General features: G+C 45.8%; 1 protein-coding gene across 3 annotated transcripts; it reads right to left on the reverse strand.

Moving 5' to 3' along the window:
• Window positions 1–27,180: 27,180 nt before the first annotated feature.
• BPGM (bisphosphoglycerate mutase) lies at window positions 27,181–241,322 on the reverse strand. Of its 3 annotated transcripts, none has more exons than XM_086921155.1 (3): window positions 241,058–241,322; window positions 136,593–137,251; window positions 27,181–28,502 (listed from the first exon to the last, which is right to left on the reverse strand). In XM_086921155.1, the coding sequence occupies exons 2-3, from the start codon at window positions 137,191–137,193 to the stop codon at window positions 28,312–28,314; spliced, it is 792 nt and encodes a 263-aa protein (XP_086777281.1). In that variant the 5' UTR covers window positions 137,194–137,251; window positions 241,058–241,322; the 3' UTR covers window positions 27,181–28,311. The 3 variants fall into 3 exon arrangements, with proteins under 3 accessions (XP_086777281.1, XP_086777273.1, XP_086777289.1); XM_086921147.1 differs by lacking the exon at window positions 241,058–241,322 and adding an exon at window positions 240,691–240,866; XM_086921163.1 differs by lacking the exon at window positions 241,058–241,322 and adding an exon at window positions 240,696–240,793.
• Window positions 241,323–288,358: the final 47,036 nt, after the last annotated feature.

The following is a 288,358-nucleotide window of genomic DNA, read 5'->3' on the forward strand; positions in this document are numbered from 1 at the left end:
CGAAAGTGATTAGTCTCTCAGTTTGAACCGCTTGTATTGTAGCAAGATTTGGTCTTCTGCTATTTCTTGGGAGTCCACTGGGCCTACTACTTATTATCGGCCACATGATTGTGGTTTCACTAGGTCGATGGAAACAACTTTTCCTTTTTACCAGCAAGTGGTGGTAGTACTACTGATCTTGTTCCGCTGACAGCTAAGACAGGTACTGCTTTTCTGTAAGAAGGCCCAAATTCCTTCTTCACCCCAATCTTTGGAATCCGGACAGGTGGTTCTTCAGTGGTTATTTGGCTTAGACTTCATGTTACTTAGACATTTTCTTGTTTCATTCAAGTCCTGTAAAACAGCCAAACAATCTTTGATATCAAAGGTTTTTTCTTCTACCACTGAAGTATGACAATCTAAATCCCGGATTCTCGTTCTAGTGCCGAACAATAGTTCGTATGGAGTGAAACCCTTTAGAGAATTTCTTGGCAGATTGTTAAGACTACGTTGGACACTTGTTAGATGTTTGACCCACCCATCACCCGAACCTAATACCCTTGCCGTTATAGATGTGATGTAATGTATTGAAACTTATTAAACGCGGCTGTCACCCAAAGGGTATCCTGGCGCTGAGACCATATCATTTCATCAGGCGAGACACTACATTACTCTTGGAAACAGGTAGGACCTAAGGACCCTCTTAAATGAAGTCAAATCTTGTCTACTCCTCAGCGCCAGAGGTAGGGTATTCCATATCGTGGCGGAAGGGGAAACTAAAGGCCCGTCCGCCCATCCGCACTCTGTTAATCCTGGGAACCGTCACTAGGAATGCTGAAGAGGATCTCAAAAGTCTGGCAGCTTGATACCAAGAAAAAAGATTTTGAAGCGGTATCGGTCCCAGTCCATGCAAAGCCCTGAAGACAAGGCATAAGGCCTTAAAAGCAATCCTCTGCTGGACAGGTAGCCAATGAGGATCAGCCAGTGCTGCAGATGAAGAGGCGGAACGAGATAGAGCATATTTGGCAGTCATATTTTGAATCCTCTGCAGCTTTAGGATCAAAGTTTTAGGGGCTCCCAGAAGTAGTGTGTTGCAGTAGTCTAGCCTACTGAGAATGGAGCTACGCACTACCTCTGCTCTGGCTCCCAGAGGGAGTAGCGGCAGGATCTTACGTAGGGCACTAAGCAAGCCCATACAAGTCGCCGCTGTCCTATTAACAGAGGCATCAAGCTGTAGATTAGGCTCAAACATAACTCCCAAATTGCGGGCCGATTCTGCAGCCTCTACCGTGCCCGGGATGGAGGGTGGCCAGAAGTCGTCCAGTAGCGGGCGAGGAAGACGATCTAGGGAGCAATGGAGAACCTCAGTTTTTGACCCATTAAATTGAAGCGAGTTAACTCGCAGCCATTCTGCTGTTGCCGACATACAACGGTGAAAGGTATCCCTCGACACGGTCTCTGCACCCTCAAATGAAAAAATCAGTTGAGTGTCATCGGCATAATTGATGACTGATATGCCGAATGACTTTATCAGGTCTACCAGGGGTCGAAGATAAAGATTGAAAAGGATCGGACTGATCACTGACCCCTGGGGGACACCCTGATTCACTTGTCGTGTGGCTGATCGAAATGGTGGTAACGCCACAGCTTGCTGTCTGTTGCAGAGGTAAGAAGTTAACCATCTTAAAGCCAGACCAGTTACTCCCACGCTCCGAATGCGGCCCAATAGAACTGCATGGTCCACCGTGTCTAACGCGGCCGACATGTCAAGCAGCACTAAAAATGCTGACTTGCCCCTGTCGACACGCGTTCGTAGATCATCCAACACGGTAACCAATGCGGTCTCAGTGCCATGGGCTGGCCTGAAGCCAAATTGGGATGCATCCAGGCAGGAGTTTGTTTCCAGGAAGTTGGACAAGGCTCTTGTGACCAACTTCTCGATGATTTTTATCGCGAATGGTAAAAGCGAAATGGGCCCATATTTGGCCGGACATAGAGAGTCCAGAGAAGCCTTCTTTAGCAATGGTGTTACTATTGCCAACTTCCAACTGTCTGGGACTGATGCTGTGGTCAATGACTGGCAGCAGATGGAATAGAGCGGGGGAAACAGCTCATCTTGGAATGACTTCCAGATCTTATGTGGCATTGGGTCAAGCGGTGATCCTGAGGACACGCCATTGGCCAGGGCGCAGAATTCCTCCAAAGAGGGGATTGGAAAATGGGGGAGCTCTTCCTTGTTGTCATCACACTCAGAACCCGAATGGTGGGGGGATACTGAGGAAGAAGATTAAGACAATGCGGACTGCCCAGAAACCCGGAGTTAAATTCAGAATTGTCCTGATTTTCTCCTCAAACGCGAGGGCCAAGGAATCACATAATTCCTGAGAGGCCGGGATAGCTGGTACTGTACAGGACGGATTGGCTAGATTATTGACCAACTTAAACAGGGTCTGCGACCTATTAGGGGCCTTAGCCAAGGTGTCTTCCAGGAACTGTGCTTTGGCCCTCCTTAGCTGGGCCTTGTATTCCTGCAAGGCCACTTTATACACTGCCTTATCCGACTCCCTAAATCCTCTCCTCCAGGCACGCTCCGCCTGTTTACAGCGGAGCTTGTGCTGTCCAAGATAGTCGGTAAACCAGGCATTGGCTCTCCTAGGTCTATCCCTCACCCTCCGTAAAGGGGCCAGCTCATCCAAAGATGTCAGGATTTGCGGGCAGAGGACGGTATAGCTCTTATCCACACTATCCTCCACAGTGAAGGTTTTAGGCAGTAATTTGGGCAAGTTCGGTTCCCTTAAAAGGCGAGACCATTGCCTATTAAACTTGGTACCACCCGGGACACTTATACTTAACGGACCAGGCAAAGAAATAGACATAAGAATCAATGCATGGTCGGTCCAGCATTGATCCACGATCTCTTCAACTGCAACCAGCTTCTTGTCAGCAAATACAAGATCCAGAGTGTGTCCCTTAGCGTGAGTAGGTGACATAACCAGCTGTACAAGTTGTATATTGCTGCACGCTTGGCAAAGTTCTCTATAGGCCAGATCTTGAGGGCCGGAGGGCCAAAGATTGAAATCGCCCAACACTAAAAATCTAGCATGAGAGTTTGAGAGGTCATAGATCAAATCCACCAATGACTGGAGGGCCGAAGTGGTCAAAGGCGGCGGTCTGTAGCATAGGAGACCCGCTACCAGAGTGCCGCCCTGGGCCGTAATAGAGAAGCCCATGAGCTCGAATCCCAATACCTCTTTTACTACCAGCTGCGAGAGGGAGATTGAGTCTCTGAAGATGAAACCAACTCCGCCCCCTCTACCAGAGGCTCGAGGGGTATGTCTTATAAGGTAACCCGGTGGACAAGCCCAACCAAGTTCCACCCCACAGTCCGCTTTGGCCCAGGTCTCAGTAACAAATAGTATGTCCAAATGGGAGGATTCAATTAAGAGGGCAATCTCAGCATAATGCTTTACGAGAGAGCGAACATTCAACATTCCTTGCTTTATGTCACGGTTTTTTCTTTCCACAACCGCATTTCTGTCAGGATGGAAGGGAGAAGAGTACCGCAATGCAATGCCCATGCTGCTTATCGCCTCTTTGTAAGCTCGAGAGCTAAACGCAGGACCCTGATCAGAATGTAGCATGCCAATTGTGGATGTGCCGATAAAGACTCGCAAATCTTTTATAACAGTTCGGGCGTCAGCCGAGTTCTGGGGCCACATCTACAGTGAATCTAGTCTTAATAATTATGGGACCGCATTTGTCCAGTCGGACGTCTGCGCATAGATAGCTTGATGCTGTCTAATAGTGGTGTTTGGGCTGGTGTCTGGTCCGGTTCACAACTGCGATCCCTGTTGCAGTCCTCACAATTTATTGCAAAATTGTACATTTCTACGCTCATTCCCGGCCACCAGTATTGTGATTGTAATTCTATCAGAGATTTCAGGATCTCTTGGTGCCTCAGACTCAATCCCATGTGTGCTTGTATCAAGAAGATTCTCCGGTTCGTGTTTGGAATTACTCTATCCCCCACTCCAGGGATTCGAGCAAACGGAACGGAGTTCGCAACAATTATGTATGTATTATTGAGTGGATAGTTGAGAGGTAATGCCGCATAGTCGCCTTTTAATGAGGCTTTTACTGCCAGCATGGTTTCTCCATCTATTTGTTTTTCTGAACGCTTATTAGTGGCTACGGAAGCCGGTTGACCAGCTGCCGCTGTGGCTCTATCAGCCAATGAATTCCCTGCAACGTGAATGCCATCACGTTGATGACTCAGTGTATGTATCACGTGAGTCTTTTGTAATTCTTTCTGTAAAAGAACTACTTGTTCCCAAAGCTTTTTATGCCTTATTGTGCCACCTGTGTCATCTTTGTAACCATTTTGAATCCAAGTCTACAGGTTCTTATTGTAAGATTGGACGCAGTAATGAGAATCGCTCACTATTAGTGTGGGGAATTCGCGATCGGCATTTTCAAGCGCCATCTTTAGGGATCATATTTCAGCTCGCTGAGATGTACAGTTTCTGAATGATTCTGTTTTAGTGACCAGTGGTCTGAATTTACCTAAGCGCCAACGACATTTAACAATCGCGCACACGTTGTTGTAAATTTGCTTTTCCACAACAAAATGTTGTACAAATCTGTCTGTGTAGATTACACAGGTGTATTGTTCTAGAGGCAGGATTTCGACTGGCGGAAGACATTCATATTCGTATTCCATATTTTCTAGTTTTTTCATTTTCGGATCAAAATAGTGTTTCACGACTTCTGCAGCAAGAGAATTTTCCCATTGTATCCATTTCAGATCTAATGCCACAGTTTAGATTGCGTGGACTTCTCAATGCCTCAATGGCTGATTCTGCTGTAAAAACAGTTATTCTCTTGCCTTGGGCTAGGGCTCTTTCTCTTGCTACAGCAGTTTGAACCGCTGTCAGAATTTTTTCTGTAGAACTGAATTTCATTTCAGCTTGTGTGTTCAAATGTGATTTGTAAGCTATTGGTACCGGTTCTTCTTCATTAGAGGTGAGGTATGTGAATCCGCATCTTCCTGGGATGACTCAGATTACAAGATTGTGTTCGTTTCCGCGTGTTTGCAGTTTTGTTTTAGTTAACATGTCTGTCTGTAATGATCTCAAAATTTCGGTGTGTTCTTGAGTCCAATTATTTTGTTTGAAATCAGGTTTTATTAATTTGTAGAGAGGTTTAACCCTCTCTGCATAATTTAGAGTGTATGTTCTTCCGAAATTCAGGAAACCTAGTATTGATTGTAAATTCTTCAGCGTTTTAGGTGCTTGGAGTACTGCTCATTTCTCTAAGAAATTGTCTGCTAGGCTTTTGCCTTCACTTGATAATTCATATCCTAAAAATAGGACAGTTAGATGGGCTATTCTTGACTTTTTAAAGTTGAATTTGTAACCTTCGGATGCAAACCCAAGTATTACGGTGTTCACTCTTTTCAAGTGTCTCCAGGTCATCTCATGTAAGATAGATGTCATCGACATAGGATAATGCCTCATCATCATACATTTGACAGAAGAATCCATTAGAGATATCTAATGTTTTATATTTTTTGCGCACTATGTTATTCATTAGTGCTGCACTGTGAGAGTTTTGGACTGCAAACATTTTACAGCATGAATTTAGATGTCTGCAGTCCAACACAAGATGATATGAATCATCTGGCTTGGAGACAGGAAAACAAAGGATTGTTCATTTGTGAGGTTCATGTTTCAATCACCCATTGATATTCAAGTTGATCTAAGATCTCCCTGACTTGCTTTTTAGCTTCTTCTTTAACTGGGTACTGCCTTTGTGCAGTAGGTTGATTTTTTAATTGGATTTTGTGGTTTTTATATAAAGCAGGGGCTTGGGCCACTGCCCATTTTCTAGCAAATGTGTATTTTTTTATGAACTGGGATATGATTTGAGAAGGCAGGCATAATCATTTCTTCGCCATGAGGGCACTCCCTGACAAACTCTGGTGGCCAGTCTTTTTCAGCTAACAGGATATCATAGCCTTTGGAAAGATTTTCCTAAAAGAGACCTTATTTTCCTAGTTTTATCTACCTCTATACGTAATGTTATTTCATATAGTTTATGGGGCCCGCTAACTCGCGTGTCTGCAGTTTCCACCTGAATGTATTCATTCGTGTCCACTATCTCCAGAAGATTCATCAGGATCTTGCGAGCTATGGTCACTTCTGCTGCGCAGTCTAGCATTGTCTGGGCCCACTCTCCGTTTTTCAGTTCTGTCCTCAGGATTCTCAGCATGTTTAATTTTAATACTTGCTACCTCCCTTCTGGGAAATTGTGATTTTTTTACTTTGATGAGCAGGTTCTTTGTCTTTGGACTTGACATGCTCTTCCTTGTGTTCTGACCGTCCTCTTCTTTCCGATTTCTGTGAGGAAGTCTGAAAAGATCGAGAGGGACGTGTATCAATATCTTGATATCTGTCAGGCTTTCCTAATTTATCCCCATCTCTAAGATTATATTTTTTTTCAGAGGGCTCCCTTTGGGGAGACTTGTCCCCTCCACCTGGAGACTTATTTCTCTGGTCTGAAATTGTTTTCCTCTGGGAGTGGTTTGTTTATTACCCTCCCATTTCTTCTTTTGAGTATTGAGGTTTTTAATAAAGGTTTTTTCAGGATCTTCAATTAGTTGGGGTTTTACTGGTTTACCACCCAAACTATCTCTGCCTAATTCTTCATAGCATTTTTCAATTATTTTAGCAAGCTCAAAAGGTTGGTTTGCTACATCTGTTTCCTTCAATTTTTGGCGGATTGCCACACATGCTGCTTCTCCTTTTATGTTGGCTAATAATATAGCCGAGACTTGCTTGAAGTCTTTCAGTAATTTCATACCCAGAGTTAAAGCAGGTTCCGGACCGGATTCGTTTTGAATCGGTCTTAGTACATCTGGTATAACCTCCATTGACGGAACACCATGTGTTTTTGTGTAGATAGAAGCAAAGACCGTGCCCCAAGTGTCACAGTCCTCCACATGTGGTGCGATCCCCATTGGGAGACAGATAGTCAGAATTCTGTGTTTTTCGTGAGGGGTAGTATCAGGAAATACTGCCTCCATCTGGGTGATTTTTTGAGCTAACCAAAAGGGGATTTGTTCCCGTTTTACGGGTGTTTTTCCAAGACATGATTGAATATTCTGTGGTGTAATTTTATTTGTATTCCCCTGATGAGGGGTGTTTTGAGGAATTTTAATTGCAGGTTGGACTGTTGAAGTCCGCATGACATACTGGACCAATTGTCTATGAATTTTAATTAATTGTTTTAGTTGAACCAAAAGTTCTTCGTCTGACATTCCTTCAATGTCTGGGTGTGGTGTGTAGCTTGCTAGATCCGGCCACGAGGCTCCTGGTCTACCTAGTGGACCGAGCCTGGTAATGCGATTTTGATGTTTAGGGTGCCATTAAATAAGAGCAGGTGCTCTTGGTAGGTTAGTGGAATTTCAATGTCCTCAAAAAGAGTATTCATCTGAAGATTCTGCTACTTTATAGTAGTGGAACTCACGTGTCACAGTATGTGCTGCTGGAAAAGTTATGCAGGAATAGAATACCTCTGTCTGCCGATACTCATGTGCCCCTACCACAAATACAACTGTACCACCTCTTGGTGATACCCCATTTTCTATAAGTTTTATAGTTATGGTTTTTCTTATGTTGACCGGGATGAGTATTGCATCAGGGTCTGCATTTTGGAGGACTGTGTCCTCTGCTAAGAGTTGAGCTGCTAGTCTAACTCTTTCACTTCGTCCTCACTGTCTGACATTTTTACTGACAGAAAGGTTTTTTGTTGCAGATCAAGTTTTTGAGGAAAAAAAGATTAGGTGCACAATATTTTGGAACACTGTATCCTTCAACGTTGACTATACCGTAAACTAATACATAGGATTCTCATCCTACTAAGTTTCGGCGGATATTAACCTTTCACCCACTCCAGACATCTATTGGAGTTTTTACAAGAGAAAGGGGTATGTGTGAAAAGCACGACTGAGTTACTCTAGTATCATGAGTTAAATTATCGCCTTACCAAACGTTGGGCGCCATGTAGTGTAGTTCCTATATTCCCAATAGGCTCTGCACATTAGAATAACATAAACAGCAGTGTAGACGTAGGACTGAGGTCCTCTAGGTCTCTACTGACTATGTTAGACTTAATTAGTTTTTGCCAGCTAGCTCAGAGGTCACTAGAAACTTTCTCGAATGAATAGGGAAGGGTTAACTTCCCTAATTTAGACAGGAAGGGATTCGCTTCTGACAACCATATAACATGACAACTTTGCTCCCCCAGAATAAGGAGTGTATCTCCAGAGTTGTGTGAAAACAATAAACAGCTATTTCACTCAGTCAATCGTGCATGCTTAGTTGCACCAGAGTGCAGAGAAATAGAAAGACCGGCGTTTTGAATAAAAGGTGTTATTTTATTGAGCAGTCTTCTTTCTCATGCAAGAGAAATGAATTGCCACAATTGCAATACTTATCATGAAGTAAAGTGCGTACAGTAAAAGGAGTATTATGAAATAATACTGTAAAAGCATTGATATGGTGTCTTAGCCATATGAGACTTTAAAATGGATAACATTTACATACATAAAAACATTGACTAACGAACTCAACTGATGCTTCTAAATTACACCTATCCCGGTGTACCTGACCTAAGCCTAATACGTGGGAAGGAGTAAGTAAGTTGCAGTTTTAAGTTAAGTTGGGTTTTTTGCCAAGAATCTGAATCAAGAATTCTCTCTAAGGTTTGAATCAGCTCCGTACCTTGGTTATAGAATGAAGGAGGTCTTGTATCTCGTTTCTCAGGACTTGATCTCCCAGCAACCCGCAAGGGTGACTGGAAACACCCCGAACATTAATGTTAAATCTTGGGAAATGTAAACTGTTTGTTGTGTTGAATTGGATATGTTGGGTCTTCTCAACCCTTTGCACTCCTTAGGCCCAATCTCAGGGGCAAGAGTCGACTATCCCTTCTACTGCAAGTCCACAGTGATTCCCCCTCCCACCAATATGCACTACTTAGGGGATACATATAAGCTTCGCTCCAAGGTATTACCCCCCCCCCCCAACAGCGGTTTTCCTCCCTGTACACCCAAAACTGCAGGGGTAATCATTCTGATCTCTTCTACATTCCCTGGGAAGCTGGGTCCTAAGCAAACAGAACCCAGGGGACGACTGTTAGCTTACTCCTTTCTGTTCGGCTCATACACTCTCACAATAGGCTCAGTATATGTCCCAAATGAGGGCCAGGAGGGTTTAATTAAAAGGGCAGTGAAAGATTAGTGGAACCCCTGACAGGATGCTATTACTGGGAGGAGACCTAAATCTGGCCTTTGATAATGCTCTTGACAGATCGGCGCTAAGGCAGTGACAGTGAGGGGCTCTCCCTGAGGAGGGACTCCCAATACTACAAGTGGTGGGCCTACTGGACATGTGGAGGGCCATACATCCCAAAAAAAGGGAATATGCCTACTACTCCACAAAACCTATGCGAGAATGGACTTTTTCTTGGGCATGCAGAGTATACTATCCCACACCCAACAAATAGAGATATTACCTCGTTCACTGTAGTACCACTCTGTAATGCTAGCCCTCTCCCTACAAGGCACCCGCCTCCCGCCACGACCCTGGCGCCTCAGACATGTTACTTCATTGCTCTGAGGTAATCCAACTGATTTCAAATACACTACAAGACTATTTTGTGACAATTGACATTCCAGAGACTGCTGTAGCTACCCTTTGAGACGCCCTGAAAGCAGTTATTAGGGAGGAATTTATTGCTATTGAAGTCTCAGATAATAAGATTCGTCGAGATAAGGGAGACCTTTTGACGAAACAGGTGCAGGAATTAGACTGCATATATCAGAGGACTGGTGCCCCCTAGGTCTGGCGACAGCTAGAAACTGAGCGAGCCCAATTAACTGCCTTGGAAATAGAAATTGCAAAAAACACAGTTGATGGACAGAATGCAGAACAATGTCTTACATTCACCCCAGTACAAAGATCTGGGCCTAAATCCATCGTTTTTTGCACTCCACACCACCCTAGGTCAGACAATGGCTATATGCAAATCATGGGAACAGTCCAGCCCAAACTACCAAGCCATGTCTTTCCTAGACCGGAATCAAGCATCCAAGGACCGGTTTCTGGCTATCCGCCTTCTTCAGCCTGGATAGCTTGACTCCAGTGATGTGGAGAGCCCTGAGGTGATCCAACAGATTTCAAAGACACTACAAGACTACTTTGTGACAATTGACATTCCAAAGACTCCTGTAGCTACCCTTTGAGACTCCCTGAAAGCAGTTATTAGGGGGAATTTATTGCTATTGCAGCCTCGGATAATTAGATCCGTAGAGATAAGGGAGACCTTTTGACGAAACAGGTGCAGGAATTAGACTGCATGTATCAGAGGACTGGTGCCCCCTAGGTCTGGCGACAGCTAGAAACTGAGCGAGCCCAATTAACTGCCTGGGATATAGACATAGCAGAGTACGCAGCGCTTCGACTTCGCCATACCTTTTACACAGGCAGAGATTGATGCGGGAGGTTACTGACCAACAGACTGAGAATACAAAGACAAACAACGAGGATCACATCAATCCTTACCCTGATGGAAGAAGAAAGCGTTACAGATCAGCAGATTGCCGAAACATCTCATCAACACTATGTAGGGCTCAATGAAGCACAAGATCTCCCACTAGATGCCCCTGTTCAGTATATACGGGATGCCACCACTGCTAAAATAACACAAAACCAGGCAGAGACTCCCCTATTAGAATAGAGGAAGTAATAACAGCATGGAGAATTGTAAAGCTTGTTTTGAAATGACAGATGGGTGCCCTTTTTACAAGACCTTTTGCCCCTGTCCTCACTAGGGTGTATATGCCATAGGGGATTCCTCGTCACTCCCACCAACAATGCTAGAAGCCTTGGTGGTTGTAATACCCAAACCCAGGAAGGAAAGCGCCAGTGTGCCTCCTATAGGCCATTTTCCCTTAATGTAGATCTAAAACTATTCACTGGGATCCTGGCCTCACGGCTGTCCCCCATTCTTCTTGGCCTAAAAGACCCAGACCAGGCTTATTTTGTTCCCAATCGCCAATGCGTTGACAATACTTAAAGACTACTCCATACTACTGATAAAGCACAGCGCTTTGACACAAAACGCATGCTCCACTCCATTGATGCAGAGCGTCTGACAGGGTACACTGGCCCTACTTAACGCCTTCGCCGCTGGGCTAATTCACTTGCAGCGCTTGGGGGAGAGGGGCGTGTGCAGTGCCACGGTGCTTGTGACTAGCTCAGCTCGTCACGCTGCACGGTGGCGCTGTGCTCATGACGAGCTCAGCTCGTCATGTCCACACCAGTTTCACAACTTTCAGCACTGCAGGGAAATTAGCCCAGTGTGTGAACGCTGCGCGTGTCATGACAAGCTCATATCTTCATCAGCACAGCGCAACCGTACCTCATGACGAGCTGAGCACGTCATGAGCACAGGAGGGGTTAAGGGAGACCTTGCAACATTTTGGGTTTCCCGCTAGGTTCATAGTCTGGATTCTAAGTAGCTACACTAGGCCAGCGGCATTGGTGCGAGTAAACTGAAACACATCTACTTCCTTCCCCATTCAAAGAGGCACTAGGCAAGGGTCCTCCCTTTCTCCTTTACTCTATATGGAGCCAATGGCCCAAAGGACTTTGGACAACCCCCTTATCGTTGGAATACACTTTGGGGGTGGAGGGATAAACACACCCTTAGCCTATATACAGACGATGTGATAGCAACATTAGAAGGCCCCCGGGCCTCCTTTCTGGCTTTTTGTTACTGAACTAGACCAAGTTTCCCTAGCGGCGGGATTCAAGATTAATATTCATAAGTCCCTGGCTCCCAATTAATCTCTTAAAGAACCCATTTTAGCTGAATGACAACAGACCTACCCTAGCCAAGGGGCACCTGTTGCAATATCATATCTCGGAATACAGCTAACTGCATCCATATAGTGCACTATATCCTTGAACTACACTACACTACTCAACCAAATACGGACAGATCTACGTCGCTGGGGACCGAACACACCGTCTTCGTAGCGGCAGTAAAGAGGACTATTCTACTCAAAACATTATTCCTTTTTCAGACTCCACCACTAGAACCCCCACCTGGCATTCTGCGCTCCTTGCAGAGGGATCTGGTGCGATTCATATTGCCGACAAGCGACCCCGACTGCACCAAGATTTATGCTACAGATCTCAAACGGAGGGAGGCCTTGGGTTGCCAAACCTACAGGAGTACTACTGGGTGGTTTCGATCAGGACGCGTCCCCAGAGGCTTGATCTCTCACCTAACACATGTGCTACCCTGGTGGCATGGCCCAGAGCTGCAGGGAAAAGAGCATTAACAACATTCCCTTGACCACTAACACCCATAGCAGGTAACTCAGAATTCACCACTGACCTAGGCAAAGAGACCTTTGCTCAATGAACCCAGGAAAGTAATAGGTTTATTGGGCATTTCTTTGACGCGAACGGACCGTGGTCCTTCGAGAACTTAAGACTACAGCAGGAGCTGCCAGAAACCGAACTATACCGATATCAACAAATCAGACACTGGGTAATGCATCCCGAGGCCAGACCACAGGCATCTAACCGCATTCGAAAAGTGACTGTTATACAAATACTAAGACACCCATCTTACATCTGAATTATATAGCCTTTTAAGACCATCCCCAATAGTTGCTAAGTCTCCAGGTCAGAGGAGGTGGGAACTAGAGATAGGTCACACACTTACGCCACGGGAATGGGAGGACATATATTATAGGACCAGACACACTGCGCGCAACGTAGGGAGTATAGAGACGGCCACCAAAGTAGCCACCTATTGGTACCTTACACCCTTCCGACTCTCTTTGGACTGCCCAACTCTCTCACATTCCCCCTTAAATCCCAAAGAGGCTGTCAGATAAGTCTGGTACTAGGAGCGGCCATTCACAATATTCTGGCACAGTGGGGATCTGCCCGCCTCCCCCCATACCTGGGGTGGCTTCATCGCATATGGTTTATCCTGGGCATGGAGCGCATCTCTTTCCCTAACTATTCAAGGAACTTCATTCCATGACCTTTGGAAACCGTTCGTCGATGCTCTCCTCCGAATTCCGAGAACTCACATGCCCAAAGTATTTACGACTCCTAAGACTCACAGATTCCCCCACCAGCGGTTCTTGAGCGAGAACGCTGGTCAACAACGACTTACTAGATGAATAACAGATGGAGGGGGGGGGAAATGGGGGAAGCCCAACTGGGGGGGTAAGAGTTTCGGGACTGTACAGTTTTGACAATGTCACATGCTCCTCTACGACAGTAGGGTTTTACATTTCGATAGGTCTCCTTGTATTTCCATGTATTGAAAACCAATAAAAAAAGTAATCCTAAAGATCCCTAAATTCCATTCCGCTATCTCAGCTATCGGCCAGCTTCATTGGTTGCCTGCTAAGCAATGCATTGCCTTTAAAGTACTCTGCATGGCTTATAAAGCCCTTCATGGGCATGGCCCTTCAAATTTCAAGACAAATCTGAGATGGTATACGCCTGGAAGGACCCAGCATTTAGGATCTGCAAAACATATGGTGGTACCTCCTTTCAAGCGTGTATTGCTTGGATAGGAGAAGTTTTCTCAGGTCCACTGCCTTACATTGGAACAGTCTTCCCTTTGAACTGAAATCAGTTCCTTCTCTTGTCATTTTCAGAAAGACCGACGCAGCCCCACCCACTCCGTCAAACGCCTGCACCCCGGCGAAATGGTAAACGGGTTAAAGGTAGTACAAATAAGAATTTCATGTGATAAGTTTCCAATGTGGGCATAGTTTCTACTATACTAAAATACCAGCGAGCTCAACCTTTGAAAGTAGAAGCCTCTATATTCCTGATTATAATCTGGTTTCAGTGACCATGTTCAATTGCATTAATAGCTCTGAGGTAGCTATAAGGGACAGTGGCCTATTTCCATTGTGGTCAATCATACTCCTACATAACAGGGACATCTTATTTTCTGACGTCTTGTTTAAACCAAGAGTTAAAACAATTTTCAACGGCTAAAGTTTAGAATGGTCACAGATTGACCCCCAGAAAGTGAATGCCAAGATGGTGCTACTCTTGTGTAGGACCACTAGAGAGTACATCCGGATATTGTTATATTCCCAAGTTTGACCCATGTAGATAAGCAACTTATTCCTTACACTGTCCGAGAAAATAACAATCCCAGTGTGAACTTTTGCATACATTTGCATGCACAATAATGTTTGATTTGTTTCTCTGAAGCTACTTTGTTTGCACATCCATCTTCACACGACATTATCATGATGCCTTGATCATCATGTACTAGGCCTTTCGAAGCACTACGTACAAAAGTCGTCCTATCTTCATTCATGGGTCGACACCGCTTTCTACATATCCATAAAATCACTAATCTAACGCGCACATCACAAAGGATGCTTTTTATTATAAATAACAGGCATCCCAATAGATTGATAGTAGAGGCACTTCTGCCGACACTGATGGTTTTTGCATGCTGAGCATTGGTCTGACATTCCATGGGGGGTGTCCAATTCGAGACCAAGACGAGGTCCTTCACTCTATCCGATCAGGTAACTGGTTTGGATCGTTCCATGGGAGGATTCTGGGCTCTACACCCATACACACTCTAGGTACACTTAGTGTAGGGTCCGCATCATAGGAGTATGTTAGATTACCATACTTTGCATACATGCCTGCAAACATTCATTGCTTCAGCACTATGGCAGAAATGTATCTATAATGTTCACTCTTTTGGTGCTTGTAATCTTCTTTATTTGCTTCTGTCTCCTAATCATTGAAGCACATGTATTTCATACAACAATAATATTGGCTCAATTAAAATACTGAAAACGTCTCACTGTGTATTCTGTATACTTCCCAGAGAGAAAGTAAGCACAAGTTACTGAGCAAAAGATGCTCCACCCTGCTGAAGTCCAATTTAACTGCTGGATTATACAGGTAAATTGGTAGGCTGATTCCTCCTGTAGATGTTGCAAGAATAGACACGAAAAAGGAAATCATTTCTGTCCAGCTAAGCTTGAGGGAGGGTCTTGGTATGCGAGAGCAGTGCTTCAACCTACACTGGTTTAAAAATATGTTACTACTAAAGCGTGCACTCACTTTTAGTTGCAGTGAGGTATCACAGGAAATGTGAATGCTCCGACCATATCAAATCAGCAAAGCGCAAGCGCCTGGGTTGCTTGCTGGTGCCATTCCTCTTCATGCTTTACATAAATATTTTAGAGGAGGAGGACCTAGTGCTGATATAGTGAGATTTGCCAAAGAGAAGTGAAAGAGTTTGCCATTTCTTCTTAATGCAAACAATCCAATCTTCACGTCAATTAACACTAGCTGTCTTGATCTCCTGGTACCACAGTTTGTGGCCTAAATGGATATCCTGGAGATGATGTGAATGTACCCTGGATGAAGACAACGTTAATTGGTCCCACATATCTGAAAAATAAATCCATTAAGAATAATACGTCACCCCCAGGCTAAAAAGTTAACTAATTTAAGTTATATTACAATACTCTGCGGAATTTCCTTTCCCTGAAGAGAAACAACAGGTTTTCACTGTCCTGGAGCCTCCGGTAGAGAGGTGGCAGAGAAGAACCACATACAACTCTAATGGCAAACATGAACAGGACACCAGCGCATCTAACAGCTACTACAGCCGCGATCACCTGCTGCACGTAACAGTGTGGAGGAAGAAATCCCTTCCACCCTTGTTGAAAGCTAAAAGGGTTCCTGCTCAAGGCAATTAATATTGGAAGGCACTGCAGTACATTACTGCTGAGGTCTAGTAAGCGTTATATTTGGGAAACAGTGATTTTCCTTACTGCCTGTTCCCAATACTAAAGCTTCCTAATACTTTACCAATGAAGGCCTACATCAATTGAATAGCAAAAAACACAAGATGATGGACGGAATGTTGCACAATGGCAAAACATTCACCCTCTGTCACAGATCTGGGTTTAATCCATCAATATTTTGCTCACCAAGCCACCCCACTTCAGATGGCCATATGCAAATCAGTCTTGACCCAGTGCCTCATGGGAACAGTCCAGCCGAACTGCCAAGCCATGTCTTCCCTGGACCGGAATCAAGCATCCTAGGACCGGTTTCTGGCTATCAGCTGTCTTCAGCAAGGATAGCTTGACTCTAGTGGCTTAGTGAGCACGGGACTCACGTCTGGGCATACCCTTCCCACATAGGGTGAACAGCAAAACACACAAGATTGTCTGACCGCACAAATGCTCATTGAGGCAGAGTACATTAATACTGGTTTCCCCCTAGGAACATTGCCTGGTGATATGATGCTTATCATTCCAAACGGCAATTAAAGCTAAGTATGCATAGAACCATACAAGCTCAATGATGTATGAGGCCACTATAACTCTTTACAGGCTGGGGGCCATTAATACTTATTAATCCCTGGGCCAATTGATACTCACAGAGGTGTCCATTCATTAGCGGTTTATACCTAGGGCGACTAACTGTGATTAATGGTTTAGCTCATTAAGGCTCTTTCTTGCCAATGAACATTGATTCCCATAAAGGGCAGAGTGCCTAGATGCCACAGGATTAGATTCGGAAGAACAAAAGCAAAGAAATCCCCTAGGCAAAAAAAAATAGTCCAGGTGTCATTCAAATTGACACGAAGTTAATAGTGCCTACAAAATACAACCACAGAACAGAGGAAATACACCAGTTAAAGTAATAACTTTACCTAAACTTTCATTCTCGCCAACAAGCCGGCAAGCATACTTCATACAGACTGAGTGAATGAATTGCTGACTTTATGATAATCAGTTAGTGCGTCTATTTTTATCTTCTTAATTTTGCTTATATCGTTAAAAAAAACCTCCTGAAATGAACATAGGATTAAGAGGTCTTAAAACGAATAAAACACATCAGCCACTGCATAGAAATAAAGCAGTAGCTGTTCTAGTCGCTTGTTTCCCTTCATCATGTGCTCTTGCCTTCACTTGGTGTACATAATTGTACAGGGGAAATTAACAGCGGTTAATAAGGCTCGATTCACTCCCTGGGTTGATCGCTCCAATTGGAGACTAAAGCTATCGCTCCAGGCCTGCAAATGAAGCATGTTGTGTTGCCAGCTCCCTGTCCTCCAGTGTATGGTACACCATCCCCCGCGTCCCCATATTCTCAGTAGATATGTACACGCAGCCTAAAGATAATTGCTGAGGGAAGGGGCGAGCAGCGGGAGCAGAAATGTTATCATAGTTGGAGCAAGTTAGGAGAAAAAAAACGGCTCCTTTCTCCCGCGGCCCTCCCTTTGAAGCCACTACTTCAGGCACAACCAGCAGAACTCCTCCCCGTGATTTGCTGAAAGGGAAGCCCGATCAAACAAAGAAAAGTACAAAAACATTAACTGCCTTGTTTATTTTCTACTCATCCGGCATTGTGCGGACACTCCCCTTCAGCAAGACGGTGAGAAGCCCGGTGAGCAGTACCTGCTTCAGAGCAGGAGGTTCAAGCAGTGCCATAGGGGAACGGAGTTGATTTTGTAACCCTACGTTTCCAGTGAAAGGCATCGCCTACTCCCGCTGTACTCTCTATTTTGGGTTGGTAGAGTTGCAACTAGGCTTATTGTCCTTACCTATTGTTACCTACCCCACCTTTGTTATGCACTTATTTACCACTGCCTGCAGATTGGCCAATAACTGCACGGATGGTGTTTAACAGCTATTAGAACATTGGAATGTTGGGAGCTCCATTGAAAACAATGGAGTGCTCCGGGCTTATAATGGCTGGTATAAGCCTGGAGCTCCAACATTCCAATGTTTCTTTGTTCACAGCTCTGGCTGTGAACAAAGGCTTCAGGGAGCCTGAGGGGATTCCAATCCCCTCACGCTCCCATAAGGCTGTGTTGTTTTTTGTTAGAACATTCTGCCCTCTAGTGGCAGAATGTTCCAATAGCCTTACAGCCCTTCGTAGCTGGGCTATACCAGCTAATAAAGTCCCTCTCGCTTGTTAAAGACCCTCGCCTTCGGCTCGGGCCTTTAACGCTGGAGAGGGCCTTTAATATAGCCTTATAGCCCGCCGTAGAGGGCTTTACCGGCTATTAAAGGCCCTCTCCAGCGTTAAAGGCCTGAGCCGAAGGCGAGGGTCTTTAACAAGCGAGAGGGACTTTAATAGCCGGTATAGCCCAGCTACGAAGGGCTATAAGAACATTCTGCCACTAGAGAACAGAATGTTCTAACATAAAAGAACAAAGCTTTATGGGAGCGTGAGGGGTTTGGAATCCTCTCAGGCTCCCTGAAGCCTTTGTTCACAGCCACAGCTGTGAACAAATAAACATTGGAATGTTGGAGCTCCAGGCTTATACCAGCCATTAAAAGCCCGAAGCACTCCATTGTTTTCAATGGAGCTCCCAACATTCCAATGTTCTAATAGCCGGTAAAGCCCTCTACGGCGGGCTATAAGGCTATGTTATTAGAAGAAGAATATTTCAGTGACAACTACTGCTTGGAGAACCTCCATCCTGCAAAACTTCGAAACACCTTTTCTTACATGAAAAATATAATTCACACTAAATAGATAATCGTGTTACTTGATTTTTCTAAAGTCTGAATTGTAATGAAAACTGTTTAATCGAGGTCTCTCTGTTCTATTGTGCATGTACAAAAATTCCATAAATAATCTATATTATGTCCTAGGGTAATCCTTAAAACCAATCATGTCCTTCTTACTTTAGAACCGTAAAAAGTAATGTGGTATCTTGTGCTACTGTGGGACCCTTGTTGCGGTCTTGCAAACGTTTGCATGAGAAAAATGTACAATTCTTTGCAGTGAGAAGCATGTTCTGCAGACTTCTAGCCAAGTGTTTATGAAATCAGTCTGTCTCGAGTCAGGAATCTAGGTTAATCTGGTACCAATGAAAAGGAATAGGATTCCAGTCTTGTAGCCACTCGAAATACTATTGGTTGAATCTGTGGATGCAGTGAGGAATTAATGTAACTTAATTGCAAAACTGCATTTTAGTTCTGAAAACTTATTGTAGTTTACTCAAATGGAGTGACATTGAAATATAATGTCTATTTTGTGGTTACACTAATATATTTTAGAAAGACCGACTTAAATAATGTTGGTTTCATGAAAATTTGATTAGAAGTATGTAGAACATGCTTCTCAGTTTAAATGATTGTCAAGTTTATTTTAAGACAAGCATTGCAAAGCCGCTGGGTCTGTGTTGTCGCACAGAGCTACAGAACCCAAAATGATTAGCAGATGTCCTTCTCTATGAGTACCAGGCTTCTATCATGGCACTTCGCACTGTTAAGAGCTTTTTTTCTTTTTGGCTAAGCAATGCCTAAGAGTGTATGTGTTTTTCAGCTTTCTCCTCTCCCCATATCCCCCTTCCCCCTTCCCCCAATACCTTCCCTGTGCTCTGTTTGTCTATTAAGTACTTCCCCCAAGCCCAAGCTCGCGCTCCAGGTTGTTCTTACCTTCGTGGGCATCTTCCCGAATTCCGCATGTTGCCGTCATGTGCCTCTTGCTCTCTTGTGCTTCTGCCCCTGTGCCTAAAGTTCGTATTCTATTCTTCCCATTCGCGCTGTGTTCTTCTCTCCATCCCAGTGTTGCACTCACCCTCGCAGTGGCGTCACTAGGGGGGTGCGGGCCGCACCGGGTGTCACCCCATCTGGGGTGACACCAATGTAGTTAGTTAACTGCCACTGTGTGCGCTGTGCGCAGTTGCGCACCTTCTTACAAAAAATTTAAATACTTGTGCTACTACTGTACTGCATGCAGTCAGTGCAGTGTGTCTGTGCACTGACTGCAGCAGCACGTCGCCACGCACTCAGGCACCAGTGCATGTGATGATCGTCACTGCTGGTGCGATGCGGATGTACGCGGCGTACCCAACAGTTTGTGAGTGGGTCCCAGGGCCGTCAATCTTTAGCGCTACCAATGACGGCCCTGGGACAGCCCCCGCGCGCAGCTGTGCGCTCCTGCTCTGACGCGTTATGGCGGGCGCGCCCGCCAGGGAGGAGACGAGAGTGCGTGCGTCGTAGAATAAAGAAGAATTAATTATACCCACACTACTCCCAGCTCCAGCGTTGTTGGGACATCGACTGCAATTTACGGAGTGACTCTCAGCTTGATCATGGCCTAGGGCGCGCTGCATCAGAGGCATCGCGGGCGCTGCAGGGAGTCTGCCAGAGTGACAAGTAAGTTTAGTTACTGTCTGCTTCTCACTTTACTTTATGCCAGCCTGCAGAGGTGCTGCTGGCACTGACTTAGGTAACAAGTTTGTGTAAATTTAACACGAGGCGCGCTCACACGCTGCAAATAAAATTATGAGATCTCATTTAATTATTTCAGACTCATGAGATCGCATTTCATTATTGCAGACCTGTTGCTGAGCCGTTGTCCACTGTGGTGCCCACTCCCGGTCCAACAATAGAACTTCACTTTCTTGCAGCTCGGACCCAAACGCCTGCCTCACTTCAGCAGAGTCGCCCTGTACTAGCTCTGTGACTGACAGGCTGCTGCGCCGTGCGTCTGGTGTGATCCACAGTAAAGCTTAAACTGGTCTAGTATTTTTGAAATAATAACAGGCAGGCCTGTCTTTGACCTCTGTGTGCCCTGAAAATAAATGCACGTTTCTGTACTGCGGTGGGTCGAGTCAGCTGAGTCACACTGTTGTATACTCTCTACTTAATGTAATATATGCAGCTGAGAAGCGATCCAGGAATGGGGCCTATCACATTCTTTTTTGGGAGGCTAAAGTCGGCCGGGCCTGGGCCCCACGTGGTAAAGATAGCAGACTGGAGTCCAAACTGATGCTCTGCAGCATGCTAATAATTGATTGCCAGAAACGGGGACATGGAGGTGTGGTGGTGAGGAGTTGGCATAATGTGCCTGAGGTAGGATGATTTTTTGTTAATAGTTGTTCTTCCGGCTGTCCAGCAACACAGGTGGTGAAGAACAAAGTTCTTCAACACACAAGCATAATTACCCTTGTAACATCCACGAGCCGTGTTTGCATTCTAGTCTGCATCTATATATTGTTAAAATAATCAAGGTTACAGCTAGTCCATTTGCAGTGACAGATTTATATAGCCAATCTTTAAAAAAATCTACATTTTTAAAAAAAAGGAATTGTTTTCTCTTTTGAAAGGGCTCAGTACGTAAATGACCATAACGTGTCATATATCAACACATTCTTTCTTTAAATATGTGCAAAATCAGTATAATACAATGTCCAACGGTTTTTAGGACTTTGCTTTACACCTTAGTGCAAATACACGAATAAATACAAATTGCACAAAAGCATATTTAGAGCAAAACAGCTCCAGGTTTTGCGCTGGCACTCCGAGCATTCTTTTTTTTACTTTATTGCATTTGCAAACAATAATGCCAGAGACAGAGTGATGGTATAAGCTACTAGTTGCACTTGCTATGCTATAAACTTTGCTTTTTTTAGGCTAGTGCAGGTCCTGAATGAGCAGATCAATGCGATCATCTTCTTAACAGCTTCTGTGCCTGCCTGCCCTCTGATGCTGAGTCTGTGTTCCTGATTAGTCCCCTTCCATTTCTGGTGTTTTACAGAAGTTTTAGGATCTTCTTAGGGTTTCTCGTTATTCAAATGGGGGTAATTTCTGATATTTAAATGTTTTCCTTGGCTTCATTGCTTGATTTTGCTCGCTAGAAAGTGTCACTCATAGTTGTTGTAATGTCACTCATAATTACACTGAAAATTTGACAATGTCACACATAGCAATCCGAAACCTTGGCAGCTATGATCATGTACTAAGTAAGTTAAAAAAATGTGGCAGTGCAGTGGCACACAAATGAATTGAATCAGATTCAGTAGTACATGCTTTTTTTTTCTTGGGCGCACAGGCACATTCGCACAAACGAAAACACGGCCCTCTTCGGGCGGGTCTACTAGTGCAGTCAGTGCACCAGGCCCGCTATACAAAGCTTTCTTCCTTCTTGAGCATTCACGATAGGCCTGCCCTCGGGACTACGGTAATGGCATTTTGTTTGCTTTTTGATATTTGCACAAGTGCCCCATTACCATTGCCTACGTAACGTTTATTCTTGTGCTTGAGTGTCTACCATATATTGCAGTATTATACCTCTTCTAATTGTACTTTGTTTTCTCTCGAGCAGACTTCACTTTAAAATAGATTATTGGGATTAGACACCTGGTGCAGAGATCTTTGTGTACCCAACAAATTCCAAAGCATTGCAAGATAAATTTGGTGGTGAATACACTTGCTGGCGAGATCTGTGTGCAGGCTAGTTACAGGCCTGCGCCTGACTCATACAAAGTATAAAGAGTTAATGTCCCAGCTGCAAAGTGAAGCATGCACCATGCAGGTCACAGATATGTATTTTACGTAGCAATCTCAGCGAGTTACTGCTTTCATTGCAGACATTCTTGAGTGAGATAGGTCTCAGGTTACTATCCTTGTAATATACCTTAATGAATTATGAACTATATTTAAGGAATTGCATGCTAACTGCAAGGTATAAGTTTAGAAACAGTGCTTTTTGCTCAGTATTTCATTATTAAAATTTTTCACAAAAGTGTTCCTTTAGTAATAAAGACGCATTAGTAACTGCTTTTATACACTACTATTAGTTTAATTACTCGTGTAGATAATGCATCTGGCATTCAGACAGTGGATGTGAAGCTCTTACATTCAGGGATTGGAAATTTCAAAACTTGCCTTCAGTCATAGTTTATCTTTTAAGCACTTGTAACCTGCACACATGTCACTTTTTCCTCCTGTAATGCACTGTTTGCAACTTCATGTGTTTTGTTTGCTCACAATTGTCACTTTTGCCTCTTGTAACTTAACGTTTGCTTTTGTAATTTGTTCACTTGTAATTTTCTCCTCATGTTTCATTACTGTTCCTATTGTGAAGCGCTCCGACGCCTTTGGGTAAAGTTGCGCTATATAAAAACGCATAAATAAATAGAAGACCCTGTCCGGCCCTGCCCTTCCAGCCTCCTAGGCTAGTCCTGACCCGGGCGGTGCATTGTGCTTGCAGTTGCACACGGCCGGCTGCATGATTCATTGCTCAAGGCAGGGAGCAGGCCAGGTCTTTCCTTGAACTCGTCACTTCACTTGCAGGTGGTTCACTTTGGCCTTTGTAAATATAGGAACTAAATTTACAAACGTTACTAAGGATTCTGTATGGTCCCGTTATTTGCCATCTGTGTCCACTGGCGGACTCGGAGCGGTGGAGGTCCATGCGGTAAGTCGTGAGGGGGTGACACCATAAGTAACCCGCACCGGGTGACACCAACCCTAGTGACGCCACTGCACCCTCGTACTGTACTTTACCCATCCTCGTTGTGCTTTTTAAAATTATTTTTTTATTTGCCCTTTCGTTCTAAAATTTGTATCTTTTATTTACTGTACGCCATCCTGGATTAGTAAATAAAGTAAAGCGGTCGTATCATTTCGCTTGCGAGGGTATGTCATCTGATGTGCCCGCTTGTCACGCATGCGCGCCACTGAATGACGGGACCGCTGACGACGCTTTCAAGCACAAGGAAAAAGCCCTCCACTGTACAGCACTGCCAACGGGCATTCTGAAGAACAATAGGTCCCAAACGTAAGACGTATTTGTTTGCCAATGCTGGTTCCCTCAACAATTATCCTAAGGCTGTGTGAGAAACTGACTAGTTGTGCTTGTTTTTTTCTGTGCCGTCCGATCGCTTTTTTAGCTGTTTTTCCTCTGTTTTGCCCGTCTATTGTGCCTGTATTCCCTTGTGCTGTACCATCGTTTTTCCTTCCTGTTTTTGCCTTATTTTTCCCCTCCATTTGTGCCTGTTAATGTAATTTTTCCTCTTTGCCGTGTCCAGTTTTTCCTGTTTGCCCGCCTACCTCGCCGCCCTCCGCTCTCCCTCCCCGCTTCCCGCCTCCCGCCACCGCCTGTGGCCACGCACCTTTTCTCTTCTGTTCCCTCCCCGCTCCCGCCCACCCGCGCACTTCGCCTTAAATGGCGACCGTGCGAACGCGCAGCGGTCACGCGCAGTGGGCGCGCCGATTGTGCGCCGAAGGTAAGCCCGTCTACGCCCGTCCGCGCCTGGACCGCGCCCAGTGCCAGGACCCCTGGCCAACGAGGACCCCAACCGACCCGCTTGACGTACTCCGCCGCCACCCTCACCGCTCTCAACACCGGCCGACTCCCAGAATGCCATCAAGCCACTCCACGACGTACCCACGGACCTTTCAGCTGCCACGCCTGCAAGTTCACCTGCACCCGGACCTGCCCCGCACCAGCACCCGCCAAGTCGAACACCAGCAGCACCCACCTCAAGTGCATCCTGCTCAACACCCGCTCCGTCCACAGACACGCCATCGAACTCTGGAACCTTCTAGACGCCACAGCCCCTGACGTTGCCTTCCTCACGGAGACCTGGATGAACGCCTCTTCAGCTCCCGACATCGCCATCGCCATCCCAGAGGGCTACAAGATCGTCCGGAGGGACCGAAACGCCAACCAGATGGGAGGAGGCATCGCCATCATCCACAGGAGCACCATCCGTCTCACGACCAGCACCGACAACACTCTGACCAGCGCCGAACACCTGCATTTCCAGATCCACACCAACCCGAACACCACCCTCAGAGGCACCCTGATCTACCGACCCCCTGGACCACGCACGCAATTCAGCGAGGACATCGCCGACTTCGTCAGCCCGCATGCCCTCCCCTCCGCTGACTACATCCTCCTGGGAGACCTCAACTTCCATCTGGAGAACAACAACGACCGCAACACCAGCACCCTGCTCGACAACCTCGCCAACCTGGGACTCAAGCAACTGGTGTCCACCCCCACCCACCTCGCCGGACACACACTCGACGCAGTCTTCTCTTCCAGCACAGACATCGACTTCAGCCACGCCACAGAGCTTCAATGGACGGACCACAGCTGCGTCCACTTCACCTTCAAGAGAACAACGACCCACCAACACCAGCAACAGGCCGCCCGCAGAAGCTGGAACAAGATCACAGCAGACCAGCTCGCCACCTCCCTGAGCCAGCACCCTCCTGCCAGCTCAGCGAACCCCAGCCAGGCCACCGACAACCTCACGAAGTGGATCAGCAACTGCGCAGACGAACTCGCCCCACTGAGGACCCCGCCTAGCAGACCCGACAGCAAGAAGGCCCCATGGTTCACCGACGAACTCAAGAGCTCCAAGAAGAACTGCTGAGCCCTCGAGAAAGTCTGGAGAAGGGAACCGACACCAGACAACAGGACCTCCTTCAAACTTGCCACCCGGAAACACCACCAGCTGATCCGCGCCGCCAAGAAAACAGCATTCAAGGACCGGTTGGACAACAACGCACACAACTGCAAGGAACTCTTCAACATCGTGAAAGAGCTTTCCAACCCCAGCGCAGGAAACAACGACATCACCCCATCGCAAGACCTCTGCAACTCCCTCGCTTCATACTTCCACAACAAGATCGCGGACATACACAACAGCTTCAACAACCAACCAACGCACACCATGACCGAACAACCACCCCCCACCACCACCCTCCACGCCTGGACCCCGATCAGCACCGAAGACACCATCCGCACGATGAACTCCATCCACTCCGGATCACCGACCGACCCCTGCCCTCACCACGTCTTCAACAAGGCCGACGCTGTCATCGCACCCCACCTGCGAGACATCATCAACACATCCTTCGACACCACCATCTTCCCTGAGAGCTGGAAACACGCCGAACTCAGCGCTCTACTCAAGAAACCAACAGCGGACCCCACCGACCTCAAGAATTACCGCCCCATCTCGCTCCTCCCGTTTCCAGCCAAAGTCATCGAGAAGACCGTCAACAAGCAGATGGCCGCCTTCCTCGAGACAAACGGATCCCTCCACCCCTCACAGTCCGGCTTCCGAGCCAACCACAGCACCGAGACCGCCCTCATCGCCGCCACCGATGACATCCGAGCCCTGATGGACAATGGAGAAACAGCGGCCCTCATCCTCCTAGACCTCTCCGCGGCATTCGACACGGTCTGCCACCGCACCCTAGTACGGCGCCTCAGCAACATCGGAATCCAGGACAAGGCGCTGGAATGGATCATCTCCTTCCTCGACGGAAGAACACAGAGTGTCCGCCTACCACCGTACAAGTCAGAGGCCTCCGAAGTCATCTGCGGCGTCCCTCAAGGATCATCTCTGAGCCCCACCCTCTTCAACGTCTACATGAGCCCCCTCGCGGCCATCGTACGCAAACACAACCTCAGCATAATCTCCTACGCCGACGATACCCAGCTGATCCTCTCCCTGACCAACGACCCGCCGCCGCCAGAGCCAACCTGCACGAAGGGATGAAAGAGGTAGCCGAGTGGATGACGACCAGCCGCCTGAAACTGAACTCGGACAAGACGGAGGTCCTCATCCTGGGCTCCTCACCCTCCGCCTGGGACGACTCCTGGTGGCCTCCCGCCCTGGGCACCGCACCCAAACCGACAGACCATGCACGCAACCTGGGCTTCATCCTGGACTCCTCCCTCTCCATGACCAGGCAAGTCAACAACGTCTCCTCGGCGTGCTTCAACATCCTACGCATGCTACGGAAGATCTTCTGGTGGATCCCCACCGAGACCAGGAAGACCGTCACCCAGGCCCTCGTCACCAGCCGACTGAACTACGGCAACGCCCTCTACGCCGGGACCACCGCCAAGCTCCAGAAGAGACTCCAGCGGATCCAGAACGCCTCAGCCAGACTCATCCTCGACATCCCACGAACCAGCCACATCTCCGCCTGACCCAAGACCACCTCTCCTTCAGGAAGAAGCTGAAGACCTGGCTGTTCGAGCACTTACACTTACACCAGTTTTTTAAAAAAAACCTGGGTCCAACACAATGGAACCAAGTATACTTACCAAACTGAATTAAATGAGTGTGCCTCAGCTTTAGCGGTTGTGCGACAATGGGCCTTTAATTATTTATTTTTTTCTCCTACTCCTTGACACAGGTTTCTCTACATTGTGTGCGTACAAGTAAAAACATATATGAATGATGAGGTTAGTACAACATTCTTCACCGCTATGCTGGACCCTTAATGTACAACATGACTACCTGAATGAACACTCGGGACACAGATTTATGAGATAATGTTATTTTCTTTTGACAAAACAATCAGCATAACTAAAATACGCTTTTTATATGAGTCAACATAATACAAGTGCTATGTTTTAACCAGCAGTTGCATCATTCTTAATATCACTCAAGCAAATCTTAGCCAATATTAAGCTACTGTTGCCATACATTTATAGCACGACCAGAAGTTGTACTTTATTAGACTTCGGAGTGGTTTATTGTGCTGCTTAAATGTAAGTAAGCGCTGCATTTACTAGCCTCTTTTAAAAGGCATTTTTGCCATTAACGCCATACCATCATCAAGCATTCAAAATGTATATGTAAAGTAAGATAGAGGGACCGACAGACCTCTACTTAGACCAATAGAAGGATAGAGTCATTTGACTTGAGCATTTTTAGTGACGATACCTGCCCTTACAGTAACAACAAATGTTAACTGATCTAATCAAACAACCTTAAATTTAGTTTGAAAGAACAACATGTCTGAAGGAGGCTTTTCCAAAGAAAATGTTTCTTACAAAGTCGGAAAAGTGGTCACAAACCCAAATGCTGGTTTACCTAGGCTAGATGGAAAGAGTGCAAGACAACTTCAAGACCCCAGAGCATAAATGAAAAAATGAATTTCATATATTGCAAAATGTTAAAGCTGCTCATATTGTTCTAAAGAGGGAATCTCAGGGGGCCTAATATAATAAAGTGATGGACTTTTCAGAGCTCAATGTAAACAGATACAATTCAGTGAAAATAAAAGGTCGGGTAAAAAGGAGGATAGGGAAGCAGTTTGGAATGTATAGCATAAAAAAAGGAAGATTAGACCACTGAAATACGGATTCGAAAAGGGGATCAGTGGCAAGCACCCGCATTCGCGTAATTAGAGGAATGCAAAGGTCGGCTAAATATTTAATGGCAGCGTATCGGAAAAAAATAAATCAAAATCTTCAATAAAAATAAAAATAACTTCATAAAATCTGAGGCAAAGCCATGTTTTAAGGGAAGGTGTAAAAAAATAATCATTTGGTAAAGAGGAAGGTGGGGGGTCAAGTATAATATATACTCTACACAAATTTAAACACATTCAGTAACACACTGTGCAACACTCGAGCCCCCCTAATTTCTGTACACAGAAGAACAGCATCAGGGCGCAGTTATTTCGTCAGCAGTTTTAACTTTCCCTTGATTTTCCACTTTGGTGATGGAAGCTTGGATGGCTTCCTGGTCCCCCAGGAACACATGAGGTTTAGCAGGCTGCATATTTTCATCGAGTTCTAGGAGAATGGGGACGCCTGTCGGCAGAGTGATGTTGATGATGTCTGCATCCGAAATGCCTGTTGAAAACGAAAGTAAAAGCCATGTCATCTTTTAGTGTTTGTCCCACGAGTGGTTGCATGCATTTATCAATAACGTGAACAGCTGTGTGCTATATTTGACAAACATATCGAACGCATAAGCATGAACATATCTGTACATATGGCCTAATGTACACTATTTTTCTTGCAAGTATTTCATGAATGGCTTGACACAAACTTCGGCATTTGAATGCATTTTTTAAGCACCATTCACACTGCAGTCACGTCTGCTATGTGGTGCTTCCAAAACCGGCATTGGTTTCCAATTTTAAATGGATCAACTACTTTCCCAGTTAAATAAACTACTGTACATTTAAAAAAATTTATGAATCACAAATACTGTATTTTTGCTACTGTTTTTGATTAACGGTTGACAAATATAGCAGCCTCTTCCACAAAGAACCATCATTGTCTTGCATCTTACTACTTACTCCCACAGGTTAGGACTATTAGCCCCCTCCCCCATGGAATACACAGTTTTGACACCCTACCCCAGCCAACCACAAGGGAACACAGGAATCTAAACTGGGTATATGAGGAAAGGGGGACCACTGTCCAAGTGACTTGGGCGCTCAAATGGAGTTCCATGGCCTCGATCATGGGCCTCCATAAAGAGATACAACCAATATGGCCATCAGCAGATACCAATTCTTCCTCACCATGGACAACCCTTGCAGGGCCAGCAACTCTTACATAGAGCAGTGTAGGAACTGCTGAGGAAATGTTACACACTTAAGTGTTTCCTAAAAAATCTGGGCATTTTATTTGAATGATTGAAATATGTTGAGAAATTGGAAGCATTTTTGTATTTTGAATTCCAGTTTGTAATGACCCAAAAGCATATGTAAAGCATAGATGATCTTTTTAACACAAAATATGTGGCTAATTTACAAGAACTGAAACATTTATCACATCCAAATCTTGATTATTTGGACCATCAAATCGCAGACAAAGATTCTTCCATATTCAAATTCATAAGGACTCTAAATGTGATGCATTGGGTCCATATTCGGATGATGTAGCATTATGGGGCAGGGAAGGAGTACACTGACCTGTTGGCCAACAGGTCGGTGTACCTCTAACCTTAAAGGCCATTAGGCTGGAGTCAGAGGCAATCCTCCAGGGCAATTTTTACTATTTATTTTTTTAGTCCAGTCGATTCCACATTATTCACAGGAGATTTTGACAGCTCCCAGGGCTGAGATGTTTTACAAGTGCAACAGGAAGGGGGTCAGAGATGTGCAATGTCTGCTTGAAGCAAGCAAGTAAACGGAGGACGATTTGTTCATGGATATAGTTGAGTTAGGCCCAAGTTGCATCGTTTTTCAATTGCAAGGGGTTGAGTTTGGTGGTCTGAATTGCCGAGAAGGGAGTTTGGGGAGACAGATGTTAGTTGGATGTAGGGCCTTGGGTGGATTCTTTTGCAAGGGGGGCATCCTTAGAGTAGGGTATGGAGGTTGGAGGGTCAAGAGAAAGTTCAATGTTCCATCATTATATCACCTCATTTTACACTGGGTGGCACACTAGTTTGAATGCCCCTCGTGCCCACAGAAGCATTCTTGAAAGCCCAGACGAGGTCATTGTTCCCCGGGCCCTGCGATTCTCACATTTTTTACTCGTTGGGGACTTTAATATCCACTTGGACTACGTGGAGGCGAGTGACACTAGAGAGCTTTGCGATTCACGCACCCTCGCTCAACTCACCCAATGGATTAGATCCCATTCGCACCGTGGTGGACACATCTTCGACTCGGTTTGATCCAATTTTCCTTTATGTGTTAAAGAACCCCTTTGAGTCTCCTGGTCGGATCATTTTCTGATCCATTTGTCATGGACCATTCAGATGCCCGATCCAACTAATGGCCATCACCAAGGCAGACCCTCTCATAGAATCAATCCATTTGCTTTGAGTTGGGCCTTGGTAGACACTTGTCCTACCTTTTCCATGGATCTAGGGTGGAGCGTTGGAGACCTTTACTAGCTGGATCTCGCAGGTGGTGAAACATTTATCACCGCCCCCTTCTTACAAGCGAGCAAGAAACTCCCCCTCTAAACCATGTTTTTCCAGCGAGCTCAAAGAACAAAAACAGCACAGTCAAAAATTGCCCCCTTGCCAAAGTAGCATTAAGGATTGCTCAGAAAGCATATTACGCTTCCATTAGGCAGGCCAAAAGCAGTTATTATGCAGAGCGCATATCTAGGTCTAAAAACAATGCTAAAGAAATATTTTCAATCGTTCAGAGCTGTCTAGCCCCTGGCCTAGTGAGTATTACCCTTCCTACCTCGGACACCTAGTGTGAGAAACAATCTAGTTTCTTTATTGACAAGATCAGACCAATTTCTGGACTAGTACCCCAGGTCAGACAGGTCAGAATATCTCTATTTCTAGTACATCTTCTCATTCTTTGTTGGTATGCTCTCCCATTGCTCCTCAAGATTCAATGTCTATCCTCAAATCGCAGAAAACCGGCTGACCCTTGTTAGGCCATGTTGTTAGTCGCTGTTGCAGAGGTGGTCAATCCAGTGGATAATACCCTCATCATTATGTCCCTTCAGACCGGCACAGTTCCATGAGAGTGGAAGCAGGTCAAACTGCTACCTTTCTTAAAAGAGCCTTCTTTGGACCCTTCAACGCCCGCTAGCTACCGCCCGATTTCTCTTCTCCCGGCTGTAGCGAAAGTGAGTGAGAATGCGGTTTACAAACAGCTCACTAATTTTGTTGAAACATCTGGCCTGGTCCATCCAGCCCAATTGGGGTTCGGGCCACAGAGTACAGAGATGGCCCTTTTTGAAATGTCAGAAGCAATTAAAGAATGTTTGGATGCGGGCGGCAGAGCGGCTCTGATTTTATTAGACCTCTCTGCTCCCTTTCATGAGGTGCCTCACTTCCAACTATTAGCCCGTCTCTCGAACTTCGTGTGTCTCTGGTCTAGCGTGGAATTTGCTTAAATCTTTCCTAGAGGATAGATCGCAGCAAGTATGGCTACCTCAGTTTTCCTTGGTCCCTGAAAAGGGGACTTATGGAGTTCCGCTGGGCTCCACTTTGAGTCCTCTTCTTTTCAACATATATGTTACTTCCTTGATCCATCTCGCGGAGGAGCTGGGAGCTAAGATCATCATGTATGACTTGTCCCAGGACCAGGCCAAAGACTGTCTTACAGCAGTCTTTAAATGTGTCGCATCTGCTCAGCTTAAGTTTAACGAGGACAAGTCAGAGGTTCTTTTGTATGGGTCCATTCCTCCGCAGTTTAGGGAGGCCCTTTGGCCGGCAGATTATCCTCTACCGAAATCTGCGGGTCAACCAGTTAGGAACCTGGGAGCCTGGTTTAATGAAGATCTCTGTTTTTCCACGCAGATAAAGAAACTAGCTGGACCGTGCTTTGGTTCACTGAAATCCCTTAGGAAGTTCTTCCCCTTTCTACCCATGAAGCCAAGTAAATGGTTACCCGCGCCCAGATTCTTACACACATTGACTATGCTAACGCATTATACATTGGCTTGCCAGTTTACCAGTTAAAGAAACTGCAAGTAATACAAAATGCTGTAGCCTGAGCTTTGCTTAACTAACCGGGAACGTCAAGCATAAAACATTTGCATGATTTGCATTGGCTCCCTGTGGCTCAACGTGCCATATTTAAAGCCCTTACTATGGCCCATGCAGCCCTTCATGGATCTGGCCCGCTATATCTCAGGAGACGTTTTAGTTTTTACGCACCACAAAGACAATTGCATTAAGCCTCGCAGTGTGTTGCAGTAATCCCCCACTTTCGTCTTACGCGAATGGGGGGCAGTTCCTTATCTTATAATGCAGCAGAAGCTTGGAATTCCCTTCCATATGAACTGTGTAATATGCAAGACACTAGGCTGTTTAGGAAATGGTTAAAAAACCCTGCTGTTCATCTAAGTTGCAGTTGCTTTCAGTTCTGGAGCGTTCTCATGTGGCATCCGCGCCTGTACACTCTTGAGTATCCCAGCGCGATATAAATGTTAACAGAATAGTTGTGAGGTTTGAAGGTGGGACTTTTGTGCATTGGCTGTAAATCCCAATCGACGGAGAAGGTTTATGGTATCTTGAGTGTGTTATAAACATTTTCTATGTGTGTTAGCGTTGATGAGCCAATCGTCCAGATATGGGAAGACATGAATTTGTTGTTTTCTTATATGAGCTGCTAACGCTGCTAGACATTTTGTGAATACTCTGGGTGTAGTAGTCACTCCAAAAGAAGTACTTTGAATTTAGTGATTTCCTGCTATCCCAAATCTGAGATATTTGCGATGTGCTGGATGGATAGGAATATGGAAATATATGTCCTTCAAGTCTACTGTGGACATAACGTTGCCTTGTAGAAGTGAAAGCATTTGTTGAAGGGTAACCAGATGGAAGTGCCTTGTAGAAGTGGAAGCACTTGTTGAAGGGTAACCATATGGAAGTGCCTTGTAGAAGTGGAAGCACTTGAAGGGTAACCATATGGAAGTGTTTTGACAGATGTATAGGTTTAACGGTCTGAGATCTAAGATTGGTGGTAGAGACCCATCCTTATTGGGGATTAGGAAGTACATTGAGTAAACTCCTGACCCTTGATGTTTTAATGGAACTGGTTCGATAGCTTCTTTTGTTAGAAGAGCTTGAACCTCTCGTTTAAGAAGCTGTTAGTATTGTAGCAAGAGTTTGTGAATGTGAGGAGGAATATTGGGAGGATTGCTGGTAAGCTCCAGACAATAACCATGTTGGATAATACCCAAAACCCATTTGTCTGTTGTGATGGCTTGCCAAGTGGAAAGAAACTGTTGTAATCTTCCCTCGAAAGGTGATGAATGGTCGGGGGAAGTTGTATCAAGTCACAGCTTGTTAGAGGACTAGGAGGGTATGTGTTGGTGTACCTGTCCCTCTTCCTTCAAAACTGTTTCCTCTATAGTTACCCTTGTAGAATCCTCTAGAGGGGGAAGATAGTGTTTGTGTTTTATATGACGATGCAGCCACATCTGAGGTGTTAGTGTTAGTTTTGGAGACTCTGTAAAAGGAGCAACAAAAGGAACCTTTGGTAGAAGAAGATTGAAGTGCCCTCATAGAGTTTGCTACTTCAGTATCTTTTTTCAAGGAACTGGTCTATTTGAGGCCAAAAATGTGTTCATTATCAAAAGGTGCATTAAGAATGGTTTGTTGCACTTCTGGTTTAAAACCAGAAAGTCTGAGTCATGCAGGTCTTCTGAGCATAATGCTAGTGTTGATTCCTCTAGCTGCAGTATCTGCAGCATCTAAATAACACCTGATAGATTAATTAGATATAGGTTTCCTTTCTTGTACTATTTCCTGCCCCCTCTTTTGTTGTCTTCTGGGAAATATCATTAGGATGTCTCAACATACCTTTAAGCATAGGCCACATTTGTGTTGTTCTGCGCGTGCTTTGTATTGTTTCAAATAAAAAATCTTCCTCCAATGTTTTTGTGTAAAGGCACTTCGTGGTAATTAGCTGCCTAGCAATTAATGCAGTATTATCATGAGGAGTGGGAAGGTTTTGCTGGTTATAGACCTAGATCTGTATCTTGAGGTGGATCTATGTTATAGCCATTGCAGGGATGTGATGTGGCTGATTATAATTGTCATCATCATCTTCTAAATCAGGGTTAGTGTTAAGAAAACCTGATGGTGTAATGTGTAGAGATCTGTATGCAAGCGTGTCAGAAATGGGGTTGTTAATTTGGAAAGAGGTAACCCATGCTAACTTAAACAATGTGGATAAGTAAAACAAAGTCCTGAGAGAATCTCTGCTCGGTGTTTGGTAGTTATGGCTTAAGCAGCATGCAATTGCCTGAGAAGTCGGAGTTCAACTTTTGCATTGCCAACAATTTCAATGCAAAGAACACAATAGATTGTCAAAATAGGATAAAGAGAAACCAGAGAGATGAACTTTTAAGGCAAATACAGCCCAAAAAAATTGAAAATAACAGTTCACAGTTGACTGGGACCTAGGACTTATTTCAGCTAGACCTTGATGGAGGGGAGATCAGACTCACCAAGGCCGTTCATTTTGATGTCAAAATCTCAGCGCAATGTAATGTCGGAACTCATGACCGCTGAGAGTGCTTCATCAGCTGGCTAGATTTGCCACCTAGCCGCAGTCCAAGATTTTATGTTTGAATGTATTCACTCTTTTTAAAGTCAAAATCCTCCAGAAGGGCCAGGCTGAAAGCTGTAATCATAAAGGATGGATACCTTTGAACCCATTTTCAGAGTGGAAAAAAAACTGAGCTGGGCGAACCTATTTTTCTTGTCGAAATAGGGAGTGACTTTTCTGGGCAAATGTCACTTGCTGGTCCCTTGTCTCCAACTGCTGGGAAAGGTTCTGCTGATCAATTGGAGCCCCTAGCTCCTCTGGGCACGTGATTTTTCACCAGGTCGGTCTCCAGCATGGTCTTTTTCTCTATGGTCAGTTGGGTCTTCTTGGAGTCATAAGTCTTTCTGCTTTATGTATCTCTCTGAAGCAGGAAAACAGGAGGCTAAATACTTGACCTTTGGAGAGCAAGTCATTGGGTGGCAGTAAAATTCTTCCAGCAGAAGTCTTCTTCCAGTAGGGCTCTGTTATCCATGTGTAGCCTCCCAGATCTATGAATGTTATGAAGTGGTGGAGGTAATTGGGGAAATGTTGAGATGTAATCCTTATTATTTTTTTGCAGTCCCTTACCTCCTTTTGCAACACGATTCCTTTGCCCTACTGGAAATATTACCCTTGTTCCCTTGTTTCAATATGGCAGAACTCTTCTGCCATTGGGCAGGCATGACTCCACACCCCTATTTAGAAGACCTTTTCTCCTACGCCACAAGGTAAAAACTAACACTCTCCCTAACAGTGACTTCAGCCTGGTTGTCTAGCAGGGTTATGGATATTAACAGGAGAAGCCTACCCTGTTATGCTAATGCTGTCCTCTGATCTACCAACTGTCCAGGCCCATCTAGCTAATCCCTTTTATGTGGTCAGCAGTTAAAATTCATCTACTGTTCTTGGGCTCAGAGGCAGGTTATTGTCATCTGAGCCAAAGTTGTTCCCAGCCAAGAATGTGAATTCTGGCTCTGAAGTGGTCATGAGTGGCAGAACTGGTTTTAAGAGTTATCACTCAAGACTGTCTAAGCGTGTTTCTATAAAGTTATTTTTCTAATCAAGTTATCAAAAATCTGATTTCAAAATTAAATCAGATTTTGACATCAAAGTAAGAAATAACTTTAAATTTCACTCTGAGAGTGCAATAACCACCATATGTAGTGTGCCCTATTTTTATATATTAGCCCCCTTCCCTGTGGGTTGGGAAGTAATACTAAACATGGAAGATAATTTTAAAATCTTTGCTGGAAATGGCCCTTTATAGGGTGCCTTCAAATGACTGTGCTTTTCTCCTTCCCAGCTTTCCGCTGATCTGGATGCTAGCCTTAGGACTTTGAGCGAGTTGGACACTGTCATTCAGTGCCACAACGCTGTGCTAGTCATATACATGAATGGCTGATTCGAGTTGCTGTAGGTCCCTTGTCAAGAGGAAAGACGCACACCAAGGACATGCATCTCGAAAGCTCCTCTGTGGGTCTGTAGTACTGGTTGTGCGTCCACAGAGGTAGCTCATCGATTGTGCCACTAGTGAGGCATGTGTGCACAGGTTACCGTTACTCAGTTTCCCATTTATAGAGCTATGTGCAAAGGTGCTGCATGTCTCCCGTTATATTGGAGTTCTCTCTGGTTATAGGGAGAAGTGTTGGGAAGAGGTGAAGCATGTGCACGTTACAAGGGGCATGAATGGCACCAGGTAGTGTGTTCGGCACAACGGGGCCTGCTTCTTGCAATGGATTTGCATGGGGGAATGAGGGGAAAGGCTATTGATCAGTATTTCCTACAGGCAGAGTTGTAGCATTATTGTGTTTTATATCAATGAGTTCATAATGGCGAATCATCTCCGGTAGTACGAGTGGATTCAACATTATGTGTGTGGAAATGCCACTTTTGGGAAAGAGGGCAATTTGAGGCTTGTGGCGCCTGTCAGCCTGTCTCCAATCCACATTTGGGTATCTGTGCATTCCTAATTGAAGGTCATAAACTACTGCATCAAGGGATAGTGCGGTCCTCTGACTCTGAGGGGCCCTTCTGGGATGTTGCGTGGGGGTGGAATTGGCACCTGCATTCCAAGGGACAGGGTCTTGGCCCCATTAAATAGATTGATCTAACCTTCAGTGGTAGGATGGCAGACAGGACAGAATTTGGATATGGCCTGTGCATTTCAAAAGTGGCTTCTTAAATTAATTTCATCTTCAAAGGCCATCGATGCTGGGACTTGAGGGATCATTAGGACAGGAGGAACTGCAATTGGATTATCCGCAGACTTGTGAAGGTCTAGGGCTTGCAGTGCTCCAGGCAGGGGAATAATCGCTGGGTGGATTATGTCTGGACGTTGCAGGCCTGCAGCTTAGTGCCAACTGTTGTGGCCAGGGTCCTGAAGTACTTGTCAAGGGTCGGTTATCTGGCCTCCAGTCCACGAGATCCCAGGGACACAAAGGATCGCACTGTTTCCAAAAGATCATAAGGACTGTACTGGGTGCTGAGGAAACAGGTGTAAGGGATCCTTGGTTGGGACAAGGGCCATCCTGATGTACACCATCATCACACTGTGCAGAGGAATGGGTTTGTAAGGATCAGCAGCCACTCGAGGTGCTGAGATGTTAGAAGTTCGAGGAGTCTGCGCTAAGCTTGCAAAGTCTGAGAGACCTGTGCTAGCCTGCGCTCCAGAGCGCGTGGTGTCCAAGTGGTGTTGTGGGAACCTGAGCTGAGACTGTCTTCATCCTCCAGATCAGGGATGACGACAGTGCCCGACATCGAGGCCTCTGTACGAGGTTGTTGGCTCCCTCTCCTTGGACCCACGCCACAAGGTACTTCGTTGTGGAGAACATTTTGAGGAAGCCTGAGGGGTTCATGTGCCTTGTGGGCACCTGCTACATACCGTCTGAAGTTACAGCAGTTCACAAGTCTGCCTAATGGGAAACACATCTCCAGGCTTAAAAGGTTGTGACCCAGGTGGTGTGTGTATGTCTATGGGGAGAGGGATCGCGGGGTGAGGGGGGGGTGTGTCGTGGTCCGCACTTGTGCAGGTGCCGTTGGGCACCTGGAGGTCTAATCCGGATGGATGAAACTAAGTAACTGTTTCTTTCTGTGATAGGTGGTTCCAACTACCTAGTCAACTGGTCACTAGCTGGGGCAAAATGTATCGTTGGTTGGTGTTGTAGACGACTGAGCAACTGGGTTATGAGGCATAGTCCAAGACCTGTGACTGGTTGACCTTTCTGTGAAAGGGAAAGCTCAACAATGGCATAGAACTGCAAAGGATATATACGATGTGTATCTTGTTTGATTTCAATGGGGAAGTTTGACAATTGCATATAACTGTGAAGTGTATATACAATGTGGATCTCATTTTGATTTCAGTGTGTGTGTAATATAAAGACAAGTGTTTTATACATATGGTGTGGAGTATCTCGGAGGTGAACGCAGCGTGTTGTGAGGGTGGTGTTATGCCAATGCTTTACAATTGGGCCCTGAGGATAAGCCAACTGCTCGGTGCCAAGCAAACTAGAGGTGAGCACAGGTTATCAGGCATGTGTATGGTACTCATTCTAGCTAGAGCGGGGGGTTCTGACTGGCTTCGATGCCTCCCTGCCGGACGGCAACCGCCGGGTCTAACAATCTTCCTACAACATATGGTATATTTCACAGACACAAAAAAGCCAACAAATTATTTAAATCACTTAGATGGATATCCAGATATATACAGAAAACAAAAATGTTCTTTTCATTCATTTTGAGGCACACAAAATAATTCACTGATCCTTGTATCAACTTCCAAACATCCATATTCTCCTGAAAATAAATGTTTTGTCTGCAGTTCCCAAATTCACACAACTGAAAACAGATTGAGATGAGATTAATAAATAAAAACCTGAAAATCAAACCAAAGCACTTTTTATAAGTAGATTTAAGATTAAACCCTCCTTTGTCTGAATGCCAACTTTCAGTGTTCTTGAAAACTGATACCAACGCAAATAAATGTAACAATAAGGGAAAGTGGACTCACCACTGCTCTTTTGAAACTCTGGCTCCATTAAGTAAATTAGTGACAGGATACAACATGCCATTTGGGTTCTAACACAATGCGATGAATCACTTTAAAGATCCATAAAATAATTCAATGTTGACCGTGGTTTCTTTGAAAAGCCTTCATACATTCTGTTCCTCGCTCTACAAATCAGTCACACAGAGACCAAAACCAACATAAGAGCATCACTCTGGCCATCCTGCATCACCATATACTTTTCACCATCGCCAAATTGCAAATATGCATTTTTTCAAGCACCCTACTGTATAGTGTGTTATCTGTCCACTAAAACTTTTGCGCCTTATCGGGAAAGGAAGCTGAACATAAAAGCACTGTTAGTCCTGGCATCATTGGAGTGGGTTTCCCCTGTAGTTGTGTCTTTGCCTCCTGTTATGTTGCTGTGGATCAGACTTTGTTTTTGCTGGTCTAGATGCTTTGGACACTTTGCCACTGCTGTTCAGTACCAACGTGAAAATGCCGCCTGTAAATTGTTATGAATTGACTATTCCATGATTGGCATATTTGATTTACTAGTCAGTCCCTAGTACAGTGCACTGTGTGCGCCAAGGGTCTGTAAATCAAATGCTGCTAGTGGGCGTGCAGCACTGGTTGTGCCCCCACATAAGCAGCCTGTAAATGTAACTCAGACTTGCCACTGCACAGTCTGTGTGCAGTTTGGTACTGCCATTTCGACTTGGCAAGTGCACCCACTTGCCAATCCCTAACCTTCCTTTTTCTTACATGCGAGTCATCCCAAGGTAGGCCGAATTTACCTCTGTGGGCAGGGTGCAGTCTATGTGAAATGTAGGACACGCCCTGATGTGTGTGGCATGTCCTGATGGTGAAATACTGCCAATTTCGTTTTTCACTATTGAAAGGCTATCTGTCCCATAGGATAGAATAGGAGTTAATTTATAACATCTTATAAATATAACTTCCCATTGGTACAAGATAGGAAGATAAAAATTAGTATGCCTGAACTCAGAATACAAAGATGCATCTTTTAGTGAGACTGATTTTTATATTATGTGTTTGAAAATCCCATTTTAGAAAGTAGGTACTTTCTTGCTTAGCCATCCTGTGCGCCTCTGCTAGGTTGTGAATTGATTGTCTGGCTTTGAAGTAACAGCGGCTGGGGATGTGCATTGTTTTCAGACAGACACTTGGGTGAGGATGGGGGGTGGGGGGGGGTGAGGTCTGTCCTGCATTTGCAGGGTCAGTAAGGGCTGGGCTGAATAGACCTGGGCTGCATTCAGAGTTTTTTCACACATGAATGGGCCTGGTCTGCCATTGACAATTTTGTCTCCACCTCCTACCAGGAAGCTGCACCAGAGAGGACAGAACTGGTTTTGGCTGGGAAAAGAGCTTCTCGGCCACCAGAGAAGAAAGGAATTTGTGCTATAAAGAGTGGGGCCCAGACCCCTGAACTTTAGATCACTTCTAAAATTCAATAGGAACCTTTGCCAAGGAGAAGAGCTAGAGAAACTGAGGAGAAGTACTGCCCCATTGCTGTGTGCTGTCTGGGTTTGGCCTGCAGCGGCTGCTTCGGTCAACTAAAGGATAAGGACTTTGCTGTGTGCGGTGTCCCCTGCTTCAGGAATATCTCAATGGGCTTGAAGTAGAGCTTGCCCCGGTTTTGTATTCTTCGGGATACCAAGACTACAATTCCAGCTCACCAGAACTCTCTTGCTGAGAGTTCTGATCGACAAAAGGTGCCTGCTGCTGTTCAGGGCCTCTGGGGGTTGTTACTTCTGTTGGGAGCTGGAAAGTAATGCAACGACGAGAGGCGCAACACATCCGTACCTGTTTCTGTCGCCTTGTCGAAGAAACCGGCGCAGCGCCTATTCTCGGCTCGAGAAATCTCTGCACGCCACATCGATCTACGAAGGCCGAGATCACTGCACTGATTCCGATGCAGGCCCTGGTTAGCAGCTGCAAGAACCAACGCATCGTGGGACTGCAGCTGAAGAAATCAACAAAAGTACCGTTGATGCCACATCGAGAACTGCCACATCCCAGATCCTCATGCATCACACCGTGGCGCCAAGTCTACAAGGACATCGGGCCGCAGTAAGAAACCAACGCATCACCTCCCCTGCGTGGCAGTAAGGACCCAACGCATCACCATGCCCTGGAGTAAGGAACCAATGCATCACCTTCCTTGTGCGTAAGGAACCGATGCATCACCTTCCTTGTGCGTAAGGAACCAACGCATCACCTTCCCTGTGGCTGTTCTTGCTTTTGACGCATCCAAGGTACTTTGTGTTTAAAATGTTGTATCTGCAATTTGCTTTGAACAGAACTGTTTCTACCTTTTGAAAGTCATTTTATTACTGTATAATGGATTTTTGTCCTTTTGGTCTTGTTGGCTTTAGATAAGTAGTACTTATTTTTTAAACTGGTGTGGTGTCCATTTGTAGTGTTTTTACTGTATTACAACATGAGTGTACAAATGCTTTACACACTGCCTTTGAGATAAGCCTGTCTGCTAGTTCCAAGCTACCAAGGGGATGAGCATGGGTTATTGTAGAAGTGTATCCCCCTTATCCCGACTAGGAAGAAGGGTCCCTACTTGGACATCGGTGCAAGCCATTGCCAAATAGAGACCCTTATTTCTAACAAGCACATATAACAAGATACCCTTCTGGTTAATGTACACCTCAACAAAAAATGTGGACATGCTTCACAGAGTCTTACTTTCCTATTTAGGTTTCACAAAGGTGCATCCAAATTTTCTACCCCTTCGATTAACCTCACACTTTTTAAACTTTTTTTTTTTATTAATCACTGCCTAAATGTATCCAGAACAAGGAGGAACATGTACATTTCAGGGTCGATAGCCAACATACATCCAGTACTGTTATTATGACATCCCACGGCTGTAAACAAACTCACTATTCGTGGGCTGAGTCGCTCTCATTTATAGTAGCAGTACAATGTTGTGAATAGTACCCAGGGCAGGCTTTAACACTGGTGGTGCCCAGTATGGCATAGTCTGTTGCCCCCCTCCCCAATGACCGCCTTTGCCACAGATTCCCTCACTTGCACCCGTTAACAGTGCCCCTCAAGACGCCATGAACACGGTCTCTCAGATTAATTTAGTTTTATAGCACCACTCATACCAGTGTAAGGTGTCTAAGCACTTTACATCACACACACATTGCGAGACAATTGTGTGTGTAAATCAGTGTATAGGAAATCTTACATCAGACAGGACTACAAGGTGTAGTGTCGAAATGACAGGTCATCAATACTGGTAGGCATTACAGTTTAGAGAGTCCTTATTCTGGAAAAGCACAAATTCAGAATTTAAAATGTAGCATCATTGTTTGGGGTTCTCTTTACAATTAAGATTTGTTTTCTACCAAAATTAACCCTTTTCTCAAGATTAGGATGATGAAAGACTGGGCAAAAAACATAGCTCTAACATACCTTGCAGTTCGCATGCAGCTCTTGGATGACAATAGCTCAATGTTCTATATTAGTATTTTGACTTTTAAACAAACTTGCAAAAGGAACTCTTAAAGAAGCAGCAACCTTCTGACCAATTTACATTATATGCACTTTGTTATCATAGTACACGTTCTTAGCAGAAGGCATTTTAACCCTATGTGCTACCTTAGGATGAGTCAAAATTTACACTAGACAAACCTCTGGTCTCTTTCTAGGAAAACGATTAATCACCAGTTATCTTGACATTTTAATTGATGCCTGAAAATTGCAAGAGGGCAGGAACGCGGCAGCAGGTGCTTCTAAAATGTTAATATGCTTGCAAAAATGACACCCCCCCCCCCCCCCAACGCTAGTCAGCGCCCGGTGCAGTGGCACCGATCGCACCGCCCTAGAGCCGGCCCTGATAGGACCAACTTCCCAAATAACCTAACAACCATAATCACACCAAGAAATCTAGATCACCCCCCCCCCTCCGCCCCCCGAATTCAACCCCCAACCCTCTCTTCTCACACGTTATACACTACGAGTGACCAATGTTTCCTTAAACTAAGAACGTTTTAGTATAGTTTCAATTACCAACATTCACAACGTTTCCCAGTACAAATTCACCTTCAAGGGTAAATTAGTCTGTGCATTTCAAGATTTATCCCTGCAATATTTTAATTATAATCAAACCTAGCCATAATGGAAAATATGAGCACATTTTTTGTCAGTGCAGTTTTACTTTTTTGGGATGCAAACTACCGCAAAGCTCATAATTGTCAGCAAAATGTGTGTGTGTGTTAGGGGGAGGGGGGGGGTAGTTAAAGATTGCAAACCTCGTATAGTTTAAGTTTTACACCGAACTTTGTTAAGAATCCTAGAAAAAAAAACTTCTCACACGTTTGAGATTTGCAAAATGCTTCATCTGCCCTGTTCAAGATCACAAGGAGGGCATACCAATATGCGTCTAAAATACGCCTGCCCTTTCAGCATACTGGGTAGGGAATGCCAAGATCCAGTTACGAGGGTTAAAGCAACATGAGCCAAGCGACCTTTCTAAATGTAAGCAGGTCAAAGCAAGACTGAACTATTGGACTTTGGCAGGCAGAGGACTGCCAAAGAAAGTGACTGATAGAATTAAACTACAGAATAATGCAGCTAGGCTGAATGTGTGAAGTAAAGCCCTCTATGAAAAAGCTCCATAGGAGCTAGAGAATCTAGTGTAATGTTATCCGCATGGTATACAAAGAATACTGGAAGAAAGGGCCGGGATACGTGCAAAGTCTTGCTCTCAGTTCCAGGAGAGCCAGGAATTTCTTGGCAATTACTTCATATCGAATCACTCAACAGACCCTGCAGAAGAAAAAACAGACGCAGGGCGCCAAACTGCAGAACATTTTGAATGCAACCTGGAGGGTGCAACCAAAGTACCTGGGCTTCAACCCCTACAAATCATGAACGCATGGAAGGGCTGGTACTTCAGGTGTAAACATGCAGCCTCCTCCATCCAAACCGCGTTCTCCCAGTTTAGGCTTTATTTTAACACATTAATCAAGGAAATGTATCCATCCACAGGTTTTCTGAAAGTATGTTGCTTAGTTCGAAGCCAGGATGACCGTGTTCTTGTCAAGCTTACATGAGTTTTAGGAAAGCTGATTTGGCGGTACTCCGCACTATCATATTAGCTGTGGCTTCGTCTGCCCAAGACAGACACTCCACTCTTTCCACGTTCCTCAGCCAATTAGTCTTATCTCCAGAAAAAAAGTTGTTACTTAAAAAAAAAATGCGCATCAAACATTTCCGTGCGAGTACTTGTGATAAGGATTCTAGGGCACTTCTTCAGTAGCAACAGCTGTGGTGCTAAGTAACAGAAAAGCACTGAAGGATTCACGGGGAATGCACACTGGAGCATTAAAAACGTGTTTGGCAGAAGACACTCCTGAATCCAGCGCTCAAAAGCTGCATGTCGATACTTGACCGGAGCAGGGCTTCTTAAAGCCGCCTCGGTCCAAGAATGCATTACACAACAATCTTTGTAAACCTGAATAACTTGGGCGCAAAGTGCTCGGTCCAGGACGCTTCTCAAATGTGAAAAACACAAAAAGCGAAGGGATGAATGCTCTCAATTAGACTAATCGCTGATAACTGCTCAGAGTAGCACCCAACCCCTCCTTATTTTGCTCACAAAGCCACCTCAGTTTGGATCCAGCCACATGCAAATCTGTATTGACACTTTTTATGGGAACAGTCCAGCCCGATCAGACAGTCCAGGTCCTTCCTGAACCGGAACACATGCAACCCAGGACTAATTTTACCCTAGTTATGGGCTCATCTGCCCGGTACAGCTTGGTTCCAGTGACAGTGAGCATGGGGCCCACGTCTGGCCATACCCACAACACTATGGGCGGTACATGAAACACAAAAAGTGATGGGAGATATGCTTGCAATTTGTCTAACCACTGGCAATTACTCGGGTAGAATCCCAACACATCGTTCTTTTGCTCACCATACCACCTCAGTTTGGACCTGGACTGCTTCTGTTCTGGTTTTGGGAGGACCTGGCCTGTCAGTTCGGGTTGGACGGTTTCCATAAGTAACAGGGTCAAGGATGATTTGCATAGGGGTGAGTCGAAACGGAGGTGGCAGGTTGAGCAAAAGAAGATGGGTTGGGATGCTACTCCACTCGATTGCAAATGGTTGGAATTATAACAAACAGCTTCCCATCACCTTTCATGCGTTTTACTTCTCATGTGCCCCTTGGAGACCAATATCTCAGTCCCCGGTTGTACAAAACATACAATTAATAAAAAAAAATCCAAGGGCAATCAAGGATGTGTATGCAGCAGGAGGAAAAAACAGGTTACCCTGCACTCGCGTCACTTAATATACACATCACTCACCCTACATTAACAACTCACACAGCTCTTCCTGTACTTACACAAAAAGCAATATTCACTCTGGAATCATAAACCATACACCGCTTTCTCTGCACTCACAATACAAATCCCTCACCCTGCACACACCGATCCTCCTGCACATAGCTATCCTTGCACCCTGTACGCACCACTTTATATACACTGCTCACTCATAACACATGCCACTACCCATGCACTCACAATGACACTGTTCTGCCGGCAGTCATAATGCACACCGCTCACTCTGCACTTGCACATCGCTCACGTTGTACTCCGAATGGACATAGATCTCCCTGTGGTCACAATATATACGTCTAGTACTGCATTCAGAAAGGCACAACACTTTTCCTGCATTCACAACACATACCTCTCCCCCTGCACTCACAATACACAATGCACACTTCTCACAACTCACTGCTCGCCCTATTACAATGCATAACTCTTGCTTACTCTGCACTTACAATGCTCACTGCTCACCCTGCATGCACAGACACACCACACTCCCTAAATTCACAATGCACACCACATTGCCTGCAAACTCAAAAAACACAGCTCACACTGATCTCATCCAGACACTTCCCTTATCCTACACTCAATACCCACCACCGACCCTGCACTCAAAGCCAACCGCTCACATAGCACTCATTACTAAGTTCTCTGCACTCATACCGCTCTCCCTGCAATCAACTTGACATTACAAAGATAGTAAAGTATCAAAGCCAGATCTGTGGACAAACTGGGACCAGATCTGCAGATAATATTAAGGAAATATGGCCAGTTCTTGCTCAGAAGTAATGTATCCATTTCATAGCAGGACAACAGCTAGTACCTGAGCCCACACAGTTGGCTGTACCGTATAGGAAATAGTTTAAACGCACACAGCGCAAGTCATGCAAGAAGTTAAATGATAATACACACTAACATTTTTAAGGAAAAAAAGTAACTGATAGCAATTTTGATATTTGCTAGCAAATGTAGTAAAATCAATCCCTATACTCTTGATGAAGAACCAATTGACTCCCAAAAGCACAGCGGATTGAAATATCTATGTAAGCATATGACAAATAATAAAATATAAATGAACTGCAATATGAAATTTAGATCTTTAAAATACGTTTTTTATACATAAAATATCCATCAATACATTTATAACAAATAAATCAGATGATACTCTAGTTGTTTCTGGAATACATCCTTTTAGTCCTGAGGAGGGTGAAAAGTTATATGCTGTTCATTATAACTTAACGTAGTACAGCGGTTCTTAACCTTGGTTTGCGGAGAATACTCAGGTGGGCTGCAACTGTTTAAGTTTGATGTTTACTTGTTTCTTTGTTTTGTTTGTACTGCTTTTAGGATCAAGTCTTAGAAATTGCTTGGGTGTCGGTCTCCAGCTTCCAGTAGTGATTCACTAGGAGTCCACAGAAGTCACAAAGTTAAGAACCGCTGATCTTGTGTATAGCTAGAAGAAGTCAGGAGGGGATGGCACAGAAAAAGTAAAGTACATGATTTTGAGTCTATTGCGAACATTGACACCACGTGGAATGGACCCTAGCCTCCAAATGAGGACTAACATCACTGCGCTTTGCATTGGCACACAAGTGTTACCTCAGGATGATCAACTTTGTTGAGTCAGAGAGTTTCAAATGTGTTTGAGGAGCGAAAGGAATTTTCACAGGCAAAGCCAGATCCACGAGGCACGTAGGAGAGCATTATATGTAGACTTGTCCCCACTTTCTGCATGTACATGCGCTCACCACTAGCCCGCTCTACTGTGAGCGCACACACATGCTCATATACCATGGCCATGAGCCACATTGCCATATCCACTACCAAGTCTGCATATACCATGTGCCAACCCCCATACACACACACACACTGCCTGTGTGCGCCACGCCCCTGTGTCACAAGTGACCTGCGTTAGTGTCTTGTTTGGTAACTTCGATGCTGTAAGGAGGTTCATCTGGCATCAGAACATTGGTCGTTCTTGAGCATTAAACAGATCATGCTGCTCCAGATGCTCAAATGGCTGCTGGAGATTGTGCAGAAGAGGGTGTGCTGTGGTTCGGGCTGTGACTGGAAGGGGTGCTGCACGCTCCTATCTGGGTAAAGCAGCTGCTTTGGACCATCCACTCAGGAAATACATGGTGCCTCTCACAGTGAAAGCCTACTCATCTAATTGTTACTGGATGGGCTCCTGCAGTGCTAACTCCCCTGTCTCCATCAGACTTTGATCCTACTGCCCATGGCTCTCTTCCAAATTCCAGTCCAGTGGAAACCACAAGACAGAGCCTCCGAGACCAGACACAATGGAGCAATAGTGCCACGCTCCTGCTCACAAGACAGTCCTCTCAAAATGTTTTATTATTCAGTGCTAAAGATATTTAAGACTATATAAAAAGCGAAATGTATTAGTTGAGTTTGATCATCAATTTACAGTAAAAGCGTATGCAATACGTGACTACTCATTTGCAATGTTTTTATATTGTGCTTTGCTCATCAATTTTCTATGAAAATCAAAGGTAAGTCCTTGAATATTTATGCGTGCCATTCCATTTATTTTACTATCCCTCTGCTACACAAAGTTGTGAGAATGCTTACATGTACTGCCCAATTTATATTACTCTGACTATACAACAAGATGTCTGTTCTATTCTCAGGAGTGGTGGCACACACCGCAATCCCCATCAGTACACCAGACAGTATCTTCCACATTCCCTAGTTTCCCACCAGCAGACCTCACCGATCGATTGAGAACGAATGTTCACATTTGTTAGTATGTTAGAGGGGGAGGGTTAAGGTGAAGAGAAAAATATGGTTCACTCCAGCATATTGAGACCGCTGCCATTTTCCTCGAACCCACCCAAATTTTGTCACCTTTTGATAACATCTATGTTCAGACTTTGTCAATTTTTTTGGGAGCTCTGATTCTTCCAGTGGGGAAAGATTGGAGATTGTAGTTAAAGAAGACTCCATGAGGCTGGATAGCTTCCCCATGAGGTCCACATGAATCGTATTTGCTGAGGCACAAAAGCGCCAAGCGGGAACAACCTGAATGTTAAACCACAGTAGTAACCCACCTTTGTAAGACAGGCTTAGCAGGTTCATCCTAGCCATTGGAGGATCTTGAACCCAAAACATTTTTAAGTCTGCAGTTTCAGAAAAAATGATGTACACTCTGACACCAGGCAAGCGCCTAGGACATTAGGGACAGCACTTGGGGGTGGGGGGCATGACTCACTCCAGCAGAGGCCAGCAGCAGGGTCCAAAGCATGTCCAGTTGGAAATGGTCAGCTGGATAGTTGCAGAAAATGAATCTTGTAGCTCACAGCATCCCTTTAGCCTAAATAGGCCAGGCTTATGACCCTTGCAGTCCACTTTTTGTCCTGGGCAAAAGAGGGAGAGCCTGTCCAGTCTTCAAGACTCTTCTTAAGACACACATAGCAGCTCCTGTCCCTCTTCTGCTCTTCCAAATGTTCAGAGTGTCTTCTGAGGAGGGTACTGTGGGTGCTACATTTATGCTTAGCACTAGCCTGTGGGTGGGGTAACACCTGGCCCTTTCCTATCCAAAAGAGAAAGTTAACTGGTGAAAGCCTACCCATTTTACAGGAGTCCCTGTGTGCCCTACTGGAAATGATAATATAAAGTTTCCTAAACTCATATGAAATATGTTCTTGTTGTTTAATTTAACTCTACCATATGTTGGAGAATATGATCCCTGGTTGTACTGTTTTAGTGATCCGCCCAACTGCCTTCCAAAACAGTCTTGAATTCTTAATGCTCCCAAACAAAGGATTCCATTGTTCATTTCATAAATCATGAAGTTGTTTATTTCATTCCACATCTTTAGATTCACTCTTCAAACTAAAAACCGTTTTCCTCAAATTAATCTCAATCAGTGCCCAATGCATTTCAGACGTGTTCTTCAGATGCAATATTATGCAAATTTCAAAATCAAACACTACAACCTTCATGGTTTATGAAACGCACATTTTAATGACTGGTTTTGAACTACCAAGAACTCAAGACTATTTTGGAAGGCAATTGAGCAGATCACTAAAATAATGCTCCCAGGGAGTATATAGTCTTCAACATATAACACATTGTAATACTGCAAACTATCCCACATTGCCCCTCTGTCTAACTTCTAGAGGTGTGGTGAGAGACAAAAGCAACCCCTTCTCTGTGGTCACTTCAAACCAAGCCTTTCAATAGAGGTTAGTTTAGTAGGTTGAATATGCAGCTTTGGAACTGCAGACAACCTCCGGTGGTAGGCCTGTAGTCATGTCCGCACTGTCATTGTAGTGAATGGCACAATGGAAGCTGCAGTCCACAAGTGATATTTAACTTTCCAGCCCTAGGTATCCTCTTTATTGTATGCAATGGACTTATAGATACAATAAATATGTCAATCGGGAGTATAGCCAATTTCAACATCTTTTAGGGGCTAGAGCACATACATGGGGGCCTGGCTAGCATAGTCCCTGTGCACTGATGATTTTTTTTTTAAGTAGTAAAAAATGGGAGTAATTATGCAAACAGAGGAATATTCCTACACTTACAATAAGCATTATTTTGCTCTTCAGATTGAAGAGGTTTCATCCTGTCTTCCCTAATATTCATATTACATTTACAAAATCTGGCTTAGGTCGATTCTTTATCCCCTAAATTAACAAAGACCATTTGATGGTTCGCTATATGCTGACAAGATCATCATCATTTTTTGGGAACTGCATAACAAATGACATGCTGGACCTAGCTCCGTCAAGGATGTGCCAAATTATGTGCAGATCTATCCATGGGTACCAGAGTTATAAGCAAATAAAATAAAAACAAGGCTGTTCATGCAAATTTGTCCTGAACCATAACTACACAGTGCGGACTTCCACTGTAAGACACGCACGCACACAGACACACACACATTACAGAGGTACAGTCAGTCACAATTCTGTAGTTAATAAGGTTGCCACCATTCTTCATAGGACCCTCAATAACTTTGGCTTCCTATGATGTTTCTGCACCAAACAGGAGAGAAAAATTGTGACGTGGGCAAGGCCCTTTGATGTTCAACAAGCTCCAACTAATTACTTAACTTGATTGGAATGCATGCATCAAAGTTCCTTGGTGACTTTGCTTTAAATAGTTACAGAGTTTGATAAGACATCATGTTAATTTCGTTTGTATAATTTTATGCCAGCTTATTTTGATTGATCATTGAATGATGACATTTAGAAGTGGCTCAGCCTACCCATCCGGATGATGACCTCGTCAGAAATCAAACATTAATAGGTCACAAAGTTTTTGTTCCTCCTGTTTGGCACATTACATTTATATGGATATATGTATCTAAATAAAAGGGTTGACACATTATTCGAGATAAGGTGTTTGTAACAATTCTTTTCACTTTGTCTCCACCTTGTTTTTCACTAACTGCTCACTGAGCCATTTTTTTGTACTTCTTATGTTATGTATTCACTACTTATCACCATTTGCTTATTCACTCCCTCCATACTTGAATTCGCTACATGGGGATCAGTATAATGAGTAAAACTTACCTTCCCAAAAAATGGCAACAATGAAAGTGTCCCATTTCCTACTTTTCATTATATCGAGTGATGGAGTTGACTGAAGTGCCCAAAGTAGCTACCCACTGAAGAACACAAATTAGCTCATTTGGAAACACTGCCTTGTTACCTTATTATACACCCCTTCCGCTCCCGGAAAACAAGGTTTTCCATGTCCTTTGATACTAAAGAGGTCTTTCAGTCATTCTATGCTTTATCTTGGTTCAGCAGTTCTGGAGCTATATGGCACACCATTTAGTAATTAGTGCACAAGTCAGCTGACTTATACATTCAGAGAAGTTTGCAATTTTTTTTAAAGTTACACATTTTAAAAGCTTTGTTCTAAGTTTATGAACTATGTTTCAAAGTGTGCTAACTCAAAGTTTATGAACTGTACTAAAACGTGAACACTTCGAATGTTGTGAACTTAATCGGACTACACAAACATGACCTAGTCTATACATAAGACATATTTCATACATAAGCCTGGTACACATACTCAACATAATAAACACACAGTCCATGCAATACAAACCACACAATTCCATATGCTTTACGCTGCACATACTTGAAAAACACACAATCCTGATACTCATAAAAGACACACTCCTATAGACTGCTATACAAGCTCAAAGCACGACAGATGCATACACAAAGCCAGATCTACACACAAAATACATACACTCGTAACTATGTACAGATTATAAAAGATAACACACACTTATCACTGGACTCAAGAAACGTACATACATTCCGGAGACATCCGCATATAAAATGCTAGATCACCTTTACAACAAACTATCTATAAAAAATTATTTTACAACACATGAGACTGTACAACACAGGCCTTACGATGCATGGACGTGAAGGTAAGTCTTTTTAGGGTTCAGGGGCGGGTAGAGGTAAAGGGAGGTAAAGGTTTCTTTAGGGTTCAGCAGAGATAAGAGGTAAAGGGAGAAAAGGGTTTTTTAGGGTTCAGGGGTGGGCAAGCGTAAAGGGAGGTAACGTATTTACGGTTTAGGGGTAGTCAGAGGAAAAAGGAGTTAAGAAGTTTATAAGGTTCAGGAGTGGGTAAAGGAAGATGGGGAGTTTTTAGCATTCAGGGGTGAGTAGAGATAACAGATGGCACTGGTGTCTTTTAGGGTTTATGGGCAGGTAGAGATGAAGTAAGGCTAAAAATTGTTATTTTAAAATAAATTATGGTACAAATAATGAAAGAGGGTTTTCTGTGGGCTTCCGTCCTAAAAAGATGTATACATCTCAAATCATTACAAATAATGTCTTATGCATAATCAACGTGGTTTAAAAAAATATTACAGCAATGTATTGTAAAGAGTATGCATTATAATACCTAGTGTTGTAAAATAATTAACACTGGGGTACAGTACTAGGTGTAGTAAAGTTATGCGTTGGAATGAATGCACTGTAATGTACACTAAGTAAAGACTTTCGCTGTAGTATCTGATATCCAGATATAACCCATACTCCTGGCTCTATATTTAATGGATCTGATAGACACGTCATGTCATACCCAGCCACAAGACACAATCCATGCAATAGAGATACCCTGCGCACCACACTGATAACACTCCAGAATTCATACTCCACACCGTACACACCGTTCAAATCAAGATGGTAAGTACATACATTGCTTTTCTGCATCTTAGTCATTACAGGCTTCATGTGATAGGAATTTATTCAAACGTCTTTCCCCATTTTGGGATCCGAACACCATACCAAGATCATGGCTGCATATACGGCTCCCAGTTTTTCAGATTAATTATTCTGGAGGCCAGTTGATGGAATAATGTGGCAATATAAAAGATTACCTTCTTTTTTTTGGAAGGGGTTGACATTATTATTTGTATAAGGGCAAATTAATGACTAATCTCATCTCTTGTTGGACCTAAATTTGGCTTAACTTGATCAAAATTGCGGCCATTTAGAAAGTGTTTAACTGACTACAAATTGTTTTATTTTTGAACAAGCTATCAATGTTGGCAGTGTAACCATAGTAGTTTATGCTTCCAGTTTAAGTACCAACACTTGCTTATACTACTGTCAATTGAATACTAAGGATGAAATAGGAGAACTGTGAATTCTCAATGAATTGGTGCATGAATAGACTAGAACCACTAAAAACCTAGATATATGATTTAGGGTATGTTTGGTTATTTTCCATTTCATTGACTTTCGGTATAAACTTTAATTAACTGTATTTTATAGTATATTTTTGGGTTTTTCAATTAGTGACTTTATTGCACATATTAGAAGTTGTGTTTCTTATATGCTCTTTCTTAAATGTGTACTGATTCGTTTCAGGATGTCAACACACCAGGCACTTCAACAGACCATTATAACATTAGCGGCTTCTACAAACTATGCAATATGATGATGTGCCTCTATCTATTCGATTCATCTGATTTTAGACTTGTAGTTTAAATTGGGCTTGAATGTAAAGTAGTGTTTTTTGGGCTCGCCCCATGCGATGTAGTGCAGAGTACTGCTTGCGCAGGTGAGAGCCCTTTTGTCCGGGCTTTCAAAACGGAGCCTGGAATCGCACACGCTCGTGGTGCGATTTTCCTTTTGGCTTCCGCTATTGGGCTTTGAATGCGTGTTATTTTTTTTAAACAGAGCACGCAATAGGCCAAAGGTGGGTGCATTGCTCCGCCCATGGTTTATTGGTGTCTGCTACGCGCACCAAAGCCCATATGTTTTCAATGATCGTGCCCAGACACGGGCGCGATAATTGAAAACATATGGCTCGGTGTGGCGAGAGCAACACTCACAGCCGTTTTTTTTTTTTTTTTTTTTAACATTTCACTTCTGCTTGTTTAGACTTCCTTTTGGCTTCTTTTTCCCATTGCTCATTTGTCACAGGTGCGTGCATGCTTTAGAACAATATGGATGAGAAAGCGAAGTCTACGGATTGCGTCGTGTAAATTGGATTCTGCGCCTGGCCGGAGTGAAGAATTTTATATGCTATGGTTGAGGGTAGCGGGGTGGTGGTGCAGGCTCATGCCTCCTCCAGCCCGCATTACCTCTGGTAGATTGAAGCATCAGGTTTCTGGTGAAAAATGACACATTGTTTCCATGTTTTTATCCGCTCACTTTGTGGTACTTGCTTCTTTTTTGCTTACCATTGCCTTGTTATTGTTTCATTTTCTGGTTTAGGCTGGTTTACCACAGTATTTGCAAACTCATAGTGCTACAACTATGAGATGCTACTGTTTAACATAAGAGGACTACATTCTCCAATCTAGGAAAAGAGAAAGGCAAACTTTACCAGGCTGGAACCCTACCTAGACTTTGCGGTCACAACAGATGTCAGCAGTAGGTGTTTACCTCACGGTGTCACCTTCTCAGTTGTTTCAAAGTGCAATGAAAAATTTAACAGCATAGAATGATGGCGATAGCAAAAAGGAAAAGGCGAGGCCAGGCCGGAATAGTTTTTTTATTGGTTGTGGGTCTTAATCCATTATAAATCCAGCCATGTCTGGGTGTGTGAAATTGTGCATTTTTTTGTGAACTATTTAATGAAATTCTACTCTGAGAGAAAAATGCTGTTTACTGGTATCACACAAGACTTTTAAAAAAATTTGAAATAATCCTAAATTTTGCAAAATTCATGTAGTGCGAACTTTGGGAATGACATGATTTTCGCCTAGTGGTACGGTGGAAACATATCTTTGTAAATTAGGAGTTCACCAGAGCACACTAACGCGTGTCTAGTACAGTGCTCACCAAAAACCTTACACCCTCATTGAATAATAAAAACTGTAATTCATTGGTCATACACTTTTCGGCATTAGACTATACTCTTCTATAAAGTAATTTGGGTCAGGCTCACAAAAATGAAGGACTACATAGTATTTTACCTTCTTACAATGAATATACAAATTGCAAAGCCATGCAAGCCAAAACTTTTGAAGGAATGTTGTCAGCATTTCTTGAAATATATCCACATTAAAGTTTAATCCTTTGAAGATGTAACTTTCTTAAAATAACTTTATGAAATTTAAAGTGCATTCATCCCATGACCTAATAATTTTGGAAGCTGTTCTAAGTAGGAGGGGGAGGAGGGGAGCAGGGGAGCAGGTGTCTTTCATAATTTTTATGTGTTACTTTATAGTTTCAAACAACTGCATATTTAACATTTCAAAAATTGTGAAAATCTTCAGTGACATCTTATTCACAAGAATGTGCAACGCAATTGGTCTAGCATTTTTGAGAGTTTGAGCTTTTGGCATTGTAAATGACAGTGTTTTAGTTATGCGTTTTGAAAACCTGCAAGTATTGTGTAAACACACACTTTGTATTTATAGGTGTTTCTGACGACAAGCAAGGTTGGCAGTAACTGTGCTTCTTTGTACTTGTAGTCTATGCTTACCAGAAGCCAGGCTGGCGGTAAAAGACACAGTTACTGCCAGCCTTGCTTGTTGTAAAGAATGTGTTTACGCACCATATTACAGGTTTTCCAAACACAGCATTGCATACCAGCGCCGAGACGCCTACGGGTATTTGCACGCGCTCTATAAATATCATTAAATAAATAAATAAATAAATAAATAAATAAAAGACATTGTCATTTACAATGCCAATAGCTCAAACTCTCGCAAATGCGATACCTATTGCATTGTAAATGCTTGTTTAATATTATAATATATAATATTTATAAGTATTAAAATTGGAATGCAATAAAGAAAATGTATGTACTATATCAAGACCGTGTTAATTGTATTTGTTAACAGAGGACTGGTGTTTACGAACTCCTCAAGTTGCAGTCAGAAAAATAAAAGTAAACTTATTTATGCAACCATCTTGCTAGGGTACATTAAGTGTTAAATATAAGGATGTCATTTTTTTTCTAACACACAAGTTGTAAATACCTGTGAAACTGTACAAATGCAGCAGTTAGGAAACCAAAATGAAGCACATTTCTGTGTAATTCTGAAGTGTGATGGAAACAAAGATTTTAGTAGGATTGGAACAAATCAAGACACTTTACTTGGTGAGGCACCAATAATAAATAATCACTGAAAACCGATTTCCACATATTACTATTTGTATGTTAAAAAGTTTGATCTATAAAACTATGTCTGTGTAAATTTAGTTACCATGTCAATGGAAAATTTGTTGTCTGCAAAAAGCAAGGCGCTACCACACAATGCTTTATTACATCCAAAAATTGCCCAATTCATGTCCATTAAAGCTAGGTGGGTCACAATAATTTGCCATACTAAAAAGTGCGTCTGGGTTCTAAAAAGTTTGGGAAGCACTGTTTTAGAGTATCTTGATGGGCTTCAACATCACTTGTGACTCCACTCTCCTCTGCCTCACTATTTCTTTGTGGTTTTTGTTTCAAAAACCTCAGTGAAGCAGGTTTACATCAGCACGGTCAATTTTATCTTCCAGAGTAATTCTCGAATAATACACTGCAGGTAGTACATCTTGTGGTACCTAGACACAGGCTTGGAGGGGGAGGAGGGATCAAAGATGGTGTTTACATTCATGAATGTCAAGTTCACCCAAAAATATTTTTTGTTGACTTTAGGCTGTTGCTGTGAACATTCACTACGCACACTCCCCATGATCAAGGCAAGAGGATTATTAGGGAGAGTTTTCAGCAGCAAAAACGTAAAGAAATTCACCTTTTCTTCATAGCACCAACATATAACATTGTCAGAGAAAGACCACTGCTTGTATCCAAGTGTATGCCAAAATTGTCATTGAACCTTTGTAGCTGAACACGAGAGAATATAGGTGATCACAAAAGTATTCTGGAGAGATTTTCACAAATTTACCAGTAAGAGAGCGTACTGCCCAGATTCTGGGGCACAAGCAACAGCCAACGTTGTCCAGACTCCATTAAAACATTAAAGCGATCAGCAGAGGTGACAACTTTGTTAACAAGCGGCACTATCCCTGTACTGCAGATCTAGAGTGCCCATAATTGCAGAGATTAAATAATTCAAAGCACGCGAGACCCTAACTAGAAAACTCCCCATGTTGAAGCTCATGGGGAAAGGGAGGAAGGGAAAGGTGAAAGGGCCTCAGATGCAGCTAAAAAGGCAACCCATACCATCTGGGGCTTCATGGCCGTACCTAGAAACAAGTTGATCAGAGCAGGACTTACGAACCACTCTTGCATCCAGTGATTCAGCCCCTTTCACAGCAGCTGCACTTCACACCTTTAATATAGAGTCCAAGTTAACTAGCCACAATAAAAGCCCCACTCAAAAGTATTCCTCAGATCCTCCTACAGCATCGCTCATACTGGTCATTTACACTGGCCTGGTTGTTGGTTGTTCGCCACAGGCTAAGGGGCAGCAGACGGAGCAACCTATCGGCACAGACTGAATTATCAGGGTCGGTAGAGGCTGTAAAGTAAATCAGATTCAATTGTGAGTTATATGTAGCAGGCTTCCACTCCGCAGCCTCAACACGCTTGAAGCAGGGAAGGTAGGGATTAAATGTTTCCTAGCAGAAAAGTGGGACAGTCCCAATTTAAAAAAAAACACTTTTAAGCAGCATCAACATGCGTAGATCACTACTGGTGCCACAGAGATCAAGCATTAAGATCTACCCGCTAAAGTATTCAGGGGTATGGAGCTGAATGTCAATCACCAGTAAAGAGATCCACTTCTTAGCAGCCATGTTGGTTCACAAAGCCATTTTGATCCACACAACCTTACATTGTGTTAAGCAAAGTACACAGTTAAACTTGAGCAAAGATTAAGACTTGAATAAAGTTAATAGCACTGGCCTTTAAATAATCTCTTACAGTAGAAAGAATATACCTCAATAGAGTCATTCATTTCCATTACCAAAATAATGAGGTCACGCTCACACCCTAAAAGCTATGCCCTGACTTAGATTTGGCTCATCATTTCAAAACAAACATTGGCCGATCCCGAGCCAGGCAGTCACATCGAGCTAAGAATGGCCTGTGTTGGCGCACCAACCTAATGTGTAAACCAAAACACTGTTGTGATTGGTTTCCCACATGGTTAACAGATTAATGGTTAAGAGAGTCCAAAGTTTCCTACTAGGAGTACATTAACATTTGTGCATGACATCCACTTGGAAATGCGCACTTTATACCAAGTGCCCATTACCAAAATATTGTCATTATTTAACTGTCTTTTGGCCAGCTGCAAATGTCAGAATTTCAATAAAAAGTGAATTACAAACACATTATTCGCTTGCAGAAGAGTGACATAAATTTGAGATCGTTTGAACAGAAAGTTGTTTGGAAGGGTAGTGGAGTCCTGCACCTAGCATATGATTACACAGCAATTGAAATTAGTATGAAATTCCAAACAGGCTACAATAATTATATCATGTAGCTTGGGCAATGCGGACTTAAGCAAAGAGACATGTGGATAGTCCACAGCACTGATAGTGTTGTGCAGCTGGCAAACAAAAATATGTCATACATGTATGTTGATTCAAAATGTAGAAAACAGGAAGTTGTAGGCAAAACAGAACCCAAAAATACATTACCTAGCAAATACTTCAATGTCTAAAGATATCCTCAGTGAAGTTTCACTTCTTCAGAACATACGGATACGTTCAGTTTCTGAAGTCCTAATTTCAGTACGAAGTTAAATGTTTTTGATTATTCAAGGTTCCAAGTTGTGATTTTTTCTTGGAAGTAAGAAAATATGCTTTATAGAGTGGCGTACAGCCCTCTAGCAACTGTAAAAGAGGGTCAACCCTATAAAATATTAAGGAAAAGAAGGCCTTATTGGCTATAGAGCATAGATTTTCCTACTTAATGTTTGGTAAAAACGTTACGTTCCTTTCTTTGTGACGGTTTCTTTACGTGAAATATGTTTCTGCTTCCTTCTAAGGCATTAAGATCAACGTGACTTTTTAAATGTTCTGTTTTTCAACACAAATTGCGTTTCTATAACTAGGTAAGAGCTTACTTCTTTCATGCATTACAAGTAAGACCATTTTATACATTTTGCACCCTCTTACATTTATTTTCTACCACACAATAAAGGACAGAGGGAACGCTTAAACTGCTAGGCATTTGAACTTACTACTCACGTCAAACTGTTTTTCCTCTGATCCACTGGTAACTACAATAAAGAATAAAACCACCTACCAGGACATGGTAGTCTGAACCCTGAACAAGCTGTTTTTTCCTCCTCTATGTGCTAGGAAAGAAGGTCTCTTGAGTTTGGGCTGAAGTTACCTAATAGCTTCAATTAATATCAAACACTGCAAGCAACATTAATGTATTAACATTAAACAGTGATTGTTGTACTTCACAAGACCAATTGATAATCTAACCTGATTTATTTAGATTATTTTTGAAGTATAATGGCAAAACATGGGCGTCACTGCTAGCTTCTTAGATACTCTTGAAGCTTCTTGGACAGATATTTGAAGTATTACTCCCAAAATGGAATGGACACACAAAGATGTTTCTTGATGGCAGCTGTGTACAGCATGTGGCAATACACTGTATACTGCAAAACAAGCCTACCTCTGGCGCAAGAGAAGCAAACAATTACAAAATAATGAGTAGGTCGCTAGACAAACAAGGCAGTCAGCTCGCATTTGTAGAGTCTGGTTTCAAATGATCACCTTGAGTGTTAATTTGACACACCTCTCCATCTGCCATGCATGATATTCATGGGACAAGGCAGACAATGTGTTTTAAGGGTATCTATAGAATTTGATATTACAGCAGACGCGACAGATGCACAATAACAGGTAAATTACTCTATTGCACAACTGGTACGCAAGCTCTGAGGTAGGTCCAAAATAAGTCGAATTGATTGTAAAAAACCCTACAATATCAACTCTATTATGCCTTGTAAACATTTAACATATCTACACTGCTAGGCAGTTGATTAGTACCGGAGTTATAATATAGGGCTTTTGGTCTTAGTGCTTCTAGCCATGCCTAAATCTGCATTTACGCATATCAAGAATTTATAAAATGATTCCTTCGTTTTGTTCATAAATTCGAAATAGAACGGGATCAGAGTTTTTTTTAGGAAAATTTGCCTCAAGAGCTTTTTTGAGGATAGTTACCCACTTACCGAAGGTAATTTGTCGGAATTTAAACCCAAGTCAACTTTTAGCCTTTTTTTTTAGCACTGGTAAGGAAAGGAGTCCAAGTTTATAAAAGTGTAGTGGAAATTGGCACCCAAGAGATTTTGGAAAGTAGAGTGTATTAACCCAATAACTTTCCTCATGAACACAGAAAGAGTCTTAGGTCCCTTAGTGAAGATATTTTGATCTGATGTGTGTCGTGATCTCGGATACCTTGGATTATGATGGTGCATGGGGGCTACCTGTGACCCACGTCTAGCCTGTCTCTTGTAGGTGAATTTGAGAAGAGACATTTATAAAGAGATGGCCCATTTCTATGAGAATGTGAAATACTGGTCCTGCTTCATAGACCGGTTTTTCAGTTTGAGGGGACCCGAGCCAGGGGTGTGGCATTGAATAAAATATCTACTTGTCCATGGGGCAGGTTGCTTCATAAATCTACTTGTCCTGTAATAAAATCCACTTGTCTCTTTGGTGCCATGTAGTGCGGTGACATATTACGGCAGCAATCACATTATATAAGCACTCTGATATAGCCACTCTGAATATGCCTGAGCTCATATCATAGATGCGTTTGAATACTTGCAATTCCCTTATCTTGCCACATTTCCACAGATCTACATACTAGGGCTGAAGGTAGTGGTAAGCAATAATTCCAGGGTTAGAATGCCCCTTTGAGTCTGTGGAAATCTACTAACTTGCATGTTTTAAGCGTTTTCAATGACTCCTCTAATCTTTTCCCATACTGAGAAGTGTTGGAATGTACTGACAATGGCAGACATAAACCTTCTTCCAGAGTTGGGAAAAAGTGGTTGGAGGGAAAGTGTACTTGCAAACACTCAGATTTTCGCTTGAGAAAATCTACACATGCATATTTGCTCATGCTAAAATGCAGTTCATAAATATTTTCAAGGAGTACTATTTTTTGTCCTACTTCTGTAAATTCTTGGGAATTCACGAAAGCCGTATAGCTGCACTTAATACAAGGTCATATACCATAGGTGCACTTTTGAAACTTTCTTTAATAATTGGGGCGATAATTTGGCATGGACCATGACCTTTTGTATTTATTAAAATGTTGTCTCTCTCCGTATAGGCTGGAATCACTGTGAGTGACCGCATTCTGCTCTTTCACAAGGAGCATATCGGCACACAAAGTAGTTTTGTTCAGTGCCAGAAACTACTGTGATAGTGTGTGCTCTTTGAGACCAAAAACTATTTTAGCTTTTACTAATGTTTGTATGGGCAATGCCAAGCCCTTGCCATTATAACAAATATGGTTCCCGAGAAACCATGCCAAAACACACATTGGCAAAACTAAAAAGCTGACCACCAATTTAAGACCTACTGGCTTTGCCAATGCCGGTCTATTTCTGTTCCCCGAAAATACTAGCATGCATCAACATATGTTACTAAATGATGCTGCAAAGAAATGGTACCAGACATTTTACAGTAGCTCAGAGAAATGGTTTTCTTCCTGCTTTTATCTTTATGAACATTTTACTTTGAAAGCAAAGATTCATCAATCTTGCTTTCAAGCTTCTGCAAATATTTCCATCAAATCAGAGAACATTATACTTCGCCTCATATTGCTAAAATTTGAAAAAGTGTATACACATTTTTATACTGGAACTGGCCAGTAGTGTAGTGAGTGCTTACAACTTTTACTTCGAGCGCTCACCCTAATAATAAAGGCTTTTCAATTAATGAACCATAAATACAAGTTTGAACATATGGACAAAAGTATTACCTTAACTGCATGCGGTAAAATGTTAGTAACAAAAAAGCTATAGGAAATTACAGATGCAGCAGTTGCAGTGTTTGCCAACAATGCATAATGGACTAACTTGTTATGGTTTGACCGATCATACTAATTTCTTTTCCAATGTCGTAGTAAGAAAAAAGTATACCTGATTGTATGCCCATATCAATTGGACTATGTTGGGGAAACAGCTCGAGAATTGAGGGTAAGGATAATTGAACATAAGTAAGCAATTAGAAAAAATAAGATGAACACTCCATTGGGAAAGCATTTAGCACAGACAAAACAAAGTCATTAGTTGGTTTGTCCTTGAAAAATTAGAAACAAAGAAAAGAGGTGGCAACCTCACCAACAGAAGGAAATTTAGAGAACAGATCTGTGTGTCCAGATTTAACACTGATAAACAAATAATAACATATAGGTACATGTTTTAGCTATGCATGTCCAACTATGACATTCTCTGGTGGGTCACATTAGCCCATTATGTGGAGAGCAATAGGATAATATTTTGGGTATTACAACATGGTATGGTCACCATTGAGTAGCATAGAGATCGAGTGACGCATCTGTGGAATCACCATTTTGTCCGATCCATAAATTGGCTTGCCTGTTTGCACAACTATTTCATGTGTAGCCACTCATGGTAATTTTCTATGAGCCTTCGAACATGTTCATGCTCACCGGCACCTAATTTTACGTTTGCGGTGTCGTGAGTTTGGCAGTTACACTGGAGAAAATGTGAAAGGAGGGCGCAATATTATGCATGGCCGCCCGAGTAAGGTTAATGGAAAGAGGCCGATACCGGTCTAGACACCTAATCACACACAGGTGTGTCAGGGTTATGAAAACGGAATTGAGTTAATGCAATGGGTCGCTGATTACCATCACAAATGGGTATGGACAGAGTTATGGTGTGCCGCTTGTTTTTACGAGGTAAGTGCAGCATTAAGGGATTAGGGTGACATTGAGACAATATATATTTGAATCCTCTTACAGTATTGGATACCTAGTGTGACAGGGTCAGATGTACGTTTACACATTCCTGCATTTGGCTAGTAGGAAGCATAAAATGTTATATACTTTGACTTATGCACAGCGTTCTTTTATAAACTTGTAGGAAACAAACAGAACATCCGTTTTTTTTCTCAAATTGCTCTGTGCCAACTGACTTGTCCCACAGATTTATGAGCCCGAGATAGAGGATAGTTGGTGGAAGTTATTCTCAATTATATTTAGAGCTTTTCTAAATTAATCCAAGTCCCTTTCAGTTGTATCGAATTGGTACAACTCGGTGTAACGTACAAGTAAGCCTCATCTATACATACGGTTTATCATATACATTATAAAGTAAGTGTTTTTTTAATACGGCCGCGATTTAGAGCCATATACATAAGGTGACTGTGACTGATCTAGATTCTTAAAAGTTGGGGCTTCTTGGCTTGTACTACTGTTGACCGTGATTGATGTAGACTTTTTAATGCATTGGTCTTCAGTCTTATAATAGGGGCATCTCGCTGCCTATTTAAAACCTCTATTAAGGCAATAACGAGGGGCTGTGCGTATATGATGAGTGAGTCATTAATGGCATTGGGGGGGGGGCATTTTATCACCTGCATATACAGGGATCTCTCCGTGCAATATATCCTTTGAATGCATGGTTATTTATCTCTGCATCGATTTTGCTGGCGACAAATCAGCCAATGTAGTTAAGCACCTGGGTGACACCTATACAATTATATATTAGACTATTGGGCTCCATTACCTCAGCCTATAGGATGACTTTCATGATGTTCTGGACCCTTTAATTCTCTTGATTTTGAAAATTGTTTTTTGTGATTGCCATATGTTTTGAATTCTTCATTGCGGTCTACTTCTTTGAGACAGTTGTTGTCAAGCAGATACTCTACATACTGTGCATTTGAGTAGGATTTGCATTGGATGGACACATCTTTATAAGAGCATTCCAGGTTAGTAGCTCAATTGGGGTGACAACCTACAATAGACTTCCCCATATTTAAATGATGGGACCATTTGGTTATATTGTCAACCTAGCTTCAAGAGGTCCTTCCACTTAGTGAGGTTTCACCCAAGAATCACCTTTGAGTGAGCGTTGGATAAATAAAACATATGGGAATAGCCCCTGAATTTTCTGGTCTTTGTATGGTTCGATAGCTACTCAAAATCATAAGTATGTGAATGATTGATATTGGTGGATTTTGGCGATATGCACCTTTGCACCTTGAAGAAAAGGGTGGGGATATGTGTAAATGCTAAGAGGAATGGGATTCAGCAGCATCATTTTATACCACAGTGTTAGACCTGGCATCTTTGGCGTGATTACCCCTATCTTTTTGCCTCTGCCTCCGGTATTTTTTGATGCTGTGCTGGATTCGTTTTTGCTGGTTTAGATGCTTTGGACACTCTGCCACTGCTGATCAGTGCCAGAGTGTAAGTGCTCCCTATGTAAATTGTTATTCTGATTGGATATACATGCTTGGCATATTTGTATCACCATGAAGTCCCTAGTAAAGTGCACTGGGTGTGCCAGGGCTGGTGATGACAAATGCTACTAGTGGGCCTGCAGCACTGATTGTGCCACCCACAGGAGTAGCTCTAAAAATGGTGTCTCAGGCCTGCCACTGCAGCGCCTATGGGCAGTTTAGAACTGCCATGTCCTCCTGGTCAGTGTCCCCACTGACCAGGCCTAACCCTACCCTTTCCGTGCACATCAGTCACCCCTATGGAAGGCCCAAGGTACCCCCCTGGGCAGGGTGCAGTGTATGTGAAAGGTAGAGCATGTACTAGTGCAGGTGACATGCTCTGGTAGTGAATTACAGCCATTTTCGTTTTTCACTATTGTAAGGCTATCTTGCTCCATAGGTTAACATGGGGGATGCTGGCTACAGTGGTTAACAGCATTTCTTCCCATAGGAACAAGATAGGACATAAGTATCTAGTATCCCTGAACTCAGAATTTAATAATACATCTTTTAGGAAAGGTGGTTTTTAAATCCTGTGTTTGAGAACAGCACTTTTAGAAAGTTGCTGTTCTCTTGTCTGACCCTTCTGTGTGCCTGGGCCTGTTTGTGTATTGACTGTCTGGTTTGTGAGTGACAGGGGCTGGGGAATTCCCCCAGAGGCTGGATGAGTCAGCACTAGGCTGAATGAATGCAATTGCAACCTGAGTGGTAGGAGGAGTTAGCACCTGGGCTGAATAGGGCTGTGCCTGCCTGCCACAATGCTGGCTCCACCTCCTGCTGGGCGGCTGAGGACCCTGCCCCTCACTCTGAAAGGAAAGATGCAGCCAGCAAAACAAAGTGCTCAGGATCCGCCCAGAACTGGTTCAGACCGGGCTCAGGGCCCACATGCACAGAGAGAACAAAGACTTTAGGGGTATAAGTACAGGACCCCTGACAACAGAAAATTAGATCATCCTGGAATCAAGAAAGAACCTCTGCCAAGGAGAAAGCGGACTCTGAAGAAGGAAGACTGTCCTGCTGTTGCTCTGCTGGACTGACCTGCTGTCGCTTTGCTGCCAAGGAGAGGGGAAGGGCTTTGCTGTGTGCTGTGTCCCCTGTCTTGAAGGCATCTCCAAGGGCCTGAGAAGAGCTGGCTCCCTGTTTTTGAAGTCCCAGGAACAAAAGGACTTCACCCCCAGTTTCCCTGAACTCTGCTGAGAGAGTTCTGTCCTTCCTAGAGTGCTTGATCCAGTTGTGGGGCCTCTGGAAGTTGAACCTGAGCTGGGAAGCTTGAAACTAAGCTTGAGAGACTTTTGAAACTGAAAAGTGTCGCATCGTTCGTTTGCGGAGCGCATCCCAGACAGTGCGAGAAGTTTCCCGCCGCTACGAAGGTCGAGACCGGCGCAGCGCCTGACGCTGCTGCCAGAGCCGTCGCATCCTCTGTTTGCGGAACGCACCAGACCGGTGCGGGAGAATCGAACATCGCTGCGAGTGTCGTCGCAGAGCCTGTCGTCGCTGGGTGAGGTCACCGCACCGCTTGCTTGCGGACCGCATCACGTCGCTGCGAGCATCGTCGCAGAACCATTGCATCGAGGAGCTGCGAGAGAGAGGATCACCGCTGGACCGCGCATCGTCGCCCCTACGAGATCGTCGCATCGTGCCTTTGCGAGAACAGACTTCCTACGGAACCTACGCACCGGAATCCACGCAAGTGGCCTTCCTCCCCATACAGACCGGATTCGTCGCAACACGCCCGCTGCTGCAGCGGGGCTGTCGCATCGCCTCCCCAGGGTCTCAGGAGTAACGCATCGCTTGTTTTCCACCGCACCAGCTTCCTGCTTGTGGAACTTTGTTGCATCTAAAAGGTACTGTGAGTAAACGTGACTCAATTGTGAACTTTTCACGCATCTGTGCATTATTTTAACGCAACTTAAAGAACTTTGATTACAACCTTACGAACTCTTTTGAAACCATATTCTTGAACTGTGTATGTTGGATTTTTGTCATTTTGGTCTTGTGTAGTTTAGAATAAATATCTTTATTTTCCTAAACTGTTGTGGAATCAGTTTGTGGTGTTTTCACTGTGTTACTGTGAGTGTTGGTACAAATACTTTACACATTGCCTCTGGTTAGCCTAGACTGCTCAGGCCAAGCTACCAAGAGGGTGAGCAGGGGTAATCTTAGAGGGTTATCTCCTTGCCCTGACTAGAAGCAAGGGTCCCTACTTGGACAGTGGTACCTACCTCTGCCAACTAGAGACCCCCAGTTGTAACACACAGGATATAGGGTTGGCCAATATGGTCTATACATGGTTTTCTATCACTTGATTTAAAAAACAAAATAACTTTTTAAAATTCACCATCAATTATTGTTTTTTAAAATATATCACAATTTGTATGGTTTTAGTTGTATGTTGATGTTATTTGCTTGTGGAATGTATTTATATGTTTCCCATAGATATTCATTCGTTTGTGAGGAGTCATTAAACATGTTTGTTCTGAACAAGGTGGTATATTTGGTGTAAGACCATCGAAATGAGTCAATGGAACACATAAGCAGGACCAACAGAGCATGGACGATTTTAATAGGTCCCGGAGTACATTAATCCACACTCAGTGACACAGTAGATAGCAGCGTATCTTTTTATGAGAAACCAATTGGGGTGTCTTTTAAATTCTCCCCCTTCATCGATGTTGTTTTGCATATCTGTCTTTTATGGTATTGTTGTTAATTCGGTAAATTGATGGCGCTATGCAACAACACTTTTTAATGCATGATTTTTTAATTAATATACAATTAAATGAACTATTTGCTATCATAAAATTCCTGTGGTATCAAATTAGTCTGATTGTTGTGACTTGATGTGACCTTATTTACTTTTGAGTAATTCAGCAATAAGAATCTCATGGGCTGTTCGATTACTTAAACCATGACCTCTTGGTCTGGGGGTTACTCTCTATTTTTCACATCGTACTGGAAAATCCACACACTCACTTACTCATCACTGGTGTTTTTAATTTAAATTAATTCTATGTGTCCTTGTCTGGCAGGATAACAACCCTGTATGACCACCTCTTGTATATACCAAATTAAGTCAAACCAGCCATAACCAACAAAGATCCTCTAGGTGAAAAATTAATCAAACTTTGCACATTCTTTGGCCTAAGGGTGCCAACCCCCGAGCTCCACACACAGTACTGCAAGCTCCGAATCAATCTATTAGTGAATGGGCAACTACTGAAAAATACCGAAACATCTCACATTGAGCCTCAGGCAAAAAGTTTCCACTTTTCACAACGCTTTGAAATTAATGTAGAGAAATCATGCCATAAGGTTTTTAGGGGCCTCTCCACACACAAGTATATTGAAACGACTCCTCTACAAGGATTCTCTGGCCGAATTTATTGATCCAGCCACAGCAGTTTTTTAGCTGATCCCACGAACAACCTTGAAATGAAATGAACTGGAAATTAAATGAAAATGAGATTTGCAAAGCGCACTAAACCCGTAGACGTCAAAGAGCTGAGCCGAGAACATAACAAAACCAATGGCAAAGCAGCAAATCCAAGAGGATCTATAAAAGCCAGGTTTACAGGTGATTTTTTTTTTAATACAGGGAGGGGATCTGCTTCAGAAATGGGTGCAGGCAGGGCGTTTCAAAGTTGGTGGCGGCAACCAAGAAGGAGCGCCCACCCCATCTGCCTTTCTAGCATCTAGGGATCACAGCCTTTTTAAACAGTATCTAAGAGACCTACCAAAAGAATATCAGCAAACGAGACTTCAATTAGCTAGGGCCTTTCTGGTGCAGGATTAAAATTACCTATAGAGAGCCTTAAAAGTATCCACTTTCTAACTGGTCAGGACTTGCGTTGTCTGTGCCCAATCCGCGTTTCGGATGGTACGAAGAGAGTCTATAAGATGTGGTAAAACCCATGCTTCAGGGGGGCCTTCTGCGGTGGAGATGCCAGGTGCAGGACAGCCATACCCTATTTTCTGAGTGAGCTCCAGAGTAAGACTACTGCCACCATTACCTGAAAGACTGAACAGGCTATGGAGGTATGTATGAACACCGTGGTGGTACAAGTTAGTCTGAGATACACAGGCGAGCGTCTACTATTCTTTCCGTTTCCATGTTTCTGGAATAATTTTAGAGTTCTCGTGTTGCTGTTTCGAGCCGCATATGAGCATTTTTGGGGCCGACAGAGGAGGAGGTGTTAAGGTTTGCATCTTCTTGTGGCATGTGCTTCCTGTTCATGGACTTTAGGCTCGCATTGAGCACCGCGCTGTGTGCAAGGAGACTGTAGTCTATGCAATTTGTTCTTGCTTTCGCCCAACGGACTGTCTCTCATGATGCAGAGTTCCTTAGACGGTGTCCCTATTCAGAAGGGTAATTTTTATTCCACTGATGCTCTATTTCAATGGGATATGATCGTGGAATATTTACATTGCTTTAAAGTGTATTAATCAATATATAAGTATTAAGTAAGTTCAGGTTGAAGTTAAGTGGCCCTTTGAGTTGGGCTGTGTGCTAAGTTCAATTCATGTAGCCATTTAATTTAAAATCACATTTATTTTTTATTAGTGCCTATAATTCCTGCATAAGTGTGTATTCAGCATCCGACCCTAATTATTTACACAACACTTTATTCACCTTTGAGAGTTGAAGTGTCTGTAGGGTGCTGTATTAGTACTGCTATTCTAGGTTGTTAACCGAACTTCGCAATGCATTCTGTACTTGATTCAATGCCACAAACATTACATTGATTTCATGATAGTGGTACAGTGTTTTACTTGACTTAACACAAACTTTGATTGGTTGGTTTTTGTTTTGCAGGTCTCCTACCCTGGTGTCCCTTCCCTAATTCACTGACCCCCCCCCCCCCCCTCTCATCCCCCGACCTACTGACTAGCCACCCTGATCCTCCGTTATGGCATGGTCAGAGCCGGAACGGCTGGAAGGTGTCTCTGGGGTGTACTGTTCCTGAGGATCTCAGGGTGTAACATAACCGGAAGCCAGTGAAAGGAACGAATTCAGTCTCTGACTCAATGATGTTTGGGGATATTAGAATAAGGTGGGCAGACACATTCTGAGCAGTTTGAAGTTTGTTAATGGAGGAGCAGTTAATGTTAACACCATGCACGCTAGCGGAATTCTGCTCTCATGCTGAGATTTTTAGAAACGCACTTTACGTGACGAGCTGGGCTCGTCATCAGCGTGCGAGGAGGCTACGCCATGACGAGCCCAGCTCGTCATCAGCGTGGAAGGGGTTAAGATACAGGGCGTTGCAAAAGTCTGTGAAGTGACAAAAGCGACTATGACTGACTGCCGCAGTTCCAGAGGAATGAACGGAAGGGTTTTTCTCTGAGTCCTAATAATCAGGAAACAGGTGCTGGTGGTATGATTGACCTGCGCATCGTAACTCAATGTATTATCGGAGAGAATGCCCTGATTTTTGGCTGATTTGACCGGGATGGGAATCGGTTCACAAGTGTGGACACCAGATGGAGTCCTGAGTTCTGAGCAACAGTACCTCCATCCAGTCAGCATTCAGTTTTAAAGAGTGATCTCTCATCCAGCAGGTAATGCTATGCATACATTGGTTAAACTTCACCTCCACCCCGGCCATATTGTTGGAAAGAGTTGCAATGCATTGTGGTTCAACTGCTTAGTAGAGCACCTGAATAACAATGATCACATGAGCTCGGCCAAGGGGGCAATAAAGTTTAAAAAGGGTTGGGCTCAAAGACAAGCCCTGAGGCACTCCACAAACAAGGCTAAAAGCCTTCTCCGTGAAACTCCCACAGGTGACAATTTGCATTCTATTACATAACAAGCATTGGCATAGCCAATAGGTCTCGCCTTGGGGGCATTATAAGTGTTTGGACAGAGCTATTGACTTTGTTAAATGCTGTTAATATGTGTTTATTATAACTTTTACATTTGCAACATACTGCAAAGTGTAATAACTATTTCTGTCACCTTATAGCTAACCAAATAAATATTATATACAACTGAAGTATTGTACTAAAAACCTCAATTAATACAGAAAAGGTGTTCTAGTTTAGTTTTGTCCGAAATGCAATGTGGGGAAAGGAAGCACGCACCACAGCTGTGCACTGTGCAGAGATGTCAAAGGTAGCACGCACATCAGTGCTGAAAAGACGCGTATGTTAAAAGGTGCAGTCAATTTTGAAGCTGTGTACTGTGCAATGGGGGAAGGGAAGCACGCACCACAGCTGTGCACTGTAGAGAGACGTCAAAAGGTAGCATGCACAACAGCTGCGCAGAGGCATTAATTAGCAGTCGGTGCAAGCAAGCACGCACAAAAAACAATTGCTAATAATTAAGTGCCCATGTGCGCACCGGCAGACACCGGCTCAAATTAAGTCGCCAGCAGGGGCCTGCGGTACGCCCCTGGATCGAGTTAGCACCAGGAGCCTTGGCTACTGCACACACAAACACACTCAAAGGAAATGTAATACACGGGACGCCTGGTATGCAGCGGTTGATCTGTAGCCCTCCAGTAGAGTTAAATGCGCTGGCTGTGAGAAGTTGGCCTGGCATATGCGGTCCACTATTCTAGTAGGCACCTTGCACCAGTCCAAAAGACCCCATATTGATGGTAGATTAAAGACAACCTTATAGAAAGCTATCCTAGTGGTAGCTGTGGAGAGCAGCCTTCAGGCTAAGTCTGGAAGGAATGTAAAGCAGCTTTGTTTACCAGTCTATATATTCATGATATATATATATATATATATATATATATATACACACACATATGCAAAAGGTGCTCAGGGCTTGGACTACAAGTAGCCCGATGCACAACTTTGGGAAAGCTTGGGACGTCGATGCACTAGCAAATGTGCTGGATGTCCAGGAGTTCCGCTCCTACGTCTCTTGTGATGGCTACAGGTCTCCGTTTTGCTGGGGACTTTCGTCGGCCTTGGGGATGTCTGGAAGTCCATGTCCTGTGTCGCCGATTCTTCGGGATCCGGCAGGAACCTCTAAAATGCAGACCAGCAAGATGCTTCTTTGGTGCCTGTTTGAACAGGGGAGTCACTCCTTGACCCCAAGGGAGATTTCTTTAGTCTTCTAGTCGAAATAGAATGTTGAAGGTCCAAGATATATATTGCAGAGTTTTGTCCAGGATAATCTAACGTCCTAGCGACTGGGTTCCTATACTTATACTAAATTTAGGGGTAGGACTAACTCTAAGGTCCTTCCTATGGGAGGACCTGGGGAGGGGGTGGTTACACCCCTTCCCCTTTGTCCAGTCGTGCCAGAGCTGGGGCTCAGTGCCCCAGAAACTGGTTTGAACTGGGAAATGCACAGGGACACCTTGTGTGCCCCAGGCACTGTCTGAAAAGCATTCACTGAATGCACCCACCCTGCCCCAATACACTAAAGCCTGTCTGGGGCGGTGGTTACACCTCTCTGTGACAGGAAACCTATTGTCCAGGCCTCTCCTGCCGGAGTTTCGTCCAGCAGCAGGAGGTCAGACTCGTGTCTGTGGCAGCAGCATCCATTTTGTGATGCTGGGGCTCGGTTTAACTTTTACCGGGTAGACCAGTGTGTACATGTCTTCTCCTTCTAGAAGGGTGGAATGCTACCCTCGCCGCCAGAACTGAAAGAGGAGTGGGATAGTATTCCAAAGTGTTTGACACCAAACACGACATGTTTTGATGCAGCCATTCCAAAGTTGGCATTAACGGCTAGGTTATAATGCACCTAAGAGTATATGGTACGGCTGTATCACAGAACACCTATAAGGAAGGGATTCCGAAAGATGCAGATGGGCTCAGAAACTAGGGCACCCTCTCACACAAAACCAAGCACTCTGCCTCCAGGATTGTCAAGGCCTGCCATAGGAGTGACTTATAGGTTTATATTTGTGTGTTTTAAAAGGTAGATATAGGTATACTATATCTAAGTAAGAGGTGCAAGCACCACCTTACCCAGGCTGCAGTAACAGACCTGTGGTGTCATTTTGGAAGGCTACGTCCTTGGTACCTAAGATACCATATAGTAGGGACTCACAAGGGTAACCCTGTAACCAATTTGGAGTGTACCAAATGTACATGCAATCAGTTTAGAGAGAAAGCAGCTAGGATGGGGTCTTGGTTAGCAGGGCCCCAGCCAGACTAAAGTCGATAAATCAGTGAAACAGCAAAAAGTGGGGGTAACTATAGTAAGCAGATCCTACTCTCCTACACTTGGTTTCTGAACTGTCCCCGTGTGCAGGCCTCCCGCGGAAAACTCTTAATTTAACAATATTCCCAAAAACAAAACATCTCTTAATGCTCAGTGTCCTTTATAGTAGGCACCTTGTTGGAAGTTTGGATGGTTTTTCCAAATCAAAAAATAACGGTGGCAGCGTGGGCCTGTTAAGGGTATTAACGGTCCTGCAGATTAACAGAGCCTAAACACTTACGTCTGTGCACCAATCTCGGGGAGGAGACGGTGGGAAGGAGAGAGGGGAAGAGTGAAGAGGGAGGGTGAGGCGCCAGTGAAGGGAGATAAATTGCAGCGATAAACAATACACAGACAGTGTACTGTATAGCCGTCTGTTGGAAGTGTGGGAGGGGTGGTGGGTCTGCCTCCTGTTACACTGGCGGTACCGGTGTGGTTCCTGTCTGGGCAGCATAGGGACACAAATGTTGCTGCTTATGATTTAAAAACTATCAAATATTGTAATAAAGGGCGATCATGTAAATGCCAAATTTGCAAGGAATAATAACAAGCATTTACAATGCAACGGTCTCGCCTTTGCAAAAGTTAGCGCTTTTGGCATTGTAAATGACAAATGTTTTATTTATGTGTTAGTTTTGGAAACAGATAAAGAAATGGCATTGTCATGAGCAGTAGAGAGTGAGTAGTAGAGAGAGTAGTAGAGAGAGTAGTAGAGAGAGTAGTAGAGAGAGTAGTAGTGAGTAGTAGTGAGTAGTAGAGAGTGAGTAGAGAGTAGTAAGTGAGTAGTAGAGTGTGTAGTAGAGAGTAGTGAGTGTGTAGTAGAGAGTAGTGAGTGTGTAGTAGAGAGTAGTGAGTGTGTAGTAGAGAGTGTGTAGTAGAGAGTGTGTAGTAGAGAGTGAGCAGTAGAGACTAGTGAGTGTGTAGTAGAGTGGTGAGTGTGTAGTAGAGTGGTGAGTGTGTAGTAGAGTGTGTAGTAGAGTGTGTATGAGAATGTGTAGTAGGGAGTGTAGTAGAGTGTGTAGTAGAGAGTGTGTAGTAGAGAGTAGTGAGTGTGTAGTAGAGAGTGTGTAATACAGAATGTGAAGTAGAGAGATTGAAGTAGAGAGATTGAAGTAGAGAGATTGAAGTAGAGAGATTGAAGTAGAGAGATTGAGGTAGAGAGATTGAATTAGAGAGATTGAGGTAGAGAGATTGAAATAGAGAGATTGAAGTAGAGAGTGTGGAGTAGAGAGTGGAGAGTCTGTAGTAGAGTGTAGTAGAAAGTAGTGAGTGTGTAGTAGAGTAGTAGAGAATGTGTAGTAGAGTAGTAGAGAGTAGTAGAGTGTGTAGTAGAGCGTGTGTGTAGCAGAGTGTGTAGCAGAGTGTGTAGCAGAGTGTAGTAGAGTGTAGTAGAGTGTGTAGTGTAGAGTGTGTAGTGTAGAGTGTGTAGTGTAGAGTGTGTAGTAGAGAGTGTGTAGTAGAGAGTGTGTAGTGTAGAGTGTGTAATGTAGAGTGTGTAATGTAGAGTGTGTAATGTAGAGTGTGTAATGTAGAGTGTGTAATGTAGAGTGTGTAGTAGAGTGTGTAGTAGAGTGTGTAGTAAGTAGTGACTGTAGTAGATAGTGTGTAGTAGAGAGTGTCTAGTATAGAGTGTGTTGAAGAGAGTAGTGGCTGTAGTAGTGAGTGTGTAGTGAGTGTGTAGTAGAGTGTGTAGTAGAGAGTAGTGACTGTAGTAGAGAGTGTGTAGTAGTGTGTAGTAGAGAGTAGTCACTGTAGTAGAGTGTAGTACAGTGTGTAGTAGAGAGTAGTGACTGTAGTAGATAGTGTGTAGTAGAGAGTGTCTAGTATAGAGTGTGTCGAAGAGAGTAGTGGCTGTAGTAGTGAGTGTGTAGTGAGTGTGTAGTAGAGAGTAGTGACTGTAGTAGAGAGTGTGTAGTAGTGTGTAGTAGAGAGTAGTGACTGTAGTAGTGTGTAGTACAGTGTGTAGTAGAGAGTAGCGACTGTAGTAGAGAGTGTGTAGTAGAGTGTGTAGTAGAGAGTGTGTAGTAGAGTGTGTAGTAGAGAGTAGAGTGCGTAGCAGAGAGTAGTGACTGTAGTAGAGAGTGTGTAGTAGAGTGTGTAGTAGAGAGTGTGTAGTAGAGAGTAGAGTGCGTAGCAGAGAGTAGTGACTGTAGTAGAGAGTGTGTAGCAGAATGTGTAGTAGAGAGTAGTGACTGTAGTAGGGAGTGTGTAGTAGAGAGTAGTGACTGTAGTAGAGAGTGTGTAGTAGAGAGTGTGCAGTGATTTGAGTTTTACATCAAATTAAAAACGGGAACGGAACAAACTCATCCTATACATTATTGTGGTAGGTGCCCACGCATATAGGGTTAAATGATGCGTTAGATGCCACAGGTCCCACCAACACGCTTCCTTTATGATAGGAGAATGCCCAACATCGCGGAGATTTGCTCTCTGCTCTTCCCGGATATTTGTATTTTCAAATGTATAATGTTATCCTGCTAAACGAAGACGATGCTCAAACTATAAAAGAAGAGGGTTTCACAGATATGTTAGTCCTTCCGGGCAAACGAAATGACCCAAAGAAAGATCAAGTGACAGTTTAGAGCTCCAAGTGAGTCTTAATAAAACGAGTGTCTGGAACGCATAGCATCAAAAAACGAGCGGGGCATCAAACTGCAGTGTTATTCAATCAAAGCTTCAAGGCTTCTGAGCGCTAGCCGAGAATTATTTTTTGTGAAGCACTAATCACTGTGGAAGGTGCCCCTGCTATCCCAGATGTGAGAAGTCAGTCTGATATGAAAATAAGCAGTATTTGGAATGAATGTATTTGGCAGGGGGAAGGTGGGGCGGCGCAAGACCGTACTGACGAGTGAACAGGAGCCATTTTGTACCGAGTGATTCTGCCTGTGTGCATGTTGACAAACCAGGCAGCAGCATAAGCATGTGATTCGGTAAAATAACAAGCATTTACAATGCAATGGTTTTGCCTTTGTTAAAGTTAGAGCTATTGGCATTGCTCTTGACACTCTGAAGCTCCACTCTGCATTCTGAAGCTCCACTCTGAAGCTCTAAAGCTCAACTCTGAATCTGCACTCTGAAGCTCCACTCTGAAGCTCTAAAGCTCCACTCTGAATCTGCACTCTGAAGCTCCACTCTGAAGCTCTAAAGCTCCACTCTGAATCTGCACTCTGAAGCTCCACTCTGAAGCTCTAAAGCTCCACTCTGAATCTGCACTCTGAAGCTCCACTCTGAAGCTCTAAAGCTCCACTCTGAATCTGCACTCTGAAGCTCCACTCTGAAGCTCCACTCTGAAGCTCTAAAGCTCCACTCTGAATCTGCACTCTGAAGCTCCACTCTGAAGCTCTAAAGCTCCACTCTGAATCTGCACTCTGAAGCTCCACTCTGAAGCTCTAAAGCTCCACTCTGAATCTGCACTCTGAAGCTCCACTCTGAAGCTCTAAAGCTCCACTCTGAAGCTCCACTCTGAAGCTCTAAAGCTCCACTCTGAAGCTCCACTCTGAAGCTCCACTCTGAATCTGCACTCTGAAGCTCCACTCTGAAGCTCTAAAGCTCCACTCTGAATCTGCACTCTGAAGCTCCACTCTGAAGCTCTAAAGCTCCACTCTGAATCTGCACTCTGAAGCTCCACTCTGAAGCTCTAAAGCTCCACTCTGAATCTGCACTCTGAAGCTCCACTCTGAAGCTCTAAAGCTCCACTCTGAATCTGCACTCTGAAGCTCCACTCTGAAGCTCTAAAGCTCCACTCTGAATCTGCACTCTGAAGCTCCACTCTGAAGCTCTAAAGCTCCACTCTGAATCTGCACTCTGAAGCTCCACTCTGAAGCTCCACTCTGAAGCTCTAAAGCTCCACTCTGAATCTGCACTCTGAAGCTCCACTCTGAAGCTCTAAAGCTCCACTCTGAATCTGCACTCTGAAGCTCTAAAGCTCCACTCTGAATCTGCACTCTGAAGCTCTAAAGCTCCACTCTGAAGCTCCACTCTGAAGCTCTAAAGCTCCACTCTGAAGCTCCACTCTGAAGCTCCACTCTGAAGCTCCACTCTGAAGCTCTAAAGCTCCACTCTGAATCTGCACTCTGAAGCTCCACTCTGAAGCTCTAAAGCTCCACTCTGAATCTGCACTCTGAAGCTCCACTCTGAAGCTCTAAAGCTCCACTCTGAATCTGCACTCTGAAGCTCCACTCTGAAGCTCTAAAGCTCCACTCTGAATCTGCACTCTGAAGCTCCACTCTGAAGCTCTAAAGCTCCACTCTGAATCTGCACTCTGAAGCTCCACTCTGAAGCTCTAAAGCTCCACTCTGAATCTGCACTCTGAAGCTCCACTCTGAAGCTCTAAAGCTCCACTCTGAATCTGCACTCTGAAGCTCCACTCTGAAGCTCTAAAGCTCCACTCTGAATCTGCACTCTGAAGCTCCACTCTGAAGCTCTAAAGCTCCACTCTGAATCTGCACTCTGAAGCTCCACTCTGAAGCTCTAAAGCTCCACTCTGAATCTGCACTCTGAAGCTCCACTCTGAAGCTCCACTCTGAAGCTCTAAAGCTCCACTCTGAATCTGCACTCTGAAGCTCCACTCTGAAGCTCTAAAGCTCCACTCTGAATCTGCACTCTGAAGCTCCACTCTGAAGCTCTAAAGCTCCACTCTGAATCTGCACTCTGAATCTCCACTCTGAAGCTCTAAAGCTCCACTCTGAATCTGCACTCTGAATCTCCACTCTGAAGCTCTAAAGCTCCACTCTGAATCTGCACTCTGAATCTCCACTCTGAAGCTCTAAAGCTCCACTCTGAATCTGCACTCTGAATCTCCACTCTGAAGCTCTAAAGCTCCACTCTGAATCTGCACTCTGAATCTCCACTCTGAAGCTCTAAAGCTCCACTCTGAATCTGCACTCTGAAGCTCTAAAGCTCCACTCTGAATCTGCACTCTGAAGCTCCACTCTGAAGCTCTAAAGCTCCACTCTGAATCTGCACTCTGAAGCTCCACTCTGAAGCTCTAAAGCTCCACTCTGAATCTGCACTCTGAAGCTCCACTCTGAAGCTCTAAAGCTCCACTCTGAATCTGCACTCTGAAGCTCCACTCTGAAGCTCTAAAGCTCCACTCTGAATCTGCACTCTGAAGCTCCACTCTGAAGCTCTAAAGCTCCACTCTGAATCTGCACTCTGAAGCTCCACTCTGAAGCTCTAAAGCTCCACTCTGAATCTGCACTCTGAAGCTCCACTCTGAAGCTCTAAAGCTCCACTCTGAATCTGCACTCTGAAGCTCCACTCTGAAGCTCTAAAGCTCCACTCTGAATCTGCACTCTGAAGCTCCACTCTGAAGCTCTAAAGCTCCACTCTGAATCTGCACTCTGAAGCTCCACTCTGAAGCTCTAAAGCTCCACTCTGAATCTGCACTCTGAAGCTCCACTCTGAAGCTCTAAAGCTCCACTCTGAATCTGCACTCTGAAGCTCCACTCTGAAGCTCTAAAGCTCCACTCTGAAGCTCCACTCTGAAGCTCTAAAGCTCCACTCTGAAGCTCCACTCTGAAGCTCCACTCTGAAGCTCCACTCTGAAGCTCCACTCTGAAGCTCCACTCTGAAGCTCCACTCTGAAGCTCCACTCTGAAGCTCCACTCTGAAGCTCCACTCTGAAGCTCCACTCTGAAGCTCCACTCTGAAGCTCCACTCTGAAGCTCCACTCTGAAGCTCCACTCTGAAGCTCCACTCTGAAGCTCCACTCTGAAGCTCCACTCTGAAGCTCCACTCTGAAGCTCCACTCTGAAGCTCCACTCTGAAGCTCCACTCTGAAGCTCCACTCTGAAGCTCTAAAGCTCCACTCTGAAGCTCCACTCTGAAGCTCTAAAGCTCCACTCTGAAGCTCCACTCTGAAGCTCTAAAGCTCCACTCTGAAGCTCCACTCTGAAGCTCTAAAGCTCCACTCTGAAGCTCCACTCTGAAGCTCTAAAGCTCCACTCTGAAGCTCTAAAGCTCCACTCTGAAGCTCTAAAGCTCCACTCTGAAGCTCTAAAGCTCCACTCTGAAGCTCTAAAGCTCCACTCTGAAGCTCTAAAGCTCCACTCTGAATCTGCACTCTGAAGCTCCACTCTGAAGCTCTAAAGCTCCACTCTGAATCTGCACTCTGAAGCTCCACTCTGAAGCTCTAAAGCTCCACTCTGAAGCTCCACTCTGAAGCTCCACTCTGAAGCTCTAAAGCTCCACTCTGAAGCTCCACTCTGAAGCTCTAAAGCTCCACTCTGAAGCTCCACTCTGAAGCTCCACTCTGAAGCTCCACTCTGAAGCTCCACTCTGAAGCTCCACTCTGAAGCTCCACTCTGAAGCTCCACTCTGAAGCTCCACTCTGAAGCTCCACTCTGAAGCTCCACTCTGAAGCTCCACTCTGAAGCTCCACTCTGAAGCTCCACTCTGAAGCTCCACTCTGAAGCTCCACTCTGAAGCTCCACTCTGAAGCTCCACTCTGAAGCTGCACTCTGAAGCTCCACTCTGAAGCTGCACTCTGAAGCTGCACTCTGAAGCTGCACTCTGAAGCTCCACTCTGAAGCTCCACTCTGAAGCTCCACTCTGAAGCTCCACTCTGAAGCTCCACTCTGAAGCTCCACTCTGAAGCTCCACTCTGAAGCTCCACTCTGAAGCTCCACTCTGAAGCTCCACTCTTCACTCTGAAGCTCCACTCTTCACTCTGAAGCTCCACTCTGAAGCTCCACTCTGAAGCTCTAAAGCTCCACTCTGAAGCTCCACTCTGAAGCTCTAAAGCTCCACTCTGAAGCTCCACTCTGAAGCTCCACTCTGAAGCTCCACTCTGAAGCTCCACTCTGAAGCTCCACTCTGAAGCTCTAAAGCTCCACTCTGAAGCTCTAAAGCTCCACTCTGAAGCTCCACTCTGAAGCTCCACTCTGAAGCTCTAAAGCTCCACTCTGAAGCTCCACTCTGAAGCTCTAAAGCTCCACTCTGAAGCTCCACTCTGAAGCTCTAAAGCTCCACTCTGAATCTGCACTCTGAAGCTCCACTCTGAAGCTCTAAAGCTCCACTCTGAATCTGCACTCTGAAGCTCCACTCTGAAGCTCTAAAGCTCCACTCTGAATCTGCACTCTGAAGCTCCACTCTGAAGCTCTAAAGCTCCACTCTGAATCTGCACTCTGAAGCTCCACTCTGAAGCTCTAAAGCTCCACTCTGAATCTGCACTCTGAAGCTCCACTCTGAAGCTCCACTCTGAATCTGCACTCTGAAGCTCTAAAGCTCCACTCTGAATCTGCACTCTGAAGCTCTAAAGCTCCACTCTGAATCTGCACTCTGAAGCTCTAAAGCTCCACTCTGAATCTGCACTCTGAAGCTCTAAAGCTCCACTCTGAATCTGCACTCTGAAGCTCTAAAGCTCCACTCTGAATCTGCACTCTGAAGCTCTAAAGCTCCACTCTGAATCTGCACTCTGAAGCTCTAAAGCTCCACTCTGAATCTGCACTCTGAAGCTCCACTCTGAAGCTCTAAAGCTCCACTCTGAATCTGCACTCTGAAGCTCCACTCTGAAGCTCTAAAGCTCCACTCTGAATCTGCACTCTGAAGCTCCACTCTGAAGCTCTAAAGCTCCACTCTGAAGCTCCACTCTGAAGCTCTAAAGCTCCACTCTGAAGCTCCACTCTGAAGCTCTAAAGCTCCACTCTGAAGCTCCACTCTGAAGCTCTAAAGCTCCACTCTGAAGCTCCACTCTGAAGCTCCACTCTGAAGCTCCACTCTGAAGCTCCACTCTGAAGCTCTAAAGCTCCACTCTGAAGCTCCACTCTGAAGCTCTAAAGCTCCACTCTGAAGCTCCACTCTGAAGCTCTAAAGCTCCACTCTGAAGCTCCACTCTTCACTCTGAAGCTCCACTCTGAAGCTCCACTCTTCACTCTGAAGCTCCACTCTGAAGCTCCACTCTTCACTCTGAAGCTCCACTCTGAAGCTCCACTCTTCACTCTGAAGCTCCACTCTGAAGCTCCACTCTTCACTCTGAAGCTCCACTCTGAAGCTCCACTCTTCACTCTGAAGCTCCACTCTGAAGCTCCACTCTTCACTCTGAAGCTCCACTCTGAAGCTCCACTCTGAAGCTCCACTCTGAAGCTCCACTCTGAAGCTCCACTCTGAAGCTCCACTCTGAAGCTCCACTCTGAAGCTCCACTCTGAAGCTCCACTCTGAAGCTCCACTCTGAAGCTCCACTCTGAAGCTCCACTCTGAAGCTCCACTCTGAAGCTCCACTCTGAAGCTCCACTCTGAAGCTCCACTCTGAAGCTCCACTCTGAAGCTCCACTCTGCAGCTCCACTCTGCGCTCTGAAGCTCCACTCTGAAGCTCCACTCTGAAGCTCCACTCTGAAGCTCTAAAGCTCCACTCTGAAGCTCCACTCTGAAGCTCCACTCTGAAGCTCTAAAGCTCCACTCTGAAGCTCCACTCTGAAGCTCTAAAGCTCCACTCTGAAGCTCCACTCTGAAGCTCTAAAGCTCCACTCTGAATCTGCACTCTGAAGCTCCACTCTGAAGCTCTAAAGCTCCACTCTGAATCTGCACTCTGAAGCTCCACTCTGAAGCTCTAAAGCTCCACTCTGAATCTGCACTCTGAAGCTCCACTCTGAAGCTCTAAAGCTCCACTCTGAATCTGCACTCTGAAGCTCCACTCTGAAGCTCTAAAGCTCCACTCTGAATCTGCACTCTGAAGCTCTAAAGCTCCACTCTGAATCTGCACTCTGAAGCTCTAAAGCTCCACTCTGAATCTGCACTCTGAAGCTCTAAAGCTCCACTCTGAATCTGCACTCTGAAGCTCTAAAGCTCCACTCTGAATCTGCACTCTGAAGCTCTAAAGCTCCACTCTGAATCTGCACTCTGAAGCTCTAAAGCTCCACTCTGAATCTGCACTCTGAAGCTCCACTCTGAAGCTCTAAAGCTCCACTCTGAATCTGCACTCTGAAGCTCCACTCTGAAGCTCTAAAGCTCCACTCTGAATCTGCACTCTGAAGCTCCACTCTGAAGCTCTAAAGCTCCACTCTGAAGCTCCACTCTGAAGCTCTAAAGCTCCACTCTGAAGCTCCACTCTGAAGCTCTAAAGCTCCACTCTGAAGCTCCACTCTGAAGCTCCACTCTGAAGCTCCACTCTGAAGCTCCACTCTGAAGCTCTAAAGCTCCACTCTGAAGCTCCACTCTGAAGCTCTAAAGCTCCACTCTGAAGCTCCACTCTGAAGCTCTAAAGCTCCACTCTGAAGCTCCACTCTTCACTCTGAAGCTCCACTCTGAAGCTCCACTCTTCACTCTGAAGCTCCACTCTGAAGCTCCACTCTTCACTCTGAAGCTCCACTCTGAAGCTCCACTCTTCACTCTGAAGCTCCACTCTGAAGCTCCACTCTTCACTCTGAAGCTCCACTCTGAAGCTCCACTCTTCACTCTGAAGCTCCACTCTGAAGCTCCACTCTGAAGCTCCACTCTGAAGCTCCACTCTGAAGCTCCACTCTGAAGCTCCACTCTTCACTCTGAAGCTCCACTCTGAAGCTCCACTCTGAAGCTCCACTCTGAAGCTCCACTCTGAAGCTCCACTCTGAAGCTCCACTCTGAAGCTCCACTCTGAAGCTCCACTCTGAAGCTCCACTCTGAAGCTCCACTCTGAAGCTCCACTCTGAAGCTCCACTCTGAAGCTCCACTCTGAAGCTCCACTCTGAAGCTCCACTCTGAAGCTCCACTCTGAAGCTCCACTCTGCAGCTCCACTCTGAAGCTCCACTCTGAAGCTCCACTCTGCAGCTCCACTCTGCGCTCTGAAGCTCCACTCTGCGCTCTGAAGCTCCACTCTGCGCTCTGAAGCTCCACTCTGCGCTCTGAAGCTCCACTCTGCGCTCTGAAGCTCCACTCTGCGCTCTGAAGCTCCACTCTGCGCTCTGAAGCTCCACTCTGCGCTCTGAAGCTCCACTCTGCGCTCTGAAGCTCCACTCTGCGCTCTGAAGCTCCACTCTGCGCTCTGAAGCTCCGCTCTGAAGCTCCACTCTGCACTCTGAAGCTCCGCTCTGAAGCTCCACTCTGCACTCTGAAGCTCCGCTCTGAAGCTCCACTCTGCACTCTGAAGCTCCACTCTGCACTCTGAAGCTCCACTCTGCACTCTGAAGCTCCACTCTGCACTCTGAAGCTCCACTCTGCACTCTGAAGCTCCACTCTGCACTCTGAAGCTCCACTCTGCACTCTGAAGCTCCACTCTGCACTCTGAAGCTCCACTCTGCACTCTGAAGCTCCACTCTGCACTCTGCACTCTGAAGCTCCACTCTGCACTCTGAAGCTCCACTCTGCACTCTGAAGCTCCACTCTGCACTCTGAAGCTCCACTCTGCACTCTGAAGCTCCACTCTGCACTCTGAAGCTCCACTCTGCACTCTGAAGCTCCACTCTGAAGCTCCACTCTGCACTCTGAAGCTCCACTCTGAAGCTCCACTCTGCACTCTGAAGCTCCACTCTGCACTCTGAAGCTCCACTCTGCACTCTGAAGCTCCACTCTGCACTCTGAAGCTCCACTCTGAAGCTCCACTCTGCACTCTGAAGCTCCACTCTGAAGCTCCACTCTTCACTCTGAAGCTCCACTCTGAAGCTCCACTCTGAAGCTCCACTCTGAAGCTCCACTCTGAAGCTCCACTCTGAAGCTCCACTCTGAAGCTCCACTCTGAAGCTCCACTCTGCGCTCTGAAGCTCCACTCTGCGCTCTGAAGCTCCACTCTGCGCTCTGAAGCTCCACTCTGCGCTCTGAAGCTCCACTCTGCGCTCTGAAGCTCCACTCTGCGCTCTGAAGCTCCACTCTGCGCTCTGAAGCTCCACTCTGCGCTCTGAAGCTCCACTCTGCGCTCTGAAGCTCCACTCTGCGCTCTGAAGCTCCACTCTGCGCTCTGAAGCTCCACTCTGCGCTCTGAAGCTCCACTCTGCGCTCTGAAGCTCCACTCTGCGCTCTGAAGCTCCACTCTGCGCTCTGAAGCTCCACTCTGCGCTCTGAAGCTCCGCTCTGAAGCTCCACTCTGCACTCTGAAGCTCCGCTCTGAAGCTCCACTCTGCACTCTGAAGCTCCGCTCTGAAGCTCCACTCTGCACTCTGAAGCTCCACTCTGCACTCTGAAGCTCCACTCTGCACTCTGAAGCTCCACTCTGCACTCTGAAGCTCCACTCTGAAGCTCCACTCTGAAGCTCCACTCTGAAGCTCCACTCTGAAGCTCCACTCTGAAGCTCCACTCTGAAGCTCCACTCTGAAGCTCCACTCTGAAGCTCCACTCTGAAGCTCCACTCTGAAGCTCCACTCTGAAGCTCCACTCTGAAGCTCCACTCTGAAGCTCCACTCTGAAGCTCCACTCTGAACGGTCAGACTCCAAAAATCGGCCCTAATCACAATAGTATTATTTCACCTGCGTGAATATAAGTCTTTGAAATTCTGGCCAGTGGTAATACACACAAGTAATATAAAATTGTTGTTCTAAAGAGAATTAAATGGAAATAAAACAAGTACCAGACCCATTGACGCCTGCACCTTAAAAGTGAAACTGACTGAAGCAAGCGCCAGGGCCAAGTTGAAAAAAAAAGCCACACACATTAGATGCAGTCAAGGCGCGCTCACGAGGTCAGAAGGCACTCCACATGAACAACTTCCAGACACATTGTTTCATTTCACTTTGAAAGTGCAGGCGTCAAAGTGAAACTGACTAAAGGAAGCACACGGCCCATTAGATGCAGTCAAGGCGCGCTCACGAGGTCAAATCTCCAAAGGAGAAGCTCGTGACAGCCTGACTACAGCAGAAAAAGCTCGTAACAGTCTGATGTCCACAATATTCCCAGAAAAGTGGCAACATAAGTTGTCTCGCATAGACAGCAAAAGCTTCGCTTTTGCTTTCGTCTAGGCGAGACCTAAAAAATAATAATATTAGCATACTATCAGAGCAGCTTGTGGCGGAGTAGTTTGTCCCTCGGACAGAGGGGGAGAGGACGCGCCTTGTAAGGAAAGCTGCAAGGTCCAGCGCCGTGGTGCTTCTGTCAGGGCGCTTTATAATACAGCTTATGGCGGTGGGGTCTGTCCCTCGGCTGGGGTGGAGAGGCCATGCCTTTTAAGAAACGCTGCAAGGTCCAGTGAGTTAACGTATGCCAACATCGGAAAGCTATGAAATTTGTTTATTAAAACAGAAAACGAGAGAACCACCTGCAGTGGGGCACTGGGGTGAAAGAAAGCACGCACCACAGCTGTGCAATATGCAATAAGGTGAAAGGAAGCACGCACCACAGCTGTGCACTGGGGTGAAAGGAGACACCACATTTCTGCACTGTGCAGTGTTGTGAATTGTATTGTCTTACTTATGTTTGTAAATTGCATTGTATAATAGTGTAAATATATGGATGTACAGTGGTCCCATGTTTTGCGATAAAATGTTAACATAAAGTCTTTAACAAAGGAAATATAAACAGATGGTATAAATAAAAATACCTGATCAAATCGAATAAGTTGTCTTTTGACCGATAAAATTAAGATTGTGTAGAAATACGGGTGGTGTAGGCACTTTGTGTTTTTCGTGTTGTGAAAGGAAGCACGAGCCACTACTGTGCAGTGGGGTGAAAGGAAGTACTCGCCTCAGCTGTGCACTGTGCAATGGGGGGGGGGGGAAGGAAACACGCACCACTGCTGTGCATTGTGTAGAGATGGCAAAGGTAGCACGCACCACAACTGCACAGAGATGTGAAAGGAAGCACGCACCACAGTGATGAAAAAACATGAATGTTAAAAGGTGCGGTCCATTTTGAAGCGGTGTACTGTGCAATGGGGGAAGGAAGCACGCACAACAGTTGTGTACTGTGCAGAGATGTCAAAGGTAGCACACAGAACAGCTGCGCAGAGGCATTTTTTAGTAGCTGGTGCCAGCAAGCTCGCACAATAAGCAAGTGCTAATAATTAAGTGCCCAAGTGCGCACCGGTGAAAATTATACCCCCAGCAAGGGCCTGCGTTACGCCCCTGGATCGAGCGAGCATTAAAAGCAATGTGGGGAAAGGAAACACGCCTCAGAGCTGTGCACTATGCAGAGATGTCAAAGGTAGCACGCACAGGAGCTGCACAGAGGTGTGAAAGGAAACACTCCACAGTGATGAAAAAACACTAATGTTAAAAGGTGCAGTACATTTTTAAGATGGTACCAAAAAAGAGGTGACCGTAGAGGCCAACTACAGAGTACAGCAAATGTCTTGAAAATAACATACTAATACAAAGATAACGGTGCAGGAAGAGAGTTCTGACATAGATGAAATGAGTGTGCTGGAAAAAGAAGCGCGCACTCTTGTGGCGGTGGGGTCAGACCCTTGGCCGGGGTGGAGAGGACATGCCTTGTTAGTATCTTATTGTCATGAATGCGAGTGCTAGAAATAACCCCACACTCTTGTGGCTGTGGGGTCTGTTCCTTGGCTAGGGTGGAGGAGGACACGCCTTGTAGGGAAAGCTGCAATGTCTTGAAATTAATCATGATCCACAACAGATGGCACGCTGCCCGCCGCTGCTCGCTCCAGACAGCTAAACGCTGTGGAAGTTAACATTTTCAGAAAAGGTGTAACATGCACCTGACTTTGGCCAATTGCGTGCTTTTATTTTTGAAAGCCACAAGCAAAGGCCAATAGCATGTGTGGAAAATGGAACACCACACGCACATGTTTGCAGAAAGTCTGAAGTGATTCCAAGAGGTCTTCTCCTATAGCAGAGCAAGCGCGATGCGCTGCGCTAGGCTCGACCTGACAAGGAGTATAGAAGCTTCAAGGTAGTCCCCTCGATACCAGCTTGCTGCAGATATTGTATTCTACAAGCAGGCGAGACAGTATCAAATGCTTGATACAACACTAACAAAGAGAGCTGCCGAGCACTGAAGGACCTGGCGACAAAAACTGTCTGCAGCCAGTCTCTGTCCCTAAACTTCTGGTAGCTTGGCACAAAGGCAGTCAGGCTTAACTTAGAGGCAATGTGTAAAGTATTTATGCAGTACAGGAATAGCAATAAAGTGAAAATATAACACAAGAAAAAGCCCACAACTATTTAGAAAAATAGAGTAAAAATGAATAAACTGTTTGATACCAAAATGACAAAAATCCAATTAGTAGAACCAGAGTTTTAAATCGGAAGACTGTAACGGATGAGGGTTCCATAGTACATGATGCCCCTTCTGCGAGGAGGCGCGGAAAATAATTTGATGCTCCCGAGAAGAACATCGCTGAAGCTGTTGCAGAGTCAAGAAGACAGGTGATGCATCTTGGGTGGATCGGCAAGTAGGTAGGTAACCGGTCTTCTCTCGATTCTCAGAACACTTTTTGGTAGAAATCTTTAGTCCCAAATTTTGGTTTTAGGCTGTTGGCGCACATTTACCACCACTTTGAAGGGTCCTGAATTGGAGCGGTACTCATTGGAGTATGGAGGGTCAGGACTTAATCAGGCTGGGTCCAGGTGCGGGTTCAAGATGATTGAAGCCATTTCTGTCACTGAGGCTCTGATCAGGACACCAGGAGTCACTTTTGTGGCCCTGGTTCAGATACAAAAGCAGGTATGAAGCATCAGGGCTGTCCTCTGAGGGCACAAGGTAGGCTTCAGGATGCTGGGCAGTCCTCTTGGTGAGGTAGTGCCATCCTCTGTAGTACAGAGCAAGCCACACACAGCAGGGCGACCTGTTTAGAGTCCTTTGCAGGTCCAGAAATGAACTGAAGAGTGGGTCTAAGGGTCCTAATGTTTAGTGGAAGAAACTTCTAGAGACCCTCTTTGCGCCCCCACTGAGGGTGTTGGAATTTCCTTATTCCCTGCCCTCGTCCCAGATTGTTTGGGGGCACAAAAGGCTGATGTGAAGTTGTGTGTGGGCTGATGAAGCCTCTTTGAAGTGAAAGTGTGGCTGAGCACTGCCCCCCCCCCTATTCTGTCAGGATGGCCCATCCTGCCAAGACTAAGACCCGCTTTTGCATCACTGTCTGGGAAAGAATAAAAGGAAGGTCAACAACATCCAACCAGCTATGTGACACAGGGAACAGGCTACATGCACCAAATGGTTAGGACAAGAAAATGACAACTTTCTTAAAGTGGCATTTTCAGAATTGTGACTTAAAATCCAACTTTACTAATAAAGGGGATTTTAAATTGCAATTCTCTAGAGACCAAACATGACATTTCTACGACCTCATAAAAGTTATCACTTATTAAATATTATAAGGTAATCCAAAGTTATCCTGCGGGAGAGATCGGCCTCACAGTAGTGAAAAACAAATTCAAGAATTTACGAGACTTAGTACATGTCAAACTTGCTGAATACACTCCACCCTGCCCTCTTGGATTTCCAGGGCCAGCCCTAAGGGTGACATATGAATTAAAAAGGGAGGTTTAGGCCTGGCAAGGGGTTTCTTTTGCCAGGTCGAATGACAGTTTAAAACTGCACACAGGCTCTAAATGGCAGTCCGGAGACCTATGTTAAGGGGCTACCTAAATGGGTAGCACAATAAGTGCAGCAGGCCCACTGGTATGATTTAATTAACCGGCCCTGGGTATGTCATTTTACTAGAGACTTTGAAGTAAATTAAATATGCCAATCAGGTGTTAGTCAATTTTATCATGATTCAGGAAGAGAGCACAAGGACTCCAGCGCCGTTTAGCAGTGTCCTAAGGCCAATAAAAACGAATTCTGCAAAACAGGAGGGGAGAAGACAAAATGTTTGGAAGACCACCCTAAGGCTGACAGGTCTAACATCAGTGCACTCTGGGAAATCAGCAGGAGTCAGAATTTAATTTTTAATCAAACTGGTTCAGAAGTTACATTTCTGAAAATCATTCTTGTGATTGTTATAACAATACATCAATTTTCCATTGATTTTTTTCATTAATTATAATACACTTTCATTAGAAAGATGCTTTTAGCAGTTTCACTAAAACATGGCACTTTCAGCCTATGTTTTTTTTAAAAATTCGAGTGGTTAGTCTGCATGTTTTGAAAATTAATAAAGTGTATTATGAGACACCATTACATTATACATACCTAATGTCGGATTCCCAATGGAGCACCTGTTCATCAAACTCTGATTCAGCCCCAGATGCAAACCTAACGCAAACCAGCACTGACCCTGCAGCTAATGAGCACAGCCTACCCTTTTCACCATGGGGCCCAAGGCTTTCTTTAGTTGATAATTTTGAGGTTCACCCCCTGTTAGAACTGGCTATTTCTGGTAGGCTAAGGCTGACGCCATAGCCAGGCAGAAACCACCATTCTAGTCAGGGCAAGGAAGTCACACGCCAAGATAACCTCTGCTCACCCCCTTGGTAGCTTGGCACAAGCAGTAAGGCTAAACTCGGAGGCAATGTGTAAAGCATTTGCGCCAGCGCACAACAGCAACAACATACTAGGCACACCACAGAAGAGACTCCACACAAGGTTATTATAAAAATAACTTTTGTATTGTAAAAAACATCAGATAAAATCACACATATACATGGTGCCAACTGGCACGGGCAATATTCACAGGGATTATGTACACAAGACAGGGCCACATGGGGCGCCTGTCAAAATCAGATATAGAACTCCTAGATAAAATGTAGAATATCAAATCACTTCTAGAATAAAGAATAAATGTAACATAAAATAATAATCAAAGATAACCACCAGTAACCACTGGTAACAGGAACCAGGACCTTACTAGGACCACCTGTACTAAGAAAGAAGAACCACCTAAGTATCACACAGCATTAGGGGTCTAAGAAAGGATACATTACCCATGATGTAATAAACCTACATTCAGAGGAGTAGAAAAGACAACCACCTAAGAATAACCACATTTAGGGGCATAAACCAGAACACCTTACCCATGATGCATGAACACATTCAGAGGAGTAATAAGGAGAAACACATGATGACTAAACATTCAGAGGTGTTAAGAATAGAGCACATGATGCAATAAAATCACATTCAGGGGTGCAGCGCAAGAAGACACATGATGACTAAACATTCAGAGGTGCAGCGCATGGAAAGGAAGACACATAATGCATAAACATTCAGAGGTGCAGCGCATGGAAAGGAAGACACATGATGCAGTAACACATTCGGAGGTGCATAATAAATCAATAGCGCAAACAAAACCCACATTAGCAATAACTATTAAAAAGCATAGAAATCACATTGCGCCAACACTACATAAGCCACTACCTGTGGCAGTCCCTAGGCCAACTGGCCTTGTGGGGCAAAGATGCCCTGAGTCCAAAGTCAGGGTGCGCTGCTATGCAGCGCCAGTCCAAAGTACAAAAAGCCTAAACGTGGCAGCTGCCCACAAAGTGCTGGGCAACTGGGAAGGCCGGGCACCACTGTGCCCTCTCTGTCCCACACAGGGGGACTCTCTTGAAGTTGCGCCTAAACGGTGCAGCCGCCCACTAATTGCTGGGCCGCTGGGATGCAGAACTGCGGTAGGGCTCTTACTAGCCCTCAGGCGCAAACTACGCCACGCTGGAGCCACACAGGCTCTGGACAAAATATGGCCCCTCTGAGCCACACAGGCTCTCTCAGACTGCGGGGGTCATTGGAGTCCCTCACGGGGGACTCGAGCAAAAGAAAATGCGGCAGGGAGCCCCTCAGGCTCTAAATAGACCAAAATGCCCCCACGAGCCTCTCTCAGGGCTCAAAACTGCAAATGCCCCTGGGGAGCCTCGGGGGCTCGAGCCAACGGTGGGGCGACCCACTGCCATCCGGGGCCGCCCTAGTTGCACCAAAGTTAATTATGCCCCGTCGTTGGAGTCCTTCACGGAGGACTCGAAATCACCATATGCCCCCAATGGTAGGAGCGGCCCACTCAGCACACGGGGCCGCTCTTGGCTTGGTGCCCTCACTGGCACCACATCCGTCGCCTCCCCCCGGAGCCCTACTCACCGGCTCTGGCGGGGGAGGCTCTTCTTCTCCAGCGGCGCCAGCGCTTCTCTCCTGGGGGAAGGCGGGGCTCTCCCGGCCACATGGGAACCTCGCTACTCCTGCGCCGGACGTCTTTCTCTCCCCGGGGCTCTCCCTTCACTCTGGAGCCACGGGGAACCCTGCAGCCAGCTTCCTTCCTCCGGGCTGCGGGGCGAGCCTCACTCCTCTTTCCCTCGCCGGACGTCTCGCTCTCCTCGGGGCTCCATCCAGGCCACGGGAGCCCCGCACCAGCTCGGCATCTTCTTCCTTCCCCCGAGCTGCGGGGGCGGGACTTCTGGCCGGCCGCGACAGGATTGGCCGGCCGGTCAATCACTCCCGGGTCACCGCGGGCAGCGCGGCGGCCCGATTCAGACAGGCAGGCGGGCGGCGATCACGGGGATGAAATCGAGGTGGGCTCTCGATCAACGTAAATAATAAAGCGAGGTGGGCTCTCGTAATTAATTAAATAAATACGGGCATAACGCAGGGTGGCACCTGCAACATCTCACGCAAAATGCGTGATAGCGACACGCTCGCTACGGGTGAAAAATAAAAGCGCTCTCAAGCGCTAGGAGGCAGAAATAAAGCGCTTCCATCGCGCTGGGGGCACTGACAGCCTCACAAGCCCCCAGAGATGACCCCTACATCAAGAAGGGTCTCAAAAGTCTTGAGGCATCCAGGAGGCAGCACAGCAGCTCCTTTTAAGGGAAATCCTCCAGCAAAGTTCTTCAGGAGTCCAGGACCAGTCCATCAGGAATCCAGGGCAAAGCAAAGTCCCCCCATCAGCCCAGGCAAGGCAGAGGGGTCCCCCAGAGTCCTCCAGGCATCCAGGGGCTGGGCAGCGCCCGCCCCTGGTAGATTCAAGTCAGAAACAAGAACATTTTGGAAGGGGATACAACCCCTTCTTATACAGTGCAAAACCTTTGAAGTCCTTTGAAGTCCTTTGAAGCAGGCAGTGTGAGAACCAGCTGGACTGGTTTAGAGGGAAGTCCCCTTCAGTATCAGGGACAGGGGTGTCAGTCGCCCAGCGGGAGGTGGAGCCAGCTTTGTAGTTACACAGGAACAGCCCTTCACTATCAGGTGCCATCTCCTCCCACTTCCCTGGCAGCAGATGCTGCCTTTCATCCATGGGCTGACTTCAGACAACCTCCTGGGCTCTCCAGCCCCTGTCATCCTCAAACCAGACAGTCAATCCACAAGCAGGCCCATGCACTCTGGGCCAGGCTCACCAGCCAATCACACGCTAGCAACAACCTACACAAATATGCCAACTTCCAAAAGTAGTACTTCTAGACTAGACACAGTCATGCTGCATACATCATTTTGCAGCATTCACTCTCACGAGTTGATACATACCAAACTCGCCCCTGCACTCCCCACACATCAGGAACTACCATGGGCATACATATTCCCCATTCATTCCTATGGGAGGGCAGGTCACTCACCATTCATCCACAGAGAGCTCAAGCACTTTACACTGTACCACAGTGAAAAAGTGCGTAGAGGCCTAAAATCACCACTACCAGGTTCCATAAATAGGCTAGGAAAACGCAAAAAGTCTAGGGGTGAACCTGCCTAATGGGCCGGGTCCAACACCCCCCCTCTCCAAATCTCACTAAGTTACGCCACTGACCTCTGGACCTCTCCCTTGAGAGTATAAAAGTTAAGCTTCGCTTGGACTGGTCCCTTGACTTTATATTGGACTTTCTAGGAGAGAGAGAAGGAAGCCGCTAGCCGGCTCACAAATGTAGCAGGACTGTCCCGGTTTCAGATGCTCGGTTGTAGACTTTGGTTTTTAGTTTTCAGATGACTTATGGATACATCAGGGATCATTCTGTTTACACCAAAGTAATTAGTTTTGCGGTTTCTAAAGGTCATCCATTTGTTACGGGTCTGGCACTGTTTGAACCCTATCGTTTTAAGGGAGGGGGGGGGGTTAATATTCCTTCACTTTCTAAAACCATTCTAGAGGAATCTTCAGTAAGTAACCAAAATGAGGAGGATCAGCTAGAAAATGTAACTGACGTAAATGCACAGGGGTGGCACCTATATATGGTTCTTTCATGTCCAGAGGTGGGAACGAGTCTGAAGGGAAGACTGTTGCACCACCAGCTGGTGCGCAAGCACTATTGCATGAAGTTTCCACATCTAGTAAGGCACCTAAAGAGATTCACCAGGACAGGAATCTGAAGATAGAAGTATCCATCAGAAGCTTAAACTCGTTTTGAACCTAGCAACCTTTGACACTTCAAGAAATAAAATACGTTCCAAAACCAGTGTAAAAAGTGATAATCAATGCCTTTAAGGGTAATTCTGAAGCAAATTTAAGACTGCTAAAAAACTCAGATTAGGGATTAGATAGTCCACTTCTCAAAAAGTAAAGAAATTTGGTCTCAAGAATATATCAATTAACCTAGGATGATACGGCCTTCATATTTGCCACACTAAGAATTTCAATTGTCTCAGTTTAAAGGAAATCAGCGTATGCTGCCGACTTAGTTTTCATTTTGCATTTTCACAAGCTAATTATTTTTGCTCTAACCTACATATCAGTGTTTTACTATAAGTCCCGTTTCGAAGTGTCGACTTCTTTTGGAGCTAGTCTTTAACTAATTAAATTACATAATAAATAACGAGGATACTCCTCATCTTCAGAAGCTAAAAATGCAGGGTACGGTGGTATCCTAAGTTATAGAACCAATGTGTCTTGTGGATCTGTATCCTAGGAGCTTGTGTATTTCATTATGTACTGAAAGATTAACGGAAGATTTGGTCTGCAGCAATTGCTTTTGGGAGCACTTCTGTGGATGGGGTTTTTGAATATCCTAATCTTCAATAAACGTGTTTAAAGCTTCTTCCATCATTTCTACACTGGCGACGAGGATGGGATAAGATGGTTCTATAACCTACAATACCACATGACCTAGGTGGGCGCGGCACCGCGTTGCAAAAACCACTCAAATTTGACACGTAAATAAGAAAGGTGTGCGTGTCACCGAGTTACAGGCAAAACGCCTGAAGTACCATGGCCGCAAAAAAATACACAAATGACACGCAAAGATTAAAGGTGTGCGTGTCACCACGTGCAGGGAAATCAGATTTAAAATGGCCGCTGAACGTAACTACGCAGCGTGGAAGATGCTGCGTTCCAGTAACAGAACAGGAAGACAGCTGAAATCCCTTGAAGAGCTTTGGAGGTCGTGCTCGAGGTAGACAGAAAGCAAGCATTCACGAGCGGGAGCCTTCACGAGCCGAACAGGGCGTGACGAGTCGAACAGCGCGTGAGTAACCGCAACGCTCACCGTACTATTTACAGAATAAAATAATGTACTTGCTGTGTCAAATTCGCTGTGTTGGGGTCTAGAATCTCCACAAGAGGAGCTTCTCCTCTCTCGCTCTCTTTTCGCCTCTAAACGACGGAATAGTGTTTTCATCCATAATGAGGAGTTAGTGTCGGAGGTTGTCGACACGTTAGTAGATCGTCGCCAGTGTAGAAATTATGGAAGAGGAGCTTTACAAAGGTTGTCAGACATGGCATCTTTTGGCGGGTTTCCCCTAAAATGTTGCTTTCTGCTCCCCCGGTTTTTACTCTGTTTTTGCTGGTGTAGTGTTTCTGCAAACTTTTCGCACTTATGATCAGTGGTAAAGTGCAAGTGCTCCTGTGGTAAAGTAGGTTATGCATTGGTGTTTCCATGATTAGATGTTTGGTTTTCTTGTCAGCCCATAGTACAGTGCACTGAGTGCGCCAGGGCCTGTGAATCAAACGCTAAGCGTGGGCCTGCAGTATGGATTGTTCCATCCATACGAGTAGCCCGTGCAAATTCTGGCCAGTCCCTAACCTTCCCTTTTCTTACAGGTCAGGCACCCCGAAGGTAGGCCCAAGGTACCCCTGTGGGCGGGTGCAGTGTATGTGAAAAGTAGGACATGCCTTGGTATGTGTGTGTGGCATGTCCTGATAGTGAATTAAACCCATTTAGTTTTTCACTATTGTAACGGTACCTGTTCCCCATAGGACAGAATGGTAAGTCTGTTTATAACATCTTATAAACATAATTGGCCCTGGGAACTAGGTAGGAAAATAACATTTTGTATGCCTGAGCTCAGAATCTAAAGATGCATCTTTTAGTAAAGGTGGTTTTTACATTCTGTGTTTGAAAATACCCCTTTTAGAAAGTAGGTATTTTCTTGCTCAGTCATCCCATGTGCCTTTGCTGGAATGTGGATTGCCTGTCTGGGTTTTAAACAACAGATGGCTAGGAAGCAAGAGTGGCTCCAGATAATCTAGGTAGGTCAGGAAAGGTCTGAATAGACCTGAACTGCGATGGGGGAAGAGGGAGGAGATTTCCTTGCACCTCAAAGGGTCTGGTCTGCCTCTGACAAAGCCATCTCCTGCCAGGATATCACACCAGAGAAGGCAGAACTGGTGCTGGCTGGGTACAGACACCCTCTGCCTAGAGGATCAAAGGAATTTTGGATACAAACACTGGGGCCCAGACCCCTGAACTTTAGAACTCATCTGGATCAAGAAAACTGCCAAGAAGAAGAGCCGGAGAAGCTGTGAGGGGGAACCACTTTGCTGAGTGCTTTGCTGGGCTGACCTGCAATGGCTGCTTCTGGGCAGTAAAAAGCCTGGACTGTACTTTCGGCAACTTAATGTGCGAGTCTCTCCAAGGGCTTGAGGTAGAGCTTGCCCCCTGTTCATGAAGAATCAGGAACCACAAAGACTTCAAGCTTTTCTGCCCACAGGACTGGGGACTGTGTGTTTTGTGCTGCAACAGAGGAAAAGTAACTCTACGACGCCGCTGCCGACTCAGTGTCCTGACTGAACCGCAGAGGGGACCGCGACCCTGGTCTCACCGAGGACGCCTGCTGATACCGCCACCGGGTGGCTGCTCGCACCGCGACCTGTGGGCACCGCACTCCGCATCGCCTCGCTTCACGCTGAAGCCTGGGCACTGCAGAGAGCACCGCTTCAACGCCACACCGCTACCCTGGTCTCACCGACTACACCTGTTGACGCCGCCACTGAGTCGCGGCTTGCACCGCGACCTGTGGGCACAGCATTCCGCACCGCCTCGCTTCACGATGACGCCTTGGCCGCCTGGATGACGCCAATCCACGCGGAAATAGACGCCGCTGCTTGCACCTTGATTTAAGGGAAACGCTTGTAAAGGTACACGACGCACCGCCCTCATCCCGCAGCGCAGCCTCGGCCTACCGACGCCATAGACCGCGCTTCAGCAACGTAAACTCCGCTGCTAGCACTGTGACCTGCCAGCACCGTGACAAAAACCGCGACCCTGGTCACACAGACGACGCCATCACCGAGCCGCTGCTCGCACTGCGACCAGAGTGCACCGCATGCCGCACCACTGCACTTCACACCACAGCACCCGACGCCAGCGTTCCAGATCCCAACAAAAAAGGACCTTGACCTGCAACGCAAGTGACTTCAAGGGCCTCGGTGCCCAGCAGGTACGGTTTGCGGGTCTTCGCGACACAGTAGCTGGTCCTCGCCCAGCCTGAACTGTTTGGATTTCTTTGCTCACTACGCCGTGATAGCCCCAGACTGAGCTATCTACATCAAGGAACGGTTTTTAAAGCGTATTTTGATAACTGTAGATTTTTAAGTACTGTATTGTGGATTTTTATCGTTGTCGTTTATATAAAAATATTGGATATTTTTCTAAAACTGGTGTTGTATCCTTTTGTAGTGCTTACACTGTATTACTGTTGGCTATGTACAAACGCTTTACACATGGCCTCTAAGATAAGCCTGGCTGCTCGTGCAAAGCTACCAAGGGGGTGGGCAATGGTTAGTTTAAGAGTGTAACTCCCTTATCCCGATTGGGAAGAAGGGTCACTATTTGGACAAAGGTGCAAGCCATTGCCAACTAAAGACCCCCATTTCTAACAGAAGTTTATTTGAGATTGGGATATTCAAAACCCCAACCACATACAAAAATAGGTGTGGATCAAATTCCCAATCGTATACACAGAAGGGTCATTGCTCTTTAAGAGTATGATTTTGAAATAAATTATGTTCCAGGCGCTAGTAACCTGCAGGCAGACTATCTAGATTGTATGTGGAGTCCGAGCTTGACGATTCCTCATTGGAAGAGACTTTTGCTGGTGAAGACTTTGATGAAGACTTAAATGTTTGTTTTGTTACTGAAGGCATTTTACAATAAACAGGTACCTAAATAATTAATTAATATATTGCCTTGAGTGGTAGACTGCGTTCCTCCTCATACCTTTAGTTAATTCCAAATGCGTCTTTCAGGTCACAAAATTGTCATTAAGCCCTCAAAGGCTGCAATAAGAGGTGCAGAGAGTGGTCAAACCTGTCACACATGTTTTTGAGACTGATGGGGAGTGGAAGGCGCTTGCATTTTTAGAATTATTCATCTATGCTTTACAGTTACTCCACATATTAGAATGACTGTGCTGATTTGATGGTACATAACCTGCACAAGAAACAGATTCATGCATTGTTCTCCAATGTGCCCCTGAACTAGGAGGCATGAGTGCCTCATCAACTGTATCTCATATTTTTTCATTAAGAAGTGTGTGTATTTATGTCGAGCTTACTCCACAAGTTAGAGTAAAAAGTGATATTTCGTTATTGGTTTATCTTCAAATATGTTGGTTTCAAGCAGCAAGCAGAAACGAGAATCAGTTTGCTAAATCAGTAGGGGAGGTTATACATAGTCCAGAAAGATCTTTAAAAAAAACAAAAAAACAATTACAGATAGGGTATGCACAAGAGTTGCATCCAAGCAGCAGCTAAACGGGCAGAGGCACAGAACTAGTAACCTCTTTCAGCTACCCACCAAAGTATCTTACTTCTACCAGCACGTGACTAAAGACATTAGCGCTGTCGGAGATGCCCATCTACATAAGATGGGCAGCAGCACAAATAAACACTAAAGAAAGAGTGAGTGACCGCAGTAGAAAAAAAAAGTGTAGCCTTCATTAGTGAGGGACTATAAATGAAAGCACAGAGAAGTAACAGCAAGTGTCCGAGACAGGAGGTATTTAAGCCCCGAGATAGATTCAATTGGCCACTTTCAAAGCACTATCTTGTCTTGCGACTTGCGTATGTGTTTTACAGAGATAAATTGTCACTCTTTTAGAAGTAACATCTGAGGCCTGGCCTGCTCATGCACTACCGCTGATGACTTCACAAAAGTAGTCTGTGACGCATATACAGGGCTGCAGTCCAATAGTGACATCTGAGCTGGTTATGCAACACTTTAGAATGTATGTGCCGACATGCCAGATACAGGGTGCAGGGCATACATTCTAAAATAAGCAGCAACTTCCCTCTCCTCAATTTAAAAACCAAGTATAAATGGTACAGCATAATGAGTCTAACTTAGTAAGAAATTCATGAGGACCGGCTAAAGCATGGGTACTCACAAACATTTTCCCAGTGGCCACAACGTATGGTCTGTGGTGTGACCAAGGGCCGCACTGATGCCAGCAGGGTGGCAGTCAGGAGATCTGGGGTTTTTAAAGTGGGTGTAGGGTAAGAGAAGCATGTACATGTAGGGGCTGAATTGCACAATGCGAAACCAGAAAACCTGGGATCAATACCAGCTGCCCACTTGACCAAGTTGTGTGATCCTATGCAATTTCTTTCTTTTTTTACTCTGCTTCCTTTTCCTTCTCTTATGTTTGATTTAATAAACTAGGATGTTATCCATTTATAATAGCAACAAATGATTACTGACTTGCCTCTTAGTTCACTATTGCCATTGTTGTCCGGTGGAAGCATGAATGTTTCTAAATTCATGTTCGAAAATCATAATTTAAAAAATAACCTCAATGCAGTGAAATAATCGAATGTACTACAGTGTAGTTCTGCATGTTCATGAAATACAGGTTTTTGAATTTTGAAGAGACTCATCATTTTTCACATCTGTTGTAAGAGGTTTATAAAAAATGGCTTAAAAAAAGCGGTGCAGAACGCCTTAGTTACTTAATTCCATTCTGAATGTTAGAGACGAGTATAGTAAACAGCAGACCCTTGTTGCATATCACCAAGGGGGCCGCACGAAAAGGTCATTAAGGGCCGCAAGCGGCCAGGACCGTATTTTGATATCACTGGGCAAAAGCCATCTTCTGAGAAGCAAATGCGCAAAACAGAAATTACAGGTCGCCCAGCAAAAGGTAGGTCACAACCATTCAAACTGATTCAATGGATCCCCAAGTTCTAGCCCTAAAACAAAACACAGCAAGAGGTCAAACACCGACAACAACCTAAAAGCGGGAGCAATTCAGATACCACGAATAATAGGTGTACAGAGAGGAAAAGCTATACAAGTGCAATTTAGTGGAAATCCGCAGGAGGAAACTCCTAGAACCCAATCAGAAATGTTACGAGATTTCTTTTTGCAGCTAGAAAAGAACAATGCTCTTTTTCAAGTGGGGTCTAGATCTACCACAGTGTTCCTGTGTTGAGTCACTGGAAGCTCTCATGGGAGAACATGTATTGAGGTTTCGCCTGAGTCAGCGTACATGCGCTGCACTGCACTGCGAGGCTTTTAGTAGGGGCTTTTAAACTCTAAACACACGCTTGTGCATGTGCTATTTTAAAATCTCCAGCTATTGGCTTTTGCTTGCGTCTTTCTAAGAAATACAGCACGCAATTGGCCAAGGCGAGTGCATGGCCCGCCTTCTCTTTCCCCTGGCCCAGCGTGCTCAGGAGCGAGCAGCAGCAGCGTCATCTGTTTCCAATTATCGCGCCCAAGTCTCGCGATCGCATTAATTGGAAACAGATGGCGGTCGCGATGGCCCTGGTGCACTTTTGCTCCAAACGCGGCGCTTTCACTTTCGCCGCCGATTAGAGCTATTTGCTGCACAGGCACTTTAGCAGTCTATGCGGTAAGATCGCTGTACACGCACTTTGTCTGTGCCCCTAACTCACCTGCACTTTCTGCGTGTATATACACTTGAGAAGCCTATACACTTTAGCAGTCTGTGCACTTAGACACCAGTACACCTCTGCTGTCCGAACGCTTAGCTTCCTGTACTGGACACCCTCGCCTCCCTCAATCTTCGATCCTGTTCACTCTAACTCCACATGTGCCTTGGTTAGTTTCCTACTGCGCCCCTCCCGCCCCCTCAGCATTCCAAGAAAGACTTGTGTTCGCTTTTAACATGTATATTTTATGTTAAATTCAATACAATTGGAAAACGTCCATAACGACGCTTACGTTTTTGCATTTACCCCATCCACAAGCACAGTGTTTTCACACTTTTACCAACCTTTGGATATCCAGGCTCAGTCTCTGAGGCCCTAGAATCACTGCCCTGACTGACATTCATGAGGAATGACTGCTGACATGAAACCAGTAGCTACACTGTAACAGCACTGTTACAGTTTGCAAGTACCGTGCTGAGTGTCAGGGTCCCTCTCTGTCCCACAACAGCATGAAATAGATCATCCTGTGAGCTCTTGCAAGCAAAATGCACTAATCCCAGCATGTAACTGGAACACAAGAACCCCCAATGTGTAATGATGTGGATCTCTCTGCTTGTAACTGATATTCAGATTGTCACGTGTAAATAATTCTCAGAGCCAACTACATGTGTTCAAAACTGTGATCGTCAACGTTAAAATGAAGCACACATAAGCGTCCAGATGCAAACCCGATATTCAGACCTAAGGGCACAAACATAATATATGACTTCCTTTAGATTTAAACAAAGTTTACAGCTCATTTATTACGTATACACGCATTATACACATCCCTCCACATATGCACATAGAGGACAGAAAATCCACATGTATCTGCTGTAATCTTCAGTTGCACACCCAGTGTACAGATCCATCTGGCCACATGTAAATATTACACACACAAACTCCCACATGCCTACTTACATATCTCTCTGCATGCATTGTTAATATATAGATTTCTCCAGGTGTAGACACAATGTTCGGAGATGTCTCAAGACCACAAGTAAACACAATTTTGGTATAAGGAAACCTCCACTAACAGGCACACACACAGAAAGCTTCACATGTGCACAAAATATAATATACAGATCCCCAAGTGTGTGTGTACGTGAGACACAAGCCTACATGCATAGACACGTAAGAGACACCAAGACCACATGTAAACATAATATACAGTAACTTTCACATGTGCACACACTGATCGAAATGGTGTTCAAGTTGCGTGCTTAGCAACTTTAAATATGTAAGGGAAACAAAAACTGTCTATACTAAACAGTAAAGGACTCCGTAGATGATCATTCTGTGACTGTGGCCAGGGGATTCACTACAAAGACTTACTTTTCAAGCATGAGCTTTGGGGTTCTTTACTGCAAGTGTGTTTGAAAAACATCTTACTCCAATTTCCCACGCACCTTGATCCCATATCTAGTTTTCTACGATCTCCAAAAATTAAGTTGGCCCTGCCTTAATTAACATGGATTGATATGCAACCCCTACTACCCAGCCCCTCCTCCCATCCCCTGCATGTTTCCCTGATCCTCCGATATCTGTTAATGCTCCAAACAACCCTGGTTCTCCTCTGTTCTTGAAACGATTCGACATGGTGGGATCTCTTTAAAAGACTTCCTCACAATGGCTTCAATGTCATCATGAATTTTATATTATTTCAACAGTTTCACACCGATGCTTTCCTTCCTTTGCAAATTAGCTTTCTCCTGTTGTCATTTTCTATTCTGAATCACAAAAGGCCAACGGCCGAAAATGTTAACTAACATGGAACCAGAAAGTATGGATCCCCGTTATGAAACTGGAATCTTGCCAAAGCGGCAGGGTGTCGTGTGTTTGGGTGTCTTCACGCAACTTACTTGTATTACATAATAATGCATCACAAGCGCAACTTCAGGTTTCACGACTGGATGTCCTATCACAACAGTTAATGGACCGCATTAACGTGATGGATGGAAATTCTACCAGCAATCTGAACCATTTATAACTATTCGGGTTGCATTCAATCCAATCTTCTTTGCAGCATTACAAAGGCAACCATATTCCCATCAGTTTACCTCAACACCTGCACTGCAGCCTTGTCTGAGCCCATAGGTGAGGTACAGCATGAGTCGCTAAAACACAAGCTTGACACCCATCAATGGCCTCACCCAAGTCACGAAGGGCGACTCAGACAGTGCAAAAGTGATCGGTGGAAATGCTAGACTCATTCTGACCCACTGCATTGTGTCTGGCCGCAGTTCCACAGTTTTTAGTTTGTCTGCTTGGCCTTGATAAGTTTGTGCCAAAAAGGCTGGCAAATGCATCCCCAGAGGCGACTCCCAAGCATGCTCAAGCTGAACCTCTTTGATAACATTCAACAAAGTTTAAAGGCACCAGGGGCTGCTTTGTTCCTGTTCCAATGAGGCACAGCTAGAAATGTAGGCTTAACTGAAATTTGGGAATGAAGTAAAAATTGATTTCGATGTGGCCTATTTGTAGAGAAATAAACAAAATAAAAGTTATGGCTTCCCGATTAGTGATCAGGTGATCAATTCAAGCATTTTCATTGATCTCTTTTGGTCAATAAAAAGGTATACAGTGCAAAGGGCGGACGGAGACTAGCGTCAGGAAAATGAATGTAGTTTGAATAAAACACCGTTCAACCCACGAGAATTTGAGCACAGAGTTGTGGCAAAGGAAAAAGTGCTCCTACTGTGAGTTTGCAGTAGTAAGCAATCCATGCTTAATGTACGAGGGGGCAACACAAAAGTCTGCAATTCTAGTCTTTTCACTTCAATTGCAGAGACTTCAAATCCGGTCAAAATGGTTTACTGCTAAAAAGCAACTGAGGGGTTTTCCAATTTTTGCAATGCAAAATATCCATTAAGGTATTGGTAATGTAGCCCCTGGCTTTTTATAGGTAATGGGTCTGATTTTCAGATTTACAATGAAACGCTTTTGTCATCAGGTCTTGCCTACTAACAGCGTTTAGTTCTGCTGTCAGAGTCCAATACCATTAGTTACAGGGTTTTTTTTGCACTCTAGGTTACTGCATGTGTTTTCCTGCTCTCTCCCTCGTGTGCTTCTTTACAAACCAAACCCCCCTATGGCTCAATGCATCTCTCCCCCCACCTAAGTTCCTGTGTTGCTCCCCCGGCCCTCTCCATCAAGCTTGGAATTAGCTTTTTTTTATTTTACACCACCACAACCTCCACTTACTTCCCATCGCTGTTCTTGCTGCTTGTTGAATCTACGGCCCACCACTTACCTCACCATTGCTACCCCCAAAAATCTTCACCAAGGTTTAAAATGTGTTTTATAGGTCTACACAGGTGAAATTTATAGCCAGGCCGCTCCTTGCCAAAAGAAGTTTCCTTTGGTGCACTTTTTATGTTTTTTTAATTTACAACTACAAGATAATGCCATTTTGGAACAGCAAATTAAGACAAAATACAAAATGGCCACCGAGTCATTACATACGCAAGAGGGTGCTGGGTCGCCGTCACATCATGATGCATGTGTGTGCATGTGTGATTACATGTATACATATCAATTGCCAAGGATTATTTTGCTGATGCTGCAGAGCAACAACTAACTGCTTATTTTTCTTTTTACCAAAGCTTCAAGGCATCAGCAGAAATCATGAAACCAAACAGCAGGCTTATTTAGCAGTGAAAGGGTGAGACCTATTGGCTTTGCAGCACTGATTGTGGCTGATAGGACCAACATTTTAGTGATAAAGTGGGTGCTCTATTTCGACAGAAGGTTTTTACCAAAGGTTTTATAAGAGCAACTTTCATGATCCTTAAGGAAGATTGCCATGAAAGTTAAAAGCGTTTATACAAGATTTATTGCATGGTTGATCAACGTTATGAAAGCTTGCACCTTCTGTCCTTTTTTAGTTTCTATAAAATTATTTTCAGACAACTTACCAACAGTAATCCTTCTATTCCTGTAGGTGCTGCTTATTTTGAGAAGTAAATGCTGCATTGTAGCTTCCATCTGGAATTGTTCTAGCATCTATTATACATCACTCAATTTGTTTTGGCCAAAGCAAAGCTAAGAAGAAGTAATTCTTATTCTTTTGGACCATGCTTGGTTTCTAGAGTTGTTAACTCTTTAATCCCTCAAGCTCCAAAGCCAAGTTTACAGGGAAATCTCTAGTTGTAATGGTGACATCAACATCCCCTATGGATAGAAAGTAGGAAATTGTCAGGGTGGTCCCTTGAGGACAGTCTGCTGTGATAGCAGGAGATCTATCCATAGCCACAAGGGAATCGCACCTCTGAAGGCACGAACAGAGCAAGAAGGGGTTTCTTCGCTCCTTTTGGGCCAGTTTTAGTCAAGCCTTAACCCCTGCAGCTCCTTGGCAGATATAAGGCAGGCAATATCTGATCAGAAATCAGTATTCAGAGACTGCCCTGCGAAATGGCTTACAAGTGAAATTCTAAAAGGCCATTACAATGTTTGTATTCTAATCTATCTTCAAATACTGTTGGTGAGCGCCTTGCATATACTAGTCTACGATCAGTTTATTTGTCTGGAGTGCAGATATTATGCGGTTGGTCAACACTATAATTGATTCCTATATGTCGTAGGCCTTTTTTAAAATTTCAATATTATTATTAAAGACCTTAATCACAATTGCAAGGCTCGAAATTTCTATATTATTATTAAAGACCTTAATCACAATTGCAAGGCTCGCTGCACTTCCCTCCTAGGGGACTCTGATGCGGTGAATTCCAATTTCACCCTCTTTTGTGCATTTTCCCTCTTAAATCAGGTTGGCACACAACATTACAGAAGGCTGACTTTAAAAAACATGAAACCGCGTCAACAACTTAAATTACTATTAGGACAATGGAACATTATTACACGAGAGTGTGAAATACCTGTACAACAGTGGGTGTGCCAGCTGTTGTGTATGGGGAAAGTGGAAAGGAGCTAAAAGGCACAAATATTTATTTTTTGATAACTCACCAAAATAAAACATTACTTGTTTTTACGACCCATGAAAAGCAACGTTAATATGATAAGTGCGGCCATCTAATGGACTCCCGTTTCTGGAAAGGGTTGTGTGTTTTTAACAGTTCCATTTGAGAGACGTTCCAGATTGCTTAGCCTTATTTGGTACTGGATGGGAGTTTTCTGGTGGAAAAAGCTAATAAAAAGGTTTATAACAAAAACTGTTTACACTTAAAAAACAAAGTAGCGAGGAGAAAATTAATGATGAGCAAACTGTCAAACTTCATAAACGCAGATGAAAATAAAGTTCCGAATAAAAAAAAGGGTTACACACCATTTCAATATAAAACTACAATCGAAGATTTTGATAAATAGGTTAATTACCAAAATACTAGAGTCGGAGGGCACATCATCTCCAGTGCTTCCTATGTATATAACTAGTGCAGAGCGCCAACATTCCTTTTCGTGCTACACAGATCAACAGTTATGCCACTGCAAGCACGATGGCGTATTCAAAACAATTCCAAACATGGAATTTTAGACAGGAGTCAAAGCTTTATTTCACTAATCCGGTTAGCTGGATGCACCGTGCACAATCATGAATATCGCTGAATAGTAAGACCGCAAAATAAACCGTTAAATGGCCGAGCACGTGACCAAAAGCTGCCTAAACAATGGCGAGGGTTAGAATCCATTGAAAAAAATCCAATCCCTCACTCGATTCTGCCACACAATGGCAAAAGCAACCAACCAATGGCTGGCTGCTGACTGCTGAAATGCCACAGGCGATGTCCGCAGAAAAAAAAGTCGACCTCCTTACTTCCATACAGCTGCCGCACTCTTCCGGTTGTTATTTTTATTTGGAAAACGTCATAAATACGATTCTAATGGACTGGATTATTAATGCTGCACGTAGAATATTAGTTACTCAAATTATGCTCTCCACTTTCCACGCGACATTGAGCCATACTACAAGGTCATTGCTAAAGTTATTCGCCTAAAGGCCAAGTAAACCTATTCCTGTTCCAGGTATTATTTTACCAATAAATATCAGGGCTTGGCAGGCGGCCGGGCGAAGCTGGTGCTTTAGCTAGAGGTAAGATTGCCTGAGCCTGCTCAGAAAAAAACAAGGACATGAATCGATTTTCATTGCGAAATGTCTAGTGCAAAGATAGATATTTTTCGCATAAAGTAAAGCGGCCCTGAGCAGGAGTAGGACAAAGTTGTTGAGGTAGCAAAACATCTTTATAACCTTCAGAATACCTTGGATCATTTGCCTATGATTTTCACACACTATTGTGCCTGGTCTATGGAATTTTGGTTATAGCTGAAAGCCAGAAAAGAAACATCTTACAATTGTTTTTTTTTCAATGATGTGGGCCTTTATTTATTTGAAAGCAATGTAGGTCTGTGTTGTTGCTGCTTATTTGTGAGAACTGTACAGACACTTACCTTTCTGTTCTGTGCAGTGACCGCCGCTAGCGGACTTTCCATTTTGGGAAATGAAGGTTTGCAGGGCAGCCGACACAGGTAGGTCTGCAGCACCACCGCTCAACCCCCTACCCACTCCTGGGGATATTAGGAGGGTGGTGCTGTCCAGTAGCCTGGCATCGAGTTTGGGCCCTATAGCTAGGTATTACGTAACCCAAGGCTTATATATTCGGCTATTTTGGTCTCCCTGCCACCATTTTAGGTACAGGTGAGTATGGCCGCGAGTGCAGCTGGGCCCAGAAGCAGTGAGGAACTGGCAGCGGCACGACCACACAGCTTGCATGTGTATGGACACTGCCAAATACTACGTGGCAGCGCGGGCAGCCATGCTGGAGCTCCCGTGATTACAAGACAAGAAGTGGAGGAGGGGAGCAGGTGCGATATCAGTGGCCCCATGGTTGAGGGGCCCTCACAGGCCGTAAACAAAGAGCAGATGTCATGTGGACAGATAGGTGAGGGGATGGGTTCAGTGCAGGCTTCATTACTGGAGGAGCGGGAGTGGCTCCAGAGGGCCCAGCAGGGCCTCCGCACATGCTGGGAGACCAGGGGTCCTTGGTGGTCAAGGAGGGTTGTGCAGACTGGGCAGGATGGCGTAGGGCATCAGTCGGGGGGGCACCAAATACTGCGCTGACTGTAGGCTCGGGACTCGGGAAGGGACCCGAGCAGCTCGGTGGTCAGCCTCAGCAACTGTGACAGCAATGTTGGAGTGAAAAGACAAGGAGGATGGGGCAGTGCATAGAGCAGGAGGACATGGAGCCCCTTTGCACAGTGGGGGACGGGAGAAGCGAGCGGTGGAGGTAGGCATCCAAAGTGAAAGCGGTGGAGATGAGGGTTGGTGTTCACAAGGGTGCACAAGGCGCACTGTAGGCGTGGAGTGAGGAAATTGGTGGTGGGTCCCTGAAGATGGTGCGGACCGAGAGCCAGAGAGTCCGTACACCAGTCCCGTCATCTTTTTTTGCAGGCAGCAAGGAGCAACAGGTTCACAGACTCTGGAGTGGCCGGTGCGATTTAGCACCCAGAAGAGAAGGTAGGGCAAGGCCCAGTACAGATTGCCAGAAGTTGTCAGGGGACCAAACAGCAGCTGGCAGAAGAAGGTCCGGGAAGGCCTCATCTGCGCCACCTGGGGGAAGGAAGGCTGCACATGGCCTCTGCCTACTGCTGTGAAAACCGCAGACCGGCAGAATTGGGAGAGCAGTACATGGCAATGTCACTGGTGGTCAAGTCAGTCAAGTGGGCACAAATGGTAAAGTGTGATGTGAAGTCTGCCTTTTGGCTGCTATCAGTACACCTGGAGGATTATCAGCTATTGGACATGCATTTTGAGGACCAGTGGGACGTGGAGAGGGCACTGCTAATGGGATGCTCAATATCATGTGCATTGTTTGAGTTTTTCAGTTCATTCCTGTAGTGGCTTTTTACGTGGCACACAGGTCATGGGTTGCTGGAACATTTCTTGGACAATTTCTTCTTTGAGGGGGCGCCCAGCTCTGTAGACTGCCAGCCGATGCTTGTAAGTTTTGAAGAGCTCATGGGTGTCCTAGGAGTCCCTTTAGCACCCGAGAAGAACATGAGGCTGAGTAAGGTGTTGCCAGTCTTTGTGATTGAGATTGACTCGTAAGTAATGCAGGCGAGTTTGCTTCAGGACTAAAAGAAGACTGTGGCACCTCATGCTGGGCAAGGAGAAGGTGTGGGAGATTCAAGTGTTGCTTGGGCACCTGAACTTTGCATGTAGAGTAGTCAAGGCAGGTAGAACGTTTTGCAGGAGGTTGGGTTTGGCTTATTCAGGTTTCTCATTGCCACATCTGCAGGGCTCAAGGAAGATCGGAGAACGTGGAGTTTTTTTTTTAATTCCCACAATGGGATTCCTTTGGACAAGTGGGATGACACAGACTGGAAAAAACAGATATTCTCAGATGTAGCAAGTGGTTTGGGTTTCAGCCTGTATTGGCAAGGGTTTAGGTGCGCCGAAGAACAGCCAGCTCCATGAAAGCTGGAAGGCAGGAGCATTGTGCTCTTGGAATTGTTTCTGCTGGTTGTACTCATCACGTTGTTAGTGCATCGGAAGGTGCTGTTCAGAGTGGAAAACTTGCCGATGGTCCAGATCGTGACTAGGCAGTCAGCCAGAGATGCACAAGTATTGAAACTGCTGCGTGTTTTTGCGCTTGGTTGCCTGAGAGATGACATTCTGTTCAGGGCGTATCACGTACCAGAGGTGAACAATGACATTTGCGGATGCTTTGTCTCTTCACAGTGGGAGAGATTCCATGGGTTGGCCAAGGAGGTGGACAGGTGCAAGATGGAAAAGTTGTGTACAGTAGGAAACAAAGGATGTTGCATTTGGTGGTAGGGTCCTTAGCGGAGTCGACAGAGAGCAAATGGTCAGGCATGAGCAGAATTTTTGGAGTCTGGGGTGCAGAACAAGTCAGCAGGGCAGAGGACGTGCTACAGTTTATATTGAGGGTGACGAAGAGGGGGTTGTCCCATTTGAGGTCTGCCGGGAAACTGGCAGGCATTGCATTTATGGGTAAGCTGCTTTGGGGTTATGCAGAGGCACTGGAACTGGGTCAGAGGATGCTTGAGGGCTGGGCAAGGGAACATGGATGCATAAGGAGATTGAGGAGACCTTTATTCAAACGTTGCAGGCGATGTGTAGGGGACAAATGCAAAAAGAACAGATAATGGAGGGAATGCTAAACAAATCAACCATTCACCCCCAGTCACCGATCTGGGTTAAATCCATTGTTTTTTTGCTCGCCAGGCCAATCCAGTTTGGACCCAGCCATATGCAAATCAGTCTTGACCCTGCAGGCCAAAATGCCAGGCCAGGTTCTCTGGACCGGAAACAAGCATCCTGAGACCGGTTTCCGAGTATCACCCCTCATCAGCCTGGTTAGCCTGAATCCGGTGGCATAGCTAGACCCACGAGGGTGACAAGTGCAAAGAACAGATAATGGGCAGAATACTGTGTAGGGGGGCAGGATAGGCCTTTTTTTCACCCTCATGACATTGATATTTTGTGGGGCGTTTCTAGTGCCTGAATTGCTGGGGGAAGGGGATGGGAAGTCTATAGTGGGATAGTGTCACAAGAAGGGGGGACAGGTTAGAGACTTGGCTGCACAGTTCAAAGACTGAACAGCAGGCAAGGGGCAGGAGCATGGTGGGCATTAGTTGGGGCGCAAGGCAGCTTGGTGTTCAGGCACGAGAACAGGGTACCATTTGTGGCGTTCTAGGTGCTTGTGGTGTTGTACGAGGCGTTAAAGGAACGAGTACGGGGCGCGTTTGACACTGGAACGGTGACTGAGGCAGGCAAGTGTGACTTGGTGTGAGAGAACATCATGCAGCTGGTGAGATGGTCCTCCGACTATTTCCAGAGATGGGGCCGCAGGACTGGGTTGGAGCAGTGTGAACAGGGACATGTTGTATGAGTATTTACCGTTTCTTTCTGTTTCAGATTCCACCCCAGGCCTGGCAGCAGAGGACACATTGATTTGGGTTGTGGGCCACTCGTTTATCATGTGGGCGGAGAGGAAAGTGTCTTAGAGAGGATATGGTGTGAATCTGGGGTTCGATTGTCAATTGTTTTCAGTCACCTGGCAGGGAAAAAGGGGGCATGAGATGGCACAAACTGTTGCAGTGCTTGAATAGCATGATGTCGGGTAAGAGACGCTTGTGTGTTTTGGTGCTCTATTTGGGAGAAAATGACTTCATGGTAGAGAAGAGAGTGGTGTTGTTGAGGGCCATGAAATTGGACTTTTAGAGATCAAGGCTCAGTGGTCATGTTGCTTTGTACTCTGGACTGAGTTTATACCCTGGCGGAATTAGTGGAAGGCCAGAAGGCCATCAGCGATCGATAAGGTGCTTAGGTAGGTGAATAGGGAGATAAGTCATTTCTGTAGGGACTTTGGTTTCGGGCGTGTCAATCACATCAAGTGTGACAACATTGAATATTTTAGGGGAGATGGTGTGGGTGTGCATCTATCGAGGATTGGTATGGATTGGTTTGTGATAGAGCTGAAAGAGGTTTTGGCAAGGACACTGAACATTCATAGGTAGATGGGTGTAGAATACCGGGGGAGAGCACAGACGGGTCAGAAAAAAGTGAGCATGCTGCCTTTTTCTGGGTGGCAGTGGCATAGAAAGTTTTGCATGAGTTTACTGCAGTTTGAATGGCATTGCCATTGGCGACCCATGTGGAAAGGGAGGGGGTAAACAACCTCTCACCTGGACTGGGCCTAAGCTGCCAAGGTGTCAGACTACTGTGTGTCAACATCTTAAAACTGCTGCAAAGCACCAGAAATGAAAGGGCAACAGTCAGCTGACTCGCAGATGCGACAGCTGGCCCGCCGCAGAAAGCACAGCATTGTGCAAGTACATGCGTAGGTGGGTGATGTCAGACATTGCAGCAGACCCAGAAGAAAAACTAGAAGTTGATTCATTTCAAAGACCAGGAGGTGAAGGACTACATCCCGGATGGAATTACTGCAAAAGAAACTTAATTTAGAGCTGCTCTATGTTCTGATCAGCTAGTTTTTTAAGGTATGCCATGCCATCTGTCTAGGCTAGACTCTGAGAGAAATTTAAAAAAGTATGCCCTCAACTCCCTGTTCATATCCAAGGCAGAATATGTCCCACGACAAATTAAACCAATCATTATGAAAGAGGAGATAAAGCAGTCAGACAGTTGGCCCTGCAGCTGAAGGAGAAAGAAACCATATTTAACAAGCTTGCTGTCAAGGACCTGCAAGGTCAATTAGTGACCTAGCCAAAGGCTACTTATAAAGAGTTTGCAACATTTTTTTCTGATCTAGGTACTCTGCCAAAGTGGATAACTCAATAGAGCTGAAACAACTCCTTTTGCAGGATCTACACCTCCCCAGGATTCTACTTGAAGAGGAGAACTAATACAGGAAATTTAGGAAGCAAAAAAAAGCAAATGCCTCAAAGTATTAACATGGACAAGGCACTGAGGGAAGGCGGAGGAAAATAAATAACGACCACAGGAATTCAACAGAAAACTATGATCATCAAACTGGACAAGGACCTATTGCGCTGGATCAGTGACAGGCCTATTTGTCAGATGAATATGGACATAGTTCTAGATATTAGACAATAAGTTGTTAAACAACTTTGAAGACCGCAATCCTTTAATACACAGGACACAATTGTATTACTCTACCGACGTGGTGGAGAAAGGACAGGTCGTCCGGCTACTGTGCAGCTACTCAATTGACGTTAAAATCTTAACATACCTTCCATTAGTGATTCGATGCAGCTAGTGAACCATCCAAGATGAGTCAGTTTTACTACAAGGTACCTCAATGTTAGGTTGCTTGTGTGTTTGGTTTACCATTGAATACTAATAAGGAAACCAACCAGTGTAGATAGTCATTTTCTAATGTTTGGTCCAAAAGGATTGCCACTTGATCATTTGGACATCCTAGGCAAGAAGCATAATGACCTGAACACTGTAGCCACCGCTGAACATTACCTCAGAGGTGAGCCACCCTACATTTTTAATTGGGAAAAGTGGACTCGCTGAGTAAAATTAATTTTGAGCACTACTGCATCTCATTTCTAGAATGCCCATCACAGTTCCCACACACCTTCTACACAAATCTCCACCACGAGGCCCCATACTCACACCACACCTTACGCCTTTGGAGATAAATGATTTCTGGCAAAGTGCCCCTCATAGGGTGCCTGTCAGGCATTGCAGCCTGACAGGCAATGATGAGGAGCACGCCCTATGATGAAGCATGACACCCAACCAGGTATGTGAGGGCCCTAATTCCAAAGGTGGGAGACACACTGTCTCCAATCTTAGGTTATCTTGATATAAAGACCAGGCCCCTGCTTCTTTCTTCTCTAAGGAACTGCATACTCTGGTCTAAACACAATTCTTTTACAACCTGTAGTCAAAAACAGATGACCTTCCGCCACCGGAATGTGTCCTAGTTATCTTGTCTTTGGGAGGTCCTTTGCATAACCCTGGGCCGGATACTTAGTACTCACCACACCATGTGGGCTGGGTTGGAAGGCTGCAGGTTGGGAGGACCTAGGTGCAGCCACTCGCGAGGCTGGCCACAAACTGAACTGGCTGAACTTCCTGCTGGCACTGTCAGCAGGTTCAAACATTCTATCAGTTGCAGCCAGAGTTTTGGCTTCAAATGGGGTTGGCCACGTGAGCTGACAGCAGTGTTGGCTGCCACAAACAAAGGGTGGTGGGCAGGTGTAGGGAACGTGGGCGGGGGAGCGTGGGGGGTGCCGGCCGAGTTGCGCTTCCTCTTCTCTTCGTTGTCCCAGCAGACACTGGGACCACCACATTCCAGACTCCAATTCAATCCCCGCGCTGCTGTCCTGCTAGGAGAGCAGTGAGGGGATTGACCTGAGCGGGCTGAAAAGATACCCTGGTTAGGCCAGGGAGTCTGTAGGGGTTTTACCATCCCAGCTGTTCAATGTAGCCGGACTGCAGGAACCTAAATGCGAATGTGTGTTTTGGTCGGCCAGAGACAGCTGGCCAAACACTTGTGCGCACTTAGCGAATGCACATAGCCCTCCTCCTCCCGTGCCCCGCCAGCACATAGCCCTCCTCCTCCCGTGCCCCGCCAGCACATAGCCCTCCTCTTCCCGTGCCCCGCCAGCCCCTCCCTGCACAAGGTGGCTCAGAGCCGGCGAATGAAAAATAAAACTATGTCAGAACATAGTTATATTTTTTATTTGCTGGCTCCGAGCCAGGCAGTGGTGCGACGCTCCTCTGCCATTGCAGAAAAGCTGCGCCTGGCTAACAGGCAAGTGAATGCTTTGCCACACAAGTGGTGGATCCCATGGAAGGGTTGTTCAGTGGTTTGGTTTCATGAGGTATCTGTTTGCAGTACCCATGGGCCCTTTTTTCAGTCGCCTTCATATTTTACACACAGGTTTGTGTCGAGATCCGACTGGAATTACTACTTATATGTTTGAGAGGTATGAATGTATAAGGTTGTGATTTGTCAGTCAAAGAACCGAATAAAAAAGTAAAATGGAATTGTTGAAGCATTGTGAAAATTGCTGAACTTTTTATACTTCAAAATTCTTAATGTTCCATATTTGCTTCAGTGTGTGAGGTTTATTACTTTGTGTATTTTTTTTTTATTTTTCCTTTAAACATATTAACTTACTGATACGGTTTAACTATCGAGTGAATTCATTCATTCACTTCTCTAACTGGAACAAACGCAGGTTGTCCACTCTCCTCTATTTACAATATTGTTAAAGACACACTGGTGGCAGTCTTGAGAACCAGCCCATCTTTAAGGAAGCAAGCCGAAACCCTGAGGGGGGAACTCTGATGCTTGCTGTGGATACAGATCGCATAAAACAGCATCATTGATCAACTTTCCAATATTAAATATAAGCACAACGTGAAATGGCTTTTCATTGTGAAGCAGCAAACGTTATTATCGATGCAAAGGACAGGAACAGCCAATACAGCTATAGGTTTTCATCCAAGAGCCAGATCTTACATAGTGTGATCTGTCTTCCTTGATATCTTAGCAGCAAATTAAACGAGTTGCAAAGCAGAACCATGTAGAAAATCGTGTGATATTTCTACATGCAGGAGTGTAACTGCTGCAAAATCCCACAATTTAAGCACGTTAAAGTCGGTTCCAGTACAGTTTTCTTCGTTTAGTAAATGTGTACATGAGGGTGTACCTCAAACACAAATAGAGTAGCGCTGGTTCGTCTTAATGCAGTATCTTAAATAAGCACAAAAATGCCTTTTTTTTCTACACATATTCCATGATTATGCACAAAATACTAAATACAGCGCGTGAGCACAGAGCTCCCCAGACCCTCGCCGCTCCTCGCAATTTATCCTGAGGATATCCTGATTTCTTGGACAGCTCTTCGAAGATGAACATCAGCTGAGTCCATAACTCTTCTCAGAATCGAAATCGGACATCGGTGGCCGAAGTTTTGGTGCTTTGAACTTTTTTGGCCCACCTGGAGGCTGTGCCGGGGTCTTGGCTACTTGCGGATCCGGGACGGAGTTGAACAACAACGGCAGTGGGATCTCCTTGGTGGTCGCATCTCTACTTTCGGTTTCGTTCCCAGATCTCTGCATGGTCTGATTGAGAGACCTTTTTGCCCGGTCGGGGACCAGCCCGGCCTCTACTTAGTGTCTGCACTGTTTCCACATTTCATCCCTCATTTGAACTTACATCGTGCCTTTTCGTGGCCCCACGAGCCTGCTCTTGTGGTCCTGTTGGTGCTCTGACAGACGGCGGCCATTTTCACCAGGTCGTGTGGGCCCCTCCGGGGAACAGTTTCCAGTATGGCGGGCAGGGGAGATACCGAGAAGCGGAAGACAGAAACGTCTCTTCGTGGAGGACCGGTCCAGACTAAAGTTATGGATCGGTACACCCAAGCCAAAGGCTCCCCCGGGCCTTCCAGCCGAACCCCTGAGGACGCCCGAGACGACCCCTCCGCTCCTGCTGAGTTGTCCCTGCAGGATATTATGGGCGCCATCACCTGCATGAGGGAAACCATCGGCCAGCAATACGAAGCCCTGGCTAGTAACATTGATACGGTCGCTGTGGATGTCACCCTGATCCGGGCCGACCTGTCCAAAACGAATGAAAAGGTTAAGTCACTTGATTTGAAGACCTCCAGCCTCACGGCTGATGTGGCGGAACTCCAAACGAAACTTGGGAACTAAAATCGGTGAATGACCAAATGTCCCATCGGCTGGAGGACTATGAAAACAGGGCAAGACGCAACAGCATCCGCGTCATTGGGGTCCCGGAAAACCCCGAGACTCACTCTGTGGATCTCCTGGTCGAGGATCTGATCCTCACCCATCTTGTCCCCACTGGCTTGAGTAAATTCTTCGCGGTGGAGCGTGCACACCGAGTTCCGGGCGGACAACCCAAGCCGGGCGCCCCTCCGAGGCCTATTATTGCGAGACTTTTTCACTTTAGAGACCGTGATGCGATTTTGCAGGCATCGAGAGTGCATGGCCCGGACTTTACACCACTTGTGCAAAGACAACGGATGGGCTTTCTGGGAGTGAAGCGACGTCTTCGGGACCTGAGCCTTAAGTACGCCATGCTTTTCCCTACCAGGCTTCGTGTGGAATATCAGGAACAGACTTATTTTTTTGATCGACCAGACAGTGTGAGCGACTGGTTGGATTCCCTGCCGGGCAGAGGCGATCGTACGGAGCTCCCTGGCGGTGCCGAGGGTGGTGAGCCTACTCAGAAGTGACTCTTCGGGCCCTGAACTCTGAAAATTGGACCTTGCTCAGCTGGGTACCATCTTTCTGTTTATGTTGCCCTGTAGTAGTCCACATTTGGGTGATGGGTGGGAACGGGCCTCTTTCCTCCTCCGGGGTCTTTCTGTAGAATGGGGTTGTTAGGGCGACAGGCACACTGCATTATTGGGGGGCTTTTTAGTCCTCTGCAGGGGTGCAGGGAGGGGGGAGTTGAAACGGGTTCCAGTTGGGGGGTGGGTGGGGGGGGGGGGGTTGTGTTTTTCTTGCTCAAGGCGGTGTATTGGTTCTTTCTCTGATCCTGATGTTTGGGAATGGGGGGTAGTGGGCTGAAAATTATTTCTTGGAATGTCAATGGTTTGGGTGATTGTATAAAACGGGGGTGTTGTTCTGCAACATTTACGACGTGTGTCCCCTGATGCGGTACTCCTGCAGGAGACGCACCTAGTTGGCAATGTGTGTCACGCGATGAATAGATTGGGTTACAGATTGGTTGCACATTCCGGATTCACCACTGGTTCCAGGGGCGTGGGTATTCTTATCCGGTCTTCCCTCCCTCTTGAGATCGATAATGTTACTCTCGGGAGGAGGAGCCAAGATGGCGGCGGAGACGGACGTGTAGTCGCCCGGCTCCCCGAGCCTGTGATTCCTGCATTACTATCCTGACCTTAATCCTGCTACAGAGCTACTGCGGGAGGACGAGGGGAGCGCGCTGTTGCCGGGGGTGTTCCGCCGGTGTCCCTGCCTGCCCGCTAGATGGTAAAATCGAGGTGCTGGCACGATCGCCATTGCCGAGCCCTGGACCGGACCCCATATTGCTTTGTCCTGCCGGAGACGGCTTGATCTCCTGAGGGCCGACCGAGGAGCAGCTCTGCTATCCCTTCCCCGCTAACCTGGTGGCTGTGACGGCGCCTGCATTAGCCCTCCCCAATGGACAGTGTGCATCGACCGATTGTGGGTCTAACTTGATGCCCCCTCTCAGTGCGATTCCGAGGTGAGTCGCGCTTCTCCTCTCCTGGCCGGCACGGACTTGGCTGCTTTGGCTTGCTTTTGCGCTTCTTCCCGTCGGAGCCCGCACGAGGGGGACTCCTGTGGATTATCGCCCGCTGGTGGCTGACCCGAGTTACGCTGCAAAACGCATTTCCACTGTCCAGTAAGGGATTCGCCAAGGGGACCGGCGAGCTCATCCTGGTGCTCAACATGGCGGCTGCTCCCTCTACGGAACTGGCGGACGGCATCTCGGGTCCCGACTGGACTGCCCCGCACGGCCTCGAGAGGACTGTGGAACAATTTGGTGCACCCAGGATTGTGGATACAACAGATCACCAGCCTGATTTAACCTACGCCTCCGTTATTGCCGCGATTTCCGACTTGGGGGCGGACTGGCACAAGTGTTTGAGCGCTTGGAGCTAAGCTGGATGGAGCCGTAATCGGATCAGGGAGTGCATTGGCTGTCGGCTCTTCTTGTTGCTCCGGTCAGCCCCCTCTCTGCATTGACAGCGACACATTGTTTCCGCGGAACTGTGCAATGGAGCAGCTTTCTTACGGTGATTACTCTAACGGATCGTTGTCAGCTTCTCCTGTGGAGGCTACATTGTTTCCCATCCTGCCACAAATCGCACAGTCAGATACTATATCGCTGTGTTTGTTCGAGGTTCCGCTGGCGCTGCAACTGTTCTTGTTGACTGTGAATGTCACGAATGGTGCGCCCTCAATGTATCAGTTTCTGCAACATCAGGCTGACTTTGGAACAGTGTGTTTATGGTCTGCCATCATTGTATGGGATAGGTGGGGTCCATTTTGTGCTTGGGGATCTTCGTCTTGCCGAGGGCGGCCATCTTACCCCTTTGTTCATACAGGGGCGGGACCTTTTTCGGGGCCATGTTCAGGGGGACGGGTGCGATCCGGTCAGGGCTAGGGAGGCTTTTTTGTTTTTCCTTTGTTCTGGCTGGGGCGGGTACCTTTCCGGTGCCGGGTTCGGGGGGACGCTTGCAATCTGGCCAGGGCTAGGACGGTCCTTATTCCTATGCAACGGGAATGCTGGGCGGGCGGGGACCTGGGGGGAGACGCTTCTTTAATGTGTGCTGCACTGTCCTACGATGTCCCTCCCTCCACTATATTGTATGTGAAGATCTGATTTGGGCGCTATGTTGGGGATGGGGGGTACTTAAGGCTATTGAATTCGGGAGACATGCTACTGGGTCTACACTGTACATCAGAGACTTCCTGACATGTGCTTGCCGATATTTTATTATTGCTGACGGGGTTGCGGCTGTGTGCGGGTTGGGAAGTCTGGGTGTGAATGATTTTGGCCCTCCTCTGATTTTCTGTCTTCCAAATCTATTGCTGCATATGGTGTAGGGGGTACTGTAAGCTGAGGGGTCCGGTAGTCCTGGTATTTGGTGGCTCCTCCCCACCTTTCCCTTTTATGGGAGTTAGATTAGTCCTTTCTTTTCTTACTCCCTATATCTTATGTGAAATCTTGGGTGTTAGGACCTTTTCTTTCTTCTTTCTCTTACTCTCTTATTCTATATTTCGGGTTTATTGGGCGACAGACACTGCTGGGGGGGGGGGGGTAGGCCGTAGCCTTCGCATGCGTGTAGGGTGGGGGTTGGGGGATGGGTTTTTAATTTCTTTTCTGTTTCTATGGTGCCTTTTTTTTCCCTCTTTAATTTATTTCTTCTTTCTTTCCATCTTTAGTCCGCGTCGATGTTGCTGATGGGCGGGTGGCGGCAGACAATTGTTAGGATCTTGGCTCTGATAACCTTGTTGCGCACCTTATGGGCCGCCATACCGCCTGGGGGGATTGACAATTGGGTTGCTGGGCTGTGTGTGACTCTGTCGATACTGTTATGTCAAGTTTACGCGGACCCTGCTCTTTTGGTTTAAATCTTTATTTTCTATTAAAACGAACAGTTGGACTTAATAGCTGCTATTGAAAACTTTAAAATTAACCTTCACTGCTCCTGAGGCGTGATAGCCAGTGATCTACAGTGTAACCGCTGAATGCTCGCTTCTTGATATTGATGTGCTATTGCGTCACCGTACTGCATGCTTCTGTGCTTAAACAGTTTTCGTGGCCGGCCTGAGGGTTGTGGGCCCGTATTTGTACTTTTGTTGATGCACTAATAAAGGTTTTCAAAAACTTAAAAAAAAAAAAAGATAATGTTACTCTCGACGACAGGGGGCGCTATGTCGCCCTCACTGGTAGGTGGGAGGGTAAGACTTTCTTTGGTTTCGGTTTTTGTACCCCCAGGCCTCCAGGCCTCTACTTTTTCTGACTTGGGACGGTTGCTGCTGGGGCTCCCTGATGGTCTTCTCCTTGTGGGCGGGGACTTCAATTCAGTACTTTCTGGCGACATGGATCGTCACCCCCCCAGGGACCTTTCCGCATCTCAATCGTGGTTAGGTGGGTTCCTGGACCCCTTTGGTCTGGTGGACGCCTGGAGGCTGATGCATCCAACGCTACGTCACTATACCTTTCACTCTGGTGCTCACCGGAGTCTCTCTAGGCTAGACTACTTTCTAATGCCCGCTGTCCAGTCCTAACACATCGGGGAAATCAGCCACTTGGCCAGGGGTATCTCAGATCACTCCCCCGTTTTGCTTCTTTATGACAGGGGTTTACATACTCCGGGACGGGTCGCCCCCATTAACCCCTGGCACCTGCGCAACCCCAAGACCCGCGCCAGCCTCACGAAGTCACTTGATCACTACTTCCTGGAGAATGAGGGGTCTGTCTCGTCCTCGGTGTCCTTATGGGAAGCCTTTAAAGCTGTTATTCGCGGACACGCCCTATCGTTAATAGCAGAGACCAAGAAAGTGAGGGAAGGGGAGGTCGAGAGTCTGGAGGCTGAAATATTGGGCCTAGAGGACGACCTGGACACGGGTGTCACCCGGGATAAACTCCACGCCCTTAGCTTGAAACAGTTTGATTACAAATCCCTTGTGACAGAGGCTGCCAAATCGATGTACAGAGAACAACAAGGTAGAGTGTACGATGTTGGTGACAAATTCGGGTAAGCTGATTGCCTGGCTTGATAAGAAGGAGAGAGCGAATCGTGTGGTCCCTATGATTCAGAATTCTGATGGTGTGGAGGTGACTGACCCTGGTGAGATTGTGGAATGTTTTGCTGACTATTTTCGTGTGGTCTACTCCCCGGTGTCCGACAGACGAGGATGACTCTCGTTTTCTGTTGAGGGATATTACGCTACCCTGCCTGTCCGAAGAAGATCGGGAGAGTATGGAGGCACCGTTGTCGGTCGATGAGATAGCGACTGCCATTCGTTCCCTACGTTCCGGCAAAGCCATGGGGCCAAATGGCCTGCCCATTGAATTATATAAACTTCGCCCGGACAAGGTCGCACCGTACCTCCGTGACATGTTCACGGAATCGCGTGACCTTGGCTACCTCCCCGTTGATCAGCGCCTGGCCACTATAGTGGTCATTCCCAAAGAGAGTAAACCTCGTGACTGTTGTGCCTCATACAGGCCTATCTCTCTACTAAACGCTGAGCCCAAATTTCTCGCTAAGGTTCTTGCCAACCGCCTCCGCACTGTTATTTGTGACCTGATCCATCCGGATCAATCCGGCTTTATTCCGCACCGGAACACTGCTCTAAATCTGCGTCGCCTTCATGGCGTTCTTGCGAGGGCGGAGCTTCTGTCTGAACTGGACATTTTGGCTTCCTTAGACGCCACGATGGCCTTTGATACGATAGAGTGGCCGTATCTCTGGGCCACTCTTGAAAAGTTTGGCTTCGGTGCGGGATTTATTAGTTGGGTGAGGCTACTGTATGCAGACCCACTGGCTCAGGTGGTCGTTAACGGTAGAGTCTCCCAGTCCTTTGCTCTTGGGGGGGGTACCAGACAGGGGTGTCCGCTGTCCCCTCTGCTCTTTGCCCTTGCCCTGGAACCACTCGCTGCCTGGCTCCGATGGGAACCCTTGATAAAGGGCATTCGTTGGACCCCTGACTTTGAAGACCGGGTGTCGTTGTACGCAGACGACATTCTTTTGTATCTTACCTCCCCCGTAAGTCCCTCAAAGTCCTCTTTTACGTCCTAACTTCCTTTGGCAAGAACTCTGGGTTGATTATCAATTGGTCTAAGTCCTGCGTCTATGTTATCGCTGGTGGTCTCCCTCCCCTACCGACCAGATTCCCCATTCAGGTTTCCCACTCTGGCTTTAAATATATAGGGATTTACATATCGTTGGACTCGGCTGCCCGTTACGAGCGTAATCTCCTTCCTCCTTTGCGGCGCTTGAAGCTCGACGTGGATTGTTGGCGCAGATTGCCGCTGTCTCCACTTGGTCGAGCGGCGGTGTTTAAAATGATGTCCCTACCCCGACTCCTCTATGCACTTCAGAACTCCTTTGATATCATTCCTACGCGCTACTTTCGGGAGGTTGAGGGACTCCAGAGGAGACTTGTTTGGGACGGCCGAGCACGCATCGCTCTCTCGAAACTGACCCTCCCCTGGTACAATGGGGGTATCGCTCTCCCGGACATCAGGAGGTACTATTGGGCCTCCCAGTTGTCTGCCATTAACCATGCCACATACGCTCCTGGGCCAAACCCAGCGTACGCTATGGATGAATACTTGTTGCCCGGTGGCGACTTCAACAGAGCACTCTACTCTCGGACGGTGGGGAGGACCCTTACGGGACCCACTAAAATTGCTGTACCACAGACTGTATTAGTGCTCTGCCTGCAGAGGGTCTGGTTGAAGTCCCCGCCCCAAATTATTGACAGCTCCTTTTGTGCTTTACTTGTTAAGTCATGAAGACAAGTGTTTATTTCCTTTATAGTTTTTATCAGGTCATCTGGCGAAGGTTATTATAGAAGTTCACAATTACAAGGGTGTTTGTGTCACTCTGGTGCAAGGTGAGTATTTGTAAATGTTCCTCCAGTTTAAAGGGGACTATGCTTAGGAAGTGGAGGATGTTAGATACAAAAATGGCCAGTCCACCATTTGCTCTGCCAGAGGAAGAGGGTCGTGCTGGAGAGAAGAATGTTCTATATCCTTCAATAGGTATCTCAGATGGCGCCCATGTTTCCTGCAGGCATAGAATGCCAAAATTGCGAACAAAGTCTAACCAGATGTCGTTCAGGACCTTTGCACGCAGGCCCGCTACGTTCCAGAATACCATTTCAACTGATTGGTCGACTTTATTCGGGATAAGCTCAGGGGCCGTTCCTATTTTTTCTTCTTGGAAGCAGGCCTTACTGGTAGTTATGGGGAGTTCTTAATTTGTTACGGCACCATGATCTAATTTGACCAGATTTATGGGGGTAGTGAGTGCGGGGTTCATAATAACTGGAGAGGAACCATTGCAGTGAAGTCAGTCCACTCTTTCTAGTTTGGAGAGTTTATCAAAATAGTTGAAAGTTGGGATATTATATCTGATGCCCGTTCCCTCTTCCAATTCCCAATTTACAAACTCCCTTCGACTCATAGTTGTTTGAAGAGAGGGAAGTGGAGGGTAGAAAAAACTCAGATCCCTTGTAAGAATCTTAGACTCGCCAAACTGATATGGCCAATTGCATATATGCTGCACCACCCGCCTGTCCCCGAAATTGATGAAGATGTAATCCCCTGGGTGGTCTTTTCTCCTATGCCCCAGCCATGTTATCATTCTTGCGAAAAGTGTTTTCCCTGATCAATCAGGAGGGAGTGGCCTGTTCTTATTTAGCCACTGAGCCAGTTTGTTTCTTAATTCGGGATAAGATTCAACGTTTCCTTGGGGGAGCTCCGGGACACCAACTAACACTACCGTATATGGCAGTGATTGGGGTGGTAAATCAATACGTGTAAATATCCTCTTTGGTTTGCCAGGCGAGGAATGGACATTGGGTGCACAGGGGCTATTTTCCACCTGGCCCGCATGCTCTGTGGGCTTTCCCAAGCTACCCTCCCTGTAACCTGGTCGTTAGCTTCCAGCCTGATCGGAGCCCTCTGTAAGGGCCTACCCTTTGTTTCCATGGACTTTGTTATTTTAACAGGTGTAGACCCGGGGATCACTTGATGGCTGAGAGGTACGTCTAGTAGCTGTTTTTAGGTTAAGTGGGGCTATTGTTGTTCGGTATGCTTTATATGTTCCCCAGCCGTGGGTTGCTCTGGGATAGACAAGCTGCTTTTCATTATTTGCTCCAGGTTGTCTATTTTATCTCCCAATCGCCTTACCCTTTCGAAGAGGGGAGCCATTAAAAATTTCATAAGAGATTCAATTTTGTCGAAAAGACCCTCATTACGTAAAGGGAAAGGGGCGAATGGTGGAAGAGTGGGTGGCTTTTCCTTGTTTGTAACATGAGAGCCACGATCGTTGTTAGAGGTGGATGCAGTTACAGTTGAAGGGACAGTGCTCTTATTAGTTTTTCCCTTTGTTGCATTGTTTTTAGCAGCTGGTTCCTTAGGTTTACTGCCCCCTGCAAGCCCCTTATCTTTTTTTAACCACTGGTCCTTGTATGTTAGCGTGTTTTGACTTGTGCTTGGCCTTCTGCCCTCTTGTAATTACCCTTGAGCTATTGCTGTTTACACTCTGAGGTGAGGCAGAGATCAGGATTTGACTTAGTGGTGAATCAGGGGACTCATTGGCTGTGGGAAACTCCAGTTGGCGAAGGGGATCGGGAATGGACTCATTTAAAAAAGAGGTAGTTGTCATAGATAAACTTGTTGGGATTGGCAGGGACTCAGAAAGTACGTTGCCCCTGCTAGGGGCAATGTCTTGAGTTGCTGGAAGATGATTAACCCCAGGGAGAGCTGCAAAGGAAGGTGCCATTAACGAATCCTGGGAATTAATAGTAAGCGTTGATGTATTGGTACGGGGGAGAGGGGGAAGAGCGCTGGCTGGGAGGGAGAGGCGGCGTTCGGTGTGTTCGATAGTGTTAGCCACCACCCCTATGGTTTTCTGAAGCATGCGGTCAATAGCTGTCAGGCTGGGTAGTGGAGGGTTTAGCAATGCCTTTTGCTTTAAGGCAGGGACAGGTATTGCACGGTTATTCTTCCCCATTCTTTACTGTTAGTACAGGATGGTTAATAGTATCCTGTGTTTTGAAGTTGCAAGACATTACAATATATACAGATCTATGATGTTGTCAATATGTGGTGGTAATAGTTAGTAACCAGTACACATGTTACAGGTTCAAACCCGAGACACCAAGCAGGGGTCAGAGAAGTAAAGAGCAGAGAACCAAGGGGGGCGGCCCGACGCGGCCTCTTCAGGGCACTAACGGTCCCGCCCTTGTCCCAGGCTTCTCCCGCGCTGCGGGGTTAAGAGCCCAATAAATAGTGACAGCAGTGGGGGCGGTTTGGCTTGAGGGAGGATTCTGGGAGATGAAGTCGTGCGTGTGGGTAGCGCGCCTCTCACTCGCGCCTGGTCCCACAGGCTGTTGCGATGTGGCAAGGATTCCTCTAAGTGCAAAAAACAGTTCCCAGCGGCGAAGAGCACTTCGTTTGGTCAAGAGTCAGGCTACACCTAGCGCTGCGGCACCCGCAAAGCGGGTGCGGCAAGGTGTTTTACGGCGCCAGCAGGGGGGCGGTGCTAGAGCCCGGCTGCAGGTGTGGGCTTGAGGGAAGATCCTGGGAGATGAAGTCCTGCGCGTGGGTAGCCCGCCTCTCACTCGCGCTTGGTCCCACAGGCTGTTGCGATGTGGCAAGGATTCCTCTAAGTGCAAAAAACAGTTCCCAGCGGCGAAGAGCACTTCATTTGGTCAAGAGTCAGGCTACACCTAGCGCTGCGGCGATTTGATTTTAGGTTTTATAAAACATGTAAGTAACACAAGGTTACCTAGCGCTGCAGACTGTAAGAGGAAATAAAGAGAAAAACACAAATGTTACCTGAACAAATAATTTTTCCAGGACTTTATTGGGCCCGAGTAAATGTGCTTCTGAGCAGTTGCAAACAGAAGGAGATGATGGACGGAGTGCTGAAACTTTTCAGAGATTCCCCCAGTCACATATCTGGGTCGAATCCATCATAGTTCTTTAGCTCACTTTGCCAATCCAGTTCAGACACAGCTGTATAAAAATCAGTCTTGGCCCTGTGCCTCAAGGGAACAGTCCAGCCCGAACTGCCAAGCCCGAACTGCCAAGCCACAAGCATCCTGGGACCGGTTTCGGGCTAACAGCCCTCATCAGCCAGGCTAGCTTGAATCCAATGGCAAAGTGAGCAAGGGACCCACGTCTGGGCATACCCTGCCAACTTCTGAACAGTTGACAAGACGAAGAGCATTCCAGGCTTTCTTGGTAATCACAGAGAAGAAACACCCCACAAGGTGGGCTCTCTGATACCGTGGGCTCTCTGATACCTAGGGAACCGTAACCCAAACAAGAAGAGGTGGATCGTAGAATCCTGGATGGGACATACATTAGGAATAATACAGAGATGTAATTCCTGTATGAAGTTGAGTGGACTGCTTTGTGTGAAAAACAGGGCACCACATATATGCTTCTTTCTAAATGGGGAGCCAATATGATATCTTAAGTTGCGTCAAAATACTTCAGTTTATTATACTATTAGAGTGTCTGAATCCTGTTTGTGCAATGGCAGGCAGATGAAGGATGACATTCACAATCGGTGGTGTTGTCAGAATGACCCCTCACGGGCGCACCACCCTCGGGGCGACTGGCAGGTGTTTACCTGTGATGAGAAAAGGGGCTCAATCTGGTGGTCATTCAGTTCGAAAAGAAGAAAGAAAGTGTCCAAAACAAACCAAAAAAGTGTATAAATTGCAAAGGAGCAATAAGCCCTCCTTTTTGTGAAGAAAAAGTGCTTAAAATCAACAGGCACACCTTTCGCACAACTTTATTCGGAATTATTAGGTGTGTTCTGTTGAACTAAAAAGGCTGGTAGCTAACTCCGCATACCATTACCTAATGTCAACATGTTTCTCTGTCTCTGAAACTTCTGGCAGATTCGTCAGGGCTCGACACTTTGTCACCGCACCGATGTTGGACACCTTGTACTCTGTGACCTCTTCCAGCACACTTTTCTCGTACCACCTGAAGAGGTAAATGTATTGGCTCCTCGTGTGAGCCTATACTTAACTAAATGGCCCCTGCGATTGTCTCATCAATCGTCCGGAGCTTGCTTCACGAAGTTCTACGTCTCCTCCTTTCTTCTTTTCGAACTGAGACTACCTGTGATGAGAAAAGGGGCTCAGTCTGGTGAACACCTGACAGTCGCCCCGAGGGTGGTGCGCCTGTGAGGGGTCATTCTGTTCGCCACACATTTTTTTCACAAAAATGACTGATTCAGACATCATCTGGTGCTCTGGCTGACTGTCTTTTTGAAGTTTACCAGGAATTTCCCTTATTTTTAGGTTAAGAAATCTGGACGAAATGCGTTAAATACACCCAAAAGAAAAAAATTCTAATTCAGGTGGTGTAGCAGTGGAATTGTACTGCTGATCTCTCTACTGCACGAATACCAATACCGATATTGAACGTCCTGGGGACAGGGTTTTTGTGATATTGTCACTACACTTTCAAGAGCACAGGGATTGGATTGGGCGCCACTTGGACAGTCAGGGCTCTCAGCAGAAGAGTACAGGCAATGGTAGTGAAGTCTTTCATGTCCCGAGGCTTCTTAACAGAAGGCAAGCACGCACAAGCATGTGGAGAACATTGGAAGAAGGATACAGAAAGCAAAGTCCAGTCCTTTCTATCCCAGGACAGAAGCAGCAGGCCAACACATCAAAGAAACAGTGCTGTGGGAGGTAATCCCTCCCACAGCATCCAGCTCTTCTTCCTGGTAGATTGTCCTCAGTACAGATTTTGGGGGTCCGAGGTCCAATACTTATATGCCTATCTGCCGTTCCCTGACCTGGCTCCAGACACACTACAGGGGAGTGGAGACAGATGTGTGCGGACAGGAACATCCCTATTCAGGTTCTGAGGGGAATCCGAAGCGCCTGATCAAACTATCAATCAAACTTGCTAAATACTATAATAGAGACATGATAGCGACCATAGAAAATAAACCATTTAACTGAGAGATACAACTTCTAGGAACACTAGACATAGAATCCTTATACACCAACATCCCCCAGGTCCTAGCCATAGAGGCAGTGGCAACCCTATTGGCTAGAGATCCTGGGGAAAGACCCAATAACTTCATCTTGGAGTGTCTAGACATAGTGTTACGCAATGACTTTTTTTTAATTCAAAGACAACTTATATCATCAAATAAAGGGCACCAGCGTGGGAGCTTCATGTGCTCCTGGTGCAGGGAATGTCTACATGGGCAAATTCGAACTGAAAGACATTTTTAACGAGGTAGCCCTATTCTTTGAGAATATAGAAGTTTGGCATAGGTTTATTGATATTTTTTTTATTTGGACAGGAGAAGAATCGGACATGCTGCCTTTTATTGAGTGGCACAACCTAAGTGACAGCAATTTGAAATTCACGGCGAAGTTCTCATCAGAAAAAGTTCTTGATATCTGGATAAAGAGTGGAGAGGGTAGGATTGAGGTAAGCCTGTACAGAAAACCTACATCGAAAAATACTATATTGCAACACAGTAGCTACCACCCCATGCCAAAAAGACTCAATCCCCTTTGGGGAATTTTTGAGAGTCAGAACAACTTCAAAAGAGACTACTCCACAGGGTGTATCCAATCACCTGATCAAACAATCGATGAAACGTGCTAAATACTATAAGAGAGACAGCCTTATCATAGGCAGAGAAAAACAAAAACTTGATAGACTAGTCTGTATAGTTAACCATTCCAGTCTCAACAACAGAATTCAGCAAACCCTCTACAGAAATTGGAAGATCTTGTACATCAATTAAGGCACGGAATTGATGAAACCAATAGTGGCATATAGAAGGAAGCCAAATCTGAGAGAGAAACTAGTACACAGTAGAAGCAAATCTAAAAAGATTGGGCCACTATAGGTGTGGCAGGGTATACTCAGACATGAGTCCCTTTCTCACTGCTCCATCAGGATTCAAGCAAGCCGGGCCGAAGAGGCTGAAATGCCAGAAACCGGTCCCCGGTAGCTTGTCTCCTTTCTGGTAAAGAATTGGCTTGGTAGTTTAGTCTGCCCTGTTCCCATGATGCACTGGGCCAGGGACAGACTGATTTGCATATAGCCAGATTCTGAGCTGGGATGGGGCAGTGAGATAAATAACGGTGATGGATCAAGCCCTGATCTTTGGACTGGGTAAGAGTCGTCTGCTCAATTCAGACACTCTGTTCATCACCACCCCCTTTTGTAAATCGATTTTGGCCACTATAGGTGTGGCAGGGTATACTCAGACATGAGTCCCTTTCTCACTGCTCCATCAGGATTCAAGCAAGCCGGGCCGAAGAGGCTGAAATGCCAGAAACCGGTCCCCGGTAGCTTGTCTCCTTTCTGGTAAAGAATTGGCTTGGTAGTTTAGTCTGCCCTGTTCCCATGATGCACTGGGCCAGGGACAGACTGATTTGCATATAGCCAGATTCTGAGCTGGGATGGGGCAGTGAGATAAATAACGGTGATGGATCAAGCCCTGATCTTTGGACTGGGTAAGAGTCGTCTGCTCAATTCAGACACTCTGTTCATCACCACCCCCTTTTGTAAATCGATTTTGGCCACTATAGGTGTGGCAGGGTATACTCAGACATGAGTCCCTTTCTCACTGCTCCATCAGGATTCAAGCAAGCCGGGCCGAAGAGGCTGAAATGCCAGAAACCGGTCCCCGGTAGCTTGTCTCCTTTCTGGTAAAGAATTGGCTTGGTAGTTTAGTCTGCCCTGTTCCCATGATGCACTGGGCCAGGGACAGACTGATTTGCATATAGCCAGATTCTGAGCTGGGATGGGGCAGTGAGATAAATAACGGTGATGGATCAAGCCCTGATCTTTGGACTGGGTAAGAGTCGTCTGCTCAATTCAGACACTCTGTTCATCACCACCCCCTTTTGTAAATCGATTTTGGCCACTATAGGTGTGGCAGGGTATACTCAGACATGAGTCCCTTTCTCACTGCTCCATCAGGATTCAAGCAAGCCGGGCCGAAGAGGCTGAAATGCCAGAAACCGGTCCCCGGTAGCTTGTCTCCTTTCTGGTAAAGAATTGGCTTGGTAGTTTAGTCTGCCCTGTTCCCATGATGCACTGGGCCAGGGACAGACTGATTTGCATATAGCCAGATTCTGAGCTGGGATGGGGCAGTGAGATAAATAACGGTGATGGATCAAGCCCTGATCTTTGGACTGGGTAAGAGTCGTCTGCTCAATTCAGACACTCTGTTCATCACCACCCCCTTTTGTAAATCGATTTTGGCCACTATAGGTGTGGCAGGGTATACTCAGACATGAGTCCCTTTCTCACTGCTCCATCAGGATTCAAGCAAGCCGGGCCGAAGAGGCTGAAATGCCAGAAACCGGTCCCCGGTAGCTTGTCTCCTTTCTGGTAAAGAATTGGCTTGGTAGTTTAGTCTGCCCTGTTCCCATGATGCACTGGGCCAGGGACAGACTGATTTGCATATAGCCAGATTCTGAGCTGGGATGGGGCAGTGAGATAAATAACGGTGATGGATCAAGCCCTGATCTTTGGACTGGGTAAGAGTCGTCTGCTCAATTCAGACACTCTGTTCATCACCACCCCCTTTTGTAAATTAAAAAGATTGGGCAGCAGAATACAATTGATGGACTCCCTCCTATTGTAGGAAATCCTAGATGTGGGAATTGCCATGCCTGACCCACTGCAATCACCATACAAATGTGGTCGTACATGACTAAGACAGGAAAACTACAGAACCACACTAACTGCAGAAGCAGTAACATTGTGTATCCGATTGTCTGCCCGTGTGGACTTGGATACATAGGAGAGTCAGGCAGAGAATTCCGTACTAGACTGTCCGAACATTAGTCAACCATCAGGACAAAGAAGATACAAGCAACATTGGTAAGGCACTACATAGAGCATAATCTCAATGAGACCGAGCTCTCATGGCTTATTTTGGAGAAAATCCGGACTAAACCAGGATATGGTAGCGAGAAAGTCAGAAAAAACTGGGAAACTTTCTGGATTTTCCACTGACACAGTACGGAAAGGACTGAATGAGGAAATTATATGGATGATCACGACTGGATTTCCAACAACTGGAGCCCTTGAGACATATGAAGGATGGCTCAGTATGGTAGAACGAGCAGTTATAGCATATACAGAAGAAATTAGGTACATCCCTGGCCTGTGTCCCATACGCGGTCATCTAGAGTTAAATGTTAAATTTCATATACTTGTAAAGCGCACAGCTGCCCCAGCAAAGGCGCTGTATACCGCTGGGGAACCCATCCTGGCTTTCCCTGTGAGATGGTCCCTCCTGGGCATCTCCAAGGTGAAGACAAGCATCCCCGGCGCTGATGGGGCCGTTAGTAGAGATTAAGCAAGCTATTGCCCAGAGTTGCTGAGTGGGACCCATGGTTGGAGTAGGCACCGAGGCGAGAATTATCGAGTTCGCTGACCATGACCCAAGACCCTGCCGCGTCGGGAATCGAACCCTGGTCCCGGGCCGACCTCTGCTTTCGGGTCTGCCGCCTCTAACCAGTGAGCCACACCACTCCACAGTTAACATGTGTAGGTCCAGTCGCAGCAGGTAGGCCCTTGTAGCAATATGGCACGAGATAAGGGTCTTAATATAGCTTTGCTGGCAATGGAGAAACACTAATTTTCCCTAGTAATCAAAGTATATTGATTCGGACTAGGCAAGAATGGTTACCAGTATGTAGCAATTATTGTGACATGTGAGCTAGCTAAGACACACGTTTCCGAGTTTGGCAAAACGTGAGAAGTAATTAGTACCCAGATTATATTTGTCTGAGAAAAGCACCTCAAGTCAACCTTGAGAGTATAATTCACAAAAGGAACGGAATATGTCCCTTATATATGTGACTCCCGTGACTTAGTGTGGAGTTGCGCATATTTCCTCATTTCAATTACTTTAATAGGCTGGATTTACCTACTCGGCACTCTGTTCCAACATGGCGACTAATACCTCATTGTTATCAATAGAGGCTTTTTAGACCGCGAGCAGCCATAGGCAAAGCAAGTTATTGTGAGTTTTTCGCAAGAATCACGTGCTAATACGGGGCCCTTCCGCAAGGTTAAAAATGGCACCCACAACTCTTCTCGGTTTGTTTGTAATCGTGAGGTCGCAAACGTTTGTCAGAAACATATCACCTAGGACACCAAAATAAAGGTAAGGAGGCCACGCTGGGATGGTAGTTTATGAAAGCCGTCCTAGTTTGATTTGACAGAGGGTAGCTATTTCAACACTTTGGGACTCAATAGTGGGGTTTATAACTATAGATGCCGTGTGTCTCCAAGAACAGTACGCAGCCTAGTAAAACGTAGGTCGTAGCTTAAGTTGGTCAGATGGCATTGCGCTCTGCGTGGGCCTCCATAGGAGAAATAGTTTTGGCCATCAGCCCCACCATATGTAGAAAGCACTGCAGGAGGACAGACAGGGTGAATCAACAGTGCACCTAAGACCAATATGCCGGTCTATTACAAAAGCACTAGGCTCATGGCGGAAGTATCATTAGAGATAAATAAATAAGTTGTCTTCTTTGGTTTCAGAGAATAACTTCATTAGGTGTCATCTTCCATGTTGAGATGAATCATGCTGGACTAGATGGGCCTCTAAATCGATGGTTCCTAGTAGATGGAATGTGACATAGGCCATTACGACACGACACACAGATTAAGTCAGCTGCATTCTACATTAGAAAAAATTAGAACATATGACAACAGCATTGTCGCACTAAGACATTCTTGTATATTCTCCTCCTACAGAAATGACTTGACAATTGTACCAAAGGAGGTTTCTTCTAGAAACGGATAGTTACTTTTGCAGGTATATCAGACCAAGCATTGCCTGTTTTAACCTCACTAATTTTCTGTGTATTTCACTACATTGCCTTTCATTTTATGGTGGTGGAACCTTTGTGGAGATTGGTCTTTTTCTTTTGTGTCCTGTGTGAAATTTGAGGTACCACTTTGCACGATCTGGCATGTGAAGGTGAAGTCCTTTCATTCCTGCACGCTCTTCATCTCTGCGCACTGGATACTATTAGGACTTCTATAGATAATAAAAGAAGTATACTAATGGGAAGCTCATGAAGAATCTAAACAAGCTAATTTAAGTCATGTTAAAGTTAGTACAGTCGACAGTCGATACCCATCATTTAAATGGAAATGGTTTACCCTGCAGACAACCACTATGTATGTGAGATTCTACCTTCACCACCTTTGGCCCTGAAGAAGGTGGCGTTGCCACTGAAATGCGTTTAGACCAAGCCTGCCCTAGAGAAGTGGTTCCGGAGAAACAATTTCATCATCTAGTATTGGTTGATGACATCTAATAATATAGATATCTCTCAAACAACTGGTGCCCTTCCAGAAGGGTGTGATCTCCAGTGTTGTGTATTTACAGTATATTTGTAGTTCGAATGAGTGTGAATGTTGGTGAATGAATGAATCACAGGTTGCTGCTGGTATAGGTATCTTTGATTTTAATAAACCTAATTGCAACAAGTCATGAACTCTGATTAGATGGTCTGAAGAAGATTTATATTGTTTTGCACTTTGGATTGTTTTTGTAATTTGTTCTATTGATGTGTGTATTAAATGATATAATGAAATGTGAATTGAAAATATCTATCTATTTGAACAAAAAAGATGCAATAAATGTGATAAAACTTAAAAATATATATATATATTGGTGGTCTTAAAATGTTGAGATGTTCTAAAATACAGGTTGGTTACTGACACAGTGAACCTGTATAGTTCATGATAAAAGCAATATAGGTCAGATAAGAGGTTTTCAATGTTAGTATATTTTTTTTCCCTTCCTCGTGAACATTAAATACTATACGGGACGCCTTTCTCTCCTACAGTGACAACTCCTCCCACCACTCTAGCTCAGGATGGCCCATCAGACTGGTGATGGGCCATCAGGATATGCAAGGCACACCTCAGTTCCCTTTGTATGACTGTCTAGAGGGAATACACAAGAGCCCAATGTCAGCCAACCCAGACATGACAGCCAGAAGCACAGAATGGTTAATCAAGAAAATGCCCACTTTCTAAAAGTGATTCAGAAAAGGGGGTGGTGATGAACAGAGTGTCTGAATTAAGCAGACCACTCTTACCCAGTCCAAAGATCAGGGCTTGATCCATCACCGTTTTTTAGCTCACTGCACCATCCCAGCTCAGAACCTGGCTACATGCAAATCAGTCTGTTCCTGTCCCAGTGCATGATGGGAACAGGGCAAACCAAACTACCAAGCCAATTCTTGTACTGGGAAGAAAACAAGCTTCCGGGGACCGGTTTCTGGCATTTCAGCCGTCGTCGGCCCGGCTTGCTTGAATCCTGATGGTGCTGAATCGTTTTGTCCACCATAAGCGTGGAAGGGTATACTCAGATGTGAGTCCCTTGCTCACTGCACCATCAGGATTCATGCAAGCCGGGCCGAAGACGGCTGAAATGCCAGAAACTGGTCCCCGGAAGCTTGTTTCCTTCCCAGTATAAGAATTGGCTTGGTAGTTTGGTCTGCCCTGTTCCCATGATGCACTGGGCCAGGGACAGACTAATTTGCATGTAGCCAGGTTCTGAGCTGGGATGGTGCAGTGAGCTAAAAAACAGTGATGGATCAAGCCCTGATATTTGGACTGGGTAGGAGTGTTCTGCTTAATTCGGATACTCTGTCCATCACCACCCCCTTTTCTAAATCACTTTCTAAAAGTGGCATGTTCAAACACGCAATTTAAAAACCAACTTCACCAAAAGATGCATTTTTAAATTGTGAGTCCAGAGACCCCAAACTCCAAATCTCTTTTGGCTCCCAATGGAAAATTGCACACAAAGGATATTTCATGGCAATCCACATGTTACCCTATGGAAGAGAGTCCTTGCATCAGAGAAAAACGAAATTAGCAGTATTTCACTATTAGGACATGAAAAAAAACACCAGCTCGTGTCCTACCTTTCAAATACACTGCACCCCGCCCATGGGGCTGCCTTTGGCCTACCTTAGTGGTGATTTACAAGTAGTAAAAGTGAAGGTTTGGGTCTAGCAAGTGGATGCCCTCACCATGTTGATATGACAGTTTAAAATTGCACTCACAGGCACACCAGTGGTAGTTCTGAGACATGGTCCCATGGCTACTCATGTGGGAGGCATAATCAGCGATGCAGGCCCACTAGTGGCATTTGATTTACAGGCCCTGGGCACCCCTGGTTCACTGTACTAGGGACTTACTAGTAAACCAAATATGCCAATCATGGATAAACCAATCACCAATTCAATTTGAACAGAGAGCATAAGCACTTTGGCATTGGTTAGCAGACATTTGCAAAAGGTAAAGGCAGTGAGTCAAAGCAGCCTTTTGACCACTAAGACTGGGACAGTCACATTTAGCAGGAGTCAATTCCAGTATTCTATAGAGTTCTTCAGACATTGCATCAATCTGTTCAAGTTCAACTATTGTTGTATTCTATCATCATGCACTATTTGATGCCCAGGTATCAAACTCTGCAGTTTTCCAATTGACACTCATATCTAGGGCTGCCCCCCTCTTCTAGCCTCTTGAGTCCTTCCAGTGGAAACGGTTTTGATATGTCCCAGTTGGTATGCAGCTGTGATATCTCACCATAGCTGGATAGCTCTCGCAACAGTATCACCAAGGACTGTACTAGGTCTTTGAAATAAAAAATTGGTTCATCCACATACATGGAAATAATAAGATTCATATTTTCAATGCTTATAGCTCACACCTGGAGGACAATTCTTATGCAATAGTTTGGTGGTTCCATTGCAAGCACAAACAAGAAAGGTGATAGCGGACAGCCCTGCCTTGTTCCTTTCTCTAGTGTCCAGCTTTCTAAGATTTCACGTCCGGTGCGAATCCTGGCTGTGGGGTTTGAGTACAACAACTTTACCAGTTCAAGCATATACCTAGTATGCCCACACACTCCTGAACTTCGCACATGTACACCTAGCCTCCAGAGTTTGATAAACAACATTGTTAATGCATATTGGGCTTTCTCTTCCTCCAAGCTGTACATAATATTTGTCCGCAACGGCAAGTAATGCAGCCTACTACGATGTGGTTTAAACCCACATTGGTTATCTGACACTAGGACATTAATCTATTGTAGTGCCCAGTTCGCTGAGATCTTACTCATTTTCGTGTCTGTTTTGCTCGTAGATAGCAGTCTATAAGCTCCCACATCAGTAGGGCTTCTCTACTCTTTTGGAACAAGAAGCACTTTAGCTTCTCTCATAATTGCTGCAACTCATATGCTTCGAGGATGACCAACAATCAGCCTGTCTGGCAGCACCCCAGGAGAGGTCTGGTTTAGGTCAGTAGGAAAGCTACCACTACCTGTACAGCAGTTATCTCTGCTTTAGTTGCTGGAGCATCTAACACGGCTTTTTGTTCCCCTCTGACTCATGACAAGAAATATCCCAAGGTATTTTCAAATATGCGTCCTTTCTACTCAATCCGTTGCATGCATCTTTTAAACTAATTATGAGAATATGGGGGGCTCCCCTTCATAGCAACGATGCCAAAGATTCACCGTTTTTTTAGGTCGAGGACTCCGTCGCACTGCTGTAAGCAGTGTGGGCGGAGCCCGAAGATTTAATGTTACTTAGAGGGGGCTTGGAACCCGCCCCTCTTCTTCATTGGCTGGCCTAGTAAATGCTGGCCAGCCATTGGAGGAGAGGGGCGTCACTTCCTTTAAACCCTGTTTTTTTCGCATTCGGGGGCGTGTTTTTTGCGTTCTGTGACGTCAGTCACTCAGCAAAAAAACACGCCCCAGATTCTGAAAATTTCGGACCTTTGCGGCAGCCATTTTTTTTTTCTTGTTGAGTTCTCTACGATTGAAACCATGTGTCCGCTTTACTATAGCACGCAGGTGGCAAAAATGCAATACAGTAATGTGAAGGCGATCAAGAAAGAATCGGTGGATAGTGTTGTGGTTGAGTGGCTCAAATTATGAACCCCCAATATACTGCAAAAGAAATCAAGAATATGGAAGTGTAGTAAACTAGAACAAAACTTCGCACAAACCTGAAACAGAGTAGAAATGCATGTGAATGAACATGGCAAAAAATCATGCAAGACAACACAGGGGCCGAAGGCAGGGCCCAGTAGGGCAGCGAACAATTCAACCTCCCTCTACTTAACCCATGGCTTTTGTACATTCAGATACAGGAATCTTAGGGGACTATCATAACGGATCAAAACACGGAAACTAAGCAGATATCAGTATAGCCAATTCCGTAATATTTTCATTTTATTAAAAAAACCTCCATTAGAGCATGAGTAGTATTTATTTTTGGGATTAATTATCCTCCAACAAATAGTAGAGGCAAGCACCTGGTGGGACAATGCCCTGAGAGAAGTATCCTACAATATGAATCTCCTGTTCATTAAATGGTTATTCTTAATCACTGCCCTTGAACGGATTTAAGAAGCAACACATGTGGAAAATACTTAGCATTACTAAATCAGCGACAAGTTACTTTTGTTTATATTTTACTTGGGTTATAATGTTACTGTTTAGGTGGAAAAATCCGTATAACCTCAGAGTGGATGACCTCCTGCCACTGCCAGCTTAGGAAACAGGACTCGAAACATAAGTTACAAATACCAATGCAACAAAGGGAGCTGCAGTGCTAACCAGAGCTTCCAGCATACTACAAATAAAAAATAAACCGTCCCATGTCTTTACTTATAATAAGACTGAAACACGCATTAATTTACTTTAGGTATAAACGGAAACGCAATTTGGAAGTTTGAATTGGAATTTACAAGGTTGGATAGATCCATACAATTTTGAGTACTAATACTACAAAACCGAACACTATTTGGTGAGTGGAAACACTGATCGTATTTACATTGAATTTAAAGGTGATGACTAAACAGTATATGAGGGACTGCTCATAACATTTGAAATATTAATCTAAATTATAGATGATGACATAATAAGGAATATATTGACAGAAGACGTATTCAAAGAGGAGAAGAGTTGAATGTAGACATCTACCACCAACTAGGTGAGCTACTATCCTGTGATCTGTCAGCTATGGGTGTTATCGGGAGCCCCAAACCTCATACTTAACAACTGCACTTACACAACTCGTATTTAGTGGATTTGATAAATTCTGTGATAAATTGTTTGACTTTGTTGTACATTGTATTTCATGTCCTTGGCAGATATGTTCCTTCTTGGAGAAATCAATGTGATAATACCGGTTGTTTATTAGTGTGGGTTTCGAAATGTGGGAACCAATATGATATATAATTTTTGGATATGTTGAGGATTTGAGTAATGTTTATGATTTCTGTAAACTTACTTGCGCGAATTATGATTGATTGTTACTATTTGGGTTGCAGCCCTGAAGAAGTCAAAATTTCCTATACGGATTTGACGAAACGCGCGTTGGCTGCGAGCAACTTTTGATTGAAATTTGGACTTGATCTGAATGAAGATTGATTGGAAAATAAAAAGAATAGTGGAAATTACATAAGGACTTTTCTTGATGACGTTTGAGTGCTCGGAAGAATACAGTTATTGTTTGAACCTCGGTTTGTCTTGGTGACTGTGGTAACCAGTCCCCCACCTCTTCCTGAGCACCAACTTGATAACCTGATTTTGTATTGTTTAATAATCATACCTTGACTTGTGCTGTGCGCTCCTTTAAACCGTTACCAATTTTGCTGTAAAAAATAAATGTGCTTCTATCTCTCATTTCCTCATCCCTCTCACATCCAAGCATTGCATTCCCATAACGAGATAACCACACCTCAGCGGTCCTCACGCATTACATTAACAACTTCCCACATAGGCTCAAAGCATAAGGCAAAACACTTGCAACCACACACCAAGACAATACAGCCTGCTATCGGTGTCGGTAAGTGCTTCAGGGTCCCACACAGAGGTATTAAGTAGTATAGAAATACTATAATACAATACAATAAAAACAAGAATACCTTGCAAATGCTTCAGCAGTGCCCTTGCACTGTTTCCGTGAGCAGAGATAAGAATTTGTTTGCCTCTTTTCAGTTCAGGTACCATTTCTTTGTTCCAATATGGCAATAGCCTTTCATGTACATCTTTTAAGCTTTCAGACTTGGGGAGGTCCTCCTTCCGCACATCACAACAACTGTACCGGCGATCTGTGTAGATCTCCTGATAGTAAGGATGGGATTCATCTATAGGGGGAGGAGTAACATCATAACTTCTCCGCCATATCTTTACTTGTTCCTCGCCATGATTCAATGCCATCTCGGCTCTGTTGAGACCAATTAGTGCTCCATAGTGCCGCTCATTTAGTCTCCAAGAGCTATGTACAGGAATCCATTCTTGATTCATCTCTTCCATAATCAGCCAGGCAGTCTGAATGGAGCGGCTTAAAACGGAGGTAAACACCATATCAAACTCATAGCCTAAAGACCGGAGATGTTTGCCGCAGGCTCGAGCTTCCTCTATGCCTTCCATGCTCAGCCGCTGATCCACCCAGCTACAGAACCGGTTTTCCACCGTCCAGGCACCTTCCCCGTGTCGCAGTAAAACCACTTTATAGGTTGCCATTTCGAACGACGATTACTGTAGCTCTTCAATGTTCACTGGTCCAGTGAGCAATAATAACCTATCCAAAGAAAAATGGAAAACCACATTTAAAACATGACCTCATGTTTTTAACATAAGATTCTATTTAATGCATTTAGATTCAGAGGAAAAGTCAGACCGAGCTTAAATGGGGCATGCACCAGAGAAAAATGGGAATGGATGTACAGAAATCATGTAACACGTTGAGGACGGGGACATCCTGTACAGCTCCTACCTTCGTTTCTGCACATGAATAATAGAATATACATTTCTTTAAAAAAAAAAAAAATGTACACAAGAATTTTGTGATTTAGATTACATTTTGGCCCAGTCTGCAATAAACCTTCCTTTTCATCATTTTTGCAAAGCTGTAAGCACTTTTGCACATCTAGGTCCATTGAGTGCAGTACTCACACACTTGACATTTTACAGTACGCCCTGGAATAAAAAAATATTATTTTGGTTTGTTTTTACCACAAAATTGAATTGTGCCTTTGTATTTGTTCCGATGAGGACTTCCCTCTCTCCCCCCCACCCAATTCATCAGGGTTAAAACACTATGAAGCGAATGGCTCTCAGCTTAAATAAACCTTATTGATCCAACATTTAGCGCCTCTATTAACTGAAAATTGTTACTGGGAAAATTTTCTTCCAGAACATATCGATTTGTATAATTGATAAATCCCAAGGGAATACTCTTATTTAAAAAGTGTGTCCTAGCAGATTATCAAAATTACAAGCCAGGGTAAATTTAAATCAAGTCACATTCAACAGAAGCATCCTTGTTTGATGGGAATGAAGAGACATTTTGGGGAAAACAAGTCAAACCAAACCTACTGCAAGACTTTCTCCCAAATGTGGACACAATCCAGCAACAGCAAAAAGCTTCAACCGAAGTGAAAAAGGCTCGTCAGTAAAACAATACCACTCAAAAAGAATGAAGCAGTTTGTATTAAGAACTTTGAACAGCAGATGCAGAATGAAATCAATTCAAAAGTTCGAGCGTGACCATAATGTACACTTTTGTACAGCTAACTGCAGTCGAGTATGGAGCCACTCCTAATTGGTACAGGTGTTCCCGATGGTTTATTGGTGGTATTTAAATTGCATCAACCCAAATTTGATAGTAGCGGGTGACTTTGTATGGGACAGTGGTCAAGTTCTGGTACTTCTGCATTACCAAAGAACTGTCTGATAGAAGACTGTACACCGAGAACTATAAACTAGGAACTGAAGCACGAGGTGCAATCCGAGAGGAAAGGAGAACAAAATAGAGGTTTAGGCTAAGTATTGGCAGAAGAGTATGGCACCTAGTTCCATCTTGAAGGAAAAGTGTGCGAGAGCGAAGCTCGGATATGAAATAAGGACATTGCAGGAGAATGCTTTCTTTTATTGATTTGCTCTTTGCCTTTCAGATCTTCAAGTTCAAAACGTTTTTATGCACATGATACAGTTGACGCCTGGAAGGAGATCTGTGTGGTAGAATGAATAGTCTTGTTAATGTGGCAGTGATTTGAACAAGGAGCTTGAAGGGAAGGGTATCCAGTTAACAGCTGAGAAGACAGGTGTAATATGGTCACAAATTAATTAGGTAGCAATGATACGCAGGGCACTATGGAGGACGGCCTTCAGGTTTGGGGGTATGGGTGGAGCCCAGAAGTCCTCACAACATAGTGTTGCCTCCATCAATGTTGCAGAGTGAAAGAGCTTGCATTACAGGATGGAAGGTGTGGGTTAATGTAATGGTAGGTAGTTTGAGGCCATCTCATCTGGGCATTCCAAATGAAATACTCTTTGTATGAAAGGCAAGGATCTTTGTAGAAGACATGGACATGACCGCTGTGAAGACAGAGTGGGTTAAGCCAACCAACTGCATATTATCAAGGCTAACTTTGACCTAAGTTTAGAGTACACTGCTGTTTATGAAGTGGAATTCAGTTTTGGTTGATTTACCTTTGAAATAGCCCACTGACATTCAGAAATGAATATGTTCTAAGCAATGCAAGTCCAATGTACTATGAGGCACAGCTGTGAACCAGCAGCAGATTGATGAAGAATGATATACTGTTTGGCAAGCATGACCACCACCATTCCATGTCCATGTTGAAGTTCATAGGTAAACGATGGGGCCTTGAGTTGCTCCATATTTTCCAGGGAGAAGCTGAGATTTGGAGGTTATTGTCCGATGCTAGGATGATGCAACACAGGAGATATGTTTGAGTGATACTCACGCCAGGGGGAAGAATGTTCAGTTCGGTTAGCAACTCAATCACAGAGTACAAATGGTACAAAGAGGATAGAAAGCAGGCATCACTTTAGTCTGTGATCTTTGGGGCATAGTTAATAGTCTGGATTGTGGTGGTTTCTATGAAGCAGGAGAAGGTGTTATGCTATGTTTATTTGCACAGCTCACGATCATCTGGGAGGGTATCCTGACTAAGCAAGTACGAGTGTAGCCTTGCCAAGGGAGGTTGGGGCTAGTCAAATAGCCAGCTCTTCAGCTTCTTGTACAACTCAAGGAGAGAGGAGAAAGTTCTCATGAGTAGGGGTAGGTTGGTCCAAGCTTTAGGAGTAAATTATAAGGAGGCCTCACGGCAAGCAGAGATGTATGGAAGGTTTGCGAAAGGACATGCAGCTGTTGAGGTAGGCAGGGCCAATGCTGTGAACGTGTGAGTGAGGAGTTTAACCTGTGCATGCTTGTGTTGGGAGTTCAATATGATCCTGTTTTGCAAAGCACCATGTAGATTTCATTAAACTCCTGAGGAAAAAGGTCAGTGTTCAGCAGTGATTATAGCAAGGTTTTAAAGAAGAGTTTTTCTGCTTTCCTTTAATAAGAGGAAGATTTAGACAGTTATTTTTAAGAAGTTCAGAATGATCCAGTGTAAAGGGAGGTGCTGTCCAAGTTTAGACAGTGAGAACAGTCAGAGAAGGGGATTTGTTAAGGGAGGATGAAAGTGTGTTATTTTCTTACGAGACTGATTAGTGAAAGAAAGAATGGAGACAGGGGGATACAGTTTGGTAGAATGTTGGTAGTAGTAGTGTTGAGGGGGCTCAAGAGGTCAATGTTGACAACAAAAAATGTGGCTGATGATGGCTGCTATGATATATATATCTATCCTACTGGTAGTCACCCGTAGGCAGTTCTAGTTAGGACCTACTTTCTATAGGAAAAGCGTTATTGCTTTGCCAAAATCTTTGGCATCGTTAAATGAAACTTTGCAAATTTTTCAAAACTAATAGGGTGGTCAGATCCCCTGCTGTGTTGACCGTTTTGGGTGATTCGTCAGGCGGGGGGTTGAGAAAAAGGGGGTCCAAATCACAAACTTTAGACAAAGCTACAGCCTAACTGCAGAATGTAATTACACCAAATTTGGCAAAAATGTAGCTCTTGATTCAGAAAGCACTTTTTGTTAAATGGTGTAAATCCGTTCAGTAGCTCCTGAGAAATTTAAATATTTCTCAAAAATACAACTGGGGACGCGGAGGATCTGCGAACCCTCCCGATCTCGTGGCTGCAATTTGATTGGCTTCCAACACTTCAAACCAGGAAGTATTGGCAACCATCTTGTGACTCCGTTGAACGGAGTCAGAGGAGAAATGGTAAAAACAAAAAAAAGGCCTGAAAACAAGAAAAGAGGGCAGAGTAGAAACACTGACCCCCTAGGCCTGCTCAGGGTGTCCCACAGGGACCCCGAGGGCCACAAAAGCATTTTTATTTATACATTTTGGAGGGATTTGCATTGGATCCGCAAATCCTTCCTAAAAGAAAAAAGAAAAAGAAGCGCAGGCTCAGCGCTTAGTTTCCTTTAAGCCTACCGGTGGGCACTGTCCCACGGGCAATGGAAAAATGTAAAGCCGGTGCCTGCTCTAGCCCCCTGCAGCCCCAGGGACCGCCACCTCCCCGGGGCTATGTTCAAAATAATATGTGGGGGTGGCTCAAGCCCCCTTCCCCACAGCCCCAGGGACCACCACCTTCCCGGGGCTACTTACAAATGGGAGTGGGGCCGCACAGCCTCAGTCCTGGAGCCCTAAATGGCCCTGGGGACCTCCATACCCCAGGGTTGGATGGAGCAATGTCCCGGGGTGCCCACCTCCAGGACATTGCAGTTTGCTATGGGATGGCAGGAGCACTCCAAACAGTGGACACATCATCTGACGCATCCACTCACACCCCTACATAATCTTTTATACACCCACTGCCACTCCCACACAACCATTCACAAACCCATTTACAGAGCCATACCAGTACTTACACACCCACTCACTGATTCATTGATCTATACACACATCCACTTGCTCAGACATACTGCCACACTCCTAGAACCACTCACTCACTAATACAGCCATTGACATATCCACTCATATAGCCACGCAGAGAAAGTCATCCATAGAACTACTCACACACCTAGACACTCACCCATACAATCATACACCCACCCACCCACTCATACAATTAGTAACACATACATACTTGGCTATACAGTCACCGACAGAAGCATGCACTCCTCTATATAGCCATTCTCACATTCACTCACTCAACATACAGTCACTCATATAGCCTGCCACTCATATATACTGCCTTTCTTATATTCAGTTACTCAGCCATACTGACACAGCCATACAGACACTCACTCACACAACTTCACACACACCCAACAGTACCCCATACAGTCACTGACTCACCCACTCACTGATCCATACAGGCAGTCACACCTCCTCACCCAACACAGACACCAAGAAAAACCAGACGTAGTCAGACAACCAATCAATCACCCATATAGCCATTCACATACCCACTAACAGTCATACACCCACTTAGACATCAACTGACAGGAAGATACACACATTCACACGCAGTCACTCACCCATATGTTTACTGAAACACCTAATCACTCACTTATACAGTCAGTCAAGCACCCACTGAGTCATCCATACAGTCACTCATATACACACCAATACACCTTTGTATATATATTTAACACTGAAACATTTAAAAACACTAACAGTCACCGGATGACGTCCTCACTGATGTCATTTGAGATGTCATGAGTGATGTCACTGACCAGGTCATGAGTGAAGTAATATGTGAGGTCATAAACCGTGCATTGCGGGAGTCTGAGTTATAGTTAGCTAAAACTGCTGAATTTTACAGGTTTTGTACAAGTGAAATATCAGCCTAACTATAACGTCTCTGCAACTTGTGTTTTTTCCATGAAAAAATAATATGCACACACACACACACGCAAATATATTGCCACTAGGTAGTTATAGTAAGGTCTGCTTTTCCTTAGAAAGAGCATTTTTTTTTGTTTGCTAATAACGTTACGTTTTAGGTCTCGCTAGAGCCCAGCGCATGTGCTGACCTAGCGAGACATTTAGAGTCGCCGCTTTTGGAAGTGCTTCCAAAGCGGCGACCAGCTTACCCTCAGCCACACAAGCATGCGTGCGACGTGCACAGCACTCTTTTTCATTGCGTGCGCACAACTCGCAGTTTGTGGCCCAGCCGCGCGCCAATGCTGGTTTTTATTGTTAACTTGTTGACAATGCTGCAAAGTTAGTGAGTTTTAAAAACCAATTAGTGGGAGAAAAATCCTGCAAAATTTGCTTTGAAAATAAAATGGAAAACGTACCTTCATTATATTCCTCCACTGATCCTTTCTTACTGTAAATTAAGTCTGCATGTCATGTTTTAAGACCGTGACAGACCTTGTGATGTTGCCAAGTCTGCCCCTTTCCCAAAACAAATACCCCGGTAAAGCCGGTTTACAGTGATTTTCTCTTGAACAATACAGAATAAACTGACATGCATTGGTAGGAACAAGGGCAGCTGTCTATTTCTTATCAAGTTATAATCCGCTTAATCGACAGTTCAGATATAAATCTCAGTATTGCTAATTGATCCTATGAAGCGCAATAGTTGAAAAAAGTAAGTGTGATCGTTCAAGTCGGTCCCCACCCGTTTTCCTCGACTTTAATTGTACCTGATTCCCAGGGCCTTGACCTGTGCCTCTGCTCTCAGCTTCTTCGCTGAGTGTGGGGTCTGCATGAGAGGTCGCAGGAGCAGGTTTATTAAGTGAGCGGTGAGGGGTTGCCTCGTGCTGAAGGCAGATGCTGCTAAGAATGTGGATGGTCCAGTGGGTGACCGACAGATTCTGGTTCATCCTCTGGTGCGCTATTGATTACTCCAGGCCGATTGACCTTAGAAGCCTCATAGACAGAAATATAATCCAGCCTTTCCTCCTCCTCTGTAAGTGGTTAATTGGCACTTTTAGAGCAAAAGCATTATGATTTAACATGTTTTATCAGTCTTTTGCAATTTAAATCCAGCATTTAGAGGTGTGATAGGCTGTGTGCCAGGAGCGGTGGTCAGACCACTGCTTCAGTCCCAAGCATGCAAAACATGTGGCACCCTGAACACCAGTAAAACAAGCATTGGCATAGCCAATAGGTCTCGCTTTCAGAACCTTATAAGTATTTAGTTATGCAGTAAAATATCCTTGGTGCAACAACATTTACTGTTGCTTGGTTAAACACTGATAAGGTTCCAAAAGGCGAGACCTATTGGCTAAGCCAATGCTTGTTTTTTATGGGGAGGGAGCAGTGCAGCCCCCCATCTCTGAGCCTCGAGAGGTCCCAGGAGCCCACCCCAGGGGCTGAAATTTAGGAAGATGGTGAAGGGGGCCAAGAAGCCCCCCTCCCCGGGAGGCCCCGGGGAGCCCATCCCCCGAGCCTATCAATTCAAGGGAGGGAGAGCTTTACGGTCCTCCCCCCAGAGCCATTAAGTGTCCTGGAGACCTAATTCCCCCGATGCCGGCTCAGATGCTATGTCCTGTGGAGCAGCCCCCTGGGACATGGAGTCTCTCTGCCTGAAATGGTGCAAGCAGGGAAACCTGTGTTTGCTGTCATTTCTTGGGAGCATTTTCAAATCTCATGCAAAGCGAGACCAAACACTAAGCCTACTTTCAGCAGGTGGGAGATTAAAAAAATGCTCCTGCTCACTGGGTGCAGACGTTTGATATGTTTCCTGGGAAACAGATCAAAATATTGCTCCTGCCTACAGGGAACAGCATTAGGAGCTTCACCCTGCGGGCGGGAGCACTGCGGGCTCCCGCTGTATGCTGGAGCCAGCTTGATCTGTGGGGCCTTGGGGCTCCACAGCAGGCTCAAACAACAGTATTGTTGGTGCCCTAGGTGGGCACCAGGGAACTGACCTTCAACACTGCGGTCTCCGGCGGATGTGGTTCCTAGGGTTGAAAATGACCTGGGGAGGGGGGCTGCATGTCCTCCTCCCCCTGCAATATGTGCCGGGTTCCAGATGATGGGGGTTCTCAGGCAGAGTCAAGTGTTTCCCCCCCCCTCTACACCTGCAATATGCACATGGCCCAAGGGGATGGAACGATCTCTTTTCCCCTAAACATAAAGCCAGGCCCCGGGAAAGAAATTGGCCCAGGGAGGGGGCCGAATGTATCCTCACCCTGGAAATAAAGACAGTCCCTGGGAGATGGGGCAACCAGGGACTAAAGAAGCTCTGGAAGAGGGGCTGTGAGGACCCCTCACCTTTTAACTAATATATACAACCCAGGGAGATTGGGTCGCCAGGGCCTAAAGAGACCCCAGGGAGGGGGCCCTCCCCTTCAAAAAAAAGAATTAGCCTTGGGGGATGGGATTCCTAGGGCCAGGCCCTGTGGCCAACCTTCCACTGAGCACGGTCGAAGGGATGGCGTAACCATGGCCTTTTAACTAATAAGGGATGGGGTCCCCAGGGCCTCTAAAGGTAATGTCATAAATGATGTTACAGAACAGGTAATGAGTGATTTCATATGTGAGATCGTAAGCAGCACAGCAGGGGCACCAGTTCTAGTTTGCGCTGCCAACTATAAAACTGTTTTTTTTGTTTTCGTTCAAAACATTAATGTTGTCACTAACAAATTCACCTAGCTATAGCGTTACTTTAACATATGGTTTGTTCAGTGAATATTATTTATATATAGTGAGGAAGGTCTCTGTAGTGACCGAAACAGCAAAATACATGATATATTTTCTTTTTTTTCCAGTTGGCCCTCTTCATCCATTCGTTTTGGTCAAATTCCACTCACAATTTGCTTCTGCACACCAGCATACTGCTTTTGAAATAGGTGAGCCCACTTCATCCATTGGCAGTGTTGCACTGTAAGGGGCGCATCTTGCCAAATCACATGTGCACAGTGAACTAAGGGGGACAGAACTTCAGTGCCAAGAACGACGTACCTAGGCTGCAGGCCACTCATTTATTTTTATATATAAAGTTCACAATTTGTGTATATTGCATATGTTTTAACAAATAATTAACAAACAAGTCCATATCTATTGTTTTTGCCAATTATTTTTTTCTTTCCTTCAGTCTCTGCTCATAAGAATTAGCATCTAAGACTTTTGCCATAGAGAGAGGTGGAGTACAACATTGCATACCCGTTTGCAGTGAGCAGGCTATCTTCAGCTGGCAGGGCCCAGTCTGGGTGCCTAACTGGGCTATCAGCCAATGTCCATAAAGAAGCAAACTTCCTGGATGTCAGAATACGCTGTAAGCCTCTCTGTCTCAGAGAGATCAACGTCGCCTGTTTGTACGGTTTTCCAGGAGGATTGTGAGAAGGTGTTCTAGTGATGACTGAGGCACAATGTGAAGAACCTCAAGAGAACTCTTACAATCTGTTTTGGCAAAACACTGTGGGATTTATCATGTAGCACTGGGAGCGCCAAGTTAAGACAGTGCCTGATGCCGTTATGGTTGGACTGGTGTTTTAAGTAGTTGAAGAGATCGGACAGCATTAGATTATAACCTTAGACAGGGGAAAAGGGTTGCTTGTGAAGGGAACTTTTAGATAGAAATAGAGCAGCATTTACTGCAAACACAGCAACTCCGCTCCTAACCACCCCTTGCCACCCACGAATGCAAGTGCTTTTATCATCTCCACTAGTCCATCAGTCATTCCAAAACATCTCCTCTCTGAGTGGATGGAGCATCTCATATATAGTGGGTTTTTTTTTTTCGTATTCCTCATATACCAATAGAAAAAAGGGCGTTCTAGATGGGGAAACCCCCCCTCTCTCCTGAATCATTATTTTCCGATTCCGATGTTTACAGCCCAAGGAGAGAGAGAAAGGCATAACCCCTCTAGCATTCACTGTTTGCCCGATCCACTCCAACTATACCACACTGTGATGCCCTTAGCTATATTGGAGACTGAGCCCCAACAGTGCCCAGGTGAAATCATCGGAATACGTTCATCTGTTCCGCTATGCCACCAGGGCCGCCCAGATCTTATCGCCACTCGAGCTGTCACAGGCCATGTCAGACTCACCTACAAAGATAACCTGTTGCAAACAGTCTGGAAAAGTAGGTGCTTTCTCGTTCTTCCAAGCCCTGCATATTTCTCGCCTGGCTAATAGCATTACATAAAAAATAAATTTAGTCATCGAGACGGTATTCATTAACCAGTCCAAACAAAATTATCCTCGGAGTAGTCACAAATTGTATATTCAATATTGCGGTGATAAACTCACCTATTCTAGACCAATAATTTATAAGCATTGGGCAATCTACAAGCATGTGTGAATCATCTGCAGCAAGGAGTCTGCAACGAGGACAATGATGTTCTACGTTAGTAATTCTTACTAATTTCTTGGGCGCGATGTATACCCTATATAGAGTTAACAGGTGATTCCTTTTAAGTGGAGCTGACTTAACCACTGTATGCAACATTGTAAAGGAATGCACCAACAGATCTTGGAGATTATTGCGCTTTATTAGGATATATTAAAAAAATATATATTTTACGGTCTAGTAGTTATATTGGAGCAGAGGGTAGTTGATTTTGTAAATTAATTTGATTGCAAATAATTAGCAATAAAAAATGTGCATTAGTATAAAATTATGTAAGGTTATTAATTATAAGCATTATATGCTTTTGTAATTGACCTATTCATTTAGATTTGTACATTTATGTTATTACTGTACATTTTAGTAGCAGTTTGTTTTTGTAGGGGAATAGATTGGGAAAGTATGAAAGGTATAGTATTTTCTTTAATTACTTCATATTTAATGAATTATTGATAATTATTTATGTATTTTCATGTTGGAAATATGTACATCATGTGTTATTTAAGAATTTAGTGTTCAATGTTTTCACCGCTCGTGAAATGTATTTTTTGCATTTCAAAGGTTTCTTTTTATTAAGCCAATACAAAACAAATCTTCAAGAAAGTAATTGTATTAGCTTTTATTTTTTTGCAGTAGGGAAGTAAATTATATGTAAATGCATTTTATTCTATAAGTGTAATACTATGTTTTAATTGTTTAGGGTGAATAAATTACTCCCTCCTCAGTCCAACACTTTCTTTAATGTTGCTTAGTCTGGAGTGGAATAGTAAATGTAACCCCTCCGGAATCAAAAACTTTCAACTTTTGCATACACTGGGGTGGGAATAGGAAATCTCATCTTTCCAGAGTCAAAACACTCAACCTATTGTTGCTTGGACTGCAGTGAGAACCAAAAATTCTACCCTCTGGAGTCCAATACTTTCCCGACTGTTACACAGACAGGAGTGGGAACAATAACTATAACCCTCTAAAGTTCAAAACTTACCTTACTGCAGGCCTCAAGAAATTTTATCAGGGAGAGTTATTTTTAGGGCCTACCGTCCCATTCTGCCAAGACGAGAAATAACCGGAACTGTATTACAGAGAACTGTATTACAGAAAGTGCCGCCGGGTCGCAACTGGCATGTGCGCTCGTTTTGCGCACCCTAGAGGCAGTTTGGTATTGCAGAAAGGGCCGCAGAGACTGGAGTGGCCCTTTCTGAAATACAGATCGCGCTGGCGTACATATAGAGTCAGTGCTATCACCAGAGGGTGTTCCTTACTTCGCATGGGGGCGTAGCCCCATGCAAATGAGGAACCCCATTGCTATAGCACCCATGCCATTATATAAAAGCAGATGCAAAGAAACTGTCATGAGGTGCAAGGATAGTGCGCCCCCGATAGCAGCCCTATTGAAGGGGCGGGGTTGAGGGCCCTTTGGACCTCCACAGAGATCCCCTTGCAGGAAGTAGCAATCACTCACTGCACTTGCCTGCAAGGGGATCTCTAATCCCCCTTGAACGTGCAGGAAGGTTGCTGCCTGTACAGTAAAACACAGAGCTGCGGACTCAAAGCTGCTCTGTATTTCTTGAATGCGCTGCCCCTAGGACAGTCATACTTTGTGGCTACCCTGGAGGCAGCGCCTTCAATATAATATGGCACACTCTCCTTGTTTGTGCAGCGAGCCGCATTCCATAATATGGTCCCAGGTGGTCTGTTCTCTTACAAAGTGAATGAGCAAAAAAAAGAGGCCTTTAAATCTTGTTTTTAACTTGTCATTTTTGCTCTGCATTCAGAGACAGAGGTTAAATGTCAGCTTAAGTCTTACAATTTGCAGTCAGAAAAAGAAAAGTAAACAACCTCCAGGATAAAATAAACAGCAAAGTTGAAGGATTTTGTTAAGTGTATGGTCTGACAACAGAGCTGTGCAAAGAGTGTAAAATGAAAGGTTGTAGAATGTCTGTTTTTTTCCATCACACATTCAAAAAGCTTGTATATTAACAGAACAAACATTTCAAAATGTATTTTAGTAGTTATGAGTGCACATTTTTCTTAATTCTGTGTAATGAAAAAAGTTTCATACAATGAAAAATCAGAACACTTTACATGGTGATGTGCAAATAATCAAAACCAAAATATTTGCTGAAACCAAATTTCCAGATAGTTTTTTATGATCTATAGTTTTATTATTAAAACTGCATGTTAGTGGAAAGGTTTGACAATTTCAATGGCAATGTGCGATTTGTAAATGATGCTCAAGTTACTACTTGTGTAACAATATATCTTTAAGAGATATTAGTTAGTGATTGATGCCTGGGATATTCTAAGGTAAGGAATCTGACTGGATCCGGGAAGTTTTGCTTAGTAGTACCCCTGCGCGTCAGTAGGTGACATCCTGCTTAGTAGTACCCCTGCGTGTCAGTAGGTGACGTCCTGCGGCTCTGCGTCAGTCACTGGCGTTGTATGCGCCGAGATGACATCACGGAGACTACTTAGGCGCCACCCATGCGCACGGACGTCAGTTCTGTACACGACTTTCCGCACCAGGAACGTAGAGCCATGCAAGATACTGACCACTGGTGCATTGAAACTAGGGCCCTGAAAGGGATGACCTTAACCCTAGTAATCAGTTCGCAGAACGGAAGTATGGGTGGGTCGGTAAGGAATTTATCACTAACTAATGTCTTGTTACACAAGTAGTAACTTGTGCATCTGAAAGAGACACGTTAGTGATAGATTCCTTACCTTAGAATAGATACCACAGCAATACCAACCCTGGTGGTGGGTCTGTAAAAAAGATTACACCAGAAAGTCACGGAGAACAGAACGGCCAAAGAAGCCATCTCTCCGGACTGGCCTGTCAAGACAGTAATGCTTAGTAAACGTGTGCAGCGAGGCCCGCGTAGCTGCTTGACAAATGTCCTGCAAGGGAACGCCGCGTCCCAAGGCAGTAGTGGCTGCCGTTGCCCTGGTGGAATGGGCAAGCAACCACACAGGAGGCTCCTTCTTAGCCAATGAGTAACAGGCTTTGATGCAGAGAACAGTCAACAAAGGGGGTTGGAGCACATCGCTTAACACGCCACAGCTGAATTACCTCTTTGCATCATGGTTGATGTGGTTCAGTGTTATTCGCTCAATACACAGTTCTCGTAGTTCATTGGCCAGTGCCAGTGTTCTCTTCAAGCGTATCCCTAGACACGTGTTTCTAGATTCCTCTTTCATCAGTAGGGAAAGTATTCATAGGTCGCTAGACGTGCTGCCACAATTTTCTCAGGAATAGTGCCACTCTCAGCAAGCAAGTGCCCCTGAGCCAGTCAGCTCGCGGCTCACGAGAGCCATTTTAAACAGTCAACAAAGGGGGTTGGAGCACATCGCTTAACACGTCACAGCTGAATTACCTCTTTGCATCATGGTTGATGTGGTTCAGTGTTATTCGCTCAATACACAGTTCTCGTAGTTCATTGGCCAGTGCCAGTGTTCGCTTGATGCAAAGAGGTAATTCAGCTGTGACGTGTTAAGCGATGTGCTCCAACCCCCTTGGTTGACTGTTTGATGCAGAGAACAACCCACAGAGAGATGGTCCGTTTGTGCACGGCCCGACCTTTTTTGGCACCCACGCAGCCAACAAAGAGCTGGTCATCCACCCAGAACTGCTGTGTGCCCGTCAGTTAGAATGAGAGCGCACGTTTTGGGTCTAGACGATGGAGCTGCTCCTCCTCCTTAGACGGATGCAGAGGAGGAAAAAAGGTGGGCAAAGTGATGGTCTGCCTGATGTGGTTGGACTTAACAACCTTTGGCAGGAAAGAAGGACGGGTCCTTAGTACCACCTTGTCCGGATGAACAGAATGGACAGTAGGTTTAGAAGACTGGAGCTCACTCACTCTTCTGGCAGAGGTGAGAGCAACCATAAAAGCAGTTTTAAAGTGAGAAGACGTAAAGGACAGTTGTGAAGCAGCTCAACAGGAGTACACATCAAATTAGTCAAGGCAAGATTCAAAAGTCCCACTGAGGCATTATAAACAGAACCGGAGGGAACGTGTGTGTATAATGCCTTTCAGGAAACGGTTAACAACGGGGGTACTTAAAAAGAGAAGGATGATCAGCAAGCCGTGGAAAGGCGGAGATGGCAGAAAGATAACCCTTGATAGTGCCCAGCGCAAAGCCCGGGCCGGGACGAGGAAAGAAGGAATAGAAGGACTTCAGAAAGAGGGGCAGAAAGGGGATCCTCAGACTTATCTGTGCTATATACCATAAGCTTGTTCCACCTTCAGGCGTATACAGTTTTCGTGGAGGGATGCCTGGCTGCCAGATTAACATCAAAGACTTCGGGAGGAAGATCGAAAGCTGTCAACTGTCGCTGCTCAATCTCCACGCATGGAGGTGGAGGCTGGACAGGTTCGGGTGGAGGACAGTCCCATGCTGCTGCGACAGAAGATTCTCCCGAAGAGGCAGTCGGATCGGGGGGATCAATCTTCATGCTGAGTAGCTCGGGATACCAGTATCTTCGTACCCAATCTGGAGCCACAAGGATGACTTGGGCCCGGTCGCGCCTGATCTTCAGCACTCTGTGCAGAAGTGGTATAGACGGAAAGGCGTACAACAGACCACAGCTCCACTCGCGATGAAGAGAGTCCCTGAGCGAGTTCCGCCTTGGAAATTCCAACGCGCAGAACTGAGGACTTTGCACGTTCTCTTCGGTGGCAAATGGATCTAACCAAGGCTCTCCCCACTGCTGAAAGAGACCTTACGCCACGTCCGAGTCTAGACGCAATTCGTGATCCATCAAGCATCGACGGCGGAGTTAGTCCACCCTGGCGTTCAGAGAACCTACCAGGTGCTGGAACCACCAATGTGATGGCTTGAGGTTCCAGCCATGTCCAGAGGCGCAGAGTCTCCTGACAAAGGGTCCAGGACCCCACCCGAACCTGCCCGGACAGATGAAGAAATGCCTTGAGCGCAAGTCGGATCACCCGCAGCTCCAAAAGGTTGATATGGAGCCGGAACTCCGCAAGAGACGAGAGGCCTCTGAGCTCCGCCTCTCCCAAGTGGCCTCCCCATCCCAGGAGAGATGCATCAGTCACCACTGTGTGCTCCGGTTGGGGAAGGGAGAGGGATCTGCCAGTGACCCAATTGCGATTCGTGAGCCACCACTGCAAGTGTCGTGCTTTGCCCTCCAAGATCTGAACATGATCGGAGACATTGCCCTGATGCTGCGCCCACTGGAACTTCAGGTCCCACTGCAGAGCCCGCATATGCCATCTGGCATTTTACACTATCAGGATGCAGGAGGCCATCAGGCCCAGGAGCCGGAGGGGCATCCTGACTGAAACCCGGGATAGAGACTGAAAGATCGAAATCATAGCCTGAATATTCCGGACTCGCTGGTGGGAGGATAAACCCGAAACTGCATCGAATCCAGAAACGCTTCTATGAAGGGGAGCTTCTGAGAGGGACTCCGGTGCGACTTTGGCACGGTGATGGAGAACCCCAGCAAATGTAGGAGGTCGGCCGTAGTCTGAAGGTGGGTAACGGCTTACTGGGGCGAGTCCGCCTTCAACAACCAGTAGTCGAGGTAGGGGAAGACTGACACCCCTGACCTGCGCAGATGAGTTGCAACCACCGCCATCACTTTCGTGAATACGCGAGGGGCGTGGTTAGGCCGAAGGGGAGCACGGTAAACTGAAAATGCTCCTGGCCTACCGTGAACCGTAGGTAACGCCGGTGGGCTGGCAGTACGGGGATGAGAAAATATGCGTACCGCAAGTCCAACACTACCATCCAATCTCCAGGGTCGAGGGCAGCCAAGACCTGAGCCAGCATCTTGAACTTCTCCTTCTGGAGGAAGCGATTGACGTTCCGGTGGTCCAAGATAGGCCGCAGACCCCCTTTATGCTTCTTGGGGACCAGAAAGTAGTGGGAAGAACAACCACACCCTACTTCTGGCCCAGGAACACACTTGATGGCCCCCTTGGCCAAGAGGGTCGTGACTTCCTGCCGGAGAAGTGCCAAGTGTTCCCCCGACATGCGGTGGAACTGAGATGGCATGGCTGGAGGGGTGGACTGAAAGGGAAAGGAGTAACCCTTGTGGATGAGCTGCAACACCCACTTGTCCAAAGTGATATCTCGAGAGTGGGGATTTGGAAGGTTTTAAGGTAGAAGCAGCGGGGGCGGAGGTGGATTGACCCCCACGCTGATTCCCAGACCCACCCCTGCGGAAGCCACGTTCGCAGCCGCGCTGAGGCTGGTTCTGAACAGGTTTGCTGGCAGAACGTGCCTGGGGGCCTCTGCCGTGGCCACGAAAGGAACAAAAACCAGGAGCGGCCGGGCTCTTTGCAGAAAGAGTCACGGACTTGGCTGTGGCTCGCGAGTCCTTAAAACACTCCAGTGCACTGTCTGCCTTATGGCCAAACAGGCGAGTGCCATCAAAGAGCATATCCATGAGCGTGCTCTGTACATCGGGTGATAACCCAGTATACCGCAATCAGGCATGGTGACGCAGCGCCACAGAAGTAAGAATCGCCTTGCCATTCGAGTCAGCGGTGTCCAAACCACACCGAATGGCGAACTTAGGCGCATCCTTAACCTCAGAAACCACCTGGGAAAGTATAGCCTGGACCGCCTCAGGACACTGTGGCAACACCTGAGCAACGGTATCCCACACCGCATGGGAATAACGGCCCAATAAGCAGGCTGTGTTCACCGACCGCAGCCCCAAGCTGGCCATAGACAACAGCCGCTTACCGAACTGATCCAACTTTTTAAAGTCCTTATCCGGCGGAGCTGTGGGAAAGGCACTCTGCGGCGTCGAGGCCTGGATGACCAGACTTTCAGGCGTAGGGTGAGTGGTCAGAAAGGCGGGGTCACCAGGCGCTGGGCAGTGACGCCTGGCAACATTCTTATCCTTAGGGGCCCCTGTGGCCGTTCGCGACCAAGTATCCAACAGGACGTCTGTGAGGGAGTCATTGAAGGGAAGCCGCGGCTCCAGCGAAGTGGACGCCGTCTGGCGCACCGCGGTCAGGAGGTTAGTTTTGAGGGTCACCGTAGGAAGATCGAGGTTGAGGACCTCAGCAGCCAGATGTAGGAAGCGCCCTCCTCCATTGTGGACGGGGAAGAGGCAAACCCCGGGTCAGAAGAGACATCGAAGTCGCCTTCGTCCTCCAGATAGTCCACCCAGTTCCGCTCTGAGTCACACTGCCAGGCAAGTGTGACTCAGAGCGGAGTCACACTTGCCTGGCAGTGTGACTCAGAGCTTGCCCCTTGCCCCTCCCAATCCTCCTCCACCTCTGCTGCAGGAGGAGCAGGTTGCGGCGGAAGAGCCGGAGAAGGGACTAACGGCTTTGGAAACTGCACAGTGAATGGTATCGGCCAGGGCCAGACCGGCGTTGCGTCCCAATGTGGATCCCAGGCAGATACAAAATGGTCCTGAACCGGGGCAAGGGAAGAACAGCACCCACTGTGGCGCCGGAAGTGGAGCAGAGGGTGGCACTGGGGCCGGAGCTGGCAGCACTGGGCCTCGTGGCGCCGGGGCTGGAGTCAACGGCGCAGGATCCTGTTGCGCGGCACCAACGGGCCAACAGGATCTGGACACGGGACCGCGGGCCCGAAGGCGGGCCGGCGGGAGCCCAGGGCCTAAAAAGGTGGTCCATGGCAGCAAGGAACTCTTGCACATGTTAGAGAGTAGCCGACGGACCCGGGTAGGGCGGGTAGGCGCGGGACTCCCAGACAGCCGAAGGGGCAGACCCCCTGGCCCCCTCATCCGCATCAGAGGACCGACGGGGGGACGTTGGAAATCGAATACTGCTTCTTCGACGACTTCTTATGTCGTCGCTTACCGGAATTAGAGGGTGAAAACTTGGAGCCCAAGGAACGACGACTATGGCCCCGCGAGCGGTCCCAGAAATGGTGCCTGGACACGGAATGGAGGTGGGACGAAAGCCGGGCCTCCAGCAGTTTCTGCCGCCGCTCCCTCAAGGCCTTCGAGCCATGGCTCGACAATCCCGGGAGTCGTGATCAGTCTCCAGGCAGTAGAGGCAAATATCATGGGGGACCGCCACCAACATATTGCAACAGCAGGCCCCGCAGGACTTAATCCAGGCATCCGTTCTTACACCAGAAAAAACCAACACAAGACAAAAGTCTCAAAAAGTGACTAAGGTACGTGCTCAAACGTTAAGAACTGACGTCAGCATGCATGGGTGGCGCCTAAGTAGTCTCCGTGAGGTCATCTCGGCACATACGACGCCAATAACAGACGCAGAGCCGCAGGACGCCACCTACTGACGTGCAGGGGTACTAGTCTGGCACCTGGGGATATATATAAGGTAAAGAATTTATCACTAAAGTGCGCTACACAATCAGGTTTTAGCAAAACATATATTAAAAGTTCGTTTTTAAACATGAACTGAGAAATATTCCTGCCCCACCCTGATGACAATGCTATTACTTTACTAAGGCAGAGCGGGTTATGTATACCGTATATGTCGGCTAGATTTTATACAAGGAGCAAACATTAAGTCTATTAAAATCAAACAAAATAGTTTGTTGAGGTTTACAGCTGAAAGACTAAACTTGCATATATGAAGGTGCTCTCATATGTGATAAGGAAAAAGGTAGTTTTACAAAATAAAATATTTGCCAGCATCACACAATTTGAGACTAAATTACAGGTCAAGTACATTACAGTTAGGCTGAGTAGATTATTCGAGTCACTAGACCTCCAGGTCAAGTAACAATTTTACGACTTCTCAAGGCCGGTACTGCCTCATAAAATGGAGTGGGAGTAGTAAAACCATCATTTGTAAGTAAAATATTCTAGGTAATGTTTGCTAATGTGCATTTCTAATTGCTATTTAATAGTCTAGATTTATATTTTTTACCCATTTCTATTGTTTAGGGTTTATATAATTTCTAGCAAATTTCTTTAATGTAATTGTTATATATGTTTTTATATTTGTTTTTTAAGTGAACATATTTGGAAGATATGTTTATTAGTTCTATTTTTTTTATATTTAAGTGTTAAATATAGGTTTTACATTTATTAACTTCAGTTTCACTATTTTAATGTATTTGAAGAATTATTTACTGATCGATATACACACACTTTGTTTTTATATTTATATATCACTTATTGGCGGTCACCAGTAGGTAGTTCTAGGTAAGACCTACTTTCGATAGAAAAAGCGTTTTTGGACTTTTCTTTATTTGATGCCATTTGGCAGCTAGGGTTGCAACATCACCGTGAATATTGACGATCTTGTGCAGAGATCCGATTAGCTGCCAACACTTTGGAATTCACATATAAATTCTAATTTATGGTGTAAATCGTGCACCAACTGCCTGGAAGTTATATGTCACCTGTAGACGATAGCGCTTATTGTGCCATCCACAAGGGTGACCAGGAAAGCACAGCTTCCGGCCTACCACTGTAGCGAAGCTGCAGCAGACCAGATCAGCAGTCTACCTGCCAAAATAACCCTTTTTGACAGGTTAAAGCCTCCCTTTTAAATATTAGTATGCCACCTTTATATTGGCATTGTACCCCATAAAGCAGGGAGCATATTTAGAAGGAGGACATGTAGAAAAAGAATGCTACCATGTCCCTACTACGGCAAGGCCATAAACGCTATTTTCAATGTGGCAGGCTTAGCTGTCTTATGTAGATTAAAATGCTAATACTGTATTTCAGGAATGGGACCAGCTAATAAATAATTAACAACTATTTTATTGAAGATACATTTTATTGATTTTAAGGATAAACACATTAACAGAACAAGACATTTGATCGAATATACATGCATTAACCCCAATTGCCATTTTTGAATTCATAAAAATTTGTGGGTGACGCCTTAACATTACACCTGTATTTAAAAGGGAGCTTTTGCACAATCAGTTCAATTGATTCAGCCATTTGCACCAGACTCTGTTGCATTTGGTTGGACATTCCCGGGCCTCGAAAAAAGGTCTCATGTGTGGCACACCAGTCTACTCTCCAGCGCCATTTTGCTAGGGTTGGTGGTTTGGCTTGCGCCCAGGTAGCTGCAATGTCCCACTTGGCCACCACGACCGCTGTCCCAAGAAATAGTTTGTCAGCTCGAGAGCCGTTAATCACTCTTAGGGTGATTCTCATGGGATCGTGGGGAACCGGCCAGCTCAGGACCTGTGTAAGTTCGGACTCTAGTGCCGTTCAATATGGGGCAAGGCTAGGACATGTCCAGAGCATATGATACAAATCTGCTGGTTCGTGGCCGCAGCGTGTGCAATTGGGGAGGGACGCAACCGTGCTCAGTGTAGGTGTGCTGGGTCGAGATAGGCAGCATGCAGATAATATAATTGAATAAGGTAAGTCTGGCTGAGGTTGTGACCATTTTGGTGGGCATGAGGGCGTCCCGCCAGTCTGCCTCCACCAGTAGACCCACTCAACCCTCCCAGCGTGTTCGGAGTGGATGGAGAGTTGCCAGACCGTTAACAAGGGTATGGTATATTCAAGAGACCCCACCCCCTCCCCAGGTTGCCCATCATGACCGGAGCTTCTAGTGTGCTGAATTCGGGGAGTGATGTGCCTATTAAAATAGGTCTCTTGAAGCATTACAAAGCTGCAGATATTTATAATATTGGGAAATGTGAAGAGTATAGCACCCCTACAGGTCCTGCAATGTCTTAATGAGGTCGCCAACCCATACGTCGTCCAGCAGGGAGATACCTATGTGGTCCCATTGCTTGAACCCTGAGAGTGCCGCCAATTCACCCAGCCATGTGCCCTGCCAGAGAGGTGGGTGTTGGCTCAGCCGGTTGTCCCAATGTGTGTGCATCAGAGCAGTGCGCCAGGCCACCAGGACTGCCCTGGTTATCGGCAGCATCGCTTGGGGTATGGGGATCCCGTATAAGTAAGTTTGTATTTGGGGGAACTCCATGTCTCGGAGCTCTGCCATGCATGCCGGATCAGACCACCCCCCCAGTGAACCAATCGTGAATTACAAGGAGCCGGGTGGCCTGGTAGTATAGGTGGGATCCTGCAACGGGCGAGAGCGATAAGGGGCGCGCCCATCCCCATGGAAACCTCATGATGACCCCGTCCATCTCCGCAAACCAGCTGTGTGGGAAGTGAAAAGTAGTATTTTGAATGATGTCCACGAAGCGTGGGAGGATCATCATTTTGAACAGCGCTATCCTCCTGAGTGGGTTAAGTGTCAAGGTTTGCCATCGCTTGAGATCTGCTTTGGCTTTTGGGACCAGCGAGGTAATGTTCAGTGCCCATTCCAGCTTGGGGAGCAGAGCAACAAAGATCCCCAAGTATCTGAAGGACTGTCTCCTGATGGGGATGGTGGATTGCCAGTTGAAGCACTCCCTAGAGAGGTGCAGGGGCACCAGCGGTGATTTTGCTGGGTTAAGTCAGAGGCCTGAAACGCTCTGAGAGGCCTGGAGAACCTCAAGGCATCTTGGGCCGGAGATGGACGGCCCCACAGGTGGAGCAGGACATAGTCAGCATACAAGGCGATTTTGTCGGTATTGTGGGTTCCGCAAGCCCAGCCTTGGATCCAGTGGTCAGATCGAATGAGGCAGGCCAAGGGCTCCATTGCCAGCGCAATTAAGAGGGGCGAAAGGGGACAACCCTGCCTCGTGCCATTCTGAATTGGGAACGCCTTGGAGAGGGATCATGTGGTAAGCGCTCTGGGGTTGGAGTCGAGGACCTGCAGGATGTCTTCCAAATAGTGGCAATCCACTGTGTTGAATGCTTTTTCAAAGTTGACAAGGAGGAGCGTGAGATAGGGTGTAAGGATCTGGGTTCAGATGGAGACATCGTAGGCAAGGTCTGGTGCTCTGTGCTGGCATGAAGCCGCATTGATCCGCGTGGACCATCCTATGGAAAAAGAGATGGAGTCGCTGGGCAAGGATCGTGGCATATATTTTTATCTCTGTGTTGATAAGAGAAATTAGGCAATAGTCCGCACAAATAGGGGAGGGCGGTTGGGTCTTGGGAATGACGACAATAGCTGCCACGTCAGTCTTGGGAGGGAAGGATCCGACCTCAGCAATGTGTTGGTAGAGGTGTATGAGATGGGGGACCAGCAAGTCTCGGTAGGCTGCATAGTATTCTTGGGGGAAGCAGTCGGGCCCCAGTGCTTTCCCGGCCTCCAGCAAGGAGATTGTGCCTTATATCTCTTCTGGTGTAGGGGAGGCCCAAGTCAGCCGCTTCGTCCTCGTTGAGGCGAGGGAGCTGAATACCTGCCTGGCAGAGCATGTCTGTGAGGGTAGTCTCCGGAGAGCGTGCAGAGTACAACTGGGCGTAGTAGTCAACAAACGTCTGTGCAATTGCTGGGGAGGTGGGTTGGATTTTAGCCGAGGGGTCCTGGACTTCAGGGACGATCCTATTGGCTAGAGGGTAGGAAATAAGCCTCTATAGCAGGCATCCGTTTTCATCACCCCATCCGTATGCCCGAGCCACATACGAGCCCCACAGCATCTTGGCCGATTTCAAGGAGATCTGTTTGATCTCTTCTCGAATGGCCGCGAGTTGCTGGTCACTGTAAGCATCAGGGGTTACAGTTCGGGTTATTTCCAACCTTGTGGCTTCTGCCTTGTTAGACCTGGCATCTTTGGCGTGGTTTCCCCCTATCTTTTTGCCTCTGCCTCCTGTATTTTTGATGCTGTGCTGGATTTTGTTTTTGATGGCTTAGATGCTTTGGACAATCTGCCACTGCTGATCAGTGTCAGAGTGTAAGTGCTCCCTGTGTAACTTGTTATTGTGATTGAATATACGTGATTGGCATATTTGTATCACCAAGTCCCTAGTAAAGAGCACTGGGTGTGCCAGGGCTGGTGATGACAAATGCTACTAGTGGGCCTGCAGCATTGATTGTGCCACCCACATGAGTAGCCCTAAAATGGTGTCTCAGGCCTGCCACCGCAGTGCCTGTGTGCAGTCTGTGAACTGCCATTTCCTCCTGGTCAGTGTCCCCACTGACCAGGCTCAACCCTTCCCTTTCTGTGCACATTGGTCACCCCTATGGAAAGCCCAAGATAGCCCCTTGGGCAGGGTGCAGTGTATGTGAAAGGTAGAGCATGTACTTGTGCCGGTGACATGCTCTGGTAGTGAATTACAGCCATTTTAATTTTTCACTATTGTAAGGGTATCTTGCCCCATAGGCTATCATGGGGGATGCTGGCTACAGTGGCGCCAGCATATCTTCCCATAAGAGCAAGATAGGACATAAAAGTCTAATATCCCTGACCTCCGAGTTTAGGAAAGGTTGTTTTTAAATCCTGTGTTTGAGAACAGCACTTTTAGAAAGTTGCTGTTCTCTTGTCTGACCTTTCTGTGTGCCTTGGCCTATTTGTGAATTGACCGTCTGGTTTGAGAGTGATCAGGGCTGGGGATTCCCCAGGAGGCTGGCAGAGTCAGCCCTGGGCTGAATGACTGCATTTGAAATTGGAGTGGTGGGAGGAGATAGCACCTGGGCCTGAATAGGGCTGTGCCTGCCTTCCACAATGCTGGCTCCACCTCCTGCTGGCCGGCTGACGACCCTGCCCCTCACTCTGAAAGGAAAGGAGAAGCCAGGAAAACAAAGTGCTCAAGGAACTCCCAGAATTGGGTCAGACCAGGCTGAGGGTCCACTTGCACAAAGAGAACAAAGACTTTTAGGGGTATAAGTACAGGACCCCTGACAACAGAAAATTAGATCATCCTGGAATCAAGAAGGAACCTCTGCTAAGGAGAAAGCTGAAACTGAAGAAGGAAGACTGTCCTGCTGTTGCTCTGCTGGACTGACCTGCTGTTGTTTTGCTGACAAGGAGAGGGGAAGGACTTTGCTTTGTGCTGTATCCCCTTGCTTGAAGGAATCTCCAAGGGCCTGAGAAGAGCTAGCTCCCTGTTATGAAGTCCCAGGACATCACCCTCAGCTTCCCTGAACTCTATTGAGAGAGGTCTGTCCTTCCTGGAGTGTATGGGCCCATGTGTGGTGCCTCTAGAAGTTGTACCTGTGTTGGGAAGCCGGAAACCAAGCTTTTAAAGACTTACTGCAAGTTTTGTCGCATCGCTCGCTTGAGGAGCGCATCCCCGACAGTGCGAGGAATTACCCGCCGCTACGAAGGCAGAGATCGTCACAGAGCCTGTTGCCGCTGCCAGAGCAGTCGCATCCTTCGTTTGCAGGACGCACCAGATCGGTGCGGGAAGATTACCATCGCTGAGTGTGTCCTCGCAGAGCCTGTCGTCGCTAGGTGAGATCGCCGCACCGCTTGCTTGCGGACCGCATCACATCGCTGCAAGTGTCATCGCAGAAGCCATCGCATCGAGGAGCTGCGGGAGAGATATCACCGCTGGTCCGTGCATCGTCGCCCCGGAGATGGTCGCAACTCCAAAGATCATCGCATCGAGAAAACTTCCTACAGAACCTACGCACTGGAATCCATACAAGTCTGCCTTGCTCCCCATACAGACCTCCCCAGGGTCTCTGTAGCAACGCATCGCTTGTTTTCCACAGCACCAGCTTCTGCTTTGGAACTTTGTCGCATTTAAAAGGTACTGTTGGCTAAACGTGACGCAACTGAACTTTTCACGCAACTGTCGATTATTTTATCTCAACCTTAAGAACTCTTTTGCAAGCATATTCTTGAACTGTGTATGCTGGATTTTTGTCGTTTTGGTCTTTTGTAGTTTAGATTAAATACCTTTATTTTTCTAAATTGTTGTGGAGTCAGTCAGTTTGTGGTGTTTTCACTGTGTTACTGTGAGTGTTGGTACAAATACTTTACACATTGCTTTTGGATATGCCTGACTGCTCGTGCCAAGCTACCAAGCAGAGGTGATCTAGAGAGTGTTTCCTCCTTACCCTGACTAGAAGCAAGGGTCCCTATTTGGACACTGGTACCTACCTCTGCCAACTAGAGACCCCCAGTTCTAACATGCCTCAGGAAGGGTCAGGCGATCGTTCTGTGCCAAGATTTTGGCGTGTACGCGACCCCTGGCTATTAAACGGATGGTCGCTTTACTTGCCTCCGGGAGAGTGCTCGGGAGGGCACTTAACCCTAGTGACGGAATTCCACTTCTATCGCCGTCTTAATTTCTTTATCTTGCAGAAACCACTCATATGGCCCCATTAGGATCTTGGGTGGATCACCACCGCCCGCATAGCGGTGGCGATCCACCCAAGATCCGCCCACAACCCATTTCCCCTCTGCCTTATTACTATGGCGGGGGACCGCGCCGGACGGAGAGACCATCCGCCGCTTTTCTACCCGGTCAACAAGTCGACCGGGCGGAAAAGGGTTTAATATGGTGGCGGTGTCTGTCAGACACCCCCAGCCATATTATCATGGGGGAAGAAACATGCCTTTCCGTGGCGGCATTGCCATCACGGAAAGGCATGCAGTAATTGCTTGTAGGGGCCCGTTGCATGCCCCCAGGGATTCTGGGGGGTGCGTATGGGGGGCGGGGTACCTATGGTGCCCCCCTGCAGTTCCATGCACAACATAGCAGGCACCGCACGGTGCCCGTCATGTTGTGTATGGAAGTGCTCGACATGCCTTCCTGGCATTGTGGCGGGCAGTGCTGAGTGCACCACCCGCCACAATGTCAGGTATGCAGGATGCAGTAGCCATTGTGGTGGGCGCATCCTAATGGCCCCCACGGGACTTCTGCCCTTATGGCGGGCCGTCCCATTTCCAGATAGGATTCCATCCTAATGACCCCCTTAGTCTTCACAACGCTCAGGTTGTGTCTGAGGTACCGCCCAGGTGCAAGGATAGGGCTGAGTGGTCCTAAATTCCCTGGGGAAGGATAGCTATATTAGATACCCGGTGACAATCTGAGACAGGCCCCGTCCCTCTGCTAGCCAATGTACACTAGGGATCACACTCCAGTACCTTCTTCCAGTGTTACCCATGATAACCCAGTGCTATAATAGAAACGGGGACTGGTGAAAGGGAAATAGGAGAGTCAGAGGCAGTAACCTGAGCGCGGACAGTGATGGGCTGAAGCCTTGTCAACTACAGATAGGAGTCAGAGTGGAGCAGTGAGAGAGTGGTTTAAAAAAAAATTTAAAAGTGCAATATTCCATCGACCAAACCGGGCGCAAATTGGCAAAAGTCAAGGAACCCAGAGCCTCCAAACAAGGTAAAATGGATAAGTACATAAAAGTACTGCCGCCGACATCTGAGACAGAGGGGGAACCCCAGGACCACCACCAAATAACGCCACTCTCCTGCAGGCGATCCAGGCTTCCAGAGAGGCCTTTGCAGTGAAAATGGTGGAAATAGCTCAGAAGTGAAACAGTTGTGGCAAGGTATGTGCAATGTTTCAGACAGGGTATCCCAGGCTGAGGTGCGTATTTCGGAAGTAGAAGACACATTGCACGGACTAAACTCAGCAGCCATGAAGGAAATGACGTGGAGGGTAGACGATGCAGAAAATAGGGCAAGGAGAAGCAACCTACGTTTCATAGTATTTCCGGAGGGAGCGGGTGGTCGGGAACCCAGAGGCTTTCCTGCTACCCTGCCTTAAGTACTCTCTTCCAGCTGCAAGATTCTCACCCTGTTTCATAAGCGAGCGACCCCATACAATGCCAGCCACAAGGCCACCTCCCAAGGCCCCTCACAGACCATTAATAGCTCATTTCCAGGATAGAAACCTGATCCTGAGAGAGTCGACAGATGGGAGAAGTTAAATACGAGAAAACAAAAGTAATGATCTTCACCGATTACGTGGTGTGCATAAAATGCGACGTACATTTGACACTGTGAAGGTGAAGCTGTGACCTAAGCAAGTCCAAAACATGCTACTCTTTCCTGCTAAACTAAAAGTCATTTTCCAAGGCAAGTCTTACTTCTTCCAGACCCCAGCGGAAGTGTGGACATGCATTGAGGAATGCTGCCCCTTAAGATCGAAGATAAACAGCACTGGACCAGTACGTACAGAGACTCCAAATAGACTGCACTATTCAAATCAAAGAGGAACAAGGGGAACATGGCTGATTGAAACACGCAGAACACAGAAGGGACACCTCGCAAAGGGAACCCACACACAGAAGAGGGTGCAAATCTCTTGACTCAGATGGAGCTTCGACTCAATCCTAAATGAGCAGAAGGGATTCTGGACATCAGGAAAACCCATGCAATGAAACAGACTACCTCGCCGATACGGACAGCGACCACCTACTCCTGCAAGATATCTCCTGTTTGGAGGGGCCAAATGTGCAACCATACACAGAGACGCTTCAACAACGGCCAGATGAAGCTGGCGGCGAAGGCTGAAATAGGGGCATAGCCGCGAGAAGAGATCCATCAAGTGACTAACGAGCCCCCCGCAGATATCAATACGCCTCAGTTCTTTGGGCGAAACGAACTGAATACAGTTTAATATCACTTTTGTGGTTTGTGTGATAATTCAGTCGTTTAGGGTCGAGGGTGGGGAACCGACCTCTCAAACTATGCCTGTGCCAAGTTGTCATGTTGACAGTTCAGCAGAAGGGTATGGAAAGTAGGTAAGAGTGGGGTGGGGGGGCTAGGTTTTGGGTATTAGAAAGTAGGGATAGTTCACCCATGAAGGGTTGTTATTTTCTCTTCTTTTTCCAGTCAGTAAGGGGGAATTCAGAGAAATGCTCAGGGCAACAGGAGATGAGACAGGGGAAGGTGCCCCCCCTCCAGCAGGGGTCAGAGGAAGAGTCCCACGTGAGATAGGCGAGGAACGATACACAGAATTGAAATGGAATGTCAATGGACTAGGGAATATGTGAACAGGATACAAGAGAACGGGGAAGAACATACCTAGGCACCCAGCATAGCAGAAGCATTCTCCCACTATTATGCAAGCCTCTATGAAGCCAGGACCATAGCTACTAAATCACAAATAGCAGCCCACCTAGGCAAATAGATATTCCATCCATGACCCAAGAAGACATAGAAACTTTACACAATGATATTACCCTAGATGAAGTGCAAGGCGCTATTTCTAGGCAAATATCAGGGAAAACCCCTGGTCCCAACGGCCTACCGGCACAATTCTTTAAACAAAATGCCAACAAATTAGGCCCACACCTCATAAATCTGTATACTACAGTCAGAAACAAGGAACAGCTCCCCGTGGACCTCCGCAGTGCCACTATAGTGATAATACACAAACAAGGGAAACCACCTGAGAACTGTGGGTCTTACCGACCAATTTCATTATTAAATGTCAAAACTAAACTGCTGGCCTCCATCTTAGCAAAGAGCCTGCTTACAGTAATCAGGTCTCATTCACCACGACCAGCCTGGATTTATGCCAAGCGAACCACATACTTTAATCTCCGTCGACTGGCCAATTGGCTAGACACGGTGAAAACTAGGACCACCCCTTATTTGCTCCTTTCCCTTGATGTGGAAAAGGACTTCGACACTGTCCACTGGCCCTATATGCGGCAAGTGTTTGGTTCGGGCAAAACTTTATAGCATTGGATTACCTTCTTTACCGTGGTCCGATGGCCAAAGTCCGAGTTAACAGGCAGGGTTATCCCCTGTTCCCACTACTTTTTGCCCTGATACTAGAACCATTGGCTTGCGTAGTTCAAGCTCTTCCAGAGATAAGCGGCTTTCGTGACAATGATGGGTGTCTTAGAGATGAACGGATATCCCTATATGCAGACAACATCCTCCTATATATAACCAATCCGAGTGAGACCCTCCCACGAATTCTACGCTTGTTTAAAGAACATGGTTATCATTCGGGATACTGTATTAATTGGGACAAATCAAGCCTATACCCTGCAAGAGGGAATCTCGAGATATGTATACAACCAGAATACCTGCGCATAGCCAGAGAGGGATTTAAGTACCTAGGACTCTCCACTATTGAAGCGGATTGTTTGCAGAATAATATCAGGCAGATAGTAACGGAATTATGAACAGATGTGGCGCGATGGCAGTGCCTCCCTTTAAAGATATTTGGTAGATTACCCTCCCAGGCTCCTCTATATCCTACAGAATACATATCATAAAATACTGGGGGCAATTGTCACTATGCTCAATTAGGAACTTGGCAAACTACTCAGGGGTGTGGAATTTATAAAAAAATCTACTTGTCCATGGGGCAGGTTGCTTCATAAATCTACTTGTCCTGTAACAAAATCCACTTGTCCCATTGGTGCCATGTTGTGCGGCGGCAAATTATGGCAGCAATCTCATTATATAAGAGCTCTTATGTAGCCTCTCTGATTATGCCAGCGCTCATACTATACTAGTGTTTGAATACTAGCAATCCCTTTATGTTGCTACGTTTGCGCAGATCTACATACTTGGGCTGAAGGTAGTGGTAAACAATAGTTTCAGGGTTGGAATGTCCTTTTGAGTCTGTGCAAACCTTCTAACTTGGGGTTTTCAACAACTCTTCTCTAATCTTTTCCAATACTGGGAGATGTTGGAAATTTACTCCTGACAATGGCAGATGTAAACCTTCTTCCAGAGTTGGGTAAAAAGGGGTCGGAGGGAAAATAAACTTGCAACACTCAGGTGTTCGCATGAGCAAATCTACACATGCATATTTGCTCATGCTAAAATGCAGTTCACAAATATTTTCTAGGAGTACTATTTCTTGCCCTACTGCTGTAAATTCTGTGAATTAACGAAAGCCATATAGCTGCCCTCAATGCAAGGACATATACCAAGGGTCCTTTTTTAAGACTTTCTTTAATAATTGGGCCCCTAATTTGGTCTGGCGTTACCCATGACCTTTTGTTCTTATTAAAATTCTCTCTGTATCGGCTGGCTTCACGGGGAGTGACAACATTCTGCTCTTTCACAAGGATCATATTGGCACACAAAGTAGTTTTGTTCAGTGCCAGTAACTAATGTGGCAGTTGAGACCAAAAACAATGTTTGCTTTTGCCAAGGTTTGTTATATTGGTGAGGGTCCGGCAGCTCTCACACCAATATGGTTTTACAAAAACCATGCAAATACAAGTCACGCATTGCCAAAACTAAAAAGCTGACTACTATTTCAGACCTACTGGCTTTGCCAAAGCTTGTTTGTTTTTGTTTCCCAAAATCTTATTGAAACTGTTACACTGATTTTCTAATATGAATATTTTGGGGAACTACTAGCATGCATCAACACATTTTACAAAATGATGCTGAAAAGAAATAGTAACTGAAATTTTACAGTACTTTAGCAAAAACATTTTTTTCCTACTTTCATTTTTTAGGAACATTTTATATTGAAAGCAAAGAATCATTAATCTTGTTTTCAAGCTTCTGCAAATATTTGCAATTAAAATCAGAGAGCATTCTGGGAGCATTATGCATAGCCTCATATTGCTAAAGTTTGAAACCGTGTGTCCACACTTTTTTATACTGGAACCACTGTCAGTAGTGCAGTCAGAACTTAAATTTACTGAGAGCGCTCAGCCTAATAATAAAGGCTCTCAATTAATGAACCATAAATACAAGTTTGAACAGCATTAGCATACAAACACAAATATTAACTTAACTGCAGGCAGAGCCCTTCCCTGAACCTTAATGTGGTACTGCAACCTGGCAGCCAAAGGGTTTGCGCAGCAGGGGGTTGGGCCTGCTTGTCCCAAGGACAAAATGCACATTAAAACTTGTTGCCCTTGACCCCAAACAATATGTCCTGGGCGTCGGGCTATAGGAATTCCACATCCCTGCTACTATGGGACGGGGGACATACGAGAGTGGCGCTTTACACGCTGCAGCGCGGTCAATAAAACGGAGGAATCGCATTACCAAAAACAGGCCACTTATAGAGCGCCACACCTCATTGTAATTAATGAGTGGGACCACATAGTGGGGGATCGCCCAACATACGAATTAGAAAGACTACAGTTCCAGAAACGCACGCATTTACACTACATTTATGGAGGCTGAGGCTGCAAGGGATTGTTACCCACCACACAAAGAGTGAGAGGCATGGAGGGGGGAGGAGACGTAGATGGGATGGGACAACAAGGTAACAAGGGCGACACCATTCTGGGAAGGTAAGAGACTGCCTGAAGTGTCGAAACTTAGTGGCTTCAAGAAATGGGTCAATGGTTGGAGAGGTCTTACTGAAAGGTGACCTAATTCCCTTCTCAATACAGTCTGAATACCAGCTAGCGCTGAATTGTTACTGAATCATGGTTGGGAGATGATATGGCTCCAGTCTCGCATAAAGCCATTCCTCTAGGCTACCAAACGATCACCCAAAATCGAATAGGCATAAAAAGGAGGTGGTCCAGCTGTTGTGTTCAGGCAAATATTACATATCACTAAAGTTGGTGGTATCATCATAAAGAATTGAGGCTCTCCTCACCAGATGCAATCCTACACAGTCTTCCTCTTAGCTCTGCTCCTTTACAGACTTCCATTTAGCAAGGCGACATTCCCAAACCGGATAACAATACACTCCAACCTATGCGTTCTGGGTGACCTAAACATTTGGTCTGAGAAACCCAATATGACCCATCCAAAAACAATCACTGGCATAAATGCACTAAACCTGCACCAGATTGTCCACAACCCCACACACATTGCTGGACATATCCTAGATGTAATTTTTGCTAATACCGAACCAGTAACCTTTCAAACTATAACTCTATAGTCACATAGTCAGACCACCACTTGCTTGCTTTCCAACATAAAACAGTAAGCGACTCCTCTAAAACTACCTTGCATCATCCACCTATCGACCGTGGAACAAACTCAATTTGGAACACTTAGAAATACAACTAACATCCAGTACAAATCTGGAAACAATAAATTCTGTTAAAAAACTATGAGTGGCTAAAGGAAGTTTTTGACATCCTAATCCCACTCAAAACCACAGAACAGAACAAAAGAAAGCAAGCATTAAAAATGTAATAGTTCTCGCAATTATTTCAGTTAGAGCTATTGCCATTGTTAATGACAATGTCTTTTACTCGGTTATGAAGATCAGGTAGAGCGCAATGTCTTCATTTCAACATGCTTCGGCAAGGGGCTGTGGGCTGGGGGGCAGGTGCAGGGCACCCTTGGCGTTGCCGGAAATCTGTAATCTGCCAATTTGAGGCATGCATTGGGGCGGCATACGATACACGTTGCCACATTTCCCTACGTGTTTTCAGATGTAAAGGAAGGCTCAGCGGTCTTTACCACCATTTTAGACACAATATTATTAATTGACGCTTGAAAAAAGCTGGGTGATCCTGGTCACATGGCATTATTTGTTACCCACCCTCTAGCCTTTAGTTTCCAAATAGAAGTGCTCGCAAGCCAGTTGAACACAACTGTTCAGTCCTGCACAACATTGGCGCAGTCTCTTCAACCCAAAGGCGCCCAGAGGAAACTGAAATCTGGGCAGTGCGCTACAGAAGCCCTTTTTATAAGTTCGCTTAATTAGCCTTTTCTTTCCACAAAATTTATTTAACCCTGCTGCATAATTTGACTCTCTCCTGCCGCATAATTCCACTGGCCCATGTCTTATCACACTGCATCGGTATGTCTTATCACACTGTGTACTTACTTAAAGAACACACTTGCCGGTTACATCTCACTAACGCATGCCCCATGGATGTGTTACTTTCTGTATCACCCCATATCAGAATGCACATCTGACGCATTTTATCTCACAGAATCTCTGCAAACCGCAGGGAAGTACTACAGTAATTCTTACCTCACTGTATTACTGCTTGTACCAAAGAAGGGGGCGTGGTGGCATGTTTATTTCACCATATAATAAAAAACAAATGGAATCAAATTTAGCCAAGGGGACCACTGTGTGTGCCACCTCGTAAGACGCGTTTTCGGTAGTACAGAGTCGCTGTCTGCTCAGCATTTTTATGTGTTTTCCCTGAAGTTGGGTATGAAGTTTCCGCTTGCGGCTCAAGTGGGAAACGAGAGCGTTGAACTTTCTACCACCTTCGGGTGAGTAGAGCGACAGGACGTGCGTAGTGAATGTAAAGGTGATGCACGCTGTTGTACACGTAGCGGGCAGTGCATACTTAGACAAATGACTTGTGGCTGATGGCAGGCACAGTTTACTCTATCTTCTAGTCTTACTCTTCAGGCCGTGCAGCACAGTATTAAGGTTTGAGGTAACTTGAGAGTTCTTTCATTTTCTATCACTCCGGAATGGCGCTTCCTGCTGGAGAGGCTATGTGCAGTCGACCGAACATTAGCACGCGCTGGGCACTGCCTCCCTCTGCAGCTGCGGAATGGAAGAAAAAAGTGCTTTAGCCAATAATTAAAAGACACGGTCTACCGCCGCAAGTGAAAGATCCAGTCCGGATGGGCGGGCCAAAAGTGGAAAGGGCAGTAACAAGGAGGGACTAAGAAGCCTCCTTTTCAATCGCGAGCCAGCGTTTAGCATGGCGGATGACCCCAGGGAATTAAAAAGACGGGCAGTGCTTCAAGTGCCCTTCTGAAAGTGTTTTGATCACACTAAACCTCACAAAGCATTGATCACAATAAGCCTCGCAAAGCGTGGAGTGCTGCGCGCTCCAGCACTAGGTCTACGAGACCTAAAAAGCGCCTTGAAGAAACAGATAAAAAACATAAAAAAACAAAATTAGCAAGATGCAAAGTACCCGACTGAAAACAACCGCCAAAGAAGACAAACTTCACCTACAGAAAATTAACAGATTATACAAGTTGTTGCGTGCTTATCTAGGTTCCTGATCGATACTGTGACCTTATGCCCCTATTCGGCTATAAAGCCCCTTTTTCCCTATATTGGCATAACCGTTCAAGTGCGATTTTCTGAAAAGTCATCTCTGGCCTCACACGAGCAGAGCCACAGAGCCACATTCCAGCATGACTCTCTGCTACTTCCTTTGCGACCAATTAGTGCAATGACAGAGCAGCAGTCACTATCTGATATTCCTAGATAACACTCCGAGTTCTTCAACAAGATAAAAACTTAGCAAACCTGGAAATCCCCGCTTGCTATGTTTTGATTAGTAATGGAACTCTAATGAGCAACTGATAACTATCACTTCCTAGTGACATCTTTAATTGACGTCTTATGTCCAGCAAACTTGCGTCAAACCCGGCACCTGTCAGGTATAAATATTACCAACGTTGCCTTAAGCAATGAGCGAACATGTTGCTGATGCCAGCTGCCTGCATGACCCCGTGTTGGTAAAAACTAGCACTCTGTCGCTGCAGCCTGCTATCCTGTGGTGGTGAAGCTACTGATTACCATTATCGCCGCTACAGCGCGACCTATGGTGCAGTACGCTTGAGGAGCCGTGCAGCCGTCCTCTGCGAAGACATCCAGCCCAGCTGCCCGCGGACGCTGTCACCCCTCCTTCCTCGACGCGCTGAGAGAAGCCGCTGCCTTTCTCGTGCAGAGAAATCCAGTCCCGGCGCTTCCAGTTTACCCTCGCAGGTGACTGGGATATCGAGAGAGACCCCTGAAGGAGATACCAATCCTCCATCATTCTATTCAGAGGTATGGTGTTGACTAAACCCTTAGACGAGAATTCTTGAAACAAACCTTGGCAAAACCAACTTAACTTAAGCTACTTACTTACTCCCCCTTCTCACGTGTTAGGCTTAGGTCAGGCACACTGGGGTAGGCTTAGTTAGAAGCACCAGTTGAGTATGTTAGCCTAATGTATATATGACTGTATATATGTTTTATTACTTTTAAACCATTGTATGGCTAAGAAACCATATCAATGCTTTTACAGTTCTATTTTGCTATTCTTATCTTACTGTACGTACTTTTTATAATAACAGTTATTGCAATTGTGGCAATACATTTCTCTTGTATGAGAAGAAAGACTGTTCAATAAATGTTAACCTTTATTGATACACGCCCGTCTCTCTATTCTCTACATACTGTGAAAGTAAACTGCACTAGACTGACTGAGTGAAATCTATGTCTATTGTTTCACACGACCCTAGAGATCGACTCTTGATCTGAGGAGCAAAGTTGTCATGTTGCACGGTTGTTGGAAAGCTGAATCCCTTCTTGTCTGTGCCAAGGAAGCTGATCACTTCCTATGCAGAGAAGAAAGTTTCCAGTGACCTCTGAGCTAGTTGGTAACACAACCCAATTAAGTTTAGCATAGTCAGTGGAGGCCTGGAATATAAGCAGTTCCACGTCGATACTACTGTTTATGTTATTCCAATGCGCAGGGCCTAGTGGGAAACTAGGAACTACACTACATGGCGCCCAACGTGGGGCAAGGCGATAAACTAACGCAAGACTTGTAGAGTAACTCAGTCGTGCATATTTCACACCCCTTTCTCCCGTAAATACTCCAATAGACGTCTGGAGTGGGTGAAAGGTTAAAATCCGCCCGACCTTAGTAGGAAGAGATTCCTATGTAAAGCTCTGGTTTATTCAACTTTGAAGGATACAGTGTTCCAAAATATTGTGCATCTAATCTTTGTCTCCTTGGAGACCTACTCTGCAAAAACTGCATTTTTAAAATGTCAGACAATGAAGAAGAAAGGGAAGCAGCTAGGCTGGCTTCCATACTAATAGAGGAGGACTCGAGTCTCCTACAGGCAGACCCGGATGCTATTATCATCCCGGTCCAGTTAAGAAGATCTATAACTTTAAAACTTATAGAACACGGACTGACACCTCAAGGTGGTACAGTAATTTTCGTGATAGAGGCTCACGAGTATCGGCAGACAGAGGTATTCTATTAATGGATAAACTTTCCAGCGGTAAACGCTATAACACAAGAGTTTCACTATTACAAAATAGAGGAACCTCCGGGAGAGTACGCTCCTTTCGAGGAGGTTGAAATCCCACTTAAATTTCAAGAGCACCTGCTCTGGTTTAATGGCGCCCTAAAACACAATGATCACATAACCAGGCTCGGTCCACTAGGTAGACCAGGAGCCACGTGGCCGGTTCTAGCCAGCTACACACCACATCCTGACATTGCAAAAATGTCTAGAGAAGAGCTGTTAGTACAGCTAAACACATTAATAAAAATACATAGGCAATTAGTCCAATATGTAATACGGACTGCAACAGTCCAGCCAGCTGTTAATTCACACCAGCTGACCCCTCATCAGGGGAACACAAATAAAATTACACCACAGAACATACAGTCATGTCTTGGTAAAACACCCGTAAAACGGGAACAAATTCCTTTCTGGTTAGCCCAGAAAATCACTCAAATAGAGGCAGTATTCCCTGATACTACCCCTATTGAGAAACACAGAATCTTGACCATCTGCCTTCCTATGGGAATCGCACCACACGTGGAGGACTGCGACACTTGGGGTACAGTCTTTGCTTCCATTTACACAAAAACACACGGTGTTCCGTCTATGGCGGTAATACCAGACGTGCTAAAACAGATTCAAAATGAATTCGGTCCAGAACCCGCTTTAAATCTAGGTATGAAATTACTGAAAGATTTCAAGCAGGTCACGGCTATATTATTAGCCAATGTAAAGGGAGAAGCAGCATCTGTGGCGATTCGCCAGAAGTTGAGGGAAACAGATATAAAAGATCCTGTTGAGCTTGCAAAAATCATAGAAAAATGCTATGAAGAATTAGGTAGAGACAGCTTGGGTGGGAAACCAGTTAAGCCCCAACTGCTCGAAAATCCAGAAAAATTATTTATTAAAAATAATTCAAACACTCCTAAAAAGAGCTGGGATGGAAATAAACAATCCACTCCCAAGGAAAAAGTTTTCCAGTCCAGAGGAAGGTCTCCTCGACGGAGGGAAAGAACTCCGACTCGAGAACACCAGTCTCCCCAACGGGAGCCCTCTGAGAAAAGATATAACCTTAGAAATAGGGATAATATAAAAAGACCTGATAGATATCAAAGTATTGATACACGTCCCTCTCGATCTTTTCCACAGAATTCGGAAAGAAGAGGACGGTCAGACCCAGGAGAGCACACCAAGTCCAAAGACAAGGAACCTGCTCAAAATAAGAAATCTCAATTTCAGAAAAAGAAGGTAGCCAGTATTAGAGTAATCAACCATGCCGAGAATACTGAGGACACAGTTGAAAAACGGGGAGTGGGCATTGACAATGTTGGACAGTGCAGCAGAAATCAGTATAGCGCGCAAGATCTTGATGAATCATCTGGAGACAGTGGACACGAATGAATACATTCAGGTTGAAACTGCCGACACCAGACTTAGCGAGCCCCATAAAATATACGAAATAACATTGCGTATAGAGGGTGATAAGACTAGGAAAATTAAGGGTCTATTTTGGGATAAGCTCTCAAAAGGCTATGATATTCTGTTAGCTGAAAAAGATTGGCCCCCGGAGTTTGTCAGGGAGTGCCCTCGTGGCGAAGAAGTGATTATGCCTGCCTTCTCGAATCACATACCGATTCACAAAAAATACACATATGCAAGGAAATGGGCAGTGGCCCAGGCACCTGCATTATATAAAAATCATGTAGGATGGGATGAGGATTCACCACCTCACAAAATCCAATTAAAAAGTGAACCAACTGCCCAACGGCAGTATCCCATAAAGCAAGAAGCTAAAAAACAGGTCAGGGAGATCTTAGATCAACTTGAGTACCAGGGGGTGATTGAAACATGCACCTCTCAAATGAACAATCCTTTGTTTCCTGTCTCCAAGCCAGACAATTCATATCGTCTAGTTTTGGACTACAGACATCTTAATACATGTTGCAAAACTTTTGCAGTACAAAACTCGCATAGTGCAGCCCTAATGAATAACATAGTTAGGAAAAAATATAAAACGACATTAGACATTTCTAATGGTTTCTTTTGTCAAAACATTGCACCAGAAAGCAGATACTTGACCGCTTTCTCTGCATTTGGGTCACAGAAAAAATTCTGTCGACTCCCACAGGGGTTCAAGAACAGCCCAGGACTATTCTCAGCTAGGGTAACAGAGTTACTACAAATCTATGATGATGAAGCATTATCTTACGTAGATGATATTTATCTCACAGACGACGACTTGGATACTCACTTGAAAAGAGTGAACACCATTATACTTGGGTTCGCAGCAGAGGGTTACAAATTCAACTTTAAAAAGTCTCGAATTGCCCATCTGACAGTACTGTTTTTAGGGTACGAATTATCAAGTGAAGGAAAAAGCCTAGCGGACAACTTCTTAGAGAAGTGCGCTGTACTCCAAGCTCCAAAAACGCTGAAGAATTTACAATCCATACTAGGTTTTCTGAATTTCGGAAGAACTTACATCCTAAATTACGCAGAGAGGGTTAAACCTCTCTACGAACTAATTAAACCTGATTTAAAACAAATCAATTGGACTCAAAAACACACAGAAATTTTGAGATCACTGCAAACAGACATGTTAACAAAAACAAAATTAGATACGCGTGACAACACGATCGATCTTGTAATCCGAGTCATCCCAGGAAGATGCGGATTCACGTACCTAACCTCTAATGAGGGAGAAAAGGTACCTATTTCAATTAAATCTCACTTGTACACACAAGCAGAAAAAGCATTCAGTCACACAGAAAGAACTGTGAAAGCAGTGCAAATCGCATTAGCAAATGAACGAGAACTAGCACATGGCAAACGGATTAATATCCTTACAGCGGAATCCGCCTTCGAGGCGCTATTCAGCCCAGTAAACTTGCCTACAGTGTCACTGGACCCGAAATGGATACAGTGCATAGATTCTCTAGGAGCGGAAGACGTGAAATACTATTTCGCCCCGCAATACAAAGAACTGAATGATTTAGAGTATGAAGAAGAATATCCTCTGCCAATCGAAATTCTGCCTCTCCCACAATACGCCTGTATAATCTATACAGATAGCTTTGTACAGCATTTCAACGTAGAGAGAAAATCCTACGATGCAGCATGTGCGATTATTAAAGGTCGTTGGCTGTGCGGTAAATTCAGACCGAAAGTAACAAAAACTGAATCTGTAAAGTACTGTTCGGTTCAGAGAACTGAAATCAGATCTTTAAAGATGGCGCTCGAAAATGCAGAACGCGAATTCCCCACACTTATAGTGTGCGATTCTCATTTTTGCGTCAATTCTTACAATAACAAACTGCAGAGTTGGATCGAAAACGACTACAAAGATGACACAGGTGCCACAATAAAGCATAAAATGCTTTGGGAACAGGTAGCTCTTTTACACAAAGAACTACAAAAGACTCACGTGATTCACGCACAGAGTCTTCAACGTGATGGCGTTCACGTTGCAGGGAATTCATTGGCTAATACAGCCACCGCGGAAGCAACTAACCCGGCTTCCGTAGCCACAAAAAAGCGTACAGATAAGTATATAGACGGGGGAACCATGCTAGCAGTAAAAACGACCGTAAAAGGCGACTGTGCAGCACTACCCGTAAACTATCCACTCAATTATGCATACATAATTGATGCAAACTCCGTTCCTTTTGCTCGAATCCCTGGAGTGGGGGATAGAGTAATTCCAAACATGAACAGGAGAATATTTTTAATAGCAGACGCACACATGGGTTTGGGTCTTAGGCACAGAAAGATCAAGGAATCACTGACTGAATTACAATCAGTATTCTGGTGGCCGGGAATGAGTGTAGAACACCAAATATATGCAAACAACTGTGAAAACTGCAATAGGGATCGCAGTAGCGAACCTTGCTACCGGCTACCAATCAGAAAGAGCGTAACGCTGCCTACACCCCGTCCTGCGTCCTATTAATAGTTAAGACGAAATGCACTTAAAAAATGAGGCCTCCAGCGCTCGGCTGACGCTAGAACGGTTATAAAAGATTAGCGAGTCCATATCGGCACATACGCAATTACCACGTTCCATTCTGACCAGGGTCCTGCTTTCAGCTCTCGAGCTTATGAGGAGGCCATGGCTAGCATGGGAATTGGGTTGTGGTATTCTTGTCCGTCGCACAAGTGTGGTAGAAAGAAAAAACCGGGACATAAAGCAATCTATAACAGCGAAGGTATTAGGTTCAGGCGCTGGGTGGGTCAAACATTTAATAAGTGTCCAGACTAGTCTTAACAACATGCCAAGAAATTCTCTAAAAGGTTTCAGCCCATACGAACTATTGTTCGGAATAAGAATGAACGTTCAGGACCTCGATAGTCAGATGTCAGTGGTACAAAAAGAAACAACGCAGTTTGAAGTAAAAGACCGTTTGGCTGTTTTACAGGAACTGAATGAAACAAGAAAATCATTAAGTAACATAAAGTTAAAGCAACAGCCAAGTACCACTGACGAGGCACCACCCGCAACAGCCCCAGCAAGGCCTGTCTGGATTCCAAAGATTGGGGATCTAGTCAGAGAAAAGATCGCGGTTAAGAAGGAATTTGGGCCTTCTTACAGAAAAGCAGTACCTGTCTTAGCAGTCACAAGATCAGTTGTGCTACCGCCCCTTGCTGGTAAAAAGGAGAACAGAGTCGTGTCTATCGATCTGGTAAAACCACAAGCATGTGGCCTATAATCAACAGTAGGCCCAGTGGACTCCCAAGAAACAACAGAATACCCAAACTTGCAACAATCCAAGAGGTTCAAACTGAAAGACTAATCACATTCGATCAGCCTGCAGTGCACAATGAAGGACTATGCAATAATGCCATGGAACTCGTGCCTCTTGAAACACAGATTGAAACAGTTCGTCAAGAAACAACACCAGTCTACAATGATGTGGCATCAGAAAGTGCTACCGAGAGACAGATTGAAAGAACAATCCCATCAATTGACAGAACTGCCTCTGGTTATTTCATCAACTTCGACAACTTCTCTGAAGATTTAAATGACCCGGAAGTAATGCCAGAAACAAAAAAGTCTTTTAAAGAAAATACAACAGGACTCCTTCAACAAATCAAAGAACTATATCTGGATTCACCGTTGATTGAGCATTGGATTATCTCAGGGGTATTCATACTCCTACTATGCCTAATTTTAGTTTTAATTTTAGGGAAGTTCATTACAATTGAATGGACACAGCAAGTCAGAACATCAACCTAGTCCTGAAACCACACAGATCATCCCACGTAAAGAAAAGAGAACTGTCAACAGTAAATGTCACAGCAATTCCAATACCTGGTGGGGTAGTATGGGAGAAAACAGACTATGAGATCTATGGTCCGGTCGAAATCCTGAAGTATCCTCATCAACTAAAGGTTTCCTTAAGTGACTTTGTGACACCAAGTACATTCTCTGATGATTGGGACTTTAACAGTATTAATGACATGATGTCTGATTTAGTAATGTCAGCTAGATTCACAGATCATGATTATTTACAAGGTTCATCTAGTTATGAGCAGTTATTCTGTTACACCCACTATGGGGATCATTACTTGCATAAATCTGCACAGCCTAGAAATGTTTTTATGTATAATCAATGGGAACATTGTTCTACACCACCTAAAAGCAGTTCTAAAGCATTTTTTGAGAAATTCAAATATTTTTCAGGGTTTAACACCAGTGATGCAGAAACGTTTTATTATAAACTGTTAGATAAAACAGGAATGAAAACAATGCTGACAAATTCTAAATTGATATATTCAGAAGCATTTTATGACAAAATGATGACATTTGGTTTTGATTATTGGAAAAATAATATTGAAACGAAATCAATTTGGGGTACAAAAGATTGGCAGGTGCAAGGCATAGAAGCACTATTTAGAACCTGCATGATACCAGAACAAATGTTATTTTTAAATGACACTGTACACCAAACATCTTGTCTTGGCCTAGCTAAGAACAAAGACCTTAAAACACCGTCTATACCAAAGCCAATAGCTGAGAATACAACTGCAGATAATGAGTTAGACGTGTCACACATTTTACATTTCAACAGAACACATCCTGATTGGAAAAAGTGGTTAATCTGGCCTGCAGACACAAATAGCTGTCAAGATAGGTTCCTGAATAAAACACAAGGGTTAAAAATGACCAGATTAGACCCAAGATACTCCCAGAGACAACATCCAGGGATTATAACCACATACAGTGTAGGGAAACTCTGCCTAGAATGGCTAACTACATCCACACTGGCTGAAATTAAGCAACACTTGTCTTTACTAAAAGATGGTGCTGATTTGCGCGATTTCATTCTTGGACCACGCAAACAGCGTCAAAAGCGTTTCATAGCGACCAGTATCTATGCTGCTTACAACGAGGCTTGGAAAGTAAAGCAAATTGAAACTGCTGAAAAAATACGAGAAATTGATCGTATTAATTTGGAAAAATCACTTTCTGTGGTAGACAATGGGTTAATGACTCTGTCTTCCAGAATATATTCTATGGACAATATTGTATCCTCTGCCTTTGATGTGATAGACAGAGATTTGCTAATGTTACAACATGGCCAGTCTCAATTACGCTCTATTATAGAATTAGGCTGGTCGCTGCAAAATCTTCGTTCAGGCTATGTGCCATGGCGTCTGATAAACACAACGTCATTATTTTCCATTTTTAACCTTACTGATAAACAGATCAGTTTGGCACAGAAAGGAGCAGACTATACAATCTTGAGCATCGAGAAACTCGAGAGATTACCATTGACAATGTCAGAGAGTCCTGTCATTGAATGGATAATACACGGAATTATCACAATTCCGATAACAACTTTCCGCTTTAAAAAGTGCCTTGAATACATACCTGCTGGCCAGTATGAACAATTGGGTAAGGGATATGTTAAATCCGAATGGAAATTACCATACACTCATTCCTGCTATAGTGACAGCGACAAAAATTTATTTCTTAGTGGTGAAAATTGTAAACACTCACTAAGCGGTATACTTTTGTGTCAGGGTATTAATTTACACGGAGCATGTGATGGCAATTCAAACAACCTTTCATGCCACCAGCTAGTCACACCTGCAACTCAGATAGAGCCCTTCTTTATGCAACTCGCAAACGGGAGTTACATTCTAAGAACGGATCACAGGTGCTGTGGCCTCGCGCCCGGAAAAAGTTATCTAATACAAGTAACGTCCATGGTCAAATGTTGCATGCAAGCATTGTTCCCGAGCGGGCCTCCAGACATAGTGACTCCTCTCTGGCCTCGTCTGAATCTCTATTCTATACGAATTGATACATTAAGCAAAATGAAATCTGTGCTTTTACAGACAACAGTGCCTATAACGTCATCTAAAGAGACGTATGATCTTCTAGTCGCAAGGACGGCTACTGAGGTCCATGACCTTTTATCAACAAATTGCCCCGTGCATTTCGTACAAATGCTCGACCAACTCCTTAACATGTCTAGTGCTACAAGCATCCCAGGCATATTTAAGACAGTCTTTACGGGACTGCTAACACCCTTCCAGGCAATTTTGGGAATCTTTCCTAATTTTGTGCACTCCATCTTTGGTGGTATTCCACTATTTTTTGGACTCATCGCAGGGATTCTATTTTTGACCCTCCTGCTACGTTATGGCAAACCTCGGCTCAGACATAGCTCCCATGGGAATGGAAGAAACAATCCTAGCAATGCGCTACAGGGACAGGTTAACTAACGTCCTCGGATTGGCCAGGCTGAGAGATCTAAACATGACCTGGTTCCTTTCATTCAGACCAATATGGCAAAATTGCATTTTACCTGTGCTACGGTGTATGCTTTGCGGCGATGAATGCGTGTTGGACATCTGTCTTTCACTTCCATCAGCAGTACCAATGGACGTCGATACTTTGCTCAGTCCAATAACGGCTCACGCATTGTGTTGTCCCCAGCGGCTACCAATCCTGATGACGGCATTCGTGGAGACTCCTGTACTACAGCCAAGTGGTAACAGTGGAGCGAGTGACAAAAGCAACATCATCCAGGTACAACGTTCTGTGAGCAGGGCTGATCCTGTCTTCGATGACAGCAATCATTCTCACACCTGCCAAGTTACAGCGCTATCTAATTTGGTTGAACTATCACCTGATTTTGTAGACCAATTCTTTGCGAGCCTGTCTGATACGATGTTCTCACCCACAGAGAAACAATAACTTTTGAAAAGCTTTCCGACACACGGCGTTCCCATGAACTCTGAATTCGGCCTTCAGTTTTGATCAACATAAAACTGCCAGGAGCTTTGGTAAACTGATTTTTCTTTGAATTGGACAATTTTTTAATATTGACCCTCTCCTTTTGGCACGAACAATTCTTTGCTTAACGTAAAAACTATTCTTAGAGAACAGAAGCTTCACACTTCTACTTCTAAAAAACACATCTAGAGACATAACAACATAACACCAGCCTCTAGCACACATATTATTACAATGCATTTTTATGTGATGATTTATCTCGCATTTCTTCTGTCAGAGATACTTCATGTGTAATTCTTTATGCATAATCGTTCATTGATTTCATATGCAATAATTTTTGAATGATTACTATGCTTTTAAAACTACGTACAGTACCTAAATTCCATGTATTACAAGTACGCCTATTTCGAATGCATTTATGTATTTTGGGGTGGGCTATGTTACACAATGTTACACATGCATCTAATTGCTTAGTTTTAGTAATTTTGATGGACATGTATACGTGGAGTGGGTGTTGCGTGCTTATCTAGGTTCCTGATCGATACTGTGACCTTATGCCCCTATTCGGCAATAAAGCCCCTTTTTCCCTATATTGGCATAACCGTTCAAGTGCGATTTTCTGAAAAGTCATCTCTGGCCTCACACGAGCAGAGCCACAGAGCCACATTCCAGCATGACTCTCTGCTACTTCCTTTGCGACCAATTAGTGCAATGACAGAGCAGCAGTCACTATCTGATATTCCTAGATAACACTCAGAGTTCTTCAACAAGATAAAAACTTAGCAAACCTGGAAATCCCCGCTTGCTATGTTTTGATTAGTAATGGAACTCTAATGAGCAACTGATAACTATCACTTCCTAGTGACATCTTTAATGGACGTCTTATGTCCAGCAAACTTGCGTCAAACCCGGCACCTGTCAGGTATAAATATTACCAACGTTGCCTTAAGCAATGAGCGAACATGTTGCTGATGCCAGCTGCCTGCATGACCCCGTGTTGGTAAAAACTAGCACTCTGTCGCTGCAGCCTGCTATCCTGTGGTGGTGAAGCTACTGATTACCATTATCGCCGCTACAGCGCGACCTATGGTGCAGTACGCTTGAGGAGCCGTGCAGCCGTCCTCTGCGAAGACATCCAGCCCAGCTGCCCGCGGACGCTGTCACCCCTCCTTCCTCGACGCGCTGAGAGAAGCCGCTGCCTTTCTCGTGCAGAGAAATCCAGTCCCGGCGCTTCCAGTTTACCCTCGCAGGTGACTGGGATATCGAGAGAGACCCCTGAAGGAGATACCAATCCTCCATCATTCTATTCAGAGGTATGGTGTTGACTAAACCCTTAGACGAGAATTCTTGAAACAAACCTTGGCAAAACCAACTTAACTTAAGCTACTTACTTACTCCCCCTTCTCACGTGTTAGGCTTAGGTCAGGCACACTGGGGTAGGCTTAGTTAGAAGCACCAGTTGAGTATGTTAGCCTAATGTATATATGACTGTATATATGTTTTATTACTTTTAAACCATTGTATGGCTAAGAAACCATATCAATGCTTTTACAGTTCTATTTTGCTATTCTTATCTTACTGTACGTACTTTTTATAATAACAGTTATTGCAATTGTGGCAATACATTTCTCTTGTATGAGAAGAAAGACTGTTCAATAAATGTTAACCTTTATTGATAAACGCCCGTCTCTCTATTCTCTACATACTGTGAAAGTAAACTGCACTAGACTGACTGAGTGAAATCTATGTCTATTGTTTCACACGACCCTAGAGATCGACTCTTGATCTGAGGAGCAAAGTTGTCATGTTGCACGGTTGTTGGAAAGCTGAATCCCTTCTTGTCTGTGCCAAGGAAGCTGATCACTTCCTATGCAGAGAAGAAAGTTTCCAGTGACCTCTGAGCTAGTTGGTAACACAACCCAATTAAGTTTAGCATAGTCAGTGGAGGCCTGGAATATAAGCAGTTCCACGTCGATACTACTGTTTATGTTATTCCAATGCGCAGGGCCTAGTGGGAAACTAGGAACTACACTACAAAGTCCGCTATCAAAAAAGCTAAGAAAAGGTACTATTCAGACCGAATTCAAAATGCTAAATGTGCAAATAAAGAATTCTATATAGTACTCAATGAATTTCGCAAACCAAATTGCCTGGAAGGAAATCATCCTGTTACTCAAGATTTCACAAACTGGCAAATCATTACACTTTGACAAAGCAGACACATTGGACTTATACATAAGAGAGACAAAGCACCAGCACTAACCCTTGGACAAAACAAGAATCCGAGAATACTCTAACCCAGCCTCTCTGTTCCTTCCAAAACATCTCACACAATGAATTTATGGCCCTGGTTCAAGCAAGCAGGTCTGTCGGCAGGCCTTCTTACCCGTGTCCACCATAAACTTTCAAGAATACCTCCGCTGCCACTCAAGTAAGAATAATCATCAACGATTCCTTAACTACCTGAATATTTCCAGAAGAACTCAAAAAGTCATAAACGTCCTTTACTGAAGAAAACAAACTTGGACCCGCTGAACCCTGACAACTAAAGACCCACTACAAATGGACCTTTCCTGGGCAAACTGTTAGAAAAAGCAGTGTTCGCCTAGATGTCACAATTCATTGAAAAGAATGACATACTTTCAGACTTCCAAACAGATTTCCGTCAGGGAAGAGGCACAGAATCTGCCCTCCTTGCCTGAAGAACACAGCAGATAGCAACAGGTCTGCTGCGCTTCTCCTCTTGGACCTCTCAGCTGCCTTTGACACGATTGACCATGACACTCTGAAACAAAGTCTCTATGAAGCTGACAGAGGAGACTGCTCTAACTAGGCCTGGGCGAAGCACTACGCTACGCTTGCGTAGTTTGCGCTTCTTCGCACTACTCGAACTGCATGTAGCACAGTTAAAACACGCGTAGCGTAGTGCAGCGGTAATTTTTTGATTGCTCGCGGTCCTCAACGTCAAGTGGGCGATCGCGAGCAAGCAAAATGACATACCGGCCCAACTTTCCTCGTTCGCAATCAGCAACATCATGTTGCTGATCGCAAGCGTGGAAAATAAACCTCCTGGCGAGATTCAGCGCGGGGAGGTCAGGTTTCTCATTGCGAGTGGTCGCATATGCTTGCAACCGCTCGCGATGAGAAACTACCAGTCCGCATTGAGAAAGCTGCAGCTTGAGTAAAAATCTACTCGAGCGGCAGAAAAGTACAGCTCGCACTGTGCAAGATGCCGTTTTCAATGATTGCACAGTGCCGGATGCTTATCCGCACTGTGCAATCATTAAAAATGGCATCTTGCACGGTGCGAACAGGCTACTACACAGTTAGCGTAGTGCTACGCGTAGCTCGCGTAGTGCACTTTGCGTAACTTCGCGAAGAGCTACTTCGCAAACTATGCTCAGCCCTACTCTAGACTGGTACGTGTCCTACATTCGAAACATAACAAATGTCATCCATACCCCACCTTGCTCATCCAAAACATATTCCACAAAAGCAGTGGTCCCCCAAGGCTCTATCATCTCACCCATGCTTTTCAACAGCTACATGAAGTCATTACCGGTACAGATCAATCAATTTCACCTCACGTGCCCAAACTATGCAGATGACACACAAATACTCCTGCAACTGGAATGCCCCAAAGACATTTAAACTCCCCAATTTTCAGTTGTTTCAGAGTCGTGGATCAGGGGAGGACTTGGAGCCACCTTAAATTGAATGCTTCCAAAACGGAAATACTCATGTGTGGCGATTGGAAACATGAAGACCCGCTTGCCGCCTAGCCTGAGGTACTGGGATCACCACCTAAAGTATCAAAGGAAGTAAGAAACCTCGGAATGACCATAGACTCCAATGATTACCCAAGCGGACAAATTAGAAAGATCAAGCTTTGTCAAAATAAAAACGCTGCTACGAATGTTCCCTCATTTGGGATTTCCACACAAGGTACAAGCTACCATCTCCCTTGTTCTGTCCAAACTTTATTACTGCAATAGCCTCTACCACGAATCACCTTTACAAACCATGAAAAGACTACAACTGATTCAGAACTTGGCTGCCAGACTACTCTAGCATATCAAACTGCGAGACCACATCTCACCTGCCTTGAAAGCCCTGCATTCGTTACCGGTTGCCAGAAGTTCCACATTCAAGCTGCTTTGTATCACCCACAAAGTAATCCATGAAATGGTACCGCTCTTCATCAGGAATAAAACACCAAAACACATTCAACAAAGGAACCCTTGCTCTAAAATGGCACCTTGCCTCAAAATCCTAAGATACAGCACCCAAACTATGAACTCTTTACCCCCCCGCCCCCCAACATAAGAACCACGGACAGCCACCTTATCTTCAGAAAACTACTCACGAATTGGCTCTTCCCCACATAAGCACCATACCCAAACAGAAATTTACAGCATATCCCTCTGTATATAATCATTTATTTTTTGCTATAGATCTGGACCTATCTTTGTGTATTGCTTTATATAAACATGTAGAATAATTATGTTTAAAAATAATTAACGTACAATAACACTTGGAAACCTGAGTTTATTTGATGCATCTTTGGTCTACATGTACTTCTCCCATTGTGCATCTATGTACCTTCCATGTACTTGGATCTGTGTATTTGTTACTTTCCTCCTGAAAAGCATATCCAATGCACTAACCTATTTCTCTTCCTGTACCTCTATCAGTATCTTTAATCGACATATACCTAACTCCTTTATGCATCTATATACTTTCAATGTACTTATAGATCTATATATTTATCACTTTCTTCTAATTCAGCATATCCACTGCACTACCCTATTTCTTGCCCTATACTTCTCTCAATATAAATTCTAACCCAACATTCTGACTCATCTCAAACCTCTTTCTACTACTATTTCCAATGCACTGCCCTATATATCTATCAATATATCCTCTACACCCACAACTTTACCCCACCTTGCATCATCAGACACCTCTTTTACTATATTGATTCTCAAAACAAACCTTTCTAAACTCTTCCCTCTGACTCTTCTCCTCCACAACCCCTTTTTACTCATCCAAAAGCCTCCTCCTACTGATAGGACCTCCACTATCCTTTTCAATCAAAATAACAGACTAATATGTTCACTTCTCAAATTTCATATTCCCTATAGTAACACACCACTAATCCTTTATGGGTCCCAGAGAAGCCTGCTACTCCCCAAAAAAGCGCTTCAACACCTCATCAGAGGTAAGCAAGCATTTTATAAATGCAAACATTTTTCCCTCTTCTACCCCGCCGCTACCTTTCTCTATCCAACTGAATAACACATCCCCCACTCAAACTACTTTCATATTTCACTATATCAATTTTTAACACTAATTCTTTAAGGGTTCTGGAGTAGTGTGCTACTCGCCAATAAAGCGCTTAAACACCTCCATCAGGATTGCAAGCGCTATGTAAATGCAAACCTTTCCCTTTTCTACCCCTCCCCAACCCTTCCTAATCCAAATAACTTATCAACAGAGCCACCACTCAAATTACTTTCATATTTAAGTATACCAATTCAACACTAATCCTTATGGGTTCCAGAGTAGCGTGCTACTCACCAAACAAGCATTTGCAATGCAATAGGTCTCGCATCATTAACATTTTGAGCTATTGGTTTTGTTCATAGTAATGCAACATCAATAGCGCAAACATTCAACAATGCACTTGCATTTCAAATGTTTTTTTTGTAATGTACGATAATTGTTTTTTTTTTTTTTTTTAAACAGACCAAATTAATTACCATATCAAGCACCCCTGGCAGAAATACCATTTGTGCGAGTAGCAGGGTATTTCAGTGAGTTTTATGAGTCGTTTGATTTTTATAACGTCTTTGATAGTTTGTCCACAGGTGACTAATACCCCATACAGGAGCCTCTGGCTGAATTTAGTGTAATTGAGCCACGGTTTAATGGCTAAAATACAAGAAATCTTGATTTGTGGAGTAGAAAGAAAAAAAAACCATTGCCGTACTTTTTCCAATAAAACGTGTGTTTGAGGGCAGAGTACATAAATCGTGCAGGTGGTACTCCATTATGAACTGGTATTACCCTATAACATACATGTAATTGCATTTATATAGCCCTTCCAACGAGGGGTTAATATGTGGGAAGGGTGCACCGTTTTCCTGCATTTCTTTTTGAAATAGCAATTTCATTTTTATTGAAAAAGGGATTTAGATTTCCTGTTGCAAAAAAAGAACGTAGTGGTGCAATAATATTTGAAACTATAAAATCCTGCCCTTACAATACGCAACGTAGTGCTAAATAGTATCTTGATGTAAATATGCACATTAGTGGCTGATATGATGGCAGCTTGGTGCTTAAGTGCGCTCACCTGCAGATGCCTTATTTTATGGTTTTTTTTAACACTTTATTATACGAGCTTTCTCTGCAATGCAACAGGAGCAGAAATGTGTCGCAGTTGCAATTAACATCTCGCATCTATGAGTCTTGCATTCTAGAGTGAACACCTTTTTATTCTGCCGCATTTAAATATACGTTGCATCCTTCACGGAATTGGTTTGCACACATAGGACTGGCTGTACAGAAACACAAGGAACAACAAAACCTGTTTAATACAGAAGCTACGTGGGTATTTATTATAAAAATTACGCCACCCACACAGACAGACAGACAGAGAACAAGGCGGAAGAGACGGGATTAGTGACTTGCCCCGAATCGCAGAACAGTGAGCCGACAGACTGCTGACGCCGTGTAGGGTCCCTGGGAGCTTCCGAGATGATCTGGAGACGACGAGAGGGGGGGTGAAATTAAGCCATGTGTGTATTACTGCTGATGTCGTGCAGGGTCCCAGGCTTATATTTTTATTTACACTTTATTATAACAACTTTCTCTGCTATGCAACAGGAGCGGAAATTCATCGCAGTTACAATTAACATCTCGCATCTACGAGTCTTGTATTCTAGAGTTAACATTTTTATTCTGTTTCATTTAAATATACGCTGCATCCTTCACGGAATTGGTTTGCACACATAAGAAAGGCCGTACAGAAACACAGAGAACAACAAAACCTGTTCAATACAGAAGCTACGTGGGTATTTAATAAACCAGCAGTGAATCCCGCCGCGGCCGCACCGGAAGTCAGGCAAGGTCGCCTTGTGACGGGAGCGTGGCCGCGTTCGGACCGGAAGAGGAGGCAGGAGGCGTAAATCCGTCTTGCGGCCCGGGGCTCCTGTGAGCGTTGGAAAGCCCCGGGGCTGTCAGCAGGAGGTTGCGGGGCTCCCTTGACCAAGTGGGAGCCCCGGGAAAGGAGCGTGCTGCGAGTGGAGTCCCCAGAGATTGGCCCGGTAAGTTCCAAAGGGCTGGGGGGGGCCTCAGTGCTCTCTTGTGCGCATGTGTGGGGTGGGGGGGTGTCTCTGCATGTATGTATGTGCGTGTGTGGGCGCTCGTGTGTGTGTATGCATTGTGCCTGCGTGGGTGTGTGTGTGCGCGCATGCGTGAGTGTGGCTGTGTGTGATTGAGAGTGAATGGCAGGCAGGAGATGTGCACGGCGACGTGCGCGCCCTCAAGGAGGAATCTGAGACAGCGAGGCGCGTGGGCGATCGCTGTCTCACATTCCTCCAGACACGCCAACAAAAGGTCAATCGCTACGCTCAACCTAAAAAGCGCTTCAATCCCCATGAGGGATTGCAACCCCTATATAAATACAAACCTCTTTCCCTCTTCTTTCCTGCAGCTACCCTTCTCTATCCAAATAACTGAATAACATATCCACCACTCAAATTACTTCATATTTCACTATACTCATTTTAAACAATAATCCTTTATGGGTTCCGGAGAAGCGTGCTACTAATCAAAAAAGTGCTAGCACCCCATCAAGGGCAACAAGCGCTATATAAATACAAACCTTTTTTCCTCTTCTATACTTCTGCTATCCTTCCGAATCCAAATAACTGACTATCCACCACTTTAATATTTCACTATACTAATTCAACACTAATCCTTTATGGGTCCCGGAGTAGCATGCTGCTCGCCCGAAAAGTACATCGACACCTCGTCAGGGGTAGTAAGCACTATAGAAATGAGATTACAATACACGCAGCAATATAAATACCTCATATTACAGCACGCCTGGAGAGCAGGGAAAATAATGATGGAAATCCCAAAATATGCGCCGCTCGAAGGTAGGGTATTGCACGAAGAGAAAGCATCCAAGGCAGTCTCCTGGACATATAAAACATTAATTAATAACATCCATGACAATTTGAAATCTCTGCACTCCAAATGGGATGACACCACAGGTCCACTGGAAGATATTGACTCGGAGGGGGCCCTGATGCATCCAAGGAAGGTAGCCATTAAGTTGAGTTGCTAATGCAATATAAAATCCTCCACAGGGTCCATTAGGACAAGACCCTATTGCACACAATGGGAGGAGCGGATTCATCCAACTGTCTCCAGGATGGTTACCAAAGAGGTACATTTATACACACGCTATGGGATTGCAAGAACATCCAAAGATACTGGGCTTGAATAATAAAAGAACAAAATGATATACTTTGAGTGCAGGTCACTAGGGAACCTAAATATTTGCTACCCGGAATCCCAACAGGCACTGATCTTCCTATGTACAAGCTGTTACTATATAATCTGGGGTTGATCATGGCCAAACGAGATATTGCGAAACGTATGCAGCTAGGGGCTGCCCCAAACAATTCACAGAGATATGACCGAGTTATTATGGCATGGAAGTTGACGAAATGGAACTCGACAATAGATGCCTACCCAAGTAAAGGGATAGTTAAACATTTGACCTCTAGCTGCACCTACACGATAATGGAAGGAGAGCGACAACTCTACATGGGGGTAGGGGGGAAGCAACATTGTTTCAAGGAATGTATTTTTTATATTTCCGTCTCTCTCAAGTGAACAACAACTGTACTACTGTGGAACAGAGTGCACGCAATGATTCTCCTATGACTGTACTGACTGGTATGTTTCATTTTATTTTCGGTTTGTTGAGAATAAAATAATAAGGAAATATAAATATACCAGAGGAGGTGTACAATGTAATAGAACGCCTTAAAATCCCTCAGTGTCTCTAAATTACCTGCATGTACCGACCAAACAGGTTCTAATAATTGGCCCGATTTTTTAACCAGTGGATAAAAATGAATATCTACTTATGTGCCTCATGGACAAATAGGAATAATCATGCCCTTGGCGCTTAATTTCTGTGATTGAGTTTATTTATACCCTGCATCTGGGACAACAGAAAAACTAACATATGACTTTCTAATACTACTGTTAAGTTTTGCGCAGAAAGCCCATTCAACTTTATCCTAGTGCTGATCATTCATTAATCTATCATTATATTTGGACATTGGTCCAACTTCAACATAATTACCATTCAGTAAAAAATCATAAAGGCATATAACGGGTTATCCTCGAAAATCTGCCTTAGCCAAAGCAGCTATTAATTCGTACAGGCTAATCATATTGTTAGGAGTCCAAGAGGGTTGACAATTTGTTGGTCTAACAGGCGCCTCCCCTAATTTATATTCCAGCTTTAATATAATACTCAAAAGATTCAAACACACCATTATTTATAATCATTAATGCCAGTAGAGACCATCATCCTATTAGTAACGAAATGGAAAGAACACAATCACATAATTGATTCCAGATTTTCAAAACATCTCTGCTCTGATTTGCAGATTTGATATACTGCCCTCCAACAACAGTGTGCGGCTAGACCACAACATTCTTATAAACGGCTCAACAAGAGCCCCTTGTAGCTGTCATTCAGATGTTTTTGTGTTTCATGCAGATTGCTGCACAACAACCCTATACAGTGAACCTTTGGAGTTAGAAATCTTTGTATTTAAATCACCAAGGATCATGTTGTTAGAACTGCCTCTCTTTTACATAGTCAGTATAACTGAATGAAACACCTACATTAAGATGAAATTATTTGAGCCGTCGGGGGAAAATATATACATTAAAACCTACGATAGGCTCAACAACTGGGAATTTGTAATAATTCCCGAGTTTAACAAGACAGCCAACCCCTCTATGGTGCGACAAAAAGGTGAACCAAATTTACCGTAGGAAATGTAAAGTTCTAGCAGATGCCCCATAACTAAAAAGACTAAAACATGCACCATGTCTGGTTTGTCGCGAAATCCAAGCACCACTCACTGGGTGGCGATTATTACTTACTTATTTACTAGCGCTTTTTTAAAAACTTACCGCATTATTGTATTTTATTTTAATATTGCTTATTCTGCCCCTGATTTTAAAGCATCACTTTGCCCACACACTCGCACAATAATTGTGTCCCCACCGCTGTTCTGAGCGGATAGAACTGTAGTTGTGCTTACTGCTCGTGGCGTACTGCCGCCATCTTAGGGGTAGCCAGGGAACTCTCGTGGTGCCATCGGGCTGAGCGCTCTAGTGCTCAGGCGGACGGTCAGGTGAGCCTCTACTTAATCCTCCCACCACTCGCGCAGCGGGCGCGCCCGACTCGCGCCGGAGTCAAGCCAGAGTCCTGCCCGTCTGCGCCCGTCAGCGCTAAGGAGGCCTGGGAGGCGGGAGACTCTGTACGATCATTGCCATTCGCCTGTTCACAACTAGGTATGTCTAGGGAATTCTTGTTGTCCCGCAAAGGGCTCCACGTACCCAGTCATGATGTGTTACGTCCTGATACTTGGTATAGCCCTGTTTGTTGTAGTCGGTGTCAGCTCACGCTGAACCCTGAGCCTACCCTGAAAACATCCTCATATTCCTCAGTCCTACGGGGGGGGATTAATTAACGCACGATCCCTCTCCAAGAATGCCCAGAACATTAATGATCTCATTGTGGAGACTAACCTTGACTGGCTCTTGGTTACAGAGACGTGGCTAAAACCCTGGTGTAATCCCGATTTAGCCATAGCCCTCCCGCAGAACTCTCATCCAGCGCTTGGATAGATCTGAATTACGGGGAGGGGGCCTAGATATTATCTACCGTAATTCTCTTAAGTGCTCTACTCAAGAATTGGCGGATATTAAAGGGGCAGAGGCGCTAGCCTTCTCTTTAGGCATCCATGATTCTTTTACCTTTTCTGGGGCCCTCATCTATCGCCCTCCGGGACCCCCAACAAAGTTCCTGGAAACTGTGGGCGAAGTACTGAGCGAATTAGCACTTAGATTCTCCCATTTCACATTACTGGGTGACCTAAACTTGCATTTAGACTCCCTTAAAGAACGTGGAGTGAGTTGCTTTATGGACATCATTGATGTGCTAGGACTTACTCTTGAATCGGGAACCCACGCATCTGGCGGGACATCTACTGGATTGTATCTGCTCTAACTCCACTAGCTTGAGAGTTAAATCCCCTAGCCCCCAGACTTGGACTGATTATTTTTTCATCCCTTTTCATATTGTATTGAATCCTACATCTATTACCACCTCTATAACAAGAACTAATAGTCCCGAAGTTAAACACACTCCTAACTGGAAAGAACTATCCAGTAAACCTGACGTTGTAGAACAACTAAAAGCCAGTATACCGGCTCCATCCGGCCACCCCTCCGCAGATCATCAGATCTTTTGTGACTGGATTGCCAGAGCGGGGGCCTTGTTGAGATCAACCAGCAATAATAATTCAAGAACCATTAAGACCAAAAAGAGTGCCCCTTGGTTCTCATTGGCCTTGAAATTAGAACTGGGAGAGGTAAGAGCTTTGGAACGGAGGTGGCGTAGAAACTATGATGCCACCACCCGTAATACCTATAGGTCAGCGAGACGGAAGTATCATGCTGGAATAAAATCTGCTAAGAAAGCTCATTACTTACAGGCCCTTTACATGGCGGGGCAGGGACAAAAAAGAAATCTTCAAGATTGTAAAGGACTTTATGAATCCATCAGCTCTATCACAGGAGATTCCCCCGTCCCAAGATCTTTGCAATACGATATCTGATTATTTTGACCATAGGATCGTTACCATCGTGAAGACTTTCCCTTCAGCACCAACTATGTCGATGGTTTCTGAACAGACAGAGGAGATGAGGACCTCTGCCCGTCTGGAGGAATTTGCCCCGGTCTCTTGAGGAGACCTCCAAGGTTATTCTGGCCAGTAAATCTGGATCCCCTTTTGACCCTTGTCCCCCTCTAGTTTTACAGACCCTAGTAGAGATGGTTAATCCTATAATTAATAGGATTATAAATTCATCTCTAGCCACGGCAGACATCCCGAACGAGTGGAAGCTTGCAGCTGTCAAGCCTCTCCAAAAAAAGGCACTAGCCGACCCTACCACTCTTTCCAACCTGCGTCCCATCTCCCTGCTTCCTGTGCTGTTCAAACTGGCGGAAAAGTTCGTCAACAGTCAACTGACGAACTTTTTGGAGAAGAATAATATTCTCCACCCTAACCAGTCAGGGTTTCGGTCAAAACACTCTACCGAGACGGCCCTGCTATTTACAGCAGAGACCCTATGAGCGGCCATGGACCAGGGAAAGAAGGCTGTCCCAATCCTACTTGACCTGCCGGCAGCCTTCGATACGGTCTCACATAACATCTTAGTGGACCGGTTGGCTGCCGCAGGTGTAGGGGGGAAAGTCTTGGCTTGGCTTAGGAATTTCCTTAGCAATAGACGCAAAGTCACAGTGTTGGGTCAATACCAATCTGAAGCAAAGGTCGTCAGCTATGGAGTCCCTCAGGGCTCGAGTCTAAGTCCTGTACTTTTTAATCTGTACATGGTACCCCTAGTGGAACTGATCGCATCATTTCAGATCAGTTCAATATCATATGCTGACGACACCCAACTCATCCTGGTGTTGGACAGGGAACGGCCTGGTGCCGAGGAAGATCTCAAGGAATGTCTAGCAGCAACATTTAAATGGATGACTGACAATCATTTAAAATGTAATGCTGGAAAGACAGAAATCCTGCCGTTTGGGAGTCATAATTTGTTTTCCCCAAAAATGTGTTGGCCTGCAGATGCAGAAGCCCCTCCCAACACAATTACATCCGCTCGTAATTTGGGCATCAAATTCGATGACCAACTGTCTTTTAAACATCAAGCGGTGGCAGTAGCTGGGACGTGCTTCCAGATTATAAAAGCCTTGAGGAAGTTTTTCGATCTTCTCCCGTTGTCGGATAGAAAAACAGTTGCAGTGGCTTTAATAAACTCCAGGTTGGACTATTGTAACGGCTTATATGCTGGAGCCAACAAAACTGTTCTCCACAGGTTACAAATGGTCCAACATGCAGCGGCCCGCCTTGTACTACGTTGGCCTCGCAGGTCTTCAGCCTCAGCAGCACTTAAAACACTCCACTGGCTACCAATAGGTAAAAGAATCCTGTTCAAGATCCTTATAATGACCTTCAGGGCATTCCATCAGCAGGGTCCAAAATACCTGTGCAATGGTTTCAAAAGATATCACCCGACACACTGTCTGAGGTCTGCCAGTCAGAATCTACTTACAATTCCTCGATTCAAGCTGGTAACAAAAGGTGGTAAATCACTTTTTGTACTAGGTTCCAAGGCCTGGAATAAGCTCCCGCCCTATTTACGATCATTGTCCCAAGAAATCCACTTCAGGAAAGCACTAAAAACTTGGGTCTTTTCTTTATCCGATGCGGCTTGTTGGGCGTTGGTGTAATATGTAGTGCAGTGTGCAAGTCATCTCTTTTCCCTCCAACCCCTTCATCTAGGTTGGGTGAGCGCCAAGATACTCCTTGGAGTGAAAGAAGCGCTATAGAAGTGTTCTTTACATTGCATTACATTACATTACAGGTATAACACCAAGAGTTTCATGAAGTCTTTTCAGGTCCAATTCACATGCATGGTACTGTAGTGAGATAGGAATTACGAACATGTATTTTATATGTAAGAAATCTTATATAGCCAATATTATTGGAGGAAATATTTTATAACAATTCTACTCGAGTCTGAAGCTACAGCCTCCTTCTTAAATGGCTGAAGATGCCATAAATTCAGATCATCAGAGTTCTGAAATCTCAAACTCAGGATCAAGCAGAAAATCTCCAATAGCCTTGATTTATTTAAAGGGTAATTTGGTTTCAGGTCAATGAAATTTAGGACATTACGATCATTCAACTGTACTCTACACTTAGCTCATAATGTCTTGGGTTTCATAATATTCACTTCATGCTCCGCTTGAGAATGCTGAACAATGAAATAAATAGCCAGTGAACTATGAAAATGATGTACATCAGGTCAAACGGCAACAGAATCATCTTATTTTGAGTCATTTCAATATTACATTCTTGGTCTCTTCAAAAGAAGGTAATGGGATATTTGTGGGAAAAGTAGGTTTATACATCCGCTTTTCACTTAGTTAACTCATTTCCATTTTCACTTTTAGCCAGAAAATTCTGTCTTTTCCATAAATTCCTTTTCTTTTCTAGCTAGCGAAATCGGAGCAAAAAAACTGTGGTATATACACTGGAAAAGATTGCAGCCGATCGTAATAAACGTATGGCATCGGACATAGGAGTTTTTCTGATGACGCCCATCGTTCTTTTCAGATGTTTTAGTTTAAATAGAACTACGAGTATACGATGTACCAGAAATACCATTCCCCACAATTCTTCTTTTCAACTAACAATAAGTGGTCAATCTGTTGTGCTCAAGGAAGTGATACAAAGTCGTACCATACTTCTAGTCCATGGGGACAGGGAGCATCAAACGCTGATTAGCGCCCATCTCCATGACATCTACCAATATTTGGAGGGGCCCACTAATTCGGCAGGACATTTTCCTCATTGGAGTAAGTGCCTATTGGGGAGAGGGGCAAGAAACGTCCTCCATTAGAGCTTCTGATAAACCGTTCCTAATAAGTAAGCTCATATATGTTCTTTGGCTCCGAGTGTGGCTACAGTGGGTTTCAACAGCGGCCCCCCAATGGGGCTTTTTTTTTTTAGGGCTCGCTTAGCGTTGCAGCGCGAAGCGCTGCCACTAGCGAGCCTTATCCTCGTTGTGAAGGCCTCCCAAGTGGTACAAACCGGTGTACGAGTAGACACCGGTCTGTGAACGGGCGGGCCACAGGGAACGCCAACGTGCACGCTCACTGCGTCACGCTCCTGTCCTCCCGCGTCTGTTCCAAGGCGCGCTCCAGGCTGACTTGCGGTGTGCGTGCTCCAGCGTTTTCTTGTTTCAGGCTCTTCTGGTAGGTCTTGTGCTTGTTATTATATACACACCTTCTGTGATGTTCGGTCTAGTGAATCAACGTCCCTGGCTCTCAGTCATTTTATAATCAATGTGTGCAAATTTCCAAGTGCCATTAATTATTCGAAGGATGTTTTGGTTGCAACTTTGAATTTGTTCTGCACCTAGTATATGCATATCACTGCAGTTTCACCAAAAGTATTGGGCATTTGTAAATGCGGTCTCTGAAAAGCATTATTTGAATAATACTGCTGGCCCTTCTAATTCTGTACTCTTGCTTGAGCACCGAACCAGTGTCCAGTGTACGTGCAACATCGCCTCTCCCTTATCACACTTTTTTAGGGCGTCCGCTTTTGCAGAAGCTCTGTTCAGTGTTGCAGACTGCGCATACAGCAATGGCAGTAACAGGCATAGCGATGGGAGTAGGTCGCTGGGAGATTTTCAACTTGGATTAGCCAAACGCTGCAATTTAGATGGCTCTGCTTCTAATCAGTAGGGATATCTGGTATCCATACACAATTGCAAACTGTTTCTGTTAGTGAAATGGGAGCGGTGGGGGTTTACAACTGCACTCTGGTGGATACATCTGGAGCAGTGCCCTGTGGAAATGGTCCAAGTGGTGCGATTTGCACTGGCAGGATTGCTAACTTTTGTATATGTAGGTCCTTCCATGCCTTCTTTTTGGAAACACAGCACTGATTTTCTCCACCAATAACAACGTATTACCCCATCGTTTTAAGGTGCAACATAGCAGAAACTGTTCTGTTCATTTACCATTACTGATGATCTGCAACGGACTGCCTATGCCCGAAGTTGTTGAAATAAATCGTATTTGTTTTTCTTCTTCATGAGTGGTCATAAACTCATAACTGTGTTATGAGTACACTTGGCTTACCCCAAGCACCCCACTGTCTAAATGTGGTGGTGCCAGGTCCCCAAGTTAAGGCCACGTTTTAACTCTCCTTTTTTTGTTAATGGACTTTCACTTCTTTTTTCAAGCTTACTCGTTGAGAGAAAAGGGAGTTTGTGAAGTAACTGTGCCCTCCCCTGCGATTGCGACATAAAATACTCAGTTCTTGAAAAGCAGAAATGTCATTGAGCTTAACTGAACATTTTAATTTGAACACAATTACAGTGCTCTTCTTTGAAAAACAGAACAAATATATACCCTGCATGTCCCAATGACAGCTGGGTTCGAACAACCCCTTGAAGTTGCACCTCAGAGGTCTGGCAGATGTCCAATGAACATGAAGATAAGTAACTCGCACACGGACCTGTTTTTCGCGAGCCTCCATCATACACCCCAAGGTGCAATGTGACACATTTTGTTTTGTTCATAGCTAGAATAACTTAACAGCACTTACTGCCCTTTCTGATCTCAAAATGTGTGAACGCTTGAAGCTATACGGGTAAGAATTTCCCACGTGAGGGTACGCAATCGAGCAAGAGCAAGTGCGCTGCAATATAAGTAGATTGGTTCCAACAGAATTCTCTCTCTCTTTTCCCATCGCATACGTCTCAGTAATCCGCTCCTGACAGAAGTAGAAGGGGATTCCAAGGTCAATAACATAATTGAAAAAGGTGGTGCATCAAATATGATTTGTTTCTAATTTAATTCTAGGTTATCCGAAAGAGATCTTAATATAATTCAAATGAAAACTGTATCTGATTCCTTGTAGTGCTGAGCGACATTGCTTATCCACTTGGCTTCCCTTTGTTTGAATAGTGAATACAATCTGTGTCCTGGATGTTTATTTTATGCTCCGCAGGCCCTCTCTTATGCCTCCAAGCATGCAAACATGCATAGCTCTCAGGGCTTTCAACTTATTTTGATTTAACATGCAAACTACACCACTCCTTAACCTCATACTTGATCATACTGTGTATCTTCACACTAATTGCAATGGAATAGCTTAGATTCAGGAATACAGTAAACAGTTATCGAAAGATCATAATCACATTAAAATACATCACCTTTTTAGGAAGGTTATGCAGGACACGCACTGGAATCTTGGTACCCCAGCTGTAGACCATTCAACAAGGTACTAAACCAAAATGGACATGCTAGAGAACCCATAACAATGCTGCCACTATGTCCCTAACCCCTGTATAGCTGGTCTCACCCCTAAAGGCCAGCAAACAGCATTGTTTGTCACTAATGTAGGATTCTCTCCCTCACCCCTAACTAGGAGTGCACCAATTGACAACATGAGTTCCAGGAGCACCTCACCTTCTGTCAGCACTAGTGGGCTGATACCCACCTAGGACATATTTTATAGGATTGACACACAACTTTGTTCCTCTGGGTTTCCTGAGCATGGATGTACCAGAGAAGTATGGGTTTTCGATGTTTTCATGGTGCCCACAGGCAGTAAATTGGGTGTAGTTTGTTTTGGAACTTGGGAAAGCAGCAGCAGGTAAAATCTCTGCTTAGCGTACTTGTCTTTTGTTCACAGATACAACTGCTGCGCTGTGTAGAAACATACCATATATTTTTTAATATATACATATCCTAAGAAGATATTCATCCCGCATGGTTTGTTTTTGATTCCAAATAGTTTTTTTCAAAACAGATTTTATTCATTTTCCTAGGTACGGGATGGACAATGCCCAAAGCAACATTGCAAATACAGTTTGATGTAGAAAGTACCATATTTGTGAATACCTCAACAAACTGGCCTGCAATACAGCTGGCCTAACAACTGAAATGCAGCACAGATCATCACAAAAGTCCCTCATACGCAAATGACATACGTATGTCTAGCAACTCTAGAGTTACTCGTCTTAAACATAGTAGAAAGTAGGGCATGGTACCTGGTGAATTTACGAGGGGTCAGTTTATGGCAAAGGGGATAGATCAATACCCAGATATGACGCCCAGCCGGACCATATCTTCCTGTATTTCTGTGGGCAGCCCCTTGACTGGTAGACTTGAATCTCGGCCCCTATACATATGCCCATAGCTGTCTTCCACCCACCCACCCTCGGCGGGGAGGTCGCCTTCCACGCCTGAGCGATGTCCCTTTTGACCAGCGTGAGGCCCAGGAACAGTAAGTGTTGTTTGGAGCGATTCCCAACAATCTCCTCAGTCCTGTGGAGTAAAAACAGCCAGGGGTCAAGTGGGAGATCCCACGACAGGACACAGCCCAGGCAGGACGAGATTATCTGCCAATATGGTTGTAGTGCCTCGCAGCTCCAGACCATATGTAGGAATGTGCCCTCTCCGTCCCCAAATCTAAGGCATATGGGGGACTGGATGACATCCATTCTTCACAGACTAAACCCTGTATAATATGCGCGGTTAAGGTATTTAAACTGATTAAGGCAGTATTGTGTGGAAACAGCAGCACTCCGGGGATTGGAAAGGACCTCGGTCCAGTCATAATCCGTCATGGTTGGCTAATCTATCACCCATACCTCCCTGGTGTTGTGTAATGTGGTTTGGGTGTGAGTTGTGAGGGTCTTGTATATTTGTCGTATTTTTTGTGCTACCAGGTCTCCCATCAGTAGACGGCCCTCTAGGGGGTGAAATTCTGGTAATTTGTCCAGTGGATGAATCAGAGTAGTCAGGGCATGCCTCATCTGTAGATATTTGTAGAACTGCGACTTGTGTTGCTGAAACTCGTCTTGCAGATGTTGAAATGATTTGAGGTGAGACCCTGCATGATATCGCCTAGAGTGAGAATCCTGAGGGATTTAAAATTAAAAAAGGTTTTAAGAAAGAACAAAACAATGAAAGAACATCCAAGTGTATACAATATGTGCAGACTGTAATGACCCCAGCGTGTCATCCATATGAGTACATTAGGACAAGTAAGTAGAGATTTACAAGAATAGTTTGATCACAATTGATTGTCAATACTCCCTTAAATTATTGGTAACTCACAAAGAAAATATTAATGGTCGTAAGAGAAATAATGCAATTGTAGAATTTTTGTACCCTACTATCTAGAGGTAAAAGGAAGCTGCCTGCACCTGGGCTGGACACCACATAAGCACATGCAGTTGTAAACTGCTACAATTTAGCGGATCACCTAGCAGCCACCTTTAGGTCCCAAGCACGATCACGCGTTCATTTCACTTTTAGAGTAGGTCTTTTGTTTTATCATATGACACAGTGCGTCATATCCACATTTTAGAGCATTTTAGGTGTTGCCATGTTTAAAGATGTTGGAAAATCATTGTATAAAAATGTGCTCGAGTTTTTTCGGACTTTACCTCTCTTCTACTTATTAACTACATGAATTATGATAATTCATAGCAGTAATTCACTTCCCAGTACAGCCTATTTGTGAAACTGACTACAGTCATGTTTCACTTCCAAGTTGCAGCCATGGCAGTGCACACAAAATGTAGGCAGCAGGCAACCAAAAGATACAATGTTGTGGCTAAGGGATGGACTAACTTGATTTTTTATAAACAGAAATTATCATAATTCCAAAACGTCTTCTATGGGGTTGAGAAATACCTACTGCTGCCACCCGCAGCTATTTGTAGCTCACTGAAGCCATGGGCAAAGAGGTGCTCAGTCGTATGGCTGCCACTTCCTTAGCAGTTCATTTAGTTTAGAGCTAGGGCAGCAGTATTGGGGGAAACAGATCTGGGGATTACCCAAAGAGAACTTCGCATAGTTTGCAACCTTATGCACAGAAAATATTGGGGTCTGCCGATTTGGCACAGCCAAATCCAGATAGGTTTTGCATAGCCCAGTATCGAGCTACAGATGACACAACGCCTTATATTACAATAGTACACAGAGCTCTCAGAATAAGGTCTGCATAGGAAGTCTAATGTGGGAAGTGACTATAGAGGAAGAGGCTTGTCTTTTTGAAAATCCACCCCCAGTGGAATGGGGACTTCTATGTCGCTATGGTAATGATGCTGAACCTATTTGTGTTTCCCTCGGCAACAGTGCGATGAAGGTTAGGGTGGAAATTAAAAACTGAAGCAGCAAGCAAAGCACAAAGATGTTATCAAGCTTTCGTGCCACATTTTCTGGTATGGCCCCATGTCCCAAAAATTGCATTGTTGTGGTCATAATCTGGTAGTTTCAATTAATTTGTATGTTTATCAGCTTCAATAATTGGGCACTTGTCCCTCTTTTTGCCTTAATTACCGGTATTCCTCTACATTAAAAAATGTCTAGGACTTACCAGATCATTTATTGATGGTAGGACACATCTTTATTATATAACTCCGGGAATTCTGGCAGTGGCGCAGCTAGGCCTTCGGCCGCCCGTGGTGGCCCCTGCGCACGCTTGCCACACGCGGCAGCCTGATCGAAGAGCGGGGGTTGCTGCCGGCGATTAGAGCGGGGATGTTGCTGGTTCTTGCGGCCGGGAAGGAGGGTGGTCGCCACCCCCAAAACTCATGCAGCTTGGGCAGTCCTCCCCCAGTGCCCCCATCCTCCCCAGCTAGGCAACTGAATTCTGGTAGTTGTGGTCTTGGCATGCTTTCATGAGTCAATGATTTGAAAAAGAAAAGCCAGGTCTGGAAAAGTGCTGGAATCCTGCCAATTACTACTAAATTTCCCAGATTTTGCTCATGGTGAGATTGCTCTGGTCATTAAAGCCCAAACTTGAACATGAAGATAATGCACTGGGCAAAAGAGGCTTGAGCACTGCAGAGTGATGAGCACTGAAGGCTAACCCTTAACATAATGAGGCTGTACTCTGATTCAGGCTATATCTGCACTTGGAGAGGATGCATTCAGCAGTCGAGTGCGCATTCATTCATGGCAAGAATGTACAGAACATTTGAGGCTATACCTAACCATAATAGGCCTGTGAAAGGAGGGATTATGTGCCTATATTTTAGCTCTCAATGTGCTTATAAAGCTGCTAGGGGGGCTACCAGCTCATTATGGGTGTTTTCAGTCATTGACTTTCATGTGATCACCTAATGCATTCGGAGTGTAATAGCTTTTACATTGCTTTCATTCAACTAGTTGTACGGGCACATGTGAAAGCAATGATTTGTATGTGAAAATTCAGGACTAGAGACTGTTCATAATTACTTGGAGGAACATGGTCATACTGTAAGCTTCACGTGGCATAAGCACCTAAACCTGACATTATGAGACTAGAACACAGGATGTGTTTGGTGTTAGTGGGCATATGATGGTTAGTGGGCATATGATGGTTATGATTTACTGTTTAAAGGTCATATGGACATATGGGGCATGCTTGTGCATTTTAGCTGCCCATAATGTTACCATATGATGGTTGTACCGGTGTAAATGACAGCTGCACTCTGGCATATCAAGTCTGCACTTCTAGCATTTCATGACAGAACACTAATCAATATGTTCTTTGTAACAAAAATATACAGGAATCTGCTTTAGGGGAGTTTTTACTTTACCAATGTCACTTACTGTGGCACATTTTTTAACAGGAGGTCATATGTGCCAAAGATCATTTGATGTCACTTCCCGTTATGTAATGCACAAATTATATCACTTCCGCCACACCTAACATTATGGTGAATTGACATCCAAGCACGTACCGTGTAAGTTTAGTTCCATGTTTTACCAATTATTTTTTACATTGTGTCTTTAATATGCATATTGCCCAAGGGTAATTATAATTGGTGTTCTAAGTTTACATTCTTCACAGGACCACCAGTAATCGTAGATTTAGCGATCCTTTCCCAGTTGAACAGTATCTATAATTATTGAATGGTTGCTTGCTGATGGATGCATGGATTCTTTATGGATAGGAGTTAGGAAAGTAGGGACCAAGGTCTTGGTGAAAGCCCATTGGATCCCACTTAGAAGAATGAAACAGGTCAACCCATTATGATGCAGGGATAAAGGTCAGTCCAATGTATCATCTTAGTTTATAGCCATCCCTCAGGCTCACTCACCCATATTACTGTAGAAAGGTCAGTGTTAAGGGCTATGGGATTTTTAGTTTTCTAAATCCTGGGTCCGCTAATCACCCCCACAAAGGACTCCCTACAACAACGGAGAGCACAATCACGACTAACATTTTCTATGGTATATGTGAAATGGCCAATGATGAAGCGTGACAACAAGGGGGTGTATGAGGCGACGCCGAACTTTGTGTGAATTCAGTTGGTTCGTCACATATTGTGAGAGACAATATATGTATGGAACTCCCAAGCAGTGGGTAGTTCTCCACACGTGGGATCTTGAACTAATCACTTTTGCCTTTTTGTGTTTTCGGTATATAGGTTGGGAGGATGAAAACATTGACAGCTCATCTCCCCTTGTGCCCCTGGACAATCTTTCCGCATTGAGGAATTCAGGTCCATCAGTGTGCATTAAGTATTTGGTATTGTAAAAAAAAAAAAAAAAAGCACACACATCCCAAATTAGATACATTCAGAGACAACTTTTAATTTGGCAAATGGCAAATTAAAGATTAGTTAAGAGGGTTAAAAGGCCCTATCTCCCTCTTTAGACACATAGGAATGGACTAGTTTTAGAACAAGATTAACCAAGTTGGCAAAAATAGGACCAAGACAGGTTCTGATGCCGTTTAACCTCCCAAGTGGAGACTAGGGGCCGTATGTATCATCATGACCATTTGCGAATTTATAAATAGCGATTTTTAAGGAATCGCTATTTGGAAATCGCAAAATGGTATGTATGTAGGAAATCGCATTTTTTTAGCGATTCCTTAACATTTCTAAATTGCGATTAGCAAATTGCTAATCGCAAATTTCCCATTCATTTCTATGGGCCAGGAGGCCCATAGGAATGAAGGGGAAATTTAATCGCAATTTAGGAATATTTTCAAGGGTGCAGGGGTGTCACAAGAACACCCTGCTGCAACCCTGAAAATGACATGTTTTGGCATATGGCACCCATACATGCCCTGCATGTATGAGCGTCATATGGCACCTTTGGATTTTAAATAAATAGCTTTTTTAAAAGAATTCGCAACTTACCACCAACTAGAAGTTGGTGGTAATTTGCGAATCCTTATGGGCATTTTTGAATTAATTTTCCTTTGATACATTGCATTTAAGGAATCGCACAATTTGCGATTCCTTAAGTGAAATCGCTAAATAAGGAATAGCAAATTTTGAGATTCCTTATTTTGCTGCCAAAATGTACAATACATACAATTTAGCAAATTAGCATTCGCAAAGGCCGAAATTCGCAGAATTTCGGCCTTTGTGAATGCTAATTTGCTTGATACATATGGCCCTTAATCAAGAAAATTACCTGTCTCTTTACAGTTGTTTATCAATGTACGTAGCATTGAATTGAATTACATTGGAAAAAAAACTGTCTGGCAGAGCCAGAGGGTAATGGCTGATTGAAGGTGTTTGTCAGTAGACCTAGGTTTAAAGTGAAATAAAACGGATTGCTACAGCAGGGAAAACCCATTTAACAGTTGAAGAAAGTTTCCATTCGAAACAATAAAATATGAAAATGGTTCCCAACATGTGTGTAATAATTTTTTCGCTTGCCATGAAAACTGCGAGTCAAATTATTAAGATTCTTTCTTTGCCCAATTTATTGTGCAGCCTTGAGTTCAGATGTACACCACAATGACAAATTAGTCTACAAACTGTATTTTTAAGTTGGCATCAACTCAGCCACAATGATAGTGTTTCACCAAACTTACCAGCATTATAGTTAATCATGTATAAAAGTTCCTCAAATAGCTACAATTAAGAAATCACTTGGGCAAAGACTGATGCGGCTTTTTGATAACATAAGTGGTGCAACAACCAAAAACCAGGTCAGACGTACGTCCTGACACACGTGGAGACTATCAGTTTTGATGTAAAGCCAAAGTAATCAAGGTCTCTGGTCAGAATGTAGACCGAACAACCTATTCACAATTACAAATATTTATTGGAATTTAAGAGTGCTGTGTGCTGCCTTCCAATTATTTCAGAGCACTAGACAGTAGAAAAATATAGTTTGCTGGTAGTTTGTTGAACTTTCTCTCCCTTGTGGCCCCTTTCCTTTATAGAGGAATTAATAGTGATAGCTGTAGAACTGGTGATTTGTAGGGCTAAAAATCATAAATACCTTATGCTACAATAGAAAAGGTGGAAATAAGGATGCTGTAGTATGTTAGAATTGTTAATATTACTGCGAGAGCTAGAGTCCCCTTTAGCTATCCCTATACTGTATCACGGCAGGCCGTCTAAATGACTACACTGAAATCCCAGGCACTGCATTCATGCTGCTTCGTTCAGAATCAAAGTTAATTACTGTACACTCCAAGCAAGTCAGCCAAATCAGTGCGTGCATGCCTAATACACCAGAACAGACAGACAGACAGAGAGACAGAGACACACACACGACCCCCACACCCACACCCCCAACCCCACCCTTACCCCCTTGATCTTCAGGTTGACTCAAAAGAGCAATGAGAGATGAAACTGCATTATCTATACTCTGATTGGCCAGAATTATTTTGTTTTCCTAAAGGTGAGGTTACCTCATGTGATGTGAACAATTATTTCTATTTGATCACTTATGTTTAACTAACATTTGGACTCAATCACTAAGTATTTGCACAAATTAAATAGTTCTATGGAAAAAACGTTAGAACGCGGTGCATTTTTAGAGCTGGCATGCATTTTCTGTGCCAAGCAAGTGAGTTAAAGATGAGCTAACAGCTGGGAAAATACCATGTGATGTATCTTTATTTGTACTGTTTTCGGCTAGCCTTGTTCTCAAAGCATTCCAGGTTTAAAGCTAGGTGTCATGCTTCATCATACGGGCTCGCTCCTTGTCGGGTCGGGTCGGCGGGGCAATACCAGACGTGCACCTATAAAGGGATCTTTTGTTCCTGCCGTATGGTGCCATGGGTGTGAGGGCCCTAGGGGAAGGGGGATTTTAGGCGCGTGAGTGTAGATGTGCGTGAATGGTTAAAAAAGGTTGGGTAGTCCATAGGAAAATCTTTAATGAAGTGGTAACCCACCTTACTAAAAACAAACAGAGTGGTGGCTCTCTGGCTTAAGGGTCCAGGGGAGCCCGTCCCTACTCTATATCTATGGTGAACAGGTTTCATGCAAGATTGTTCGAAGCGATACAGTGCATTTCTTCAGGACCTAAAGACTATCTACACTAAGTTATGTGGGAGTAGGAGTATCTGTCCACTGTAAAAACAAGGCGAGAGTATGTAGTCCCGCCCAGGTCTGTTGTAACCTACGGGAGGGGCATGACAAAAAAGACAATTTAAAAGGGGGGTCAGTTATATCGTAGAGTACTTAGTAACATAGTACGGGTCATCCATCACAGTAAGAGACCGTGTATTATACAGTCTATATAGTAAGGATACACAGGAGGGGAGGACAAGTTAAAAACAGGAGGGGGCCAAACATGGCTGGTTAACAACACACAAATGAAGCGTACTGTCGTTGGGGCTGACTTACCCAGAGCAAAAGGTGTGCTTACTCCCGTCGTCTCCCCGGCATAGGACACCTCAAGGTGGTTGTCCTAGAGAAGGGGAGATAGATAGACATGGAGCGGCACCTACAAACAAAAAGTAGTGGGGGAGAAGTGGCCCACTTGGTAAGGGAGAGAGTCAGGAGACCCTAAAGGTCAACTCACCGGACCCGGCGAGGTCAGTGGAAGGAAAAGGCAAGGAGGTGCAAAGCCCAAAGGGGTCGCCTGCGTGTGGCTCAATCACTTGCCACAGTGTCCACAGGGCGTGGTTCCCTACACCAAGTAGGGATAGTCCAAAAAAAATAGACATGGACACCGGCACACCAGAGCCGAATCAGGCCAATGCCCCTCAGGTGAGAGGACATGTCCCGAACCGTGGTCCGCCGCGCAGGCAGTAGATGGCGGCATCATGGCAGAGTCCCCCGCGAGCAGTAATTAGGCACGCTGAGGGTACTAGGAAAAAGACAAGTCCACCAGCGCTGCTAGTCCAGAGGCGGTGTAGGCTCCATGTCAGTAACCCCTAGACTCAGAGAGCAGTCCAGGGTAATACCGCTGCCACCCAGTATCGTGAAAGCACTCACCTGTTCTAATTAGAACTAGCGCCGGCAACCTACCCACGCGCTATGTCAGAGTAGACGGGGCAATCACTGGTACGTGGCACCGCAGTTTAAATGTGAGATGGAGGTCAAGCCAAATCGCGCTGGACAGCGTGTGTCTCGAATACGTCATGGACAACAGGGAGTGGAGCGTACACAGGGAAAAATGCTTAACACTCGGGCGGCCATACTGGAATGTATAACCTGGTGATGGTTGATAATCCAGTGATGCGGGGAATGTTGCCTGGTGTGGCGAGTGAATGCTATAAATAGCCGGCAAGTAGTGAGATATTATTAAACCCCAAGGCCGGTGCGAGTATAAATCACAAAAGTTAATATACAGTGAGGGCTTGGAAGAGCTGGACGCTCAATGTCCATGCCAGGTAACAGGAAGTATAGTGAAATCCTGCGGGACAACGTGCGTCCCGAAAACGTCATGGAATGACCGAAGGGGAGTGCAATGTACACAGGGAAAGGGGCTTAACACTTGGGAGGCCATCTTGGAATATATGACCCGGTAATGGTTGAAAACCCAGTAATGCGGGGCTCGGTGCCTAGTGTCCCAGGTGAATGCTGTAAATGGCGGGCAAGTAATGAGATACTGTTACTCCATGAGAACGGTGCGAGTATTATCCAAAAGAAGTTAATATAGAATGAAGGCTGGAAAGAATGGAGGCTCAATGTCCATGGCAGGTAACAGGAAGTATAGTGAAATTAGTCCATGGAAAAGCCAAAGTCAAATTTATAATAAAAGTTAAAAAAAAATTTAAAACCACAGCGACCCCCATGATGGTGTAGGTGGGGTCAAAAAGGGCCTGGGCCATCGAGATACATGGGGAAGTGGCACTAGAGTGGAAGCAGGCAGGGAACCACACTATCCAGGTCCACTCCGGGGGATCAGTGAATTAGGAAAAGAAGTGCTGATCTAGGAGTCAAATTACCATGAACATTAATTGGAAGCCAAAGGTGCCCAGGGTATGCTGTCATTGAGGCCAATGCGGTCTGTGGCAAGGCGGTGCACCCATCTCTGCTCAATACTAAACAGGCTTTGTTTCTTAATGTTCACGTGAGCTTCGAGCACCAACCACTTGAGATAGTCTGCTTTGTGATGGAGCTCCTTACAGTGTGTGTACAGCTTAGTGGTGGTTTTCGTACATCTCACATTGCTCTTGTGTTCAGTAATCCGTAGCTTAACAGGTCTCATGGTCATACCAATATATTTCTTATCACAAGGACATGTCGGGAGGTAAATGCATTGCGCTGTGCTGCTATTTGTGTGCCTTCTAAGGTGCCAAGTAAAGGTGTCAGAATCGTACTTCTTTACAAGCGCTAGTCTGATTACAGACTGCGCAGCCCCAGCAGGGGTAGTGACCGACCATAGGTGGTAGGTCCCAGAGAGTTCTTTGGACAACCGGTACCTGGGTCTTGTATGGACAAGTGTATCCTTGAGGTTGGGTGTGCATTTAAACGCAAACATAGGTTTAGCGATGTTAAGGTACCCTGTGTGCACTATACCCCAGTGTTGGTTTATTGTTTTCTTGATGGGCGTAGAGTTACATGTGAAAGATGCCCTGAATAACAACAGTTTCACAGTTTAACATATTACGAGTCTTCTGAAAATTAACTGGTTATGTACAAAAGGAGAAAGTGGAAATGTATTTCAGATTAATAACAGCACCACACAACCAAAATGTCAACTTCCTTTTAACAGTCATGAGCGCCAACTAACAAGGACTCAAATCTTCATGAGTAAGAATGTGGGGTTCTTGTAAAAAGCAAAATAACTAAAAGGGACTAAAAAAAAAAAAAGCAGGGAAGGAATGAGCAATCAGGAATATTATAAAAGCACTCATTAGATTCAGGGATCTGCAGTAGCAGAGCATACTATGCCATTAGCTATTTTCATTCATTTCCACAGCTGAACGCTCAACGTGTTTATTGCGCCTTGTGCGTGAAAGGTAAAACGAAGAATGCTTGTGAGTGATAGAGGAGAAGGTGGAGTGTTTAATATTGAAGGAGCAGCAGTGGAAGGATGCCGATGTATATGATGGTCATTTCCTCTTTCGCTTTCATTCTTGAACCTGTAACTTAAAAGAAGACTTAATTGCTAGCCGGTACCCGTGACTTTCAATCAGAACACTGGCGAGGAACAGGTACAATGGGGGCAAAAAGCCTTTCGAGAGGCAACCCTTCTGACCTCAACTTTCAGGAAATGGTGCTCCGTCCAGGTGGACGGAACCAAGTGACTTCTCCCCAAAAGGGACTGTGAAGGTAGTGTCTACACTTTGCATGGGATGCAGTGTGTCACAATAAAGTGTAACAAGGCAGAATGTATGCAACTATCTCTCGGACAGGCACGGTACTAGCATCCACCTTCTTACAGTTTTTGAAGATCCTGAAATGCCCGACACCAACACGGAGTGTTATGGTAGTGGCCATCTTGGGTGGTAGTAGACTCCCATCACTAGCATGTTTCCATGTTGTTTTAACTCAGCACCACAATGTCCTACATCAACACATCACACTATTACACCAGTTCCATTTTGGTTGCTAGTCTACTGCAGTTCAAATGTACTAAGACACTTCCAGGTCGATAGATCTTGGTATAAGTTTTGGATAGAAAGCAAATCTGGGATTTCGACCCATGGATAGTACAGTAATGGACGTTCCCAGGTTTGTACGAAATATTGAAAATATGTTTTCAGTACATGCTCTCTCCCATGACATGAATGATTTCCTAAGGTACCATTTATCGACCCTGCAACTACTATGAAGAATACAAATCCAGGGTTGCGGTTTGAAAACCGAACTTGCGCAACATAATTATAACATAAATCGCATTTATCTTGTGTGCTTGGAGCATCCCTTCTCAGACAGTTGTACTACCAGCAGCCAACGACCTTGTGACCTTTTAAGTTAGTTTATTGTTTTCCCAAGAAAATACTGCTGATTTTTTTATTTTGCTTCACAATAAAATTATATACACAGCTAGTCAAGCAATGTTCCTCAACCAACATTTTTGCACACACCTGGAGAAGCACCTATAAGCTTGGAAGCACGATAATTGTTTTTAGCATATGTTGAGGTTCTTGAAGGTGACGAGGTGTGTCACCGTTACCAGAAAATGTCTTTACCATGTAGCACCTTTACCATGCAGGTAAATGCCACGCAGCCTTTTTAGGTTTCACCTGGCGTTCACTGCGCAAGTAGTGTCGGCAGGCGAAATTTTATGTTTTTCAGTAAGGGGCTTTCACCCGCCTCTCTCTTCCATTGGCTAGCTCCATAAATGGAGGCTAGCCATTGGAAGAGAGATCGGTCAGTAATTTTTGGAGCAGATTCGTGGGCGTTCAGGTGATTTTCTCTCACTCCACCCCTTTGTTTACGTCATGCGGCGGTGGGCCATTGTGGGTGTTGTCTTATTTATTTTTTTTTGTCACTATGTTTGCGCCGCCATTTTTTCATGGAGCTGGGGCGGGTGGGTTAAATACAAGATGCTTGTTTCGCTCTTGCTCATTACCCCTGCATCCCTCTCCACGATTTTCTCTTCTTCCACAAACACATACATGGGCAGACATAGGGGACTTTGGGGGGTCACCATTGGTCTGTTCTACTGCGATAATTAACCCTTTGCATTCTGGGGGTGGCGGGTCAGCAAACTTCAGCCACGAAGGCTCTCTTGTGCTGACTGCAGTTTGTCCGACCACATGTGCACATCGGCCTACTCAGAAGTTACTTCATTCTCTGGGCTGGGGGGCAACACGTTATTTGCCAATGCTTTTTACTGTCTGTTCTTTATTATTTTTACTTGTAACCATCCTTCTGGCCCTCCGCGAAACCGGAAGTCAGGCATCTTCTGCCGGGGCGGGGCCTGCAATCCGGCAGGAAGTCCCGCCCGCCGCCGCCGGCCCGAGGAAGAGGAAGTGTGGCTTGTTGCGGGGCTCCCATGTGCTGAGGGAGCCCCGGAAAAAGAAGAGGAGCATGGCGGCTGGTCGTCGGGGCTCCCATGTGCTGGAGGGAGCACCGGGAACGGAGGCAGCCTGGAACCTCGCCGGCTGCAGAGTCTGCGGCGTGAGCTGTGCTGCGGGGCTCCCATGCGTAGAGGAGAGCCCCGCGATGGCACCAGACAGGATGAAAGCATTGCAGGTGAGCGGGGAGGACGGAGCCTACCCTGCCTCCCCCAGCATGGCGGTGAAGCCCTGGGCCCCAGGAGGGGGGCCCGGGTGACGGAGAAGAGACGGAGTCCTGCTGCTGAGTCCCGGTAAGTGGGGCTCTAGTCTTGTGCTCATGTTCTCTTGTGCCTTGAGAGGCTGGTTCGCATTGCTCTCGTGTGTATGTGCCCTTGCATCCGTGGCTGCACGCGTGCACCCCACACAAAGGAAGCATGTGGCATGCTGCAGGTTTCATCCTTCTCATGCCCTCTGTAGCCTGTCACCGAGCTTCGGACGTGGTTCTACCACCAAGTGGAAGGACAGCTGGGGGGAGGGTGGAAGCAACAGGGGTAAAGCTGTGGCGTCTGTGGATGGAGGGCATGCCACCGATGGGCAGAGTGCCTAGGGTCAGGAGCGCATGTCCGCAGTCCATGTAGGCATGTTCTAAACATGGGCCTGCTGCTGGAGGCCGCGCTTTCATGTGCAGGTGCAGAGTGCATATATGTCTGCTGTCAGGTCATGCCACCGAGGTCAAAAGTGGCATGCCTATATCCCTGGCGCTGAGGGCCTCGTCCAGTCACATAAAAATCACAGTAAGTCAACCTTACTTGAAAGCAGGGCTGGGGAAGACAGCCCTCCGGAACATATTGAAAACTACGCTCCACGCACTGCCAATTCTGGACTTCAGGACCCTTTGGAAACATTGTGTCTGGGAACAAGGGATGTCGCCTGTGTCAGTACCGTACAGAATCAGCAGGGCACATATTTTGCTGCTGCCCCGTGTTGCTGGGTCAACGAAGCCCACGACCCTCGCACGACTTGGCAAGTTCCAGCAGAAGCAAAAAGTCCATAACTCACAAGGCGAAGCACACTAAGGACTATGGGAACTTCAAGTGGAGGGGCATCGAACTGGTTACCACAAGCTTAGCTACGTATGATGCACCACTGACTAGCCTGCATGAAGGACAGATTACCTGAAGGGCCTGCACATGGTCGAGAATTTCCAGCAAGCTACTCACAATAATTTTGGCAAAGCCCCTTCTCACCAAATCAGTCCAACACCTCACAGGGCGCGCGCTGGCGCACACCTGCGTGTGTGTGGCTCTGTGTGTGTGGCTGGCTCTGTATGGGTGTGTGTGGCTGGCTCTGTATGGGTGGGTGTGTGTGTATGGGTGGGTGAGTGTGTGTGGCTGGCTCTGTATGGGTGGGTGTGTGTGTGTATGGGTGGGTGAGTGTGTGTGGCTGGCTCTGTATGGGTGGGTGTGTGTGTGTGTATGGGTGGGTGAGTGTGTGTGGCTGGCTCTGTATGGGTGGGTGGGTGTGTGTGTATGGGTGGGTGAGTGTGTGTGGCTGGCTCTGTATGGGTGGGTGAGTGTGTGCGTGGCTCTGTGTGTGTGCGTGGCTCTGTGTGTGCGCGTGGCTCTGTGTGTGCGCGTGGCTCTGTGTGTGCGCGTGGCTCTGTGTGTGCGCGTGGCTCTGTGTGTGCGCGTGGCTCTGTGTGTGCGCGTGGCTCTGTGTGTGCGCGTGGCTCTGTGTGTGGCTCTGTGTGTGTGTGTGTGGCTCTGTGTGTGTGGCTCTGTGTGTGTGTGGCTGTGTGTGTGTGTGGCTGTGTGTGTGTGTGGCTGTGTGTGTGTGTGGGTGTGTGTGTGTGTGTGTGTGTGTGTGGCTCTCTGTATGTGGGTGTGCCTCTGTGTGTGGTTGTGGCTCTGTGTGTGTTTTTGAAACATAAATAAAACGCGATATTTACAATGTCAATAGCTCAAACTCTCATAAATACGTGAGATTTGCGAGAGATTAAGCTATTGGCATTGTAAATGACAATGCCATTTATTTATCAGTTTTAAAAAACAAAACATAAATAAAAATGTTGTCATTTGCAATGCCAAAAGCTCAAACTTTTGCAAAGGCGAAACCGTTGCATTGTAAATGCTTGTTTAAAGGTACTTTCACAACGGCGTACATTTCCAAACAGGAAATTAATTTTTCTTTAATGAAATAGTAAACACAGATTCATATAAAAAATTGTATTACCCAGTGGCGGACCTTGTTTACACAGGAAAAAAATGTTTTGTTTTGCTTATAACGTTGCTACCATTTAATAAATCTTCACAACACTTCTCCCAAAAATGTTTATCCACATGAGCTCCTTCTTTGAAAGTTTCGGAGTAATCCGTCAAGACTGGGCTGAGAAATATGGGAGCCGGGGGGGGGGAGGGGGGGGGGACGTTTTACCTCATTAAATTTTTCATAAGAAAATTGAACAGCAATACCGCAAGAACAGCTGAATGGAATTACACCAAATTTGGCAGAAATCTAGATCTTCGCCCAGAAAGCATATATCGATGTAAGTCTGTTCAGTAGATGTTAAGAAATTGGATTCAAAGGATTCGCAGATCCAATAAATCTAAAGCCAAGATCTGATCTGACCGACTGCCACCACATCAACAAAGATGTAGAGACAGGATAAGGATACCCTACCCCTCCAGGCCTTGTTGGATAAGGGGTTGGGGCTGCCAGTGGGACCCACCCACTAGACCAAAACTATTTATTGGTGTAAAGACAGGACCATGGATCCACAGCGGGCCAGGGCCGTAGGTTATTCTTTTTATTATTAAGTGGAGTGGGCAACATGCCACCCCTCGTGAGCCATTACCAGCCCCCGAGAACGCAACATATAAAAAACTGTAGTGGGTTCCCCAGTCACACCTAGGACATCTCCAGCAACTGCAGCCTATGGGGTTGTGAGTGGTAGGGGGGATGGAACGAGCACCAGTGCCCATGCCAGCTTCCCTTCCTCCACCCATTCTGGGTGTGGCAGGAGCCGGGTCACTTTTGTTTGCTCCATCCCAGCAAGAGCAGCTTTGCTCTGCTCCCGCAGGGCAGAACCAAACCTGTGTTTCCTGCCCACATACTACAGTGTCCCGAGAGATAGGGTCCCCGGAACACTGCGGGCATCTGTCCCCAGGGGATGGGTTCCCAGATGACTCTCGATGGTTACGGGAGGGGAGGCCCTCAACCCTCTCCCCAACAGAAACTAATTTGGCCCTGATGGATGGGGTTCCCGGGGTCCTAAAGAGGCTTGGGGAGGAGGGGCCGCATGTCCACCTTCCTAAAAAATAAGCATCAGCCCTCAATGGATTAGGTGCCTGGGCCCCTTTGGTGGATCAGGGAAGAAGGCTGCATACCCCCTCCAATGATTGAAATTGAAAATTGTTTTTAAAAAACTGCTTCAGCTGGAGAACACCTGATAATGCACTGCAAGGGCTTTGCTGGTGGTGCTTGTAGAAGGGACAGTTACACCACCCAGTTTTATTCTTTTATGTTGTGGAGGGCTGCAGGCTATGCAGCACCCCGCAGCCAAAAAAAAAAAAAAAAAAAAGAAAATTGGTCTCCTGGTTCACTGAATCAAAGACCCCAGGAGAACTCATCATACTCTGAGCTGGAGCTGTATGTTCTTCAGCTGGAGTGCAAGGAGCACTTGTGGTTGGTTCTATGGTTGCATTTTGTAGTTTCAAAAAAGAAATTTTTTTTTTTAAAGACACAAAGACAAGTTCATTTATTCTTTTAATGACAATCACTTTTATTGAACATTACAATGTGTGGATTTATCAAATATACATTTGATTATAGTTATTGGTTACTTTTTGACAAAGACAATAAGTCTGCTTTATTTATGTTGGTGTACTGACTCCTTGATAAAGTTAATAGGCCCACATTTAATATTTTGGTGTTCTGACTCTTTGGGAAAGTCAGTAGGTAGGCCTTACTTAAAATCACATCTTTTATATTGTTTTATCACAGTCAGCCTTTGGAGCTCATGGAAAGTTGGGTGCTCCGGCAACCACATGCCACACACACCAAAGGCAGTGAACTGTGTGGGGGAGGAGGGGGCGGATTGAGGTTGAATGCAGGGCCTGATCACAGGCCAGGCCCAACGCCACGCCCTGCAATAGACAGCTTAGTTTTCGTTAAAAGAAACCTAGAAATTCATTGAAAAAACAAAGTATAAGGGGTAGCTATTGTTAAGTGACAAGGTTAGTTAAAACATACCATTTTAAACAATCAATGAAATTTGCCAGTTACAGTTTTGCTAATCTCAAGAAACTATAACTCATGCCCTACACTAACTAAAGTTTGTTCCCACGCCATGCACACTGCTAATTGCCTCATATAGTACATCACTCATGACACGTTCTATTATGTTTTGTTCATTTAAAGCGGTTTTGTTTTAACTAACATTTTCACCTAACTATAACTGCCCCCAAAACGTTTGTTATTTTGGTTAAAAAAAAATGTAAACATATAATATATCTAAGAAGAGGAGGTGACGGGGATGCTGCACTTAGAACTTTAGAAACAAGATATATTTTGATGTTGGATAGCAAAACACCTCAGGGACTTAATGCCTCAGAAGATTTTTATACCTGTCTCTAGGGTAAGAAATTCCCCAAACATTCTATTGAGCAATCTGAATGTTGTTAGGTTTATAGGGTTACTGTCATCTTTCAACACTTTCTTGCAAGCAAATGAAATTTATGTAATACCATCTATTTTTGCTGCAGGATTCTGGTTGTTTTTGTGTTTGAACCATTCGTATATCTGAAAAAAATCGCCACTATCTGTGTTTGGATGACAGACTGGGACCAGTCTGATTAACATCCCATTCGTAAACACAAATCTATGCATTTTTTAAATCTATGTTTTAACATAGTTTTAATGTGACATAAAAAGAAATTTTACCCAAAAAGAAGTAACTAGTATTTGGCAGGTGTTTTTAAAGATGATGTATTTCATTGATCATATACCCTACCTTTTACTATACACATCATCGAGACACTATTTGCACTTTATTTTTTCACTTACTTATTTATTTTGGTGTCATAATATAGGATGCAAAGCAAAAAAATTGGGCATATACATAATGTATTTTTCAGGTTGAATCATTGCATGATGGCCACTGGATTAGATGTTGGTTGACTGTTTTAACATTTAATATTCAACTAGACATTGTGTACATCTTAACAGTATTGATTTTAATTCATTCTTTTATATATAAAGAATTGGATTTTAGGCCGGTTTTTAGGACATGCCGTGTGTTTTTTGTATTTTTTACATATTTTATATATATTATACATTTATAGCTTAATTAATTACATTATTTATTTTGCTATGTTTGCACTAATCTATGTTACTTTATGTAACATAATTTAGTTTGGTCATGTACCAATTAACAAAAGTTGCAGTTTGGTTCATGACAGTTTGTCCTTTATGTGAAATTTTATCGTTATGGGGATTTATCCCAATACTTTTTGCTCGTTGCACAGGAAAAATGTCAGTATTTTTACTATGTTTATTGTGCATCCCAATGGCATCCAATGAAAATGTTGTATTCACCAGCACTTGCACTTTAAAATTCTGCCGCCGCCCTCTAAGGCGCCATGTGACCAAGGCCTCTGGTAGGCCGAAACTTTATGCTGTCTGTTGCGGAATAAAATCACTCACAGAAATCTGGGTCTCCTGTTTCTTGGCGGTACTTCGGCTGGATTTGAGTCCGTTTGCTGTTTATGGAAACCGGTGTTATATATATATATATATATATATATATACACACACATATACATACACACACACTTATAGTACACATGCATACACACATGCATACACTCAAAAAACAATAAAATAAAAGCAAACATACATGTATGTAGTATGTTTGTATGAATCTTTAGAAAAAAGCACTACAATTTATTATCACACAAAAACATCTTTGTCTGTTCCTGGAAGGCTCCTTAAGGAACTGTTTGTGGAATGCCTGACGAGGGTCCCGCGATCAACGACGTACCATCGGATTAATTAGGATGACAACACCTAATTGTGTGTAAACAGTGTCCCATTTCTATGCTAGTTCCTTGGTGTCTGAGGAAGACATTAAAAGAGATCAAATTATGATTTTAAACAATTTAGACACAAAGCTGACATTTCCAAAAACAAAATGAAGAAATATGGCATGCAGGAGGGGGAAGAAGTCATATATACATTAGAGTGGGGCATCTGGTTGTTGGAATCCACAATTAGATTCAGAGAAAGGAATGCCTTTGCTATCTGATCCAGTGAGGATTACTAATGGGATTAAGAATTCCGTGAAAGCTGAAGGTGGGAAGGTGTGGAAGCGCTCTAATGTTTGATTTTCAAGTGTGGAGACAAAAGAGTAAACACAAGAGTAAACACTGAAGTCAGGCTGGTGAAAACGTTTTTGGGGGAAGCGGAGGTTGAAACTAGTGTGAGGACACGTTTAAATTGTAGTGTGGTGTGTAGTGAGGAGTGGCCTAAAGGAGAGTGTAAGGAGTGGTCTAAAGGAGTGTGTGCGCAAGTGCTGTGCAGTAAGGTGGTCATGTGTCGAGTGGCATCACCCTTAAACAAAGCCCATGTAAGAGGTATTTTCCTTTAAAGAACAGGGAATGTGTTATGTTAGTGTCTCTTTGCAGTCATTCCTTTTCCTATTATGTATGGTTATCAGTCTAGATTTGTGTTTCTTTGTTACTGTAAATAGAGTCAGCATCTTGTGGCAGATGGGAGAATGCAGAATGTGGGATGCTGAAGTGTAATGGTGAAGATGAACTGTTCGGATTTGCACGAGGGACAGTTGAAGGACATAATGGTAGCAGATGGTTATGTCCTCTTAGTGATATTTAAAAGTTTTTGTAGTACGGTACTAAAGGGGTTTGACTCCTACAGATTACAGTTCAGAACCTGACTTGCTTGACCAGTATCATGAGATGATCTTTTGATTGCTACAAATCACGAATGATATTATAGAACATTCTACTTGACTGTCTGGGGTGAGATTTTACATATACCTCGCCGTTATTGCAATTGGGTGGAATTTTCTGTTTTTCCTCTGTTTGCTTATCTTTTTCTATCGGTTTTATCCACGTTTGAACTCGAAACATTTGTTCCATCGCTGCTCATATACAAGTAGTGTCTAAATTGTATGCTCAGAAGCCATCTATGAATTAATGCATTTCCTTCAGCTACATCTCATGGCATCCCACTCCAACTGGATCTAGTCCCCATCTACTCTAGTTCAGAGTTTTTGAGTGCTGGATATTTACAACAAGGGGTGGTGAGGGACAGAGTCTCTGAATTAAACAGAATACTCTCACCCAGTCAAGAGATCAGGGCTAGATCCAACACCGTTTTTTAGCTCACTGCACCATCCCAGTTTCAGAACCTGGCTGTATGCAAATTAGTCTGTTCCTGTCCCAGTGCGTGATGGGAACAGGCCAAACCAAACTACAAAAGCCAATTCTTACACTGGGAAGGAAACAAGCTACCGGGGAACGGTTTCTGGCATTTCAGCCGTCTTCGGCCCGGCTTGCTTGAATCCTGATGGTGCAATGAGCAAGGGACTCACATCTGAGTATACCCTTCCACGCTTAGGGTGGACATAAATATTTACAACAAGGGGTGGTGAGGGACAGAGTCTCTGAATTAAACAGAATACTCTCACCCAGTCAAGAGATCAGGGCTAGATCCAACACCGTTTTTTAGCTCACTGCACCATCCCAGTTTCAGAACCTGGCTGTATGCAAATTAGTCTGTTCCTGTCCCAGTGCGTGATGGGAACAGGGCAAACCAAACTACAAAAGCCAATTCTTACACTGGGAAGGAAACAGGGGACCGGTTTCTGGCATTTCAGCCTCTTCGGCCCGGCTTGCTTGAATCCTGATGGTGCAATGAGCAAGGGACTCACATCTGAGTATACCCTTCCACGCTTAGGGTGGACAAAAATATTTACAACAAGGGGTGGTGAGGGACAGAGTCTCTGAATTAAACAGAATACTCTCACCCAGTCAAGAGATCAGGGCTAGATCCAACACCGTTTTTTAGCTCACTGCACCATCCCAGTTTCAGAACCTGGCTGTATGCAAATTAGTCTGTTCCTGTCCCAGTGCGTGATGGGAACAGGGCAAACCAAACTACAAAAGCCAATTCTTACACTGGGAAGGAAACAAGCTACCGGGGACCGGTTTCTGGCATTTCAGCCTCTTCGGCCCGGCTTGCTTGAATCCTGATGGTGCAATGAGCAAGGGACTCACATCTGAGTATACCCTTCCACGCTTAGGGTGGACAAAAATATTTACAACAAGGGGTGGTGAGGGACAGAGTCTCTGAATTAAACAGAATACTCTCACCCAGTCAAGAGATCAGGGCTAGATCCAACACCGTTTTTTAGCTCACTGCACCATCCCAGTTTCAGAACCTGGCTGTATGCAAATTAGTCTGTTCCTGTCCCAGTGCGTGATGGGAACAGGGCAAACCAAACTACAAAAGCCAATTCTTACACTGGGAAGGAAACAAGCTACCGGGGACTCTTTTCTACTTTGATTTCTGCTGCTTACTGGAGCTTTATGATGTTTGGATTATTCCTCCATTTAATGGGCCTTCAAAGAGACACCTGTTGCATCTAATTGGCCTATTTGATATTTAGAAGTGTTAAAAAATACACTGATGTAGGAAGGAGGCATCCTTGCAGCTGGCAGACTTGACAAGAGAAGAAGGTGCGACCATTGTATCCAGCAGTTGATAGCCACTTAAAAAATTTGGATCAAACAATGTGCTGCAAACTCTAGGACATAGTTGTCACTTAAAAAATTTGGATCAAACAATGTGCTGCAAACTCTAGGACATAGTTGTGATTCTGGCAATTCATCCTGTAACTAACAAAACCCAAAAGTTTTATTTAAGTTATATTAAAATACCACTGGACAGTAGAAAAATAATAATAAAGTAGTTGGTAGTGGCAGTTGTACTTTAGATCATGGTTTCCCAAACTGTGGGTGGTTAACCACGTGTGGGTGTCAGGCTGATTTCTGGTGGGTCCTGAAAGTCCAAGGAAATAATAAAGATGCCTTTAATTTCTTAATGTCTGTAATTATCGTCACATGCAGTGCTTTAAAGTCAGAGGCAAATTGTCAAACTATGTCTTACAAATAGCTGCCTATGCTTTTTACCATGGGGATTCCGGTTTATAAACTCCTCACTTTGCAGTCAGAGAAAGAAAAGTAAAGTGAATTATGTGAAAATCTTGCAGCGGTAAGAGTGCGAATGGAAAGGCTGTAAGGTGTCATTTATTGTAACAACATGTAAATACCTGGAAATGAACAGTGCACATTAATTCTGAAGTATGATGGAAATAAAGATCAAAAGAAATCAAGACACGATACTTGGTGTTGCCCAATAATAAATATTCACATAAACCCACATTCCAATCAGCAGAACCAGAGTTAAAATGTTTTAAAAAATAAACTAGAAAATAGCACCTAAAAGCATATAGTGCCAACCGCGGACATCTGGTTGTGCTGGACCAGGTCAAAACCAAAGTTTCAGGCTGACTACCATGAGGTCAGGTCGAATACATGCCCAGATTGCTCCTGCTGAAGGGGTTTATCTTCCCTAGTTTTGTACCAAGAGTACCATTTCCGTTGGAGAGGGTTGCAGAGGTGGGGGAGGCGCAAGGGGAGCTTTGTGGGCAGCGTGGAGCGAACAGCAGTTTGGGGCTTGCAAACGGGCAGGCTGGAACTCCACGCTGGCGGTCTCTCGTGGGAAATAGATGCTTGCTGTGCAGAGAGACAGATTGGTGGCAGCTTGCGCTGATTTTCAGTGTGAGCCGCGCAGTCTTGTGAAGAATAGGCTAATGCGCAGTCACAAATAGCCCAAAAGCTTGATTTAAGAGTCTCAGAGCCACATCAAGGGTCCAGGACCTGCGAGGCACCAAGTAGGGGGGGGGGATCCGAGGGACTCGCTGAAGCTGGGTCCAGAAGCTAGTTGTAGAGCCTTTTAAGTCCCTCAGGCTCAGATCGGAAGGGCAGCAGACTAGCCCTTGGAGTCACTCTGGGGTCCTGGGTTCAAGATGAAGTTGCAGGTCCAGTTATTTTCCCCGCCAAGAGGAAAGCAGGCAACAGATCAGTGCAGCAAGGTAGCAGTTCCTTTAGAGCAGGAGTCCAGCACAGTGGCAGTCCTTGTAGCAGCACAGCAGTCCTACTTCTCAGCAGTGTCCCCACATATCCAGAAGTGTACTGAACAGTGTGTGTCTGAGGTCCAGTATTTATGCCCAGGTATGCCTTTAAATTGGGGGAGCGCTTATAGAGGTTTCACTTTGAAGTGAACAGGCATCCTGCCTCCCCTAACATGGCTCCAGACTAACTAAAAGGCTCTGCAGCCCTTAGTGTGGACACAGCCTATTCAGGTGTAAGTGTGGTTGTGCCCAGCTCATCGCTCCTATACTGCGACTGGTGGGTGGCCTGTCAAGGTACACCTAAGCTCTCTAGTGTGGGCGGTCTAGGAGAAACACAAAGCTCAACAGTCAGCTAACCAGTCATGTGCCAAGAGACAGGCTACAGGCACTAAATGGCTAAGGGAACTTTCTAAAAGTGGAATTTTTACAATTACAATTCAAAATCCGACTTCACCGTAAGATAGGATTTAAAATGTGATTCCGGGGACAGACCAGAACTGGTTATCTAACTCCCAGTTGGAAACTACACTTAAAACATGTAATAAGGCAACTCCATTGTTATCCATGGAAGGCATAGGCCTTTGGAGTAGTGAAACACGAACTTAAACGGTTTTCACTACAAGTACACGGAAAACCTAAATAACACATGTCCTACTATTTAAATACACTGCATCCTACCCCTTGGAAGGTCCAGGACCAACTGATGTATATTAAAAAGTTTTGGGCCTGGCAAAAGGTTTATTTTGGCAGGTCGAAATGGCAGTTTAAAACTGCACACACAAGCTCTATAATGGCAGGCCGGAGCCATGATTAAGGGTCTTACTAAGTGGTTGGTACAAACCAGTGGTGCAGGCCCACCAGTAGCATTTCATTTATACCCTGGGCACATATAGTGCCATTTTACTTGGGACTTATAAGGAAATTAAATAGGCCAATTAGGTATAAGCCAATGTTACCATATTTAGAGAAGGTAGCACAAGCACTTTAGCAGTGATAAAGCGCACAGCATCCTAAGGCCAGCAAAAAAAAAAAAAAAAAAAAAAAAAAGTCAGTAATAGAGAAGGCAAAACGTTTGAGGATCACCACCCTAAGGCTGACAGGTCTAACAGTGATTACATCTGTGTTCTTGACGCATTTAATCCTGTTTTTTACTATCCAACTTAGACATCCGAAACCTACCACAGGGCAGACATCAGTGCTATGGAATCAGTAAAAATGGTATGCCCTTTGCCCTCTCAATGCAGCTGCAACTATTGTTAGCCTGCCTAGACTCTGTCAGAGCACTAAGGTGAAAGTGAACTCAAACTACTATCATCTAGTGCCTTAGACGTAAGTAGTGTTAGTGTTGGTGGTAATGTTGAAGGTGGCTGCCTAATTTCTCCCTCCAATCACCCTGCATGCTTCCCTGAACCAACCCTATATTCTCTCAAAATTAAACGGTCATCTCACTAATAATTTGAATGCCAAAACTCGTAAACTGAACCAACATCAAAATTATGTGAATGTGATCTTGTCCACGCTAATCCTAATGAATATTCTATCTCTCCGATAGAGTAGGCAAAATGGGGGGTGAGATTTCCATTATTCATCAACCTCAATTCCTCTGCGCCAATCAGCCTCTGGACTTAAAACAAAGCACGGAGACTCTCTTTCACAATTAAAATTTCAGGTGTTCTTATTTATCGTCCCCCTTATCCTGATACTAGGTTTAGTGATCTACTTTCTATGGCAATGATGCCCCTTTGTATTAAACAGGACTACTTTATGATTCTAGGTGGCTCCCACCTACATGTTGATGACTTTAGTTGTAAAGCTGTAGAACAGTTCATTGAAACTCTGTCTGACCTTAACCTTGTTCAGAGAGTTAAGGGTCCTACACACAGGGGAGGGGAGGGCGACACTCAATGGTATTGCACACAATAGCAGTTGTGTCTAAAGTCTCTTTAGCTTGAGCGGACCACTTTCTAGTGCCTTTCAGGTTAGTTACCTACTGCTCCGGCTCGTTAACAACCAAAGCCATTTTTCTTACTCCTGTGGCGCTCCATTACTGATTTTTCCTTAAACACAGTATGTTCCCAAATAGTGATTAATCAATTTGTAGACACTGATTCAACTGTTCCTTTTTTTTAACAGTTTTTATTGATTTTATGCAGAACATTTTTTAAACCTCTCTATGAAGCATATCATAGTTCGATATACAATAAAGATATCCATGAGATAATCAATCCGAGAATTACAGGAGTATTTCTTTTCTGTTGAGAATTGAGCAAGTTACATAAATCATCATCTATGAACTGTAATATATACAATCAGCACTGCCGGTGTTGCCCACTTCAATCAATAGTCACTTGCCTACTTTGCATAGATGATGTGTACAGTGTCTTACACAGCGAAGTATTATTATTAAACGTTTATAACAACACTACATTTCCCCTGCCCCCCTCCCCCTGGAACACTTGCATTTAGTCAATGTCACATACATGTCGGCTTGATGTATAAGCTAGTAAAGATATTGAGTGCTGTCGCAACGGCAGTGTGTTTGGATTCCTGCTTACAGGAAGCTGTGCAGCCTGAAATGTCCCTGTCCTACGTGCTTTCAGCAGGTAAGCCATAGCAGCATTACATTGTTAAACGATTAGATACCACCATGGTGGGCGAAGTCGCGAGTTCCTCATAAGGAGGATCCTTAATTTTGAAAGTCTAGCAGCAGCTTCTGCCAATCTAGTGATATCAGCGTCTTTCTTAGTCCTCTGTACTCTTCACGTTGCAACTCAGCCCCCTCAGCTTTCCCCCACTTCACTACCTCACTGTGCCAATCCCCTGGGTTCGGAGGTCTAGTAGATTTCCATCGAGCCGTCACTGTCCGCTTAGCTAGGAGCAAGGCCAAGTTGACAAACCTTGACATCGTGCTCTTCTTTTTGTCCCTAGTGCCCAGTCCGAATAGACAGTATTCCGGGTGGTCATAGGGTCGTCCAGGGATAATCGTGATCAGTAGTTTGTACACCGAATTCCAGTAATGCCCCAATTTGGGACAGGACCATAGCATATGCAGTAATCCCGCATCAGGCTCGTGGAATCTCGGGCAAGTATTTGTGGCATCCGGATACCTGGCGTGTAATCGACGCGGGGTAAGGTACGCCCTATTTAGGATCATAAGTTGTATAAATTTGAACTTAGGGTTGCGTGATACCTGCCTGGGGAATTTTAAAACCCTATCCCATTCCTGGTCAGAAAAGCTCCTATTAATGTCTCCCTCCCATTTAGTACGTAAGGGCTGCAGGGTAACCGCTCGTTCATTGCGTATACCATGCGTGAGCCATTTCGTCAAGCGCTCGCCACCGCTCATTAAATATTGTAGTGTTAGGAGCAAGTTCGTGGGGGGTTCTGTGCCAGTATGCGTCCAGGTGGTGCGTATGTACTGCACAACGTGAGCGTGCAATAGAAATAACACTCCTGTGGTACGATGTGTACCTACAAATTCCGCATGGGACATCAGCTGTCCAGCAGCGAAGAAGTCTCCCAATGTTGTAACTCCGGCGTCAGCCCAGTATTGTATGGTATGAGTAGTGAGTGACCTGGTCGGCTAACCAAGAAGGGGCAAAGTGGGCGTATAAGTCCCACGGCCTCCCGTGTATCTCGCGGAGCTGAGCCAGCAGTTAATTGCCAGGCGCAGTAAATGCAGCATGGAGCAGGGGAGAAGGCCCCGGGGAGCAATAATCTGTGTATTAGACCCCTGTCTCTATCCGCTGGTAAGACAGTAAGCTAACCATTGTAATTGGCAGGCATAACTATAGGCTCTCATATCAGGAACTCCCATGCCACCACGTGCAGTAGGTAGTTGTAATTTGGCTAATCCTACCCGGCGCCTCCCCGCGCCCGATATCAGCTCAATAAGGTTAGTATTAAGAAGTTGAAAAGCACGTACTGGGATGAGAATAGGGAGATTCATGAAATAATATAAAAGGCGTGGAAGGACCACCATCTTGGTAATGGCTAGTGTCCCCGCTACGGACAGCGGCAGAGAAGTCCAAAACTGGATCTGTGACCTAAGACATGTTATAGCGCGGCCTAGGTTGCCATCCAAGAGATCCGCCTTGTTCCTGTATATATTAATTCCCAGATATTTAAAAGTAGTGGGGGCAATGCGGATCTTGTAGGGAGCAAAGCATATCTGGTCTTCTCCACCTGCAGCATCAAAGCGGTAACCATACGTCTTGAGCGCATTTATGAAAAGGCCCGAAATCGCGCTGAAGAAGGAGTCAAATATGGCCGGGAGGGGGGGGGGGGTCAGGCACGACAGATATATCTTTGAGGTACAATATAATGTTGTCGGTGTACGCCGAGACTACATGACTGATACAGTTACGCATTAGGCCTCTCGGGAGAGCGGACAGTCTGATTCTATGTAATAGGGGTTCCGGTGCCAAAATAAACAGCAAGGGAGACAGCGGGCAACCTTGCTGTGTGCCACGTGCTATTCTGAAAGGACCAGAAATACATTTTCCCTTGCGCGCACGCGCCGTCGGGTCTGTGTATAAAAGTCGCACCCACGCCAAATATTCCAAGGGCAAACCAAAACCCGCCAGGGCAGTAAACCTATAATCCCAACGCAGGGAGTCGAAAGCTTGCTTTAAATCTAATGAGATGCAACCCTCCTCGCTGCCCAGGACCTCAGCATCCAGCATTATTTGGTGTAAGCGCCGTGCTCTGCCCGGGGACAAACCTGCATTGGTCCGTGTGAATAAGTTGTGGTACATGATTATTTAGATGTGTGGCTAGCAATTTACTAAGGATCTTATAATCTGAATTTAAGAGTGACAGCGGTCTGTAATTATGCACGTGAATGGCCTCCCTGCCTGGTTTTAGGAAAGATACTATGAGTGCCTGTAACGTCGTGCACGGGAGTGCCCATGCCGTTAGAGACTCTTGAAAGAGCAGCAACAGTTGTGGTGCCAATAGATCAATATATGTGGCATAAAACTCCGCGGGTAGACCGTCAATCCCGGGAGATTTGTTGCGTGGCAGTGTTTGATTGTGCAGCGTATTTCCGCTACAGTGATGGGGCGGGCCAGATCTTCCTTTTGATCTTGCGATAACTGTGGCATCGGGAGTCCCTCAAAGAAAACATCTAAAAGGGTATCCGGCATCTGCGACGGTGGTCTGTAAAGTTGATTATAATAGTCTTGAAATGCCGTAATTATGGCTGAGTGGTGGCCATTCTCCCGCTGCAGTCTTGCACCGCCGTAACAGGCACATAGTCTGGAGCGTCACGGATTTTACGTGCAAGTAGGGGACCTGATCCATCAGCCGGAGTGTGTTGTCTGGCCGTGTATAATCGCAAGTCTATAACGCGGAAATCTTCCAAGAGTTCCGCATAACATATATTAGCCTCCTGTAGCTGAGTGAGTCGGTCATTAGTGCCTGCCGCTTCCCCTTCCAACAAAGTGATCCTACCTTCTACCTCCTTCAATTTGTCCATCACGAATCGTCGCGCCCCAACCTTAGTACCAATGGCTACGCGACTGAGCGTCAACTTGAACGCGTCCCATTCGATCTTTCGGGTGCTCGCTGTGCCCGAATTACACTCAAAGTATGTGACAATTGTGTCCGAAAGTGCCGATCTGAAGACCGGATCTTCAAGCGCATCTGGCTGCAATCGCCATGTCAGAATTGGGGGGGGTCGGGATTTTCCCCACCTGTATTGTCATCTCCACATGGTTGTGATCAGACAGCGTTTTCCCCATGTGCACCACAGATAGGACAGAGTTCACTAATGTGTTGGAGCAGCGATACGGTCAATTCTAGTGTTCAGTTTGTGCGGGGGTGAGTAATAGGTGTATTCCCTGTGCCCCTCGTTCTTACTTCTCCAGGCATCACATAGCCCCCATCCCACCGTCCAATTCACCAGTGCTTCCGCCTGTTTCCTACAATCTGCTGCATGTAGGGGGGGGGGGGGGGGGGGGGGTGATTGGTCTAATGATGCATCTAATACGGCAATGTAGTCTCCCCCTAATAGCCAGCAGTAGCCGGACCAATCCGCCAAAACCCCACTGAGTGTCTCTAAAAAACACGCCTGATCTGTATTAGGGGCATAAACACATCCCAGTACTACTTGTATGCCATCCAGTATCCCATGGAGTAGCATATAGCGACCCGCTTTATCTATGCGTTGTTCTAGCAGCTTGAAGGGGACATTACCTCTCAGCCATATCGCTGTGCCTCGAGGAAAGTCAGAGTATGTGGTAGCAAATATCTGACCTTTCCATTTCTTATGGAGCTTGGATGCTTCAGCCGCGTTAAGGTGAATCTCTTGCAGATACACAATGGAGTCCTGCGCCTGTTCAGCTGTGCTAGTACTCTATGACGCTTGTGTATTGAGCCTAGGCCTCGCACATTCCAGGTGCATATAGTATAAGTGTTATATGTCGACATCACAGTAATATCTCCGGCACCACACACTAATTACATTCAAGCCATACCGCGAAATGTCTCTACAAGGCAAAGCACTGTGTACCACATGAACTACCCAATACCAGGTTCCCTCCCGAGAACTAGAAGGGACCAAACAAAAATCCGCAACCCAACAGGGGTTATTCAAACTAAGCACAAATCTGCATTCGCATATGGGGGGGATCTCAAGTGCCTGCACCTATACATTCAGGTATATTGCTAAGACTGATTAGCAAAAGGTGCCCGATAAACAGAAACATTCCAGGGGTCGGACGCCCCTATAGTGTTCAGTATCAGTGTGTCCCATATTATACATTACCACCTGGGCTCGTCCCACAGCAAAAATCAGAAGTCATTCCCCATCTGGGCAGTGATAGTCGGGAACAGCAGCTGACTATCATCCGATGCAGAAGATGCAGTTCGATCACTTGGTGATTGAGTTACATGAGTACAGCTCCTTGCATCATGGGCCGCTAGGGCTGCCGCTGTAGGGATGGAGTTTTCCTTCCCAGCCGTCTGAAGTTCCAGCGTTGGTGCAAGTATTGGCGTTGCGTCTTTCAACATACTTTCCTGTCGGGGTCGATCCGGTCCCTCTGCCATGGCAGATCGGGCCTAGCGCGGGGAAGCGAAGAGGTTTTGTGATGCTGTGGGTGTAAGGGTAACCTCCACCCATTCGGACGTCTCTTCCGTAGAGTCAAAGAAATAAGATTTCTGTTCGTACATAATCTTCAACCTTGCCAGGAATAGGAGGGCGTATTTAATATTACCGTCTGAGGCGGCGTTTGACCCCCAAGAATGTTGCTCTAGTTCGCTGGACTGTAGGTGTAAAATCAGGGAATAGTGACACTGTCCTGTATTCATATATCACTGGCGCTTTGTCCCTGGCGGCCTTAAGGATCGCATCTGGATCTTTATAGTTTAGGAGTCTTGCCATCAAGGGGCGGGGAGGCGCACCTGGTCGGGGCGGCCTAGAGGGCACCCGGTGGCCCGTTCCACTCTGTATAGAGGTATAAGGGCTCCAGGGGGGGGACCATATTTCTGAGCCAATCCTCCACAAATTGCATAGGGTTGGATCTTCGCTGCGATCCGGAATGCCCAAAATACGCACATTATTGCGCCGGGCCCTCCCCTCTGCATCATCCGCTCTCTCCTGCAGCCCTTTGATCGGTCACGTTAGTTCCCCCAGGCGCGTGGAGTGCTCCGTCTGCTGCGGGATTAAGTCATCCAGTGCCAGTTTATGAGCCGCTACTTTCTCTGCCAGCTTGTGGTCGGCCTTCAGGAGGCTCATTCCCGTGGACATAGCATCCATGCGTGATTCCAACGCTTCACAGGAGTCTTTGATTTCGTGCAGTATTAAGTCCAGTTTAGCGTCTCGCGGGTCCAGGCCCGTGGCCGGGATAACGTCGCTTCCCAGTGAGTCCAGTGGGTCCTCAGAGTCAGAAGACTATGTGGTGTTTCCTGAAGAGGCATCTGTCGGTTTGGCTCTTGGGCGCCCCAAAAGTTCACTCCCCCCTCCGCTGAGTAGTTAAGGCAGATGTGTGGTTCAGGCAAGAGTGGTTATGCTTGCAGGGAAAGGCATGAGTGGCTCAGCGAGCGTTGAAAAGGCAGTTTCCCATCAGACACCCACCAATCCCAGTAGGAGGAGCTGCAAGAATGGTTTGAAGTGACAATAGAGGAGGAGCTGCTCATTCCATGGCCACAACTTAGAGATGGGCACGTAGGCTCTGTACAAGGTAAGAAGATTTATATCATCTTTGATTTAGGCGCTTGTCACCCCACTCCTGAAAAAGCCCTCCTTGAGCCCAGACTGTCTATCAAACTACCGACCCATCTCCCTACTGCCATTTCCAGCGAAAGTCGCCGAACGATGGGTCAGCTCCTGTCTCTACTCACCTGGAGCATAACAACTTCCTGGATGATCTCCAATTCGGTTTCCGTCCAGCCCACGGTACCGAAACAGCTGTCCTGACAGCCATGGAGGATCTTCGCATGCGGGCAGACAGGGGCCAGCCAGTAGCACTGATACTGCTGGACTTGTCTGCCGCATTCGATACGGTCAACCACAGGACGCTGTTGGAGACTCAGTGAGGCAGGTGTGGATGGCACGGCTCTGCTATGGTTTCATTCCTACCTGCGGGACAGGAGACAGGCTGTCTCCCTCCCCCCATTCCAATCCGCATTTGCACCTGTGCCCCAGGGAGTTCCCCAGGGCTCTTCCATCAGTCCCATCCTTTTTAACGTGTACCTCAAACCTTTGATCACGTTAATTAAGTCGTTCAGGATAAAAACGATCAACTACGCTGACGACACCCAGCTCATTCTCTCCTGGGAGGGAGAAGACTCCATCCCCTTAACTTCCTTCCACGACTGCCTAAGAGAGACGGTTGGGTGGTTGCACAGGAACTCCCTACAATTTAACTCCTCCAAAACAGAGGTTCTGTTTTGCGCTGGTAACAACATACCTCGCCAGTTCCCGAGTGACTTCTGGCCTCCAGAGACTAGGGACAAACCTCAGCCAGTTACCTCGGTCTGCAACCTGGGAGCCATGCTCAATAACAAGCTGAGTATGGAAACCCAGGTCGCTAAAACAGTGGGGATCTGCACAGCTCTTCTACGTTCCCTGCGTAAAATTATGCCACTCCTCCCTGCACAAGCTCGGGCGTTGATAGTCAGGTGCACTATTCTCAGTCGCCTCGACTATTGCAACGCACTGCTCCTGGAGTCTCCGGTCACACTGCTAGACCGGCTTCAAAGAATTCAGTCAGCCGCCGCCAAGCTAGCTCTCGGCCGGACAAGGAGATCTCCGGCCACAGCGGCCCTAGCCGAGCTACATTGGTTTCCTTTAAAGCAGCGGGTGGCCTTCAAGTCCCTCTGCATTGTCTTTAAGGCTCTGCACGGACTTGGGCCCAGACCTCTGCAGGCTCTGTTCCTGTGGTACACTCCAACAGGCCGAGACCTGCAATCGTCCTCGGCCTGTCTGGTAAAAAAGTGCCCAGATACAACAGAGCCAGAACCGGGGGCAGATCTTTCAGGGTCGCAGCGGCCAAATTATGGAACAGTCTGCCCATTGACATACGCCAGATCTCACAACTTCTTCCCTTTCGGAAACGGATCAAGACCTGGTTATTCCCCTAAATCCTCCCACCTGCTATTTACTTTGGTTTCTCCTCATTAGAGTATTCTCAAGCGCCAGGAAGCCTGCAAGGTATCAGTTGCGCTATACAAATATTCAAAATAAATAAATAAATAAGGCAGGTTGGTGGCTCTGGGACACATGAACTGCTGCAAACGTGTATATTTATGGAGAGGTCAGGAGATACACACACAGGCATAAATGTAGCACCCCTGAGCAACCTCTTCAGAACACTACTGGACCTGCGGGAGACAGAAGAAGAACTGCACCAGATGTTGAGACCCTTGAGGAAACCTAGAAGGCTGGATCTGCTCCCACTTGTACCCAGGACAAAGAAGCTCGTGTGTGGTTACAGGGACACAGCAAGCAGCAAGAAGCCTTTGTCCAGAAGAACTCTGCTAACCAGTTCCAACTAGTTCTGCCCTGGACCCTGCACATGGCTTCTGATGGGGCGACTCTTGATCCCCAAGTGATGTTTCGGAGGTCCTGGAACCCTCGGTTATATAGAGTGCACTCCTCATAACGTCTTGAAAAACCTGGGACTTAATCCTCCACATGTCTTTGGAGGCAAAATGTTTCTGAGATAAACCTGCAAGTCAACCTGACAAAGGTGCGTTGCCCCTGCTCCTGCTTGAGGCAGCAAATCCATTTCAGCAGGAAATAGAAGAGAGTCTATCTGGCCATGTGGACTAGTTTGGATCACACAAGGAGGAACACACATCTAATGTTGCAAAGGGTGACAATTAAAATTTCACAAGCATGTAAATATTATGGGGATACTGGTCACAATGAAGGAACACTCCAAGAATCTTATTAATGACCCTTTTTTCTGTAGAAATTATTTTATTGGTAAAAATTAAGAATTGAGCAATAACAAAAAATAGTGACATGCACGTCCAGCTTATTCCCATATTGAGTGGCAGATGTTAATTGTGATACACGCACCAATAACAAAGAATATTTAAGAAAAGATGGAAATGGGGTACGAGAGAAGAAGTTAAGAAAGGGAAGGAAGGCAAAGAAAGCAAAGAAAGGGAAGGAAGGCAAAGAAAGCAAAGAAAGGGAAGGAAGGCAAAGAAAGCAAAGAAAGGGAAGGAAGGCAAAGAAAGCAAAGAAAGGGAAGGAAGCAAAGAAAGGGAAGGAAGCAAAGAAAGGGAAGGAAGCAAAGAAAGGGAAGGAAGCAAAGAAAGGGAAGGAAGCGTAGAAAGGGAAGGAAGCGAAGAAAGGGAAGGAAGCGAAGAAAGGGAAGGAAGCGAAGAAAGGGAAGGAAGCGAAGAAAGGGAAGGAAGCGAAGAAAGGGAAGGAAGCGAAGAAAGGGAAGGAAGCGAAGAAAGGGAAGGAAGCGAAGAAAGGGAAGGAAGCGAAGAAAGGGAAGAAAGCGAAGAAAGCGAAGAAAGCGAAGAAAGCGAAGAAAGCGAAAGACGCGAAAGACGCGAAAGACGCGAAAGAAGGAAAGAAGGAAAGAAGGAAAGAAGGAAAGAAGGAAAGAAGGAAAGAAGGAAAGAAGGAAAGAAGGAAAGAAGGAAAGAAGGAAAGAAGGAAAGAAGGAAAGAAGGAAAGAAAGAAAGGAAGGAGAGAGCAAGAGAGCAAGAGAGCAAGAGAGCAAGAGAGCAAGAGAGCAAGAGAGCAAGAGAGCAAGAGAGCAAGAGAGCAAGAGAGCAAGAGAGCAAGAGAGCAAGAGAGCAAGAGAGCAAGAGAGCAAGAGAGCAAGAGAGCAAGAGAGCAAGAGAGCAAGAGAGCAAGAGAGCAAGAGAGCAAGAGAGCAAGAGAGCAAGAGAGCAAGAGAGCAAGAATAAAACGGTTAGGACATGTCAAAGTACAATAATACAGATGGGTGGAGAGAGGTGGCACAATAATAGTGAATCCATGCAAATTATGGGGGCAAAGTATCCTGTAAAAAGGGGGACTAGATAACAAGAAAAATATCTATTTTGTGCATCAAGTTGTAAATGACACTCATAGTATGCTGATTTATACAGCTCTTTGAGCCATTCCTCATGTAACATTAACTGTGGAGAACGCCAATGCCGTAAAATACAGATTTTGGCAACATGTAAGGGCAGTGACAAGAAGGCAACTAGCATTGTGGGTCAGCTCGGTAATGTCAGATAAGTCATCAATGAGAATTAGGGGTTGTGAAAGTGAAGTGAGTAAATCCATAGATTCCCACAGTGTAGACCTTACTGCCGTCCAAAGGGGGTGTATGGAGGGGGCGGGGGGTGGAAGAGGGGCTGGAAGAGGGGCTGGAAGTCCAGTAAGATATGAACAATATCACATTGTGCATGCTCACAGCGCAACAGACAGAGGGAGGAACAACCCTGCAGACTGAAGCTGTGCTGGTATCCAGATCCAGCCCTGAAGGAGCTTAAAAAGGCTGATCTTCAGCCATGTCTCAAGAACTCCTCGTTCTAGGGCCTCCAAACGTTCAGTCCATTCTACCTCATCCTATTCCACCTGTAGGCAAGCCTGCCAAGTCATCCTGAGGCTTGCCAATTGTGGTTGGGAGAAAAGATGGCAAATCAGGAGGTTGTAGAATCCAGACATCACGCCTTTAAACTGACCCCAAGTACTGAGGCAAGAGAACTCCCGGGAGCAGGGGGTAGTCTAGGGTTGGGTACCCAATCTGCTTAGCAGTCAATTACGTAATTGTGTTTATCACCAATGTTAGGTATGTGACAATCCAAATTCGACCTGTAGCATCTTAAAGGACTTGAGTTTACCATCAAGGATCAGGTGTGTAAGATTCACGATCCGAGCTCTGCGCTAAGGGCCCCAATCAAGCATGCCCCCCCATGCAAATGTCAGTACTATTCCAAATGGGAGCTTTGTTATGAAGATGGCGTTCACTGATCAGAGCTTGGGAGCCCGCATCCAGACAGCATAAATGGCTTTCAACATGGGATTGGGTATGTCGGCGGTGGGAGGACCAAGGAGATAGAGGGCCTGTAATCCTAAAGGGGCCTTCTGGAGTCTGCGTTCAGTCACGACCCATAATGGAGGGTGACGTAGAAAGCCTGCGGTGGATTACCTACCAACTTACTGCTAGCTCAGGAATGGACATGGGCTGCTCCAGTCAAAAGAATATTGAAACTGGCTGAACTGCATGGGCTGAGAATATTTTAACTATTGAAGATCAAATGTGTTTACCACGCCACAAGACTTCCAAGGGGAGTATCTTTCCACCAAACATTGCCTGCCTCTACATGCGTTCGTTTGAAGAAGAAAACATACAGACCAACAATCCATTTGAGGACCCAATACAACTCTGGCAGCAATACATAGATGACATATTTGCCGTCTGGCAAGGAAATTAAAACACAATGTAATCTTTTGAGATTTGGCTGAATAAAAGGAACCCATTTCTAAGCTTTACTATGACAACAGATCGAACCAGTGCTTCCTTTCTTGACAACAACATCAGGGCAAAAAATGGAACGCTTGTCAGCTCTTTGTACACTAAACCTATAGATCGGAACAGCTTGAGGCACTTTAAGAGTGCTCATCCTTGTGCTCTCAGAGAACTTACCAGTAGTGTACTTTCTAAATATCAGAAGAAACTTCAAGAATGAAGCAGTAAGATTCACTAAAAAGCTGAGGGAGAAGGATAATTGCTCAGGATCAGAAGAGGGCACAGAATGTTTATAGAGAGGCCCTCCTTGAGACAAACATTAAATAGGATAATAACGCCCTCATTTTTGTGAACACAATTCTTCATTTAATGCTATCAAAATAATTGGGAACAAACATTGGCACATTCTAACATTCAATCAGTTAGCAAACTAATCATCATTCAAACGAAACGAAGTATAAGGGACAGACTGGTGCAGATAAAGTGAAGACAACATGGCAGACCTCCTGTGAGCCATATCTGCAGACTCTACAAGCAGTATAGGCAAGTCACCCTCCACAATGCAGGCCTTACAGCTCCAAGGCAGGGTGCACTATACTACATGTGTGGACATACATGCCTGAGCAGATATGCCCCTGTGATGTCTAAGTCGATTCTTAGATATTACAAGTGAATAGGGAAGCCATTACGAGAACATATGATGGACACTGGTATTTAAGAATTTTCATCTACATGATGGCATCACTAAAACTAGGGATGTTTGGTATCAAACATTTTGTATTTACATAAACCCATACCGATTTTAGGGATGGATTTATTAAAACATGCACCCAGAGGGCAATTTACAGGTGTCCCCTGATAATAGACTAGCTACTGGTGTACTGGCTGACTGGTGTAGACCAGCCTGCTACCACAGACAGGTTTCTCACACCCTGCAAGTGAGAGCCAGCAGAAATAAAGCCTGCTCTGGCCAGAGGTGTTGTCAACTCCTCCAAGCAGGATGGCTAAGACATCAGCGTATCAAGGCAGGAGGTTCAATGGCCTCTGCCACCTTTGATATGCGACCCAAGGCATCCCCAGAGAGGGGAAAGGCCACCCCCTGCCCCGAACCCATTTAACACTAGGACAGGTAGGAACATTAGCTAGTCAGGAGACGTATTGCCTCATATCAGGATAGTTCCACCCATAAGGTGGACTTCCTGATGTGAACACAAAACTTAGAATTCCACCATCTTAGTTTAGACAGAATTAGGCTCTCTGGGTCAGGATGATCCCCGCTTTCCACAAGATGTGGTCATTTAGGGGATTATAGGCAACCAACAGGTATGTAGCGCACTGCGACTCCCCGTACAGCCTCTAAATTGAGTATTTAGGAGGTACCCTTGATGCCAGGAACTTAGATTTGACAGATTCAGAAAAAGAGGACAAAGATGGACTGCGAAACAATGAGAATTGAAGAATGCTGTGAATTTTAGCGCAAAATAACCCCTACCTGCCCCAGTCTCGACAATCGTGACTGAGTCACTCGTCCTGCAGACAGTTAGCCCTTCACAAATTGCCAGCAATCTCCCTTGGACTAGAGGAGCTGCTCTCCCCTGCAGTCCGCATACACCAAAGAAGCAGAGTCTGGTTTACTGTATTGATGCCCCCCAACCAGCCTGAATCAGCAGCCTCCCCACGCAGAGGTACCTGTATGCCTGAAGGTCAAATATGTATTACAAATCTGAGTTAATCAGTGAATTGGGCTTGTAATAAATATTTCAATTATTCCAAGAATTTAATTTGTAGCAATTGGGACAGAAAAATCCCTTGTATGGTAGCAGACATGACACCCTACCCTAAGTGCTCAAACCACAATGACATGTGGATCCTTGGTAACAATTTCTGGTCACGAGCTAACATAGAAAACGAATGTGCGCCATAACCTGAGCCTGTCCCATGGACTGTGGTCTGGTCAGGACCGGGAGGGGAGCACCACGCACTACCCTCATAGTGGTGAAAGACTACCATCTTCACCGAGAGCTAAGCATCACAAGCATGGTGATGGAAAAATACAATTTTTAACTCGTGATCAAGTATTATGGCCAGGCCTTTCTTGCCTGTGTCGAGGGAGGGGGGCCTACTGACCCACTCAGACGTTACACTGCTGTGTGCTCAGTTTAACTTCGGCCTACAGCTGGGAAGATGTGGGGATAGCGCTTGCATGTGCACTGTGCTGGTATGTGCATGAGCCTATCTATGAGTGCTACAGTACATAGAGACAGCACGTGGGGGTTTCAGTGCATCACGCCGGTATGTTAGAGTGCTCGTGAGTGATACAGCACATGGAGAGCTACAAGCGTGCATCTCTAAATATACATAGCCACCTGTGAGGAGTGTGTAAAAGGTAAGGATGTCCATGCATTAGTGGATTTTGGAGTAAAATAGGTTCTTTAATAAGAGCACCCCACATGGGTACAACCAGCTTCTGGGTCCAAGAGCAACTGTCAGGTACAGTAAACAGAAGCTCAGAATCATGACACACAAAGAATTATCTACTTCATAACACTCACGCACACAAGGAAACCTAACCAAACATTGGCAAATACAATGAAAATGGTTCACGTATTCCCCCTGAACAAATGATACCAAAACAAACAAAAAACTAAAAGCAGCTACATACTATTATGATTTTTTACTTAACTATTTTTTTGAGCTTCCAAAACCTACCATCCTCCAACTTGACTGCATTGCGGGAAAGTTTAATGAGTTTGAAAGGACCCATGAATTTGGAATCCCCTTAGATATCAGGAGTTTCTTGGCTAACACTTCCTCGCCCACTGACACATCTAACTTGACACCCTTGCGAACATCGTAACACATTTTGTTTCTCAGCACATGTTCATTCTTTTTCATTTCCTTCTTTCATTGAAGCCCATGACCCACACACATCTTTGCCCAATTTGAACCACCCAGGTGACAACAAAGTATTGGTCTTTCGCCCTCTAAACATTTCAAAAGGAATTTCTCCAGTGTTGGTGTGCAGGGAAAATCTATGAGCCTGGAGACCATGCAACCAGTTCCTAACCTCCCTCATTTCCAATGTTATGCACTCTTTAATACTTGTTAAATTTTTCTACTGTACCATTACCTTCTGGATGATACAGTGAACATTTTGTGTGCCCAATTCCCATGTCACATAAAAACTCTTCCATCTCAGCAGACACAAACTGTGCCCAATTGTCCGACAAAACGCAGTTGGGAAACCCCTCATGACTGAAAACATTGCTCATTAACTGAACAATTCTCCACGTCTCAATGTTGCTCACAATCACAATTTCAGCCCACCTTGAGAATTGGTCAATAAGAACAAACAATAGTTGGTGCCACCTTTTACATGTAACGGTCCCACAAAGTTTACAGCCACCATTTCCCACGGTTTGGATAGAAAAACCCATAGAAGGATTCCACACCTTGTAAATATTGTCACTAGAACGACAGTCCGAACACTCTCTGATCATTCTTTCAATCAAGAGATCCATTCCTGGCTACCAATTTCAGTCTTCTTATTCATTGAGGTCCGTCATGTCCTAGATCCACAATGTTCTCTCTCAAAGCCACTGGATCTACAAGTCTCAAACCCCTCTAAATTACATATTTGTCACACAAGAATTCATCCAGAATCCAACCACATCCTCATCTTCTTCATCTCATACTTCCAACCTTCACACAGTGCTTTCTTAACACGTTGAAGAACAGTTTCACCATTGCCTGCCTCAACCACTCCTCTTGAGATACACATCCACTCTTTAACACTGCACCCTTAACCTTGTCCACCTCATCATCACGTCTTTCCTCCACAGTAGTACTTAGTCTAGACAAACAGTCAGCAACCCTGTTCTGGGGTCCTGTAACATGGTGCACACTGTAGTTGTATCCTTGAAATCCAACCACCCATTTACACATTTTCATGAGTACAATCAGCTTCAGGATCCAAGAGCAACTGTCAAGTACAGGAGAGAGACGCTCAGAATCATGACACAAAGAATTCTCTACCTCGTAAATAAAACACACACACACAAAAGCCTAAACAAACATTGGCAAATACAATAGAAAATTAGAAATACCACATGGTGCATTGCAGAAGTGCCTGAGGTTTCACTGTTGGTAGCCCCAGGGCCTGCCAAAGGAGTATGTGAGGTAGAGGAACCGTCCAGAAAAATTTGTGGAGTGATGTATTCCTGAGAGCTGAGTAAGACACACATACTGGAAGAAAGAAGGGTCAGACTCCTCAGTACACTTCAGCCAGGCTATGTGATTCTGAAAGAGGTAACTGGACAAAGGGGTGCAGTGGTTGGCACAATGGGTGTTGCAGCACACTGGTAAGATTTAAGTTACAGGCCCTGGGTACACTCTTGTACCATAGACTAGGGACTTATAGGTAAGTTGAACCTTCAATTAAGCGTATGCCAATTTCATCATGTGCATAGGGGGGGGGGGGCAGGCACTTTACCACTGGTTAGCAGAGATAAAGTGCACAGAGTTATACAACCAGAAAAAAGTGTCAAGGCAAAAATCGGAGGGTATACCACTTTAAAAATTCCAACAATGAAAACCTCTTGGAATTTGTCAGCTACAATGAACAAATTACTCTCGATAAAATCTTCACCCTTTTAGAAAGCCGGTCTTCGAAATTCATATCTGAGCGGAGCACGATCAAAACAATTAGGCGCTGATTACGCCAATAGCCAATCATCTCATCAGTATGTTACCAATCAATCTGGCCATCGATTTCTTTAAAAACATACTGAAGCCATTCTTATGGAAAAATAATAAATCAGTAGTAGGCATGAATAAACTACATCTTGATAAAAAAAAATGGGAAGGCATTTCTGTCCAGCTCAGGAGCATAATGGTGCTCTACTTAGAGTATCTTCCAGTCACTATGGTTATAAGTGGAACAACTCGTTTTATGCCACCTCCAGCTGCCTTTATGGTTTTACACCGCCCCTATTGGTATCAACATAGCTTATTTAAATACAAATGTAAAATACTCCAAGGAAACGTTCAGTAGCTAGCAGGTCCAACCTACTATGTTACAGGAACTGTCTACGAAGACTTTACAAACAAATAGATGACAACGTTATGCTACCACTATGTTGGTGTTTTGCCAGGACAACTTACCGCACTGGATCAAACGTGCTGTTCATTTATGAACTGTTTTCTCAAAAAGTTGCAACTGATTTCGCCAACTGCCACTTTGAAAATGTACTTAGACTAATTTTATTTTATTACTGGCACGTTGCATTTGTGTTAAGCCACCTACACAACTCCAAACGTGTATAAAAATAGAAACGATAAACTATCTTACTTTCCTTAAATAATATACTAAAGTCTTTAAACCAGGACTATTTTCACTTTGCAGGAAATTAACCCATGATAACTGCAGTTTTTCCTCTCATTTTAAAAATGTACGAGTTCGTCACCGTTTCTGTCCATTGCTACAGTCACTACACTAGTACGACATACTGGCTCAATCAATAAAGCACTTCTCTTCCTATAGACCGTGGGGGAAAAGGTGAGTTCTGAGTATGTTAGCCCATAAAATCTTTGGCATCTGCACCGTGCATGAAACTTAATACGCACAAAAACGGTCTGCGTAAAACACTGTTAAGCACACATTCTACTTAATTTCTAGTCAAACCGACTTTATTTAGTTCACTTACTATGCTAAAACTTTGTAGAAAATAAACGTCTGTTTTCTTAGTTTGCATCTTAAATGTGCATCCGTCATTTTAGCTGTACATACATACGTTGAGTTCTACTGTATCGCAAATATTTGGATAAAACTAAACCCCCACCATTACGAAGAGCATTCAGCGGTATAATGTGTCGTTCACTAGGTGTCAAACGCGCGAAACATGACCCTTTGATTATAGGTAGCACTGAATGGCGCACAACACACACAGTTTGGTCTATGACTGACAGATTATAGGCACTTGAACAATGGGCGATTAAGTGTTTTCAAAAGTGTCAAAAGAACAAACATAGAAGAAGGAAATTCTCCTTGAGCAAGTCGTCCCCCACCTTCTGATAGAAGCAGTCTGTTAAAATACACATGGGCCCTCGGGAGAAATGCTGTTCTCCGGCACGTGTACATGCACTCGCCACTCTGGGGAGGGAGTGGAGGGGGGTGCAGTACAGCCTAAGTTAAAAAAGATATTACTGGTCCAAGAAGATAGCACTAAGCAGATCACGGACACGACACAGCCGGCAATAGGAAAATGCGGCGCACAGCACTGTAAACAGCATCCGCGAGTCAAGCCTTTGGAACTCCCACCCCATCGAGGGCCAGATATTTTCATTACTCAGTCTCTGTTCCCTCTCAAAGTGGTACAAAACCCTTACAGATTCACGCTAGGTTGTCGCCATCTACGCGCTCATTAACAATAACGCGACATATTCGCCCCTCTACAGATTAAAAACAAACATGCGGCGTCAGGTCGACAGCCGTGCTCCTAACGGGCGGTCGCGCCCCCTGCTCTTCCTGCGCCAGACTGGTTAGCCCCCCGTCAGTCTGCGGGGGGTAAGGGTCAGTTGCGTAATATCTGGCTTGCTATGCGACCTCCAGACGGTGCTTCGACAGCTGCTACTGTCAGTGAGCAGTCCATGTTGAAGACGTAGGTACACAAACCCCGATAAACGCGCACCGGCTGCGCCCCCAAAGCGCATCAAGGCAGGCCTCCAGTGCCCCCCGAACCCTGGCGGTAGCTCACCTCACCCGCTCCGGCAGCGGCCAGCGAGGCACAGGTCCCGCGCCCGCTCCTCGGCTCGGCTCCACTCCACTAGAGGATGCAGCAGCCCCAAAGCCGCCTTTTTCCTGCGCGCGCAGGTTTTCGCTGTATCAGGCAGAGTGCACGGCTAGAACAGCATGACGCCGAGGTTCCCTTTCATGGCACGTGGAACATGTCATGCCGTGTTATGTGCGCTCATGTGTTTCAATGGTCTCTGACGCATGCTACCCATGTATTTTTTTAACCGGTTTTGTCACTTAATTCGTATAGCAGTAACATATGTTATTTCACAGAGGAAATGCAATGGCAAATAAATTATGTCACTCGGAATGGGGGAACAAAAACAAACCTTTCTGCGCTCACTCGCACCGGAAAGCGACACGGGACTGCCAACTTGTCCACATTTTCTCCAAACAGGGTTTAGCCCAACAGCAAGTCAAGTCGAATCTCGCTATGTTTTCATCTGTTTACCAATTAAATAAAGCCAGGGGCGTAACTAGACACGACATGTGGAGGGAGGAAATGGATGGGCTAGGGGCTTCCAGGTCAACCAAAGCAAGCGCTGCTAACACTTCAAACAATGGGGCGGAGCTATTCTTAGAACATATAGATGAAAATACCATGATACAATGGGCTTTTTAAATATTTTGGTGAAGCCCTATAAGATTAAAACAAACAGGGTTTTGTAAATTTTGACAATGTTGGCTGCTGACTAACGGTGCTAAATTTAAGCCGGTGGTTTCGATGCTGGATTGTCAACACCACCACTTAGGACAGTTTGTCACATGGTGGCGCTGTTTGTTACAATTTAGAGATGCGCACAACAACAATTGTTAATTGATTCTATATACATTAAAAATAACAAATACCTGCCTCCAAAGCCATTCGCATAGCATTGGGGGCCTGAAATACACTGAATTGTCACTCTTGTAGGAATTTGATAGTTAGTTGTGTTGGTACTGTCATTGGCACTACTGACAGGGGCAATTGGTGCAGCAAGCTGCAGAGACCTCCTGGCGAAGGCTCTGACTGTGACACCTTTTTTTTTTTAAGTTAAGCACTGCTGACAGATCTTAAAGGGGAAAATGTGGTTTGACAACTAAAAAGCAGCTTCTCCAGATTGCAATAGAAGACACTTTAGAACCAGTGTTAGCAAAGTTAGTTTAAGAGAACTACGCTTTTTGACAATTCTCCAAAAATGCCTTCCATTAAATGACAACGTGCTTATGATTTTTTTAAATTCTGTCTTCGGAAAGACCCTACTGTCTGACTATTGACCTAAGATACGTTTTCTAGTCTAATCATCTGCATTGTTTGAGGCAGCACACATACTTGTCAAAGAATATTGAACTTAGAAGAAGAATACATTAGTAATTTGTTCTATTCCAAATCAAAATAACATGTTTTCAGTTATCACCACGCACTGATCAGTTCTCATATGAAACGGCTGAACTACGCCCACGCAGGAAGCCAGTCGGCCTAAAGAATCGGTAACAAATGTAGTTGCCTTCAAAAAACTTTGCAACAAATCGTGGTCTAGCATGCAAAGGTTACAAAACACAAAGACCGTGTGGTTGTTTGGTAATGTGCGACAAAGAGGACACCCCAACATAAACAGAAACAGTGCCCCTTAATAGTATATGTTATATAAAACAATAATGGATTTTTTCGTCTATTATATTTACAGAGTGTCTGTTTGTAGCTGGCTGATAGACGTTTTGTACCTCTCCCGTTGTGTATCTTCAGCACACGGCCCTATGTGTATGTTTTTTAGCAACTTTTTCAAACTGTACACCATCTCTATTGAGTAGGCGAGTGACTGAGGACACCTTGAGTTAGTAAAAATGGCTTTAATCCCAGGTCTATCGTTTGGTGAGGATATTGTTTCGGAGGGTTTAGCAGGCCCTTCGCTATTAGGTGACACCATGGTCAATCAGGTCCTGGCACAGGGGGAAGGATGGGATACCCTTTTGGAACTTAAAAGGACTCAGGTGAAAACTATACTACATGGGGCGATTTTAACTGAGTACTTGAGGGTGAATTCAGCCCACCGTGGTCTACTTGTGACTAATGAACCCCTCATCTTCCTAGAGGATGGGGCTTTCAGATGTGATTGGGCTTTGGTGGCATGGAAGTGTACCAGGGATTGGCTGGTTTTAATTATCAGTACAGCCAAAAGACTCGCCGATGCCTTGTTAATTCAAATTCAGACTACTGAGGCCGATTTGAGAACAGACGTGTTGATAGCAGCGTTTGACCATAAGTTGGATCAAGTCAGTACTGAATTGGGGGAATACAGGGATTACCTTATGAACTCTAAAATTTCCAAATTACAAAAAGATCTGAAAAACTTTTCTAGAGAAAAGGTATATCCCTACACCACAGATGAGTATGTCCAACAGAAACTTCGAGAAAATAATAGCTAGGGGGATAAACAAGGCAGACCTCGTTATTATACCACCAGCAGTTCGAGTGATAGTAGTGACAACGACTACTCTCAGAAAAAGAGAGGAAGGGGAAGGGGTCGGGGCTTCTGGCGGGGCCCGAGACCACCTATGTTCCATCACCCGTTCCAACAATACTCGAACCAGGGTTTTAACTGGCCAACGGGGGGGTTTCAACCACATCAAGCTTTTCAGCACCCTCAATTTGAAGACCCACGTTTCCAAAATCCCCTTTTTCAGGCAGCCCAATTCCAAAGTTTTCAGGGACATTTTTTAGGGAGAGGCCGGAACAAGGGCAGGGGGAAACAGAGAGGCCAACAGAGAGTAACGTGGGAGGACCAAAACCCAGAGATCACACAACAGGTCACGAGGAGCATGGGTCCGAACATGACACCGGGGCCGAGCCATCTACCTCCTTAGTGATACATTTTTCCTCCTGTACAGTCTCAGAAACCCAACTTAAATTGCTCAACAAGGGTCTGGGTTTTGTACCCACTAATCACTTGAATCATTTCCAGTTGCGCCAAGATCTGGCAACTTTCTTCAGAAATTTGAGACTTCGCATTTTTTTCAAGGACAAGGATTATAGCGACCCTTACAAAGGTGATACATCTTTCTGCACAAAATCTACCTTCACCCCACAACTTTCTGTGTTACCTCTAGAGGTAGGGACTTTTAAACAAGCCGTGGTATATGATTTGGAGAACTTTCAAGAGAACAAAACACGTGGCTTTTCAAATTTATCCATTGCAGAGAAAACAGCATTGAAAGAATTGGAGGAGAACCCAACAATTATTGTGAAACTGGCCGATAAGGGCGGAGCGATTGTGATTTTAGATAAGATTGCTTATAATCACGAATGCATCCGTCTCTTGTCTGATTAGAGGAATTACCAAAGGTTATCTAGGGATCCCAGGCAGGAAATTACGAAAGAGATTGTCTCTCTGGTTGAGGAGCCTCTCTCTAATGATTGGATCTCTGAGCATGAGGCCGATTTCCTGGTTAACAAACAACAGAGGACATCATATTTTTATGTCCTCCCTAAAATTCATTAGCCATCTAGACCACCACCTGGGAGACCCATTGTGTCGGGTTTGTACTCATTGCTGGAACCATTGTCAGAATTTTGCGATTTTTACTTGAAACCCTTGGTACAGCAATACGGGCATACCTTAGGGACACCCTTGACATCTTACAACATCTAAAGGACCTTTCTTTCGATCCAGACTCAGAGTTTCGCTTAGGCCTCGATATCGAGGCCTTATACACTAACATCCCTCAAAGGAAAACTCTTAGGGTTCTGGAGGACATTCTGTTTACTACTGACTGGCCCTACTTAACACCGAGGGCGGTCATTTTACATCGGGCAGAAATAGCCCTGACTAGAAACTTTTCTGAATATGACGGAACACTGTACTTACAAACCCATGGTACTTCTATGGACAGTGTTTTCGCCCCGAGTTTGGCTGGCCTTTATGTAAGAGCCTTTGAGAAAACTGTGATTTACGATGTCTCGTGTCCCTGGTCTTCTAATATTAGACTATGGCGTCATTATATAGACGATGTCTTAGTTATTTGGAAGGGCAATGAGGCCCCCATTGATGGATTTTTGGAGTGGTTGAATAGTAGGAACCCACTACTTCATTTCACTTCCATTTTTACAAAAACAGAACTACCATTCCTAGACCTTTCGATTATACCTAAAGGAGAGATGCTCCATACGAAGGTTTATCATAAACCCACGGATAAAAACTCCCTTTTAGCTTTTGATAGTTTTCATCCGAAATCCCTCTGAGAGAATTTGCCGGTAGGACAATTCTTCCGGATTCGGCTGAATTGTTCTGAACGGATCGATTTCACGGAGGCGGCCTTGGTCCTAATTGAGAAACTTACCAAGAGGGGTTACCTTAAGAAAGTCATCAGGAGAGCTAGGAAAAGGGCTACTAACATCAATCGGGAGGTACTGTTGATGAAAACAACTAGACCGGAATCGACCAAACAGGTTTTTATCTCCACTTTCTATATAGCCTCACAACAAATTAAACAACTGATTTTGAAGAATTGGAGGATTTTGAACTCCAGTGGATTGAACATGGAGAAACCGCTATTTTCGTTTAGACTGAGTCAGAATTTGAAGGACCTTTTGGTCCACACGAGACCCTGGATTGCTAGGAGGGGTGTTGACACTGTATCCAGTTCCCTGCCGCCAGTGAGAGGTCACACACGATGTGGGTCATGTAGTGTATGTCACCTCACCAATAATAAAAAATGTATTGACATCAGTCTTAATTTTCCCTGGGAACAAAGATCCCACACAAATTGAAATACTAAGGACGTCATTTATTTGATCACATGTCCCTGTAAGAAACAATATGTGGGGATGACGAGTAGAAAAGTTAAGACTCGAATTATGGAACATCGCAGCACTGTTAGATGTGGCAGATCTAACACAAAGCTGACTGCACATTTCTTAGAGATGGGACATACCACGGAGGACCTCAGGTGGACCATTATTGAAAAACCGCAGGTTGGCTCTACCCATGTCACTTTTTGTGGGGATAGAAACAGAGCCCTATTTTTACTGGAACAAAAATGGCTGTATCGCCTAAAGAGTCACCTGGTGGGGCTGAATGATGAAATCCTGTGGCATTCAATTAGCAGATAAGTCCCTCACAAAGGGACCTAGATTATAGTCCCATAAGACATTCAATATGCTGCCAGGAGACAATGTATTGAGTGTTTTGAGGACTGAATGTTGATACATGTGACTATAGGCCCTGACTTGGTCATATGCACTAGGTGATTTGAAGTACTGCACTTTTCCATATGTGTGGCATAGGAATTTTATGATGGTCCTTTCATTTTGTCTATGTGTGTGACCTATCAGGGTTTGGGTGATTATTGGACCAAGTGCGACAGGCAGACTGGTTTGATCTCCCTATGTTTATCTATTCAACCTATGGACTTTGGTTCCTTTGGGGAAGGAAAATAGTTTTCCCATTACAGGACTGGAATGGTGGGTCCTGGTTGGCTTCACAGGACGTGTCTTACCTTGTGGGTATAGCGTCCTGTGTCGCCGGGCACGATATATGTATGTATGCATTGGAATTTACTTGGGTCACCTTTACACCGGATAATAATGAAAATAAGCAGGTGGAAATGTGTGGAATATAATTGTACATATCACGCGCTGGATAAAGGGTACAGCACGTTTGGAAGCCCTGATGATTGTTGTGTATGCCTCGCGGTGATGTCACCGGCAGATAGGGGCACGCGGATAGCATATATTTGTCTGATTGGGCAAGGGATCAGGAAATGAGGCTTTTTAGTGGAGCCCTGGAGGTTTTTATTGAACGTGACTTTACATGCAAGGTTAGAGTTACAGCTCTCCGGCTTACTGGAGGAGCATCACGAGTACTCGTGTTCATGGAGCGTGCCCCACGGTAATATCATGCGGCAGAAGGGGTCACGCGGAGAGCACGCTACGATCCGATCGGCCGAAAGTCCAGGAAATTATGCTTTTTATATGGAGGATTGGCCGGCCGATTTGGAACTGCACGGCAGGGCCGCGGCCGGCCAACTAGGCCTGCACCATCCTAGGGACAGTAAGTGGAACATCAAAACTTTACTTGGTCGGTTGCGCTCTCCTCTACACTTTTACCTTTCGTTTGGAAGCACCGACTGTGTTTGCACCTTGTCTCCTGGCTATATGGGGACCAAGGTTGGAAGTGGGGGAATACCGTGACAAGTTTTAGGATATAAAAACCACACGAGGACCGTGTCTACCCTTTCTACTTTCTCCCTCAAACTCCTAGGTTGTGTCCTCGGAAGGTCACCCAGCCTGCTGCCAGTACAAGCCCTGGGGTTAATAAACTCGGTGAGTGTGGTACCAGGGTGCAATCAGTTTGGTGTATTAGAGGGTATCTTTACAGTGATACTTTTGTAGTTGCTATCTATTATGTGAATGGGGCATTCTGTTAAAGCCACTGAGAGGGGTCTTTTTGTTTCTGTTGGGAGCGAGAACTGACACCTGGACACTGGATGAACTCATTTATGTAATATCCAGTGTTTTTGTGTGCTTATTGTGGCAGCAGCAGGGGATAGTAAAATGTACATCTTCTAATACAGGGGAACATTTGAGTAAATGGAATGGAATCTCTTTGTCTCATGGACTGTCACAATGATTTCCATTGTGTATTGTTTATCTTTTACAGTATAAAGCCTGTGGCTATAAGGGGAAGATCTCCACTAAGCAGGGCGTCTGCTTCTTTTCACCTTGAACAGTGACCTAATGAAGGTAACAGGGTGGACTGGGACAGTGTTTTCGCCCCGAGTTTGGCGGGCCTTTTAGGAGCCTTTGAGAAAACTGTGATTTACGATGTGTCGTGTCCCTGGTCTTCCAATATTAGACTATGGCGTCATTATATAGACGATGTCTTAGTTATTTGGAAGTTGTGACCCTCGAATCTGGGTACAGAGTATTCCGGTCGAAACATGTTGACTTTAGCAGTTTTTTGGGAGGGGGCTGATGTGAGTCTTTAACCCTCACAAATATACCCACCCTACTTTATTTTTAATTCTGTCCGTGGGACTCCAGAATAAAATAGTGCTTAGAGTACCCACGAGGCAGTTTTAACATCACTTACACTGCACTTACCCTTATCATGTTTTTTCCACCCAGTCAGGTTGATAACACTTTGTGCTCACCGTTTGTGTATATTTGTATGTATTCGTCAGTATTGTATGATGTTTCCCCTTCCTTATGCTCCACCCTGTGTGTTGCTACACCATGGTGTATTGTAAGCAGACCCGATGATGAAGCATGTCACACACAATTTTCTGTGTGAGTGAGGGCACTTTTTACTCACTCTGTTTGTGTCCCTGCATGCTTTGTCTGGTCACTTGTCCCTCTCTACACCTCTTAGTGTTTGCAGTTTAGTTTTGGAGGGTTTGGGGTATTGGAGTATAATACCATCTCCCCCTTATTTTTCTGTTAGATATAAAACAATATTAACAGCCATGCTTTCAGTTCTGTTCTGAGGCATCCAGTACATAAAGTGTCAAATTCACTGACATATCAATGTTGTTTTTAAATTCTGCAATGCGATAGACAGGATAAGGTATGTTGTAAATGCCAATTTTTTAATCTTGCCTGATATCATTCTTTACAGCCACAGGGTCAATCTCAGTGCTTAAACCAGGCCTTAAACACACCCTGCTTGCATCTAGTGACTGGTGCTCTTCAACATATTTAGAAAGTCAGAGAGCCACATCAATTTTAGTTACTGGTGACTATTGAAAGATCGGCCTATAGTTATCCCTATGGTCCAAGTTTGACTTCTTCAAAGGGGGTTTGACATCTTTCTAACCTCCACTAGTGACAATGCCAGATGAAACCAGGTGTTGAGAATGAAGGTAAAAGCAGGTGTGACAATTCCAGAAAAACATTTTAGAGTCCTGACTGGACATGTATCACCTGGGCTGTGGGAGGTTACGAAGTTAAAGCAGATAGAAAAACAAGCATTTGCAATGCAATAGTTCTCGCATTAGGAAAGTTTGAGCTATTGGTATTGTAAATGACAATTTTTTTATGTATGTGTTAGTTTTGAAAATATGGAAATTAATTGCTTTGTCATTTACAATTCCAATAGTTATACCTTTCGCAAATGTGACACCTATAGCATTTGTAATGCAATATGTGTTGTATTTATGTGACTTAGATGCATTGATATTACAAATAACAATGGCTTTTAATTTTTTTAAATAACTAATACTTAAATAAAAGTTATTGTAATTAATAATGGCAATAGCTTAAACTTTTGTAACTAGCTTTTGTGAAGATTATGTTCAGTGTATTTTATTGTGACGTAAATCCAAGAACAGAAGTGAAATATTAACATCTTTTTGTGACATTTGTAATAAAGCTTGAAACATTGAGAGAATATATTTGAACCAGTTATTATTGAATGGTTGCACAGATTGATGCTGTGGTGGCGCTGAGTGATGTTGTGGTGGCGATGAGTGATGCTGTGGCGTTCAGTGATGCTGTGGTGGCGCATAGTGATGTTGTGGTTCCCCAGAGTGATGCTGTGGTGGTGCTGAGTGATGCTGTGGTGATTCGATAGATAGAGTGAGTGCGATAGATAGATAGAGTGAGTGCGATAGATAGATAGAGAGAGGGCGACAGATAGATAGAGTGAGTGCAATAGATAGATAGAGGGAGGGCGATAGATAGAGGGAGGGCGATAAATAGAGTGAGGGCGATAGATAGAGTGAGGGCGATAGATAGAGTGAGGGCGATAGATAGAGTGAGGGCGATAGATAGAGTGAGGGCGATAGATAGAGTGAGGGTGATAGATAGAGTGAGGGTGATAGACAGAGTGAGGGGCGATAGATAGAGTGAGGGGCGATAGATAGAGTGAGGGGCGATAGATAGATAGAGTGAGGGCGATAGATAGAGTGAGGGTGATAGATAGAGTGAGGGTGATAGACAGAGTGAGGGGCGATAGATAGAGTGAGGGGCGATAGATAGAGTGAGGGGCGATAGATAGATAGAGTGAGGGCGATAGATACATAGAGTAAGGGTGATAGATAGAATGAGGGTGATAGATAGATAGAGTGAGAGCGATAAATAGATAAAGTGAGGGCAATAGATAGAGTGAGGGCGATAGATAGAGTGAGGGCGATAGATAGAGTGATGGCGATAGATAGAGTGAGAGCGATAGATAGATAGATTGAGGGCAATAGATAGATAGAGTGAAGGCGATAGATAGAGTGAGGGCGACAGATAGATAGAGTGAGGACATTAGATAGATAGATAGATAGATAGATAGATAGATAGATAGATAGATAGATAGATAGATAGATAGATAGATAGATAGATAGATAGAGTGAGGGCGATAGATAGATAGAGTGAGGGCGATAGATAGATAGAGTGAGGGCGATAGATAGATAGAGTGAGGGCGATCGATAGATCGAGTGAGGGTGATAGATAGAGAGAGGGCGACAGATAGAGTGAGGGCGACAGATAGATAGAGTGAGGGCGACAGATAGATAAAGCGAGGACGATAGATAGAGTGAGGGCGACAGATAGATAGGGTGAGGGTGACAGATAGATAGAGTGAGGGCGATAGATAGAGTGAGGGTGATAGATAGATAGAGTGAGGGCGATAGATAGATAGAGCAAGGACGATAGATAGAGTGAGGGCGACAGATAGATAGGGTGAGGGCGACAGATAGATAGAGTGAGGGCGACAGATAGATAGAGCGAGGACGATAGATAGAGTGAGGGTGACAGATAGATAGGGTGAGGGTGACAGATAGATAGAGTGAGGGCGATAGATAGAGTGAGGGTGATAGATAGAGTGAGGGCGATAGATAGATAAAGTGAGAGCGATAGATAGAGTGAGGGCAGTAGATAGATAGAGTGAGGGCAATAGATAGATAGAGTGAGGGCGATAGAGAGATAGATAGAGTGAGGGCGATAGATAGAGTGAGGGGCGATAGATAGATAGAGTGAGGGGCGATAGATAGATAGATAGAGTTAGGGCCATAGATAGAGTGAGAGCAATAGATAGAGTGAGGGTGATAGATAGATAGAGGCCGATAGATAGAGTGAGGGTGATAGATAGATAGAGTGAGGGCAATAGATAGATAGAGTGAGGGCAATAGATAGATAGAGTGAGGGCAATAGATAGATAGAGAGATAGATAGATAGAGTGAGGGCGATAGATAGATAGAGTGAGGGCGATAGATAGAGTGAGGGCGATAGATAGAGTGAGGGGCGATAGATAGAGTGAGGGGCGATAGATAGATAGAGTGAGGGGCGCTAGATAGATAGATAGAGTGAGGGCCATAGATAGAGTGAGAGCGATAGATAGAGTGAGGGCGATAGATAGAGTGAGAGCGATAGATAGATAGAGTGATGGCGATAGATAGATAGATAGATAGATAGATAGATAGATAGATAGATAGATAGATAGATAGATAGAGTGAAGGCGATAGATAGATAGAGTGAGGGCGATAGATAGAGTGAGAGCGATAGATAGATAGAGTGAGGGCAATAGATAGATAGAGTGAGGGCGATAGATAGATAGAGTGAGGGCGACAGATAGATAGAGTGAGGAGGAAAGATAGATAGAATGAGGGCGATAGATAGATAGAATGAGGGCGATAGATAGATCGAGTGAGGACGATAGATAGATCGAGTGAGGGCGATAGATAGAGTGAGGGCGATAGATAGAGTGAGGGCGATAGATAGAGTGAGAGCGATAGATTGATAGAGTGAGAGCAATAGATAGATAGAGTGAGGGTGATAGATAGAGTGAGGGCGACAGATAGATAGAGTGAGGATGAAAGATAGATAGAATGAGGGCGATAGATAGATCGAGTGAGGACGATAGATAGATCGAGTGAGGGCGATAGATAGAGTGAGGGCGACAGATAGATAGAGTGCGGGTGACAGATAGATAGAGTGAGAGCGACAGATAGATAGAGTGAGGACGATAGATAGTTAGAGTGAAGGCAACAGATATATAGAGTGATGGCGACAGATAGATAGAGTGAGAGCAACAGATAGATAGAGTGAGGGTGACAGGTAGATAGAGTGAGGGAAATAGATAGATAGAGTGAGGGTGATAAATAGATAGAGTGAGGGCGACTGATAGATAGAGTGAGGACGAAAGATAGATAGAATGAGGGCGATAGATAGATCGAGTGAGGATGATAGATAGATCGAGTGAGGGCGACAGATAGATAGAGTGCGGGTGACAGATAGATAGAGTGAGAGCGACAGATAGATAGAGCGAGGACGATAGATAGATAGAGTGAAGGCGACAGATATATAGAGTGATAATGACAGATAGATAGAGTGAGAGCAACAGATAGATAGAGTGAGGGTGACAGGTAGATAGAGTGAGGGCGACAGATAGATAGAGTGCGGGTGACAGATAGATAGAGTGAGAGCAACAGATAGATAGAGTGAGAGCGACAGATAGATAGAGTGAGGATGATAGATAGAGTGAAGGCGACAGATATATAAAGTGATGCGACAGATAGATAGAGTGAGGGCGACAGATAGATAGAGTGAGAGCAACAGATAGATAGATTGAGGACGATAGATAGATAGAGTGAAGGCGACAGATATATAGAGTGAGGGCGACAGATAGATAGAGTGAGAGCAACAGATAGATAGAGTGAGGGTGATAGATGGATAGATAGAGTGAGGGAGATAGATAGAGGGCGATAGATAGAGTGAGGGCAATAGATAGAGTGAGGGGGATAGATAGAGTGAGGGCGATAGAGTGAGGGCGACAGATAGATAGAATGAGGGCGATAGATAGATCGAGTGAGGACGATAGATAGATCGAGTGAGGGTGATAGATAGAGTGAGGGCGATAGATAGAGTGAGGGTGATAGATAGAGTGAGGGCGATAGAGTGAGGGCGATAGATAGATAGAGTGAGGGTGATAGATAGATAGAGTGAGGGCGATAGATAGAGTGAGGGTGATAGATAGAGTGAACGCAAAAGATAAAGTGAGGGTGATAGATAGAGTGAGGGTGGTAGATAGATATAGTGAGGGCAATGAATAGATAGAGTGAGGGCAATAGATAGATAGAGTGAGGGCAATAGATAGATGGAGAGATAGGTAGAGTGATGGCGATAGATAGATAGAGTGAGGGACATAGATAGATAGAACGATAGATAGAGTGAGAGAGATAGATAGAGGGCGATTGATAGAGTGAGGGCAATTGATAGAGTGAGGGCAATAGAGTGAGAGCGATAGATAGAGTGAGGGTGATAGATAGATAGAGTGAGGGCAATAGATAAAGTGAGGGTGATAGATAGAGTGAGGGCAATAGATAAAGTGAGGGTGATAGATAGATAGAGTGATGGCAATAGATAGAGTGAGGGTGGTAGATAGATAGAGTGAGGGCAATAGATAGATAGAGTGAGGGCAATAGATAGATAGAGTGAGGGTGATAGATAGAGAGATAGATAGAGTGAGGGAGATAGATAGATAGATAGGTAGATAGATAGATAGATAGATAGATAGATAGATAGATAGATAGATAGATAGATAGATAGATAGATAGATAGATAGATAGATAGAGGGTGATAAATAGATAGAGGCAGGGCAATAGATAGAGTTAGGGCAATAGATGGATAGAGTGAGGGCGATAGATAGAGTGAGGGTGATAGATAGAGTGAGGGTGATAGAGTGAGGGGCGGGCGACAGATAGATAGAGTGAGGATGAAAGATAGATAAAATGAGGGCGATAGATAGATCGAGTGAAGACGATAGATAGATAGAATGAGGGCGATAGAGTGAGGGCGATAGATAGAGTGAGAGCGATAGATAGATAGAGTGAGGGCGATAGATAGAGTTAGGGCGATAGATAGAGTGAGGGCGATAGATAGAGTGAGAGCGATAGATAGATAGATTGAGGGCAATAGATAGATAGAGTGAGGGCGATAGAGTGAGGGCGACAGATAGATAGAGTGAGGACGATAGATAGATAGATAGATAGATAGATAGATAGATAGATAGATAGATAGATAGATAGATAGATAGATAGATAGATAGATAGATAGAGTGAGGGCGATAGATAGATAGAGTGAGGGCGATAGATAGATCGAGTGAGGGCGATAGATAGAGAGAGGGCGACAGATAGAGTGAGGGCAACAGATGGATAGAGCGAGGACGATAGATAGATAGAGTGAGGGCGATAGAGTGAGGGTGATAGATAGAAAGAGTGAGGGTGATAGATAGATAGAGTGAGGGCGATAGATAGAGTGAGGGCAGTAGATAGATAGAGTGAGGGCGATAGATAGAGTGAGGGCGATAGATAGATAGAGTGAGGGAGATAGATATATAGATAGATAGATAGATAGATAGATAGATAGATAGATAGATAGATAGATAGATAGATAGATAGATAGATAGATAGATAGATAGATAGATAGATAGATAGATAGATAGATAGATAGATAGATAGAGGGCGATAGATAGATAGAGGCCGATAGATAGAGTGAGGGTGATAGATAGATAGAGTGAGGGAAATAGATAGATAGAGTGAGGGCAATAGATAGATAGAGAGATAGATAGATAGAGTGGGGGCGATAGATAGATAGAGTGAGAGCGATAGATAGATAGAGTGAGGGAGAGAGATAGATAGATAGATAGATAGATAGATAGATAGATAGATAGATAGATAGATAGATAGATCGATCGATAGATAGATAGATAGATAGATAGATAGATAGATAGATAGATAGATAGATAGATAGATAGATAGATAGATAGATAGATAGATAGATAGATAGATAGATAGATAGATAGTGATACAGTGAGGGCGATAGATAGATAGAGTGAGGGCGAAAGATAGATAGAGTGAGGGCGATAAATAGAGTGAGGGCGATAGATAGAGTGAGGGGCGATAGATAGAGTGAGGGGCGATAGGTAGATAGAATGAGGGGCGATAGATATATAGATAGAGTGAGGGCCATAGATAGAGTGAGGGCCATAGATAGAGTGAGGGCGATAGATAGATAGAGTAAGAGCGATAGATAGATAGAGTGATGGCGATAGATAGATAGAGTGAAGGCGATAGATAGATAGAGTGAGGGCGATAGATAGAGTGAGGGCGATAGATAGAGTGAGAGCGATAGATAGATAGAGTGAGGGCAATAGATAGATAGAGTGAGGGTGATAGATAGATAGAGCGAGGGCGACAGATAGATAGAGTGAGGAGGAAAGATAGATAGAATGAGGGCGATAGATAGATCGAGTGAGGGCGATAGATAGAGTGAGGGCGATAGATAGAGTGAGGGCGATAAATAGAGTGAGGGTGATAGATAGAGTGAGGGCGATAGATAGAGTGAGAGCGATAGATAGATAGAGTGAGGGCAATAGATAGATAGATAAAGTGAGGGTGATAGATAGATAGAGTGAGGGCGACAGATAGATAGAGTGCGGGCGACAGATAGAGTGAAGGCGACAGATATATAGAGTGAGGGCAACACATAGATAGAGTGAGGGCAACAGATAGATAGAGTGAGGGTGACAGGTAGATAGAGTGAGGGCAATAGATAGATAGAGTGAGGGCGACAGATAGATAGAGTGAGGACGAAAGATAGATAGAATGAGGGCGATAGATAGATCGAGTGAGGACAATAGATAGATTGAGTGAGGGCGATAGATAGAGTGAGGGCAACAGATAGATAGAGTGAGGGCGACAGATAGAGTGAGAGCGACAGATAGATAGAGTGAGGACGATAGATAGATAGAGTGAAGGCGACAGATATATAGAGTGAGGGCGACAGATAGATAGAGTGAGGGCAACCGATAGATAGAGTGAGGGTGACAGGTAGATAGAGTGAGGGCAATAGATAGATAAAGTGAGGGCAATAGATAGACAGATAGATAGAGTGAGGGCTATAGATGGATAGATAGAGTGAGGGCAATAGATAGATAGAGTGAGGGTGATAGATAGATAGAGTGAGGGCGATAGATAGAGTGAGGGTGATAGATAGATAGAGTGATGGCAATAGATAAAGTGAGGGTGATAGATAGAGTGAGGGTGGTAGATAGATATAGTGAGGGCAATGAATAGATAGAGTGAGGGCAATAGATAGATAGAGTGAGGGCGGTAGATAGATAGAGAGATAGGTAGAGTGATGGCGATAGATAGATAGAGTGAGGGAGATAGATAGATAGAACGATAGATAGAGTGAAAGAGAGAGATAGATAGATAGAGGGTGATTGATAGAGTGAGGGCGATAGATAGATAGAGTGAGGGCGATAGAGTGAGGGCGATAGAGTGAGGGCGATAGATAGAGTTAGGGTGATAGATAGATAGAGTGAGGGCAATAGATAAAGTGAGGGTGATAGATAGAGTGAGGGCAATAGATAAAGTGAGGGTGATAGATAGATAGAGTGAGGGAAATAGATAGATAGAGTGAGGGCAAAAGATACTTGGAGTGAGGGTGATAGATAGAGAGATAGATAGAGTGAGGGAGATATATAGATAGATAGATAGATAGATAGATAGATAGATAGATAGATAGATAGATAGATAGATAGATAGATAGATAGATAGATAGATAGATAGATAGATAGATAGATAGAGGGCGATATATAGATAGAGGCAGGGCGATAGATAGATAGATAGAGTGAGGGCGGTAGATAGAGTGAGAGTGATAGATAGAGTGAGGGTGATAGATAGAGTGAGGGGCGATAGATAGAGTGAGGGGCGACAGATAGAGTGAGGATGAAAGATAGATAGAATGAGGGCGATAGATAGATCGAGTGAGGACGATAGATAGATAGAATGAGGGCGATAGATTGAGGGCGATAGATAGATAGAGTGAGAGCGATAGATAGATAGAGTGAGAGATATAGATAGAGTGAGGGCGATAGATAGAGTGAGGGCGATAGATAGAGTGAGAGCGATAGATAGATAGATTGAGGGCAATAGATAGATAGAGTGAGGGCGACAGATAGATAGAGTGAGGATGATAGATAGATAGATAGATAGATAGGCAGATAGATAGATAGATAGATAGATAAAGTGAGGGCGATAGATAGATAGAGTGAGGGCGATAGATAGATCGAGTGAGGGCGATAGATAGAGAGAGGGCGACGGAGTGAGGGCGACAGATAGATAGAGTGAGGGCGACAGATAGATAGAGCGAGGACGATAGATAGATAGAGTGAGGGCGACAGATAGATAGTGTGAGGGCGACAGATAGATAGAGTGAGGGCGATAGAGTGAGGGTGATAGATAGATAGAGTGAGGGCAATAGATAGATAGAGTGAGGGCGATAGATAGAGTGAGGGCAGTAGATAGATAGAGTGAGGGCGATAGATAGAGTGAGGGCGATAGATAGATAGAGAGATAGATAGAGTGAGGGCGATAGATAGATAGAGTGAGGGAGATAGATAGATAGATAGATAGATAGATAGATAGATAGATAGATAGATAGATAGATAGATAGATAGATAGATAGATAGATAGATAGATAGATAGATAGATAGATAGATAGATAGATAGATAGATAGATAGATAGATAGATAGAGTGTGATACAGTGAGGGCGATAGATAGATAGATAGAGTGAGGGCGAGAGATAGATAGAGTGAGGGCAATAGATAGATAGAGTGAGGGAAATAGATAGATAGAGAGATAGATAGATAGATAGATAGATAGATAGATAGATAGATAGATAGATAGATAGATAGATAGATAGATAGATAGATAGAGTGAGGGCGATAGATAGATAGATAGATAGATAGATAGATAGATAGATAGATAGATAGATAGATAGATAGATAGATAGATAGATAGAGCGTGATACAGTGAGGGCGATAGATAGATAGAGTGAGGGCGATAGATAGATAGAGTGAGGGCGATAGATAGAGTGAGGGCGATAGATAGAGTGAGGGGCGATAGATAGAGTGAGGGGCGATAGATAGATAGATAGATAGAGTGAGGGCGATAGATAGAGTGAGGGCGATAGATAGAGTGAGGGCGATAGATAGATAGAGTGAGAGCGATAGACAGATAGAGTGATGGCGATAGATAGATGTATAGAGTGAAGGCGATAGATAGATAGAGTGAGGGCGATAGATAGAGTGAGGGCGATAGATAGAGTGAGAGCGATAGATAGATAGAGTGAGGGCAATAGATAGATAGAGTGAGGGTGACAGATAGATAGAGTGAGGGCGACAGATAGATAGAGTGAGGGCAACAGATAGATCGAGTGAGGGTGACAGGTAGATAGAGTGAGGGCAATAGATAGATAGAGTGAGGGTGATAGATAGAGTGAGGGCGACAGATAGATAGAGTGAGGACGAAAGATAGATAGAATGAGGGCGATAGATAGATCGAGTGAGGACGATAGATAGATTGAGTGAGGGCGATAGATAGAGTGAGGGCGACAGATAGATAGAGTGAGGGCGACAGATAGATAGAGTGAGAGCGACAGATAGATAGAGTGAGGACGATAGATAGATAGAGTGAAGGCAACATATATATAGAGTGAGGGCGACAGATAGATAGAGTGAGGGCAACAGATAGATAGAGTGAGGGTGACAGGTAGATAGAGTGAGGGCAATAGATAGATAAAGTGAGGGCGATAGATAGACAGATAGATAGAGTGACGGCGATAGATGGATAGATAGAGGAAGGGAGATAGATAGAGGGCGATAGATAGATAGAGTGAGGGCAATAGATAGAGTGAGGGCGATAGATAAATAGAGTGAGGGTGATAGATAGATAGAGTGAGGGCGATAGATAGAGTGAGGGTGATAGATAGATAGAGTGAGGGCAATAGATAAAGTGAGGGTGATAGATAGAGTGAGGGTGGTAGATAGATATAGTGAGGGCAATGAATAGATAGAGTGAGGGCAATAGATAGATAGAGAGATAGGTAGAGTGATGGCGATAGATAGATAGAGTGAGGGAGAGAGATAGATAGAACGATAAATAGAGTGAGAGAGATAGATAGGGGGTGATTGATAGAGTGAGTGCGATAGATAGATAGAGTGAGGGCGATAGATAGAGTGAGAGCGATAGAGTGAGGGCAATAGATAGAGTGAGGGTGATAGATAGATAGAGTGAGGGCAATAGATAAAGTGAGGGTGATAGATAGAGTGAGGGCAATAGATAAAGTGAGGGTGATAGATAGATAGAGTGAGGGCAATAGATAGAGTGAGGGTGGTAGATAGATAGTGTGAGGGCAACAAATAGATAGAGTGAGGGTAATAGATAGATAGAGTGAGGGCGATAGATAGATAGAGTGAGGGCAATAGATAGATAGAGTGAGGGCGATATATAGATAGCGAGATAGATAGAGTGAGGGCGATAGATAGATAGAGTGAGGGCGATAGATAGATAGATAGATAGATAGATAGATAGATAGATAGATAGATAGATAGATAGATAGATAGATAGATAGATAGATAGATAGATAGATAGATAGATAGATAGATAGATAGATAGATAGATAGATAGATAGATAGATAGATAGATAGATAGACACTCTTTGGTAGCTACCCACTGGAAATAAAAAACACTGAACAAAGAAAAGCATGCAGAATGTGAACAAATAGTGAAATACACAAATTGGCACCTTGAACGACCACCAAAATGAGAACGGAAGTGGTTAACCAGTTTACTCACTTATACATTATAGGCAGCAGCAGTGTAAGCTTACCTCCGCTTCTGTAACTGCGCATGATTGCATATGATGGAGAGCGAGGTGTGTGGTGTACTAGAGTGAAGAGTGTGCTAGTAAAAAATCATGGTGCAAATCACAAGGTGAAGGTATGGTGGACATGAGGGATATAAATATTTGCAAGAGGGAAAAGATATGGTTGTTGAAAGGTCTTGCCTGCACACCATGACGTACTTTTCCACACAATCCAGGATGACATGGATAAGTGAAAGGGGGCATAAGGGGGCTGGGCTGGAGTGCCAAAGAAAGGGAGAGGCAGTGTCATTGGTCCGCTACTATCGTCATGCCTTTATGAGGCTGTAAGCCTCCAAATTTGTACGAGGGGTGCTCTGCTTTGAATATTTATGCCACAGTAAATACAAACATAAAGATGTTCTATTTACAATAACTCAGCACATTTCTTGGGCCTGCCAGCCAACAGATCAAACACAGCCCACCAACATTTGTACAGAATAAACAAAGTGTATGGCTTATTTAAAAAATGCAATCATTAAAAACTAAACTAGATAAAGTGGTAACATGAATATGTGAACACCCAACATCACAGGAGCCTGCACGCCCTCCTTTTATACCTAGATACAGTGGAATATGAATCTGTGAACATCCAATATTTTAGGAGCTAAATCTTTAAAAACATAGGGCAAGATGTAGGTAATTGACATTACCGATTCGAAAATACCGAATTTTACCGATTCGGTATTTTCGAATCGGTAAATGCTATGTAGATAATAATTTGTTAAAAGATACTGAATCGTTAATTACCAATTCTGTATTTGCCATTCATTCCTCTGGGCTTGGAGGCCCATAGGAATGAATGTCAATTACCGAATCGGTGATTACCGATTCAATATTTGCCATTGATTGAGCTGAAAAGGCTGCTACCAGGGGAGAGTGTGTCTGGAAATGGTTTCTGTTTTATTTGCAGATGTGCCCAGTAGAAGTGCTCTGGGGGCAGCTGGCCTGAGCAGTGGGCACTGAATGGAGGCTCTTCCAGACTGGACAGCTAGAGCCCTGCCACCAAGGGGCAGGACTTATTAGCATACCAGATGTTAGGATGGGGGGAGAAAGTGAATTTATGTAAAAGGTAAACAGTCCACTCACAGGGGATTGGATTTTTGGGGCATATGAATCAGTTTCAGAATATTAACTCCTTGTGCGTTGCATAATTAGTTTGAGACACATTGTAACAGCCTTAAAGCGCACATGCGGAGACCCAAAGAATGAAGGCGGTGGGAATGTAGAAGCAGAGGCGTGAAGGTTAGCAGGCACGGAATGGAAGGGGGGACAACAGAGAGGAAAAGAAGGAATGGAGGGGGTGACGTAAGGAATGGAGAGAGAGAAGAGGAAGAATGAATGGAGGGGGAGAGGGGAGGACGCAATGAAGCTTCAGCTAAATGAAAGATTTTAGTAAAAAAAGCAGAACATGGCGCCTCTGTAGTTAGCCTGAAACAGGAAGACTGGCACTGTACACAATGACGAGGGATTTTCCGGAACAAATGGCGAGGTCCGGGGCTCCAGCCGTGGTCTGGGCAAGAGGCCACTGTCTCTGCGCCCCCACAGAGCTCGCACGAGAGAGCTACAAGTTGTAGTAGCCCTGACTGCTACCAGTAAACACAGTCAGTGTTTGATACGAAACGGCGTAAGGGAGGTTAGAAACAGAAGCAAGTCAACGCTAGTTCTCTCCAAACAAAGGAGAACGATTCTGGGCAGCGCTTGCCATTTTCGTAACCCAAACACGAATGGAAATACAGGTACAGACAAAAACAGCACTGAGGATGCGCCGTTAGTGATCTGTACTTTCTTTATTATCAAACTTGTCTCCGGTGACCCTCGAAACAGGTTAGATCTTGTTTACCGGCTCTCTTTCTGTAGTCCTCGAATGATGTCCAGGAGAGCTGGACAAAAATGATTTACTTATAGGTCTTGATATTTTACTCCAGAATGGCCCCCTTCCTAGTTCTAAAATGTTGGCATGCATCTCCTAGTATCACCGAAAGGGCAACAAAGTGACTCAAAACTGCGTGCACCAGTTGAGAGTTTTAGTTAATGAATGCCCGGGAGTTTTTCTTCAGTTTAATATAGCGCGAACTCGACCCCACGGCATTGGATCGCTTTACGTGTGCAGCAATAGGAAAGGGGGGCCCTCGGCCCCCATGCACGTATGGCAGGGCCCGGCTTTCCCCTCCCCCATATCCACGATGGTGGGGCGTGCCCCCCCTTTCTAGCCGCGTCTTGATGAAGCGGCAGGGGGGTGCCCAAACAACCGATTGGTGCAGGCCTCACCATTGACCCGGAAGCAGTAAGAGTGCTTCCGGCTCAAGGGGAGGGGCCAGGTGGAGGCAGGCCAGCGGTAGCTGGACAGCCCCCATCACAGGAGAGGTTAAAAGGCATGGGGAGCGCAGGAGGCGCTCTCTTGCATCGACGCTCTCCAGGCTCACTCCGTGCCCCTCAGCTAGGGGCTGAATAATTTAGTTTTGTTGATTTTGCAGGTTTTGGGTCGTTGGAAGATCGGTACTTCATGGACGGATTTGTGGGTCCTGCAAGAGCGTTGACAAAGAGCGGTACTTCGTGGACGGATTTCGCGGGTCCTGGAATGATGTTGACGGCTCCCTCGAGGCGGTGGACACTCGTCTTTTGGCATCGGCAGCATTTGACGGGGTACTGTCGGGACCCGACAACAGACACGCGCTCATTTGACGAAGGAGGTGCAGAGCATTAAGTAAGGCGTCGGGAGCAGCGGGGAGGGGAGGCCCGCCCTGGTTCAATCGCGGGGGCAAGAACCGGAGCGCGAGGAAAGGCTCAGCACGACCAGTTTCTTCACCAGTGGGCCTTTGGTTCTACCACGCTGCGTGCTTCAGCAAGGTTTTAGGAACGCTTAGTAAAGCGCTCGTTTTTGGCATTGAGGGGAGAGTACAGTGTGTTTTGGGTAGTGGTTCGTTACAAAGCACTGGGCTGCTAGCTTGGATCCACGCTCAGCAAAAACAAGCGAAGCAGGGTCGGCCCTGAATTAGTACTTGGATGGGAGACCAAATCTGAACGCCTCCCAGTTGCTTCCATATATTTGAATTACAGGGGGAAATTTCAAGGGTTAGCTAGGATTATATTACAACAGGGGGTTTTATGTGATATCCCAAGAAATATCAAAGACTGTATTGCTAAACTTGAATCCCCAAGGCCTAGTGGAATAAGGGCAAGATAGTGGATGTCTAATATTGCACTGACTGTGAATAGTGTGCAGAATTAAGTTTGGGGGGTTTTGCAACTGCGAGATCCATTGTCTCTTGGCGCCAGGACTGTGTTCTAACTTTTTTCTAATTGTAGGACTGCATTCGTGGGGTGTTGCGGACGGAGCTGCAGGAGAGTGCACGGTGGTCGTCACGATCCGAGGACACGGGCAGGCCTGCATTTCACTGCTTCTGTCTGGCTGCCGGGCTAGAGTGCGCTCGCCCAAGCACCCAGGCTAGCTGGTGTGTTGCGGTCACAGTTGCGTGGTGCATACGGCCAGCCTCTGAGCCTCCAACTTTGATGCAGGTACAAGGCAGATCCTGCCCATAGGTGTGTCATTGTGTTGCAGTGTAGGTTTGCAAATCACAGAGAAAGGGGAATGTCTAGTAGGCGGAGTGCAAAAAGTGCCCGCATGAAGCTCATGTTTCAAAGCATGATGCACAGAATGTCAGCTATGGACAGGAAATTAGGGAACGTGGATCAGTTGGGGAGGAGCATGGAGGAGATGAGTCAGAGGTTTAAGGCTCAAGCAGGGCCATCAGGGAGACCCAAGCGGGTGATAGTGCCCCCTAAACCCATGGGGGAACTAGATGCGTTGCCTAAACGGGGCAGAACCAAGAAGAGCTATGGTCGGGCTCCCAAGTCACGGGTAGTAGGAGGGTCACCCGGGACTGTCCCCAACGGAGTGCCCACATTACCTGAAGCGCCCTCACTAACTCTGCCAACCCCGATAAGTGTACCGCCGGCACCCCCAAACCCAGTGCCACCAGTGATACCAGCAGTAATTCCAGGGGTCCCAGAGGTAAACCCAGCGCCATCCGGGGGAGCTTGCCGGCGTTAATGGCGGACGCGTGAGCGCTCGGCTCCTCGTCTAAGCCCCGCTAAAATCCTGCAGTCTTATCCGTCTCAGAGCCAAGCCTGGCCCCAACTGCCCTGTTTCACCCCCGGTGACTCCCGGATCCTTGAGGAGATGCTTGGAACCCCGGTAAACTACGGTTTGTGGAGGGGGAAGGAGAGTGTCCAGGCTGCGGCGGACCGGGCCCGGAGCCGCGACCTATCCTGCTACTCAGGCCGGACGGCGTCTCCTGACGTGCGGCTGCAGCCGTGCTGTAGGGGTCGGAGGCCCGATCACCTTCGGCGCAACCGGTTGACTTGAAGAGCGGACCCCGGCGCTCCTCTCCACCCCCCGGAACCACACGAAAGCGGGGGTGCCGTGCCTGGCTGTCTCTCCGACAGCGCTGACGTAAGGAAAGGGGGAGTGTGCTCTGGAAGACGTTCACGGGCGGCTTGCCCTTTGCCCGGATCGCATCGCACAAAGCGACCGCTGAGGAGGGGATACTATGCCCCGAGCGGGTGCCTGACTGGAAGCACGCTGCGTGGACCAAGGCGACACGTGTGGCCGACCCGGAGACTGTGAGTACGCAGAGGGGGCGCAGAGACCTGGAGGGGTACTGGACTGCATCGGTGCTAGCTGCGGCTCCCCCCCCCCTGTGACTTCACCGAGAACCTATCTTTGCGACCGCCGCCATCTTGAGGCCCTGACACACTGAAAGCGGTCCTTGCTCATGTGTACCCACGCATTGCGACAGCCACGGAGCCTGAGTGAGTCTTTGCGGCGGAATTGAGCCAGGTTGGCTCGGGCGATTGAAGCAGTGCCTGTGAGTGCACGCCAGACTTGCGACGGCTTGCCCCTGAGGCCTCAGGAAGCGGAGGGCCTCCTGACTCTGTGCTAACTACACCCTGGTCGGAACTCTGACGCACGTGGCCCGGAGAAGAATCGCTGGGTGGTGCAACATTGGACGTGCAGGACCGGCGGAGCTGGGCTGCTGTTGATTGCTGATAGCCGCGGGACTGGCGGGACGTGTGGCAGGACACTGGAACTTGGCGCCATTATTGACTGATATCCTCGTGGGCAGCCTGGTCGCGACTGCGGAGGGTGCACTGACTACTAGGGCGCACAGCGAGCCTTTGGAACACCGCACCTGAGTTTGAAAGTTGACTCGGCGGTCCCCTTTGATGTCAAACAGAACAGCCATGGGGAAGAACGACAGAACGCAGGCGAAACTCTCCTTTGAACAGCGACGAAACAAGGGTCCAGAGGCGCCAGCTACAGAGGCGTCCCCGAAGGGGGCAGCCCCAGATGGGTCAGCGAGCGCTGAACTTCAAGACCTGCTGGTTTCCATGGAAAAGGGCATACAGGATAGCATAGCGTCCATCGGAACCAAAATTGATGCCCTGTCATACCGTATGGACCGCATGTCAGAGCCCGTGGACAAGCATGCCGAACGCCTCGACATGGCAGAAAGGCGGCTCACGGAGGCGGAGGAGGCGCAGACCGAATGGGACAAAGAAAGAAAACAGTTTGGCAGACTCCTACAGGTGATCCAAGATAAGTCAGAAGACTTGGAAGCGAGGTCACGCAGATCCAACATCCGTATCACAGGAGTTGCGGAGACCACCCAGACCGGTAAAATGGAGCTCTTCGTAGAGAAACTTTTTTGAAGGTGTTGCTGGGGGAAGGGGCTTTTTCACCCATGTTCGTTGTTGAACGGGCCCATCGTACCCTGGGTCCCAAGCCAAAGCCGGGTGCACCCCACCACCCCATAATTGCGAAGCTCCTGAATTATCGCGACAGAGACATGGCGTTGCGATTGGCCAGGGATAAGGGCACGCTGCAGTACGAGGGCATGGACATCTCGCTTTACCCGGATTTCACCGCCAAGGTTCAGGAGGAGAGGAGACAATTTGCCCCTTACAAAAAGCAATTGCGTGATCTGGGATTGGACTACGCCATGATGTACCCTGCAAAACTCCGGGTCAACAAGCAGGGGCATTCTCACTTCTTCACGGACCCTAGGGAGCTCCAGAAATCCCTGAAAGAGTGGTCTAGAGAACACAGGGATGCACAGAGGAACCGCAGCGATGACACTAATGGGGCCTCTACAATGGACGAGCAGGACTGAACGTGAGGCACTGTTGCCCGCGAGCGGGTCTCTGTTCGGGCGGTGACATCCCAGTTCCAAGGCCCCGGGCGACATGGGAAGTGTTGAGGGGCGGCACTGCCCGTACTGGCGACCTCCTTTGGACCGCATGCTGGACAGGCCCCGCGAACTCGCTGGTGGGTGAGAAACTGAGGCTTAATCTCTGTATTGGGTATGAACGAGAGGTACTCACGCCCCAAGCTGACTCTTCGTGTGGACGCTCACGTTTAATGAGAGGGTGGCTGGTGTGCTGGAGACCCCAGGGGAGTCCCTGGGACTTGGAGGGCGAGAGGGTCCATCTCATCAGTCCTGCTATTCTGGGTCAAGCTTATGGCTCTGGTTACTGGCTGGGGCTGGACGCAGGGGCGCGCTAGCTTAGAGGTGGTGTGCAGTTGGGGAACTGATTCTAACTGGCAACCGCTGCCCCGGTGCTTTTGGCTGTTAGGCTCTGTAGGGAGCCGGTTAAAGGACTGTCCTGAGTCCGTTCTTGTTGGGATGAAGGGGGGCGGTTTGGGGTTCTGTCTGACCTGGTTGGGGGTGGTCGGCTGTGGGTGGGTTGGGGACTGGAAGGCCGGGTTGGGGGAGGCCTGCCATGGGAGGGGAGGGTACGGTACTGGGAATTGTGCTCACTGTTCAGTTTGTGGAGAGTTGAAATTTTTGCCTTGCAATGTGTTACCTGTAGATATGACAAGCGCAAGTCCGAGCAATGACAGAACTGCTGTTTGCTATTTATGGTATTTTCTGTTAGAATGACTAGTGCCGATGTAGGAAGTACTGCACATACTCGGCTGGAACTAAAGGTGTTGACATGGAATGTACGAGGCCTTAATGACTATCGTAAACTGCGCAAGGTCTTAAGCTATTTACACAGACACCACGTCGACCTGGCTCTCCTACAGGAGACACACCTCCCACTCAATAGTAGGATGCTGCAGGCCAGGGGACTTGCGGTATATATAGTGGCGGCAGGGTTCACAACGCACTCCAGGGGGGTACTTACCTGGGTTAGCCCTACCTCTCAATTGAAGCTACTCCCACTGGTAACTGACCCTGAAGGTCGGTTTGTAATTGCTAGATGTGTGGGTAGGGGTCTGGACATTTTGGTGGTGAACGTCTATGGGCCGAATTATGACAGCCCTGACTTTTACACAAAACTGTCGGCACAGTGCAGAACACACGACACTTCAAGAACACTGTGGGGAGGAGACTTCAACTTTGTTTTTGACCCCGCCCTTGATATAGATCCTCAGGACCTGTTCGAAGGCCTGTTGCTTCGGCTGCTCACATGAAAGCGGAATTAATTAAATTAGACCTTGTAGACGTGTGGAGGTATAAACATCCCGCGAAAGGTGGCTTCACTCACTACTCTGCCTTTCACGATATTCATACTAGAATCGATTACTGGCTGATATCTCAGAACATGATAGATAGCATTCGGAGGTGTGAAGTACTCCCCCGCACTCTCTCGGACCACTCCCCCATACTGTTGCACCTGGTCACTCCTAGGAGGACTATCCCCCCCTTTACCTGGAGGTTCCCCCCCTACTCCCTGATGGACGATGCCTTCCGGGCCAAACTGGCGGAGGACATCGACTACTTCTTTGAAACAAACCTGGGCACGGTGGACAGCTTCCAGACTATCTGGGACACGTTTAAGGCCTACATAAGGGGCATGGCGATGTCCAAACACTCGAGTGTGCTACGGTCCATTAGACGTGATTTGACAACTCTCGAATCCCAGCTGTCGGACTTTGAGAGGCGCCCACGGGCTGCCTCAGGGTCCCCTGACGACGTCCAACATAAACAACTGCTGACGGAATTCCATGAGCTAGCCGACAGGGAGATACTACACATGGGCAAATACGCGACGGCACGGTCATACGGGGAGGGTGATAGGCCAGGGGGGCTCCTGGCAAGGATGGTGCGTGGTACCAGAAGACCCCTGGTGGTGGATGAACTTCACACGCCAGAGGGGGAAGTTATCTCAGATGAGGAGGAGATCCTCCTGACCTTTCGGAAGTACTATGCCGAACTGTACAAGTCCAGGTCGCTGCGCGTAGAGGATGAGATTGACGACTACCTTGACCACATTGCCATGCCATTTTTACCGAACTCCGACAGAGAATTCCTGATGTCCCCCATACAGGAAGAAGTGATTCTGGAGGCGTTGACGAGCATGAGATCGGGCAGTGCACCGGGCTCTGATGGTCTGACAGTGGGATTTTACAAGTCGTTTAAAGACAAGCTGGTCCCACACCTGATCACCCTCTTCGACGATATCTGTGAGGAGGGCGCTATGCCCCTCACTATGAGGGAGGCCTTACTAGTCGCTATCTTAAAGCCAGGGAAACCTCCTGAGTCCTGTAGCTCATACAGACCACTTAGCCTATTAAATGTGGACGCCAAGCTCTTCGCGAAAGTGCTGGCCAACCGCCTGGCGCTTTTGGTACCAGACCTGGTGGCCCCTGAGCAGTCCGGCTTTGTCCCTAACCGGAACCTGACATATAATATCCGTACTGTACTAGGTACGATGCAACATGTACGTCAGGAAAACACCGCCCTTGCGGTTTTCCTCGATATGGAAAAGGCCTTTGACTCTGTGGAGTGGCCTTTCACGATCAGAGTCCTCAGGAAACTGGGCCTGGGAGAACCGTTCCTGCAGATGCTGGGGGCCTTGTATTACCAACCAACTGCGAGACTGAAGTTAGGGGATAGGGTGACGATCCGTTTAATATCAGTAGGGGCACTAGGCAGGGGTGCCCTCTCTCACCACTGCTGTATGCTCTAGTTGCGGAGCCACTAGCTTGCACCATTAGGGAGTACCACAGCTTGGAGGGTATCAGCTTCCCTACATACATCTCGACTAATGCTGACGATACCCTACTCTATGTCCGCGACCCAGAGTCGAACCTCTCAGCGGTTCTACGGGAGGTGGTCCGCTTTGGCGCTCTCTCAGGGCTGAGAGTGAACTGGGACAAGTCAATTGCCTTCCCGCTGACGCCTGTGACGCTCCCTTTCGACATGGAATGCCCCCTGAAATGGACTACTGACTGAGTCAGATACCTGGGTATACAATTACACACTGACCCGGAAGTCTTAGTCATTGACAACTATGGTGTAGCATACACTAAACTGGTGGAGGACGTAGATGCATGGTGCAAACTCCCCCTGTCCCTCATGGGCAGAATTGCCATTATGAAAATGATAGTGCTGCCGAGGTTCCTGTTCCTCTTTAACAACATCCCGGTAGTCCTATCGAAGGCCTTTTTCAAACAACTCACGCAAGTGCTCATCAGGTTGGCGTGGGGAGGCAAGCAACCCAGAGTCCGGTGGTCGACACTAATGCTCCCATGTGAAATGGGGGGACTGGGGGCCCCTAACCTGGACAGGTACTATCGCATCGCGCAGGCGTCGCATTTGCACGCCTGGATCCACGGGGACCCGCGCATACCGCATGTGACCCTGGAGCGCCTTTTTGTGGAGCCTCTCCCCCCTCCCGGCCACCGTCTGTCTCCCGGGAGATCGCAACATAGGCCAATTGGATTCCCTCGGGTCCACTAACCATGCATGGCATATGCTATCCCACGCGCAGGGCTGCCAACTTTTGTATTCGCCGCAAATGCAGATCGACTGGGTGTTGTGGCTGGACCCCATCAGGGAAAAGGAAGTCACGGAGGCCCTACGTGCGCTAGGACTCTTGAAAATGGAAGACCTGTTTACAGCAGGGGTCTTGAAGACATTGGATCAGCTCCCCCCCACCCCTTCAGGGACTACCCTACTGCAGGGGTTCCAGTTCCATAGGCTACGGTCAGCATGTAAAGAAGTGCTGGGCCCTGAAATGGAGGAACCCCCCGAGGTCCCAGAGCTCTCCTACGTCATTAAAAACAAATCCTCTAGTAAACTAATCTCTAACTTATATAAGCTAGGCGCTACACACCAACAACTCCAGCACTCCAAGGCCAGGGAGGCCTGGCAGAGTGATCTGCGCGCACCAATAGACAATGGCATGTGAAGGTACTGCTGCTCCAGCACGCGCAGACTATCCCTCAACGGAAGGCACAGACTGATACACTTTAAGTTCCTCCCGAGGGTATACTATAACCCGGAACCACTCCACCGGTACGGGCTACGACAGTCGGCGGAATGTGAACGTTGCCACACCCCGATTGCAGATTTTATCCACATGGCATGGTACTGCCCAGGTATCCAGAAATTTTGGTCGGAGGTATCCTTAGAGATCAATGGGATCCTAGGCACGGAGCTGAACATCGGTCCAGAGCTCGCTCTGCTGGGATACTCTAAGCCTCTCCCTACGTCCCAGCGTAGAATAGTGGACGTGGCCTTACTGACAGCCAGGAGGGTGGTTGCCCAGTGCTGGATGAGGGAACCACTCCCCACCAAGAAGAGGTGGGCGGGGGACTTACTCCACTTCTGCACTCAATTAGAACTTTACAGTGAACTGCTCCCCCCTAGAAGCAGGCCTAAAAATTTTGGGGGGCTATACCAGGATTACGTGCAGCGGAGGGAGGAGGAGGGTCAGGAGGGTACCAAGACACTAGACCTCCCGGATTCCACGGAGGACTAGGTGAAACAGCTGATATGGTGTCTTCATGGGGGGCCGGCGGGGGAGGGGAGGCGGGGATTCACTATAATACGAGAAGAGTTCTGCCCGGGGAGCTGAGTCCGGGGTGGAGGGCACTTGGGGTGCTGACAATAGACTGATTAAACACTAGTACACTGACATATCAGCTTGGAATTTTCTACCAGGGATACCATTGCGGGCACTCGGGGGATGAAGGGGGGTAGTTGGGTTAGTTAGCTTGTTTCTGGCCTTTCTTCGTTCCCCTAAGACCTTGGACATACACAAACTTCAATGGCTTGCAAGCGCCTATGGTTCACTACACTCTACAGATGGGTTGTTACTGCACAAGGTTTGCTTTCCTAGATTGCTATCTTGTTCGCCGCCGGGCCCCCGGGATGCCGGCTAAATGGCTGTGTTCAACATTCCTGAGCTTCGCGACCCCACTGATCTATTGCATCTGATTGTGTGGCCCTTTACTTGGTGTAATGCAGGCTGTGATTCTTATAAATAAAGGTCTTTTAACAAAAAAAAAACAAAAAAAACCAGCGCCATCCACGGTGCACGAAATAGCATCACCATCCCTGGTCAGTGAACCCTCTGGGGTGGATCAGGTTCCCCCTGAATTGGCGGCACAGATAGCTGAAGTATTCCCCTGGTTGAGCATTGGGGGGATGTTACCCTCCTCGGCTGATCCCTTGGCGGAAGCGCAAAGAATGGTAGCAAATATCATGGTGGCTAGGGGTGGTGGTGGAGTGCTAAGCGCACCATTTTCTCCCCAAACAACAGGTTCAGCTCGCGATGTGGGGAAAGACAAGAGCTTAGAACCAACGTGAGTCCCTGAAAATGATAAGGAGGTTGCTTTGCTGGTATTAGGCGAAGGAACAATACCCTCCAGGAGGGGGAGCCTGGCCCAACATGTTTCGCAAGGGGTGAAGGAGCTGATTTGGGTGGGCAAATATGTGAACATATTTTCATTGCTAATTGATAACAGAGAGAAGGAGTACGCCGAGTTACAAAAAGATTGGATGTTTCCTAGCGAATGGCGGTCTCAATTGGCTAAATGCAGGGTGGAGGAGACACTGATTAATTGGATTAGAGCCTTTTCTGTATTTATGGCAATCACAGCGGAACGTTCATCTAACTTGCAGGCAGAAATGGCTTACCAGAGTAGAATTACAATGTTCATTGACAAACATGAGGGGGATGGATGGAAAGAGTATGGCATAGCTTTCAGGAAAGCTAGAGAATTTGACCAATCATTATCCTGGGATAAAGTAGATTCCATTTCATGGTATGGCCAGTTTTCAGGCGGTCAGTCAGCGGGGGTGGGCGCAAGCTGGAACAAAGGCTATCCCACCAAACCCCACCAGCCCTTTCGGCCAGCGCAAGGGGGTGATACGGCCGGTAAGACCAGAGGCAGCGGGGATCGTAAGGGCGTGTGTTGGGACTTCAAGAGACGAACATGCACCAGGGCAGCGGGTACTTGCAAATTCAAACATGCATGTTACATATGCGGTCACTCTTCCCACCCAGAAACAGCATGCTGTTCAAAAGGTAACACCTCGGGAAACAGGGGGAGAAGGAAACAGGAATAGGGGGGAACATTGCGGGTCGCTCACTCACCCATTGACGTGCTGGCTATGATTCCTTGGTTGAACAGGTACCCAGACCATGCCTCCGCAAGGATACTGCAGAAAGGTTTCTCACAGGGTTTCCGCATTCCAGCGGGGGTTATACCGTGACGCCAGAATGTAGGAACCAGCTGTCAGTTAAACACAACCCAGTTGTAGTGGCGTCGAAAATTGAGAAGGAGCTGCGCCTTCACTGACATCCCTGTACCTAATTTTGTTTGCTCACCCCTCGGGGTTGTCCCAAAGAAAGAAAAGGGCGAATTCAGACTCATACATAACCTCTCAGCACCTAGGGGCGCATCTTTGAATGATGCAATTGAAGAGGGCATTTGCAGTATCAAGTACGCGTCTTATGACCAGGCAGTAGAGATGATGAGAGTTCTTGGTTCCGGGGCATTGATGGTGAAATCAGACATTGAATCAGCTTTCCGACTGCTGCCAGTACATACCTTGGATCAACACCTGCTAGGTTTTGCCTTTGAAGGCAAATACTATATGGATATGTGTATGCCCATGGGTTGTTCGGTGTCATGTTCCTACTTTGAGACATTCAGTTCTTTCCTGGAATGGGTTATGAGGCAGACAACAGGGCATCATCATGTGATGCACTACCTGGATGACTTTCTTTTGCTGGGGCGGCGGGCTCACAGGAGTGTGCTGGGCATTGCAGGAATTTTGCGTGTTCATGTGTACTTTTGGGGTCCTGCTGGCACCAGGAAAAACGGTGGGGTCAACAACATGCTTGGAATTCTTAGACATTGAATTGGACTCACTTGAGGGTTGTTTCAGGTTACCTAAAGAAAAGATCACGAAATTCAGAGCAGCCCTACAGCAATGTTTGGTTAAAGAGAAAGTCACGGGGCGTAGCCAAGATGGCGGACTGAACAGATGTCCGATCGGAGGCTCCCCGTCCCTAAACCCTGTTAGCCCCTAAATATTGGCAGAAAACATCCCCCTAGCCTGCCAGTGTCACCCCACCGCTGTCCAGTGAGACCCCCGCTTCGGTTTCGACTTACACCTGGGCCGCTGTGACTGCCGCCACGCCGGGGTGATCGCAGCCTGCCCGGGGCCCTGCTGCCCGTGGAGTGGCGGCCTGGGAGTGCTCGCCGGGCGGCGGAGCCTCGAAGGGAGCCGGTAGCGGGAGGAGCCCAAACACTACCACGGCCGGCGGAGGCGGGGGTTCCTACGAGAAACTCACCCGGGCGCCCCGGAGCCTGGGGGGAACTGGCAGGACCTGTCGAGACGGTGATGGGAGAGGCCTCGAGAGGAGGGCGGCAGGCCGCGGAAATTGAGGCCCTGGTCGCGGGCCTGCCCGGAGCTATCAGAACACCCACGTAAGTGCCAAGGTTTGGAGGCACCCCCTTGCCCGCAGCCACCGCTTCGCTATCACCTGAAGGGGCTCCCGCCCCAACCCTATGCTGCACCGGATACCCTGAGCCCGTGGGAGCAACCGCTGCATCGGCGCGCCTGCTGCCAAAATCGAGGCCCTGGTCTGTGCCTGTCCGGAGTGACCGGGGCACCCACACGGGTGCCTGAACTGGCGGCCATCCTGCCTCGGGGCCTCCTAAAGCCCACAGACCCCAAGACGAAGAAGCGCTGACACGCGAGGCGAACGCCGGCGAGAAGCACACAAAACTGGGACTGGGCCCGGACTGGGGGAGGCGCGGAAATCGAGGCCCAGGCTTCTGGGCCTACCGCGGAAACAGAAAAGGGGGTCAAAGCTCAGCAACACACCTGCCGACACTAAGGGATCCAGCCGAGTCCCCCGGCCGACCCGATACCTGCACACCGGAGGTGAGGAAGACGGGCCATCACCACGAGGAGCAACGTGTTATCCTCTCCGTCCTCAGGATCAGCTTGTGGTACAAGTAGGCCACCTCCAGATCTATCCAAGCCCCGAATGCTGTAATAGCCGTGGGCTAGAGAAGGATCAGGTGAGGGCAAAAATAATAAACAGGAAGGAAAGGAAGGGGACTGCAGGGAAGGAGAGCTGTGAAGACAGAAACAAACAAGGGATTGGTATCAATGGTCATGAAAGTACTTCCGTATGCCAGCTACCACACAGACTCTACCTTGTTATACCTGTATGTAAAAAGCTGACCGCCTGAACTCAGCAGATGCCTCTCTATACTGAGGTTACGTAAATCAGCCAGTAATTGCCTTCCCCTGTAAGCACAAAACGTAACTTGTAAAACCCACACTAAGACCCTGCCTTTGTTCCTTTTCAGTGGTGGTCAAAGCGGCACGAACCGCTCCTATCTCCATGGGCTCGGTGGCATGCGATACTGAACTATCCGGAGCCTTTACTGCCACGGGAGAGGGTACTGGTCGGTTCTTTGCTCCACCACCCCCTTTACGATTCTTTATCCTATGGTCTAATCTTAATACCAAATTAATCAAATCTTCACATGACACCGGTTGGGGGTCGATTTGAGCGATTATGTCTTGCATTTCCTCAGTTAACCCCTGATGAAAGATCGAAGCTTGCTTAGCCTCCGGCCACTTAGTTTCAGCAACTAAACGTCTGAAATTATTCAAATATGTTACCAGGTCTTGATTCCCTTGACGTAGGCCTAACAGTTCTTTATCTGCCGTATATGTATCAGCTCTTCTATCGAATACCTTTGTGAACTCTACTTGGAATGCGTCCCAGTCATGTAACATCGGGTCATTTCTCTGAACCATGGGAACCGCCCATTGAGCTGCGTCTCCGACCAAATACGAGATGACAAATGCCACCTTTGACTGATTGGTAGGAAAGGACCTGGGTTTGCATGAAAAATGCATCAGGACTTGCGTCAAAAACACTTGCACTGATCCAGCATCACCGTTGAAACGTTCTGGGTGAGCTAACGGAATGCTAGGGGGTATCTCTACCACTACCGAACCGGCTGTACCAGACCCTGAAGTCCCAGCGCTAAAGGGGTTTTTCTGGATGTTATCCAACCGATTCCATAATTCGGTGCTTTCTTGTCTGGATGCTATCAATTCTGATTGCACCACAACTAACGCTGCCATCACCTCGTCCAGAGTTGCCATTACCCTAAACTGATCGGGAGGACTAAATAGCTTGGGTCGGATATTCTGTTATCCTCTCCGTCCTCAGGATCAGCTTGTGGTACAAGTAGGCCACCTCCAGATCTATCCAAGCCCCGAATGCTGTAATAGCCGTGGGCTAGAGAAGGATCAGGTGAGGGCAAAAATAATAAACAGGAAGGAAAGGAAGGGGACTGCAGGGAGGAAGAGCTGTGAAGACAGAAACAAACAAGGGATTGGTATCAATGGTCATGAAAGTACTTCCGTATGCCAGCTACCACACAGACTCTACCTTGTTATACCTGTATGTAAAAAGCTGACCGCCTGAACTCAGCAGATGCCTCTCTATACTGAGGTTACGTAAATCAGCCAGTAATTGCCTTCCCCTGTAAGCACAAAACGTAACTTGTAAAACCCACACTAAGACCCTGCAAACAGCAATCTCAATATGAGGGAATAATGACACTACGTACCCTAATCTTTGTGCTTCAGAGCCCTGAAGAGAACATAGACCAGGTTCCAAGGAATGCGCAGTAATAATACAGTAACTCCCTTAAAAGTAATATAGATGTGGGTTACGTCACCCAAACACAATGGAAACAAAGGTTACCTGAAGTCAAGAAATATCAGGTGCGATGATCTCTTCGTTACAGCAAGGAAAAATAATGCAGACCCTCTGCAATAGCCGATGCAAGAAGGCTGTCCAACAGAGGGTCTAGGAACTCAAAATAATGCGGACAACAAACAACAGTTTCCTCCGCAGTAGCCGTTGCAAAAAGGCTCGCCAACGGAGGAAACGAGAAGAAGCAAAAGCGTGTCTGCCGCAAGAGCCTGCGCTATGGAAAGGGGCTCGCCAACGGAGACACGCATACCACAAACAAGGAAACAAACACACTGTCCTCCGCAATAGCCGGAGACTAGGCTCTCCAACGGAGGACAGAACGGGAAGGAACAATGGATTGAACCCAAGACCGTCCTCCGCAATAGCCGATGAAAAGGCTCTCCAACAGAGGACCGGACTGACGCAAAAGCGCCGGAATATACTGCAACAGGATGCCGAGGTTAACCAAATAGCACAGAAAAACCTCACCGCCAAAGTCGACAGGAACGCCAGGAAACACGAACCGGAATATCCGACACCGTCTCCAGGAAGTGGTGTCTATTTATGCTCCGCCTCTCGGCCGCTAAGCCCTCTGGGAAATGTAGTCTTTTCCCACGGAGCCCGTTTGTTCCCTGAGGCGCGATGACATCTGACACAACGCGCCTTCTCCGGAAGGGACCCGTTCTGGGGAAGGGACTTCACCGCCGCCTCTGAGCACCCGCAGGCGCGCTCCTCCATCGCAGCCCACAACCCCTGCCCGAGGAACAGCCATAACATGATGCTTCTACTTGGGCCGGCGGGCCACTGAGCCAAGTTATCGAGCGGAGCAGGAGTGTGGGTCCAACAGCTCGCCTCGCATGAGAGCCGCCACGGCACACACTTGGGCTCTTCTCTGGGACAACTACTCGTCCCCCCACCAGGACCACCGGAACCCTAACTAGTGATCGTGCCTGTCTCACCGCAAAGGACCCGAGCGGGGAGCATCCACAGCCCTACATCTTTGCTCTCAGCTTAGGCAACAGGGCGCCTACTCATCGGCCTTGAGGACACAGCGGGCCCAGTTTGGCGCCGACGGGCCCTCGACCTCCCCGGCCGGAGTAGTGCACTAGAAGACTCCCGGTGACACGAGCATAGCAAATCTACAGACCCCAGCGCGGATCCACGGGACTAGCGAGCCCTAATTTCTAATTTAAAATATTTCTAAAGCGCAGCATACACCATGCGGTTTCTTGGCGCTAGTGGGCGGATCGGCAACTGAGGGAAAGAAAGCAAGAAGGAAAGGAATGAAGAGCTAAGCGGGGAAGGCCTGATTGAAGAGGAAGGTTTTTAAATCTTTGCGAAAGGAGAGGTACCGGGTAGCAGAGCGGAGATGATCAGGGAGGGAGTTCCAAAATGTTGGGGCCAAGGTGGAAAAGTTGGCCCCACCCCACTTTTTACGTGTAAAACGTGGGATCAGAAGAAAAGACTTAGAGGAAGACCGGAGCTCTCTTGTGGGAACATAAGGTTTTATTAGTGAGGAGATGAAGGCGGGGGCCGTGCCCTGCCGAGCCTGGAAGACCATACAGCCGGTCTTAAAGAGGGAGCGTTCTTTTACGGGGAGTCAGTGAAGCTCCCTTAGAAGGGGGGTGGAGTGGTGATAGCGTGGGAGGCCATAGACCAGCCGGGCCGCCTGGTTCTGGATCGACTGGAGTCTTCGCAGGCTGTATGCTGGAATGCCATGATAAAGGGCGTTGGAATAATCCAGCCTTGATATCACCAGGGCGGCCATGATAATCTTAAGTGCCTGAGGGGAGAAGAAGCGGGAAACAGAACGGATGGTACGGAGAGTGAGGAAACAAGAGGAGACCACGGAGCTGATTTGTGAATGGAGGGTGAGCTGATTATTCATTTTGACACCCAGTGTTTTGACCGTGGTTGAGGGGGAAGGTGCGGGGCCAAGAGAGGGGGGCCAGAAGAGGGAGTTCCAGGGGCTGGATGAACCACCGGTGAGAACCAATTCGGTTTTATCCGGGTTCAGCTTAAGATGGTTGTGGTTCATCCAGTCCCTGATGAACGTCATTGTAGACTGGAAATTAGAGACAGAAGGGGGAGAGGAGGACAGGTCGAAGATGAGCTGGAGATCATCCGCGTAGTTGTACACGGTGACCTCCAGCTGCTGGAGCGCAAAGATAAGAGGGAAGATATAAAGATTGAAAAGTAGGGGAGAAAGAGAGGATCCCTGGGGAACACCACAAGTGACAGGGAGAGGGGTGGTAGTGAAGCCGCCTAGCCGCACTGCCTGGGTGCGGTCCCTCAGAAAGGAGGAGAGCCAAACCAGAGCTGATCCCCCGATACCAGCCGCCCTGACACGGGACAGTAGGATGGCATGGTCCACCGTGTCAAAGGCGGCGGACAGATCAAGGAGGACCAGTGCCTGGCATTTGTTATCATCCATGCCCTTTCTGAGGTTATCTAAGACTGAGACCACAACCGATTCAGTCGAATGTCTAGGACGGAAACCGGCCTGGCGGGATGCCAGCCCCCCATTAGCCTCAATATGGGCGCTAAGTACCGCAGTGACGTGGCGTTCCATCACCTTGCCCAGAAAGGGCAGCAAGGAGATGGGGCGATAGTTGGCCGAGATGGAGGGGTCCGCGCCAGATTTCTTCAAGATGGGTACTATAGTGGCTGCCTTTAGCGCAGGGGTCACTACACCCTGTGCTAGGGAGCTATTGAGGAAGGCAATGGGGGGTTCAGGACATCAGGAGTAAATTTGTTGCAGGATACGTGCCGGGCAGACGTCCGCCGGAGACCCCGACTTCACTTTGGGAAGAATCTCCAGAAATGATTCCTGAGTGAAGGGGGGAATGGAAGTGAGAGGGCATTGAACGGTGGGGGGGGAGGGATCAACAAAAGCTGGCGAGGGTGGTGGAATGTTGGCCTTGATGGTCGCAATCTTATCCAGGAAATAGGTGTTGAGTTGGTCACAGAGAAGCTGGGAGGGAGGGATTTGGGGTGAGGTTCGGTCTGAGAATGCCAGGTCATTCACTATGCCAAAGATTTCCCTGGATTTATTACCAGCAGACGTTATTTTTGTAGAAAAGTGGGCAGTTTTTGCGGCAAGGATTGCTGTTTTGTATTTGGCCAATGATGAAAGAAAGTGGGTTTTAGATGAAGGACAGTCATTTTTCCTCCATTGTCTCTCCGCCCGTCGGGTGCTCAGTTTAAGCTCTTTCAGGTGGTCGTTGAACCACCTGTTGGAATCCTTAGGTCGACGGATGGAAATGCGACGTAGGGGAGCCACTAAATCACAGCCGCCAGCCAGCCAGGTGTTTATGGCCTCGGCTTGTGAGGCAGATGGCAAGCCAGAGAGGGTGGGAGTGGAGTTTCGAAGCAGAGAGGTCAAGGAGGGAAAATCCAGTCTGTTCCAGTTCTGTGCCCAGGTGTTTTTGGCATGCGGAGTTTTGGATACCGGGTTGCGGGAAATGGAGAGGGAGATTAGGGCATGGTCGGACCAGGGGCAGGGAGAAACAGCTGCTGAAGCCACTGGGAGATTGAGAGACCAGACCTGGTCGAGTATGTGCCCATGAGAGTGAGTGGGGACGGTTATATGCGGTACGAAGTTGAGAGACAAGAGAGATTCTGTGAACTCTTTTGAGGCCGTACGCTCGTGGGGGTCTGAGGGCCAGTAATTGAAGTCCCCTAGCACCAGGACCGAGGCGTAGTTGACCACCAAGTTGGCCATCAGGTCTTGAAATGCTGGTAGGAATGAGGGCGAAGGCTGAGGAGGGCGGTACATTAAGAGGCAAGTGATGGGAGGGGAGAATAGTAGAGAACGGACTACCAGAAAGTCGGTAGGGGTAATGGGGGTAAAGGGAAGTGATTGAAAGTTCAGTTCCGACCGAGCGATTAAGGCGACCCCACCACCAACCCTGCCCGCTGGGCGGTCGGCACGTAAGGCCACATAAGAGGGGGGGAGGGTCGCAAGGAGAACAGGGAGGGAGGAATCACAATACCAGGTTTCGGTCAGGAGCAGTAGGTCAGGCTTCTCTGAATCGATTAGGACGAACAGCTCGTGGTGGTGCTTGACCGCGGACCTGGTGTTGAGTAGGAATACAGACAGAGGCGGAGTGATGGGGTAAGATTCGAGTGGAGGGGGACAGGGTGGCGGAGGGGCAAGCAGCGGAGGGTGAGGAGTTGTAGGGGCGGAAGGAGCGAGGCCTAATGAGTGGACGAGCCTGCGGACAGGGTCCGGGAGTGGCCAGTGGCCTTGGAGGGCGATGAGTTCCTTGGAGGAATAGGACATCATATTTGTAGAAACTGACGAGGGGGCGTGGCCAACAGAGGGGGCATGTCTGTGGCGCGCCTCGCGCTCGAGGATGGCGGCTGAAGGAAGGGGGTCGTTGCAGCGTGTAGCGCTGTTTAGAAAGAAGGCAAGGAGTGCAGGTAGGAGGGGGGAGTTAAAAGAACACAGTATCACGAATCAATTTTAAAAAACAGAATTATGCTTTCTCCCGGCTTCATTCGCCTCAGGAGTCCAATCACAAGTGAAGCGCCTGGTGTCTGCGCCCACTATTTGTAGAAACTGACGAGGGGGCGTGGCCAACAGAGGGGGCGTGTCTGTGGCGCGCCTCGCACTCGAGGATGGCGGCTGAAGGAAGGGGGTCGTTGCAGCGTGTAGCGCTGTTTAGAAAGAAGGCAAGGAGTGCAGGTAGGAGGGGGGAGTTAAAAGAACACAGTATCACGAATCAATTTTAAAAAACAGAATTATGCTTTCTCCCGGCTTCATTCGCCTCAGGAGTCCAATCACAAGGACGACATGGCTACGGCAGGACTCAAAGGTTCCTGCAACATCGTGGACATGCTCCACAAAAACGCTCCAAAAGGAGAGAAGGCCCAAGGGATGCCACCTCCAAAGACACCTGTCAGCCCCCAAAACCAGGATGACGAGTCTGCCCCATCACAAAAGCATTCCTAGCCTCCCTTTTCAATACCCTGAGAGACGACTTCCAAGCTCTGAAGCAGGAATTGGCAGGGGAGCAACGGGAACTCCGCCAGGATCTAGACGGCCTGGGGGAGCGCGTGGCAGCAGTGGAAGAAGCGGACCAGACTCGTAGCACGGAGGTAGAACGGCTACAACAAGAGATCATCCGTCTTCGGGAACAGCAGGTGGACCTACAGGCGCACTCTGAGGACCTGGAAAACCGCCCTCGGAGGAACAACATACGGGTCCGGGGAGTCACGTCAAAATCCGAGGGGAACAGCGTGGTCAACTACCTCCAAAAGCTGTTTTGAGAGATCCTTGGGGAGTCCGGTGAGTTCGACATTCGTATTGACCGGGCGCACAGAGTCGGAATGGCGCGGCGAACACCGCCCCCCCCCAGACATACTGGCCTTCCTCCCTGATTTTGCGCTGAGGGAGGCGCGAGCGAAGAATCCAATCCAGTTTCGAGGGGACACTGTGGCCCTCTTCCAGGATCTCTCGGCCATTACCTTGCAGAAACGTAAGGCCTTCAGAGTTGCAACAAACTTTCTAAGAGACAACGGAGTGCCATACTCCTGGGGCCACCCATTCCGCCTTATCTTCAAATGGAAGGGGTCATTGCATCAACTTAGATCTCTCCGAGACAACTGTACACTGCTGGGCATTGAAATACCAGAAGATCGAGAGAGGCCTTCCCAGGTAGATCACAGGACGGGCCCACACGACGCTCCGGAGAAGGGTGGCAGACCATATGACGGCGGCGGTCACCCAGATCTCTCCCGAGGCCTGATCCCACCACAGCTGCTCAGGAACGAGAGGCGATACAAGAGGTGGTTGACAACACAGCGACCAAACTGTAAGATGTTGATAAAGGGGAATGTGCTTCTTTACCATAGCTGTATATGGGGGGATGGGCGGGGGAGCCGCTGAGTCAGCCGCTGCCACGTTACCCACTACATTGCCACTCTACGGACCTGAACACTGTTCTGGTAGGCCCGAGACTATGAGTAGCAGTTTTTTGCGGGGTTGTTTCGGGGGGGATTGGTGAGTGGGGGATGGGGATTGGGGGGGAAGTGGGTGAAGTTGGGGCAAGGTGGGTGGGGAGAGTTGGCCGGGGAAGGGAAGGGGAAGGGTGGGAGAGAGGGTGGGCTGTCCAGTGCTCCGTCCTATTCACAATAGTCGAGGTCTCATGCCAACACTCAGCATCCCCCCCGGGGAAGGGGATTAGCAGGTCTGTCTCCAACGGTCGTCATGCCGCCTACAACCCTTAAGATCTTAACCCTGAATGTGCGAGGGCTAAATAATCCTGTCAAACGACGTGCCATTTTGTCCCTACTAGAAAACTCCCATGCAGACATTTGTATGCTACAGGAAACCCACCTGGTGGCTCGAGATTGTCCCGGAAGTTTCTGACCAAACTCTTCTCTTCGGGCCCTAACAAGACAGCAGGGGTAGCGATCTTAGTGGCACGGACATTTAAAGGGGAAGTCCTACATAAATGTGCAGAACAAAAGGGGAGATTCTTAGCATATCGCTTTGCCCTGGGTGGTCTAGTATTTACAATCGGGTCCATCTACAGTCCTAACAACGGCCAAGAACGCTTTCTGCACTCTGCCCTCACTGACGTCACTGATACACCAGACAGACACATCATACTAGGGGGGGACTTCAACATGGTGTTTGACATGGTACTAGATAGATCAGCACAACGTACTCCTCAGACTGGTGCGTTCTCCGCCAACTGCACAGACCGGCTAACAGAACTTGATCTCCACGACCTCTGGCGACGCACACACCCACACAACAGAGAATACTCTTACTATTCTAACGCACACAAAACATATGCAAGACTGGACCCCTTCTTGGCTACAAGCCCAGTATGCTCTATGTCCACCTCAACGGAGATAGGGGTGCTTTCACTGTCAGACCACGCGCCGGTTACCACCACCCTTGCTTTACCACCTGCCTCGATCCCCCCCAGGGTCTGGCGACTGCGGGACACTCTTCTGCATAGAAAAGACGTTATGAAACGCATTTAGGACGTTATCCACGACTATCAGTTACACAACGCCAACGAAGACACAACTCGGGCTATACAATGGGCGGCCTTAAAGGCAGTAATTCGAGGGGAATTTATAGCCATCTCCTCAGCAGAGAATAAAGACAGACAAAACAAACAGGACAAACTTACACAGAAGGTGCGGGAGCTAGAGCGCATCCACCAACGAACGCGGCTCCGAGAATATGGAAACAACTTAAACTGACTAGACATCTCCTATCAGCGCTAGATATGGACCGGCCATGTGGCTGCGACATGCCTACTATACGGGAGGGGATAGATGCGGCTGATTGTTGGCAAATAGGCTCCGAACCATTCGTCAGCAGCAGGTAGTGAAAGAACTCTCTGGCCCAGACGGGTCTATGGTCACGGAGGACGCAGAGATCGCCAAAACTTTTCGGAAATTCTATGCGACTCTTTATACTAGTGACCCTTATCTGGACTCGGTCACACTACCCTCCCTAGCGCCCTCCCATGCGGAACACCTAGACAGAGATATCCGCATCGAGGAGGTGATCTCTGCCATCTCCAAACTCCAACCAGGGAAGGCCCCGGGGCCGGATGGCTTTACGGCCCTTTTTTACAAGTCCTTTTGCACAACTCTAGCCCCGATCCTCACCCATCTTTTAACACTTTCGCAGAACCCGGTGCTATTCCCTATGACCTTCTGCATGCCTCCCTCTCAGTCATCCCAAAACCTGGGAAAGACCGAACCAAGTGTGGTTCATACAGGCCCATCTCACTACTAAACGTAGACCTCAAACTGTACACGAGTATCCTGGCGGCACGACTGGGCCCCCACCTACCAGGACTTATAGACCCGGACCAGGCGGGATTCATCCTGAACCGCCAAACAGTAGATCACACCAAGAGGGTAACACACCTAGTAGAAAAAACCTCCCGAATTCCCGGGGAGCATATGATGCTAGCAGTGGACGCCGAGAAGGCGTTCGACTGAGTCCCCTGGCCGTATCTAGAGATGGTCCTGAAGAAGATTGGCATTGGAGAGAAATTCTGCACTTTCATTTTTAACTGTTATAGAGCTCCTAAGGCGGTGGTCCGAGTAAACGGCTATAGCTCACAGAGCTTCGACATCGAGAGGGGCACAAGGCAGGGATGCCCACTGTTGCCTCTGCTCTTTGCTTTATATATTGAGCCCTTTGCTCAGAGGATACGCCAAAACGAAATGGCGCCGGGAATAAGGTTTGGTGGCTACACACACACACCATTAGCCTTTATGCAGACAACGTCTTACTCACACTTAGCAGCCCACAGACAGCCCTGCCGGCAAGCATGGCAGAACTGGATGCCTTTGCGGCGGTTGCCGGTTTTAAAATGAATACTGACAAATCCATGGCCCTCAACCTGTCTCTGAGACCTCCTACCAAGACATACCTGCAGACCCTCTTTCCCATCCAGTGGGCGACAGATGCGGTGCCTTATCTGGGGATCCAGCTGACCCCCACACTCCCCACAATGACGGCGGTCAACTATAATACGCTTCAAAAGAAAATTCGCGAAGAACTGGGCCGCTGGAGAAATCTCCCCCTCTCTTGGCTGGGCAGAATAGCAGCGGTCAAAATGACCATCTTACCCCAAATTCTGTTTCTTTTCCGAGCCCTACCGGTCCGGCCTCCCGCGGGATGGATACGACAAACACAGACTGACCTTGCCTGTTTTATTTGTCAGGGTCGGAAGCCGAGAATGAGGAGGGCGCTGACTACTTTGGCTCCGGAGGCAGGGGGACTGGGAATACCAGATCTACATAAATACTTCCAAGCAGCGCAGCTACGCTATCTGGTGGAATGGAGCAAATGGGAGTCCGAAAAACATTGGCTGTTCCAGGACCAGGCCATGGCAGGGCGCCCGCTTCAGGAGATCCCCTTCCTCAACAAAGCCGCCCGACCGGCTAACCTTTACGCTTCATTCATCACAAGGGTACCGCTACAAGTATGGGATGCCACTAACACTACTCATGAACTCACCACCTTCCCTTCGCTGCTTACGCCTCTGGTAGATAACCCAGAATTCACCCCGGGCATGGACAGGGGGTCTACGCCCATTGGCGATCAGCGGGATGTCGTTGCCTATGTCACATCGATAGCCCGGAGGGCGTGCTCTCCTTCCCGCTATTCAGGCAGGAATACAACCTCCCCGAGACGGAGCGGATGCGCTACCTTCAGAACCGCCACTGGGCACTCCAACCACAGGTGAAGGAGATGGCAGACAGGCACCTTCAGCCATATGAGAGATGGCTTCTATCCCGCACCACAGATACTAAATTAATATCTGATCTTTACAAATTCCTTCAGCCGCAATCAACCCACCTTTATAACCCGGGCAGGGAACGCTGGGAACGGGAGTTGGGCAGGACCCTGAGCCACAAAGAATGGGACCAGATTTCTTACAGGGCACGCCATTCAGCATACCACACCGTACTTACAGAGACGCTAACTAAGATCACCACATACTGGTACTGCACCCTGGAACGAATAGGCGAGATGGACCATAGCAAGGATAAAAACTGCTGGAGGGGCTGTGGGCACATAGGCACGCTACTGCACATCTTGTGGGACTGCCCCCTGGTACAGCCATACTGGACGCAAGTAATAGACGAGATTGACACACACTTTCATACTGAGTTACCACGCTTTCCTACGTACATTATACTTGGACTTCCTAACCCCTTGACATACCCTTTACGCTCACGTAGGGGACGCCAGATAGCTATCGCACTCGGCTCCGCTTTGCAAAATATCCTAATACACTGGCGCACCACCACTGTCCCCTCCACTACAGGCTGGCTCCATCGACTGTGGGGTGTACTAGGGATGGAGAAGATGTCGCTTACTCTGGCCGGAGATATAGATCAATATGAAGAGCTTTGGCAACCGTTCCGCTCACTATTGATTACTGAATGTAGAGAACTTACCTGCCCAAGGTACCTTCGACTGTTGAGACTTACTGGCCCCAAAACGGAGACCTCATGAGGGAGGAACAGAGGAGGTATATGACAGGATTTGCTGAGAAGAAACAGGGAAGGACAGTTCGAGCACTGGACAGGAGGGCGAGGGGAGGGAAGGGTAAGGGGGTTTGGAGGGTGGGGGGGGGGGCCTTTCGCCTGGTTGGCAATATGTCTTTTCATCTTGCTGTGGGTTGGGAAAAGTTTGGACTACTATGCTCACTCTGCTGAGAATTCTCAGCTTGAGGGTGGCTACCAAGAAACGCCTGTCTCCCCAGCTGGCGGTTCTGGTACGCGGGACAGCAAGAAGATGGGTGCTAGCAGAACGAAGGTATCTTTGTGGGGCAGAAATTCGAAAAGCATCTTTAAGGAACCTTGGTCCAGAGTCATGAATGGCTTTGTAGGCAATACAAAGAGCTTTAAATTTTATACAATTCTTAACTCTTAACCAATGCAACTGGCGTATGGCCATGGAGGTTGAGCGGCGACTGGGGATATCAAGCAGAATTCTGGCCGCTGCATTTTGCACAGACTGCTATTTAGATAGAATCTGTTCCTGTGTGCCAAGAAAAAGGGGATTGCCATAGTCCAATTTTGAGAAAACAAGAGTGGTAATAAAAGTTTTCCCAGCTCCTGACGGGAGGTATGGCAGCAGTTTTCTGATTTTTCTTAGCATGAAGAAAAATGAAGAGACCACCTTGTTCACATGATGTTTAAACATCAGCTTATCGTCGAACACAACGCAGAGGTTTCTGACCTTGGCAACCGGGGTCGGGGTGGACCCATTTCACTGGGCCACCAGCTGGAAGACCATTCTGGTGCAAGATTGCCAAAGGTCATAACCTCGGTTTTGTCCGAGTTTAGCTTCAAGCAATTACTTAACATCCACGAACTGATGGTCCTCATTCCTTCCTGAAATCTTGCAGCCACAGCTGGTCCATCTTTGTGTATCGCCAACACCAATTGGGTATCATCCGCATAGGTGGTTAAGCGGAGACCCTGTGCTTTAATGACTCTCGCCAAGTCTGCCACATATATATTAAATAATGTGGGGCTTAGTGCAGAGCCCTGCGGCACCCCACACGGGAGGGTAAATGTTGGCGAGTAAAAGGAGCCTAGTTTTACTGCCTGGGTACGATTAGCCAGAAAGGAGGCAATGAGGTCCCTGGCACGGTGGGTCACTCCCAGGGATGTGCATTGATTACCTTGTTTTCCAGGTGCAGATTTCAAATAAAAAGATTTAAACCTAAAGAGAAAGTCACGTTGCAGCAGATGCAGCAGACGGTGGGACAGCTGAATTTCGCACTAAGAGTTATACCAATGGCACGCCCCTTTTCCCGCTCAATCGCGCAGGCCATGAAGGGCCTGCGGGACAAACACCACTGCACTAGACTGTCAGTTGAGGTTCGCCAGGACATGCGGATATGGATGTCATTCCTGGAGGATTTCAACGGCAGAGTTGTGTGGTGCGGCCCCCCCCACTACGTCGGTCGAGTTAGGTCTATGGACTGACGCTGTTGGCAGTGTGGGTTTTGGTGCCATACTTGGCAACAAGTGGGTGGCACAATGGTGGCCGGAGTGGTGGGAGGAAGGCGGCTTGACAGCAAACATCGGGTTTTTGGAGCTCTTTCCAATATGGGTTGCACTAACGGTCTGGCCTGAACAATTGTGCAATCAATCTGTGATCTTCTGGTCAGACAACATGACTGTGGTGGAATGTATCAATCAGCAGGCAGCGCGGTGTAAGTTGATAATCCGCCTCATGGAGGAGATTGTGCTAAGGTGCTTGTCGTTGAATGTACAGTTCAGGGCCAAACATGTACCAGGGGTCTTGAATAACGCAGCTGACGCACTCTCTCGCTTTAAGATGCAGGTATTCAGGGAACACCTACCATCTGCAAAGACTACACCGGCACACTTCCCAACAACACTCTGGCAAATTGGTGCCCCCGACTACAGAACCTCGTGGTAGCCAGCCTAGCACCCAGGACCAGGGCTGCCTATGAAGGGGCGTTTATGTCTTATTGTTGTTTTTTGGGGCAGGACTGGGAGGTTAAGTGGGAGCAGGAGGGGAATTTTACCTCGTACATGGACACAGAGAGGGGCGCTCAGCGGCGACAGCTAGCATGAGAGCAGCGGATTGGTCCTCGGATTCAACCTTTAAAAGGTTTTACTTTAAACTGCTGCTGAATGTGGCTCAGGTAGAGATTGACAAGCTTTGAAGGAGCATAATCCTCGCCTCCGGTCCTGACATAGAATAGAAATTTGCCTAGCCTACGAGAAGGTAAGTTTCAATTCTATTAAGGACGCGGAGGCGAGGATTATCCCTCCCAGCAAGCGTGTGGGTTGCTGGCCCGCCCCGTATGGTGGTAAGTAATTGCCTCTTGACTTTTCTGTTTATGATACTCCCTTGAATGGTTCTATGCCTTAATGATGGAAGTAGTAATGTTATGATACCGACCTGTTTCAGTTGTGTTGATATTTGCTTGACTTCCTTCATGGTGGAAGAATGGTGTTTGATTACTGTGGTTTCTTTCAGGAAACGATAATGCGAAGCAGGCTGGTTAATGATGGAAGGGATCCTCCAGCGAAGAAAGAGGAAGTGCAAGGGGTGTCAGCAGCAGTTATTGGCCAGGATTCATGGACACTATAGAAGGACTGCTAGAGACTTGTTGCGTTTTTCCTGTTTCTGGGAAATGTAGTTTTGAAAGTTTCATGATAAGCTGCTGTTAAATTTTGTTGAATAAAAGCGAAGAGAGAATGAGCATAATCCTCGCCTCCGCGTCCTTAATAGAATTGAAACTTACCTTCTCGTAGGCTAGGCAAATTTCTATTCCTGAGCTTTGGTTGGACGCCCAGCACCCTTTCTACACTACTCTGCAAACGTGACTACTAGTTACAGTAGCATATTTCTGCTCCTCTGACTTA

Source organism: Lissotriton vulgaris, chromosome 1_1, assembly GCF_964263255.1.
Source record: "Lissotriton vulgaris chromosome 1_1, aLisVul1.2, whole genome shotgun sequence".
Classification (NCBI taxonomy): domain Eukaryota; kingdom Metazoa; phylum Chordata; class Amphibia; order Caudata; family Salamandridae; genus Lissotriton; species Lissotriton vulgaris.

Coding starts and splice junctions, on each gene's coding strand:
- BPGM (XM_086921155.1), bottom strand. CDS start 137,193: ATGGCAACCTATAAAGTGGTTTTACTGCGACACGGGGAAGGTGCCTGG. Junction 28,503..136,592: donor ACTGCTGAAGCATTTGCAAG/GTATTCTTGTTT, acceptor CGTTTTCAACAG/GCATTTCGGATGCAGACATC.